Genomic DNA, 288,358 nt, shown 5'->3' with positions numbered 1-288,358 from the left:
CTCCTCCGTCTCTTATATTTGGCTTATTTAATGAGGAAATGGGCTCCGCTTCTCTCCGCAAAAATAACATTTTAGGGATAATGAAACTAACCCTTAAGTAGAAGGTTTAGAAGCAACAACCGCGCTAAGCGCTGAACACGCAAGCGCACATAACCATCATGTTATGGATATTATTAAGTAGTAACAGAGGTAAACGCAACGGATGGTGCAAAATTCGCGCATTGATGAAAAACATCAAACAAATAACATCGTCCTACAAACGTAATGCTCCACTTTCCATTTGGATTGAATATGGCCCTATTTTTATTATTTTGAACCGGGATATTAATATAATATAATTTAACTACATAAATTTACAATAACATCACATGAGCCATCGCTACTCGGACACCATTTGAAATAACAGTATAGATATGGCGAATCGTACTTGCCATAAGACGGATGATAATTCTGAAAAGAACTATCACTAATCGAAGCGCTGTTAAGAAGCAAATAGTCCTGCAAGTGAGGTCGGCCAAACCTATCTATTATGTCCAAATAAAATTACAATTGCACAAAAACTTATTTAAATTTAACTTAATCTCGCGATATGTAGAATTTATGTCTTTCGTGAAAAATTCTACAAAACGTTATGAAAAAAAATGATTTAGTGTCAAATTTACGAAAATGATAAAAATGTTCGTGATTCCAAAGCAGCTTATTATTGCACGGCGAAAACAGTTTTTTGGAATAATTAAACATTTATTTATTTTTTTTATGTTTCTTAAATAAACGTTTAATAACGACATTATCAGCAACACCATAAGCTGTTTTATTGTCATTGTTTCGTATGCTGACATCAATACCTGGTATCGATAGCAGTAACTTAACACATTGAATGTGTCCCTCTAATGATGCATTATTAAAGTCTACGTTGTTTATATTTGTGACATCATGATTAATCAAAACTTTTAAAACATTATGATGACCATAAATTGCACTATAGTAATATAAATTCCACTTATCTCTATCCACAGCATACACATCACTACCAGCATCAATCAAACATTTTACTATTGATGGTTTTTGTGATATGCAGCTTCCATCAATAGTGTATTTTCTATTTCATCTGTCATTGTTACGATATCTGGATTTTTGATAAGAATTGAATTAAATTTTTCAATATCTTCATCTTTAATCATTTCTTCAAGTTCTAAATTAAATAATAATTTATAAAGCGAGATTAATGACATTAAAACAGAAGCTGCAAAGTTAGTGACACATCTGTTTGTTTTTAAAACGTCATAATAGTCTTTTGGGGTTTGTAAGAAACAATTTTTTTCGCAAAAAATAAATTTCGCCATTTCGCTAAATTAGCAAACTGCTCAACTTTCTGATTTATTGTTCGCTAATTTTATTAATCGCGCCTGTTCATGATTTTTGCATTTCACGAAATTATTTTCTACCGAAATGAAATTTTTAATACATGTTTTTCATGATTTTTTTGTCTTAAAAACTAGTATTTTAATTTCTTTCAATAGATGAAACAATATTTCAATAAATATAATACAATTTATATACTGCATTATTATAATTACAATTTTTTAATCGTGAATGAAATTTGCTCTAGAAATCTTGTACATTAATTTTCGCGATAATTAATTCCATGTATGTTTTCGTCTTTGTATTATGTTTTGTTTTACATTTTATTTTATTCTTTATTTTGATGAGACAAATACATTCTGTTTTAACTGTTATAACATTGTAGGTGACCTAATATCATAAATGTGAAAGGATAAGCTACAATAAAATGCGATTTCTGCATGTTCAGATAGTCAGAAAATAAAAGCACTTCTGCGTCCCTCTATGTCAGGTTTATGTGCCGGTTAGAACCTTTTTTAATGATAGTAAGTGTAAGTGTAGTCTCATCAACGTTTAGAAAAGTAGTCATGTTCACACTTCAATAGGAACATGAAGGATCCAGAAATCCAGTTGGTAGGAATAAAATTTCACAACTTGAGCTTCAGCGAAAAAAGCGCGCTAAAGGAATTTGTTTTTATCCGGAATTTTTCATTGCGATTTAAGCACTCTCACCTACGCCGTGTGAGTGAACAAGACCAAGATTTTCACAAAAAAAAATTTCTTTTTTTGTTTAGAAATAAAATAGCATGGAACGAGAGATGCCTGCTGTCATGAGTATTCGCCGAAAGTGCATTGTTCAGTTATCACATATCCTTGTTATTTTAAAACTGAAATCGAAGTTTGTCAGCCTAAAGAAGTTAGCAACATACGTCAGTGCTGGGAAGTTATTCTGTGCCGCAAACCTTGTGCTCAGACTTTCGACTCAATATGCACAACTATTTTTTTAAAAAAGGCATACATAAATTTCGCTAACATCATCAAACTCCCGGTTTACTAGAGAACTCTAAAATAGTTAATTCCCATCACAAACCAGCCGTTTCGACAAGGAGATCTGTGGCAGGCATTAAAATTAAAAGGATTAAAAGAATAAAAAAGCTTACCTTCCTTTTGTATCCTGCAATACTCTTTTGTATCCTGCAATACTGTTTTTAGGTTTTACATCTCTAAAACAAAAATCCAGTTAAGAAGTTTTTGATAACAACAAATTCTTTCCTCCTCGAAATTAGGCAAATCGCCTTCATTGAGTTTCACTGCATTTGATTTTTAAAGAAAGGCGTCTTTCTACTCTATCGACAATTGGTGCCCTCATAAATAATGATGAACCCATATATAACTTAGACTTGTTTTTACTCTCACCTTACTTGTGTCCTGAGTTAAAATTCTATTCCTGGTATTATAAGGGAAATAAGTGCGTTCTTTTTAGGTTTATAATTATATTTATCAACTTGGAAAATGTGCAATTCAATACCCTTTTTTGTATTTTGAATGCAAATTCTATTCAAAGGGTGTGTCAGTCACCGTTTTTAGTTTCACTATTTTTTTTATCCCTGCTCTCTGAAAGTGCAACTCAGTCAATGCAACTGGTATACCACTACAGGTAAATTGTACTGCGCACTTTTAAGGACGTTTTGATATAAGATTAAAATATATTTCGACATGCTGAATAAGTTATTTATTGAATTCCAAAAAATAAGAAAACAAAGAAACAAATTTTATAATAAATTGAAACAAAGACAATAAGAATCCAAAGAAGGGCTATGATTAACAGTATTTATATAACAAAATATACAAAGTTGCAATTGATTGCGCGCATGTAAGATTGTATTACGCCGTGATGCGTAGAATTAAAAAAGTAAAAATAATATATAAAAAAGAACAATACATTATACATTTACTGCATTTAACAAGTAAATGCATTAGACGTGCTTACATCTTTGGCTCCTTCCAACAGCCAAGATTTGCTTTCCTAAATGATTCTTTGCAGCCTATAAAACAAATGTAAAAAATTTACGTGACTTACGTAGAATTTCAAGAAAATAAAATTAAGTCAGTGTAAAAATACCTTTCACTTCATCAAGTAAGCTTTTCAAATTAGTTTCTAATTGTGCATGGCTAGGTAGTCTTTCAGTTTTATCCATCATAGTTTTGTGAACAGAAAATTTGTAAGGATCTACAACGTTGACATCACTGACAGAGATTGTTAGTTCACCCAACAGATTTTCTTCTTCCGTGTTTATCATCTTCAAATAATATTCTATTCTTTTCCACTTTCTGACTTTCAACTCGCGAACAAATGCTTCTCTGCTACTTTGGAGATTATTTAAAGATTCATCATATTGTTTTGTTAAGTTCTCCAATATCACTTTTGTTTCAGCAAACGATGCTATGAATGACGGAAACCATTTCCTTGCTTCCTCACCAACTTTAGCAACCGATTTTCTTTCGTGATTCTTATCACTTCTGTGTATACATATACGCATGTGAACGTGTTCACAGTGAATGCAGACAAATCTTCCAGGAGAATTATGTTCCTCACACAATGGTTGCATTTCTTGCAATCTTTCATTAGAACTGACATTGGAAAATGATTTGTTGATGCAAGAATGTATGTTTTGACATTTGTTACAAATTTTTGCACCGCACGTTGCAAAAGAGCGGCTGACAATTCGCTTACATTCCTAGCTTTGCTGACATTGCGAATTAACTTTTTCAACATTTGGCCTATGAAAACAAAACCAATTTTAATTTCACAGTTGGTTATATCTGAAACTTTTTATAAAGTTACTTTACTTTTTAGGAAATGTATGGCAAGTAGAACTAACTAATATTCAGTATTTATCATTCTCCTGTCTTCAAAGAGCTAAATAATCTTTTTTGAGAGCTCACGTGAATGAAATATTTGATAGCCACTATACACTGTTACAAGATATATCATTCTTTTTTACACACCTATGAGTTTTCTCTTCTTACGTTTTTAACAGAACTTGTTTATCAGAATGTAGCAAAATGTACTTACAGCTCACTTAGAATATCATTCACTATATATGCAGTATTTAACGTTGATGTTGTCTTGTGTGAATCAAGTTTTGTTTTCATGGAACATCTCAATGGACAGCGTATTTCAGCACCCCCGTCTTCGTTGAAAGTAGCAAGGTCATCTAAACAATGTTGACAATACGAATGCGCAAAGTATAGTTGCTTTGGTTGATGATACGTGTCTAAGCAGATGTTACATTCCAATATCGAAGAAATTTGGGTTGCAGACAAAGCAATTGTGATTAAAGTGTTCTCCAAAAAGGTTAAACAGAGAAAGGACACATTAGTGTAGTAAAAAAAATGCGTTTGTATCAAACTCAAATCAGATTTGTAATATGCAGGTCACAGAACACTTTCTTTTAAGATATATAATATCACAAGATATTTTAAGCATGATTTTTTTATTGCACACCCAGCATCGCTAGTTCTTTTGACAGCAATAACTCCTGAGTAAGATCGAAGTAGATACTAGATAAGTTAGAGTGTTTGTGTCAAATTAGTTATTCAACACATTTAGTCACCAATTTATTTCCTGTTTGCGCCTGTAGAGACCATACTGACTGATTTATTCGAAATAAAAAATATAGTTTCAAGTTTGTGCTGTAAAGCGAGTTTTAATTTAAATAACATTCAAGCGTTAAAACTTTATTTACTTTACAATCTAAAATGCCGAAACACACACAGTCAACAAAATCTTATTTAAAATCTTTAGACATTCTTTTCATGATATGTCATAACCAATGTAATTAAAAAAACTTTAAAGCATTGTTTGTTGTCATGGTGTACGATTAGGATCACTATTCGTTTTTTTTTTGTTATTTTACCTACAGCGAGGGAAAACAATTTAATCAACTCGTCGCTTTATGGAAAAAAAAATCGTGACGTCGCTGCGTCAAATCACTGCATAGAACCGAGAGGCCTTCGCTAGTGTCACAACGGGTTTATATCGCCTTCCCAAAAGTTACAAGATGCCCTTGGGACAAGGATGGATTTAACACGACAGTAGAAAGTGACAAATGGCGCCTCATAAATATTTGACCTTGACCTGTGCTTTTATACCAAACATTATAATCTTTCTGACCTTTGCTTTTATACCAAGCATTGTAATCTTTCTGACCTGTGCTTTTATACCATTCATTGTAATCTTTCCACTGGACATTCACATTGGGAAATCTGGCTGTTAAACTTAAAAGTTTTTACAACTCTATTATTATTCAGTCAGTATGTTGACTATAAAAGGAAAGATTGTATTCTCTGGAGGAGCACCGGAGTCAATCCCAAACAATTCTACGTTGACTGTTAGGTTTAGCGACACAAGCAGAAGTTGTGGGCCGTCAACTATTTTAGGAAGATGTGTTAAAAGTATTCAAGATTATAAAAAGGGAACAGATCTTTTATATGAAATTGTGACTGACAAAAAACCAATAATCGGAGCAGTATGTACTTTGTCGTTTATTTTTATTTATATTATTTTTGATATGTATAATATTATTTTTTTCGCATTCTCTCAAATATCACATAATGTAAGGGAAATTTTTTAGAATGTTAAGATAAAGCTTTTATGCCCGAATCGCATCCTGTTTTGTATTTAACATAAAATTAAGTTTATTTGATGAAACCAGAGACAGAAAACAACATTAGTATTCGTGTAAAAAAGAATTTTCGAAAAATAATATAAACTACGCAAAATATATTCATTTAGAATGTTTGAGTACGATGTTAACATTTTGACTTGTTAACCGTCTGGATTTTTCAAGCGGGCAATACGGGTTTTAGTCATTTTGATTGGCTTAACGCTCTTGACGACGGGCCAATATTTTGCGGTATTGCGTCGTCAAAAAAAATAATGGAAGTTTAACATATAAACAAGCACGAAAAATAAGTTTTAAAGGGGCACTCCAGTGAAAAAAAATATTTGAAAGAAATGTTATTTTAATAAGACAATACATAAATATGTCAGATTAAACCTTTTACAATCGTTAAAAAATCTTTATTTATACCTTTATCGGGTCTGTGAACATCTTCAATTTTGAATAAATTTGCAAGGCCGCGTAAAGTCGAGAGAACTAGGTCCAAATAAATAAGCATACGTCACATCGTGCAAAAAGTATGTAAGGTCAGCAGCACACCTGCTAAAAGTTTGTTTACTTACTGTTTACATTGTTCGTTGATAAGACGTTTTGTAGTAATGACGAAGATTATAACTTAGAAAACATAGAATCGGATAATTCTCTTCATGAAAAAGACTTTACAAAGCTACAGCCACACGACTTCGAACCTCTTGTGTCTCACAAGGGAAAAATTAATAATGATGCAAAGTGACGAGTGTCTTTTACTGACTCAAAGTAACGCTTTTAGCAAAATATTTTCTTTTTAAAGAAATAAAAACATATTTATCGCTTTTTTAACATTCTTTTCGTCAAAAAACTTTTTTACTTTGCAAGCCAATTTATTTTTATTTCACAATTCAGCAATACTTTTCCTCCGCACGCGCTTTTTTTGCGCACAAATGCAAACAAATTTTATGTAACGTTGAAATTTTCGCCGTGATGGAGGACTATTCAAATGCATGATCGAAAGATCGAATAATGTTCGGGTCGTGATAAGTTGGTAAAATGGGGGTATTATTATTGTATAAATAAAAATCATTCTTATGATTATGGTAGGTCATAAATACGTTGCAGAAGCTACTGATATATAAGTGCTTGTTTTGACAAAGCTATTTTAAAAACTGCATTATCAGCATTACATGCAGCCTTAAACAGTTACACAGATTGAAGATAATGGGTACATTTACCCCCCCCCCCCCCCCTGAAAATATTCAGCATGTCCTTCCATCAAAAAAGCTTCTTTTTTGAAAAACAAAGAATAGAAACTTGAGCGCTACGAAAGATACATGTGTAACTAGAAAACTTTTTTTTTGTCTGTGTTTGTATTGGAAATTGGTATAATGTTCATTTATTTAATATAAAAATGTACAAAATGTTATTTGGTTGTGTTCTGTGGATATAAGTACAAATAATGAAATGAGAAGAAATGAGAAACTTTGATCGCGTTCACTAGCTGAAATTGCATTTTTAGAAAGTGGCAATATTTTAATATGAAAGTTTATTTCTTGGAGATCTCTTTTAAAAGAACTATTTGTGAAGTGCGCTAACCAAATATAATACAAGATGCGATTTAATTTAAGCTATAGGTCTTAACATGAACGTTCTCTGCGCTCGCCTAAATCTTCTGCACGATGTGATGTCATTATTTATAATCGGGTCCAGTCCTAAATGAAATCGCGCCTGTCTGTTTATGAGAAAAAAAATGAATATGCGAAGGCTTGTACAACAATTTTAAATAAGAAAAACAAGTAAAATAAGTTTTTTTTGATTTCTTATGCTTTTCTGAGTACGTATATCACAAACAAAAAAAAGTGATTTTGACTGGAGTTCCCTTTTAAGAAGCATTGAAAATGATTATTTATCTAACTCTTACAATACATTTATCGATAAAAACGTTTTCATAGGATAGAAACAACAACAATGTCAAGTTTTACAGTTAAAATAACCAGATTCAACAACACTCTGTCTGGATGCTTCTTCAACATCGCTAGTTAACTATCCACATAGTCCATAAAAAACGATGATCTAATATCCAGTTTTATTAAAGATACTAAATACAGGACGACGAAATAAAAACAAATACGTCTCCTCCTATTTTCAGACTCGTTCCTTCAGCTTTTTGGTTACTCAGTAAATATAAAACTTGTTAAAGCCCATGTTATTCTTGGCTAGCTAGCGTAGCTAGTTAAAAAATTTACTTCAATATACGCTGTAACTAAATTTTAGTTGCACATTCTACTTTTCACATTCTTCTGTAAGTGTCGAGCATCGTAATGTTTCGTTTACAGAAATTTATTCTGCACAGAATGTTTGTTTTTAGACAGGACTGTTTCGAATTGTGACCTTGAGTTAACGAAAGTAGTGCTAGTGGATTATATTATTATAAGAACAGTAACTTAGTTGCACCGACACCGACCTCGGTTGGCACTTAGACCTCAGGCGATATTTTGCGGTACGGCCCGGGGAAAGTGGTTATTATTGTATTAGTAATAGATGCGTATAGGTAGCGTTGTTTAAATGGAATACCATATGAACGCTAGACATCTTATGTCTTCCTATTATATTATTACTAGTCGGTAAGGCCCGTGGAAAAATCCACTAAGGCAGGATAAAAATTTTGATGACGTCAGCAACTCATCCACTAAAAAAAATTTAGATTAAAGCGCTGATCAGGAAAATGTATATGATCATGTGCTTTTGATGATCGGTTATTGAGATAGGAGGGTTTAAAAATTTTGCTGACGTCAGAAATGACCCGTGAAGACAAAAAATTTTTTTGAGAGATTTGTATTCCTACTGCCTTCTTTGTATAGATCTTGAAACGCTGATCAAGAAAATGTATAAGATGATGTACCTTTGAGAAACGGTTGCAGAAATATTAGGGTTTAAAGTTTTTTTGATGACGTCATCAACCCGTCCATTCCGAAACGGATTCGGGGATCCAAGTTTGGGAAAATTACCCAAATTGATCCTAGGTGGTCCCTAGTTACCCACGCGGTGAAAAATCATGGACGTCATCACCTCGTTTCTAAGTTATTTGGCCTCAAAGTTTTAGGTGCACTGTAATGGTTTCATAAATTTAATATAGGATATTGACGTTAAAGTAGTGTTATTTTCGTCGTGCCGTAACGTCAGAAAATTTGACATATTAGAGATGCATTTTTCGGCAACATCAAAGGAAAATGAAGACATCCACTTTGCCTATCACAGACACATAGACAGACACACTTAGCGTATTATTATATGGATGTATTTTGTGTAAAAGGATATCATGTATAAATATGCTTCAGTGTCTACATATCAAAGTTTCTGGTCACCTGTTAGCTTTGCTGGTCCTAATTTTGTTAAGTATAATACGAGTATAAACGGGACTATGATTTCCTAATCATTGAAATTTTAAATTGCATTTATTCGATATTAGAGTAAAAATGGACAATAGAAAAACAAATTTCTGTTATCCATTTATTACACTCTTTCATTTCAAATTAAAAAAAAACAACCAGATTTTGACCTCTGTTCCCCTTTACACAACAATTCTGTACAATCAAAATAATGTTTCATAATTTTTCCATTACAATCAAAATAACGGAAACATATAACAATTTTTAAAAATGTTATTTCTAGCGGCATATTTAAGTGAGAAAGTCACAGAACAATGTTCCCTTCATTAATTTTTTTATAGATGAGTTGCAGCGTGATTGTAGTTGTTTTGATTTTGCGTTTAGAACAATGGACATGCGCACGCATGCACATAGGCAAGAAATATAAAGAGCAGACCACAACGATCAACAAAATTGAGTTAAATAAAACCTGATCTTAAAAAGAGAAGGTGGTAGATAAGAAAAACCAATTTCAGCTCGTTTATTCCTTATATCTATAAATTATAAGTAGATATACAATAGGTAAACATAGGTCATTGAGATTTATTAACCCGAGGTGATTTATATTCAACGACGCGCAGCGGAGTTGAATATAATATCACCGAATATAATATCACCGATATTACATTTTGTACACATTTGCAACTTATCTATTGGTTTAAAATAATTAGAGGTTGTCACACATACTTGCCTTTAGCAAATTTCGGCTTAAAAATGTGTAAATTTTGGAATATTTTGCTTTTAACAGTTTAAATGAGTGAATGTAGGATGTTATTGACACCTGGTTAGAAGTTAATTGCCCAAATTTTAATGTGCATGATTTTTAATATATCCAAGCTTTTTAATTGACCTAAAAAACAAAGTTGACGTAACAATGGGTCTATTTTGTATTTTAAAAAAAATTATGTGGTTTCTACCCTTATTGTGGAGAAAAAAAGTAGATTACTGGCTTTATGATAATTGTAGAAATTCTGAGTAGATCATAATCAAGGGATTACATAAAGTTGGCATATGCAAAGCAATTGGTCACTAGTACTAGACAGATACATTTTTAGATTCTTGTTAAATATCAGTGGTTTGATTTGTTTCAGACATTATTGTAATACGAAAACTTTGTCTGTCTGTCTCTGACAGGAAAAAAGATGACTTCATTTTTCTTTGATGGATGTTGATAGATATGTGTCAAATGTTAATTGGCAAATTAAACGTCACGACGTCTATAACAAAAATATCACGGTAAATTACTAAATTTAAATGAATGAAGCCATTACAATACATTTAAAACTCACCGAAAAACTAGGAAAGGGGATGGTGATGTCAGTCCTTTTAACCACTTGGATATTCTTGATCAACATGAGTAAGTTTCTCAAACCTGGGTAGCCGAATTCGTTCCCTGTAAACCCCAATACTTCTGTAACGGTTTGTCAAAGTTTTTGACAATATTGTTTTATGTAATAGGGCAGGTATTTGCTGATAACAGCTAAATTTTCAAACCTGCAATTATAATGTGAATTAAAATGACGGAATATTTTTGCATATTCGGGAAATCATTTGCCGAGAGTCAAATATATCAGCAGATATTCGATATAGAATATCTGCTCGAGATATTTTATAGTTTGTCCAGCATTTATATTTTGCTTATATTCATATAGTTCCTTATAAAATTACATGCAAGTCAATCAGATGGAGAGTTAAAACTAATTTACAATAAAAAAATTATCAAACAAAGGATGGATAATACATCCTTTGTTTGATATCATCTTTTATTGTTCTCACAAAATATAAGCAATCATATGGAGAGCTGAAAAAAAATTAAACGCGAATGTTTTAGAACACCAAGAAACAAGAAGAACGAAAAGAAAAAACGAAAAAAAAATATATCCCTTCCAATGGTGCATGATAAAACACATATTCTGCGCGGTACGATCGGATACTTTATATAACAATAATATAACATATATAACAAATCAAATTTTATATATTAATTCCCTTGCGTGAATAACTATGTGAGTCCACGTCACGCAAATCACGGATCACTTTCTTATGACGTGGCGTTATACTGAAGTTTACTAAAAATATAAGTAAGCCGCCAAACAAGAAAATCCATTTGTCATTTATGCTACAGCGCCGTTCGCGACCATAATGTGTTACATATTTTAATTTTACTCTCGGATTATTATGCGCGTACCGTATCTCACGAAATTAAGTTGTTTATCAACTAAAAAAAACCGAAACGAAGAAGATTGACTTTTCCTTATATTTTTTGTGGTCATTTCCTCAAAAAATCTGAAAAAGTTACAAAACATTCTAATGTTTACTCATTATGAGGTTAGCTTGAAGTTTATTTGTTTTTCAATAATTTCCATTTTTTATTATGGGACCGATGTTGCTTACTTTTATAGAAAGTCTATCGGATTGGAATATGAATGTACAGTCGGTGCTTGTTATCTTGACTACCCGTTATCTCGATCTTTCCGTATCTCGACCATATTTCATCGGTCCCTTCAGTATTTCAACCTTACGTAGGCTAAAACACGTTCAACACCTTGACTACCCGTTATCTAGAACTTTTTATCTCGACCTTTTTTTACGATCCATTGAGCACATTTTATCACGTTATCTCGATCTTTTCTGTAAATTTCAACACACAAAAAAAATTTAGAACAGGGCTTAGAATCCTTTGTAAATAAGGATGTATATCTGCTAATAAGCAAAGTAGCATTTTGAATGTTTTTAAAATGACTAAGTACATATAACATAAGAATAGTAATAATTGATTCTTCTGATTAATAGTCCATCCCTGACCTGACCAGGTTTAAAAATTTAAATAGTTTTTCTAATGTGTGCATGATATTGACAAACTTTTCTGATCTTGACCTTTTTCACGATCGACGCTCCTTATTTCGACTATCTCGAACTTTCGTTATCTCCACGTTTGTCACCAGTCCCGTGGGAGGTCGAATCAAAAAAGTAAAAAACAAACTATTGTTGTCGAACGAAGTTAGTGTTGTTAGTTTGAATTATTTTTTAAAGAAGAAAAACGTACGATGATATAATATCAGAAAGAAAATTGATTAAAAATGTATCAACAATTGTATACGCTTCCAATTCTTTTTTGTTGGGATGAAGGGAAGTTTATTACCCGAAGCAAAAAACTGATTGGAATTTAGTCTAGAAAACGCTAGCAAGCGACCTACTGAGAACGCGAAAGAAAGGCAGATGTGTTGTTTAGATTATCTGGTCGGGAATTGAATTTAGGTGTATAGCAATTTTTCAATTGTCTCAACTTTCGGAGCTAAATTTTTCCTTCAACATTACATCCCTTGTGGTCTCTTGAGTAGGAGAATATTTCCTTACAGCACTTTTTTGTAAAAATAAACTCTGAATAATGGGTCAGAAGTTCAGAATATCCTAGGAATATGTTCAAGCTTGGTTGTTTGTTCTAAATAAGAAATTTGTATGATTTGTATGACAAAATCGATCAGAGGATTACTTTTTGTTGCATATAAAACAAACTGAACTTTTTTCTGTCCAAAGCAGTGGGCCGTTATGGAACAGAATTTGCCATTAGCTATAGCAAGTTATAGCATGCTTTATTTTATCAAGACATTATATATTTTCAGGCCATAGTCATGCTAAGAACATACTAAAAATAATCAGGATAATATTTGTCAAAAGAAGCTAAGAACAGGGAGACTGAAAACGAAAATACACTATTCTTATAAAAACAGCGTGTATATCCTAAAAAAGAATTCATATAAAGTGTGAAAGGTAATTTTCTGTTGTGACTGTTTTAAACACTTCAGTGTGGTGATCCACTGTTATTATCGTCATTCTAAACATAAAAAAGTGTAAACAAACATAAATCGATGTTTACATCTGTTAGCATTGAAATCTTTTGAAATATATTCGATTCTTAAATTCGAAAGCACTGCAATGTTACTTGTGCGCTGTTTTCTTGATACATGAATTCAAAATAATTGATTTTCTTGAATATGAATTTGGGTTCCTTGGACAAACTGTTTCTTTAGTATGTGGATTGAAATATTGCGGTGGATATACAATATACGGATATGATTAAAGATTTTATATTTCTACTTCATGAATTGATAACTGTTGATTTCTTATATCTTGTGTAAAACTTTAAAAGGGTTGCTAAATGCAATAGACTGATTTTATTATGACGTGTTACAAACTGTACAGTGTGAAAATTTTGTAATAACCTTTTTTTGTTTCACTTAGCCAAATATGTTGGATTTTTTTTAATATCTGATATAGTTTTTTTCCTGGTGTACTTCTGGCATGGTGTACCTCTGGAATAGATTTAGCAGATTTCGCTTTTTACGTACGGTTGTTAGGCGCCATTGATTTAGTTGGACAATTTGCATTTTTTTTATTTTTTTTTTGTTGCACCTGCTTATATTTTCAAACGTTTTGTTTCAACGGGTATGAATATAGAGTGATTTTTTTTATAAATATATTTATTTATTAAAAATAATTACAATTTAATTAAAATATAAATAGACTAAGGTTAAATAAAATGAAAATTGGTAAAGAAAGGACAGTATAGAGTAAAACTGTACTGTCAAAGCCACGCGACTAAATAGAAGAGAAGTGCGCATTGGTGACTAAATAAAATAAAAACTTTATATTCTGGCATCTACACAGGCAAGATCAAAATCATTGACCACCTCCGTGTGCAACTTGGTATTCAAGGATTACGATATGCGATTTTACCTTGGTGAATATCTGTTTTATCATACACCATTGCATTATTATTTGTTTTTGTCTTTTTCGTTGTTCTTGTTTCTTGTTGCTCTAAAACATTCGCGTATTTCCAGCTCTCCATCTGATTTCTTAACTTTTGTGTACTTCTCTTGAGAACAATAAAAGATGGAGTTCGATATAATATATCTTTTGTTTGATATCTTTTTTATTTTGAATTAGTTCTAAGTTATCATCTGATTGATTTGCACGTAATTTTATAAAGGAACTATATATATAAGCGGAATAAAAGTGCCGGAGAAACTGTCAAATATCTCCAGCAGATATTTGATATCGTATATCAGATTTTTGACTTTCGGCTAACAACTGCAAGAACATAATATAATAACGAATATCCGATTTTAACTTGAATTAACTAATACTGGGTTAAATTAGTTAACCTCGACACGAATTTCTAAACAATAGATGCATTTGTACATTATTTTTTCCTTTTCAAATTCTTTAACTACATTCATGGAAGAAAGATGCAAGAATATATATATAACAAAAGGAAATGGGTAATGTTCTTTATCATTATTCTGACGTGCAAGTCTGCTTTTAATTAGCATGACAGAAACTTCAAACTTTGAAATCCTCCCAAAAACGTCAAATGGGAGGAAAGAAAAATCAGCATTCTCCGTTTATCCAGAAAGAGCGGATCCAGAATTTTTTCATCTTTGGCGGATTTTCTAGGCAAACGAAACATACGGGCATTTTTTTAGAGCTAAAAAAAGGACAGCTAGGCTTACTCCAAAGAAACTAGGTTCAGTAAAAAAATGTACAAAATTCTTATAGTAAGGCAAACCTGTATCTTCTTTTTTATATAATAGTACGAATCTTCCGTGTGTCAAATCTGTCAGTTTTGCAAACGCTACTGCGCGACGGCAATATCACTTTTTTAACGTCAATATCCTAATTTAAATTAATGAAGGTCTTACAAAGCACTTAAAACATCGTCAAGCCGTCAGTCATTTTTCACCGCGTAAGTAAGTAAGGACCACCTGGGACTTATTTGGGCAAATTTTACAAACCTGGGTCCCCGAATCCCTTTCGGAATGGACGGGTTGGTGACGTCATCAAAAACCTTTAAATCCGTTTGTCAAAGATACACTTTCCTATTTATTTTTTCGATCAGCGTTTCAAGATCTATACGATGAAAACAACATGTATACAAATTTCTAAAAAGACGCAACGAATAAACTAACTTTTCCACAGGTTTTATCGACTATATAGATATAGTATTAGATTAGTGATGCCACTGCATTGCACTTTAGATTTTATGGCTAAATAACTTGAAAACGGGTGAAAATAACTGTATTTGTTTTAGTAAAACCCCATATCCCTTTAACCGTTCGTCAAAAGCACAACATCCTATTCCTTTTCTTGTTCAGTAATTTACGCTGTACACAATGGAGGCGGCATCAGCAAACTAATATATCTCCTTAACCGCTGACACAAACCGCGCGATCTTATACATAATTGTATCAACGTTTTAAGCTTCAAACAGTGCAAGTAACAGCTAAAAATGACGGATCTTTCTATTTCTTTTTTGCCTGAGTGGATTTTTCCACGGGCCTCATCGACTGGTATAATAATACAAAGACTGTGACTGTGTGTCTCTCTGTAACAGGCAAATGTATGCTTGCATTTTTCTCTGATGTTGCTGAAATACATTTTCTGACGTTACAGTGCGACGTAATAACATTAATGTAACGTCAATACCCTAATTTAAATTATGGAAGCGCTTACAGTGCACTTAAAACATTTGGGTCCAAATAACTTGGAAATGAGGTGGTGACGTTAGGCAATTTTTACCGCGTAGGTAACTAGGGCCACCCTGGGATCGAATGGGAAAAATTTCCCGATTCGTTTCAGATTGGTCGTATTGATGGCGTCATCAAAAACCTTTATATCCCAACATCTCTGCACAAGTTTGTCAAAGATGCATGATGATATACATTTTTTGCGTTTCAAGATTTATACGATAAAGGCAACGGGTATATTAGTTTTTTAAAAGATTTTTATTTCATTTCATTTGCACTATAAGTTTCTTCATGTAAGAACCAAGAATTGTTACAATAAAAAAAGAAGTTATTTGAGAATAAAATTATTAAAAAATGTTCACAAAATATAAATATCAAACAACAACTACAAGTATCTAAATTAAACTAAAGCTGAACCCACAACACAACAAACTACAAACAGGAAAAAACGAACACTGATGTAGCACAATATTTAGTGAAAAAAGTCCTATTAGAATAATAGCAAGCAAAACACTGTTTTTCAGTAATATCATTTTGTTACTTGTTAAGGTGTAACTTCTGGCTGAAACTTTCAAAATGTTCATTCAAGGTTAAAAATACGTTATAGCTGTAATGTAATAATGACTACAGATGCTTGAAAAATTTACCAAAGCAAAATCGTTTTAGAACAGATATCGTTAATTACATTATTAAATATTTTTGTGTCCTGGCTAAGGTTGCTGGCTAAGGTTGCTATAGTATATGCACTAAAGTCGTTCTCGCCGTCTTGGTAGAACCACAAAAATTGTCTACGACTGTCAGCATTACAACTTCTTAAGTGAAAAACCTTTGCCATTTAAATAACCATGCCATTTCTTACTCAAATTGTATGTAATTAGCAATATTTACGGGAATTATTTGGCTAGAGATGACGCTAGAGATTTTAAGGCGAAACATTATATAGTCTTATTAGACCCTTTTTCTCAAGCCTGGTATTCTCTTTATAGACCTCATAGCATGTTGAAAAATCATTTGGAAAGTTTCCATTGCAAGAATCTTTGAGTCCACAAAAGCAATTACACAAAGTTGTGATGAACGTCAACAAATTGTTATACATTATACTTTTACCAGCTACAAAAAGTAACCAGCGGGCTACTTATTTCATTCATTGTGTTGTTAAAAAATGTCTTGTTACTTAAATAAAAAAGAAACACAAGATAACAAAAAAATTCTTTTGAAATTAAAAAAGATCTTTCGAATTTGTTGAAAGTGAAACTAAACAGTTTAATGTTGACACTTGCTAGCATAGTAATACAAAGCAAAATCTTGCTCTACAGTAAATGGAAATAAAAATAAGAGGCACCTGTGTGTAGTATAGTCATTGAGTTGACGCTATGATTTTTGTGAAACTACTTTTCTTTTGCATTTACAGGTGATACAAAAAAGAAATGTTTTTCAGTAATGTTTCTTCTTTGCAACTCTTTCTCAGTCTTCATTCCACAATCATATATTTCAAACACAGCAACTCCCACCTACTTACTGCAGGTCAGTAAAAACAATTCCTCAGCCCTCTTTTGGTAGACATGTTGAATTGGAAGGGAACATCAGCATTGCAGCTCGCCGAAGTTAGCTGAGCATTTCAAACAAACCAGTACCAAATTCTACGTAATGCGGCAATATGTAGTTCGACTACGGTGAAAGCCATACTACTTTTGCAAACCACATCGCAGTCAAGTGTCATTAACACTCCTGATTGAACCTTATTAAACGCTTATAATAAAATTATGCGTTCCTTTTAGACCAATTACTAGTTTTAGATACGCCAGATCTTTTCACAGGAAAATTCTACTTGGGCAAGTGCCCAAGTGACCGAAGTCTAAATCCGCCCCTTGTCCAGTAAATTTTGCGAATGGAAACACAAAATTATGCATATTGTTTTTTTTGTTCTAGGTAGGAGCTGTCATAAATATTGGATGGGTTCCTTCTAAAGATGAAGGCATTCGACGAGGGGATTATTTAACTGACACAAGGCATTCTGTACCAATACAACATGATAAAACAGAATACATTCGTGACATAGAAGTCATTCATTATACCTGAGGTGGTACTGGAAAAAAAATAGGAAGTTGTAATTTATTGTTTCCGTATATTACATTGCAATAATAGTTTGAATGCGTTTCGAAAAAAAAAATAGTGTTATATTAGTGTTTATGTTTGGTAACAGAGTTTTTAGACCTTGCTTTATTTACTTGACTGTATGCAACTAAGGATTATCCTACAAACTTTGAAGTATGGAAAAGATCGCACTCTGAAATTTACCTACCTGAAAGAAAAGGGTTGCAGAAGTTGCTTATACGGCAGCTAAATCTGACTTTTATGCTTATCAAAAGAAGCTAAGTCCTCACGGACTCCAGCTTTCCAAAACCATTCCTCACAAAACTCCTTTTATCAGGTTCTTTCCTTTCTTGGTGTTCTCACTTTTTATTGCTTTTTCATGCAGATAATAGATTTCTGAACGTTCAAATTTGCATGAAATGCCAAATCGCATTAAATCCTCCACACACAATAAAAAAGAACGCGCTGTGGTAGCGCTTTATTTGAAAATTTAGATAAATAAGTACTTCTCACTTTGGTACCAATCCTAGCCGTTAGACCGCGCTGAAGAAATAGAGACAGATTCAAAAACTAAATTTCATTGACTTTCTAACGGTATCAGTCCGTTTGTGTTACAACGGTTGCGTCGCACAATCGTGTTTACCTAATTGAACTGATTTTGGACTTTGGACTTACAAATGTGATAAATGAGACAATTGGACTGCAAGAAATAACATTCTTCTTAATTTGACATGATTTCTGGAACTCAGCAAATATACTGGGCGCTGTGGTAGCGCTTTATTTAACAATTTAGATAAATAAGTGATTTTTTACTGTGGAACCAATCCTAGCACTTAGCGCGCGCTGAAGAAATAGAGACAGTTTCAAAAACTACATTTCATTGACTTTCTAACGGTATCAGTCCGTTTGAGTTACAACGGTTGCGTCACATGTTCGTACCAACATGAATTTAGCGATATTTTTCCGATATTACTAGGTTGTATTGCTTTTAACAGTGAAACGATTTATCGCGGGACCTAATTGAACTGATTTTGGACTTTGACCTTTTAAATGTGGTAAATGAGACAATTAGACTCTAAGAATTAACATTCTTCTTACGTTGGCTTGATTGCCTGAACTCAGTATTTACACTGCGCGTTGTGTTAGCTCTTTGTTTCCAAATTTAGATCAATGAGTCATTTTCACTCTGTGACTAATCCTAGCCATTAGCGCGCGCTGAAGAAATAGAGACAGTTTTAAAAACTACATTCCATTGACTTTCTAGCGGTATCCATCCGCTTGAGTTACAACGGTTGCGTCACCAATTGTTAACACCATGTATTTAGCGATAATTTTCTGATATTACTAGGTTACATTGCTTTTAACAGTGAAAGGATTGACCGTGGGACCTAATTGAACTGATTTTGCACTTTGACCTTATAAATGTCGTAAAAGAGAGAATTGAACTCCAAGACTTAACATTCTTGTTTTATTGGCATGAATGCTGGAACTCTGCAGTTACACTGGACGCTGTGTTAGCCCTTTATTTACAAATGTAGATGAATTAGTCATTCTTACTGTGAGACTACTCCTATCCGTCAGCGCGCCCGGAAGAAATAGAAACAGTTTCAAAAACAACATTTCATTGATTTTTTAACGGTATCAGTCCGTTTGAATTAAAACGGTTGAGTCACATATTCGTACCAACATGTATTTAGCGATATTTTTCCGATATTACTAGGTTGCATTGCTTTAAACAGTGAAAAGATTGATCGTGAGAACTAATTGACCTGATTTTTGTCTTTGAACTTATAAATTTGGTAAATGAGACAATTGGAATACAAGAATTACCATTCTTGTTACGTTGGTATGATTGCCGGAAGTACGTTCGTTTGAGTTACACCGGTTGCGTCATCAATTGGTAACACCATGTATTTAACGATATTTTTCCGATATTACTAGGTTGCATTGCTTTTAACAGTGAAACGATTGACTGTGGGACCTAATTGAAGTGATTTTGGATTTTGACCTTATAAATGTGGTAAATGAGACAATTAAACTCCAAGAATTAACATTCTTGTTACTTTGGCATGAATGCTGGAACTCTGCAGTTACACAGGACGCTTGTTAGCCCTTTATTTACAAATGTAGATCAATTAGTCATTCTTACTGTGAGACTAGTCCTATCCGTCAGCGCGCCCTGAAGAAATAGAGTCAGTTTCAAAAACAACATATCGGTGACTTTCTAACGGAATCCATCCGCCTGAGTTACAACGGTTGCGTCACCAATTGTTACCACCATGTATTTAGCGATATTTTTCTGATAGTACTAGGTTGCATTGCTTTTAACAGTGAAACGATTGACCGTGGGACCTAATTGAACTGATTTTGCACTTTGACCTTATAAATGGGGTAAATGAGAGAATTGAACTCCAAGATTTAACATTCTTGTTACTTTGGCATGAATGCTGGAACTCTGCAGTTACACAGGACGCTGGTTAGCCCATTATTTACAAATGTAGATCAATTAGTCATTCTTACTGTGAGACTAGTCCTATCCGTCAGCGCGCCCGGAAGAAATAGAAACAGTTTCAAAAACAACATTTCATTGATTTTCTAACGGTATCAGTCCGTTTGAGTTACAACGGTTGCGTCTTATACACGTACCAACATGTATTTAGCGATAATTTTCCGATATATCTAGGTTGCATTGCTATTAACAGTGAAACAATTAATCGTAGGACGCATTTGAACTGATGTTGGACTTTGATCTTATAAATGGGGTAAATGAGTCAATTGAACTCCAAGAATTAACATTCTTGTTACGTTGGCATGATTGCCGGAACTCAGTATTTACACTGCGCGCTGTGTTAGCTCTTTATTTACAAATTTAGATCAATGAGTCATTTTTACTCTGGGACTAATCCTAGCCATTAGCGCGCGCTGAAGAAATGGAGACAGTTTCGAAAACTACATTTCATTGACTTTCTAACGGTATCAGTCCGTTTCTGTTACAACAGTTGAGTCACATATTCGTACCAACCTGTTTTTAGCGATATTTTTCCGTTATTACTAGGTTGCATTGCTTTTAACAGTGAAAGGATTGACCATCTAATTGAACTGATTTTGGACTTTGACCTTATAACTGTGGTAAATGAGACTATTGGACTCCAAGAATTAACATTCTTGTTACTTTGGCATGAATGCTGGAACTCTGCAGTTACACAGGACGCTTGTTAGCCCTTTATTTACAAATGTAGATCAATTAGTCATTCTTACTGTGAGACTAGTCCTATCCGTCAGCGCGCCCTGAAGAAATAGAGTCAGTTTCAAAAACAACATATCGGTGACTTTCTAACGGAATCCATCCGCCTGAGTTACAACGGTTGCGTCACCAATTGTTACCACCATGTATTTAGCGATATTTTTCTGATAGTACTAGGTTGCATTGCTTTTAACAGTGAAACGATTGACCGTGGGACCTAATTGAACTGATTTTGCACTTTGACCTTATAAATGGGGTAAATGAGAGAATTGAACTCCAAGATTTAACATTCTTGTTACTTTGGCATGAATGCTGGAACTCTGCAGTTACACAGGACGCTGGTTAGCCCATTATTTACAAATGTAGATCAATTAGTCATTCTTACTGTGAGACTAGTCCTATCCGTCAGCGCGCCCGGAAGAAATAGAAACAGTTTCAAAAACAACATTTCATTGATTTTCTAACGGTATCAGTCCGTTTGAGTTACAACGGTTGCGTCTTATACACGTACCAACATGTATTTAGCGATAATTTTCCGATATATCTAGGTTGCATTGCTATTAACAGTGAAACAATTAATCGTAGGACGCATTTGAACTGATGTTGGACTTTGATCTTATAAATGGGGTAAATGAGTCAATTGAACTCCAAGAATTAACATTCTTGTTACGTTGGCATGATTGCCGGAACTCAGTATTTACACTGCGCGCTGTGTTAGCTCTTTATTTACAAATTTAGATCAATGAGTCATTTTTACTCTGGGACTAATCCTAGCCATTAGCGCGCGCTGAAGAAATGGAGACAGTTTCGAAAACTACATTTCATTGACTTTCTAACGGTATCAGTCCGTTTCTGTTACAACAGTTGAGTCACATATTCGTACCAACCTGTTTTTAGCGATATTTTTCCGTTATTACTAGGTTGCATTGCTTTTAACAGTGAAAGGATTGACCATCTAATTGAACTGATTTTGGACTTTGACCTTATAACTGTGGTAAATGAGACTATTGGACTCCAAGAATTAAAATTCTTCTTACTTTGGCATGAATGCTGGAACTCCGCAGTTACATCGCACACTGTGTTAGTTCTTTATTTACAAATTTAGATCAATGAGTCATTTTTACTCTAGAACTAATCCTAGCCATTAGAGCGCCCTGAGGAAATGGAGACAGTCTCAAAAACTACATTCCATTGACTTTCTAACGGTATCAGTCCGTTTGAGTTACAACGGTTGAGTCACATATTCGTACCATCATGTATTTAGCAATATTTCTCCGATATTACAAGGTTGCATTGCTTTTATAAGTAAAACTATTGACCGTGGGATCTAATTGAACTGATTTTGAACTTTGACCGTATAAATACGGTAAATGAGACAATTGGAATCCAAGAATTAACATTCTTGTTATGTTAACATGACTGCGGTAACTCAGGATTTGCACTGCGCGCTGTGTTAGTTCTTTGTTTACAAATTTAGATCAATGAGTCATTTTTACTCTGTGACTAATCTTAGCCATTAGCGCGCGCTGAAGAAGTAGAGACAGTTTTAAAAGCTACATTCCATTGACTTTCTAGCGGTATCCGTCCGTTTGAGTTACAACGGTTGCGTCGCAAATTGTGACAACCATGTATTTAGCGATATTTTCCCGATATTACTAGGTTGCATTGCTTTTAACAGTGAAACGATTGACCGTGGGACCTAATTGAACAGATTTTGAACTTTGACCTTATAAATGTGGTAAATAAGAGAATTGAACTCCAAGAATTTACATTCTTGTTACTTTGGCATGAAAGCTGGAACTCTGCAGTTACACTGCACGCTGTGTTAGCCCTTTATTTACAAATGTAGATGAATTGGTCATTCTTACTGTGAGACTACTCCTATCCGTCAGCGAGCCCGGAAGAAATCGAGACAGTTTCAGAAACTACACTTCATTAACTTTCTAACGGTATCAGTCTGTTTGAGTTACAACAGTTGAGAAACATATTCGTACCAACATGTACTTAGCGATATTTTTCCGATATTACTAGGTTGCATGGCTTTAAATAGTGAAAATATTGATCGTGAGACCTAATTGAACTGATGTTGGACTTTAACCTTATAAATGTGGTAAATGAGACAATTGAACTCCAAAAGTTAACATTCTTGTTACCTTGGCATCATTGCCAGAGCTCAGTAATTACATTGTGCGCTGTGTTAGCACTTTATTTACAAATTTAGATCAAGGAGTGGTTTTTACTCTGTTTCTGATCCTAGCCGTTAGCGCGACCTCAAGAAATAGGGACAGGTTCGAAAACTATATTTCATTGACTTTCTAAGGGTATCAGTTCGTTTGAGTTACAACGGTTGCGTCACATATTCGCACCAACATGTGTTTAGCGATAATTTTCTGATATTACTAGGTTGCATTGATTTCAACAGTGAAACGATTGATCGTGGGACCTAATTGAACTGATGTTGGACTTTGACCTTATAAATGTGGTAAATGAGACAATTGAACTCCGAAAATTAACATTCTTGTTACTTTGGCATGACTGCCAGAACTCAGTAATTGCATTTTGCGCTGTGTTACCTCTTTCTTTACAAATTTTGATCAAGGAGTCGTTTTTACTCTGGGACTTATCCTAGCCGTAAAGCGCGCGGAAGAAATAGAGACAGTTTCGAAACATACATTTCATTAAGTTTCTAACGTTATCAGTCCGTTTGAGTTACAACGGTTGAGTCACATATTCGTACCAACATGCATTTAGCGATATTTTTCCGTTATTGCTAGGTTGCATTGCTTTTAACAGTCAAACGATTGATCGTGTGACCTAATGGAACTGATTTTGGTCTTTGACCTTATAAATGTGGTAAATAAGAGAATTGAACTCCAAGAATTTACATTCTTGTTACTTTGGCATGAAAGCTGGAACTCTGCAGTTACACTGCACGCTGTGTTAGCCCTTTATTTACAAATGTAGATGAATTGGTCATTCTTACTGTGAGACTACTCCTATCCGTCAGCGAGCCCGGAAGAAATCGAGACAGTTTCAGAAACTACACTTCATTAACTTTCTAACGGTATCAGTCTGTTTGAGTTACAACAGTTGAGAAACATATTCGTACCAACATGTACTTAGCGATATTTTTCCGATATTACTAGGTTGCATGGCTTTAAATAGTGAAAATATTGATCGTGAGACCTAATTGAACTGATGTTGGACTTTAACCTTATAAATGTGGTAAATGAGACAATTGAACTCCAAAAGTTATCATTCTTGTTACCTTGGCATCATTGCCAGAGCTCAGTAATTACATTGTGCGCTGTGTTAGCACTTTATTTACAAATTTAGATCAAGGAGTGGTTTTTACTCTGTTTCTGATCCTAGCCGTTAGCGCGACCTCAAGAAATAGGGACAGGTTCGAAAACTATATTTCATTGACTTTCTAAGGGTATCAGTTCGTTTGAGTTACAACGGTTGCGTCACATATTCGCACCAACATGTGTTTAGCGATAATTTTCTGATATTACTAGGTTGCATTGATTTCAACAGTGAAACGATTGATCGTGGGACCTAATTGAACTGATGTTGGACTTTGACCTTATAAATGTGGTAAATGAGACAATTGAACTCCGAAAATTAACATTCTTGTTACTTTGGCATGACTGCCAGAACTCAGTAATTGCATTTTGCGCTGTGTTACCTCTTTCTTTACAAATTTTGATCAAGGAGTCGTTTTTACTCTGGGACTTATCCTAGCCGTAAAGCGCGCGGCAGAAATAGAGACAGTTTCGAAACATACATTTCATTAAGTTTCTAACGTTATCAGTCCGTTTGAGTTACAACGGTTGAGTCACATATTCGTACCAACATGCATTTAGCGATATTTTTCCGTTATTGCTAGGTTGCATTGCTTTTAACAGTCAAACGATTGATCGTGTGACCTAATGGAACTGATTTTGGTCTTTGACCTTATAAATGTGGTAAATAAGAGAATTGAACTCCAAGAATTTACATTCTTGTTACTTTGGCATGAAAGCTGGAACTCTGCAGTTACACTGCACGCTGTGTTAGCCCTTTATTTACAAATGTAGATGAATTGGTCATTCTTACTGTGAGACTACTCCTATCCGTCAGCGAGCCCGGAAGAAATCGAGACAGTTTCAGAAACTACACTTCATTAACTTTGTAACGGTATCAGTCTGTTTGAGTTACAACAGTTGAGAAACATATTCGTACCAACATGTACTTAGCGATATTTTTCCGATATTACTAGGTTGCATGGCTTTAAATAGTGAAAATATTGATCGTGAGACCTAATTGAACTGATGTTGGACTTTAACCTTATAAATGTGGTAAATGAGACAATTGAACTCCAAAAGTTAACATTCTTGTTACCCTGGCATCATTGCCAGAGCTCAGTAATTACATTGTGCGCTGTGTTAGCACTTTATTTACAAATTTAGATCAAGGAGTGGTTTTTACTCTGTTTCTGATCCTAGCCGTTAGCGCGACCTGAAGAAATGGGGACAGGTTCGAAAACTATATTTCATTGACTTTCTAAGGGTATCAGTTCGTTTGAGTTACAACGGTTGCGTCACATATTCGCACCAACATGTGTTTAGCGATAATTTTCTGATATTACTAGGTTGCATTGATTTCAACAGTGAAACGATTGATCGTGGGACCTAATTGAACTGATGTTGGACTTTGACCTTATAAATGTGGTAAATGAGACAATTGAACTCCGAAAATTAACATTCTTGTTACTTTGGCATGACTGCCAGAACTCAGTAATTGCATTTTGCGCTGTGTTACCTCTTTCTTTACAAATTTTGATCAAGGAGTCGTTTTTACTCTGGGACTTATCCTAGCCGTAAAGCGCGCGGAAGAAATAGAGACAGTTTCGAAACATACATTTCATTAAGTTTCTAACGTTATCAGTCCGTTTGAGTTACAACGGTTGAGTCACATATTCGTACCAACATGCATTTAGCGATATTTTTCCGTTATTGCTAGGTTGCATTGCTTTTAACAGTCAAACGATTGATCGTGTGACCTAATGGAACTGATTTTGGTCTTTGACCTTATAAATATGGTAAATGAGGCCATTGGAATCCAAGAAATAACATTCTTGTTACGTTGGCATGATTGCCGGAACTCAGTATTTACACTGCGCGCTGTGTTAGCTCTTTATTTACAACTTTAGATCAATGAGTCATTTTTACTCTGGGACTAATCCTAGCCATTAGCGCGCGCTGAAGAAATGGAGACAGTTTCGAAAACTACATTTCATTGACTTTCTAACGGTTTCAGTCCGTTTCTGTTACAACAGTTGAGTCACATATTCGTACCAACATGTTTTTAGCGATATTTTTCCGTTATTACTAGGTTGCATTGCTTTTAACAGTGAAACAATTGACCGCGCTATCTAATTCAACTGATTTTGGACTTTGACCTTATAAATGTGGTAAATGAGACGATTGGACTCCAAGAATTAAAATTTTTCTTACTTTGGCATGAATGCTGGAACTCCGCAGTTACATCGCACACTGTGTTAGTTCTTTATTTACAAATTTAGATCAATGAGTCATTTTTACTCTAGAACTAATCCTAGCCATTAGAGCGCCCTGAGGAAATGGAGACAGTCTCAAAAACTACATTCCATTGACTTTCTAACGGTATCAGTCCGTTTGAGTTACAACGGTTGAGTCACATATTCGTACCATCATGTATTTAGCAATATTTCTCCGATATTACAAGGTTGCATTGCTTTTATAAGTAAAACTATTGACCGTGGGATCTAATTGAACTGATTTTGAACTTTGACCGTATAAATACGGTAAATGAGACAATTGAAATCCAAGAATTAACATTCTTGTTATGTTGACATGACTGCGGGAACTCAGGATTTGCACTGCGCGCTGTGTTAGTTCTTTGTTTACAAATTTAGATCAATGAGTCATTTTTACTCTGTGACTAATCTTAGCCATTAGCGCGCGCTGAAGAAGTAGAGACAGTTTTAAAAGCTACATTCCATTGACTTTCTAGCGGTATCCGTCCGTTTGAGTTACAACGGTTGCGTCGCAAATTGTGACAACCATGTATTTAGCGATATTTTCCCGATATTACTAGGTTGCATTGCTTTTAACAGTGAAACGATTGACCGTGGGACCTAATTGAACAGATTTTGAACTTTGACCTTATAAATGTGGTAAATAAGAGAATTGAACTCCAAGAATTTGCATTCTTGTTACTTTGGCATGAAAGCTGGAACTCTGCAGTTACACTGCACGCTGTGTTAGCCCTTTATTTACAAATGTAGATGAATTGGTCATTCTTACTGTGAGACTACTCCTATCCGTCAGCGCGCCCGGAAGAAATCGAGACAGTTTCAGAAACTACACTTCATTAACTTTCTAACGGTATCAGTCTGTTTGAGTTACAACAGTTGAGAAACATATTCGTACCAACATGTACTTAGCGATATTTTTCCGATATTACTAGGTTGCATGGCTTTAAATAGTGAAAATATTGATCGTGAGACCTAATTGAACTGATGTTGGACTTTAACCTTATAAATGTGGTAAATGAGACAATTGAACTCCAAAAGTTAACATTCTTGGTACCTTGGCATCATTGCCAGAGCTCAGTAATTACATTGTGCGCTGTGTTAGCACTTTATTTACAAATTTAGATCAAGGAGTGGTTTTTACTCTGTTTCTGATCCTAGCCGTTAGCGCGACCTGAAGAAATAGGGACAGGTTCGAAAACTATATTTTATTGACTTTCTTAGGGTATCAGTTCGTTTGAGTTACAACGGTTGCGTCACATATTCGCACCAACATGTGTTTAGCGATAATTTTCTGATATTATTAGGTTGCATTGATTTCAACAGTGAAACGATTGATCGTGGGACCTAATTGAACTGATGTTGGACTTTGACCTTATAAATGTGGTAAATGTGACAATTGAACTCCGAAAATTAACATTCTTGTTACTTTGGCATGACTGCCAGAACTCAGTAATTGCATTTTGCGCTGTGTTAGCTCTTTATTTACAAATTTAGATCAATGAGTCATATTTACTCTGGAACTAATCCTAGCCATTAGCGCGCGCTGAAGAAATGGAGACAGTTTCGAAAACTACATTTCATTGACTTTCTAACGGTTTCAGTCCGTTTCTGTTACAACAGTTGAGTCACATATTCGTACCAACATGTTTTTAGCGATATTTTTCCGTTATTACTAGGTTGCATTGCTTTTAACAGTGAAACAATTGACCGCGCGATCTAATTGAACTGATTTTGGACTTTGACCTTATAAATGTGGTAAATGAGACGATTCGACTCCAAGAATTAAAATTCTTCTTACTTTGGCATGAATGCTGGAACTCCGCAAATACATCGCACACTGTGTTAGCTCTTTATTTACAAATTTAGATCAATGAGTCATTTTTAATCTAGAACTAATCCTAGCCATTAACGCGCCCTGAGGAAATGGAGACAGTCTCAAAAACTACATTCCATTGACTTTCTAACGGTATCAGTCCGTTTTGAGTTACAACGGTTGAGTCACATATTCGTACCATCATGTATTTAGCGATATTTCTCCGATATTACAAGGTTGCATTGCTTTTAAAAGTAAAACTATTGACCGTGGGATCTAATTGAACTGATTTTGAACTTTGACCGTATAAATACGGTAAATGAGACAATTGGAATCCAAGAATTAACATTCTTGTTATGTTGACATGACTGCGGGAACTCAGGATTGGCACTGCGCGCTGTGTCAGTTCTTTGTTTACAAATTTAGATCAATGACTCATTTTTACTCTGTGACTAATCTTAGCCATTAGCGCGCGCTGAAGAAGTAGAGACAGTTTTAAAAGCTACATTCCATTGACTTTCTAGCGGTATCCGTCCGTTTGAGTTACAACGGTTGCGTCGCAAATTGTGACAACCATGTATTTAGCGATATTTTCCCGATATTACTAGGTTGCATTGCTTTTAACAGTGAAACGATTGACCGTGGGACCTAATTGAACAGATTTTGAACTTTGACCTTGTAAATGTGGTAAATAAGAGAATTGAACTCCAAGAATTTACATTCTTGTTACTTTGGCATGAAAGCTGGAACTCTGCAGTTACACTGCACGCTGTGTTAGCCCTTTATTTACAAATGTAGATGAATTGGTCATTCTTACTGTGAGACCACTCCTATCCGTCAGCGCGCCCGGAAGAAATCGAGACAGTTTCAAAAACTACACTTCATTAACTTTCTAACGGTATCAGTCTGTTTGAGTTACAACAGTTGAGAAACATATTCGTACCAACATGTACTTAGCGATATTTTTCCGATATTACTAGGTTGCATGGCTTTAAATAGTGAAAATATTGATCGTGAGACCTAATTGAACTGATGTTGGACTTTAACCTTATAAATATGGTAAATGAGACAATTGAACTCCAAAAGTTAACATTCTTGTTACCTTGGCATCATTGCCAGAGCTCAGTAATTATATTGTGCGCTGTGTTAGCACTTTATTTACAAATTTAGATCAAGGAGTGGTTTTTACTCTAGAACTAATCCTAGCCATTAACGCGCCCTGAGGAAATGGAGACAGTCTCAAAAACTACATTCCATTGACTTTCTAACGGTATCAGTCCGTTTTGAGTTACAACGGTTGAGTCACATATTCGTACCATCATGTATTTAGCGATATTTCTCCGATATTACAAGGTTGCATTGCTTTTAAAAGTAAAACTATTGACCGTGGGATCTAATTGAACTGATTTTGAACTTTGACCGTATAAATACGGTAAATGAGACAATTGGAATCCAAGAATTAACATTCTTGTTATGTTGACATGACTGCGGGAACTCAGGATTGGCACTGCGCGCTGTGTCAGTTCTTTGTTTACAAATTTAGATCAATGACTCATTTTTACTCTGTGACTAATCTTAGCCATTAGCGCGCGCTGAAGAAGTAGAGACAGTTTTAAAAGCTACATTCCATTGACTTTCTAGCGGTATCCGTCCGTTTGAGTTACAACGGTTGCGTCGCAAATTGTGACAACCATGTATTTAGCGATATTTTCCCGATATTACTAGGTTGCATTGCTTTTAACAGTGAAACGATTGACCGTGGGACCTAATTGAACAGATTTTGAACTTTGACCTTGTAAATGTGGTAAATAAGAGAATTGAACTCCAAGAATTTACATTCTTGTTACTTTGGCATGAAAGCTGGAACTCTGCAGTTACACTGCACGCTGTGTTAGCCCTTTATTTACAAATGTAGATGAATTGGTCATTCTTACTGTGAGACCACTCCTATCCGTCAGCGCGCCCGGAAGAAATCGAGACAGTTTCAAAAACTACACTTCATTAACTTTCTAACGGTATCAGTCTGTTTGAGTTACAACAGTTGAGAAACATATTCGTACCAACATGTACTTAGCGATATTTTTCCGATATTACTAGGTTGCATGGCTTTAAATAGTGAAAATATTGATCGTGAGACCTAATTGAACTGATGTTGGACTTTAACCTTATAAATATGGTAAATGAGACAATTGAACTCCAAAAGTTAACATTCTTGTTACCTTGGCATCATTGCCAGAGCTCAGTAATTATATTGTGCGCTGTGTTAGCACTTTATTTACAAATTTAGATCAAGGAGTGGTTTTTACTCTGTTTCTGATCCTAGCCGTTAGCGCGCGGAAGAAGTAGAGACAGTTTCAAAAACTACATTTCATTGACTTTCTAACGGTATCAGTCCGTTTGAGTTGCAACGGTTGAGTCACATATCCGTACCAACATGTATTTAGCGATATTTTTCCGTTATTACTAGGTTGCATTCCTTTTAACAGTGAAACGATTGATCGTGGGATCTAATTGAACTGATTTTGAACTTTGACCTTATAAATGTGGTAAATGAGACGATTGGAATCCAAGAAATTACATTCTTCTTTCTTTGGCATGAATGCTGGAACTCAGTATTTACACTGCGCGCTGTGTTAGCTCTTTATTTACAAATTTAGATCATTGAGTCATTTTTACTCTGGGACTAATCCTAGCCATTAGCGCGCGCTGAAGAAATGGAGACAGTTTCGAAAACTACATTTCATTGACTTTCTAACGGTTTCAGTCCGTTTCTGTTACAACAGTTGAGCCACATATTCGTACCAACATGTTTTTAGCGATATTTTTCCGTTATTACTAGGTTGCATTGCTTTTAACAGTGAAACAATTGACCGCGCGATCTAATTGAACTGATTTTGGACTTTGACCTTATAAATGTGGTAAATGAGACGATTCGACTCCAAGAATTAAAATTCTTCTTACTTTGGCATGTATGCTGGAACTCCGCAAATACATCGCACACTGTGTTAGCTTTTTATTTACAAAATTAGATCAATGAGTCATTTTTACTCTAGAGCTAATCCTAGCCATTAACGCGCCCTGAGGTAATGGAGACAGTCTCAAAAACTACATTCCATTGACTTTCTAACGGTATCAGTCCGTTTGAGTTACAACGGTTGAGTCACATATTCGTACCATCATGTATTTAGCAATATTTCTCCGATATTACAAGGTTGCATTGCTTTTAAAAGTAAAACTATTGACCGTGGGATCTAATTGAACTGATTTTGAACTTTGACCGTATAAATACGGTAAATGAGACAATTGGAATCCAAGAATTAACATTCTTGTTATGTTGACATGACTGCGGGAACTCAGGATTTGCACTGCGCGCTGTGTTAGTTCTTTGTTTACAAATTTAGATCAATGAGTCATTTTTACTCTGTGACTAATCTTAGCCATTAGCGCGCGCTGAAGAAGTAGAGACAGTTTTAAAAGCTACATTCCATTGACTTTCTAGCGGTATCCGTCCGTTTGAGTTACAACGGTTGCGTCGCAAATTGTGACAACCATGTATTTAGCGATATTTTCCCGATATTACTAGGTTGCATTGCTTTTAACAGTGAAACGATTGACCGTGGGACCTAATTGAACAGATTTTGAACTTTGACCTTATAAATGTGGTAAATAAGAGAATTGAACTCCAAGAATTTACATTCTTGTTACTTTGGCATGAAAGCTGGAACTCTGCAGTTACACTGCACGCTGTGTTAGCCCTTTATTTACAAATGTAGATGAATTGGTCATTTTTACTGTGAGACTACTCCTATCCGTCAGCGCGCCCGGAAGAAATCGAGACAGTTTCAAAAACTACACTTCATTAACTTTGTAACGGTATCAGTCTGTTTGAGTTACAACAGTTGAGAAACATATTCGTACCAACATGTACTTAGCGATATTTTTCCGATATTACTAGGTTGCATTGCTTTAAATAGTGAAAATATTGATCGTGAGACCTAATTGAACTGATGTTGGACTTTGACCTTATAAATGTGGTAAATGAGACAATTGAACTCCGAAAATTAACATTCTTTTTACTTTGGCATGACTGCCAGAACTCAGTAATTGCATTTTGCGCTGTGTTACCTCTTTCTTTACAAATTTTGATCAAGGAGTCGTTTTTACTCTGGGACTTATCCTAGCCGTTAGCGCGCGGAAGAAATAGAGACAGTTTCGAAACATACATTTCATTAAGTTTCTAACGTTATCAGTCCGTTTGAGTTACAACGGTTGAGTCACATATTCGTACCAACATGCATTTAGCGATATTTTTCCGTTATTGCTAGGTTGCATTGCTTTTAACAGTCAAACGATTGATCGTGTGACCTAATGGAACTGATTTTGGTCTTTGACCTTATAAATATGGTAAATGAGACCATTGGAATCCAAGAAATAACATTCTTCTTTCTTTGGCATGAATGCTGGAACTCTGCAGTTACACAGGACATTGTGTTAGCTCTTTATTTACAAATGTAGATCAATTAGTCAATCATACTGAGAGACTTATTCTAGCCGTTAGCGCGACCTGAAGAACTAGGGACAGGTTCGAAAACTATATTTCATTGACTTTCTAAGGGTATCAGTACGTTTGAGTTACAACGGTTGCGTCACATATTCGCACCAACATGTGTTTAGCGATAATTTTCTGATATTACTAGGTTGCATTGATTTCAACAGTGAAACGATTGATCGTGGGACCTAATTGAACTGATGTTGGACTTTGACCTTATAAATGTGGTAAATGAGACAATTGAACTCCGAAAATTAACATTCTTTTTACTTTGGCATGACTGCCAGAACTCAGTAATTGCATTTTGCGCTGTGTTACCTCTTTCTTTACAAATTTTGATCAAGGAGTCGTTTTTACTCTGGGACTTATCCTAGCCGTTAGCGCGCGGAAGAAATAGAGACAGTTTCGAAACATACATTTCATTAAGTTTCTAACGTTATCAGTCCGTTTGAGTTACAACGGTTGAGTCACATATTCGTACCAACATGCATTTAGCGATATTTTTCCGTTATTGCTAGGTTGCATTGCTTTTAACAGTCAAACGATTGATCGTGTGACCTAATGGAACTGATTTTGAACTTTGACCTTATAAATATGGTAAATGAGGCCATTGGAATCCAAGAAATAACATTCTTGTTACGTTGCCATGATTGCCGGAACTCAGTATTTACACTGCGCGCTGTGTTAGCTCTTTATTTACAAATTTAGATCAATGAGTCATTTTTAATCTGGGACTAATCCTAGCCATTAGCGCGCGCTGAAGAAATGGAGACAGTTTCGAAAACTACATTTCATTGACTTTCTAACGGTTTCAGTCCGTTTCTGTTACAACAGTTGAGCCACATATTCGTACCAACATGTTTTTAGCGATATTTTTCCGTTATTACTAGGTTGCATTGCTTTTAACAGTGAAACAATTGACCGCGCGATCTAATTGAACTGATTTTGGACTGTGACCTAATGAGTGTGATAAATGAGAAATCCAAGAAATAACATTCTCCTTAATTTGACATGATTGCCGGAACTCAGCGATTACACTGGGCGCTGTGGTAGCGCTTCATTTAAAAATTTAGATTAATAAGTCATTCTATACTGGGGGACCAATCCTAGCCGTTATCGCGCGCTGAAGAAATAGCGACAGTTTCCAAAACTACATTTCATTGACTTTCTAACGGTGTCAGTCCGTTTGAGTTACAACGGTTGGGTCACCTATTCGTACCAACATGTATTTAGCAATATTTTTCTGATATTACTAGGTTGCATCGCTTTTAACAATGAAACGATTGACTTTGGGACTTAATTGAACTAACTTTGGACTGTGACCTAATGAGTGTGATAAATGAGAAAATTGGACTCCAAGAAATAACATTCTTCTTAATTTGACATGATTTCCGGAACTCAGCGATTACACTGGGCGCTGTGGTAGCGCTTTATTTAAAAATTTAGATTAATAAGTCATTTTTTACTGGGGGACCAATCCTAGCCGTTATCGCGCGCTGAAGAAATAGCGACAGTTTCCAAAACTACATTTCATTGACTTTCTAACGGTGTCAGTCCGTTTGAATTACAACGGTTGGGTCACCTATTCGTACCAACATGTATTTAGCGATATTTTTCTGATTTTACTAGGTTGCATCGCTTTTAACAATGAAACGATTGACTGTGGGACTTAATTGAACTAAATTTGGACTGTGACCTAATGAGTGTGATAAATGAGAAAATTGGACTCCAAGAAATAACATTCTTCTTAATTTGACATGATTGTCGGAACTCAGCGATTACACTAGGCGCTGTGGTAGTACTTCATTTAAAAATTTAGATTAATAAGTCAATTTTTACTGTGGGATCAATCCTAGCCGTTATCGCGCGCTAAAGAAGGAGCGATAGTTTCAAGAACTACATTTCATTGACTTTGTAACGGTGTCAGTCCGTTTGAGTTACAAAGGTTGGGTAACATACTCGTACCAACATGTATATAGCGATATTTTTCTGATATTACTAGGTTGCATCGCTTTTAACTATGAAACGATTGACTGTGACACTTAATTGAACTAACTTTGGACTGTCACCCGATAAATGTGATAAAGGAGACAATTGGACACCATGAAATAACATTCTCCTTAATTTGACATGATTGCCGAAACTCAGCGATTACACTGGGCGTTGTGGTAGCGCTACATTTAAGAATTAAGCTAAAAAAAGTCATTTTTTTACTGTGGGACCAATCCTAGCTGTTAGCGCGCGCTGAAGAAATAGAGACAGTTTCAACTACTACATTTCACTGACTTTCTAACGGTGTCAGTCCGTTTCAGTTTCAACGGTTGGGTCACATATTCGTACCAACATGTATTTAGCGATATTTTTCTCATATTACTAGGTTGCATCGCTTTTAACAGTGAAACGATTGACTGTGGAACTAAATTGAACTGATTTTGGACTGTGACCTGATAAATGGGATAAATGAAAAAAAATTGGACTCCAAGAAATAACATTCTTCTTAATTTGACATGATTGCCGGAACTGAGCGATTACACTGGGCGCTGTGGTAGCGCTTCATTTAAAAATTTAGATTAATAAGTCATTTTTTACTGGGTGACCCATCCTAGCAGTTATCGCGCGCTGAAGAAATAGCGACAGTTTCCAAAACAACATTACATTGACTTTCTAACGGTGTCAGTCCGTTTGAGTTACAACAGTTTAGCCACATATTCGTACCAACATGTTTTTAGCGATATTTTTCCGTTATTACTAGGTTGCATTGCTTTTAACAGTGAAACAATTGACCGCGCGATCTAATTGAACTGATTTTGGACTTTGACCTTATAAATGTGGTAAATGAGACGATTCGACTCCAAGAATTAAAATTCTTCTTACTTTGGCATGAATGCTGGAACTCCGCAAATACATCGCACACTGTGTTAGCTTTTTATTTACAAAATTAGATCAATGAGTCATTTTTACTCTAGAACTAATCCTAGCCATTAACGCGCCCTGAGGTAATGGAGACAGTCTCAAAAACTACATTCCATTGACTTTCTAACGGTATCAGTCCGTTTGAGTTACAACGGTTGAGTCACATATTCGTACCATCATGTATTTAGCGATATTTCTCCGATATTACAAGGTTGCATTGCTTTTAAAAGTAAAACTATTGACCGTGGGATCTAATTGAACTGATTTTGAACTTTGACCGTATAAATACGGTAAATGAGACAATTGGAATCCAAGAATTAACATTCTTGTTATGTTGACATGACTGCGGGAACTCAGGATTTGCACTGCGCGCTGTGTTAGTTCTTTGTTTACAAATTTAAATCAATGAGTCATTTTTACTCTGTGACTAATCTTAGCCATTAGCGCGCGCTGAAGAAGTAGAGACAGTTTTAAAAGCTACATTCCATTGACTTTCTAGCGGTATCCGTCCGCTTGAGTTACAACGGTTGCGTCGCAAATTGTGACAACCATGTATTTAGCGATATTTTCCCGATATTACTAGGTTGCATTGCTTTTAACAGTGAAACGATTGACCGTGGGACCTAATTGAACAGATTTTGAACTTTGACCTTATAAATGTGGTAAATAAGAGAATTGAACTCCAAGAATTTACATTCTTGTTACTTTGGCATGAAAGCTGGAACTCTGCAGTTACACTGCACGCTGTGTTAGCCCTTTATTTACAAATGTAGATGAATTGGTCATTCTTACTGTGAGACTACTCCTATCCGTCAGCGCGCCCGGAAAAAATCGAGACAGTTTCAAAAACTACACTTCATTAACTTTGTAACGGTATCAGTCTGTTTGAGTTACAACAGTTGAGAAACATATTCGTACCAACATGTACTTAGCGATATTTTTCCGATATTACTAGGTTGCATTGCTTTAAATAGTGAAAATATTGATCGTGAGACCTAATTGAACTGATGTTGGACTTTGACCTTATAAATGTGGTAAATGAGACAATTGAACTCCGAAAATTAACATTCTTTTTACTTTGGCATGACTGCCAGAACTCAGTAATTGCATTTTGCGCTGTGTTACCTCTTTCTTTACAAATTTTGATCAAGGAGTCGTTTTTACTCTGGGACTTATCCTAGCCGTTAGCGCGCGGAAGAAATAGAGACAGTTTCGAAACATACATTTCATTAAGTTTCTAACGTTATCAGTCCGTTTGACTTACAACGGTTGAGTCACATATTCGTACCAACATGCATTTAGCGATATTTTTCCGTTATTGCTAGGTTGCATTGCTTTTAACAGTCAAACGATTGATCGTGTGACCTAATGGAACTGATTTTGGTCTTTGACCTTATAAATATGGTAAATGAGACCATTGGAATCCAAGAAATGACATTCTTCTTTCTTTGGCATGAATGCTGGAACTCTGCAGTTACACAGGACATTGTGTTAGCTCTTTATTTACAAATGTAGATCAATTAGTCAATCATACTGAGAGACTTATTCTAGCCTTTAGCGCGACCTGAAGAACTAGGGACAGGTTCGAAAACTATATTTCATTGACTTTCTAAGGGTATCAGTCCGTTTGAGTTACAACGGTTGCGTCACATATTCGCACCAACATGTGTTTAGCGATAATTTTCTGATATTACTAGGTTGCATTGATTTCAACAGTGAAACGATTGATCGTGGGACCTAATTGAACTGATGTTGGACTTTGACCTTATAAATGTGGTAAATGAGACAATTGAACTCCGAAAATTAACATTCTTTTTACTTTGGCATGACTGCCAGAACTCAGTAATTGCATTTTGCGCTGTGTTACCTCTTTCTTTACAAATTTTGATCAAGGAGTCGTTTTTACTCTGGGACTTATCCTAGCCGTTAGCGCGCGGAAGAAATAGAGACAGTTTCGAAACATACATTTCATTAAGTTTCTAACGTTATCAGTCCGTTTGAGTTACAACGGTTGAGTCACATATTCGTACCAACATGCATTTAGCGATATTTTTCCGTTATTGCTAGGTTGCATTGCTTTTAACAGTCAAACGATTGATCGTGTGACCTAATGGAACTGATTTTGAACTTTGACCTTATAAATATGGTAAATGAGGCCATTGGAATCCAAGAAATAACATTCTTGTTACGTTGGCATGATTGCCGGAACTCAGTATTTACACTGCGCGCTGTGTTAGCTCTTTATTTACAAATTTAGATCAATGAGTCATTTTTAATCTGGGACTAATCCTAGCCATTAGCGCGCGCTGAAGAAATGGAGACAGTTTCGAAAACTACATTTCATTGACTTTCTAACGGTTTCAGTCCGTTTCTGCTACAACAGTTGAGCCACATATTCGTACCAACATGTTTTTAGCGATATTTTTCCGTTATTACTAGGTTGCATTGCTTTTAACAGTGAAACAATTGACCGCGCGATCTAATTGAACTGATTTTGGACTTTGACCTTATAAATGTGGTAAATGAGACGATTCGACTCGAAGAATTAAACTTCTTCTTAATTTGGCATGAATGCTGGAACTCCGCAAATACATCGCACACTGTGTTAGCTCTTTATTTACAAATTTAGATCAATGAGTCATTTTTACTCTAGAACTAATCCTAGCCATTAACGCGCCCTGAGGTAATGGAGACAGTCTCAAAAACTACATTCCATTGACTTTCTAACGGTATCAGTCCGTTTGAGTTACAACGGTTGGGTCACCTATTCGTACCAACATGTATTTAGCAATATTTTTCTGATATTACTAGGTTGCATCGCTTTTAACAATGAAACGATTGACTTTGGGACTTAATTGAACTAACTTTGGACTGTGACCTAATGAGTGTGAGAAATGAGAAAATTGGACTCCAAGAAATAACATTCTTCTTAATTTGACATGATTTCCGGAACTCAGCGATTACACTGGGCGCTGTGGTAGCGCTTTATTTAAAAATTTAGATTAATAAGTCATTTTTTACTGGGGGACCAATCCTAGCCGTTATCGCGCGCTGAAGAAATAGCGACAGTTTCCAAAACTACATTTCATTGACTTTCTAACGGTGTCAGTCCGTTTGAATTACAACGGTTGGGTCACCTATTCGTACCAACATGTATTTAGCGATATTTTTCTGATATTACTAGGTTGCATCGCTTTTAACAATGAAACGATTGACTGTGGGACTTAATTGAACTAAATTTGGACTGTGACCTAATGAGTGTGATAAATGAGAAAATTGGACTCCAAGAAATAACATTCTTCTTAATTTGACATGATTGTCGGAACTCAGCGATTACACTAGGCGCTGTGGTAGTGCTTCATTTAAAAATTTAGATTAATAAGTCAATTTTTACTGTGGGATCAATCCTAGCCGTTATCGCGCGCTAAAGAAGGAGCGATAGTTTCAAGAACTACATTTCATTGACTTTGTAACGGTGGCAGTCCGTTTGAGTTACAAAGGTTGGGTAACATACTCGTACCAACATGTATATAGCGATATTTTTCTGATATTACTAGGTTGCATCGCTTTTAACTATGAAACGATTGACTGTGACACTTAATTGAACTAACTTTGGACTGTCACCCGATAAATGTGATAAAGGAGACAATTGGACACCATGAAATAACATTTTCCTTAATTTGACATGATTGCCGAAACTCAGCGATTACACTGGGCGTTGTGGTAGCGCTACATTTAAGAATTAAGCTAAAAAAAGTCATTTTTTTACTGTGGGACCAATCCTAGCTGTTAACGCGCGCTGAAGAAATAGAGACAGTTTCAACTACTACATTTCACTGACTTTCTAACGGTGTCAGTCCGTTTCAGTTTCAACGGTTGGGTCACATATTCGTACCAACATGTATTTAGCGATATTTTTCTCATATTACTAGGTTGCATCGCTTTTAACAGTGAAACGATTGACTGTGGAACTAAATTGAACTGATTTTGGACTGTGACCTGATAAATGGGATAAATGAAAAAAAATTGGACTCCAAGAAATAACATTCTTCTTAATTTGACATGATTGCCGGAACTGAGCGATTACACTGGGCGCTGTGGTAGCGCTTCATTTAAAAATTTAGATTAATAAGTCATTTTTTACTGGGTGACCAATCCTAGCAGTTATCGCGCGCTAAAGAAATTGCGATAGTTTCAAAAACTACATTTCATTGACTTTGTAGCGGTGTCAGTCCGTTTGAGTTTTAACGGTTGGGTCACTTATTCGTACCAACATGTATTTAGCGATATTTATCTGATGTTACTAGGTTGCATCGCTTTTAAAAGTGAAACGATTGACTGTGGGACTTAACTAAACTAACTTTGGACTGTGACCTGATAAATGTGATAAATGAGAAAATTGGACTCCAAGAAATAACATTTTCTTAATTTGACATGATTGCCGGAACTCAGCGATTACACTGGGTGCTGTGGTAGCACTTCTTTTAAAAATTTAGATTAATGAGTCATTTCTTACTGTGGGACCAATCGTAGCCGTTATCGCGCGCTGAAGAAATAGCGACAGTTTCAAAAACTACATTTCATTGACTTTCTAACGGTGTCAGTCCGTTTGAGTTACAACGGTTGGTGCACACACTAGTACCAACATGTATTTAGCGATATTTATCTGATATTACTAGGTTGCATCGCTTTTAACTATGAAACGATTGACTGTGGGACTTAACTGAACTAACTTTGGACTGTCACCTGAAAAATGTGATAAAGGAGACAATTGGATTCCAAGAAATAACATTCTTCTTAATTTGACGTGATTGCCGGAACTCAGCGATTGCACTGGGCGCTGTGGTAGCGCTTCAATTAAAATTAAGATAAATAAGTAATTCTTTACTGTGGGACCAATCTTAACCGTTATCGCGCGCGGAAGAAATATCGACAGTTTCAAAAACTACATTTCATTGACTTTCTAACGGTGTCAGTCCGTTTGAGTTACAACGGTTGTGTGACATCTTCGTACGGACATGTATTTAGCGATATTTTTTTGATATCACTAGGTTGCATCGCTTTTAACAGTGAAACGATTGACTGTGGGACTAAATTGAACTGATTTTGGACTGTGACCTTATAAATGCTATAAGTGAGCCAACTGGACTCCAACAAATAACATTCTTCTTAATTTAACGAGATTGCCGGAACTCAGCAATTACAATGAGAGCTGTGGTAGCACTTCATTTAAAAACTTAGATTAATAAGTCATTTTTTACTGTGGGACCAATCCTAGCCGTTATCGCGCGCTGAAGAAATAGCGACAGTTTCAAAAACTACGTTTCATTGACTTTCTAACGGTGTCAGTCCGTTTCAGTTACAGCGGTTGGATCACATACTCGTACCAACATGTATTTAACGATATTTTTCTGATATTACTAGGTTGCATCGCTTTTAACTATGAAACGATTGACTGTGGGACTTAATTGAACTAACTTTGGACTGTCACCTGATTAATGTGATAAAGAAGATAATTGGACTCCAAGAAATAACATTCTTCTTAATTTGACATGATTGCCGAAACTCAGCGATTACACTGGGCGCTGTGGTGGCGCTTCATTTAAGAATTATGCTAAAAAAAAGTCATTTTTTACTGTGGGACCAATCCTAGCCGTTATCGCGCGCTGAAGAAATAGCGACAGTCTCAAAAACTACATTTCATTGACTTTCTAACGGTGTCAGTCCGTTTGAGTTACAACAGTTGGGTCACATATTCGTACCAACATGTATTTAGCGAGTTGTTTTTCTGATATTACTAGGTTGCATCGCTTTTAACCGTGAAACGATTGACTGTGGTACTTAATTGAACTGATTTTGGACTGTGATCTTATAAATGTTATAAGTGAGACAATTGGACTCTAATAACATTCTTTTTAATTCGACGGGATTGCCGGAACTCAGCGATACACTGGACGCTGTGGTAGCGATTCATTTAAAAATTTAGATAAATAAGTCATTTTTTACTGTGGGACCAATCCTATTCGTTATCGCGCGCTGAAGAAAAAGCGACAGTTTCAAAAACTACATTTCATTGACTTTCTAACGGGGTCAGTCCCTTTGAGTTACAACGGTTGGTTCACATATTCGTACCAACATGTATTTAGCGATATTTTTTTGATATTACTAGGTTGCATCGCTTTTAACAATGAAACGATTGACTGTGGGACTTAATTGAACAAACTTTGGACTGTGACCTAATAAATGTGATAAATGGGAAAATTGGACTCCAAGAAATAACATTCTTTTTAATTTGATATGATTTTCGGAACTCAGTGATTACACTGGGCGCTGTGGTAGCGCTTCATTTAAGAATTTAGATAAATAAGTCATTCTTTACTGTGGGACCAATCCTAGCCGTTATCGCGCGCTGAGGAAGTAGCGATAGTTTCAAAAAGTACATTTCATTGTCTTTCTAACAGTTTCAGTCCGTTTGAGTTACAACGGTTGGGTCACATATTCGTACCAACATGTATTTAGCGATATTTTTTTTTGATATTACTAGGTTGCGTCGCTTTTAACAATGAAACGATTGACTATGGGACTTACTTGAACAAACTTTGGACTGAGACCTAATAAATGTGATAAAGGAGACAATTGGACTCCAAGAAATAACATTCTTCTTAATTTGACATGATTGCGGAACCTCAGCGATTACACTGGGCGCTGTTGTAGCGCTTCATTTAGGAATTAAGCTAAAGAAAGTCATTTTTTTACTGTGGGACCAATCCTAGGCGTTAGCGCGCGCTGAAGAAATAGCGACAGTCTCAAAAACTACATTTCATTGTCCTTCTAACAGTATCAATCCGTTTGAGCTACAACGGTTAAAGTCACATATTCGAACTAACATGTATTTCGTGCTATTTTTCCGGTACTACTAGGTTGTATGGCTTTTAACAGTGAAACGATTGACTGTGGTACTTAATCGAACTGATTATGGACTGTCACCTGATAAATGTGATAAAGGAGACAATTGGACTCCAAGAAATAACATTCTTCTTAATTTGACATAATTGCGGAACCTCAGCGAGAACACTGGGCGCTGTTGTAGCGCTTCATTTAAGAATTAAGCTAAAGAAAGTCATTTTTTTACTGTGGGACCAATCCTAGCCGTTAGTGCGCGCTGAAGAAATAGCGACAGTCTCAAAAACTACATTTCATTGACTTTCTAACGGTGTCAGTCCGTTTGAGTTACAACGATTGGGTCACAAATTCGTACCAACATGTATTTAACGAATTGTTTTTCTGATATTACTAGGTTGCATCGCTTTTAACCGTGAAACGATTGACTGTGGTACTTAATTGAACTGATTTTGGACTGTGACCTGATAAATGTGATAAATGAGACAATTGGACTCTAAGAAAGAACATTCTTCTTAATTTGACGGGATTGCCGGAACTCAGCGATTACACTTGGCGCTGTGGTGGCGCTTCATTTAAAAATTTAGATAAATAAGTCTTTCTTTACTGTGGGACCAATCCTAGCCGTTATCGCGCGCTGAAGAAATATCGACAGATTCAAAAACTACATTTCATTGACTTTCTAACGGTGTCAGTCCGTTTGAGTTACAACGGTTGGGTCCCCTATTCGTACCAACATATATTTAGCGATATTCATCTGATATTACTATGTTGCATCGCTTTTAACAGTGAAACGATTGAATGTGGGACTTATTTGAACTAACTTTAGACTGTGACATTATAAATGTGATAAATGAGAGAATTGGACTCTAATAACATTCTTTTTAATTTGACGGGATTGCCGGAACTCAGCGATACACTGGACGCTGTGGTAGCGATTCATTTAAAAATTTAGATAAATAAGTCATTCTTCACTGTGGAACCAATCCTATTCGTTATCGCGCGCTGAAGAAAAAGCGACAGTTTCAAAAACTACGTTTCATTGACTTTCTAACGGTTTCAGTCCGTTTCAGTTACAGCAGTTGGATCACATACTCGGACCAACATGTATTTAGCGATATTTTTCTGATATTACTAGGTTGCATCGCTTTTAACTATGAAACGATTGACTGTGGGACTTAATTGAACTAACTTTGGACTGTCACCTGATTAATGTGATAAAGAAGATAATTGGACTCCAAGAAATAACATTCTTCTTAATTTGACATGATTGCCGAAACTCAGCGATTACACTGGGCGCTGTGGTGGCGCTTCATTTAAGAATTATGCTAAAAAAAAGTCATTTTTTACTGTGGGACCAATCCTAGCCGTTATCGCGCGCTGAAGAAATAGCGACAGTCTCAAAAACTACATTTCATTGACTTTCTAACGGTGTCAGTCCGTTTGAGTTACAACAGTTGGGTCACATATTCGTACCAACATGTATTTAGCGAGTTGTTTTTCTGATATTACTAGGTTGCATCGCTTTTAACCGTGAAACGATTGACTGTGGTACTTAATTGAACTGATTTTGGACTGTGATCTTATAAATGTTATAAGTGAGACAATTGGACTCTAATAACATTCTTTTTAATTTGACGGGATTGCCGGAACTCAGCGATACACTGGACGCTGTGGTAGCGATTCATTTAAAAATTTAGATAAATAAGTCATTCTTCACTGTGGAACCAATCCTATTCGTTATCGCGCGCTGAAGAAAAAGCGACAGTTTCAAAAACTACATTTCATTGACTTTCTAACGGGGTCAGTGCATTTGAGTTACAACGGTTGGTTCACATATTCGTACCAACATGTATTTAGCGATATTTTTTTGATATTACTAGGTTGCATCGCTTTTAACAATGAAACGATTGACTGTGGGACTTAATTGAACAAACTTTGGACTGTGACCTAATAAATGTGATAAATGAGAAAATTGGAGTCCAAGAAATAACATTCTTTTTAATTTGATATGATTTTCGGAACTCAGCGATTACACTGGGCGCTGTGGTAGCGCTTCATTTAAGAATTTAGATAAATAAGTCATTCTTTACTGTGGGACCAATCCTAGCCGTTATCGCGCGCTGAGGAAGTAGCGATAGTTTCAAAAAGTACATTTCATTGTCTTTCTAACAGTTTCAGTCCGTTTGGGTTACAACGGTTGGGTCACATATTCGTACCAACATGTATTTAGCGATATTTTTTTTTGATATTACTAGGTTGCGTCGCTTTTAACAATGAAACGATTGACTATGGGACTTACTTGAACAAACTTTGGACTGAGACCTAATAAATGTGATAAAGGAGACAATTGGACTCCAAGAAATAACATTCTTCTTAATTTGACATGATTGCGGAACCTCAGCGATTACACTGGGCGCTGTTGTAGCGCTTCATTTAGGAATTAAGCTAAAGAAAGTCATTTTTTTACTGTGGGACCAATCCTAGGCGTTAGCGCGCGCTGAAGAAATAGCGACAGTCTCAAAAACTACATTTCATTGTCTTTCTAACAGTATCAATCCGTTTGAGCCACAACGGTTAAAGTCACATATTCGAACTAACATGTATTTCGTGCTATTTTTCCGGTACTACTAGGTTGTATGGCTTTTAACAGTGAAACAATTGACTGTGGTACTTAATCGAACTGATTATGGACTGTCACCTGATAAATGTGATAAAGGAGACAATTGGACTCCAAGAAATAACATTCTTCTTAATTTGACATGATTGCAGAACCTCAGCGATTACACTGGGCGCTGGGGTAGCGCTTCATTTAAGAATTTAGATAAATCTGTCATTCTTTACTGTGGGACCATTCCTAGCCGTTAGTGCGCGCTGAAGAAATAGCGACAGTCTCAAAAACTACATTTCATTGACTTTCTAACGGTGTCAGTCCGTTTGAGTTACAACGGTTGGGTCACAAATTCGTACCAACATGTATTTAACGAATTGTTTTTCTGATATTACTAGGTTGCATCGCTTTTAACCGTGAAACGATTGACTGTGGTACTTAATTGAACTGATTTTGGACTGTGACCTGATAAATGTGATAAATGAGACAATTGGACTCTAAGAAAGAACATTCTTCTTAATTTGACGGGATTGCCGGAACTCAGCGATTACACTTGGCGCTGTGGTGGCGCTTCATTTAAAAATTTAGATAAATAAGTCTTTCTTTACTGTGGGACCAATCCTAGCCGTTATCGCGCGCTGAAGAAATATCGACAGATTCAAAAACTACATTTCATTGACTTTCTAACGGTGTCAGTCCGTTTGAGTTACAACGGTTGGGTCCCCTATTCGTACCAACATATATTTAGCGATATTCATCTGATATTACTATGTTGCATCGCTTTTAACAGTGAAACGATTGAATGTGGGACTTATTTGAACTAACTTTAGACTGTGACATTATAAATGTGATAAATGAGAGAATTGGACTCTAATAACATTCTTTTTAATTTGACGGGATTGCCGGAACTCAGCGATACACTGGACGCTGTGGTAGCGATTCATTTAAAAATTTAGATAAATAAGTCATTCTTCACTGTGGAACCAATCCTATTCGTTATCGCGCGCTGAAGAAAAAGCGACAGTTTCAAAAACTACGTTTCATTGACTTTCTAACGGTTTCAGTCCGTTTCAGTTACAGCAGTTGGATCACATACTCGGACCAACATGTATTTAGCGATATTTTTCTGATATTACTAGGTTGCATCGCTTTTAACTATGAAACGATTGACTGTGGGACTTAATTGAACTAACTTTGGACTGTCACCTGATTAATGTGATAAAGAAGATAATTGGACTCCAAGAAATAACATTCTTCTTAATTTGACATGATTGCCGAAACTCAGCGATTACACTGGGCGCTGTGGTGGCGCTTCATTTAAGAATTATGCTAAAAAAAAGTCATTTTTTACTGTGGGACCAATCCTAGCCGTTATCGCGCGCTGAAGAAATAGCGACAGTCTCAAAAACTACATTTCATTGACTTTCTAACGGTGTCAGTCCGTTTGAGTTACAACAGTTGGGTCACATATTCGTACCAACATGTATTTAGCGAGTTGTTTTTCTGATATTACTAGGTTGCATCGCTTTTAACCGTGAAACGATTGACTGTGGTACTTAATTGAACTGATTTTGGACTGTGATCTTATAAATGTTATAAGTGAGACAATTGGACTCTAATAACATTCTTTTTAATTTGACGGGATTGCCGGAACTCAGCGATACACTGGACGCTGTGGTAGCGATTCATTTAAAAATTTAGATAAATAAGTCATTCTTTACTGTGGGACCAATCCTAGCCGTTATCGCGCGCTGAGGAAGTAGCGATAGTTTCAAAAAGTACATTTCATTGTCTTTCTAACAGTTTCAGTCCGTTTGAGTTACAACGGTTGGGTCACATATTCGTACCAACATGTATTTAGCGATATTTTTTTTTGATATTACTAGGTTGCGTCGCTTTTAACAATGAAACGATTGACTATGGGACTTACTTGAACAAACTTTGGACTGAGACCTAATAAATGTGATAAAGGAGACAATTGGACTCCAAGAAATAACATTCTTCTTAATTTGACATGATTGCGGAACCTCAGCGATTACACTGGGCGCTGTTGTAGCGCTTCATTTAGGAATTAAGCTAAAGAAAGTCATTTTTTTACTGTGGGACCAATCCTAGGCGTTAGCGCGCGCTGAAGAAATAGCGACAGTCTCAAAAACTACATTTCATTGTCTTTCTAACAGTATCAATCCGTTTGAGCCACAACGGTTAAAGTCACATATTCGAACTAACATGTATTTCGTGCTATTTTTCCGGTACTACTAGGTTGTATGGCTTTTAACAGTGAAACAATTGACTGTGGTACTTAATCGAACTGATTATGGACTGTCACCTGATAAATGTGATAAAGGAGACAATTGGACTCCAAGAAATAACATTCTTCTTAATTTGACATGATTGCAGAACCTCAGCGATTACACTGGGCGCTGGGGTAGCGCTTCATTTAAGAATTTAGATAAATCTGTCATTCTTTACTGTGGGACCATTCCTAGCCGTTATCGCGCGCTGAAGAAATAGCGACAGTTTCAAAAACTACATTTCATTGACTTTCTAACAGTATCAATCCGCTGGAGTTACAACGGTTGAGTCACATATTCGTACCAACATGTATTTCGTGATATTTTTCCGGTACTACTAGGTTGTATGGCTTTTAACAGTGAAACGATTGACTGTGGTACTTAATTGAACTGATTATGGACTGTCACCTGATAAATGTGATAAAGGAGACAATTGGACTCCAAGAAATAACATTCTTCTTAATTTGACATAATTGTGGAACCTCAGCGATTACACTGGGCGCTGTTGTAGCGCTTCATTTAAGAATTAAGCTAAAGAAAGTCATTTTTTTACTGTGGGACCAATCCTAGCCGTTATCGGGCGCTGAGGAAGTAGCGATAGTTTCAAAAACTACATTTCATTGACTTTCTAACGGTGTCAGTCCGTTTGAGTTACAACAGTTGGGTCACATATTCGTACCAACATGTACTTAGCGAGTTGTTTTTCTGATATTACTAGGTTGCATCGCTTTTAACCGTGAAACGATTGACTGTGGTACTTAATTGAACTGATTTTGGACTGTGATCTTATAAATGTTATAAGTGAGACAATTGGACTCTAATAACATTCTTTTTAATTTGACGGGATTGCCGGAACTCAGCGATACACTGGACGCTGTGGTAGCGATTCATTTAAAAATTTAGATAAATAAGTCATTCTTCACTGTGGAACCAATCCTATTCGTTATCGCGCGCTGAAGAAAAAGCGACAGTTTCAAAAACTACATTTCATTGACTTTCTAACGGGGTCAGTCCATTTGAGTTACAACGGTTGGTTCACATATTCGTACCAACATGTATTTAGCGATATTTTTTTGATATTACTAGGTTGCATCGCTTTTAACAATGAAACGATTGACTGTGGGACTTAATTGAACAAACTTTGGACTGTGACCTAATAAATGTGATAAATGAGAAAATTGGACTCCAAGAAATAACATTCTTTTTAATTTGATATGATTTTCGGAACTCAGCGATTACACTGGGCGCTGTGGTAGCGCTTCATTTAAGAATTTAGATAAATAAGTCATTCTTTACTGTGGGACCAATCCTAGCGGTTATCGCGCGCTGAGGAAGTAGCGATAGTTTCAAAAAGTACATTTCATTGTCTTTCTAACAGTTTCAGTCCGTTTGAGTTACAACGGTTGGGTCACATATTCGTACCAACATGTATTTAGCGATATTTTTTTTTGATATTACTAGGTTGCGTCGCTTTTAACAATGAAACGATTGACTATGGGACTTACTTGAACAAACTTTGGACTGAGACCTAATAAATGTGATAAAGGAGACAATTGGACTCCAAGAAATAACATTCTTCTTAATTTGACATGATTGCGGAACCTCAGCGATTACACTGGGCGCTGTTGTAGCGCTTCATTTAGGAATTAAGCTAAAGAAAGTCATTTTTTTACTGTGGGACCAATCCTAGGCGTTAGCGCGCGCTGAAGAAATAGCGACAGTCTCAAAAACTACATTTCATTGTCTTTCTAACAGTATCAATTCGTTTGAGCCACAACGGTTAAAGTCACATATTCGAACTAACATGTATTTCGTGCTATTTTTCCGGTACTACTAGGTTGTATGGCTTTTAACAGTGAAACAATTGACTGTGGTACTTAATCGAACTGATTATGGACTGTCACCTGATAAATGTGATAAAGGAGACAATTGGACTCCAAGAAATAACATTCTTCTTAATTTGACATGATTGCAGAACCTCAGCGATTACACTGGTCGCTGGGGTAGCGCTTCATTTAAGAATTTAGATAAATCTGTCATTCTTTACTGTGGGACCATTCCTAGCCGTTATCGCGCGCTGAAGAAATAGCGACAGTTTCAAAAACTACATTTCATTGACTTTCTAACAGTATCAATCCGCTGGAGTTACAACGGTTGAGTCACATATTCGTACCAACATGTATTTCGTGATATTTTTCCGGTACTACTAGGTTGTATGGCTTTTAACAGTGAAACGATTGACTGTGGTACTTAATTGAACTGATTATGGACTGTTACCTGATAAATGTGATAAAGGAGACAATTGGACTCCAAGAAATAACATTCTTCTTAATTTGACATAATTGTGGAACCTCAGCGATTACACTGGGCGCTGTTGTAGCGCTTCATTTAAGAATTAAGCTAAAGAAAGTCATTTTTTTACTGTGGGACCAATCCTAGCCGTTATCGGGCGCTGAGGAAGTAGCGATAGTTTCAAAAACTACATTTCATTGACTTTCTAACGGTGTCAGTCCGTTTGAGTTACAACAGTTGGGTCACATATTCGTACCAACATGTATTTAGCGAGTTGTTTTTCTGATATTACTAGGTTGCATCGCTTTTAACCGTGAAACGATTGACTGTGGTACTTAATTGAACTGATTTTGGACTGTGATCTTATAAATGTTATAAGTGAGACAATTGGACTCTAATAACATTCTTTTTAATTTGACGGGATTGCCGGAACTCAGCGATACACTGGACGCTGTGGTAGCGATTCATTTAAAAATTTAGATAAATAAGTCATCCTTCACTGTGGAACCAATCCTATTCGTTATCGCGCGCTGAAGAAAAAGCGACAGTTTCAAAAACTACATTTCATTGACTTTCTAACGGGGTCAGTCCATTTGAGTTACAACGGTTGGTTCACATATTCGTACCAACATGTATTTAGCGATATTTTTTTGATATTACTAGGTTGCATCGCTTTTAACAATGAAACGATTGACTGTGGGACTTAATTGAACAAACTTTGGACTGTGACCTAATAAATGTGATAAATGAGAAAATTGGACTCCAAGAAATAACATTCTTTTTAATTTGATATGATTTTCGGAACTCAGCGATTACACTGGGCGCTGTGGTAGCGCTTCATTTAAGAATTTAGATAAATAAGTCATTCTTTACTGTGGGACCAATCCTAGCCGTTATCGCGCGCTGAGGAAGTAGCGATAGTTTCAAAAAGTACATTTCATTGTCTTTCTAACAGTTTCAGTCCGTTTGAGTTACAACGGTTGGCTCACATATTCGTACCAACATGTATTTAGCGATATTTTTTTTTGATATTACTAGGTTGCGTCGCTTTTAACAATGAAACGATTGACTATGGGACTTACTTGAACAAACTTTGGACTGAGACCTAATAAATGTGATAAAGGAGACAATTGGACTCCAAGAAATAACATTCTTCTTAATTTGACATGATTGCGGAACCTCAGCGATTACACTGGGCGCTGTTGTAGCGCTTCATTTAGGAATTAAGCTAAAGAAAGTCATTTTTTTACTGTGGGACCAATCCTAGGCCTTAGCGCGCGCTGAAGAAATAGCGACAGTCTCAAAAACTACATTTCATTGTCTTTCTAACAGTATCAATCCGTTTGAGCCACAACGGTTAAAGTCACATATTCGAACTAACATGTATTTCGTGCTATTTTTCCGGTACTACTAGGTTGTATGGCTTTTAACAGTGAAACAATTGACTGTGGTACTTAATCGTACTGATTATGGACTGTCACCTGATAAATGTGATAAAGGAGACAATTGGACTCCAAGAAATAACATTCTTCCTAATTTGACATGATTGCAGAACCTCAGCGATTACACTGGGCGCTGGGGTAGCGCTTCATTTAAGAATTTAGATAAATCTGTCATTCTTTACTGTGGGACCATTCCTAGCCGTTATCGCGCGCTGAAGATATAGCGACAGTTTCAAAAACTACATTTCATTGACTTTCTAACAGTATCAATCCGCTGGAGTTACAACGGTTGAGTCACATATTCGTACCAACATGTATTTCGTGATATTTTTCCGGTACTACTAGGTTGTATGGCTTTTAACAGTGAAACGATTGACTGTGGTACTTAATTGAACTGATTATGGACTGTCACCTGATAAATGTGATAAAAGAGACAATTGGACTCCAAGAAATAACATTCTTCTTAATTTGACATAATTGTGGAACCTCAGCGATTACACTGGGCGCTGTTGTAGCGCTTCATTTAAGAATTAAGCTAAAGAAAGTCATTTTTTTACTGTGGGACCAATCCTAGCCGTTAGCGCGCGCTGAAGAAATAGCGACAGTCTCAAAAACTACATTTCATTGACTTTCTAACGGTGTCAGTCCGTTTGAGTTACAACGGTTGGTGCACACACTAGTACCAACATGTATTTAGCGATATATATCTGATATTACTAGGTTGCATCGCTTTTAACTATGAAACGATTGACTGTGGGACTTAATTGAACTAACTTTGGACTGTCACCTGAAAAATTTTATAAAAGAGACAATTGGATTCCAAGAAATAACATTCTTCTTAATTTGACGTGATTGCCGGAACTCAGCGATTACACTGGGCGCTGTGGTAGTGTTTCATTTAAAAGTTTAGTTAGTTAAGTCATTTTTTACTGTGGGACCAATCCTAGCAGTTATCGCGCGATGAAGAAATAGCGACAGTTTTAAAAACTACATTTCATTGACTTTCTACCGGTATCAATCCACTTCAGTTACAACGGTTGCGTCACATATTCGTAGCAACATGTATTTAGCGATATTTTTCTCATATTACTAGGTTGCAGCTTTTAACAGTGAAAAAATTGACTGTGGTACTAAATTGAACTGATTTTGGACTGTGACTTTATAAATGTTATAAGTGAGACAAGTGGACACGAAGAAATAGCATTCTTCTTAATTTGAAATAATTGCCGAAACTCAGCGATTGCACTGCGCGCTGTGGTAGCGCTTCAATTAAAAATTAAGATAAATAGTTAATTCTTTACTGTGGGACCAATCTTAACCGTTATCGCGGGCTGAAGAAATATCGACAGTTTCAAAAACTACATTTCATTGTCTTTCTAACAGTTTCAGTCCGTTTGAGTTACAACGGTTGGGTCACATATTCGTACCAACATGTATTTCGTGATATTTTTCCGGTACTACTAGGTTGTATGGCTTTTAACAGTGAAACGATTGACTGTGGTACTTAATCGAACTGATTATGGACTGTCACCTGATAAATGTGATAAAGGAGACAATTGGACTCCAAGAAATAACATTCTTCTTAATTTGACATGATTGCAGAACCTCAGCGATTACACTGGGCGCTGGGGTAGCGCTTCATTTAAGAATTTAGATAAATCTGTCATTCTTTACTGTGGGACCATTCCTAGCCGTTATCGCGCGCTGAAGAAATAGCGACAGTTTCAAAAACTACTTTTCATTGACTTTCTAACAGTATCAATCCGCTGGAGTTACAACGGTTGAGTCACATATTCGTACCAACATGTATTTCGTGATATTTTTCCGGTACTACTAGGTTGTATGGCTTTTAACAGTGAAACGATTGACTGTGGTACTTAATTGAACTGATTATGGACTGTCACCTGATAAATGTGATAAAGGAGACAATTGGACTCCAAGAAATAACATTCTTCTTAATTTGACATAATTGTGGAACCTCAGCGATTACACTGGGCGCTGTTGTAGCGCTTCATTTAAGAATTAAGCTAAAGAAAGTCATTTTTTTACTGTGGGACCAATCCTAGCCGTTATCGGGCGCTGAGGAAGTAGCGATAGTTTCAAAAACTACATTTCATTGACTTTCTAACGGTGTCAGTCCGTTTGAGTTACAACAGTTGGGTCACATATTCGTACCAACATGTATTTAGCGAGTTGTTTTTCTGATATTACTAGGTTGCATCGCTTTTAACCGTGAAACGATTGACTGTGGTACTTAATTGAACTGATTTTGGACTGTGATCTTATAAATGTTATAAGTGAGACAATTGGACTCTAATAACATTCTTTTTAATTTGACGGGATTGCCGGAACTCAGCGATACACTGGACGCTGTGGTAGCGATTCATTTAAAAATTTAGATAAATAAGTCATTCTTCACTGTGGAACCAATCCTATTCGTTATCGCGCGCTGAAGAAAAAGCGACAGTTTCAAAAACTACATTTCATTGACTTTCTAACGGGGTCAGTCCATTTGAGTTACAACGGTTGGTTCACATATTCGTACCAACATGTATTTAGCGATATTTTTTTGATATTACTAGGTTGCATCGCTTTTAACAATGAAACGATTGACTGTGGGACTTAATTGAACAAACTTTGGACTGTGACCTAATAAATGTGATAAATGAGAAAATTGGACTCCAAGAAATAACATTCTTTTTAATTTGATATGATTTTCGGAACTCAGCGATTACACTGGGCGCTGTGGTAGCGCTTCATTTAAGAATTTAGATAAATAAGTCATTCTTTACTGTGGGACCAATCCTAGCCGTTATCGCGCGCTGAGGAAGTAGCGATAGTTTCAAAAAGTACATTTCATTGTCTTTCTAACAGTTTCAGTCCGTTTGAGTTACAACGGTTGGGTCACATATTCGTACCAACATGTATTTAGCGATATTTTTTTTTGATATTACTAGGTTGCGTCGCTTTTAACAATGAAACGATTGACTATGGGACTTACTTGAACAAACTTTGGACTGAGACCTAATAAATGTGATAAAGGAGACAATTGGACTCCAAGAAATAACATTCTTCTTAATTTGACATGATTGCGGAACCTCAGCGATTACACTGGGCGCTGTTGTAGCGCTTCATTTAGGAATTAAGCTAAAGAAAGTCATTTTTTTACTGTGGGACCAATCCTAGGCGTTAGCGCGCGCTGAAGAAATAGCGACAGTCTCAAAAACTACATTTCATTGTCTTTCTAACAGTATCAATCCGTTTGAGCCACAACGGTTAAAGTCACATATTCGAACTAACATGTATTTCGTGCTATTTTTCCGGTACTACTAGGTTGTATGGCTTTTAACAGTGAAACAATTGACTGTGGTACTTAATCGAACTGATTATGGACTGTCACCTGATAAATGTGATAAAGGAGACAATTGGACTCCAAGAAATAACATTCTTCTTAATTTGACATGATTGCAGAACCTCAGCGATTACACTGGGCGCTGGGGTAGCGCTTCATTTAAGAATTTAGATAAATCTGTCATTCTTTACTGTGGGACCATTCCTAGCCGTTATCGCGCGCTGAAGAAATAGCGACAGTTTCAAAAACTACATTTCATTGACTTTCTAACAGTATCAATCCGCTGGAGTTACAACGGTTGAGTCACATATTCGTACCAACATGTATTTCGTGATATTTTTCCGGTACTACTAGGTTGTATGGCTTTTAACAGTGAAACGATTGACTGTGGTACTTAATTGAACTGATTATGGACTGTCACCTGATAAATGTGATAAAGGAGACAATTGGACTCCAAGAAATAACATTCTTCTTAATTTGACATAATTGTGGAACCTCAGCGATTACACTGGGCGCTGTTGTAGCGCTTCATTTAAGAATTAAGCTAAAGAAAGTCATTTTTTTACTGTGGGACCAATCCTAGCCGTTAGCGCGCGCTGAAGAAATAGCGACAGTCTCAAAAACTACATTTCATTGACTTTCTAACGGTGTCAGTCCGTTTGAGTTACAACGGTTGGTGCACACACTAGTACCAACATGTATTTAGCGATATATATCTGATATTACTAGGTTGCATCGCTTTTAACTATGAAACGATTGACTGTGGGACTTAATTGAACTAACTTTGGACTGTCACCTGAAAAATTTTATAAAAGAGACAATTGGATTCCAAGAAATAACATTCTTCTTAATTTGACGTGATTGCCGGAACTCAGCGATTACACTGGGCGCTGTGGTAGTGTTTCATTTAAAAGTTTAGATAGTTAAGTCATTTTTTACTGTGGGACCAATCCTAGCAGTTATCGCGCGATGAAGAAATAGCGACAGTTTTAAAAACTACATTTCATTGACTTTCTACCGGTATCAATCCACTTCAGTTACAACGGTTGCGTCACATATTCGTAGCAACATGTATTTAGCGATATTTTTCTCATATTACTAGGTTGCAGCTTTTAACAGTGAAAAAATTGACTGTGGTACTAAATTGAACTGATTTTGGACTGTGACTTTATAAATGTTATAAGTGAGACAAGTGGACACGAAGAAATAGCATTCTTCTTAATTTGAAATAATTGCCGAAACTCAGCGATTGCACTGCGCGCTGTGGTAGCGCTTCAATTAAAAATTAAGATAAATAGTTAATTCTTTACTGTGGGACCAATCTTAACCGTTATCGCGGGCTGAAGAAATATCGACAGTTTCAAAAACTACATTTCATTGTCTTTCTAACAGTTTCAGTCCGTTTGAGTTACAACGGTTGGGTCACATATTCGTACCAACATGTATTTCGTGATATTTTTCCGGTACTACTAGGTTGTATGGCTTTTAACAGTGAAACGATTGACTGTGGTACTTAATTGAACTGATTATGGACTGTCACCTGATAAATGTGATAAATGAGAAAATTGGACTCCAAGAAATAACATTCTTTTTAATTTGATATGATTGCCGGAACTCAGCGATTACACTGGGCGCTGTGGTAGCGCTTCATTTAAGAATTTAGATAAATAAGTCATTCTTTACTGTGGGACCAATCCTAGCCGTTATCGCGCGCTGAGGAAGTAGCGATAGTTTCAAAAACTACATTTCATTGTCTTTCTAACAGTTTCAGTCCGTTTGAGTTACAACGGTTGGGTCACATATTCGTACCAACATGAATTTAGCGATATTTTTTTTTGATATTACTAGGTTGCGTCGCTTTTAACAATGAAACGATTGACTATGGGACTTACTTGAACAAACTTTGGACTGAGACCTAATAAATGTGATAAAGGAGACAATTGGACTCCAAGAAATAACATTCTTCTTAATTTGACATGATTGCGGAACCTCAGCGATTACACTGGGCGCTGTTGTAGCGCTTCATTTAGGAATTAAGCTAAAGAAAGTCATTTTTTTACTGTGGGACCAATCCTAGGCGTTAGCGCGCGCTGAAGAAATAGCGACAGTCTCAAAAACTACATTTCATTGTCTTTCTAACAGTATCAATCCGTTTGAGCCACAACGGTTAAAGTCACATATTCGAACTAACATGTATTTCGTGATATTTTTCCGGTACTACTAGGTTGTATGGCTTTTAACAGTGAAACGATTGACTGTGGTACTTAATTGAACTGATTATGGACTGTCACCTGATAAATGTGATAAAGGAGACAATTGGACTCCAAGAAATAACATTCTTCTTAATTTGATATGATTGCCGGAACTCAGCGATTACACTGGGCGCTGTGGTAGCGCTTCATTTAAGAATTTAGATAAATAAGTCATTCTTTACTGTGGGACCAATCCTAGCCGTTATCGCGCGCTGAGGAAGTAGCGATAGTTTCAAAAACTACATTTCATTGTCTTTCTAACAGTTTCAGTCCGTTTGAGTTACAACGGTTGGGTCACATATTCGTACCAACATAAATTTAGCGATATTGTTTTTTGATATTACTAGGTTGCATCGCTTTTAACCGTGAAATGATTGATTGTGGTACTTAATTGAACTGATTTTGGACTGTGACCTGATAAATGTGATAAATGAGACAATTGGACTCTAAGAAATAACATTCTTCTTAATTTGACGGGATTGCCGGAACTCAGCGATTACACTTGGCGCTGTGGTGGCGCTTCATTTAAAAATTTAGATAAATAAGTCATTCTTTACTGTGGGACCAATCCTAGCCGTTATCGCGCGCTGAAGAAATATCGACAGATTCAAAAACTACATTTCATTGAATTTCTAACGGTGTCAGTCCGTTTGAATAACAACGGTTGGTGCACACACTAGTACCAACATGTATTTAGCGATATATATCTGATATTACTAGGTTGCATCGCTTTTAACTATGAAACGATTGACTGTGGGACTTAATTGAACTAACTTTGGACTGTCACCTGAAAAATTTTATAAAAGAGACAATTGGATTCCAAGAAATAACATTCTTCTTAATTTGACGTGATTGCCGGAACTCAGCGATTACACTGGGCGCTGTGGTAGTGTTTCATTTAAAAGTTTAGTTAGTTAAGTCATTTTTTACTGTGGGACCAATCCTAGCAGTTATCGCGCGATGAAGAAATAGCGACAGTTTCAAAAACTACATTTCATTGACTTTCTACCGGTATCAATCCACTTCAGTTACAACGGTTGCGTCACATATTCGTAGCAACATGTATTTAGCGATATTTTTCTCATATTACTAGGTTGCAGCTTTTAACAGTGAAAAAATTGACTGTGGTACTAAATTGAACTGATTTTGGACTGTGACTTTATAAATGTTATAAGTGAGACAAGTGGACACGAAGAAATAGCATTCTTCTTAATTTGAAATAATTGCCGAAACTCAGCGATTGCACTGCGCGCTGTGGTAGCGCTTCAATTAAAAATTAAGATAAATAGTTATTTCTTTACTGTGGGACCAATCTTAACCGTTATCGCGTGCTGAAGAAATATCGACAGTTTCAAAAACTACATTTCATTGACTTTCTAACGGTTTCAGTGCGTTTGAGTTACAACGGTTGGGTCCCCTATTCGTACCAACATGTATTTAGCGATGTGACCTGATAAATGTGATAAATGAGAGAATTGGACTCCAGGAAATAACATTCTTCTTACTTTGACGTGATTGCCGGAACTCAGCGATTACACTGGACGCTGTGGTAGCGATTCATTTAAGAATTAAGCTAAAAAAAAGTCATTTTTTACTGTGGGACCAATCCTAGCCGTTATCGCGCGCTGAAGAAATAGTGACAGTTTCCAAAACTACATTTCATTGTCTTTCTAGCAGTATCAATCCGTTTGAGCTACAACGGTTAAAGTCACACATTCGAACCAACATGTATTTCGTGCTATTTTTCCGGTACTACTAAATTGTATGGCATTTAAAAGTGAAACGATTGACTGTGGTACTTAATTGAACTGATTATGGACTGTCACATGATAAATGTGATAAAGGAGACAATTGGACTCAAAGAAATAACATTCTTCTTAATTTGACATGATTGCGGAACCACAGCGATTACACTGGGCACTGTTGTAGCGCTTCATTTAAGAATTAAGCTAAAGAAAGTCATTTTTTTACTGTGGGACAAATCTTAGGCGTTAGCGCGCGCTGAAGAAATAGCGACAGTCTCAAAAACTACATTTCATTGACTTTCTAACGGCGTCAGTCTGTTTGAGTTACAACGGTTGGGTCACATATTTGTACCAACATGTATTTAGCGAATTGTTTTTCTGATGTTACTAGGTTGCATCGCTTTTAACCGTGAAACGATTGACTGTGGTACTTAATTGAACTGATTTTGGACTGTGATCTTATAAATGTTATAAGTGAGACAAGTGGACTCCAAGAAATAGCATTCTTCTTAATTTGAAATGATTGCCGAAACTCAGCGATTGCACTGGACGCTGTGGTAGCGCTTCAATTAAAAATTAAGATAAAAAATGCATTTTTTACTGCGGGACCAATTCTAGCCGTTATCGCGCGCTGAAGAAAAAGCGACAGTTTCAAAAACTACATTTCATTGACTTTCTACCGGTATCAATCCACTTCAGTTACAACGGTTGCGTCACATATTCGTAGCAACATGTATTTAGCGATATTTTTCTCATATTACTAGGTTGCAGCTTTTAACAGTGAAACAATTGACTGTGGTACTAAATTGAACTGATTTTGGACTGTGACCTTATAAATGTTATAATTGAGACAAGTGGACACCAAGAAATAGCATTCTTCTCAATTTGAAATAATTGCCGAATCTCAGCGATTGCACTGCGCGCTGTGGTAGCGCTTCAATTAAAAATTAAGATAAATAAGTAATTCTTTACTGTGGGACCAATTTTAACCGTTATCGCGCGCTGAAGAAATATCGACAGTTTCAAAAACTACATTTCATTGACTTTCTACCGGTATCAATCCACTTCAGTTACAACGGTTGCGTCACATTTTCGTAGCAACATGTATTTAGCGCTATGTTTCTCATATTACTAGGTTGCAGCTTTTAACAGTGAAACAATTGACTGTGGTACTAAATTGAACTGATTTTGGACTGTGACCTTATAAATGTTATAATTGAGACAAGTGGACACCAAGAAATAGCATTCTTCTTAATTTGAAATAATTGCCGAAACTCAGCGATTGCACTGCGCACTGCTGTGTAGCGCTTCAATTAAAAATTAAGATAAATAAGTAATTCTTTACTGTGGGACCAATCTTAACCGTTATCGCGCGCTGAAGAAATATCGACAGTTTCAAAAACTACATTTCATTGACTTTCTAACGGTTTCAGTCCGTTTGAGTTACAACGGTTGGGTCCCCCATTCGTACCAACATGTATTTAGCGATGTGACCTGATAAATGTGATAAATGAGAGAATTGGACTCCAAGAAATAACATTCTTCTTACTTTGACGTGATTGCCGGAACTCAGCGATTACACTGGATGCTGTGGTAGCGATTCATTTAAGAATTAAGCTAAAAAAAAGTCATTTTTTACTGTAGGACCAATCCTAGCCGTTATCGCGCGCTGAAGAAATAGTGACAGTTTCCAAAACTACATTTCATTGTCTTTCTAGCAGTATCAATCCGTTTGAGCTACAACGGTTAAAGTCACACATTCGAACCAACATGTATTTCGTGCTATTTTTCCGGTACTACTAAATTGTATGGCATTTAAAAGTGAAACGATTGACTGTGGTACTTAATTGAACTGATTTTGGACTGTGATCTTATAAATGTTATAAGTGAGACAAGTGGACTCCAAGAAATAGCATTCTTCTTAATTTGAAATGATTGCCGAAACTCAGCGATTGCACTGGACGCTGTGGTAGCGCTTCAATTAAAAATTAAGATAAAAAATGCATTTTTTACTGCGGGACCAATCCTAGCCGTTATCGCGCGCAGAAGAAAAAGCGACAGTTTCAAAAACTACATTTCATTGACTTTCTAACGGGGTCAGTCCGTTTGAGTTACAACGGTTGGGTCACATATTTGTACCAACATGTATTTAGCGATATTTTTTTGATATTACTAGGTTGCATTGCTTTTAACAATGAAACGATTGACTGTGGGACTTACTTGAACAAACTTTGGACTGTGACCTAATAAATGTGATAAATGAGAAAATTAGACTCTAAGAATCAACATTCTTTTTAATTTGACATGATTGCCGGAACTCAGTGATTACACTGGGCGCTGTGGTAGCGCTTCAATTAAAAATTAATATAAAAAAGTCATTCTTTACTGCGGGAGCAATCCTAGCCGTTGTCGCGCGCTGAAGAAATAGCGACAGTTTCAAAAACTACATTTCATTGACTTTCTAACAGTATCAATCCGCTGGAGTTACAACGGTTGAGTCACATATTCGTACCAACATGTATTTCGGGATATTTTTCCGGTACTACTAGGTTGTATGGCTTTTAACAGTGAAACGATTGACTGTGGTACTTAATTGAACTGATTATGGACTGTCACCTGATAAATGTGATAAAGGAGACAATTGGACTCCAAGAAATAACATTCTTCTTAATTTGACATAATTGCGGAACCTCAGCGATCACACTGGGCGCTGTTGTAGCGCTTCATTTAAGAATTAAGCTAAAGAAAGTTATTTTCTTTACTGTGGGACCAATCCTAGCCGTTAGCGCGCGCTGAAAAAATAGCGAAGTCTCAAAAACTTTATTTCAGTGACTTTCTAACGGTGTCAGTCCGTTTGAGTTACAACGGTTGGGTCACATATTCGTACCAACATGTATTTAGCGAATTGTTTTTCTGATATTACTAGGTTGCATCGCTTTTAACCGTGAAACGATTGACTGTGGTACTTAATTGAACTGATTTTGGACTGTGACCTGATAAATGTGATAAATGAGACAATTGGACTCTAAGAAATAACATTCTTCCTAATTTGACGGGATTGCCGAAACTCAGCGATTACACTTGGCGCTGTGGTGGCGCTTCATTTAAAAATTTAGATAAATAAGTCATTTTTTACTGTGGGACCAATCCTAGCCGTTATCGCGCGCTGAAGAAATAGCGATAGTTTCAAAAACTACATTTCATTGTCTTTCTAACAGTGTCAGTCCGTTTGAGTTACAACTGTTGGGTCACATATTCGTACCAACATGTATTTAGCGATATTTTTTTTTGATATTACTAGGTGGCATCGCTTTTAACAATGAAACGATTGACTGTGGGACTTACTTGAACAAACTTTGGACTGTGACCTAATAAATGTGATAAATGAGAAAATGGGACCCCAAGAAATAACATTCTTCCTACTTTGACATGATTACCGAAACTCAGCGATTACACTGGGCGCTGTGGTAGCGCTTCAATTAAAAATTAATATAAAAAAGTCATTCTTTACTGCGGGACCAATCCTAGCGGTTGTCGCGCGCTGAAGAAATAGCGACAGTTTCAAAAATTACATTTCATTGACTTTCTAACAGTATCAATCCGCTGGAGTTACAACGGTTGAGTCACATATTCGTACCAACATGTATTTCAGGATATTTTTCCGGTACTGCTAGGTTGTATGGCTTTTAACAGTGAAACAATTGACTGTGGTACTTAATTGAACTGATTATGGACTGTCACCTGATAAATGTGATAAAGGAGACAATTGGACTCCAAGAAATAACATTCTTCTTAATTTGACATAATTGCGGAACCTCAGCGATCACACTGGGCGCTGTCGTAGCGCTTCATTTAAGAATGAAGCTAAAGAAAGTTATTTTCTTTACTGTGGGACCAATCCTAGGCGTTAGCGCGCGCTGAAAAAATAGCGAAGTCTCAAAAACTACATTTCATTGACTTTCTAACGGTGTCAGTCCGTTTGAGTTACAACTGTTGGGTCACATATTCGTACCAACATGTAATTAGCGATATTTTTTTTTGATATTACTAGGTGGCATCGCTTTTAACAATGAAACGATTGACTGTGGGACTTACTTGAACAAACTTTGGACTGTGACCTAATAAATGTGATAAATGAGAAAATGGGACTCCAAGAAATAACATTCTTCCTAATTTGACATGATTACCGAAACTCAGCGATTACACTGGGCGCTGTGGTAGCGCTTCAATTAAAAATTAATATAAAAAAGTCATTCTTTACTGCGGGACCAATCCTAGCGGTTGTCGCGCGCTGAAGAAATAGCGACAGTTTCAAAAACTACATTTCATTGACTTTCTAACAGTATCAATCCGCTGGAGTTACAACGGTTGAGTCACATATTCGTGCCAACATGTATTTCGGGATATTTTTCCGGTACTACTAGGTTGTATGGCTTTTAACAGTGAAACGATTGACTGTGGTACTTAATTGAACTGATTATGGACTGTCACCTGATAAGTGTGATAAAGGAGACAATTGGACTCCAAGAAATAACCTTCTTCTTAATTTGACATAATTGCGGAACCTCAGCGATCACACTGGGCGCTGTTGTAGCGCTTCATTTAAGAATTAAGCTAAAGAAAGTCATTTTTTTACTGTGGGACCAATCCTAGCCGTTAGCGCGCGCTGAAAAAATAGCGACAGTCTCAAAAACTACATTTCATTGACTTTCTAACGGTGTCAGTCCGTTTGAGTTACAACGGTCGGTTCACATATTCGTACCAACATGTATTTAGCGAATTGTTTTTCTGATATTACTAGGTTGCATCGCTTTTAACGGTGAAACGATTGACTGTAGTACTTAATTGAACTGATTTTGGACTGTGACCTGATAAATGTGATAAATGAGACAATTGGACTCTAAGAAATAAGATTCTTCTTAATTTGACATGATTGCCGAAACTCAGCGATTACACTTGGCGCTGTGGTGGCGCTTCATTTAAAAATTTAGATAAATAAGTCATTTTTTACTGTGGGACCAATCCTAGCCGTTATCGCGCGCTGAAGAAATAGCGATAGTTTCAAAAACTACATTTCATTGTCTTTCTAACAGTGTCAGTCCGTTTGAGTTACAACTGTTGGGTCACATATTCGTACCAACATGTATTTAGCGATATTTTTTTTTGATATTACTAGGTGGCATCGCTTTTAACAATGAAACGATTGACTGTGGGACTTACTTGAACAAACTTTGGACTGTGACCTAATAAATGTGATAAATGAGAAAATGGGACCCCAAGAAATAACATTCTTCCTACTTTGACATGATTACCGAAACTCAGCGATTACACTGGGCGCTGTGGTAGCGCTTCAATTAAAAATTAATATAAAAAAGTCATTCTTTACTGCGGGACCAATCCTAGCGGTTGTCGCGCGCTGAAGAAATAGCGACAGTTTCAAAAATTACATTTCATTGACTTTCTAACAGTATCAATCCGCTGGAGTTACAACGGTTGAGTCACATATTCGTACCAACATGTATTTCAGGATATTTTTCCGGTACTGCTAGGTTGTATGGCTTTTAACAGTGAAACAATTGACTGTGGTACTTAATTGAACTGATTATGGACTGTCACCTGATAAATGTGATAAAGGAGACAATTGGACTCCAAGAAATAACATTCTTCTTAATTTGACATAATTGCGGAACCTCAGCGATCACACTGGGCGCTGTCGTAGCGCTTCATTTAAGAATGAAGCTAAAGAAAGTTATTTTCTTTACTGTGGGACCAATCCTAGGCGTTAGCGCGCGCTGAAAAAATAGCGAAGTCTCAAAAACTACATTTCATTGACTTTCTAACGGTGTCAGTCCGTTTGAGTTACAACTGTTGGGTCACATATTCGTACCAACATGTAATTAGCGATATTTTTTTTTGATATTACTAGGTGGCATCGCTTTTAACAATGAAACGATTGACTGTGGGACTTACTTGAACAAACTTTGGACTGTGACCTAATAAATGTGATAAATGAGAAAATGGGACTCCAAGAAATAACATTCTTCCTAATTTGACATGATTACCGAAACTCAGCGATTACACTGGGCGCTGTGGTAGCGCTTCAATTAAAAATTAATATAAAAAAGTCATTCTTTACTGCGGGACCAATCCTAGCGGTTGTCGCGCGCTGAAGAAATAGCGACAGTTTCAAAAACTACATTTCATTGACTTTCTAACAGTATCAATCCGCTGGAGTTACAACGGTTGAGTCACATATTCGTGCCAACATGTATTTCGGGATATTTTTCCGGTACTACTAGGTTGTATGGCTTTTAACAGTGAAACGATTGACTGTGGTACTTAATTGAACTGATTATGGACTGTCACCTGATAAGTGTGATAAAGGAGACAATTGGACTCCAAGAAATAACCTTCTTCTTAATTTGACATAATTGCGGAACCTCAGCGATCACACTGGGCGCTGTTGTAGCGCTTCATTTAAGAATTAAGCTAAAGAAAGTCATTTTTTTACTGTGGGACCAATCCTAGCCGTTAGCGCGCGCTGAAAAAATAGCGACAGTCTCAAAAACTACATTTCATTGACTTTCTAACGGTGTCAGTCCGTTTGAGTTACAACGGTCGGTTCACATATTCGTACCAACATGTATTTAGCGAATTGTTTTTCTGATATTACTAGGTTGCATCGCTTTTAACGGTGAAACGATTGACTGTAGTACTTAATTGAACTGATTTTGGACTGTGACCTGATAAATGTGATAAATGAGACAATTGGACTCTAAGAAATAAGATTCTTCTTAATTTGACATGATTGCCGAAACTCAGCGATTACACTTGGCGCTGTGGTGGCGCTTCATTTAAAAATTTAGATAAATAAGTCATTTTTTACTGTGGGACCAATCCTAGCCGTTCTCGCGCGCTGAAGAAAAAGCGACAGTTTCAAAAACTACACTTCATTGACTTTCTAACGGGGTCAGTCCCTTTGAGTTACAACGGTTGGTTCACATATTCGTACCAACATGTATTTAGCGATATTTTTTTTGATAATACTAGGTTGCATCGCTTTTAACAATGAAACGATGGACTGTGGGACTTAATTGAAAAAACTTTGGACTGTGACCTGATAAATGTGATAAATGAGACAATTGGACTCTAAGAAATAACATTCTTCTTAATTTGACGGGATTGCCGAAACTCAGCGATTACACTTGGCGATGTGGTGGCGCTTCATTTAAAAATTTTGATAAATAAGTCATTTTTTACTGTGGGACCAATCCTAGCCGTTATCGCGCGCTGAAGAAATAGCGATAGTTTCAAAAACTACATTTCATTGTCTTTCTAACAGTGTCAGTCCGTTTGAGTTACAACTGTTTGGTCACATATTCGTACCAACATGTAATTAGCGATATTTTTTTTTGATATTACTAGGTGGCATCGCTTTTAACAATGAAACGATTGACTGTGGGACTTACTTGAACAAACTTTGGACTGTGACCTAATAAATGTGATAAATGAGAAAATGGGACTCCAAGAAATAACATTCTTCCTAATTTGACATGATTACCGAAACTCAGCGATTACACTGGGCGCTGTGGTAGCGCTTCAATTAAAAATTAATATAAAAAAGTCATTCTTTACTGCGGGACCAATCCTAGCGGTTGTCGCGCGCTGAAGAAATAGCGACAGTTTCAAAAACTACATTTCATTGACTTTCTAACAGTATCAATCCGCTGGAGTTACAACGGTTGAGTCACATATTCGTGCCAACATGTATTTCGGGATATTTTTCCGGTACTACTAGGTTGTATGGCTTTTAACAGTGAAACGATTGACTGTGGTACTTAATTGAACTGATTATGGACTGTCACCTGATAAGTGTGATAAAGGAGACAATTGGACTCCAAGAAATAACCTTCTTCTTAATTTGACATAATTGCGGAACCTCAGCGATTACACTGGGCGCTGTTGTAGCGCTTCATTTAACAATTAAGCTAAAGAAAGTCATTTTTTTACTGTGGGACCAATCCTAGCCGTTAGCGCGCGCTGAAAAAATAGCGACAGTCTCAAAAACTACATTTCATTGACTTTCTAACGGTGTCAGTCCGTTTGAGTTACAACGGTCGGTTCACATATTCGTACCAACATGTATTTAGCGAATTTTTTTTCTGATATTACTAGGTTGCATCGCTTTTAACGGTGAAACGATTGACTGTAGTACTTAATTGAACTGATTTTGGACTGTGACCTGATAAATGTGATAAATGAGACAATTGGACTCTAAGAAATAACATTCTTCTTAATTTGACATGATTGCCGAAACTCAGCGATTACACTTGGCGCTGTGGTGGCGCTTCATTTAAAAATTTAGATAAATAAGTCATTTTTTACTGTGGGACCAATCCTAGCCGTTCTCGCGCGCTGAAGAAAAAGCGACAGTTTCAAAAACTACACTTCATTGACTTTCTAACGGGGTCAGTCCCTTTGAGTTACAACGGTTGGTTCACATATTCGTACCAACATGTATTTAGCGATATTTTTTTTGATAATACTAGGTTGCATCGCTTTTAACAATGAAACGATGGACTGTGGGACTTAATTGAAAAAACTTTGGACTGTGACCTAATAAATGTGATAAATGAGAAAATTGGACTCCAAGAAATAACATTCTTTTCAATTTGATATGATTGCCGGAACTCAGCGATTACACTGGGCGCTGTGGTAGCGCTTCATTTAAGAATTTAGATAAATAAGTCATTCTTTACTGTGGGACCAATCCTAGTCGTTATCGCGCGCTGAAGAAATAGCGATAGTTTCAAAAACTACATTTTATTGTCTTTCTATAAGTGTCAGTCCGTTTGAGTTACAACTGTTGGGTCACATATTCGTACCAACATGTATTTAGCGATATTTTTTTTGATATTACTAGGTTGCATCGCTTTTAACAATGAAACGATTGACTGTGGGACTTACTTGAACAAACTTTGGACTGTGACCTAATAAATGTGATAAATGAGAAAATGGGACTCCAAGAAATAACGTTCTTCCTAATTTGACATGATTACCGAAACTCAGCGATTACACTAGGCGCTGTGGTAGCGCTTCAATTAAAAATTATTATAAAAAAGTCATTCTTTACTGCGGGACCAATCCTAGCCGTTGTCGCGCGCTGAAGAAATAGCGACAGTTTCAAAAACTACATTTCATTGACTTTCTAACAGTATCAATCCGCTGGAGTTACAACGGTTGAGTCACATATTCGTACCAACATGTATTTCGGGATATTTTTCCGGTACTACTAGCTTGTATGGCTTTTAACAGTGAAACGATTGACTGTGGTACTTAATTGAACTGATTATGGACTGTCACCTGATAAATGTGATAAAGGAGACAATTGGACTCCAAGAAATAACATTCTTCTTAATTTGACATAATTGCAGAACCTCAGCGATCACACTGGGCGCTGTTGTAGCGCTTCATTTAAGAATTAAGCTAAAGAAAGTCATTTTTTTTACTGTGGGACCAATCCTAGCCGTTAGCGCGCGCTGAAAAAATAGCGAAGTCTCAAAAACTACATTTCATTGACTTTCTAACGGCGTCAGTCCGTTTGAGTTACAACGGTCGGGTCACATATTCGTACCAACATGTATTTAGCGAATTGTTTTTCTGATATTACTAGGTTGCATCGCTTTTAACCGTGAAACGATTGACTGTGGTGCTTAATTGAACTGATTTTGGACTGTGACCTGATAAATGTGATAAATGAGACAATTGGACTCCAAGAAATAACATTCTTCTTAATTTGACATAATTGCAGAACCTCAGCGATTACACTGGGCGCTGTTGTAGCGCTTCATTTAAGAATTAAGCTAAAGAAAGTCATTTTTTTACTGTGGGACCAATCCTAGCCGTTAGCGCGCGCTGAAAAAATAGCGACAGTCTCAAAAACTACATTTCATTGACTTTCTAACGGGGTCAGTCCCTTTGAGTTACAACGGTTGGTTCACATATTCGTACCAACATGTATTTAGCGATATTTTTTTTGATAATACTAGGTTGCATCGCTTTTAACAATGAAACGATGGACTGTGGGACTTAATTGAAAAAACTTTGGACTGTGACCTAATAAATGTGATAAATGAGAAAATTGGACTCCAAGAAATAACATTCTTTTCAATTTGATATGATTGCCGGAACTCAGCGATTACACTGGGCGCTGTGGTAGCGCTTCATTTAAGAATTTAGATAAATAAGTCATTCTTTACTGTGGGACCAATCCTAGTCGTTATCGCGCGCTGAAGAAATAGCGATAGTTTCAAAAACTACATTTTATTGTCTTTCTATAAGTGTCAGTCCGTTTGAGTTACAACTGTTGGGTCACATATTCGTACCAACATGTATTTAGCGATATTTTTTTTGATATTACTAGGTTGCATCGCTTTTAACAATGAAACGATTGACTGTGGGACTTACTTGAACAAACTTTGGACTGTGACCTAATAAATGTGATAAATGAGAAAATGGGACTCCAAGAAATAACGTTCTTCCTAATTTGACATGATTACCGAAACTCAGCGATTACACTAGGCGCTGTGGTAGCGCTTCAATTAAAAATTATTATAAAAAAGTCATTCTTTACTGCGGGACCAATCCTAGCCGTTGTCGCGCGCTGAAGAAATAGCGACAGTTTCAAAAACTACATTTCATTGACTTTCTAACAGTATCAATCCGCTGGAGTTACAACGGTTGAGTCACATATTCGTACCAACATGTATTTCGGGATATTTTTCCGGTACTACTAGCTTGTATGGCTTTTAACAGTGAAACGATTGACTGTGGTACTTAATTGAACTGATTATGGACTGTCACCTGATAAATGTGATAAAGGAGACAATTGGACTCCAAGAAATAACATTCTTCTTAATTTGACATAATTGCAGAACCTCAGCGATCACACTGGGCGCTGTTGTAGCGCTTCATTTAAGAATTAAGCTAAAGAAAGTCATTTTTTTTACTGTGGGACCAATCCTAGCCGTTAGCGCGCGCTGAAAAAATAGCGAAGTCTCAAAAACTACATTTCATTGACTTTCTAACGGCGTCAGTCCGTTTGAGTTACAACGGTTGGGTCACATATTCGTACCAACATGTATTTAGCGAATTGTTTTTCTGATATCACTAGGTTGCATCGCTTTTAACCGTGAAACGATTGACTGTGGTACTTAATTGAACTGATTTTGGACTGTGACCTGATAAATGTGATAAATGAGACAATTGGACTCCAAGAAATAACATTCTTCTTAATTTGACATAATTGCAGAACCTCAGCGATTACACTGGGCGCTGTTGTAGCGCTTCATTTAAGAATTAAGCTAAAGAAAGTCATTTTTTTACTGTGGGACCAATCCTAGCCGTTAGCGCACGCTGAAAAAATAGCGACAGTCTCAAAAACTACATTTCATTGACTTTCTAACGGTGTCAGTCCGTTTGAGTTACAACGGTCGGGTCACATATTCGTACCAACATGTATTTAGCGAATTGTTTTTCTGATATTACTAGGTTGCATCGCTTTTAACCGTGAAACGATTGACTGTGGTGCTTAATTGAACTGATTTTGGACTGTGACCTGATAAATGTGATAAATGAGACAATTGGACTCCAAGAAATAACATTCTTCTTAATTTGACATAATTGCAGAACCTCAGCGATTACACTGGGCGCTGTTGTAGCGCTTCATTTAAGAATTAAGCTAAAGAAAGTCATTTTTTTACTGTGGGACCAATCCTAGCCGTTAGCGCGCGCTGAAAAAATAGCGACAGTCTCAAAAACTACATTTCATTGACTTTCTAACGGTGTCAGTCCGTTTGAGTTACAACGGTTGGGTCACCTATTTGTACCAACATGTGTTTCGTGCTATTTTTCCGGTATTACTAGGTTGTATGGCTTTTAACAGTGAAACAATTGACTGTGGGACTTAATTGAACTGATTATGGACTGTGACCTTAAAAATGTTATAAGTGAGACAAGTGGAGTCCAAGAAATAACAATCTTTTTAATTTTACATGATTGCCGGAACTCAGCGATTACACTGGGCGCTGGGGTAGCGCTTCATTTAAAAAATTAAGATAAATCTGTCATTCTTTACTGTGGGACCAATCCTAGCCGTTATCGCGCGCTGAAGAAATAGCGACAGTTTCAAAAACTACATTTCATTGACTTTCTAACAGTATCAATCCGCTGGAGTTACAACGGTTGAGTCACATATGCGTACCAACATGTATTTTGTGATATTTTTCCGGTACTACTAGGTTGTATGGCTTTTAACAGTGAAACGATTGACTGTGGTACTTAATTAAACTGAGTATGGACTGTCACCTGATAAATGTGATAAAAGAGATAATTTGACTCCAAGAAATAACATTCTTCTTAATTTGAAATAATTGCGGAACCTCAGCGATTACACTGGGCGCTGTTGTAGCGCTTTATTTAAGAATTAATCTAAAGAAAGTCATTTTTTTTACTGTGGGACTAATCCTAGCCGTTAGCGCGCGCTGAAGAAATAGCGATAGTTTCAAAAACTTTATTTCATTGTCTTTCTAACAGTGTCAATCCGTTTGAGTTACAACTGTTGGGTCACATATTCGTACCAACATGTATTTAGCGATATTTTTTTTTGATATTACTAGGTTGCATCGCTTTTAACAATGAAACGATTGAATGTGGGACTTACTTGAACAAACTTTGGACTGTGACCTAATAAATGTGATAAATGAGAAAATGGGACTCCAAGAAATAACATTCTTCCTAATTTGACATGATTACCAAAACTCAGCGATTACACTGGGCGCTGTGGTAGCGCTTCAAATAAAAATTAATATAAAAAAGTCATTCTTTACTGCGGGACCAATCCTAGCCGTTGTCGCGCGCTGAAGAAATAGCGACAGTTTCAAAAACTACATTTCATTGACTTTTTAACGGTGTCAGTCCGTTTGAGTTACAACGGTTGGGTCACCTATTTGTACCAACATGTGTTTCGTGCTATTTTTTCGGTATTACTAGGTTGTATGGCTTTTAACAGTGAAACAATTGACTGTGGGACTTAATTGAACTGATTATGGACTGCGACCTTAAAAATGTTATAAGTGAGACAAGTGGACTCCAAGAAATAACATTCTTTTTAATTTGACATGATTGCCGGAACTCAGCGATTACACTGGGCGCTGGGGTAGCGCTTCATTTAAGAATTTAGATAAATCTGTCATTCTTTACTGTGGGACCAATCCTAGCCGTTATCGCGCGCTGAAGAAATAGCGACAGTTTCAAAAACTACATTTCATTGAGTTTCTAACAGTATCAATCCGCTGGAGTTACAACGGTTGAGTCACATATGCGTACCAACATGTATTTTGTGATATTTTTCCGGTACTACTAGGTTGTATGGCTTTTAACAGTGAAACGATTGACTGTGGTACTTAATTGAACTGATTATGGACTGTCACCTGATAAATGTGATTATGGAGACAATTTGACTCCAAGAAATAACATTCTTCTTAATTTGAAATAATTGCGGAACCTCAGCGATTACACTGGGCGCTGTTGTAGCGCTTCATTTAAGAATTAAGCTAAAGAAAGTCATTTTTTTACTGTGGGACTAATCCTAGCCGTTAGCACGCGCTGAAGAAATAGAGACAGTTTCAAATACTACATTTTACTGACTTTCTAACGGTGTCAGTCTGTTTGAGTTTCAACAGTTGGGTCACATATTCGTACCAACATGTATTTAGCGATATTTTTTTTGATATTACTAGGTTGCATCGCTTTTAACAATGAAACGATTGACTGTGGGACTTACTTGAACAAACTTTGGACTGTGACCTAATAAATGTGATAAATGAGAAAATGGGACTCCAAGAAATAACGTTCTTCCTAATTTGACATGATTACCGAAACTCAGCGATTACACTGGGCGCTGTTGAAGCGTTTCATTTAAGAATTAAGCTAAAGAAAGTCATTTTTTTACTGTTGGGACCAATCCTAGCCGTTAGCGCGCGCTGAAAAAATAGCGACAGTCTCAAAAACTACATTTCATTGACTTTCTAACGGTGTCAGTCCGTTTGAGTTACAACGGTCGGGTCACATATTCGTACCAACATGTATTTAGCGAATTGTTTTTCTGATATTACTAGGTTGCATCGCTTTTAACCGTGAAGCGATTGACTGTGGTACTTAATTGAACTGATTTTGGACTGTGACCTGATAAATGTGATAAATGAGACAATTGGACTCTAAGAAATAACATTCTTCTTAATTTGACGGGATTGCCGAAACTCAGCGATTACACTTGGCGATGTGGTGGCGCTTCATTTAAAAATTTAGATAAATAAGTCATTTTTTACTGTGGGACCAATCCTAGCCGTTATCGCGCGCTGAAAAAATAGCGATAGTTTCAAAAACTACATTTCATTGTCTTTCTAACAGTGTCAGTCCGTTTGAGTTACAACTGTTGGGTCACATATTCGTACCAACATGTAATTAGCGATATTTTTTTTTGATATTACTAGGTGGCATCGCTTTTAACAATGAAACGATTGACTGTGGGACTTACTTGAACAAACTTTGGACTGTGACCTAATAAATGTGATAAATGAGAAAATGGGACTCCAAGAAATAACATTCTTCCTAATTTGACATGATTACCGAAACTCAGCGATTACACTGGGCGCTGTGGTAGCGCTTCAATTAAAAATTAATATAAAAAAGTCATTCTTTACTGCGGGACCAATCCTAGCGGTTGTCGCGCGCTGAAGAAATAGCGACAGTTTCAAAAACTACATTTCATTGACTTTCTAACAGTATCAATCCGCTGGAGTTACAACGGTTGAGTCACATATTCGTGCCAACATGTATTTCGGGATATTTTTCCGGTACTACTAGGTTGTATGGCTTTTAACAGTGAAACGATTGACTGTGGTACTTAATTGAACTGATTATGGACTGTCACCTGATAAGTGTGATAAAGGAGACAATTGGACTCCAAGAAATAACCTTCTTCTTAATTTGACATAATTGCGGAACCTCAGCGATTACACTGGGCGCTGTTGTAGCGCTTCATTTAAGAATTAAGCTAAAGAAAGTCATTTTTTTACTGTGGGACCAATCCTAGCCGTTAGCGCGCGCTGAAAAAATAGCGACAGTCTCAAAAACTACATTTCATTGACTTTCTAACGGTGTCAGTCCGTTTGAGTTACAACGGTCGGTTCACATATTCGTACCAACATGTATTTAGCGAATTGTTTTTCTGATATTACTAGGTTGCATCGCTTTTAACGGTGAAACGATTGACTGTAGTACTTAATTGAACTGATTTTGGACTGTGACCTGATAAATGTGATAAATGAGACAATTGGACTCTAAGAAATAACATTCTTCTAAATTTGACGGGATTGCCGAAACTCAGCGATTACACTTGGCGCTGTGGTGGCTCTTCATTTAAAAATTTAGATAAATAAGTCATTTTTTACTGTGGGACCAATCCTAGCCGTTCTCGCGCGCTGAAGAAAAAGCGACAGTTTCAAAAACTACACTTCATTGACTTTCTAACGGGGTCAGTCCCTTTGAGTTACAACGGTTGGTTCACATATTCGTACCAACATGTATTTAGCGATATTTTTTTTGATAATACTAGGTTACATCGCTTTTAACAATGAAACGATGGACTGTGGGACTTACTTGAACAAACTTTGGACTGTGACCTAATAAATGTGATAAATGAGAAAATGGGACTCCAAGAAATAACGTTCTTCCTAATTTGACATGATTACCGAAACTCAGCGATTACACTGGGCGCTGTTGTAGCGCTTCATTTAAGAATTAAGCTAAAGAAAGTCATTTTTTTACTGTTGGGACCAATCCTAGCCGTTAGCGCGCGCTGAAAAAATAGCGACAGTCTCAAAAACTACATTTCATTGACTTTCTAACGGTGTCAGTCCGTTTGAGTTACAACGGTCGGGTCACATATTCGTACCAACATGTATTTAGCGAATTGTTTTTCTGATATTACTAGGTTGCATCGCTTTTAACCGTGAAACGATTGACTGTGGTACTTAATTGAACTGATTTTGGACTGTGACCTGATAAATGTGATAAATGAGACAATTGGACTCTAAGAAATAACATTCTTCTTAATTTGACGGGATTGCCGAAACTCAGCGATTACACTTGGCGATGTGGTGGCGCTTCATTTAAAAATTTAGATAAATAAGTCATTTTTTACTGTGGGACCAATCCTAGCCGTTATCGCGCGCTGAAAAAATAGCGATAGTTTCAAAAACTACATTTCATTGTCTTTCTAACAGTGTCAGTCCGTTTGAGTTACAACTGTTGGGTCACATATTCGTAACAACATGTAATTAGCGATATTTTTTTTTGATATTACTAGGTGGCATCGCTTTTAACAATGAAACGATTGACTGTGGGACTTACTTGAACAAACTTTGGACTGTGACCTAATAAATGTGATAAATGAGAAAATGGGACTCCAAGAAATAACATTCTTTTCAATTTGATATGATTGCCGGAACTCAGCGATTACACTTGGCGCTGTGGTGGCGCTTCATTTAAAAATTTAGATAAATAAGTCATTTTTTACTGTGGGACCAATCCTAGTCGTTATCGCGCGCTGAAGAAATAGCGATAGTTTCAAAAACTACATTTTATTGTCTTTCTAACAGTGTCAGTCCGTTTGAGTTACAACTGTTGGGTCCCATATTCGTACCAACATGTATTTAGCGATATTTTTTTTGATATTACTAGGTTGCATCGCTTTTAACAATGAAACGATTGACTGTGGGACTTACTTGAACAAACTTTGGACTGTGACCTAATAAATGTGATAAATGAGAAAATGGGACTCCAAGAAATAACGTTCTTCCTAATTTGACATGATTACCGAAACTCAGCGATTACACTGGGCGCTGTGGTAGCGCTTCAATTAAAAATTATTATAAAAAAGTCATTCTTTACTGCGGGACCAATCCTAGCCGTTGTCGCGCGCTGAAGAAATAGCGACAGTTTCAAAAACTACATTTCATTGACTTTCTAACAGTATCAATCCGCTGGAGTTACAACGGTTGAGTCACATATTCGTACCAACATGTATTTCGGGATATTTTTACGGTACTACTAGCTTGTATGGCTTTTAACAGTGAAACGATTGACTGTGGTACTTAATTGAACTGATTATGGACTGTCACCTGATAAATGTGATAAAGGAGACAATTGGACTCCAAGAAATAACATTCTTCTTAATTTGACATAATTGCAGAACCTCAGCGATCACACTGGGCGCTGTTGTAGCGCTTCATTTAAGAATTAAGCTAAAGAAAGTCATTTTTTTACTGTGGGACCAATCCTAGCCGTTAGCGCGCGCTGAAAAAATAGCGAAGTCTCAAAAACTACATTTCATTGACTTTCTAACGGCGTCAGTCCGTTTGAGTTACAACGGTTGGGTCACATATTCGTACCAACATGTATTTAGCGAATTGTTTTTCTGATATCACTAGGTTGCATCGCCTTTAACCGTGAAACGATTGACTGTGGTACTTAATTGAACTGATTTTGGACTGTGACCTGATAAATGTGATAAATGAGACAATTGGACTACAAGAAATAACATTCTTCTTAATTTGACATAATTGCAGAACCTCAGCGATTACACTGGGCGCTGTTGTAGCGCTTCATTTAAGAATTAAGCTAAAGAAAGTCACTTTTTTACTGTGGGACCAATCCTAGCCGTTAGCGCGAGCTGAAAAAATAGCGACAGTCTCAAAAACTACATTTCATTGACTTTCTAACGGTGTCAGTCCGTTTGAGTTACAACGGTCGGGTCACATATTCGTACCAACATGTATTTAGCGAATTGTTTTTCTGATATTACTAGGTTGCATCGCTTTTAACCGTGAAACGATTGACTGTGGTACTTAATTGAACTGATTTTGGACTGTGACCTGATAAATGTGATAAATGAGACAATTGGACTCCAAGAAATAACATTCTTCTTAATTTGACATAATTGCAGAACCTCAGCGATTACACTGGGCGCTGTTGTAGCGCTTCATTTAAGAATTAAGCTAAAGAAAGTCATTTTTTTACTGTGGGACCAATCCTAGCCGTTAGCGCGCGCTGAAAAAATAGCGACAGTCTCAAAAACTACATTTCATTGACTTTCTAACGGTGTCAGTCCGTTTGAGTTACAACAGTTGGGTCACCTATTTGTACCAACATGTGTTTCGTGCTATTTTTCCGGTATTACTAGGTTGTATGGCTTTTAACAGTGAAACAATTGACTGTGGGACTTAATTGAACTGATTATGGACTGTGACCTTAAAAATGTTATAAGTGAGACAAGTGGAGTCCAAGAAATAACAATCTTTTTAATTTGACATGATTGCCGGAACTCAGCGATTACACTGGGCGCTGGGGTAGCGCTTCATTTAAGAATTTAGATAAATCTGTCATTCTTTACTGTGGGACCAATCCTAGCCGTTATCGCGGGCTGAAGAAATAGCGACAGTTTCAAAAACTACATTTCATTGACTTTCTAACAGTATCAATCCGCTGGAGTTACAACGGTTGAGTCACATATGCGTACCAACATGTATTTTGTGATATTTTTCCGGTACTACTAGGTTGTATGGCTTTTAACAGTGAAACGATAGACTGTGGTACTTAATTAAACTGAGTATGGACTGTCACCTGATAAATGTGATAAAAGAGATAATTTGACTCCAAGAAATAACATTCTTCTTAATTTGAAATAATTGCGGAACCTCAGCGATTACACTGGGCGCTGTTGTAGCGCTTTATTTAAGAATTAAGCTAAAGAAAGTCATTTTTTTACTGTGGGACTAATCCTAGCCGTTAGCGCGCGCTGAAGAAATAGCGATAGTTTCAAAAACTTTATTTCATTGTCTTTCTAACAGTGTCAGTCCGTTTGAGTTACAACTGTTGGGTCACATATTCGTACCAACATGTGTTTAGCGATATTTTTTTTTGATATTACTAGGTTGCATCGCTTTTAACAATGAAACGATTGAATGTGGGAGTTACTTGAACAAACTTTGGACTGTGACCTAATAAATGTGATAAATGAGAAAATGGGACTCCAAGAAATAACATTCTTCCTAATTTGACATGATTGCCAAAACTCAGCGATTACACTGGGCGCTGTGGTAGCGCTTCAAATAAAAATTAATATAAAAAAGTCATTCTTTACTGCGGGACCAATCCTAGCCGTTGTCGCGCGCTGAAGAAATAGCGACAGTTTCAAAAACTACATTTCATTGACTTTTTAACGGTGTCAGTCCGTTTGAGTTACAACGGTTGGGTCACCTATTTGTACCAACATGTGTTTCGTGCTATTTTTTCGGTATTACTAGGTTGTATGGCTTTTAACAGTGAAACAATTGACTGTGGGACTTAATTGAACTGATTATGGACTGTGACCTTAAAAATGTTATAAGTGAGACAAGTGGACTCCAAGAAATAACATTCTTTTTAATTTGACATGATTGCCGGAACTCAGCGATTACACTGGGCGCATGGGTAGCGCTTCATTTAAGAATTTAGATAAATCTGTCATTCTTTACTGTAGGACCAATCCTAGCCGTTATCGCGCGCTGAAGAAATAGCGACAGTTTCAAAAACTACATTTCATTGAGTTTCTAACAGTATCAATCCGCTGGAGTTACAACGGTTGAGTCACATATGCGTACCAACATGTATTTTGTGATATTTTTCCAGTACTACTAGGTTGTATGGCTTTTAACAGTGAAACGATTGACTGTGGTACTTAATTGAACTGATTATGGACTGTCACCTGATAAATGTGATTATGGAGACAATTTGACTCCAAGAAATAACATTCTTCTTAATTTGAAATAATTGCGGAACCTCAGCGATTACACTGGGCGCTGTTGTAGCGCTTCATTTAAGAATTAAGCTAAAGAAAGTCATTTTTTTACTGTGGGACTAATCCTAGCCGTTAGCACGCGCTGAAGAAATAGAGACAGTTTCAAATACTACATTTTACTGACTTTCTAACGGTGTCAGTCTGTTTGAGTTTCAACAGTTGGGTCACATATTCGTACCAACATGTATTTAGCGATATTTTTTTTGATATTACTAGGTTGCATCGCTTTTAACAATGAAACGATTGACTGTGGGACTTACTTGAACAAACTTTGGACTGTGACCTAATAAATGTGATAAATGAGAAAATGGGACTCCAAGAAAAAACGTTCTTCCTAATTTGACATGATTACCGAAACTCAGCGATTACACTGGGCGCTGTTGTAGCGCTTCATTTAAGAATTAAGCTAAAGTAAGTCATTTTTTTACTGTTGGGACCAATCCTAGCCGTTAGCGCGCGCTGAAAAAATAGCGACAGTCTCAAAAACTACATTTCATTGACTTTCTAACGGTGTCAGTCCGTTTGAGTTACAACGGTCGGGTCACATATTCGTACCAACATGTATTTAGCGAATTGTTTTTTTGATATTACTAGGTTGCATCGCTTTTAACCGTGAAACAATTGACTGTGGTACTTAATTGAACTGATTTTGGACTGTGACCTGATAAATGTGATAAATGAGACAATTGGACTCCAAGAAATAACATTCTTCTTAATTTGACATAATTGCAGAACCTCAGCGATTACACTGGGCGCTGTTGTAGCGCTTCATTTAAGAATTAAGCTAAAGAAAGTCATTTTTTTACTGTGGGACCAATCCTAGCCGTTAGCGCGCGCTGAAAAAATAGCGACAGTCTCAAAAACTACATTTCATTGACTTTCTAACGGTGTCAGTCCGTTTGAGTTACAACGGTTGAGTCACCTATTTGTACCAACATGTGTTTCGTGCTATTTTTCCGGTATTACTAGGTTGTATGGCTTTTAACAGTGAAACAATTGACTGTGGGACTTAATTGAACTGATTATGGACTGTGACCTTAAAAATGTTATAAGTGAGACAAGTGGACTCCAAGAAATAACAATCTTTTCAATTTGACATGATTGCCGGAACTCAGCGATTACACTGGGCGCTGGGGTAGCGCTTCATTTAAGAATTTAGATAAATCTGTCATTCTTTACTGTGGGACCAATCCTAGCCGTTATCGCGCGCTGAAGAAATAGCGACAGTTTCAAAAACTACATTTCATTGACTTTCTAACAGTATCAATCCGCTGGAGTTTCAACGGTTGAGTCACATATGCGTACCAACATGTATTTTGTGATATTTTTCCGGTACTACTAGGTTGTATGGCTTTTAACAGTGAAACGATTGACTGTGGTACTTAATTAAACTGAGTATGGACTGTCAGCTGATAATTGTGATAAAAGAGACAATTTGACTCCAAGAAATAACATTCTTCTTAATTTGAAATAATTGCGGAACCTCAGCGATTACACTGGGCGCTGTTGTAGCGCTTTATTTAAGAATTAAGCTAAAGAAAGTCATTTTTTTAATGTGGGACTAATCCTAGCCGTTAGCGCGCGCTGAAAAAATAGCGATAGTTTCAAAAACTACATTTCATTGTCTTTTTAACAGTGTCAGTCCGTTTGAGTTACAACTGTTGGGTCACATATTCGTACCAACATGTATTTAGCGATATTTTTTTTTGATATTACTAGGTTGAATCGCTTTTAACAATGATTCGATTGAATGTGGGACTTACTTGAACAAACTTTGGACTGTGACCTAATAAATGTGATAAATGAGAAAATGGGACTCCAAGAAATAACATTCTTCCTAATTTGACATGATTGGTAAAACTCAGCGATTACACTGGGCGCTGTGGTAGCGCTTCAAATAAAAATTAATATAAAAAAGTCATTCTTTACTGCGGGACCAATCCTAGCCGTTGTCGCGCGCTGAAAAAATAGCGACAGTCTCAAAAACTACATTTCATTGACTTTCTAACGGTGTCAGTCCGTTTGAGTTACAACGGTTGGGTCACCTATTTGTACCAACATGTGTTTCGTGCTATTTTTTCGGTATTACTAGGTTGTATGGCTTTTAACAGTGAAACAATTGACTGTGGGACTTAATTGAACTGATTATGGACTGTGACCTTAAAAATGTTATAAGTGAGACAAGTGGACTCCAAGAAATAACATTCTTTTTAATTTGACATGATTGCCGGAACTCAGCGATTACACTGGGCGCTGGGGTAGCGCTTCATTTAAGAATTAAGCTAAAGAAAGTCATTTTTTTACTGTGGGACCAATCCTAGCCGTTAGCGCGAGCTGAAAAAATAGCGACAGTCTCAAAAACTACATTTCATTGACTTTCTAACGGTGTCAGTCCGTTTGAGTTACAACGGTCGGGTCACATATTCGTACCAACATGTATTTAGCGAATTGTTTTTCTGATATTACTAGGTTGCATCGCTTTTAACCGTGAAACGATTGACTGTGGTACTTAATTGAACTGATTTTGGACTGTGACCTGATAAATGTGATAAATGAGACAATTGGACTCCAAGAAATAACATTCTTCTTAATTTGACATAATTGCAGAACCTCAGCGATTACACTGGGCGCTGTTGTAGCGCTTCATTTAAGAATTAAGCTAAAGAAAGTCATTTTTTTACTGTGGGACCAATCCTAGCCGTTAGCGCGCGCTGAAAAAATAGCGACAGTCTCAAAAACTACATTTCATTGACTTTCTAACGGTGTCAGTCCGTTTGAGTTACAACAGTTGGGTCACCTATTTGTACCAACATGTGTTTCGTGCTATTTTTCCGGTATTACTAGGTTGTATGGCTTTTAACAGTGAAACAATTGACTGTGGGACTTAATTGAACTGATTATGGACTGTGACCTTAAAAATGTTATAAGTAAGACAAGTGGAGTCCAAGAAATAACAATCTTTTTAATTTTACATGATTGCCGGAACTCAGCGATTACACTGGGCGCTGGGGTAGCGCTTCATTTAAGAACTTAGATAAATCTGTCATTCTTTACTGTGGGACCAATCCTAGCCGTTATCGCGCGCTGAAGAAATAGCGACAGTTTCAAAAACTACATTTCATTGACTTTTTAACGGTGTCAGTCCGTTTGAGTTACAACGGTTGGGTCAACTATTTGTACCAACATGTGTTTCGTGCTATTTTTTCGGTATTACTAGGTTGTATGGCTTTTAACAGTGAAACAATTGACTGTGGGACTTAATTGAACTGATTATGGACTGTGACCTTAAAAATGTTATAAGTGAGACAAGTGGACTCCAAGAAATAAAGTTCTTTTTAATTTGACATGATTGCAGGAACTCAGCGATTACACTGGGCGCTGGGGTAGCGCTTCATTTAAGAATTTAGATAAATCTGTCATTCTTTACTGTAGGACCAATCCTAGCCGTTATCGCGCGCTGAAGAAATAGCGACAGTTTCAAAAACTACATTTCATTGAGTTTCTAACAGTATCAATCCGCTGGAGTTACAACGGTTGAGTCACATATGCGTACCAACATGTATTTTGTGATATTTTTCCGGTACTACTAGGTTGTATGGCTTTTAACAGTGAAACGATTGACTGTGGTACTTAATTAAACTGAGTATGGACTGTCACCTGATAAATGTGATAAAAGAGATAATTTGACTCCAAGAATTAACATTATTCTTAATTTGAAATAATTGCAGAACCTCAGCGATTACACTGGGCGCTGTTGTAGCGCTTTATTTAAGAATTAAGCTAAAGAAAGTCATTTTTTTACTGTGGGACTAATCCTAGCCGTTAGCGCGCGCTGAAGAAATAGCGATAGTTTCAAAAACTTTATTTCATTGTCTTTCTAACAGTGTCAGTCCGTTTGAGTTACAACTGTTGGGTCACATATTCGTACCAACATGTGTTTAGCGATATTTTTTTTTGATATTACTAGGTTGCATCGCTTTTAACAATGAAACGATTGAATGTGGGACTTACTTGGACAAACTTTGGACTGTGACCTAATAAATGTGATAAATGAGAAAATGGGACTCCAAGAAATAACATTCTTCCTAATTTGACATGATTGCCAAAACTCAGCGATTACACTGGGCGCTGTGGTAGCGCTTCAAATAAAAATTAATATAAAAAAGTCATTCTTTACTGCGGGACCAATCCTAGCCGTTGTCGCGCGCTGAAGAAATAGCGACAGTTTCAAAAACTACATTTCATTGACTTTTTAACGGTGTCAGTCCGTTTGAGTTACAACGGTTGGGTCACCTATTTGTACCAACATGTGTTTCGTGCTATTTTTTCGGTATTACTAGGTTGTATGGCTTTTAACAGTGAAACAATTGACTGTGGGACTTAATTGAACTGATTATGGACTGTGACCTTAAAAATGTTATAAGTGAGACAAGTGGACTCCAAGAAATAACATTCTTTTTAATTTGACATGATTGCCGGAACTCAGCGATTACACTGGGCGCTGGGGTAGCGCTTCATTTAAGAATTTAGATAAATCTGTCATTCTTTACTGTAGGACCAATCCTAGCCGTTATCGAGCGCTGAAGAAATAGCGACAGTTTCAAAAACTACATTTCATTGAGTTTCTAACAGTATCAATCCGCTGGAGTTACAACGGTTGAGTCACATATGCGTACCAACATGTATTTTGTGATATTTTTCCGGCACTACTAGGTTGTATGGCTTTTAACAGTGAAACGATTGACTGTGGTACTTAATTGAACTGATTATGGACTGTCACCTGATAAATGTGATTATGGAGACAATTTGACTCCAAGAAATAACATTCTTCTTAATTTGAAATAATTGCGGAACCTCAGCGATTACACTGGGCGCTGTTGTAGCGGTTCATTTAAGAATTAAGCTAAAGAAAGTCATTTTTTTACTGTGGGACTAATCCTAGCCGTTAGCACGCGCTGAAGAAATAGAGACAGTTTCAAATACTACATTTTACTGACTTTCTAACGGTGTCAGTCTGTTTGAGTTTCAACAGTTGGGTCACATATTCGTACCAACATGTATTTAGCGATATTTTTTTTGATATTACTAGGTTGCATCGCTTTTAACAATGAAACGATTGACTGTGGGACTTACTTGAACAAACTTTGGACTGTGACCTAATAAATGTGATAAATGAGAAAATGGGACTCCAAGAAATAACGTTCTTCCTAATTTGACATGATTACCGAAACTCAGCGATTACACTGGGCGCTGTTGTAGCGCTTCATTTAAGAATTAAGCTAAAGAAAGTCATTTTTTTACTGTTGGGACCAATCCTAGCCGTTAGCGCGCGCTGAAAAAATAGCGACAGTCTCAAAAACTACATTTCATTGACTTTCTAACGGTGTCAGTCCGTTTGAGTTACAACGGTCGGGTCACATATTCGTACCAACATGTATTTAGCGAATTGTTTTTTTGATATTACTAGGTTGCATCGCTTTTAACCGTGAAACAATTGACTGTGGTACTTAATTGAACTGATTTTGGACTGTGACCTGATAAATGTGATAAATGAGACAATTGGACTCCAAGAAATAACATTCTTCTTAATTTGACATAATTGCAGAACCTCAGCGATTACACTGGGCGCTGTTGTAGCGCTTCATTTAAGAATTAAGCTAAAGAAAGTCATTTTTTTACTGTGGGACCAATCCTAGCCGTTAGCGCGCGCTGAAAAAATAGCGACAGTCTCAAAAACTACATTTCATTGACTTTCTAACGGTGTCAGTCCGTTTGAGTTACAACGGTTGGGTCACCTATTTGTACCAACATGTGTTTCGTGCTATTTTTCCGGTATTACTAGGTTGTATGGCTTTTAACAGTGAAACAATTGACTGTGGGACTTAATTGAACTGATTATGGACTGTGACCTTAAAAATGTTATAAGTGAGACAAGTGGAGTCCAAGAAATAACAATCTTTTTAATTTTACATGATTGCCGGAACTCAGCGATTACACTGGGCGCTGGGGTAGCGCTTCATTTAAGAACTTAGATAAATCTGTCATTCTTTACTGTGGGACCAATCCTAGCCGTTATCGCGCGCTGAAGAAATAGCGACAGTTTCAAAAACTACATTTCATTGACTTTTTAACGGTGTCAGTCCGTTTGAGTTACAACGGTTGGGTCAACTATTTGTACCAACATGTGTTTCGTGCTATTTTTTCGGTATTACTAGGTTGTATGGCTTTTAACAGTGAAACAATTGACTGTGGGACTTAATTGAACTGATTATGGACTGTGACCTTAAAAATGTTATAAGTGAGACAAGTGGACTCCAAGAAATAAAATTCTTTTTAATTTGACATGATTGCAGGAACTCAGCGATTACACTGGGCGCTGGGGTAGCGCTTCATTTAAGAATTTAGATAAATCTGTCATTCTTTACTGTAGGACCAATCCTAGCCGTTATCGCGCGCTGAAGAAATAGCGACAGTTTCAAAAACTACATTTCATTGAGTTTCTAACAGTATCAATCCGCTGGAGTTACAACGGTTGAGTCACATATGCGTACCAACATGTATTTTGTGATATTTTTCCGGTACTACTAGGTTGTATGGCTTTTAACAGTGAAACGATTGACTGTGGTACTTAATTAAACTGAGTATGGACTGTCACCTGATAAATGTGATAAAAGAGATAATTTGACTCCAAGAATTAACATTATTCTTAATTTGAAATAATTGCAGAACCTCAGCGATTACACTGGGCGCTGTTGTAGCGCTTTATTTAAGAATTAAGCTAAAGAAAGTCATTTTTTTACTGTGGGACTAATCCTAGCCGTTAGCGCGCGCTGAAGAAATAGCGATAGTTTCAAAAACTTTATTTCATTGTCTTTCTAACAGTGTCAGTCCGTTTGAGTTACAACTGTTGGGTCACATATTCGTACCAACATGTGTTTAGCGATATTTTTTTTTGATATTACTAGGTTGCATCGCTTTTAACAATGAAACGATTGAATGTGGGACTTACTTGGACAAACTTTGGACTGTGACCTAATAAATGTGATAAATGAGAAAATGGGACTCCAAGAAATAACATTCTTCCTAATTTGACATGATTGCCAAAACTCAGCGATTACACTGGGCGCTGTGGTAGCGCTTCAAATAAAAATTAATATAAAAAAGTCATTCTTTACTGCGGGACCAATCCTAGCCGTTGTCGCGCGCTGAAGAAATAGCGACAGTTTCAAAAACTACATTTCATTGACTTTTTAACGGTGTCAGTCCGTTTGAGTTACAACGGTTGGGTCACCTATTTGTACCAACATGTGTTTCGTGCTATTTTTTCGGTATTACTAGGTTGTATGGCTTTTAACAGTGAAACAATTGACTGTGGGACTTAATTGAACTGATTATGGACTGTGACCTTAAAAATGTTATAAGTGAGACAAGTGGACTCCAAGAAATAACATTCTTTTTAATTTGACATGATTGCCGGAACTCAGCGATTACACTGGGCGCTGGGGTAGCGCTTCATTTAAGAATTTAGATAAATCTGTCATTCTTTACTGTAGGACCAATCCTAGCCGTTATCGAGCGCTGAAGAAATAGCGACAGTTTCAAAAACTACATTTCATTGAGTTTCTAACAGTATCAATCCGCTGGAGTTACAACGGTTGAGTCACATATGCGTACCAACATGTATTTTGTGATATTTTTCCGGCACTACTAGGTTGTATGGCTTTTAACAGTGAAACGATTGACTGTGGTACTTAATTGAACTGATTATGGACTGTCACCTGATAAATGTGATTATGGAGACAATTTGACTCCAAGAAATAACATTCTTCTTAATTTGAAATAATTGCGGAACCTCAGCGATTACACTGGGCGCTGTTGTAGCGGTTCATTTAAGAATTAAGCTAAAGAAAGTCATTTTTTTACTGTGGGACTAATCCTAGCCGTTAGCACGCGCTGAAGAAATAGAGACAGTTTCAAATACTACATTTTACTGACTTTCTAACGGTGTCAGTCTGTTTGAGTTTCAACAGTTGGGTCACATATTCGTACCAACATGTATTTAGCGATATTTTTTTTGATATTACTAGGTTGCATCGCTTTTAACAATGAAACGATTGACTGTGGGACTTACTTGAACAAACTTTGGACTGTGACCTAATAAATGTGATAAATGAGAAAATGGGACTCCAAGAAATAACGTTCTTCCTAATTTGACATGATTACCGAAACTCAGCGATTACACTGGGCGCTGTTGTAGCGCTTCATTTAAGAATTAAGCTAAAGAAAGTCATTTTTTTACTGTTGGGACCAATCCTAGCCGTTAGCGCGCGCTGAAGAAATAGCGACAGTCTCAAAAACTACATTTCATTGACTTTCTAACGGTGTCAGTCCGTTTGAGTTACAACGGTCGGGTCACATATTCGTACCAACATGTATTTAGCGAATTGTTTTTTTGATATTACTAGGTTGCATCGCTTTTAACCGTGAAACAATTGACTGTGGTACTTAATTGAACTGATTTTGGACTGTGACCTGATAAATGTGATAAATGAGACAATTGGACTCCAAGAAATAACATTCTTCTTAATTTGACATAATTGCAGAACCTCAGCGATTACACTGGGCGCTGTTGTAGCGCTTCATTTAAGAATTAAGCTAAAGAAAGTCATTTTTTTACTGTGGGACCAATCCTAGCCGTTAGCGCGCGCTGAAAAAATAGCGACAGTCTCAAAAACTACATTTCATTGACTTTCTAACGGTGTCAGTCCGTTTGAGTTACAACGGTTGGGTCACCTATTTGTACCAACATGTGTTTCGTGCTATTTTTCCGGTATTACTAGGTTGTATGGCTTTTAACAGTGAAACAATTGACTGTGGGACTTAATTGAACTGATTATGGACTGTGACCTTAAAAATGTTATAAGTGAGACAAGTGGACTCCAAGAAATAACAATCTTTTCAATTTGACATGATTGCCGGAACTCAGCGATTACACTGGGCGCTGGGGTAGCGCTTCATTTAAGAATTTAGATAAATCTGTCATTCTTTACTGTGGGACCAATCCTAGCCGTTATCGCGCGCTGAAGAAATAGCGACAGTTTCAAAAACTACATTTCATTGACTTTCTAACAGTATCAATCCGCTGGAGTTACAACGGTTGAGTCACATATGCGTACCAACATGTATTTTGTGATATTTTTCCGGTACTACTAGGTTGTATGGCTTTTAACAGTGAAACGATTGACTGTGGTACTTAATTAAACTGAGTATGGACTGTCACCTGATAATTGTGATAAAAGAGACAATTTGACTCCAAGAAATAACATTCTTCTTAATTTGAAATAATTGCGGAACCTCAGCGATTACACTGGGCGCTGTTGTAGCGCTTTATTTAAGAATTAAGCTAAAGAAAGTCATTTTTTTAATGTGGGACTAATCCTAGCCGTTAGCGCGCGCTGAAAAAATAGCGATAGTTTCAAAAACTACATTTCATTGTCTTTCTAACAGTGTCAGTCCGTTTGAGTTACAACTGTTGGGTCACATATTCGTACCAACATGTATTTAGCGATATTTTTTTTGATATTACTAGGTTGCATCGCTTTTAACAATGATTCGATTGAATGTGGGACTTACTTGAACAAACTTTGGACTGTGACCTAATAAATGTGATAAATGAGAAAATGGGACTCCAAGAAATAACATTCTTCCTAATTTGACATGATTGCCAAAACTCAGCGATTACACTGGGCGCTGTGGTAGCGCTTCAAATAAAAATTAATATAAAAAAGTCATTCTTTACTGCGGGACCAATCCTAGCCGTTGTCGCGCGCTGAAGAAATAGCGACAGTTTCAAAAACTACATTTCATTGACTTTTTAACGGTGTCAGTCCGTTTGAGTTACAACGGTTGGGTCACCTATTTGTACCAACATGTGTTTCGTGCTATTTTTTCGGTATTACTAGGTTGTATGGCTTTTAACAGTGAAACAATTGACTGTGGGACTTAATTGAACTGATTATGGACTGTGACCTTAAAAATGTTATAAGTGAGACAAGTGGACTCCAAGAAATAACATTCTTTTTAATTTGACATGATTGCCGGAACTCAGCGATTACACTGGACGCTGGGGTAGCGCTTCATTTAAGAATTAAGCTAAAGAAAGTCATTCTTTTACTGTGGGACCAATCCTAGCCGTTAGCGCGAGCTGAAAAAATAGCGACAGTCTCAAAAACTACATTTCATTGACTTTCTAACGGTGTCAGTCCGTTTGAGTTACAACGGTCGGGTCACATATTCGTACCAACATGTATTTAGCGAATTGTTTTTTTGATATTACTAGGTTGCATCGCTTTTAACCGTGAAACAATTGACTGTGGTACTTAATTGAACTGATTTTGGACTGTGACCTGATAAATGTGATAAATGAGACAATTGGACTCCAAGAAATAACATTCTTCTTAATTTGACATAATTGCAGAACCTCAGCGATTACACTGGGCGCTGTTGTAGCGCTTCATTTAAGAATTAAGCTAAAGAAAGTCATTTTTTTACTGTGGGACCAATCCTAGCCGTTAGCGCGCGCTGAAAAAATAGCGACAGTCTCAAAAACTACATTTCATTGACTTTCTAACGGTGTCAGTCCGTTTGAGTTACAACGGTTGAGTCACCTATTTGTACCAACATGTGTTTCGTGCTATTTTTCCGGTATTACTAGGTTGTATGGCTTTTAACAGTGAAACAATTGACTGTGGGACTTAATTGAACTGATTATGGACTGTGACCTTAAAAATGTTATAAGTGAGACAAGTGGACTCCAAGAAATAACAATCTTTTCAATTTGACATGATTGCCGGAACTCAGCGATTACACTGGGCGCTGGGGTAGCGCTTCATTTAAGAATTTAGATAAATCTGTCATTCTTTACTGTGGGACCAATCCTAGCCGTTATCGCGCGCTGAAGAAATAGCGACAGTTTCAAAAACTACATTTCATTGACTTTCTAACAGTATCAATCCGCTGGAGTTTCAACGGTTGAGTCACATATGCGTACCAACATGTATTTTGTGATATTTTTCCGGTACTACTAGGTTGTATGGCTTTTAACAGTGAAACGATTGACTGTGGTACTTAATTAAACTGAGTATGGACTGTCAGCTGATAATTGTGATAAAAGAGACAATTTGACTCCAAGAAATAACATTCTTCTTAATTTGAAATAATTGCGGAACCTCAGCGATTACACTGGGCGCTGTTGTAGCGCTTTATTTAAGAATTAAGCTAAAGAAAGTCATTTTTTTAATGTGGGACTAATCCTAGCCGTTAGCGCGCGCTGAAAAAATAGCGATAGTTTCAAAAACTACATTTCATTGTCTTTTTAACAGTGTCAGTCCGTTTGAGTTACAACTGTTGGGTCACATATTCGTACCAACATGTATTTAGCGATATTTTTTTTTGATATTACTAGGTTGAATCGCTTTTAACAATGATTCGATTGAATGTGGGACTTACTTGAACAAACTTTGGACTGTGACCTAATAAATGTGATAAATGAGAAAATGGGACTCCAAGAAATAACATTCTTCCTAATTTGACATGATTGGTAAAACTCAGCGATTACACTGGGCGCTGTGGTAGCGCTTCAAATAAAAATTAATATAAAAAAGTCATTCTTTACTGCGGGACCAATCCTAGCCGTTGTCGCGCGCTGAAAAAATAGCGACAGTCTCAAAAACTACATTTCATTGACTTTCTAACGGTGTCAGTCCGTTTGAGTTACAACGGTTGGGTCACCTATTTGTACCAACATGTGTTTCGTGCTATTTTTTCGGTATTACTAGGTTGTATGGCTTTTAACAGTGAAACAATTGACTGTGGGACTTAATTGAACTGATTATGGACTGTGACCTTAAAAATGTTATAAGTGAGACAAGTGGACTCCAAGAAATAACATTCTTTTTAATTTGACATGATTGCCGGAACTCAGCGATTACACTGGGCGCTGGGGTAGCGCTTCATTTAAGAATTAAGCTAAAGAAAGTCATTTTTTTACTGTGGGACCAATCCTAGCCGTTAGCGCGAGCTGAAAAAATAGCGACAGTCTCAAAAACTACATTTCATTGACTTTCTAACGGTGTCAGTCCGTTTGAGTTACAACGGTCGGGTCACATATTCGTACCAACATGTATTTAGCGAATTGTTTTTCTGATATTACTAGGTTGCATCGCTTTTAACCGTGAAACGATTGACTGTGGTACTTAATTGAACTGATTTTGGACTGTGACCTGATAAATGTGATAAATGAGACAATTGGACTCCAAGAAATAACATTCTTCTTAATTTGACATAATTGCAGAACCTCAGCGATTACACTGGGCGCTGTTGTAGCGCTTCATTTAAGAATTAAGCTAAAGAAAGTCATTTTTTTACTGTGGGACCAATCCTAGCCGTTAGCGCGCGCTGAAAAAATAGCGACAGTCTCAAAAACTACATTTCATTGACTTTCTAACGGTGTCAGTCCGTTTGAGTTACAACAGTTGGGTCACCTATTTGTACCAACATGTGTTTCGTGCTATTTTTCCGGTATTACTAGGTTGTATGGCTTTTAACAGTGAAACAATTGACTGTGGGACTTAATTGAACTGATTATGGACTGTGACCTTAAAAATGTTATAAGTAAGACAAGTGGAGTCCAAGAAATAACAATCTTTTTAATTTTACATGATTGCCGGAACTCAGCGATTACACTGGGCGCTGGGGTAGCGCTTCATTTAAGAACTTAGATAAATCTGTCATTCTTTACTGTGGGACCAATCCTAGCCGTTATCGCGCGCTGAAGAAATAGCGACAGTTTCAAAAACTACATTTCATTGACTTTTTAACGGTGTCAGTCCGTTTGAGTTACAACGGTTGGGTCAACTATTTGTACCAACATGTGTTTCGTGCTATTTTTTCGGTATTACTAGGTTGTATGGCTTTTAACAGTGAAACAATTGACTGTGGGACTTAATTGAACTGATTATGGACTGTGACCTTAAAAATGTTATAAGTGAGACAAGTGGACTCCAAGAAATAAAGTTCTTTTTAATTTGACATGATTGCAGGAACTCAGCGATTACACTGGGCGCTGGGGTAGCGCTTCATTTAAGAATTTAGATAAATCTGTCATTCTTTACTGTAGGACCAATCCTAGCCGTTATCGCGCGCTGAAGAAATAGCGACAGTTTCAAAAACTACATTTCATTGAGTTTCTAACAGTATCAATCCGCTGGAGTTACAACGGTTGAGTCACATATGCGTACCAACATGTATTTTGTGATATTTTTCCGGTACTACTAGGTTGTATGGCTTTTAACAGTGAAACGATTGACTGTGGTACTTAATTAAACTGAGTATGGACTGTCACCTGATAAATGTGATAAAAGAGATAATTTGACTCCAAGAATTAACATTATTCTTAATTTGAAATAATTGCAGAACCTCAGCGATTACACTGGGCGCTGTTGTAGCGCTTTATTTAAGAATTAAGCTAAAGAAAGTCATTTTTTTACTGTGGGACTAATCCTAGCCGTTAGCGCGCGCTGAAGAAATAGCGATAGTTTCAAAAACTTTATTTCATTGTCTTTCTAACAGTGTCAGTCCGTTTGAGTTACAACTGTTGGGTCACATATTCGTACCAACATGTGTTTAGCGATATTTTTTTTTGATATTACTAGGTTGCATCGCTTTTAACAATGAAACGATTGAATGTGGGACTTACTTGGACAAACTTTGGACTGTGACCTAATAAATGTGATAAATGAGAAAATGGGACTCCAAGAAATAACATTCTTCCTAATTTGACATGATTGCCAAAACTCAGCGATTACACTGGGCGCTGTGGTAGCGCTTCAAATAAAAATTAATATAAAAAAGTCATTCTTTACTGCGGGACCAATCCTAGCCGTTGTCGCGCGCTGAAGAAATAGCGACAGTTTCAAAAACTACATTTCATTGACTTTTTAACGGTGTCAGTCCGTTTGAGTTACAACGGTTGGGTCACCTATTTGTACCAACATGTGTTTCGTGCTATTTTTTCGGTATTACTAGGTTGTATGGCTTTTAACAGTGAAACAATTGACTGTGGGACTTAATTGAACTGATTATGGACTGTGACCTTAAAAATGTTATAAGTGAGACAAGTGGACTCCAAGAAATAACATTCTTTTTAATTTGACATGATTGCCGGAACTCAGCGATTACACTGGGCGCTGGGGTAGCGCTTCATTTAAGAATTTAGATAAATCTGTCATTCTTTACTGTAGGACCAATCCTAGCCGTTATCGAGCGCTGAAGAAATAGCGACAGTTTCAAAAACTACATTTCATTGAGTTTCTAACAGTATCAATCCGCTGGAGTTACAACGGTTGAGTCACATATGCGTACCAACATGTATTTTGTGATATTTTTCCGGCACTACTAGGTTGTATGGCTTTTAACAGTGAAACGATTGACTGTGGTACTTAATTGAACTGATTATGGACTGTCACCTGATAAATGTGATTATGGAGACAATTTGACTCCAAGAAATAACATTCTTCTTAATTTGAAATAATTGCGGAACCTCAGCGATTACACTGGGCGCTGTTGTAGCGGTTCATTTAAGAATTAAGCTAAAGAAAGTCATTTTTTTACTGTGGGACTAATCCTAGCCGTTAGCACGCGCTGAAGAAATAGAGACAGTTTCAAATACTACATTTTACTGACTTTCTAACGGTGTCAGTCTGTTTGAGTTTCAACAGTTGGGTCACATATTCGTACCAACATGTATTTAGCGATATTTTTTTTGATATTACTAGGTTGCATCGCTTTTAACAATGAAACGATTGACTGTGGGACTTACTTGAACAAACTTTGGACTGTGACCTAATAAATGTGATAAATGAGAAAATGGGACTCCAAGAAATAACGTTCTTCCTAATTTGACATGATTACCGAAACTCAGCGATTACACTGGGCGCTGTTGTAGCGCTTCATTTAAGAATTAAGCTAAAGAAAGTCATTTTTTTACTGTTGGGACCAATCCTAGCCGTTAGCGCGCGCTGAAAAAATAGCGACAGTCTCAAAAACTACATTTCATTGACTTTCTAACGGTGTCAGTCCGTTTGAGTTACAACGGTCGGGTCACATATTCGTACCAACATGTATTTAGCGAATTGTTTTTTTGATATTACTAGGTTGCATCGCTTTTAACCGTGAAACAATTGACTGTGGTACTTAATTGAACTGATTTTGGACTGTGACCTGATAAATGTGATAAATGAGACAATTGGACTCCAAGAAATAACATTCTTCTTAATTTGACATAATTGCAGAACCTCAGCGATTACACTGGGCGCTGTTGTAGCGCTTCATTTAAGAATTAAGCTAAAGAAAGTCATTTTTTTACTGTGGGACCAATCCTAGCCGTTAGCGCGCGCTGAAAAAATAGCGACAGTCTCAAAAACTACATTTCATTGACTTTCTAACGGTGTCAGTCCGTTTGAGTTACAACGGTTGGGTCACCTATTTGTACCAACATGTGTTTCGTGCTATTTTTCCGGTATTACTAGGTTGTATGGCTTTTAACAGTGAAACAATTGACTGTGGGACTTAATTGAACTGATTATGGACTGTGACCTTAAAAATGTTATAAGTGAGACAAGTGGAGTCCAAGAAATAACAATCTTTTTAATTTTACATGATTGCCGGAACTCAGCGATTACACTGGGCGCTGGGGTAGCGCTTCATTTAAGAACTTAGATAAATCTGTCATTCTTTACTGTGGGACCAATCCTAGCCGTTATCGCGCGCTGAAGAAATAGCGACAGTTTCAAAAACTACATTTCATTGACTTTTTAACGGTGTCAGTCCGTTTGAGTTACAACGGTTGGGTCAACTATTTGTACCAACATGTGTTTCGTGCTATTTTTTCGGTATTACTAGGTTGTATGGCTTTTAACAGTGAAACAATTGACTGTGGGACTTAATTGAACTGATTATGGACTGTGACCTTAAAAATGTTATAAGTGAGACAAGTGGACTCCAAGAAATAAAATTCTTTTTAATTTGACATGATTGCAGGAACTCAGCGATTACACTGGGCGCTGGGGTAGCGCTTCATTTAAGAATTTAGATAAATCTGTCATTCTTTACTGTAGGACCAATCCTAGCCGTTATCGCGCGCTGAAGAAATAGCGACAGTTTCAAAAACTACATTTCATTGAGTTTCTAACAGTATCAATCCGCTGGAGTTACAACGGTTGAGTCACATATGCGTACCAACATGTATTTTGTGATATTTTTCCGGTACTACTAGGTTGTATGGCTTTTAACAGTGAAACGATTGACTGTGGTACTTAATTAAACTGAGTATGGACTGTCACCTGATAAATGTGATAAAAGAGATAATTTGACTCCAAGAATTAACATTATTCTTAATTTGAAATAATTGCAGAACCTCAGCGATTACACTGGGCGCTGTTGTAGCGCTTTATTTAAGAATTAAGCTAAAGAAAGTCATTTTTTTACTGTGGGACTAATCCTAGCCGTTAGCGCGCGCTGAAGAAATAGCGATAGTTTCAAAAACTTTATTTCATTGTCTTTCTAACAGTGTCAGTCCGTTTGAGTTACAACTGTTGGGTCACATATTCGTACCAACATGTGTTTAGCGATATTTTTTTTTGATATTACTAGGTTGCATCGCTTTTAACAATGAAACGATTGAATGTGGGACTTACTTGGACAAACTTTGGACTGTGACCTAATAAATGTGATAAATGAGAAAATGGGACTCCAAGAAATAACATTCTTCCTAATTTGACATGATTGCCAAAACTCAGCGATTACACTGGGCGCTGTGGTAGCGCTTCAAATAAAAATTAATATAAAAAAGTCATTCTTTACTGCGGGACCAATCCTAGCCGTTGTCGCGCGCTGAAGAAATAGCGACAGTTTCAAAAACTACATTTCATTGACTTTTTAACGGTGTCAGTCCGTTTGAGTTACAACGGTTGGGTCACCTATTTGTACCAACATGTGTTTCGTGCTATTTTTTCGGTATTACTAGGTTGTATGGCTTTTAACAGTGAAACAATTGACTGTGGGACTTAATTGAACTGATTATGGACTGTGACCTTAAAAATGTTATAAGTGAGACAAGTGGACTCCAAGAAATAACATTCTTTTTAATTTGACATGATTGCCGGAACTCAGCGATTACACTGGGCGCTGGGGTAGCGCTTCATTTAAGAATTTAGATAAATCTGTCATTCTTTACTGTAGGACCAATCCTAGCCGTTATCGAGCGCTGAAGAAATAGCGACAGTTTCAAAAACTACATTTCATTGAGTTTCTAACAGTATCAATCCGCTGGAGTTACAACGGTTGAGTCACATATGCGTACCAACATGTATTTTGTGATATTTTTCCGGCACTACTAGGTTGTATGGCTTTTAACAGTGAAACGATTGACTGTGGTACTTAATTGAACTGATTATGGACTGTCACCTGATAAATGTGATTATGGAGACAATTTGACTCCAAGAAATAACATTCTTCTTAATTTGAAATAATTGCGGAACCTCAGCGATTACACTGGGCGCTGTTGTAGCGGTTCATTTAAGAATTAAGCTAAAGAAAGTCATTTTTTTACTGTGGGACTAATCCTAGCCGTTAGCACGCGCTGAAGAAATAGAGACAGTTTCAAATACTACATTTTACTGACTTTCTAACGGTGTCAGTCTGTTTGAGTTTCAACAGTTGGGTCACATATTCGTACCAACATGTATTTAGCGATATTTTTTTTGATATTACTAGGTTGCATCGCTTTTAACAATGAAACGATTGACTGTGGGACTTACTTGAACAAACTTTGGACTGTGACCTAATAAATGTGATAAATGAGAAAATGGGACTCCAAGAAATAACGTTCTTCCTAATTTGACATGATTACCGAAACTCAGCGATTACACTGGGCGCTGTTGTAGCGCTTCATTTAAGAATTAAGCTAAAGAAAGTCATTTTTTTACTGTTGGGACCAATCCTAGCCGTTAGCGCGCGCTGAAGAAATAGCGACAGTCTCAAAAACTACATTTCATTGACTTTCTAACGGTGTCAGTCCGTTTGAGTTACAACGGTCGGGTCACATATTCGTACCAACATGTATTTAGCGAATTGTTTTTTTGATATTACTAGGTTGCATCGCTTTTAACCGTGAAACAATTGACTGTGGTACTTAATTGAACTGATTTTGGACTGTGACCTGATAAATGTGATAAATGAGACAATTGGACTCCAAGAAATAACATTCTTCTTAATTTGACATAATTGCAGAACCTCAGCGATTACACTGGGCGCTGTTGTAGCGCTTCATTTAAGAATTAAGCTAAAGAAAGTCATTTTTTTACTGTGGGACCAATCCTAGCCGTTAGCGCGCGCTGAAAAAATAGCGACAGTCTCAAAAACTACATTTCATTGACTTTCTAACGGTGTCAGTCCGTTTGAGTTACAACGGTTGGGTCACCTATTTGTACCAACATGTGTTTCGTGCTATTTTTCCGGTATTACTAGGTTGTATGGCTTTTAACAGTGAAACAATTGACTGTGGGACTTAATTGAACTGATTATGGACTGTGACCTTAAAAATGTTATAAGTGAGACAAGTGGACTCCAAGAAATAACAATCTTTTCAATTTGACATGATTGCCGGAACTCAGCGATTACACTGGGCGCTGGGGTAGCGCTTCATTTAAGAATTTAGATAAATCTGTCATTCTTTACTGTGGGACCAATCCTAGCCGTTATCGCGCGCTGAAGAAATAGCGACAGTTTCAAAAACTACATTTCATTGACTTTCTAACAGTATCAATCCGCTGGAGTTACAACGGTTGAGTCACATATGCGTACCAACATGTATTTTGTGATATTTTTCCGGTACTACTAGGTTGTATGGCTTTTAACAGTGAAACGATTGACTGTGGTACTTAATTAAACTGAGTATGGACTGTCACCTGATAATTGTGATAAAAGAGACAATTTGACTCCAAGAAATAACATTCTTCTTAATTTGAAATAATTGCGGAACCTCAGCGATTACACTGGGCGCTGTTGTAGCGCTTTATTTAAGAATTAAGCTAAAGAAAGTCATTTTTTTAATGTGGGACTAATCCTAGCCGTTAGCGCGCGCTGAAAAAATAGCGATAGTTTCAAAAACTACATTTCATTGTCTTTCTAACAGTGTCAGTCCGTTTGAGTTACAACTGTTGGGTCACATATTCGTACCAACATGTATTTAGCGATATTTTTTTTGATATTACTAGGTTGCATCGCTTTTAACAATGATTCGATTGAATGTGGGACTTACTTGAACAAACTTTGGACTGTGACCTAATAAATGTGATAAATGAGAAAATGGGACTCCAAGAAATAACATTCTTCCTAATTTGACATGATTGCCAAAACTCAGCGATTACACTGGGCGCTGTGGTAGCGCTTCAAATAAAAATTAATATAAAAAAGTCATTCTTTACTGCGGGACCAATCCTAGCCGTTGTCGCGCGCTGAAGAAATAGCGACAGTTTCAAAAACTACATTTCATTGACTTTTTAACGGTGTCAGTCCGTTTGAGTTACAACGGTTGGGTCACCTATTTGTACCAACATGTGTTTCGTGCTATTTTTTCGGTATTACTAGGTTGTATGGCTTTTAACAGTGAAACAATTGACTGTGGGACTTAATTGAACTGATTATGGACTGTGACCTTAAAAATGTTATAAGTGAGACAAGTGGACTCCAAGAAATAACATTCTTTTTAATTTGACATGATTGCCGGAACTCAGCGATTACACTGGACGCTGGGGTAGCGCTTCATTTAAGAATTAAGCTAAAGAAAGTCATTCTTTTACTGTGGGACCAATCCTAGCCGTTAGCGCGAGCTGAAAAAATAGCGACAGTCTCAAAAACTACATTTCATTGACTTTCTAACGGTGTCAGTCCGTTTGAGTTACAACGGTCGGGTCACATATTCGTACCAACATGTATTTAGCGAATTGTTTTTCTGATATTACTAGGTTGCATCGCTTTTAACCGTGAAACGATTGACTGTGGTACTTAATTGAACTGATTTTGGACTGTGACCTGATAAATGTGATAAATGAGACAATTGGACTCCAAGAAATAACATTCTTCTTAATTTGACATAATTGCAGAACCTCAGCGATTACACTGGGCGCTGTTGTAGCGCTTCATTTAAGAATTAAGCTAAAGAAAGTCATTTTTTTACTGTGGGACCAATCCTAGCCGTTAGCGCGCGCTGAAAAAATAGCGACAGTCTCAAAAACTACATTTCATTGACTTTCTAACGGTGTCAGTCCGTTTGAGTTACAACAGTTGGGTCACCTATTTGTACCAACATGTGTTTCGTGCTATTTTTCCGGTATTACTAGGTTGTATGGCTTTTAACAGTGAAACAATTGACTGTGGGACTTAATTGAACTGATTATGGACTGTGACCTTAAAAATGTTATAAGTGAGACAAGTGGAGTCCAAGAAATAACAACCTTTTTAATTTTACATGATTGCCGGAACTCAGCGATTACACTGGGCGCTGGGGTAGCGCTTCATTTAAGAATTTAGATAAATCTGTCATTCTTTACTGTGGGACCAATCCTAGCCGTTATCGCGCGCTGAAGAAATAGCGACAGTTTCAAAAACTACATTTCATTGACTTTTTAACGGTGTCAGTCCGTTTGAGTTACAACGGTTGGGTCACCTATTTGTACCAACATGTGTTTCGTGCTATTTTTTCGGTATTACTAGGTTGTATGGCTTTTAACAGTGAAACAATTGACTGTGGGACTTAATTGAACTGATTATGGACTGTGACCTTAAAAATGTTATAAGTGAGACAAGTGGACTCCAAGAAATAACATTCTTTTTAATTTGACATGATTGCCGGAACTCAGCGATTACACTGGGCGCTGGGGTAGCGCTTCATTTAAGAATTTAGATAAATCTGTCATTCTTTACTGTAGGACCAATCCTAGCCGTTATCGCGCGCTGAAGAAATAGCGACAGTTTCAAAAACTACATTTCATTGAGTTTCTAACAGTATCAATCCGCTGGAGTTACAACGGTTGAGTCACATATGCGTACCAACATGTATTTTGTGATATTTTTCCGGTACTACTAGGTTGTATGGCTTTTAACAGTGAAACGATTGACTGTGGTACTTAATTGAACTGATTATGGACTGTCACCTGATAAATGTGATTATGGAGAAAATGGGACTCCAAGAAATAACGTTCTTCCTAATTTGACATGATTACCGAAACTCAGCGATTACACTGGGCGCTGTTGTAGCGCTTCATTTAAGAATTAAGCTAAAGAAAGTCATTTTTTTACTGTTGGGACCAATCCTAGCCGTTAGCGCGCGCTGAAAAAAAAGCGACAGTCTCAAAAACTACATTTCATTGACTTTCTAACGGTGTCAGTCCGTTTGAGTTACAACGGTCGGGTCACATATTCGTACCAACATGTATTTAGCGAATTGTTTTTTTGATATTACTAGGTTGCATCGCTTTTAACCGTGAAACGATTGACTGTGGTACTTAATTGAACTGATTTTGGACTGTGACCTGATAAATGTGATAAATGAGACAATTGGACTCCAAGAAATAACATTCTTCTTAATTTGACATAATTGCAGAACCTCAGCGATTACACTGGGCGCTGTTGTAGCGCTTTATTTAAGAATTAAGCTAAAGAAAGTCATTTTTTAATGTGGGACTAATCCTAGCCGTTAGCGCGCGCTGAAAAAATAGCGATAGTTTCAAAAACTACATTTCATTGTCTTTCTAACAGTGTCAGTCCGTTTGAGTTACAACTGTTGGGTCACATATTCGTACCAACATGTATTTAGCGATATTTTTTTTTGATATTACTAGGTTGCATCGCTTTTAACAATGATTCGATTGAATGTGGGACTTACTTGAACAAACTTTGGACTGTGACCTAATAAATGTGATAAATGAGAAAATGGGACTCCAAGAAATAACATTCTTCCTAATTTGACATGATTGCCAAAACTCAGCGATTACACTGGGCGCTGTGGTAGCGCTTCAAATAAAAATTAATATAAAAAAGTCATTCTTTACTGCGGGACCAATCCTAGCCGTTGTCGCGCGCTGAAGAAATAGCGACAGTTTCAAAAACTACATTTCATTGACTTTTTAACGGTGTCAGTCCGTTTGAGTTACAACGGTTGGGTCACCTATTTGTACCAACATGTGTTTCGTGCTATTTTTTCGGTATTACTAGGTTGTATGGCTTTTGACAGTGAAACAATTGACTGTAGGACTTAATTGAACTGATTATGGACTGTGACCTTAAAAATGTTATAAGTGAGACAAGTGGACTCCAAGAAATAACATTCTTTTTAATTTGACATGATTGCCGGAACTCAGCGATTACACTGGGCGGTGGGGTAGCGCTTCATTTAAGAATTTAGATAAATCTGTCATTCTTTACTGTGGGACCAATCCTAGTCGTTATCGCGCGCTGAAGAAATAGCGACAGTTTCAAAAACTACATTTCATTGAATTTTTAACGGTGTCAGTCCGTTTGAGTTACAACGGTTGGGTCACCTATTCGTACCAACATGTATTTAGCGAATTGTTTTTCTGATATTACTAGGTTGCATCGCTTTTAACCGTGAAACGATTGACTGTGGTACTTAATTGAACTGATTTTGGACTGTGATCTTATAAATGTTATAAGTGAGACAAGTGGTCTCCAAGAAATAGCATTCTTCTTAATTTGAAATGATTGCCGGAGCTCAGCGATTACACTGGCCGCTGTGGTAGCGCTTCATTTAAGAGTTTAGACAAATAAGTCATTCTTTACTATGCGACCAATCCTATCCGTTAACGCACGCTGAAGAAATAGCAGCACTTCCCAAAACTACATTTCATTGACTTTCAAACGGTGTCAGTCCGTTTCAGTTACAACGGTTTGGTCACATATTCGTACCAACATGTATTGAGCGATATTTTTCTGATATTACTAGGTTGCATCGCTTTTAACTTTCAAACGATTGACTGTGGGACTTAATTGAACTGATTATGGACTGTGACCTTATAAATGTGAAAGTGAGACAATTGTACTTCAAGAAATAACATTCTTCTTAATATGAAATGATTGCTGAAAATCAGCGATTAAAGTGGGCATTGTGGTAGCGTTTCATTTAAAAATTTAAATAAATAAGTCGTTCTTTACTGTGGGACCAATCCTATCCGTTATCGCGCGCTGAAGAAATAGCGAAAGTTTCGAAAACTACATTTCATTGACTTTCTAACGGTGTCAATCCGTTTGAGTTACAACGGTTGGGTCACATATTCGTACCAACATGTATTTAGCGATATTTTTCTGATATTACTAGGTTGTATGGCTTTTAACAATGAAACGATTGACTGTGGGACTTAATTGAACTGATTATGGACTGTGACCTTATAAATGTGAAAGTGAGACAATTGGACTCCAAGAGATAATATTCTTCTTAACTTGAAATGATTGCCGGAAATCAGCGATTAAAGTGAGTGTTGCGGTAGCGCTTCATTTAAGAGTTTAGATAAATAAGTCATTCTTTACTGTGGGACCAATCCTATCCTGTATCGCGCGCTGAAGAAATAGGGACAGTTTTAAAAACTACATTTCATTGACATTTTAACGGTGTCAGTCCGTTTCAGTTACAACGGTTTGGTCACATATTCGTACCAACATGTATTTAGCGATATTTTTCTGAAATTACTAGGTAGTATTGCTTTTAACTATGAAACGATTGATTGTGGGACTTAGTTGAACTAACTTTGGAGTGTGACCTGATAAATGTGATAAATGAGACAATTGAACTCCAAGAAATAACATTCTTCTTAATTTGACGTGATTGCTGGAACTCAGCGATTACACTGGGCGCTGTGGTAGCGCTACATTTAAAAGTTTAGGTAAATAAGTCATTCTTTACTGTGGGACCAATCCTACCCGTTATCGCGCGCTGAAGAAATAGCGACAGTTTCAAAAACTATATTTCATTGACTTTCTAACTGTATCAATCCGTTTGAGTTACAACGGTTGAGTCACATATTCGTACCAACATGTATTTAGCGATATTTTTTTTGATATTACTAGGTTGCATCGCCTTTAACAATGAAACGATGGACTGTGGGACTTAATTGAACAAACTTTGGACTGTGACCTAATAAATGTGATAAATGAGAAAATTGGACTCCAAGAAATAACATTCTTCTTGATATGAAATGATTGCTGAAAATCAGCGATTAAAGTGGGCATTGTGGTAGCGTTTTATTTAAAAATTTAGATAAATTAGTCGTTCTTTACTGTGGGACCAATCCTATCCGTTATCGCGCGCTGAAGAAATAGCGAAAGTTTCAAAAACTACATTTCATTGACTTTCTAACGGTGTCAATCCGTTTGAGTTACAACGGTTGGGTCACATATTCGGACCAACATGTATTTAGCGATATTTTTCTGATATTACTAGGTTGTATGGCTTTTAACAGTGAAACGATTGACTGTGGGACTTAATTGAACTGATTATGGACTGTGACCTTATAAATGTGAAAGTGAGACAATTGGACTCCAAGAGATAACATTCTTCTTAACTTGAAATGATTGCCGGAAATCAGCGATTAAAGTGAGTGTTGCGGTAGCGCTTCATTTAAGAGTTTAGATAAATAAGTCATTCTTTACTGTGGGACCAATCCTATCCGTTATCGCGCGCTGAAGAAATAGGGACAGTTTTAAAAACTACATTTCATTGACATTATAACGGTGTCAGTCCGTTTCAGTTACAACGGTTTGGTCACATATTCGTACGAACATGTATTTAGCGATATTTTTCTGAAATTACTAGGTAGCATTGCTTTTAACTATGAAACGATTGATTGTGGGACTTAGTTGAACTAACTTTGGAGTGTGACCTGATAAATGTGATAAATGAGACAATTGAACTCCAAGAAATAACATTCTACTTAATTTGACGTGATTGCTGGAACTCAGCGATTACACTGGGCGCTGTGGTAGCGCTTCATTTAAAAGTTTAGGTAAATAAGTCATTCTTTACTGTGGGACCAATCCTACCCGTTATCGCGCGCTGAAGAAATAGCGACAGTTTCAAAAACTATATTTCATTGACTTTCTAACTGTATCAATCCGTTTGAGTTACAACGGTTGAGTCACATATTCGTACCAACATGTATTTAGCGATATTTTTCCGGTATTACTAAGTTGTATGGCTTTTAACAGTGAAACGATTGACTGTGAGACTTAATTGAACTGATTATGGACCGGACTTTATAAATGTGAAAGTGAGACAATTGGACTCCAAGAAACAACATTCTTCTTAATTTGAAATGGTTGCCGGAAATCAGCGATTAAACTGGGCGTTGTGGTAGCGCTTCATTTAAAAATTTAGATAAATAACTCGTTCTTTACTGTGGGACCAATCCTATCCGTTATCGCGCGCTGAAGAAGTAGCGACAGTTTCAAAAGCTACATTTCATTGACTTTCTAACTGTATCAATCCGTTTGAGTTACAATGATTGAGTCACATATTCGTACCAACATGTATTTAGCGATATTTTTCTGGTATTACTAAGTTGTATGGCTTTTAACAGTGAAACGATTGACTGTGAGACTTAATTGAACTGATTATGGACTGTGACCTTATAAATGTGAAGGTGAGACAATTGGACTCCAAGAAATAACATTCTTCTTAATTTGACATAATTGCGGAACCTCAGCGATCACACTGGGCGCTGTTGTAGCGCTTCATTTAAGAATTAAGCTAAAGAAAGTCATTTTTTTTACTGTGGGACCAATCCTAGCCGTTAGCGCGCGCTGAAAAAATAGCGAAGTCTCAAAAACTACATTTCATTGACTTTCTAACGGCGTCAGTCCGTTTGAGTTACAACGGTTGGGTCACATATTCGTACCAACATGTATTTAGCGAATTGTTTTTCTGATATTACTAGGTTGCATCGCTTTTAACCGTGAAACGACTGACTGTGGTACTTAATTGAACTGATTTTGGACTGTGACCTGATAAATGTGATAAATGAGACAATTGGACTCCAAGAAATAACATTCTTCTTAATTTGACATAATTGCAGAACCTCAGCGATTACACTGGGCGCTGTTGTAGCGCTTCATTTAAGAATTAAGCTAAAGAAAGTCATTTTTTTACTGTGGGACCAATCCTAGCCGTTAGCGCGCGCTGAAAAAATAGCGACAGTCTCGAAAACTACATTTCATTGACTTTCTAACGGTGTCAGTCCGTTTGAGTTACAACGGTTGGGTCACCTATTTGTACCAACATGTGTTTCGTGCTATTTTTCCGGTATTACTAGGTTGTATGGCTTTTAACAGTGAAACAATTGTCTGTGGGACTTAATTGAACTGATTATGGACTGTGACCTTAAAAATGTTATAAGTGAGACAAGCGGACTCCAAGAAATAACAATCTTTTTAATTTGACATGATTGCCGGAACTCAGCGATTACACTGGGCCCTGGGGTAGCGCTTCATTTAAGAATTTAGATAAATCTGTCATTTTTTACTGTGGGACCAATCCTAGCCGTTATCGCGCGCTGAAGAAATAGCGACAGTTTCAAAAACTACATTTCATTGACTTTCTAACAGTATCAATCCGCTGGAGTTACAACGGTTAAGTCACATATGCGTACCAACATGTATTTTGTGATATTTTTCCGGTACTACTAGGTTGTATGGCTTTTAACAGTGAAACGATTGACTGTGGTACTTAATTAAACTGAGTATGGACTGTCACCTGATAAATGTGATAAAAGAGACAATTTGACTCCAAGAAATAACATTCTTCTTAATTTGAAATAATTGCGGAACCTCAGCGATTACACTGGGCGCTGTTGTAGCGCTTCATTTAAGAATTAAGCTAAAGAAAGTCATTTTTTACTGTGGGACTAATCCTAGCCGTTAGCGCGCGCTGAAGAAATAGCGATAGTTTCAAAAACTACATTTCATTGTCTTTCTAACAGTGTCAGTCCGTTTGAGTTACAACTGTTGGGTCACATATTCGTACCAACATGTATTTAGCGATATTTTTTTTTGATATTACTATGTTGCATCGCTTTTAACAATGAAACGATTGAATGTGGGACTTACTTGAACAAACTTTGGACTGTGACCTAATAAATGTGATAAATGAGAAAATGGGACTCCAAGGAATAACATTCTTCCTAATTTGACATGATTGCCGAAACTCAGCGATTACACTGGGCGCTGTGGTAGCGCTTCAAATAAAAATTAATATAAAAAAGTCATTCTTTACTGCCGGACCAATCCTAGCCGTTGTCGCGCGCTGAAGAAATAGCGACAGTTTCAAAAACTACATTTCATTGACTTTTTAACGGTGTCAGTCCGTTTGAGTTACAACGGTTGGGTCACCTATTTGTACCAACATGTGTTTCGTGCTATTTTTTCGGTATTACTAGGTTGTATGGCTTTTAACAGTGAAACAATTGACTGTGGGACTTAATTGAACTGATTATAGACTGTGACCTTAAAAATGTTATAAGTGAGACAAGTGGACTCCAAGAAATAACATTCTTTTTAATTTGACATGATTGCCGGAACTCAGCGATTAAACTGGGCGTTGTGGTAGCGCTTCATTTAAAAATTTAGATAAATAAGTCGTTCTTTACTGTGGGACCAATCCTATCCGTTATCGCGCGCTGAAGAAATAGCGACAGTTTCAAAAACTACATTTCATTGACTTTCTAACGGCGTCAGTCCGTTTGAGTTACAACGGTGGGGTCACATATTCGTACCAACATGTATTTAGCGAATTGTTTTTCTGATATTACTAGGTTGCATCGCTTTTAACCGTGAAACGATTGACTGTGGTACTTAATTAAACTGAGTATGGACTGTCACCTGATAAATGTGATAAAAGAGACAATTTGACTCCAAGAAATAACATTCTTCTTAATTTGAAATAATTGCGGAACCTCAGCGATTACACTGGGCGCTGTTGTAGCGCTTCATTTAAGAATTAAGCTAAAGAAAGTCATTTTTTTACTGTGGGACTAATCCTAGCCGTTAGCGCGCGCTGAAGAAATAGCGATAGTTTCAAAAACTACATTTCATTGTCTTTCTAACAGTGTCAGTCCGTTTGAGTTAAAACGGTTGGGTCACCTATTCGTACCAACATGTATTTAGCGAATTGTTTATCTGATATTACTAGGTTGCATCGCTTTTAACCGTGAAACGATTGACTGTGGTACTTAATTGAACTGATTTTGGACTGTGATCTTATAAATGTTATGAGTGAGACAAGTGGTCTCCAAGAAATAGCATTCTTCTTAATTTGAAATGATTGCCGGAGCTCAGCCATTACACTGGCCGCTTTGGTAGCGCTTCATTTAAGAGTTTAGACAAATAAGTCATTCTTTACTATGCGACCAATCCTATCCGTTAACGCGCGCTGAAGAAATAGCGGCAGTTCCAAAAACTACATTTCATTGACTTTCAAACGGTGTCAGTCCGTTTCAGTTACAACGGTTTGGTCACATATTCGTACCAACATGTATTGAGCGATATTTTTCTGATATTACTAGGTTGCATCGCTTTTAACTTTCAAACGATTGACTGTGGGACTTAATTGAACTGATTATGGACTGTGACCTTATAAATGTGAAAGTGAGACAATTGTACTTCAAGAAATAACATTCTTCTTAATAGGAAATGATTGCTCAAAAACAGCGATTAAAGTGGGCATTGTGGTAGCGTTTCATTTAAAAATTTAGATAAATAAGTCGTTCTTTACTGTGGGACCAATCCTATCCGTTATCGCGCGCTGAAGAAATATCGAAAGTTTCAAAAACTACATTTCATTGACTCTCTAACGGTGTCAATCCGTTTGAGTTACAACGGTTGGGTCACATATTCGTACCAACATGTATTTAGCGATATTTTTCTGATATTACTAGGTTGTATGGCTTTTAACAGTGAAACGATTGACTGTGGGACTTAATTGAACTGATTATGGACTGTGACCTTATAAATGTGAAAGTGAGACAATTTGACTCCAAGAAATAACATTCTTCTTAATTTGAAATAATTGCGGAACCTCAGCGATTACACCGGGCGCTGTTGTAGCGCTTCATTTAAGAATTAAGCTAAAGAAAGTCATTTTTTTACTGTGGGACTAATCCTAGCCGTTAGCGCGCGCTGAAGAAATAGCGATAGTTTCAAAAACTACATTTCATTGTCTTTCTAACAGTGTCAGTCCGTTTAAGTTACAACTGTTGGGTCACATATTCGTACCAACATGTATTTAGCGATATTTTTTTTTGATATTACTAGGTTGCATCGCTTTTAACAATGAAACGATTGAATGTGGGACTTACTTGAACAAACTTTGGACTGTGACCTAACAAATGTGATAAATGAGAAAATGGGACTCCAAGAAATAACATTCTTCTTAATTTGACGTGATTACCGCAACTTAACGATTGCACTGAACGCTGTGGTAGCGCTTCAATTAAAAATTTAGATAAAAAGTCATTTTTTACTGTGGGACCAATCCTAGCCGTTATCGCGCGCTGAAGAAATAGCGACAGTTTCAAAAACTACATTTCATTGAATTTTTAACGGTGTCAGTCCGTTTGAGTTAAAACGGTTGGGTCACCTATTCGTACCAACATGTATTTAGCGAATTGTTTATCTGATATTACTAGGTTGCATCGCTTTTAACCGTGAAACGATTGACTGTGGTACTTAATTGAACTGATTTTGGACTGTGATCTTATAAATGTTATGAGTGAGACAAGTGGTCTCCAAGAAATAGCATTCTTCTTAATTTGAAATGATTGCCGGAGCTCAGCGATTACACTGGCCGCTTTGGTAGCGCTTCATTTAAGAGTTTAGACAAATAAGTCATTCTTTACTATGCGACCAATCCTATCCGTTAACGCGCGCTGAAGAAATAGCGGCAGTTCCAAAAACTACATTTCATTGACTTTCAAACGGTGTCAGTCCGTTTCAGTTACAACGGTTTGGTCACATATTCGTACCAACATGTATTGAGCGATATTTTTCTGATATTACTAGGTTGCATCGCTTTTAACTTTCAAACGATTGACTGTGGGACTTAATTGAACTGATTATGGACTGTGACCTTATAAATGTGAAAGTGAGACAATTGTACTTCAAGAAATAACATTCTTCTTAATAGGAAATGATTGCTCAAAAACAGCGATTAAAGTGGGCATTGTGGTAGCGTTTCATTTAAAAATTTAGATAAATAAGTCGTTCTTTACTGTGGGACCAATCCTATCCGTTATCGCGCGCTGAAGAAATATCGAAAGTTTCAAAAACTACATTTCATTGACTCTCTAACGGTGTCAATCCGTTTGAGTTACAACGGTTGGGTCACATATTCGTACCAACATGTATTTAGCGATATTTTTCTGATATTACTAGGTTGTATGGCTTTTAACAGTGAAACGATTGACTGTGGGACTTAATTGAACTGATTATGGACTGTGACCTTATAAATGTGAAAGTGAGACAATTGGACTCCAAGAGATAACATTCTTCTTAACTTGAAATGATTGCCGGAAATCAGCGATTAAAGTGAGTGTTGCGGTAGCGCTTCATTTAAGAGTTTAGATAAATAAGTCATTCTTTACTGTAGGACCAATCCTATCCGTTATCGTGCGCTGAAGAAATAGGGACAGTTTTAAAAACTACATTTCATTGACATTTTAACGGTGTCAGTCCGTTTCAGTTACAACGGTTTGGTCACATATTCGTACCAACATGTATTTAGCGATATTTTTCTGAAATTACTAGGTAACATTGCTTTTAACTATGAAACGATTGATTGTGGGACTTAGTTGAACTAACTTTGGAGTGTGACCTGATAAATGTCATAAATGAGACAATTGAACTCCAAGAAATAACATTCTTCTTAATTTGACGTGATTGCTGGAACTCAGCGATTACACTGGGCGCTGTGGTAGCGCTTCATTTAAAAGTTTAGGTAAATAAGTCATTCTTTACTGTGGGACCAATCCTACCCGTTATCGCGCGCTGAAGAAATAGCGACAGTTTCAAAAACTACATTTCATTGACTTTCTAACTGTATCAATCCGTTTGAGTTACAACGGTTGAGTCACATATTCGTACCAACATGTATTTAGCGATATTTTTCCGGTATTACTAAGTTGTATGGCCTTTAACAGTGAAACGATTGACTGTGAGACTTAATTGAACTGATTATGGACTGTGACTTTATAAATGTGAAAGTGAGACAATTGGACTCCAAGAAACAACATTCTTCTTAATTTGAAATGATTGCCGGAAATCAGCCATTAAACTGGGCGTTGTGGTAGCGCTTCATTTAATTATTTAGATAAATAACTCGTTCTTTACTGTGGGACCAATCCTATCCGTTATCGCGCGCTGAAGAAGTAGCGACAGTTTCAAAAGGTACATTTCATTGACTTTCTAACTGTATCAATCCGTTTGAGTTACAACGATTGAGTCACATATTCGTACCAACATGTATTTAGCGATATTTTTCCGGTATTACTAAGTTGTATGGCTTTTAACAGTGAAACGATTGACTGTGAGACTTAATTGAACTGATTATGGACTGTGACCTTGTAAATGTGAAGGTGAGACAATTGGACTCCAAGAAATAACATTCTTCTTAGTTTGAAATTATTGTCGGAAATCAGCGATTAATCTGGGCGTTGTGGTAGCGCTTCATTTAAAAATTTAGATAAATAAGTTGTTCTTTACTGTGGGACCAATCCTATCCGTTATCGCGCGCTGAAGAAATAGCGACAGTTTCAAAAACTACATTTCATTGACTTTCTAACTGTATCAATCCGTTTGAGTTACAACGGTTTAGTCATATATTCGTACCAACATGTATTTAGCGATATTTTTCCGGTATTACTAAGTTGTATGGCTCTTAACAGTGAAATGATTGACTGTGAGACTTAATTGAACTGACTATGGACTGTGACCTTATAAATGTGAAAGTGAGACAATTGGACTCCAAGAAATAACATTCTTCTTAATTTGAAACGATTGCCGGAAATCAGCGATTAAACTGGTGGTTGTGGTAGCGCTTCATTTAAAAATTTAGATAAATCAGTCGTTCTTTACTGTGGGACCAATCCTATCCGTTATCGCGCGCTGAAGAAGTAGCGACAGTTTCGAAAACTACATTTCATTGACTTTCTAACTGTATCAATCCGTTTGAGTTACAACGGTTGAGTCACATATTCGTACCAACATGTATTTAGCGATATTTTTCCGGTATTACTAAGTTGTATGGCTTTTAACAGTGAAACGATTGACTGTGAGACTTAATTGAACTGATTATGGACTGTGACCTTATAAATGTGAAGGTGAGACAATTGGACTCCAAGAAATAACATTCTTTTTAATTTGAAATGATTGCCGGAAATCAGCGATTAAACTTGGCGTTGAGGTAGCGCTTCATTTAAAAATTTAGATAAATAAGTTGTTCTTTACTGTGGGACCAATCCTATCCGTTATCGCGCGCTGAAGAAATAGCGACAGTTTCAAAAACTACATTTCATTGACTTTCTAACTGTATCAATCCGTTTGAGTTACAACGGTTTAGTCCTATATTCGTACCAACATGTATTTAGCGATATTTTTCCGGTATTACTAAGTTGTATTGCTTTTAACAGTGAAATGATTGACTGTGAGACTTAATTGAACTGACTATGGACTGTGACCTTATAAATGTGAAAGTGAGACAATTGGACTCCAAGAAATAACATTCTTCTTAATTTGAAACGATTGCCGGAAATCAGCGATTAAACTGGTGGTTGTGGTAGCGCTTCATTTAAAAATTTAGATAAATCAGTCGTTCTTTACTGTGGGACCAATCCTATCCGTTATCGCGCGCTGAAGAAGTAGCGACAGTTTCAAAAACTACATTTCATTGACTTTCTAACTGTATCAATCCGTTTGAGTTACAACGGTTGAGTCACATATTCGTACCAACATGTATTTAGCGATATTTTTCAGGTATTACTAAGTTGTATGGCTTTTAACAGTGAAACGATTGAATGTGAGACTTAATTGAACTGATTATGGACTGTGACCTTATAAATGTGAAGGTGAGAGAATTGGACTCCAAGAAATAACATTCTTCTTAATTTGAAATGATTGCCGGAAATCAGCGATTAAACTGGGCGTTGTGGTAGCGCTTCATTTAAAAATTAGATAAATAACTCGTTTTTTAATGTGGGACCAATCCTATCCGTTATCGCGCGCTGAAGAAGTAGCGACAGTTTCAAAAACTACATTTCATTGACTTTTTAACTGTATCAATCCGTTTGAGTTACAACAGTTGAGTCACATATTCGTACCAACATGTATTTAGCGATATTTTTCCGGTATTACTAAGTTGTATGGCTTTTAACAGTGAAACGATTGACTGTGAGACATAATTGAACTGATTATGGACTGTGACCTGATAAATGTGAAAGTGAGACAATTGGACTCCAAGAAATAACATTCTTCTTAATTTGAAACGATTGCCGGAAATCAGCGATTAAACTGGGCGTTGTGGTAGCGCTTCATTTAAAAATTTAGATAAATCAGTCGTTCTTTACTGTGGGACCAATCCTATCCGTTATCGCGCGCTGAAGAAGTAGCGACAGTTTCAAAAACTACATTTCATTGACTTTTTAACTATATCAATCCGTTTGAGTTACAACGGTTGAGTCACATATTCGTACCAACATGTATTTAGCGATATTTTTCCGGTATTACTAAGTTGTATGGCTTTTAACAGTGAAACGATTCACGTTGAGACTTAATTGAACTGATTATGGATTGTTACCTTATAAATGTTAAGGTGAGACAATTGGACTCCAAGAAATCACATTCTTTTTAATTTGAAATGATTGCCGGAAATCAGCGATTAAACTTGGCGTTGTGGTAGCGCTTCATTTAAAAATTAAGATAAATAAGTTGTTCTTTACTGTGGGACCAATCCTATCCGTTATCGCGCGCTGAAGAAATAGCGACAGTTTCAAAAACTACATTTCATTGACTTTTTAACTGTATCAATCCGTTTGAGTTACAACGGTTGAGTCACATATTCGTACCAACATGTATTTAGCGATATTTTTCCGGTATTACTAAGTTGTATGGCTTTTAACAGTGAAACGATTGACTGTGAGACTTAATTGAACTGATTATGGACTGTGACCTTATAAATGTGAAGGTGAGACAATTGGACTCCAAGAAATAACATTCTTCTTAATTTGAAATGATTGCCGGAAATCAGCGATTAAACTGGGCGTTGTGGTAGCGCTTCATTTAAAAATTTAGATAAATAACTCGTTCTTTACTGTGGGACCAATCCTATCCGTTATCGCGCGCCGAAGAAGTAGCGACAGTTTCAAAAACTACATTTCATTGACTTTCTAACTGTATCAATCCGTTTGAGTTACAACGGTTGAGTCACAAATTCGTACCAACATGTATTTAGCGATATTTTTCCGGTATTACTAAGTTGTATGGCTTTTAACAGTGAAACGATTGACTGTGAGACTTAATTGAACTGATTATGGACTGTGACCTTATAAATGTGAAGGTGAGACAATTGGACTCCAAGAAATAACATTCTTTTTAATTTGAAATGATTGCCGGAAATCAGCGATTACACTTGGCGTTGTGGTAGCGCTTCATTTAAAAATATAGATAAATAAGTTGTTCTTTACTGTAGGACCAATCCTAAACCTTATCGCGCGCTGAAAAAGTAGCGACAGTTTCAAAAACTACATTTCATTGACTTTCTAACTGTATCAATCCGTTTGAGTTACAACGGTTGAGTCACATATTCGTACCAACATGTATTTAGCGATATTTTTCCGGTATTACTAAGTTGTATGGCTTTTAACAGTGAAACGATTGACTGTGAGACTTAATTGAACTGATTATGGACTGTGACCTTATAAATGTGGAAGTGAGACAATTGGACTCCAAGAAATAACATTCTTCTTAATTTGAAATGATTGCCGGAAATCAGCGGTTAAAGTGGGCGTTGTGGTAGCGCTTCATTTAAAAATTTTGATAAATCAGTCGTTCTTTACTGTGGGACCAATCTTATCCGTAATCGCGCGCTGAAGAAGTAGCGACAGTTTCAAAAACTAAATTTCATTGACCTTCTAACGGTGTCAATCCGTTTGAGTTACAACGGTTGGGTCACATATTCGTACCAACATGCATTTAGCGATAATTTTCCGATATTACTAGGTTGCATCGCTTTTAACTATGAAAAAATTGACTGTTGGACTTAATTGAACTAACTTTGGACGGTGACCTTATAAATGTGAAGGTGAGACAATTGGACTCCAAGAAATAACATTCTTCTTAATTTGAAATGATTGCCGGAAATCAGCGATTAAACTGGGCGTTGTGGTAGCGCTTCATTTAAAAATTTAGATAAATAAGTTGTTCTTTACTGTGGGACCAATCCTATCCGTTATCGCGCGCTGAAGAAATAGCGACAGTTTCAAAAACTACATTTCATTGACTTTCTATCTGTATCAATACGTTTGAGTTACAACGGTTTAGTCACATATTCGTACCAACATGTGTTTAGCGATATTTTTCCGGTATTACTAAGTTGTATGGCTTTTAACAGTGAAATGATTGACTGTGAGACTTAATTGAACTGACTATGGACTGTTACCTTATAAATGTGAAAGTGAGACAATTGAACTCCAAGAAATAACATTCTTCTTAATTTGAAATGATTGCGGAAATCAGCGATTAAACTGGGCGTTGTGGTAGCGCTTCATTTAAGAATTTAGATAAATAACTCGTTCTTTACTGTGGGACTAATCCTATCCGTTATTGCGCGCTGAAGAAGTAGCGACAGTTACAAAAACTACATTTCATTGACTTTCTAATTGTATTAATCCGTTTGAGTTACAACGGTTGAGTCACATATTCGTTCCAACATGTATTTAGCGATATTTTTCCGGTATTACTAAGTTGTATGGCTTTTAACAGTGAAACGATTGACTGTGAGACTTAATTGAACTGATTATGGACTGTGACCTTATAAATGTGAAGGTGAGACAATTGGACTCCAAGAAATAACATTATTTTTAATTTGAAATGATTGCCGGAAATCAGCGATTAAACTGGGCGTTGTGGTAGCGCTTCATTTAAAAATTTAGATAAATAAGTTGTTCTTTACTGTGGGACCAATCCTATCCGTTATCGCGCGCTGAAGAAATAGCGACAGTTTCAAACACTACATTTCATTGACTTTCTAACTGTACCAATCCGTTTGAGTTGCAACGGTTGGCTCACATATTCGTACCAACATGTATTTAGCGATATTTTTCTGATATTACTAGGTTGTATGGCCTTTAACAATGAAACAATTGACTGTGGGACTTAATTGAACTGATTATGGACTGTGACCTTATAAATGTGAAAGTGAGACAATTGGACTCCAAGAAATAACATTCTTCTTAATATGAAATGATTGCCAAAAATCAGCGATTGAAGTGGGCATTGTGGTAGCGTTTCATTCAAAAATTTAGATAAATAAGTCGTTCTTTACTGTGGGACCAACCCTATCCGTTATCGCGCGCTGAAGAAATATCGACAGTTTCAAAAACTACATTTCATTGACTTTCTAACGGTGTCAATCCGTTTGAGTTAAAACGGTTGGGTCACATATTCGTACCAACATGTATTTAGCGATATTTTTCTGATATTACTAGGTTGTATGGTATTTAACAGTGAAGCGATTGACTGTGGGACTTAATTGAACTAACTTTGGACTGTGACTTGATAAATGTGAAAAATGAGACAATTAAACTCCAAGAAATAACATTCTTCTTAATATGACGTGACTGCCGGAACTCAGCGATTACACTGGGCGCTGTGGTAGCGATTCATTTAAAAGTTTAGGTAAATAAGTCATTTTTTACTGTGGGACCAATCCTAGCCATTATCGCGCGCTGAAGAAATAGCGACAGTTTCAAAAACTACATTTAATTGACTTTCTAACTGTATCAACCCGTTTGAGTTACAACGGTTGAGTCACATATTCGTAACAACATGTATATAGCGATATTTTTCCGGTATTACTAAGTTGTATGGCTTTTAACAGTGAAATGATTGACTGTGAGACTTAATTGAACTGAATATGGACTGTGACCTTATAAATGTGAAAGTGAGACAATTGGACTCCAAGAATTAACATTCTTCTTAATTTGAAATGATTGCCGGAACTCAGCGATTACACTGGGCTCTGTGGTAGAGCTTCATTTAAAAGTTTAGGTAAATAAGTCATTATTTACTGTGGGACCAATCCTAGCCGTTATCGCGCGCTGAAAAAATAGCGACAGTTTCAAAAACTACATTTCATTGACTTTCTAACTGTATCAATCATTTTGAGTTACAACGGTTGAGTCACATTTTCGTACCAACATGTATTTAGCGATATTTTTCCGGTATTACTAAGTTGTATGGCTTTTAACAGTGAAACGATTGACTGTGAGACTTAATTGAACTGATTATGGACTGTCACCTTATAAATGTGGAAGTGAGACAATTGGACTCCAAGAAATAACATTCTTCTTAATTTGAAATGATTGCCGGAAATCAGCGGTTAAAGTGGGCGTTGTGGTAGCGCTTCATTTAAAAATTTTGATAAATCAGTCGTTCTTTACTGTGGGACCAATCTTATCCGTAATCGCGCGCTGAAGAAGTAGCGACAGTTTCAAAAACTAAATTTCATTGACCTTCTAACGGTGTCAATCCGTTTGAGTTACAACGGTTGGGTCACATATTCGTACCAACATGCATTTAGCGATAATTTTCCGATATTACTAGGTTGCATCGCTTTTAACTATGAAAAAATTGACTGTTGGACTTAATTGAACTAACTTTGGACGGTGACCTTATAAATGTGAAGGTGAGACAATTGGACTCCAAGAAATAACATTCTTCTTAATTTGAAATGATTGCCGGAAATCAGCGATTAAACTGGGCGTTGTGGTAGCGCTTCATTTAAAAATTTAGATAAATAAGTTGTTCTTTACTGTGGGACCAATCCTATTCGTTATCGCGCGCTGAAGAAATAGCGACAGTTTCAAAAACTACATTTCATTGACTTTCTATCTGTATCAATACGTTTGAGTTATAACGGTTTAGTCACATATTCATACCAACATGTGTTTAGCGATATTTTTCCGGTATTACTAAGTTGTATGGCTTTTAACAGTGAAATGATTGACTGTGAGACTTAATTGAACTGACTATGGACTGTTACCTTATAAATGTGAAAGTGAGACAATTGAACTCCAAGAAATAACATTCTTCTTAATTTGAAATGATTGCGGAAATCAGCGATTAAACTGGGCGTTGTGGTAGCGCTTCATTTAAGAATTTAGATAAATAACTCGTTCTCTACTGTGGGACTAATCCTATCCGTTATTGCGCGCTGAAGAAGTAGCGACAGTTACAAAAACTACATTTCATTGACTTTCTAACTGTATTAATCTGTTTGAGTTACAACGGTTGAGTCACATATTCGTTCCAACATGTATTTAGCGATATTTTTCCGGTATTACTAAGTTGTATGGCTTTTAACAGTGAAACGATTGACTGTGAGACTTAATTGAACTGATTATGGACTGTGACCTTATAAATGTGAAGGTGAGACAATTGGACTCCAAGAAATAACATTCTTCTTAATTTGAAATGATTGCCGGAAATCAGCGATTAAACTGGGCGTTATGGTAGCGCTTCATTTAAAAATTTAGATAAATAAGTCGTTTTTTTCTGTGGGACCAATCCTATCCGTTATCGCGCGCTGAAGAAATAGCGACAGTTTCAAAAACTACATTTCATTGATTTTCTAACGGTGTCAATCCGTTTGAGTTGCAACGGTTGGCTCACATATTCGTACCAACATGTATTTAGCGATATTTTTCTGATATTACTAGGTTGTATGGCCTTTAACAGTGAAACGATTGACTGTGGGACTTAATTGAACTGATTATGGACTGTGACCTTATAAATGTGAAAGTGAGACAATTGGACTTCAAGAAATAACATTCTTCTTAATATGAAATGATTGCCAAAAATCAGCGATTGAAGTGGGCATTGTGGTAGCGTTTCATTCAAAAATTTAGATAAATAAGTCGTTCTTTACTGTGGGACCAACCCTATCCGTTATCGCGCGCTGAAGAAATATCGACAGTTTCAAAAACTACATTTCATTGACTTTCTAACGGTGTCAATCCGTTTGAGTTAAAACGGTTGGGTCACATATTCGTACCAACATGTATTTAGCGATATTTTTCTGATATTACTAGGTTGTATGGTATTTAACAGTGAAGCGATTGACTGTGGGACTTAATTGAACTAACTTTGGACTGTGACTTGATAAATGTGAAAAATGAGACAATTAAACTCCAAGAAATAACATTCTTCTTAATATGACGTGACTGCCGGAACTCAGCGATTACACTGGGCGCTGTGGTAGCGATTCATTTAAAAGCTTAGGTAAATAAGTCATTTTTTACTGTGGGACCAATCCTAGCCATTATCGCGCGCTGAAGAAATAGCGACAGTTTCAAAAACTACATTTCATTGACTTTCTAACTGTATCAACCCGTTTGAGTTACAACGGTTGAGTCACATATTCGTAACAACATGTATATAGCGATATTTTTCCGGTATTACTAAGTTGTATGGCTTTTAACAGTGAAATGATTGACTGTGAGACTTAATTGAACTGATTATGGACTGTGACCTTATAAATGTGAAAGTGAGACAATTGCACTCCAAGAATTAACATTCTTCTTAATTTGAAATGATTGCCGGAACTCAGCGATTACACTGGGCTCTGTGGTAGAGCTTCATTTAAAAGTTTAGGTAAATAAGTCATTATTTACTGTGGGACCAATCCTAGCCGTTATCGCGCGCTGAAGAAATAGCGACAGTTTCAAAAACTACATTTCATTGACTCTCTAACTGTATCAATCATTTTGAGTTACAACGGTTGAGTCACATTTTCGTACCAACATGTATTTAACGATATTTTTCCGGTATTACTAAGTTGTATGGCTTTTAACAGTGAAACGATTGACTGTGGGACTTAATTGAACTAACTTTGGACTGTGACCTGATCAATGTAATAAATGACACAAATGGACTCCAAGAAATAACATTCTTCTTAATTTGACGTGATTGCCGGAAATCAGCGATTACACTGGGCGTTGTGGTAGCGCTTCATTTAAAATATTAGATAAATAAGTCGTTCTTTAATGTGGGACCAATCCTATCCGTTATCGCGCGCTGAAGAAATATCGATAGTTTCAAAATCTACATTTCATTGACTTTCTACCGGTGTCACTCCCTTTCAGTTACAACGGTTTGGTCACATATTCGTACCAACATGTATTTAGCAATATTTTTCTAATATTACTAGGTTGCATCGCTTTTAACTATGAAACGATTGACTGTGGGACTTAATTGAACTAACTTTGGACTGTCACCTGATAGATGTGATAAACGAGACAATTGGACTCCAAGGAATAACATTCTTCTTAATATGAAATGATTGCCGAAACTCAGCGATTACACTGGTCGCTGTGGTAGCGCTTCAATTAAAAATTAAGATAAAAAAGTCCATTTTTACTGCGGGACCAATCCTAGCCGTTATCGCGCGCTGAAGAAATAGCGACAGTTTCAAGAACTACATTTCATTGACTTTCTAACGGTGTCAGTGCGTTTGAGTTTCAACGGTTGTGTCACATATTCGCACCAACATGTATTTAGCGATATCTTTTTGATATTACTAGGTTGCATCGCTTTTAACAATGAAACGATTGACTGTGGGACTTAATTGAACTAACTTTGGACTGTCACCTGATAGATGTGATAAAGGAGACAATTACACTCCAAGAATTACCATTCTTCTTAATATGAAATGATTGATGAAACTCAGCGATTACACTGGTCGCTGTGGTAGCGCTTCAATTAAAAATTAAGATAAATAAGTCATTCCTCACTGTGGGACCAATCCTATCCGTTATCGCGCGCTGAAGAAATAGGGACAGTTTCAAAAACTGCATTTCATTGACTTTCTAACGGTGTCAGTCCGTTTCATTTGCAACGGTTGTGTCACATATTCGCACTAACATGTATTTGCGATGTTTTTCTAATATTACTAGGTTGCATCGCTTTTAACTATGAAACAATTGACTGTGGGACTTAATTGAACTAACTTTGGACTGTCAGCTGATGGATGTGATAAAGGAGAAAATTACACTCCAAGAATTACCATTCTTCTTAATATGAAATGATTGATGAAACTCAGCGATTACACTGGTCGCTGTGGTAGCGCTTCAATTAAAAATTAAGATAAAAAAGTCATTTTTTACTGCGGGACCAATCCTAGCCGTTATCGCGCGCTGAAGAAATAGCGACAGTTTCAAGAACTACATTTCATTGACTTTCTAACGGTGTCAGTCCGTTTGAGTTTCAACGGTTGTGTCACATATTCGCACCAACATGTATTTAGCGATATTTTTTGATATTACTAGGTTGCATCGCTTTTAACAATGAAACGATTGACTGTGGGACTTAATTGAACTAACTTTGGACTGTGACTTGATAAATGTGAAAAATGAGACAATTGGACTCCAAGAAATAACATTCTTCTTAATTTGACGTTATTGCCGAAGCTCAGCGATTACACTGGTCGCTGTGGTAGCGCTTCATTTAAAAGTTTAGATAAATAAGTCATTCTTTACTGTGGGACCAATCCTATCCGTTATCGCGCGCTGAAGAAAAAGGGACAGTTTCAAAAACTACATTTCATTGACTTTCTAACGCTGTCAGTCCGTTTCAGTTACAACGGTTTGGTCACATATTCGTACCAACATGTATTTAACGATATTTTTCTGATATTACTAGGTTGCATCGCTTTTAACTATGAAACGATTGACTGTGGGACATAATTAAACTAACTTTGGACTGTCACCTGATAGATGTGATAAAGGAGACAATTGGACTCCAAGAAATAACAGTCTTCTTAATATGAAATGATTGCCGAAACTCAGCGGTTACACTGGTCGCTGTGGTAGCGCTTCAATTAAAAATTAAGATAAAAAAGTCATTTTTTACTGCGGGACCAATCCTATCCGTTATCGCGCGCTGAAGAAGTAGCGACAGTTTCAAAAACTACATTTCATTGACTTTCTAACGGTGTCATTCCGTTTGAGTTACATCGGTTGGGTCACATATTCGTACCAACATGTATTTAGCGATATTTATCTGATATTACTAGGTTGCATCGCTTTTAACAGTGAAACGATTGACTGTGGGACTTAATTGAACTAACTTTGGACTGTGACCTGATAAATGTGAAAAATTAGACAATTCGACTTCAAGAAATAACATTCTTCTTAATTTGACATGATTGCCGGAACTCAGCGATTTCACTGGCCGCTGTGGTAGCGCTTCAATTAAGAGTTTAGATGAATAAGTCATTCTTTACTGTGGGACCAAACCTATCCGTTATCGCACGCTGAAGAAATAGGAACAGTTTCAAAAACTCCATTTTATTGACTTTCTAACGGTGTCAGTCCGTTTCAGTTACAACGGTTGTGTCACATATTCGCACCAACATGTATTTAGCGACATTTTTCTAATATTACTAGGTTGCATCGCTTTTAACTATGAAACGATTGACTGTGGGACTTAATTGAACTAACTTTGGACTGTCACCTGATAGATGTGATAAAGGAGACAATTTTACTCCAAGAAATAACATTCTTCTTAATATGAAAGTAATGCCGAAACTCAACGATTACACTGATCGCTGTGGTAGCGCTTCAACTAAAAATTAAGATAAAAAAGTCATTTTTTACTGCGGGACCAATCCTATCCGTTATTGCACGCTGAAGAAGTTGTGACAGTTTCAAAAACTACATTTCATTGACTTTCTAACCGTGTCATTCCGTTTGAGTTACAACGGTTGGGTCACATATTCGTACCAACATGTATTTAGCGATATTTATCTAATATTACTAGGTTTCATCGCTTTTAACAGTGAAACGATTGACTGTGGGACTTAATTGAACTAACTTTGGACTGTGACCTGATAAATGTGAAAAATTAGACAATTGGACTTCAAGAAATAACATTCTTCTTAATTTGACGTGATTGCCAGAACTCAGCGATTACACTGGCCGCTGTGGTAGCGCTTCATTTAAGAGTTTAGATAAATAAGTCATTCTTTACTGTGGGGCCAATCTTATCCGTTATTGCACGCTGAAGAAATAGAGACAGTTTCAAAAACTACGTTTCATTGAGTTTTTAACGGTGTCAGTCCGTTTGAGTTTCAACGGTTGTGTCACATATTCGCACCAACATGTATTTAGCGATATTTTTTGATATTACTAGGTTGCATCGCTTTTAACAATGAAACGATTGACTGTGGGACTTAATTGAACTAACTTTGGACTGTGACTTGATAAATGTGAAAAATGAGACAATTGGACTCCAAGAAATAACATTCTTCTTAATTTGACGTGATTGCCAAACTTAGCGATTACACTGGGCTCTGTGGCAGAGCTTCATTTAAATATTAAGATAAATAAGTCATTTTTTACTGCGGGACCAAACCTATCCGTTATCGCGCGCTGAAGAAATAGCGACAGTTTCAAAAACTACAATTCATTGCCTTTCTAACGGTGTCAGTCCATTTCAGTTACAACGGTTTGGTCACATATTCGTACCAACATGTATTTAGCGATATTTATCTGATATTACTAGGTTTCATCGCTTTTAACAGTGAAACAATTGACTGTGGGACTTAATTGAACTAACTTTGGACTGTGACCTGATAAATGTGAAAAATTAGACAATTGGACTTCAAGAAACAACATTCTTCTTAATTTGACGTGATTGCCAGAACTCAGCGATTACACTGGCCGCTGTGGTAGCGCTTCATTTAAGAGTTTTGATAAATAAGTCATTCTTTACTGTGGGGCCAATCTTATCCGTTATTGCACGCTGAAGAAATAGAGACAGTTTCAAAAACTACATTTCATTGAGTTTTTAACGGTGTCAGTCCGTCTGAGTTTCAACGGTTGGGTCACATATTCGTACCAACATGTATTTAGCGATATTTATCTGATATTACTAGGTTGCATCGCTTTTAACTATGAAACGATTGACTGTGGGACTTAATTGAACTAACTTTTGACTGTCACCTGATAGATGTGATAAAGGAGACAATTGGACTCCAAGAAATAACATTTTTCTTAATTTGACATGATTGCCGAAACTTAGCGATTAAACTGGCCTCTGTGAAAGCGCTTCATTTAAAAATTAAGATAAATAAGTCATTTTTTACTGCGGGACTAATCCCTGCCGTTATCGCACGCTGAAGAAAGGGCGACAGTTTCAAAAACTACATTTCATTGATTTTCAAACGGTGTCACTCCCTTTCAGTTACAACAATTTGGTCACATATTCGTACCAACATGTATTTAGCAATATTTTTCTAATATTACTAGGTTGCATCTTCTTTTAACAATGAAACGATTGACTGTGGGACTTAATTGAATTAACTTTGGACTGTGACTTGATAAATGTGAAAAATGAGACAATTGGACTCCAAGAAATAACATTCTTCTTATTTTGACGTGATTGTCGGAGCTCAGAGATTACACTGGCCGCTGTGGTAGCGCTTCATTTAAGAGTTTAGATAAAAAAGTTATTCTTTACTGTGGGACCAAACCTATCCGTTATCGCGCGCTGAAGAAATAGCGACAGTTTCAAAAACTACATTTCATTGACTTTCTAACGGTGTCAGTCCATTTCAGTTACAACGGTTTGGACACATATTCGTACCAACATGTATTTAGCGATATTTATCTGATATTACTAGGTTGCATCGCTTTTAACAGTGAAACGATTGACTGTGGGACTTAATTGAACTAACTTTGGACTGTGACCTGATAAATGTGAAAAATTAGACAATTCGACTTCAAGAAATAACATTCTTCTTAATTTGACATGATTGCCGGAACTCAGCGATTTCACTGGCCGCTGTGGTAGCGCTTCAATTAAGAGTTTAGATGAATAAGTCATTCTTTACTGTGGGACCAAACCTATCCGTTATCGCACGCTGAAGAAATAGGAACAGTTTCAAAAACTCCATTTTATTGACTTTCTAACGGTGTCAGTCCGTTTCAGTTACAACGGTTGTGTCACATATTCGCACCAACATGTATTTAGCGACATTTTTCTAATATTACTAGGTTGCATCGCTTTTAACTATGAAACGATTGACTGTGGGACTTAATTGAACTAACTTTGGACTGTCACCTGATAGATGTGATAAAGGAGACAATTTTACTCCAAGAAATAACATTCTTCTTAATATGAAAGTAATGCCGAAACTCAACGATTACACTGATCGCTGTGGTAGCGCTTCAACTAAAAATTAAGATAAAAAAGTCATTTTTTACTGCGGGACCAATCCTATCCGTTATTGCACGCTGAAGAAGTTGTGACAGTTTCAAAAACTACATTTCATTGACTTTCTAACCGTGTCATTCCGTTTGAGTTACAACGGTTGGGTCACATATTCGTACCAACATGTATTTAGCGATATTTATCTAATATTACTAGGTTTCATCGCTTTTAACAGTGAAACGATTGACTGTGGGACTTAATTGAACTAACTTTGGACTGTGACCTGATAAATGTGAAAAATTAGACAATTGGACTTCAAGAAATAACATTCTTCTTAATTTGACGTGATTGCCAGAACTCAGCGATTACACTGGCCGCTGTGGTAGCGCTTCATTTAAGAGTTTAGATAAATAAGTCATTCTTTACTGTGGGGCCAATCTTATCCGTTATTGCACGCTGAAGAAATAGAGACAGTTTCAAAAACTACGTTTCATTGAGTTTTTAACGGTGTCAGTCCGTTTGAGTTTCAACGGTTGTGTCACATATTCGCACCAACATGTATTTAGCGATATTTTTTGATATTACTAGGTTGCATCGCTTTTAACAATGAAACGATTGACTGTGGGACTTAATTGAACTAACTTTGGACTGTGACTTGATAAATGTGAAAAATGAGACAATTGGACTCCAAGAAATAACATTCTTCTTAATTTGACGTGATTGCCAAACTTAGCGATTACACTGGGCTCTGTGGCAGAGCTTCATTTAAATATTAAGATAAATAAGTCATTTTTTACTGCGGGACCAAACCTATCCGTTATCGCGCGCTGAAGAAATAGCGACAGTTTCAAAAACTACAATTCATTGCCTTTCTAACGGTGTCAGTCCATTTCAGTTACAACGGTTTGGTCACATATTCGTACCAACATGTATTTAGCGATATTTATCTGATATTACTAGGTTTCATCGCTTTTAACAGTGAAACAATTGACTGTGGGACTTAATTGAACTAACTTTGGACTGTGACCTGATAAATGTGAAAAATTAGACAATTGGACTTCAAGAAACAACATTCTTCTTAATTTGACGTGATTGCCAGAACTCAGCGATTACACTGGCCGCTGTGGTAGCGCTTCATTTAAGAGTTTTGATAAATAAGTCATTCTTTACTGTGGGGCCAATCTTATCCGTTATTGCACGCTGAAGAAATAGAGACAGTTTCAAAAACTACATTTCATTGAGTTTTTAACGGTGTCAGTCCGTCTGAGTTTCAACGGTTGGGTCACATATTCGTACCAACATGTATTTAGCGATATTTATCTGATATTACTAGGTTGCATCGCTTTTAACTATGAAACGATTGACTGTGGGACTTAATTGAACTAACTTTTGACTGTCACCTGATAGATGTGATAAAGGAGACAATTGGACTCCAAGAAATAACATTTTTCTTAATTTGACATGATTGCCGAAACTTAGCGATTAAACTGGCCTCTGTGAAAGCGCTTCATTTAAAAATTAAGATAAATAAGTCATTTTTTACTGCGGGACTAATCCCTGCCGTTATCGCACGCTGAAGAAAGGGCGACAGTTTCAAAAACTACATTTCATTGATTTTCAAACGGTGTCACTCCCTTTCAGTTACAACAATTTGGTCACATATTCGTACCAACATGTATTTAGCAATATTTTTCTAATATTACTAGGTTGCATCTTCTTTTAACAATGAAACGATTGACTGTGGGACTTAATTGAATTAACTTTGGACTGTGACTTGATAAATGTGAAAAATGAGACAATTGGACTCCAAGAAATAACATTCTTCTTATTTTGACGTGATTGTCGGAGCTCAGAGATTACACTGGCCGCTGTGGTAGCGCTTCATTTAAGAGTTTAGATAAAAAAGTTATTCTTTACTGTGGGACCAAACCTATCCGTTATCGCGCGCTGAAGAAATAGCGACAGTTTCAAAAACTACATTTCATTGACTTTCTAACGGTGTCAGTCCATTTCAGTTACAACGGTTTGGACACATATTCGTACCAACATGTATTTAGCGATATTTATCTGATATTACTAGGTTGCATCGCTTTTAACAGTGAAACGATTGACTGTGGGACTTAATTGAACTAACTTTGGACTGTGACCTGATAAATGTGAAAAATTAGACAATTGGACTTCAAGAAATAACATTCTTCTTAATTTGACGTGATTGCCAGAACTCAGCGATTACACTGGCCGCTGTGGTAGCGCTTCATTTAAGAGTTTAGATAAAAAAGTCATTCTTTACTGTGGGACCAAACCTATCCGTTATCGCGCGCTGAAGAAATAGCGACAGTTTTAAAAACTACATTTCATTGACTTTCTAACGGTGTCAGTCCATTTCAGTTACAACGGTTTGGTCACATATTCGTACCAACATGTATTTAGCGATATTTATCTGATATTACTAGGTTTCATCGCTTTTAACAGTGAAACAATTGACTGTGGGACTTAATTGAACTAACTTTGGACTGTGACCTGATAAATGTGAAAAATTAGACAATTGGACTTCAAGAAACAACATTCTTCTTAATTTGACGTGATTGCCAGAACTCAGCGATTACACTGGCCGCTGTGGTAGCGCTTCATTTAAGAGTTTAGATAAATAAGTCATTCTTTACTGTGGGGCCAATCTTATCCGTTATTGCACGCTGAAGAAATAGAGACAGTTTCAAAAACTACATTTCATTGAGTTTTTAACGGTGTCAGTCCGTCTGAGTTTCAACGGTTGGGTCACATATTCGTACCAACATGTATTTAGCGATATTTATCTGATATTACTAGGTTGCATCGCTTTTAACTATGAAACGATTGACTGTGGGACTTAATTGAACTAACTTTTGACTGTCACCTGATAGATGTGATAAAGGAGACAATTGGACTCCAAGAAATAACATTCTTCTTAATTTGACATGATTGCCGAAACTTAGCGATTAAACTGGCCTCTGTGAAAGCGCTTCATTTAAAAATTAAGATAAATAAGTCATTTTTTACTGCGGGACCAATCCCTGCCGTTATCGCACGCTGAAGAAAGCGCGACAGTTTCAAAAACTACATTTCATTGATTTTCAAACGGTGTCACTCCCTTTCAGTTACAACGGTTTGGTCACATATTCGTACCAACATGTATTTAGCAATATTTTTCTAATATTACTAGGTTGCATCGCTTTTAACAATGAAACGATTGACTGTGGGACTTAATTGAATTAACTTTGGACTGTGACTTGATAAATGTGAAAAATGAGACAATTGGACTCCAAGAAATAACATTCTTCTTATTTTGACGTGATTGTCGGAGCTCAGCGATTACACTGGCCGCTGTGGTAGCGCTTCATTTAAGAGTTTAGATAAAAAGTTATTCTTTACTGTGGGACCAAACCTATCCGTTATCGCGCGCTGAAGAAATAGCGACAGTTTCAAAAACTACATTTCATTGACTTTCTAACGGTGTCAGTCCATTTCAGTTACAACGGTTTGGTCACATATTCGTACCAACATGTATTTAGCGATATTTATCTGATATTACTAGGTTGCATCGCTTTTAACAGTGAAACAATTGACTGTGGGACTTAATTAAACTAACTTTGGACTGTGACCTGATAAATGTGAAAAATTAGACAATTGGACTTCAAGAAATAACATTCTTCTTAATTTGACGTGATTGGCAGAACTAAGCGATTACACTGGCCGCTGTGGTAGCGCTTCATTTAAGAGTTTAGATAAAAAAGTCATTCTTTACTGTGGGACCAAACCTATCCGTTATCGCGCGCTGAAGAAATAGCGACAGTTTTAAAAACTACATTTCATTGACTTTCTAACGGTGTCAGTCCATTTCAGTTATAACGGTTTGGTCACATATTCGTACCAACATGTATTTAGCGATATTTATCTGATATTACTAGGTTGCATCGCTTTTAACAGTGAAACGATTGACTGTGGGACTTAATTGAACTAACTTTGGACTGTGACCTGATAAATGTGAAAAATTAGACAATTGGACTTCAAGAAATAACATTCTTCTTAATTTGACGTGATTGCCAGAACTCAGCGATTACACTGGCCGCTGTGGTAGCGCTTCATTTAAGAGTTTAGATAAGTAAGTCATTCTTTACTGTGGGACCAATCCTATCCGTTATTGCGCGCTGAAGAAATAGAGACAGTTTCAAAAACTACATTTCATTGACTTTTTAACGGTGTCAGTCCGTCTGAGTTTCAACGGTTGGGTCACATATTCGTACCAACATGTATTTAGCGATATTTTTTTGATATTACTATGTTTCATCGCTTTTAACAAAGAAACGATTGACTGTGGGACTTAATTGAACTAACTTTGGACTGTGAGCTCATAAATGTGAAAAATGAGACAATTGGACTTCAAGAAATAACATTCTTCTTAATTTGACGGGATTGCCGGAACTCAGCGGTTACACTGGCCGCTGTGGTAGCGCTTCTTTTAAGAGTTTAGATAAATAAGTCATTCTTTACTGTAGGACCAATCCTATCCGTTATCGCGCGCTGAAGAAATAGCGACAGTTTCAAAAACTACATTTCATGGACTTTCTAACGGTGTCATTCCATTTCAGTTACAACAATTTGGTCACATATTCGTACCTACATGTATTTAGCAATATATTTCTAATATTACTAGGTTGCATCGCTTTTAACTATGAAACGATTGACTGTGTGACTTAATTGAACTAACTTTTGACTGTCACCTGATAGATGTAATAAAGGAGACAATTGGACTCCAAGAAATAACATTCTTCTTAATTTGACATGATTGCCGAAACTTAGCGATTACACTGGGCTCTGTGGAAGCGCTTCATTTAAAAATTAAGATAAATAAGTCATTTTTTACTGCGGGACCAATCCCTGCCGTTATCGCACGCTGAAGAAAGAGCGACAGTTTCAAAAACTACATTTCATTGATTTTCAAACGGTGTCACTCCCTTTCAGTTACAACGGTTTGGTCACATATTCGTACCAACATGTATTTAGCAATATTTTTCTAATATTACTAGGTTGCATCGCTTTTAGCAATGAAACGATTGACTGTGGGACTTAATTGAACTAACTTTGGACTGTGACTTGATAAATGTGAAAAATGAGACAATTGGACTCCAAGAAATAACATTCTTCTTAATTTGACGTGATTGCCGGAGCTCAGCGATTACACTGGCCGCTGTGGTAGCGCTTCATTTAAGAGTTTAGATAAAAAAGTCATTCTTTACTGTGGGACCAAACCTATCCGTTATCGCGCGCTGAAGAAATAGCGACAGTTTTAAAAACTGCATTTCATTGACTTTCTAACGGTGTCAGTCCATTTCAGTTACAACGGTTTGGTCACATATTCGTACCAACATGTATTTAGCGATATTTATCTGATATTACTAGGTTGCATCGCTTTTAACAGTGAAACGATTGACTGTGGGACTTAATTGAACTAACTTTGGACTGTGACCTGATAAATGTGAAAAATTAGACAATTGGACTTCAAGAAATAACATTCTTCTTAATTTGACGTGATTGCCAGAACTCAGCGATTACATTGGCCGCTGTGGTAGCGCTTCATTTAAGAGTTTAGATAAGTAAGTCATTCTTTACTGTGGGACCAATCCTATCCGTTATTGCGCGCTGAAGAAATAGCGACAGTTTCAAAAATTACATTTCATTGACTTTTTAACGGTGTCAGTCCGTCTGAGTTTCAACGGTTGGGTCACATATTCGTACCAACATGTATTTAGCGATATTTATCTGATATTACTAGGTTGCATCGCTTTTAACAGTGAAACGATTAACTGTGGGACGTAATTGAACTAACTTTGGACTGTGACCTGATAAATGTGAAAAATGAGACAAATGGACACCTAGAAAAAATATTCTTCTTAATTTGACGTGATTGCCGGAAATCAGCGATTACACTGGGCGTTGTGGTAGCGCTTCATTTAAAAATTTAGATAAATAAGTCATTCTTTACTGTGGGACCAATCCTATCCGTTATCGCGCGCTGAAGAAATAGCGACAGTTTCAAAAACTACATTTCATTGACTTTCTAACGGTGTCTCTCCATTTCAGTTACAACGGTTTGGTCACATATTCGTACCTACATGTATTTAGTAATATATTTCTAATGTTACTAGGTTGCATCGCTTTTAACTATGAAACGATTGACTGTGGGACGTAATTGAACTAACTTTGCACTGTGACCTGATAAATGTGAAAAATGAGACAAATGGACTCCAAGAAAAAACATTCTTCTTAATTTGACGTGATTGCCGGAAATCAGCGATTACACTGGGCGTTGTGGTAGCGCTTCACTTAAAAATTTAGATAAATAAGTCGTTCTTTACTGTGGGACCAATCCTATCCGTTATCGCGCGTTGAAGAAATAGCGACAGTTTCAAAAACTACACTTCATTGACTTTGTAAAGGTGTCAATCCGTTTGAGTTTCAACGGTTGTGTCACATATTCGTACCAACATGTGTTTAGCGATATTTTTTTGATATTACTATGTTTCATCGCTTTTAACAAAGAAACGATTGACTGTGGGACTTAATTGAATTAACTTTGGACTGTGACTTGATAAATGTGAAAAATGAGACAATTGGACTCCAAGAAATAACATTCTTCTTATTTTGACGTGATTGTCGGAGCTCAGCGATTACACTGGCCGCTGTGGTAGCGCTTCATTTAAGAGTTTAGATAGAAAAGTTATTCTTTACTGTGGGACCAAACCTATCCGTTATCGCGCGCTGAAGAAATAGCGACAGTTTCAAAAACTACATTTCATTGACTTTCTAACGGTGTCAGTCCATTTCAGTTACAACGGTTTGGTCACATATTCGTACCAACATGTATTTAGCGATATTTATCTGATATTACTAGGTTGCATCGCTTTTAACAGTGAAACGATTGACTGTGGGACTTAATTGAACTAACTTTGGACTGTGACCTGATAAATGTGAAAAATTAGACAATTGGACTTCAAGAAATAACATTCTTCTTAATTTGACGTGATTGCCAGAACTCAGCGATTACACTGGCCGCTGTGGTAGCGCTTCATTTAAGAGTTTAGATAAAAAAGTCATTCTTTACTGTGGGACCAAACCTATCCGTTATCGCGCGCTGAAGAAATAGCGACAGTTTTAAAAACTACATTTCATTGACTTTCTAACGGTGTCAGTCCATTTCAGTTACAACGGTTTGGTCACATATTCGTACCAACATGTATTTAGCGATATTTATCTGATATTACTAGGTTGCATCGCTTTTAACAGTGAAACGATTGACTGTGGGACTTAATTGAACTAACTTTGGACTGTGACCTGATAAATGTGAAAAATTAGACAATTGGACTTCAAGAAATAACATTCTTCTTAATTTGACGTGATTGCCAGAACTCAGCGATTACACTGACCGCTGTGGTAGCGCTTCATTTAAGAGTTTAGATAAGTAAGTCATTCTTTACTGTGGGACCAATCCTATCCGTTATTGCGCGCTGAAGAAATAGAGACAGTTTCAAAAACTACATTTCATTGACTTTTTAACGGTGTCAGTCCGTCTGAGTTTCAACGGTTGGGTCACATATTCGTACCAACATGTATTTAGCGATATTTTTTTGATATTACTATGTTTCATCGCTTTTAACAAAGAAACGATTGACTGTGGGACTTAATTGAACTAACTTTGGACTGTGAGCTCATAAATGTGAAAAATGAGACAATTGGACTTCAAGAAACAACATTCTTCTTAATTTGACGGGATTGCCGGAACTCAGCGGTTACACTGGCCGCTGTGGTAGCGCTTCTTTTAAGAGTTTAGATAAATAAGTCATTCTTTACTGTGGGACCAATCCTATCCGTTATCGCGCGCTGAAGAAATAGCGACAGTTTCAAAAACTACATTTCATGGACTTTCTAACGGTGTCATTCCATTTCAGTTACAACAATTTGGTCACATATTCGTACCTACATGTATTTAGCAATATATTTCTAATATTAATAGGTTGCATCGCTTTTAACTATGAAACGATTGACTGTGTGACTTAATTGAACTAACTTTTGACTGTCACCTGATAGATGTAATAAAGGAGACAATTGGACTCCAAGAAATAACATTCTTCTTAATTTGACATGATTGCCGAAACTTAGCGATTACACTGGGCTCTGTGGAAGCGCTTCATTTAAAAATTAAGATAAATAAGTCATTTTTTACTGCGGGACCAATCCCTGCCGTTATCGCACGCTGAAGAAAGAGCGACAGTTTCAAAAACTACATTTCATTGATTTTCAAACGGTGTCACTCCCTTTCAGTTACAACGGTTTGGTCACATATTCGTACCAACATGTATTTAGCAATATTTTTCTAATATTACTAGGTTGCATCGCTTTTAGCAATGAAGCGATTGACTGTGGGACTTAATTGAACTAACTTTGGACTGTGACTTGATAAATGTGAAAAATGAGACAATTGGACTCCAAGAAATAACATTCTTCTTAATTTGACGTGATTGCCGGAGCTCAGCGATTACACTGGCCGCTGTGGTAGCGCTTCATTTAAGAGTTTAGATAAAAAAGTCATTCTTTACTGTGGGACCAAACCTATCCGTTATCGCGCGCTGAAGAAATAGCGACAGTTTTAAAAACTGCATTTCATTGACTTTCTAACGGTGTCAGTCCATTTCAGTTACAACGGTTTGGTCACATATTCGTACCAACATGTATTTAGCGATATTTATCTGATATTACTAGGTTGCATCGCTTTTAACAATGAAACGATTGACTGTGGGACTTAATTGAACTAACTTTGGACTGTGACCTGATAAATGTGAAAAATTAGACAATTGGACTTCAAGAAATAACATTCTTCTTAATTTGACGTGATTGCCAGAACTCAGCGATTACATTGGCCGCTGTGGTAGCGCTTCATTTAAGAGTTTAGATAAGTAAGTCATTCTTTACTGTGGGACCAATCCTATCCGTTATTGCGCGCTGAAGAAATAGAGACAGTTTCAAAAACTACATTTCATTGACTTTTTAACGGTGTCAGTCCGTCTGAGTTTCAACGGTTGGGTCACATATTCGTACCAACATGTATTTAGCGATATTTATCTGATATTTCTAGGTTGCATCACTTTTAACTATGAAACGATTGACTGTGGGACTTAATTGAACTAACTTTGGACTGTCACCTGATAGATGTGATGAAGGAGACAATTGGACTCCAAGAACTAACATTCTTCTTAATTTGACATGATTGCCGAAACTTAGCGATTACACTGCGCTCTGTGGTAGCGCTTCATTTAAAAATTAAGTTAAAAAAGTCATTTTTTACTGCGGGACCAATCCTAGTTGTTATAGCGCGCTGAAGAAGTAGCGACAGTTTCAAAAACTACACTTCATTGACTTTTTAACGGTGTCAGTCCGTTTGAGTTTCAACGGTTGGGTCACATATTCGTACCAACATGTATTTAGCGATATTTATCTGATATTACTAGGTTGCATCGCTTTTAATAGTGAAACGATTAACTGTGGGACGTAATTGAACTAACTTTGGACTGTGACCTGATAAATGTGAAAAATGAGACAAATGGACTCCTAGAAAAAATATTCTTCTTAATTTGACGTGATTGCCGGAAATCAGCGATTACACTGGGCGTTGTGGTAGCGCTTCATTTAAAAATTTAGATAAATAAGTCATTCTTTACTGTCGGACCAATCCTATCCGTTATCGCGCTCTGAAGAAATAGCGACAGTTTCAAAAACTACATTTCATTGACTTTCTAACGGTGTCACTCCATTTCAGTTACAACGGTTTGGTCACATATTCGTACCTACATGTATTTAGCAATATATTTCTAATATTACTAGGTTGCATCGCTTTTAACTATGAAACAATTGACTGTGGGACGTAATTGAACTAACTTTGGACTGTGACCTGATAAATGTGAAAAATGAGACAATTGGACTCCAAGAAATAACATTCTTCTTATTTTGACGTGATTGTCGGAGCTCAGCGATTACACTGGCCGCTGTGGTAGCGCTTCATTTAAGAGTTTAGATAGAAAAGTTATTCTTTACTGTGGGACCAAACCTATCCGTTATCGCGCGCTGAAGAAATAGCGACAGTTTCAAAAACTACATTTCATTGACTTTCTAACGGTGTCAGTCCATTTCAGTTACAACGGTTTGGTCACATATTCGTACCAACATGTATTTAGCGATATTTATCTGATATTACTAGGTTGCATCGCTTTTAACAGTGAAACGATTGACTGTGGGACTTAATTGAACTAACTTTGGACTGTGACCTGATAAATGTGAAAAATTAGACAATTGGACTTCAAGAAATAACATTCTTCTTAATTTGACGTGATTGCCAGAACTCAGCGATTACACTGGCCGCTGTGGTAGCGCTTCATTTAAGAGTTTAGATAAAAAAGTCATTCTTTACTGTGGGACCAAACCTATCCGTTATCGCGCGCTGAAGAAATAGCGACAGTTTTAAAAACTACATTTCATTGACTTTCTAACGGTGTCAGTCCATTTCAGTTACAACGGTTTGGTCACATATTCGTACCTACATGTATTTAGCGATATTTATCTGATATTACTAGGTTGCATCGCTTTTAACTATGAAACAATTGACTGTGGGACGTAATTGAACTAACTTTGGACTGTGACCTGATAAATGTGAAAAATTAGACAATTGGACTCCAAGAAATAACATTCTTCTTATTTTGACGTGATTGTCGGAGCTCAGCGATTACACTGGCCGCTGTGGTAGCGCTTCATTTAAGAGTTTAGATAGAAAAGTTATTCTTTACTGTGGGACCAAACCTATCCGTTATCGCGCGCTGAAGAAATAGCGACAGTTTCAAAAACTACATTTCATTGACTTTCTAACGGTGTCAGTCCATTTCAGTTACAACGGTTTGGTCACATATTCGTACCAACATGTATTTAGCGATATTTATCTGATATTACTAGGTTGCATCGCTTTTAACAGTGAAACGATTGACTGTGGGACTTAATTGAACTAACTTTGGACTGTGACCTGATAAATGTGAAAAATTAGACAATTGGACTTCAAGAAATAACATTCTTCTTAATTTGACGTGATTGCCAGAACTCAGCGATTACACTGGCCGCTGTGGTAGCGCTTCATTTAAGAGTTTAGATAAAAAAGTCATTCTTTACTGTGGGACCAAACCTATCCGTTATCGCGCGCTGAAGAAATAGCGACAGTTTTAAAAACTACATTTCATTGACTTTCTAACGGTGTCAGTCCATTTCAGTTACAACGGTTTGGTCACATATTCGTACCAACATGTATTTAGCGATATTTATCTGATATTACTAGGTTGCATCGCTTTTAACAGTGAAACGATTGACTGTGGGACTTAATTGAACTAACTTTGGACTGTGACCTGATAAATGTGAAAAATTAGACAATTGGACTTCAAGAAATAACATTCTTCTTAATTTGACGTGATTGCCAGAACTCAGCGATTACATTGGCCGCTGTGGTAGCGCTTCATTTAAGAGTTTAGATAAGTAAGTCATTCTTTACTGTGGGACCAATCCTATCCGTTATTGCGCGCTGAAGAAATAGAGACAGTTTCAAAAATTACATTTCATTGACTTTTTAACGGTGTCAGTCCGTCTGAGTTTCAACGGTTGGGTCACATATTCGTACCAACATGTATTTAGCGATATTTATCTGATATTTCTAGGTTGCATCACTTTTAACTATGAAACGATTGACTGTGGGACTTAATTGAACTAACTTTGGACTGTCACCTGATAGATGTGATGAAGGAGACAATTGGACTCCAAGAACTAACATTCTTCTTAATTTGACATGATTGCCGAAACTTAGCGATTACACTGGGCTCTGTGGTAGCGCTTCATTTAAGAATTAAGTTAAAAAAGTCATTTTTTACTGCGGGACCAATCCTAGTTGTTATAGCGCGCTGAAGAAGTAGCGACAGTTTCAAAAACTACACTTCATTGACTTTTTAACGGTGTCAGTCCGTTTGAGTTTCAACGGTTGGGTCACATATTCGTACCAACATGTATTTAGCGATATTTATCTGATATTACTAGGTTGCATCGCTTTTAACAGTGAAACGATTAACTGTGGGACGTAATTGAACTAACTTTGGACTGTGACCTGATAAATGTGAAAAATGAGACAAATGGACACCTAGAAAAAATATTCTTCTTAATTTGACGTGATTGCCGGAAATCAGCGATTACACTGGGCGTTGTGGTAGCGCTTCATTTAAAAATTTAGATAAATAAGTCATTCTTTACTGTGGGACCAATCCTATCCGTTATCGCGCGCTGAAGAAATAGCGACAGTTTCAAAAACTACATTTCATTGACTTTCTAACGGTGTCACTCCATTTCAGTTACAACGGTTTGGTCACATATTCGTACCTACATGTATTTAGCAATATATTTCTAATATTACTAGGTTGCATCGCTTTTAACTATGAAACGATTGACTGTGGGACGTAATTGAACTAACTTTGGACTGTGACCTGATAAATGTGAAAAATGAGACAAATGGACTCCAAGAAAAAACATTCTTCTTAATTTGACGTGATTGCCGGAAATCAGCGATTACACTGGGCGTTGTGGTAGCGCTTCACTTAAAAATTTAGATAAATAAGTCGTTCTTTACTGTGGGACCAATCCTATCCGTTATCGCGCGTTGAAGAAATAGCGACAGTTTCAAAAACTACACTTCATTGACTTTGTAAAGGTGTCAATCCGTTTGAGTTTCAACGGTTGTGTCACATATTCGTACCAACATGTGTTTAGCGATATTTTTTTGATATTACTATGTTTCATCGCTTTTAACAAAGAAACGATTGACTGTGGGACTTAATTGAATTAACTTTGGACTGTGACTTGATAAATGTGAAAAATGAGACAATTGGACTCCAAGAAATAACATTCTTCTTATTTTGACGTGATTGTCGGAGCTCAGCGATTACACTGGCCGCTGTGGTAGCGCTTCATTTAAGAGTTTAGATAGAAAAGTTATTCTTTACTGTGGGACCAAACCTATCCGTTATCGCGCGCTGAAGAAATAGCGACAGTTTCAAAAACTACATTTCATTGACTTTCTAACGGTGTCAGTCCATTTCAGTTACAACGGTTTGGTCACATATTCGTACCAACATGTATTTAGCGATATTTATCTGATATTACTAGGTTGCATCGCTTTTAACAGTGAAACGATTGACTGTGGGACTTAATTGAACTAACTTTGGACTGTGACCTGATAAATGTGAAAAATTAGACAATTGGACTTCAAGAAATAACATTCTTCTTAATTTGACGTGATTGCCAGAACTCAGCGATTACACTGGCCGCTGTGGTAGCGCTTCATTTAAGAGTTTAGATAAAAAAGTCATTCTTTACTGTGGGACCAAACCTATCCGTTATCGCGCGCTGAAGAAATAGCGACAGTTTTAAAAACTACATTTCATTGACTTTCTAACGGTGTCAGTCCATTTCAGTTACAACGGTTTGGTCACATATTCGTACCAACATGTATTTAGCGATATTTATCTGATATTACTAGGTTGCATCGCTTTTAACAGTGAAACGATTGACTGTGGGACTTAATTGAACTAACTTTGGACTGTGACCTGATAAATGTGAAAAATTAGACAATTGGACTTCAAGAAATAACATTCTTCTTAATTTGACGTGATTGCCAGAACTCAGCGATTACACTGACCGCTGTGGTAGCGCTTCATTTAAGAGTTTAGATAAGTAAGTCATTCTTCACTGTGGGACCAATCCTATCCGTTATTGCGCGCTGAAGAAATAGAGACAGTTTCAAAAACTACATTTCATTGACTTTTTAACGGTGTCAGTCCGTCTGAGTTTCAACGGTTGGGTCACATATTCGTACCAACATGTATTTAGCGATATTTTTTTGATATTACTATGTTTCATCGCTTTTAACAAAGAAACGATTGACTGTGGGACTTAATTGAACTAACTTTGGACTGTGAGCTCATAAATGTGAAAAATGAGACAATTGGACTTCAAGAAACAACATTCTTCTTAATTTGACGGGATTGCCGGAACTCAGCGGTTACACTGGCCGCTGTGGTAGCGCTTCTTTTAAGAGTTTAGATAAATAAGTCATTCTTTACTGTGGGACCAATCCTATCCGTTATCGCGCGCTGAAGAAATAGCGACAGTTTCAAAAACTACATTTCATGGACTTTCTAACGGTGTCATTCCATTTCAGTTACAACAATTTGGTCACATATTCGTACCTACATGTATTTAGCAATATATTTCTAATATTACTAGGTTGCATCGCTTTTAACTATGAAACGATTGACTGTGTGACTTAATTGAACTAACTTTTGACTGTCACCTGATAGATGTAATAAAGGAGACAATTGGACTCCAAGAAATAACATTCTTCTTAATTTGACATGATTGCCGAAACTTAGCGATTACACTGGGCTCTGTGGAAGCGCTTCATTTAAAAATTAAGATAAATAAGTCATTTTTTACTGCGGGACCAATCCCTGCCGTTATCGCACGCTGAAGAAAGAGCGACAGTTTCAAAAACTACATTTCATTGATTTTCAAACGGTGTCACTCCCTTTCAGTTACAACGGTTTGGTCACATATTCGTACCAACATGTATTTAGCAATATTTTTCTAATATTACTAGGTTGCATCGCTTTTAGCAATGAATCGATTGACTGTGGGACTTAATTGAACTAACTTTGGACTGTGACTTGATAAATGTGAAAAATGAGACAATTGGACTCCAAGAAATAACATTCTTCTTAATTTGACGTGATTGCCGGAGCTCAGCGATTACACTGGCCGCTGTGGTAGCGCTTCATTTAAGAGTTTAGATAAAAAAGTCATTCTTTACTGTGGGACCAAACCTATCCGTTATCGCGCGCTGAAGAAATAGCGACAGTTTTAAAAACTGCATTTCATTGACTTTCTAACGGTGTCAGTCCATTTCAGTTACAACGGTTTGGTCACATATTCGTACCAACATGTATTTAGCGATATTTATCTGATATTACTAGGTTGCATCGCTTTTAACAATGAAACGATTGACTGTGGGACTTAATTGAACTAACTTTGGACTGTGACCTGATAAATGTGAAAAATTAGACAATTGGACTTCAAGAAATAACATTCTTCTTAATTTGACGTGATTGCCAGAACTCAGCGATTACATTGGCCGCTGTGGTAGCGCTTCATTTAAGAGATTAGATAAGTAAGTCATTCTTTACTGCGGGACCAATCCTATCCGTTATTGCGCGCTGAAGAAATAGAGACAGTTTCAAAAACTACATTTCATTGACTTTTTAACGGTGTCAGTCCGTCTGAGTTTCAACGGTTGGGTCACATATTCGTACCAACATGTATTTAGCGATATTTATCTGATATTTCTAGGTTGCATCACTTTTAACTATGAAACGATTGACTGTGGGACTTAATTGAACTAACTTTGGACTGTCACCTGATAGATGTGATGAAGGAGACAATTGGACTCCAAGAACTAACATTCTTCTTAATTTGACATGATTGCCGAAACTTAGCGATTACACTGGGCTCTGTGGTAGCGCTTCATTTAAAAATTTAGATAAATAAGTCATTCTTTACTGTGGGACCAATCCTATCCGTTATCGCGCGCTGAAGAAATAGCGACAGTTTCAAAAACTACATTTCATTGACTTTCTAACGGTGTCACTCCATTTCAGTTACAACGGTTTGGTCACATATTCGTACCTACATGTATTTAGCAATATATTTCTAATATTACTAGGTTGCATCGCTTTTAACTATGAAACAATTGACTGTGGGACGTAATTGAACTAACTTTGGACTGTGACCTGATAAATGTGAAAAATGAGACAATTGGACTCCAAGAAATAACATTCTTCTTATTTTGACGTGATTGTCGGAGCTCAGCGATTACACTGGCCGCTGTGGTAGCGCTTCATTTAAGAGTTTAGATAGAAAAGTTATTCTTTACTGTGGGACCAAACCTATCCGTTATCGCGCGCTGAAGAAATAGCGACAGTTTCAAAAACTACATTTCATTGATTTTCAAACGGTGTCACTCCCTTTCAGTTACAACGGTTTGGTCACATATTCGTACCAACATGTATTTAGCAATATTTTTCTAATATTACTAGGTTGCATCGCTTTTAGCAATGAATCGATTGACTGTGGGACTTAATTGAACTAACTTTGGACTGTGACTTGATAAATGTGAAAAATGAGACAATTGGACTCCAAGAAATAACATTCTTCTTAATTTGACGTGATTGCCGGAGCTCAGCGATTACACTGGCCGCTGTGGTAGCGCTTCATTTAAGAGTTTAGATAAAAAAGTCATTCTTTACTGTGGGACCAAACCTATCCGTTATCGCGCGCTGAAGAAATAGCGACAGTTTTAAAAACTGCATTTCATTGACTTTCTAACGGTGTCAGTCCATTTCAGTTACAACGGTTTGGTCACATATTCGTACCAACATGTATTTAGCGATATTTATCTGATATTACTAGGTTGCATCGCTTTTAACAATGAAACGATTGACTGTGGGACTTAATTGAACTAACTTTGGACTGTGACCTGATAAATGTGAAAAATTAGACAATTGGACTTCAAGAAATAACATTCTTCTTAATTTGACGTGATTGCCAGAACTCAGCGATTACATTGGCCGCTGTGGTAGCGCTTCATTTAAGAGTTTAGATAAGTAAGTCATTCTTTACTGTGGGACCAATCCTATCCGTTATTGCGCGCTGAAGAAATAGAGACAGTTTCAAAAACTACATTTCATTGACTTTTTAACGGTGTCAGTCCGTCTGAGTTTCAACGGTTGGGTCACATATTCGTACCAACATGTATTTAGCGATATTTATCTGATATTTCTAGGTTGCATCACTTTTAACTATGAAACGATTGACTGTGGGACTTAATTGAACTAACTTTGGACTGTCACCTGATAGATGTGATGAAGGAGACAATTGGACTCCAAGAACTAACATTCTTCTTAATTTTACATGATTGCCGAAACTTAGCGATTACACTGGGCTCTGTGGTAGCGCTTCATTTAAAAATTAAGTTAAAAAAGTCATTTTTTACTGCGGGACCAATCCTAGTTGTTATAGCGCGCTGAAGAAGTAGCGACAGTTTCAAAAACTACACTTCATTGACTTTTTAACGGTGTCAGTCCGTTTGAGTTTCAACGGTTGGGTCACATATTCGTACCAACATGTATTTAGCGATATTTATCTGATATTACTAGGTTGCATCGCTTTTAACAGTGAAACGATTAACTGTGGGACGTAATTGAACTAACTTTGGACTGTGACCTGATAAATGTGAAAAATGAGACAAATGGACTCCTAGAAAAAATATTCTTCTTAATTTGACGTGATTGCCGGAAATCAGCGATTACACTGGGCGTTGTGGTAGCGCTTCATTTAAAAATTTAGATAAATAAGTCATTCTTTACTGTGGGACCAATCCTATCCGTTATCGCGCGCTGAAGAAATAGCGACAGTTTCAAAAACTACATTTCATTGACTTTCTAACGGTGTCACTCCATTTCAGTTACAACGGTTTGGTCACATATTCGTACCTACATGTATTTAGCAATATATTTCTAATATTACTAGGTTGCATCGCTTTTAACTATGAAACAATTGACTGTGGGACGTAATTGAACTAACTTTGGACTGTGACCTGATAAATGTGAAAAATGAGACAATTGGACTCCAAGAAATAACATTCTTCTTATTTTGACGTGATTGTCGGAGCTCAGCGATTACACTGGCCGCTGTGGTAGCGCTTCATTTAAGAGTTTAGATAGAAAAGTTATTCTTTACTGTGGGACCAAACCTATCCGTTATCGCGCGCTGAAGAAATAGCGACAGTTTCAAAAACTACATTTCATTGACTTTCTAACGGTGTCAGTCCATTTCAGTTACAACGGTTTGGTCACATATTCGTACCAACATGTATTTAGCGATATTTATCTGATATTACTAGGTTGTATCGCTTTTAACAGTGAAACGATTGACTGTGGGACTTAATTGAACTAACTTTGGACTGTGACCTGATAAATGTGAAAAATTAGACAATTGGACTTCAAGAAATAACATTCTTCTTAATTTGACGTGATTGCCAGAACTCAGCGATTACACTGGCCGCTGTGGTAGCGCTTCATTTAAGAGTTTAGATAAAAAAGTCATTCTTTACTGTGGGACCAAACCTATCCGTTATCGCGCGCTGAAGAAATAGCGACAGTTTTAAAAACTACATTTCATTGACTTTCTAACGGTGTCAGTCCATTTCAGTTACAACGGTTTGGTCACATATTCGTACCAACATGTATTTAGCGATATTTATCTGATATTACTAGGTTGCATCGCTTTTAACAGTGAAACGATTGACTGTGGGACTTAATTGAACTAACTTTGGACTGTGACCTGATAAATGTGAAAAATTAGACAATTGGACTTCAAGAAATAACATTCTTCTAAATTTGACGTGATTGCCAGAACTCAGCGATTACACTGGCCGCTGTGGTAGCGCTTCATTTAAGAGTTTAGATAAGTAAGTCATTCTTTACTGTGGGACCAATCCTATCCGTTATTGCGCGCTGAAGAAATAGAGACAGTTTCAAAAACTACATTTCATTGACTTTTTAACGGTGTCAGTCCGTCTGAGTTTCAACGGTTGGGTCACATATTCGTACCAACATGTATTTAGCGATATTTTTTTGATATTACTATGTTTCATCGCTTTTAACAAAGAAACGATTGACTGTGGGACTTAATTGAACTAACTTTGGACTGTGAGCTCATAAATGTGAAAAATGAGACAATTGGACTTCAAGAAATAACATTCTTCTTAATTTGACGGGATTGCCGGAACTCAGCGGTTACACTGGCCGCTGTGGTAGCGCTTCTTTTAAGAGTTTAGATAAATAAGTCATTCTTTACTGTGGGACCAATCCTATCCGTTATCGCGCGCTGAAGAAATAGCGACAGTTTCAAAAACTACATTTCATGGACTTTCTAACGGTGTCATTCCATTTCAGTTACAACAATTTGGTCACATATTCGTACCTACATGTATTTAGCAATATATTTCTAATATTACTAGGTTGCATCGCTTTTAACTATGAAACGATTGACTGTGTGACTTAATTGAACTAACTTTTGACTGTCACCTGATAGATGTAATAAAGGAGACAATTGGACTCCAAGAAATAACATTCTTCTTAATTTGACATGATTGCCGAAACTTAGCGATTACACTGGGCTCTGTGGAAGCGCTTCATTTAAAAATTAAGATAAATAAGTCATTTTTTACTGCGGGACCAATCCCTGCCGTTATCGCACGCTGAAGAAAGAGCGACAGTTTCAAAAACTACATTTCATTGATTTTCAAACGGTGTCACTCCCTTTCAGTTACAACGGTTTGGTCACATATTCGTACCAACATGTATTTAGCAATATTTTTCTAATATTACTAGGTTGCATCGCTTTTAACAGTGAAACGATTGACTGTGGGACTTAATTGAACTAACTTTGGACTGTGACCTGATAAATGTGAAAAATTAGACAATTGGACTTCAAGAAATAACATTCTTCTTAATTTGACGTGATTGCCAGAACTCAGCGATTACACTGGCCGCTGTGGTAGCGCTTCATTTAACAGTTTAGATAAGTAAGTCATTCTTTACTGTGGGACCAATCCTATCCGTTATTGCGCGCTGAAGAAATAGAGACAGTTTCAAAAACTACATTTCATTGACTTTTTAACGGTGTCAGTCCGTCTGAGTTTCAACGGTTGGGTCACATATTCGTACCAACATGTATTTAGCGATATTTATCTGATATTTCTAGGTTGCATCACTTTTAACTATGAAACGATTGACTGTGGGACTTAATTGAACTAACTTTGGACTGTGAGCTCATAAATGTGAAAAATTAGACAATTGGACTCCAAGAACTAACATTCTTCTTAATTTGACATGATTGCCGAAACTTAGCGATTACACTGGGCTCTGTGGTAGCGCTTCATTTAAAAATTAAGTTAAAAAAGTCATTTTTTACTGCGGGACCAATCCTAGTTGTTATAGCGCGCTGAAGAAGTAGCGACAGTTTCAAAAACAACACTTCATTGACTTTTTAACGGTGTCAGTCCGTTTGAGTTTCAACGGTTGGGTCACATATTCCTACCAACATGTATTTAGCGATATTTATCTGATATTAATAGGTTGCATCGCTTTTAACAGTGAAACGATTAACTGTGGGACGTAATTGAACTAACTTTGGACTGTGACCTGATAAATGTGAAAAATGAGACAAATGGACTCCTAGAAAAAATATTCTTCTTAATTTGACGTGATTGCCGGAAATCAGCGATTACACTGGGCGTTGTGGTAGCGCTTCATTTAAAAATTTAGATAAATAAGTCATTCTTTACTGTGGGACCAATCCTATCCGTTATCGCGCGCTGAAGAAATAGCGACAGTTTCAAAAACTACATTTCATTGACTTTCTAACGGTGTCACTCCATTTCAGTTACAACGGTTTGGTCACATATTCGTACCTACATGTATTTAGCAATATATTTCTAATATTACTAGGTTGCATCGCTTTTAACTATGAAACGATTGACTGTGGGACGTAATTGAACTAACTTTGGACTGTGACCTGATAAATGTGAAAAATGAGACAAATGGACTCCAAGAAAAAACATTCTTCTTAATTTGACGTGATTGCCGGAAATCAGCGATTACACTGGGCGTTGTGGTAGCGCTTCACTTAAAAATTTAGATAAATAAGTCGTTCTTTACTGTGGGACCAATCCTATCCGTTATCGCGCGTTGAAGAAATAGCGACAGTTTCAAAAACTACACTTCATTGACTTTGTAAAGGTGTTAATCCGTTTGAGTTTCAACGGTTGTGTCACATATTCGTACCAACATGTGTTTAGCGATATTTTTTTGATATTACTATGTTTCATCGCTTTTAACAAAGAAACGATTGACTGTCGGACTTAATTGAATTAACTTTGGACTGTGACTTGATAAATGTGAAAAATGAGACAATTGGACTCCAAGAAATAACATTCTTCTTATTTTGACGTGATTGTCGGAGCTCAGCGATTACACTGGCCGCTGTGGTAGCGCTTCATTTAAGAGTTTAGATAGAAAAGTTATTCTTTACTGTGGGACCAAACCTATCCGTTATCGCGCGCTGAAGAAATAGCGACAGTTTCAAAAACTACATTTCATTGACTTTCTAACGGTGTCAGTCCATTTCAGTTACAACGGTTTGGTCACATATTCGTACCAACATGTATTTAGCGATATTTATCTGATATTACTAGGTTGCATCGCTTTTAACAGTGAAACGATTGACTGTGGGACTTAATTGAACTAACTTTGGACTGTGACCTAATAAATGTGAAAAATTAGACAATTGGACTTCAAGAAATAACATTCTTCTTAATTTGACGTGATTGCCAGAACTCAGCGATTACACTGGCCGCTGTGGTAGCGCTTCATTTAAGAGTTTAGATAAAAAAGTCATTCTTTACTGTGGGACCAAACCTATCCGTTATCGCGCGCTGAAGAAATGGCGACAGTTTTAAAAACTACATTTCATTGACTTTCTAACGGTGTCAGTCCATTTCAGTTACAACGGTTTGGTCACATATTCGTACCAACATGTATTTAGCGATATTTATCTGATATTACTAGGTTGCATCGCTTTTAACAGTGAAACGATTGACTGTGGGACTTAATTGAACTAACTTTGGACTGTGACCTGATAAATGTGAAAAATTAGACAATTGGACTTCAAGAAATAACATTCTTCTTAATTTGACGTGATTGCCAGAACTCAGTGATTACACTGGCCGCTGTGGTAGCGCTTCATTTAAGAGTTTAGATAAGTAAGTCATTCTTTACTGTGGGACCAATCCTATCCGTTATTGCGCGCTGAAGAAATAGAGACAGTTTCAAAAACTACATTTCATTGACTTTTTAACGGTGTCAGTCCGTCTGAGTTTCAACGGTTGGGTCACATATTCGTACCAACATGTATTTAGCGATATTTTTTTGATATTACTATGTTTCATCGCTTTTAACAAAGAAACGATTGACTGTGGGACTTAATTGAACTAACTTTGGACTGTGAGCTCATAAATGTGAAAAATGAGACAATTGGACTTCAAGAAATAACATTCTTCTTAATTTGACGGGATTGCCGGAACTCAGCGGTTACACTGGCCGCTGTGGTAGCGCTTCTTTTAAGAGTTTAGATAAATAAGTCATTCTTTACTGTGGGACCAATCCTATCCGTTATCGCGCGCTGAAGAAATAGCGACAGTTTCAAAAACTACATTTCATGGACTTTCTAACGGTGTCATTCCATTTCAGTTACAACAATTTGGTCACATATTCGTACCTACATGTATTTAGCAATATATTTCTAATATTACTAGGTTGCATCGCTTTTAACTATGAAACGATTGACTGTGTGACTTAATTGAACTAACTTTTGACTGTCACCTGATAGATGTAATAAAGGAGACAATTGGACTCCAAGAAATAACATTCTTCTTAATTTGACATGATTGCCGAAACTTAGCGATTACACTGGGCTCTGTGGAAGCGCTTCATTTAAAAATTAAGATAAATAAGTCATTTTTTACTGCGGGACCAATCCCTGCCGTTATCGCACGCTGAAGAAAGAGCGACAGTTTCAAAAACTACATTTCATTGATTTTCAAACGGTGTCACTCCCTTTCAGTTACAACGGTTTGGTCACATATTCGTACCAACATGTGTTTAGCAATATTTTTCTAATATTACTAGGTTGCATCGCTTTTAACAGTGAAACGATTGACTGTGGGACTTAATTGAACTAACTTTGGACTGTGACCTGATAAATGTGAAAAATTAGACAATTGGACTTCAAGAAATAACATTCTTCTTAATTTGACGTGATTGCCAGAACTCAGCGATTACACTGGCCGCTGTGGTAGCGCTTCATTTAAGAGTTTAGATAAGTAAGTCATTCTTTACTGTGGGACCAATCCTATCCGTTATTGCGCGCTGAAGAAATAGAGACAGTTTCAAAAACTACATTTTATTGACTTTTTAACGGTGTCAGTCCGTCTGAGTTTCAACGGTTGGGTCACATATTCGTACCAACATGTATTTAGCGATATTTATCTGATATTTCTAGGTTGCATCACTTTTAACTATGAAACGATTGACTGTGGGACTTAATTGAACTAACTTTGGACTGTCACCTGATAGATGTGATGAAGGAGACAATTGGACTCCAAGAACTAACATTCTTCTTAATTTGACATGATTGCCGAAACTTAGCGATTACACTGGGCTCTGTGGAAGCGCTTCATTTAAAAATTAAGTTAAAAAAGTCATTTTTTGCTGCGGGACCAATCCTAGTTGTTATAGCGCGCTGAAGAAGTAGCGACAGTTTCAAAAACTACACTTCATTGACTTTTTAACGGTGTCAGTCCGTTTGAGTTTCAACGGTTGGGTCACATATTCGTACCAACATGTATTTAGCGATATTTATCTGATATTACTAGGTTGCATCGCTTTTAACAGTGAAACGATTAACTGTGGGACGTAATTGAACTAACTTTGGACTGTGACCTGATAAATGTGAAAAATGAGACAAATGGACTCCTAGAAAAAATATTCTTCTTAATTTGACGTGATTGCCGGAAATCAGCGATTACACTGGGCGTTGTGGTAGCGCTTCATTTAAAAATTTAGATAAATAAGTCATTCTTTACTGTGGGACCAAACCTATCCGTTATCGCGCGCTGAAGAAATGGCGACAGTTTTAAAAACTACATTTCATTGACTTTCTAACGGTGTCAGTCCATTTCAGTTACAACGGTTTGGTCACATATTCGTACCAACATGTATTTAGCGATATTTATCTGATATTACTAGGTTGCATCGCTTTTAACAGTGAAACGATTGACTGTGGGACTTAATTGAACTAACTTTGGACTGTGACCTGATAAATGTGAAAAATTAGACAATTGGACTTCAAGAAATAACATTCTTCTTAATTTGACGTGATTGCCAGAACTCAGTGATTACACTGGCCGCTGTGGTAGCGCTTCATTTAAGAGTTTAGATAAGTAAGTCATTCTTTACTGTGGGACCAATCCTATCCGTTATTGCGCGCTGAAGAAATAGAGACAGTTTCAAAAACTACATTTCATTGACTTTTTAACGGTGTCAGTCCGTCTGAGTTTCAACGGTTGGGTCACATATTCGTACCAACATGTATTTAGCGATATTTTTTTGATATTACTATGTTTCATCGCTTTTAACAAAGAAACGATTGACTGTGGGACTTAATTGAACTAACTTTGGACTGTGAGCTCATAAATGTGAAAAATGAGACAATTGGACTTCAAGAAATAACATTCTTCTTAATTTGACGGGATTGCCGGAACTCAGCGGTTACACTGGCCGCTGTGGTAGCGCTTCTTTTAAGAGTTTAGATAAATAAGTCATTCTTTACTGTGGGACCAATCCTATCCGTTATCGCGCGCTGAAGAAATAGCGACAGTTTCAAAAACTACATTTCATGGACTTTCTAACGGTGTCATTCCATTTCAGTTACAACAATTTGGTCACATATTCGTACCTACATGTATTTAGCAATATATTTCTAATATTACTAGGTTGCATCGCTTTTAACTATGAAACGATTGACTGTGTGACTTAATTGAACTAACTTTTGACTGTCACCTGATAGATGTAATAAAGGAGACAATTGGACTCCAAGAAATAACATTCTTCTTAATTTGACATGATTGCCGAAACTTAGCGATTACACTGGGCTCTGTGGAAGCGCTTCATTTAAAAATTAAGATAAATAAGTCATTTTTTACTGCGGGACCAATCCCTGCCGTTATCGCACGCTGAAGAAAGAGCGACAGTTTCAAAAACTACATTTCATTGATTTTCAAACGGTGTCACTCCCTTTCAGTTACAACGGTTTGGTCACATATTCGTACCAACATGTGTTTAGCAATATTTTTCTAATATTACTAGGTTGCATCGCTTTTAACAGTGAAACGATTGACTGTGGGACTTTATTGAACTAACTTTGGACTGTGACCTGATAAATGTGAAAAATTAGACAATTGGACTTCAAGAAATAACATTCTTCTTAATTTGACGTGATTGCCAGAACTCAGCGATTACACTGGCCGCTGTGGTAGCGCTTCATTTAAGAGTTTAGATAAGTAAGTCATTCTTTACTGTGGGACCAATCCTATCCGTTATTGCGCGCTGAAGAAATAGAGACAGTTTCAAAAACTACATTTTATTGACTTTTTAACGGTGTCAGTCCGTCTGAGTTTCAACGGTTGGGTCACATATTCGTACCAACATGTATTTAGCGATATTTATCTGATATTTCTAGGTTGCATCACTTTTAACTATGAAACGATTGACTGTGGGACTTAATTGAACTAACTTTGGACTGTCACCTGATAGATGTGATGAAGGAGACAATTGGACTCCAAGAACTAACATTCTTCTTAATTTGACATGATTGCCGAAACTTAGCGATTACACTGGGCTCTGTGGAAGCGCTTCATTTAAAAATTAAGTTAAAAAAGTCATTTTTTGCTGCGGGACCAATCCTAGTTGTTATAGCGCGCTGAAGAAGTAGCGACAGTTTCAAAAACTACACTTCATTGACTTTTTAACGGTGTCAGTCCGTTTGAGTTTCAACGGTTGGGTCACATATTCGTACCAACATGTATTTAGCGATATTTATCTGATATTACTAGGTTGCATCGCTTTTAACAGTGAAACGATTAACTGTGGGACGTAATTGAACTAACTTTGGACTGTGACCTGATAAATGTGAAAAATGAGACAAATGGACTCCTAGAAAAAATATTCTTCTTAATTTGACGTGATTGCCGGAAATCAGCGATTACACTGGGCGTTGTGGTAGCGCTTCATTTAAAAATTTAGATAAATAAGTCATTCTTTACTGTGGGACCAAACCTATCCGTTATCGCGCGCTGAAGAAATGGCGACAGTTTTAAAAACTACATTTCATTGACTTTCTAACGGTGTCAGTCCATTTCAGTTACAACGGTTTGGTCACATATTCGTACCAACATGTATTTAGCGATATTTATCTGATATTACTAGGTTGCATCGCTTTTAACAGTGAAACGATTGACTGTGGGACTTAATTGAACTAACTTTGGACTGTGACCTGATAAATGTGAAAAATTAGACAATTGGACTTCAAGAAATAACATTCTTCTTAATTTGACGTGATTGCCAGAACTCAGTGATTACACTGGCCGCTGTGGTAGCGCTTCATTTAAGAGTTTAGATAAGTAAGTCATTCTTTACTGTGGGACCAATCCTATCCGTTATTGCGCGCTGAAGAAATAGAGACAGTTTCAAAAACTACATTTCATTGACTTTTTAACGGTGTCAGTCCGTCTGAGTTTCAACGGTTGGGTCACATATTCGTACCTACATGTATTTAGCAATATATTTCTAATATTACTAGGTTGCATCGCTTTTAACTATGAAACGATTGACTGTGGGACGTAATTGAACTAACTTTGGACGGTGACCTGATAAATGTGAAAAATGAGACAAATGGACTCCAAGAAAAAACATTCTTCTTAATTTGACGTGATTGCCGGAAATCAGCGATTACACTGGGCGTTGTGGTAGCGCTTCACTTAAAAATTTAGATAAATAAGTCGTTCTTTACTGTGGGACCAATCCTATCCGTTATCGCGCGTTGAAGAAATAGCGACAGTTTCAAAAACTACACTTCATTGACTTTGTAAAGGTGTCAATCCGTTTGAGTTTCAACGGTTGTGTCACATATTCGTACCAACATGTGTTTAGCGATATTTTTTTGATATTACTATGTTTCATCGCTTTTAACAAAGAACCGATTGACTGTGGGACTTAATTGAACTAACTTTGGACTGTGAGCTCATAAATGTGAAAAATGAGACAATTGGACTTCAAGAAATAACATTCTTCTTAATTTGACGGGATTGCCGGAACTCAGCGGTTACACTGGCCGCTGTGGTAGCGCTTCATTTAAGAGTTTAGATAAATAAGTCATTCTTTACTGTGGGACCAATCCTATCCGTTATCGCGCGCTGAAGAAATAGCGACAGTTTCAAAAACTACATTTCATGGACTTTCTAACGGTGTCATTCCATTTCAGTTACAACAATTTGGTCACATATTCGTACCTACATGTATTTAGCAATATATTTCTAATATTACTAGGTTGCATCGCTTTTAACTATGAAACGATTGACTGTGTGACTTAATTGAACTAACTTTTGACTGTCACCTGATAGATGTGATAAAGGAGACAATTGGACTCCAAGAAATAACATTCTTCTTAATTTGACATGATTGCCGAAACTTAGCGATTACACTGGGCTCTGTGGAAGCGCTTCATTTAAAAATTAAGATAAATAAGTCATTTTTTACTGCGGGACCAATCCCTGCCGTTATCGCACGCTGAAGAAAGAGCGACAGTTTCAAAAACTACATTTCATTGATTTTCAAACGGTGTCACTCCCTTTCAGTTACAACGGTTTGGTCACATATTCGTACCAACATGTATTTAGCAATATTTTTCTAATATTACTAGGTTGCATCGCTTTTAACAATGAAACGATTGACTGTGGGACTTAATTGAACTAACTTTGGACTGTGACTTGATAAATGTGAAAAATGAGACAATTGGACTCCAAGAAATAACATTCTTCTTAATTTGACGTGATTGCCGTAGCTCAGCGATTACACTGGCCGCTGTGGTAGCGCTTCATTTAAGAGTTTAGATAAAAAAGTCATTCTTTACTGTGGGACCAATCCTATCCGTTATTGCGCGCTGAAGAAATAGAGACAGTTTCAAAAACTACATTTCATTGACTTTTTAACGGTGTCAGTCCGTCTGAGTTTCAACGGTTGGGTCACATATTCGTACCAACATGTATTTAGCGATATTTATCTGATATTTCTAGGTTGCATCACTTTTAACTATGAAACGATTGACTGTGGGACTTAATTAAACTAACTTTAGACTGTTACCTGATAGATGTGATGAAGGAGACAATTGGACTCCAAGAACTAACATTCTTCTTAATTTGACATGATTGCCGAAACTTAGCGATTACACTGGGCTCTGTGGTAGCGCTTCATTTAAAAATTAAGTTAAAAAAGTCATTTTTTACTGCGGGATCAATCCTAGTTGTTATAGCGCGCTGAAGAAGTAGCGACAGTTTCAAAAACTACACTTCATTGACTTTTTAACGGTGTCAGTCCGTTTGAGTTTCAACGGTTGGGTCACATATTCGTACCAACATGTATTTAGCGATATTTATCTGATATTACTAGGTTGCATCGCTTTTAACAGTGAAACGATTAACTGTGGGACGTAATTGAACTAACTTTGGACTGTGACCTGATAAATGTGAAAAATGAGAAAAATGGACTCCTAGAAAAAATATTCTTCTTAATTTGACGTGGTTGCCGGAAATCAGCGATTACACTGGGCGTTGTGGAAGCGCTTCATTTAAAAATTTAGATAAATAAGTCATTCTTTACTGTGGGACCAATCCTATCCGTTATCGCGCGCTGAAGAAATAGCGACAGTTTCAAAAACTACATTTCATTGACTTTCTAACGGTGTCATTCCATTTCAGTTACAACGGTTTGGTCACATATTCGTACCTACATGTATTTAGCAATATATTTCTAATATTACTAGGTTGCATCGCTTTTAACAATGAAACGATTGACTGTGTGACTTAATTGAACTAACTTTTGACTGTCACCTGATAGATGTGATAAAGGAGACAATTGGACTCCAAGAAATAACATTCTTCTTAATTTGACATGATTGCCGAAACTTAGCGATTACACTGGGCTGTGTGGAAGCGCTTCATTTAAAATTTAAGATAAATAAGTCATTCTTTACTGTGGGACCAATCCTATCCGTTATTGCGCGCTGAAGAAATAGAGACAGTTTCAAAAACTACATTTCATTGACTTTTTAACGGTGTCAGTCCGTCTGAGTTTCAACGGTTGGGTCACATATTCGTACCAACATGTATTTAGCGATATTTATCTGATATTTCTAGGTTGCATCACTTTTAACTATGAAACGATTGACTGTGGGACTTAATTGAACTAACTTTGGACTGTCACCTGATAGATGTGATGAAGGAGACAATTGGACTCCAAGAACTAACATTCTTCTTAATTTGACATGATTGCCGAAAATTAGCGATTACACTGGGCTCTGTGGTAGCGCTTCATTTAAAAATTTAGATAAATACGTCATTTCTTACTGTGGGACCAATCCTAGCTGTTATCCCGCGCTGAAGAATTAGAGACAGTTTCAAAAAGTAGATTTCATTGACTTTCTAACAGTATCAATGCGTTTGAGTTACTATGGTTGAGGCACATATTCGTACCAACATGTATTTAGCGATATTTTTCTGATACTACTAGGTTGTATGGCTTTTAACAGTGAAACAATTGACTGTGGGACTTAATTGAACTGATTATCGACTGTGACCTTATAAATGTGAAAGTGAGACAATTGGACTCCAAGAAATAACATTCTTCTTAATTTGACGTGATTGCCGGAAATCAGCGATTACACTGGGCGCTGTGGTAGCGCTTCATTTAAAAATTAAGTTAAAAAAATCGTTTTTTTACTGTGGGACTAATCCTAGCCGTTATCGCGCGCTGAAGAAGTAGCTACAGTTTCAAAAACTACATTTAATTGACTTTTTGACGGTGTCAGTCCATTTAAGTTTCAACGGTTGGGTCACATATTCGTACCAACATGTATTTAGCGATATTTATCTGATATTACTAGGTTACATAGCTTTTAACAGTGATACGATTGACTGTGGGACTTAATTGAACTAACTTTAGACTGTGACCTAATAATTGTGAAAAATGAGACAATTGGACTTCTAGAAATAACATTCTTCTTAATTTGACGTGATTGCCGGAACTCAGCGATTACACTGGCCGCTGTGGTAACGCTTCATTTAAGAGTTTAGATAAATAAGTCATTCTTTACTGTGGGATCAATCCTATCGTTATCGCGCGCTGAAGAAATAACGACAGTTTCAAAAGCTACATTTCATTGACTTTCTCACGGTGTCAGTCCATTTCAGTTACAACGGTTTGGTCACATATTCGTACCAACATGTATTTTGCAATATGATTCTAATATTACTAGGTTGCATCGCTTTTAACTATGAAACGATTGACTGTGGGACTTAATTGAACTAACTTTGGACTGTGACCTGATCAATGTAATAAATGACACAAATGGACTCCAAAAAAAAACATTCCTCTTAAGTTGACGTGATTGCCGGAACTCAGCGTTTACACTGGGCGCTGTGGTAGCGCTTCATTTAAAAATTAAGCTAAAAAAAGTCATTTCTTTACTGTGGGACCAATCCTAGCCGTTATCGCGCACTGAAGAAGTAGCAATAGTTTCAAAAACTACATTTCATTGACTTTCTAACGGTGTCAGTCCGTTTGAGTTACAACGTTTGGGTCACATATCCGTACCAACATGTGTTTAGCGATATTTTTTTGATATTACTATGTTTCATCGCTTTTAACAAAAAAACGATTGACTGTGGGACTTAATTGAACTAACTTTGGACTGTGAGCTCATAAATGTGAAAAATTAGACAATTGGACTTCAAGAAATAACATTCTTCTTAATTTGACGGGATTGCCGGAACTCAGCGGTTACACTGGCCGCTGTGGTAGCGCTTCATTTAAGAGTTTAGATAAATAAGTCATTCTTTACTGTGGGACCAATCCTATCCGTTATAGCGCGCTGAAGAAATAGCGACAGTTTCAAAAACTACATTTCATGGACTTTCTAACGGTGTCATTCCATTTCAGTTACAACGGTTTGGTCACATATTCGTACCTACATGTATTTAGCAATATATTTCTAATATTACTAGGTTGCATCGCTTTTAACAATGAAACGATTGACTGTGTGACTTAATTGAACTAACTTTTGACTGTCACCTGATAGATGTGATAAAGGAGACAATTGGACTCCAAGAAATAACATTCTTCTTAATTTGACATGATTGCCGAAACTTAGCGATTACACTGGGCTCTGTGGAAGCGCTTCATTTAAAAATTAAGATAAATAAGTCATTCTTTACTGTGGGACCAATCCTATCCGTTATTGCGCGCTGAAGAAATAGAGACAGTTTCAAAAACTACATTTCATTGACTTTTTAACGGTGTCAGTCCGTCTGAGTTTCAACGGTTGGGTCACATATTCGTACCAACATGTATTTAGCGATATTTATCTGATATTTCTAGGTTGCATCACTTTTAACTATGAAACGATTGACTGTGGGACTTAATTGAACTAACTTTGGACTGTCACCTGATAGATGTGATGAAGGAGACAATTGGACTCCAAGAACTAAAATTCTTCTTAATTTGACATGATTGCCGAAAATTAGCGATTACACTGGGCTCTGTGGTAGCGCTTCATTTAAAAATTTAGATAAATACGTCATTTCTTACTGTGGGACCAATCCTAGCTGTTATCCCGCGCTGAAGAATTAGAGACAGTTTCAAAAAGTAGATTTCATTGACTTTCTAACAGTATCAATGCGTTTGAGTTACTATGGTTGAGGCACATATTCGTACCAACATGTATTTAGCGATATTTTTCTGATACTACTAGGTTGTATGGCTTTTAACAGTGAAACAATTGACTGTGGGACTTAATTGAACTGATTATCGACTGTGACCTTATAAATGTGAAAGTGAGACAATTGGACTCCAAGAAATAACATTCTTCTTAATTTGACGTGATTGCCGGAAATCAGCGATTACACTGGGCGCTGTGGTAGCGCTTCATTTAAAAATTAAGTTAAAAAAATCGTTTTTTTACTGTGGGACTAATCCTAGCCGTTATCGCGCGCTGAAGAAGTAGCTACAGTTTCAAAAACTACATTTAATTGACTTTTTGACGGTGTCAGTCCATTTAAGTTTCAACGGTTGGGTCACATATTCGTACCAACATGTATTTAGCGATATTTATCTGATATTACTAGGTTACATAGCTTTTAACAGTGATACGATTGACTGTGGGACTTAATTGAACTAACTTTAGACTGTGACCTAATAATTGTGAAAAATGAGACAATTGGACTTCTAGAAATAACATTCTTCTTAATTTGACGTGATTGCCGGAACTCAGCGATTACACTGGCCGCTGTGGTAACGCTTCATTTAAGAGTTTAGATAAATAAGTCATTCTTTACTGTGGGATCAATCCTATCGTTATCGCGCGCTGAAGAAATAACGACAGTTTCAAAAGCTACATTTCATTGACTTTCTCACGGTGTCAGTCCATTTCAGTTACAACGGTTTGGTCACATATTCGTACCAACATGTATTTTGCAATATGATTCTAATATTACTAGGTTGCATCGCTTTTAACTATGAAACGATTGACTGTGGGACTTAATTGAACTAACTTTGGACTGTGACCTGATCAATGTAATAAATGACACAAATGGACTCCAAAAAAAAACATTCCTCTTAAGTTGACGTGATTGCCGGAACTCAGCGTTTACACTGGGCGCTGTGGTAGCGCTTCATTTAAAAATTAAGCTAAAAAAAGTCATTTCTTTACTGTGGGACCAATCCTAGCCGTTATCGCGCACTGAAGAAGTAGCAATAGTTTCAAAAACTACATTTCATTGACTTTCTAACGGTGTCAGTCCGTTTGAGTTACAACGTTTGGGTCACATATCCGTACCAACATGTGTTTAGCGATATTTTTTTGATATTACTATGTTTCATCGCTTTTAACAAAAAAACGATTGACTGTGGGACTTAATTGAACTAACTTTGGACTGTGAGCTCATAAATGTGAAAAATTAGACAATTGGACTTCAAGAAATAACATTCTTCTTAATTTGACGGGATTGCCGGAACTCAGCGGTTACACTGGCCGCTGTGGTAGCGCTTCATTTAAGAGTTTAGATAAATAAGTCATTCTTTACTGTGGGACCAATCCTATCCGTTATCGCGCGCTGAAGAAATAGCGACAGTTTCAAAAACTACATTTCATGGACTTTCTAACGGTGTCATTCCATTTCAGTTACAACAATTTGGTCACATATTCGTACCTACATGTATTTAGCAATATATTTCTAATATTACTAGGTTGCATCGCTTTTAACTATGAAACGATTGACTGTGTGACTTAATTGAACTAACTTTTGACTGTCACCTGATAGATGTGATAAAGGAGACAATTGGACTCCAAGAAATAACATTCTTCTTAATTTGACATGATTGCCGAAACTTAGCGATTACACTAGGCTCTGTGGAAGCGCTTCATTTAAAAATTAAGATAAATAAGTCATTTTTTACTGCGGGACCAATCCCTGCCGTTATCGCACGCTGAAGAAAGAGCGACAGTTTCAAGAACTACATTTCATTGATTTTCAAACGGTGTCACTCCCTTTCAGTTACAACGGTTTGGTCACATATTCGTACCAACATGTATTTAGCAATATTTTTCTAATATTACTAGGTTGCATCGCTTTTAACAATGAAACGATTGACTGTGGGACTTAATTGAACTAACTTTGGACTGTGACTTGATAAATGTGAAAAATTAGACAATTGGACTTCAAGAAATAACATTCTTCTTAATTTGACGTGATTGCCAGAACTCAGCGATTACACTGGCCGCTGTGGTAGCGCTTCATTTAAGAGTTTAGATAAGTAAGTCATTCTTTACTGTGGGACCAATCCTATCCGTTATTGCGCGCTGAAGAAATAGAGACAGTTTCAAAAACTACATTTCATTGACTTTTTAACGGTGTCAGTCCGTCTGAGTTTCAACGGTTGGGTCACATATTCGTACCAACATGTATTTAGCGATATTTATCTGATATTTCTAGGTTGCATCACTTTTAACTATGAAATGATTGACTGTGGGACTTAATTGAACTAACTTTGGACTGTCACCTGATAGATGTGATGAAGGAGACAATTGGACTCCAAGAACTAACATTCTTCTTAATTTGACATGATTGCCGAAACTTAGCGATTACACTGGGCTCTGTGGTAGCGCTTCATTTAAAAATTAAGTTAAAAAAGTCATTTTTTACTGCGGGACCAATCCTAGTTGTTATAGCGCGCTGAAGAAGTAGCGACAGTTTTAAAAACTACACTTCATTGACTTTTTAACGGTGTCAGTCCGTTTGAGTTTCAACGGTTGGGTCACATATTCGTACCAACATGTATTTAGCGATATTTATCTGATATTACTAGGTTGCATCGCTTTTAACAGTGAAACGATTAACTGTGGGACGTAATTGAACTAACTTTGGACTGTGACCTGATAAATGTGAAAAATGAGACAAATGGACTCCTAGAAAAAATATTCTTCTTAATTTGACGTGATTGCCGGAAATCAGCGACTACACTGGGCGTTGTGGTAGCGGTTCATTTAAAAATTTAGATAAATAAGTCATTCTTTACTGTGGGACCAATCCTATCCGTTATCGCGCGCTGAAGAAATAGCGACAGTTTCAAAAACTACATTTCATTGACTTTCTAACGGTGTCATTCCATTTCAGTTACAACGGTTTGGTCACATATTCGTACCTATATGTATTTAGCAATATATTTCTAATATTACTAGGTGGCATCGCTTTTAACTATGAAACGATTGACTGTGGGACTTAATTGAACTAACTTTGGACTGTCACCTGATAAATGTGATAAAGGAGACAATTGGACTCCAAGAAATAACATTCTTCCTAATTTGAAATGATTGCCGAAACTTACGATTACACTGGACTCTGAGGTAGCGCTTCATTTAAAAATTTAGATAAATACGTCATTTCTTACTGTGGGACCAATCCTAGCTGTTATCCCGCGCTGAAGAATTAGAGACAGTTTCAAAAAGTAGATTTCATTGACTTTCTAACAGTATCAATGCGTTTGAGTTACTATGGTTGAGGCACATATTCGTACCAACATGTATTTAGCGATATTTTTCTGATACTACTAGGTTGTATGGCTTTTAACAGTGAAACAATTGACTGTGGGACTTGATTGAACTGATTATCGACTGTGACCTTATAAATGTGAAAGTGAGACAATTGGACTCCAAGAAATAACATTCCTCTTAATTTGACGTGATTGCCGGAAATCAGCGATTACACTGGGCGATGTGGTAGCGCTTCATTTAAAAATTTAGATAAATAAGTCGTTCTTTACTGTGGGACCAATCCTATCCGTTATCGCGCGCTGAAGAAGTAGCAATAGTTTCAAAAACTACATTTCATTGACTTTCTAACGGTGTCAGTCCGTTTGAGTTACAACGTTTGGGTCACATATCCGTACCAACATGTATTTAGCAATATTTATCTGACATTACTAGGTTGCATCGCTTTTAACTATGAAACGATTGACTGTGGGACTTAATTGAACTAACTTTGGACTGTCACCTGATAAATGTAATAAATGAGACAAATGGACTCCAAGAAAAAACATTCCTCTTAATTTGACGTGATTGCCGGAAATCAGCGATTACACTGGGCGATGTGGTAGCGCTTCATTTAAAAATTTAGATAAATAAGTCGTTCTTTACTGTGGGACCAATCCTATCCGTTATCGCGCGCTGAAGAAATAGCGACAGTTTCAAAAACTACACTTCATTGACTTTCTAACGGTGTCAATCCGTTTGAGTTTCAACGGTTGGGTCACATATTCGTTCCAATATGTATTTAGCGATATTTTTTTGATATTACTAGGTTTCATCGCTTTTAACAAAGAAACGATTGACTGTGGGACTTAGTTGAACTAACTTTGGACTGTGACCTGATAAATGTGAAAAATGAGACAATTGGACTTCAAGAAATAACATTCTTCTTAATTTGACGTGATTGCCGGAACTCAGCGATTACACTGGCCGCTGTTTGTAGCGCTTCATTTAAGACTTTAGATAAATAAGTCATTTCTTACTGTGGGACCAATCCTAGCTGTTATCCCGCGCTGAAAAAATAGAGACAGTTTCAAAAACTACATTTCATTGACTTTCTAACGGTGTCAGTCCGTTTGAGTTACAACGTTTGGGTCACATATCCGTACCAACATGTATTTAGCAATATTTATCTGACATTACTAGGTTGCATCGCTTTTAACTATGAAACGATTGACTGTGGGACTTAATTGAACTAACTTTGGACTGTCACCTGATAAATATAATAAATGAGACAAATGGACTCCAAGAAAAAGCATTCCTCTTAATTTGACGTGATTGCCGGAAATCAGCGATTACACTGGGCGTTGTGGTAGCGCTTCATTTAAAAATTTAGATAAATAAGTCGTTCTTTACTGTGGGACCAATCCTATCCGTTATCGCGCGCTGAAGAAATAGCGACAGTTTCAAAAACTACACTTCATTGACTTTCTAACGGTGTCAATCCGTTTGAGTTTCAACGGTTGGGTCACATATTCGTTCCAATATGTATTTAGCGATATTTTTTTGATATTACTAGGTTTCATCGCTTTTAACAAAGAAACGATTGACTGTGGGACTTAGTTGAACTAACTTTGGACTGTGACCTGATAAATGTGAAAAATGAGACAATTGGACTTCAAGAAATAACATTCTTCTTAATTTGACGTGATTGCCGGAACTCAGCGATTACACTGGCCGCTGATTGTAGCGCTTCATTTAAGACTTTAGATAAATAAGTCATTTCTTACTGTGGGACCAATCCTAGCTGTTATCCCGCGCTGAAAAAATAGAGACAGTTTCAAAAAGTACATTTCATTGACTTTCTAACAGTATCAATCCGTTTGAGTTACAATGGTTGAGGCACATATTCGTACAAACATGTATTTAGCGATATTTTTCTGATATTACTAGGTTGCATCGCTTTTAACTATGAAACGATTGACTGTGGGACTTAATTGAACTAACTTTGGACTGTCACCTGATAAATGTGATAAAGGAGACAATTGGACTCCAAGAAATAACATTCTTCTTAATTTGACATGATTGCCGAAACTCAGCGATTACACTGGGCTCTGTGGTAGCGCTTCATTTAAAAATTAAGATAAAAAAGTCATTTTTTAATGCGGGACCAATCCTAGCCGTTATCGCGCGCTGAAGAAATAGCGACAGTTTCAAAAATTACATTTCGTTGACTTTTAACGGTGTCAGTCCGTTTGAGTTTCAACAGTTGGGTCACATATTCGTACCAACATGTATTTAGCGTAATTTATCTGATATTACTAGGTTGCATCGCTTTTAACAGTGATACGATTGACTGTTGGACATATTTGAACTAACTTTGGACTGTGACCTGATCAATGTAATAAATTAGACAAATGGGCTCCAAGAAAAAACATTCCTCTTAATTTGACGTGATTGCCGGAAATCAGCGATTACACTGGGCGTTGTGGTAGCGCTTCATTTAAAAATTTAGATAAATAAGTCGTTCTTTACTGTGGGACCAATCCTATCCGTTATCGCGCGCTGAAGAAATAGCGACAGTTTCAAAAACTACACCTCATTGACTTTCTAACGGTGTCAATCCGTTTGAGTTTCAATGGTTGGGTCACATATTTGTACCAACATGTATTTAGCGATATTTTTTTGATATTACTAGGTTTCATCGCTTTTAACAAAGAAACGATTGACTGTGGGACTAAATTGAACTAACTTTGGACTGTGACCTGATAAATGTGAAAAATGAGACAATTGGACTTCAAGAAATAACATTCTTCTTAATTTGACGTGATTGCCGGAACTCAGCGATTACACTGGCCGCTGTGGTAGCGCTGCATTTAAGAGTTTAGATAAATAAGTCATTCTTTACTGTGGGACCAATCCTATCCGTTATCGCGCGCTGAAGAAATAGCGAAAGTTTCAAAAACTACATTTCATTGACTTTCTAACGGTGTCAGTCCCTTTTAGTTAAAACGGTTTGGTCACATTTTCGTATCAACATGTATTTAGCAAAATTTTTCTAATATTACTAGGTTGCATCGCTTTTAACTATGAAACGATTGACTGTGGGACTTAATTGAACTAACTTTGGACTGTCACCTGATAAATTTGATAAAGGAGACAATTGCACTCCAAGAAATAACATTCTTCTTAATTGGACATGATTGCCGAAACTTAGCGATTACACTGGGCTCTGTGGTAGCGCTTCATTTAAAAATTTAGATAAATAAGTCATTTCTTACTGTGGGACCAATCCTAGCTGTTATCCCGCGCTGAAAAAATAGAGACAGTTTCAAAAATTACATTTCATTGACTTTCTAACAGTATGAATCCGTTTGAGTTACAATGGTTGAGGCACATATTCGTACCAACATGTATTTAGCGATATTTTTCTGATGTTACTAGGTTGTATGGCTTTTAACAGTGAAACGATTGACTGTGGGACTTAATTGAAGTGATTATGGACTGTGACTTTACAAATGTGAAAGTGAGACAATTGGACTCCAAGAAATAACATTCTTTTTAATTTGACGTGATTGCCGGAACTCAGCGATTACACTGGACGCTGTGGTAGCGCTTCATTTAAAAATTAAGCTAAAAAAAGTCATTTTTTTACTGCGTGACCAATCCTAGCCGTTAGCGCGCGCTGAAGAAGTAGCAATAGTTTCAAAAACTACATTTCATTGACTTTCTAACGGTGTCAGTCCGTTTGAGATACAACGTTTGGGTCACATATCCGTACCAACATGTATTTAGCGATATTTATCTGATATTACTAGGTTGCATCGCTTTTAACAGTGAAACGATTGACTGTGGGACTTAATTGAACTAACTTTGGACTGTGACCTGATAAATGTGAAAAATTAGACAATTGGACTTCAAGAAATAACATTCTTCTTAATTTGACGTGATTGCCGGAAGTCAGCGATTACACTGGCCGCTGTGGTAGCGCTTCATTTAAGAGTTTAGATAAATAAGTCATTCTTTACTGTGGGACCAATCCTATCCGTTATCGCGCGCTGAAGAAATAGCGACAGTTTCAAAAACTACATTTCATTGACTTTCTAACGGTGCCAGTCCCTTTTAGTTACAACGGTTTGGTTACATATTCGTATCAACATGTATTTAGCAACATTTTTCTAATATTACTAGGTTGCATCGCTTTTAACCATGAAACGATTGACTGTGAGACTTAATTGAACTAACTTTGGACTGTCACCAGATAAATGTGATAAAAGAGACAATTGGACTCCAAGAAATAACATTCTTCTTAATTTGACGTGATTGGCGGAACTCAGCGATTACACTGGGCGCTGTGGTAGCGCTTCATTTAAAAATTAAGCTAAAAAAAGTCTTTTTTTTACTGTGGGACCAATCCTAGCCGTTAGCGCGCGCTGAAGAAGTAGCAATAGTTTCAAAAACTACATTTCATTGACTTTCTAACGGTGTCAGTCCGTTTGAGTTACAACGTTTGGGTCACATATTCGTACCAACATGTATTTAGCGATATTTATCTGATATTACTAGGTTGCATCGCTTTTAACTGTGAAACGATTGACTGTGGGACTTAATTGAACTAAATTTGGACTGTGACCTGATAAATGTGATAAATGAGACAATTGGACTCCAAGAAATAACATTCTTCTTAATTTGACGTGATGGCCGGAACTCAGCGATTACACTGGGCGCTGTGGTAGCGCTTCATTTAAAAATTTAGATAAATAAGTCATTCTTTACTGTGGGACCAATCCTATCCGTTATCGCGCGCTGAAAAAATAGCGACAATTTCAAAAACGACATTTCATTGAATTTCTAACGGTGTCTGTCCGTTTGTGTTACAAAGGTTGGGTCACATATTCGTACAAACATGCATTTAGCGATATTTTTCTAATATTACTAGGTTGCATCGCTTTTAACTATGAAACGATTGACTGTGGGACTTAATTGAACTAACTTTGGACTGTCACCTGATAAATGTGATAAAGGAGACAATTGGACTCCAAGGAATAACATTCTTCTTAATTTGACATGATTGCCGAAACTCAGCGATTGCACTGGGCTCTGTGGTAGCGCTTCACTTAAAAATTAAGATAAAAAATTCATTTTTTACTGCGGGACCAATCCTAGCCGTTATTGCGCACTGAAGAAATAGCGACAGTTTCAAAAACTACATTTCATTGACTTTCTAACGGTGTCAGTCCCTTTTAGTTACAACGGTTTGGTCACATATTCGTATCAACATGTATTTAGCAATACTTTTCTAATATTACCAGGTTGCATCGCTTTTAACTCTGAAACGATTGACTGTGGGACTTAATTGAACTGATTATGGACTGTGACTTTATAAATTTGAAAGTGAGACAATTGGACTCCAAGAAATAACATTCTTCTTAATTTGACGTGATTGGCGGAACTCAGCGATTACACTGGGCGCTGTGGTAGCGCTTCATTTAAAAATTAAGCTAAAAAAAGTCATTTTTTTACTGTGGGACCAATCCTATCCGTTATGGCGCGCTGAAGAAAGAGCGACAATTTCAAAAACTACATTTCATTGACTTTCTAACGGTGTCAATCCGTTTGAGTTTCAACGGTTGGGTCACATATTCGTACCAACATGTATTTAGCGATATTTTTTTGATATTACTAGGTTTCATCGCTTTTAACAAAGAAACGATTGACTGTGGGACTTAATTGAACTAACTTTGGACTGTGACCTGATAAATGTGAAAAATGAGACAATTGGACTCCAAGAAATAACATTCTTCTTAATTTGACGTGATTGCCGGAACTCAGCGATTACACTGGGCGCTGTGGTAGCGCTTCATTTAAAAATTTAGATAAATAAGTCATTCTTTACTGTGGGACCAATCCTATCCGTTATCGCGCGCTGAAGAAATAGCGACAATTTCAAAAACGACATTTCATTGAATTTCTAACGGTGTCTGTCCGTTTGTGTTACAAAGGTTGGGTCACATATTCGTACAAACATGTATTTAGCGATATTTTTCTAATATTACTAGGTTGCATCGCTTTTAACTATGAAACGATTGACTGTGGGACTTAATTGAACTAACTTTGGACTGTCACCTGATAAATGTGATAAAGGAGACAATTGGACTCCAAGGAATAACATTCTTCTTAATTTGACATGATTGCCGAAACTCAGCGATTACACTGGGCTCTGTAGTAGCGCTTCACTTAAAAATTAAGATAAAAAATTCATTTTTTACTGCGGGACCAATCCTAGCCGTTATCGCGCGCTGAAGAAATAGCGACAGTTTCAAAAACTACATTTCATTGACTTTCTAACGGTGTCAGTCCCTTTTAGTTACAACGGTTTGGTCACATATTCGTATCAACATGTATTTAGCAATACTTTTCTAATATTACCAGGTTGCATCGCTTTTAACTATGAAACGATTGACTGTGGGACTTATATGAACTAACTTTGGACTGTCACCTGATAAATGTGATAAAGGAGACAATTAGACAAATGGACTCCGAGAAATAACATTCTTCTTAATTTGACATGATTGCCGAAACTTAGCGATTACACTGGTCTCTGTGGTAGCGCTTCATTTAAAAATTTAGATAAATAAGTCATTTCTTACTGTGGGACCAATCCTAGCTGTTATCCCGCGCTGAAAAAATAGAGACAGTTTCAAAAACTACATTTCATTGACTTTCTAACAGTATCAATCCGTTTGAGTTACAATGGTTGAGGCACATATTCGTACCAACATGTATTTAGCGATATTTTTCTGATATTACTAGGTTGTATGGCTTTTAACAGTGAAACGATTGACTGTGGGACTTAATTGAACTGATTATGGACTGTGACTTTATAAATGTGAAAGTGAGAGAATTGGACTCCAAGAAATAACATTCTTCTTAATTTGACGTGATTGCCGGAACTCAGCGATTACACTGGGCGCTGTGGTAGCGCTTTATTTAAAAATTAAGCTAAAAAAGTCATTTTTTTACTGTGGGACCAATCCTAGCCGTTAGCGCGCGCTGAAGAAGTAGCAATAGTTTCAAAAACTACATTTCATTGACTTTCTAACGGTGTCAGTCTGTTTGAGTTACAACGTGTGGGTCACATATCCGTACCAACATGTATTTAGCGATATTTATCTGATATTACTAGGTTGCATCGCTTTTAACTGTGAAACGATTGACTGTGGGACTTAATTGAACTAAATTTGGACTGTCACCTGATAAATGTGATAAAAGAGACAATTGGACTCCAAGGAATAACATTCTTCTTAATTTGACATGATTGCCGAAACTCAGCGATTACACTGGGCTCTGTGGTAGCGCTTCACTTAAAAATTAAGATAAAAAATTCATTTTTTACTTCGGGACCAATCCTAGCCGTTATTGCGCACTGAAGAAATAGCGACAGTTTCAAAAAATACATTTCATTGACTTTCTAACGGTGTCAGTCCCTTTTAGTTACAACGGTTTGGTCACATATTCGTATCAACATGTATTTAGCAATACTTTTCTAATATTACCAGGTTGCATCGCTTTTAACTCTGAAACGATTGACTGTGGGACTTAATTGAACTGATTATGGACTGTGACTTTATAAATTTGAAAGTGAGACAATTGGACTCCAAGAAATAACATTCTTCTTAATTTGACGTGATTGGCGGAACTCAGCGATTACACTGGGCGCTGTGGTAGCGCTTCATTTAAAAATTAAGCTAAAAAAAGTCATTTTTTTACTGTGGGACCAATCCTATCCGTTATGGCGCGCTGAAGAAAGAGCGACAATTTCAAAAACTACATTTCATTGACTTTCTAACGGTGTCAATCCGTTTGAGTTTCAACGGTTGGGTCACATATTCGTACCAACATGTATTTAGCGATATTTTTTTGATATTACTAGGTTTCATCGCTTTTAACAAAGAAACGATTGACTGTGGGACTTAATTGAACTAACTTTGGACTGTGACCTGATAAATGTGAAAAATGAGACAATTGGACTCCAAGAAATAACATTCTTCTTAATTTGACGTGATTGCCGGAACTCAGCGATTACACTGGGCGCTGTGGTAGCGCTTCATTTAAAAATTTAGATAAATAAGTCATTCTTTACTGTGGGACCAATCCTATCCGTTATCGCGCGCTGAAGAAATAGCGACAATTTCAAAAACGACATTTCATTGAATTTCTAACGGTGTCTGTCCGTTTGTGTTACAAAGGTTGGGTCACATATTCGTACAAACATGTATTTAGCGATATTTTTCTAATATTACTAGGTTGCATCGCTTTTAACTATGAAACGATTGACTGTGGGACTTAATTGAACTAACTTTGGACTGTCACCTGATAAATGTGATAAAGGAGACAATTGGACTCCAAGGAATAACATTCTTCTTAATTTGACATGATTGCCGAAACTCAGCGATTACACTGGGCTCTGTAGTAGCGCTTCACTTAAAAATTAAGATAAAAAATTCATTTTTTACTGCGGGACCAATCCTAGCCGTTATCGCGCGCTGAAGAAATAGCGACAGTTTCAAAAACTACATTTCATTGACTTTCTAACGGTGTCAGTCCCTTTTAGTTACAACGGTTTGGTCACATATTCGTATCAACATGTATTTAGCAATACTTTTCTAATATTACCAGGTTGCATCGCTTTTAACTATGAAACGATTGACTGTGGGACTTATATGAACTAACTTTGGACTGTCACCTGATAAATGTGATAAAGGAGACAATTAGACAAATGGACTCCGAGAAATAACATTCTTCTTAATTTGACATGATTGCCGAAACTTAGCGAATACACTGGTCTCTGTGGTAGCGCTTCATTTAAAAATTTAGATAAATAAGTCATTTCTTACTGTGGGACCAATCCTAGCTGTTATCCCGCGCTGAAAAAATAGAGACAGTTTCAAAAACTACATTTCATTGACTTTCTAACAGTATCAATCCGTTTGAGTTACAATGGTTGAGGCACATATTCGTACCAACATGTATTTAGCGATATTTTTCTGATATTACTAGGTTGTATGGCTTTTAACAGTGAAACGATTGACTGTGGGACTTAATTGAACTGATTATGGACTGTGACTTTATAAATGTGAAAGTGAGAGAATTGGACTCCAAGAAATAACATTCTTCTTAATTTGACGTGATTGCCGGAACTCAGCGATTACACTGGGCGCTGTGGTAGCGCTTTATTTAAAAATTAAGCTAAAAAAGTCATTTTTTTACTGTGGGACCAATCCTAGCCGTTAGCGCGCGCTGAAGAAGTAGCAATAGTTTCAAAAACTACATTTCATTGACTTTCTAACGGTGTCAGTCTGTTTGAGTTACAACGTTTGGGTCACATATCCGTACCAACATGTATTTAGCGATATTTATCTGATATTACTAGGTTGCATCGCTTTTAACTGTGAAACGATTGACTGTGGGACTTAATTGAACTAAATTTGGACTGTCACCTGATAAATGTGATAAAAGAGACAATTGGACTCCAAGGAATAACATTCTTCTTAATTTGACATGATTGCCGAAACTCAGCGATTACACTGGGCTCTGTGGTAGCGCTTCACTTAAAAATTAAGATAAAAAATTCATTTTTTACTTCGGGACCAATCCTAGCCGTTATTGCGCACTGAAGAAATAGCGACAGTTTCAAAAAATACATTTCATTGACTTTCTAACGGTGTCAGTCCCTTTTAGTTACAACGGTTTGGTCACATATTCGTATCAACATGTATTTAGCAATACTTTTCTAATATTACCAGGTTGCATCGCTTTTAACTCTGAAACGATTGACTGTGGGACTTAATTGAACTGATTATGGACTGTGACTTTATAAATTTGAAAGTGAGACAATTGGACTCCAAGAAATAACATTCTTCTTAATTTGACGTGATTGGCGGAACTCAGCGATTACACTGGGCGCTGTGGTAGCGCTTCATTTAAAAATTAAGCTAAAAAAAGTCATTTTTTTACTGTGGGACCAATCCTATCCGTTATGGCGCGCTGAAGAAAGAGCGACAATTTCAAAAACTACATTTCATTGACTTTCTAACGGTGTCAATCCGTTTGAGTTTCAACGGTTGGGTCACATATTCGTACCAACATGTATTTAGCGATATTTTTTTGATATTACTAGGTTTCATCGCTTTTAACAAAGAAACGATTGACTGTGGGACTTAATTGAACTAACTTTGGACTGTGACCTGATAAATGTGAAAAATGAGACAATTGGACTCCAAGAAATAACATTCTTCTTAATTTGACGTGATTGCCGGAACTCAGCGATTACACTGGGCGCTGTGGTAGCGCTTCATTTAAAAAGTTAGATAAATAAGTCATTCTTTACTGTGGGACCAATCCTATCCGTTATCGCGCGCTGAAGAAATAGCGACAATTTCAAAAACGACATTTCATTGAATTTCTAACGGTGTCTGTCCGTTTGTGTTACAAAGGTTGGGTCACATATTCGTACAAACATGTATTTAGCGATATTTTTCTAATATTACTAGGTTGCATCGCTTTTAACTATGAAACGATTGACTGTGGGACTTAATTGAACTAACTTTGGACTGTCACCTGATAAATGTGATAAAGGAGACAATTGGACTCCAAGGAATAACATTCTTCTTAATTTGACATGATTGCCGAAACTCAGCGATTACACTGGGCTCTGTGGTAGCGCTTCACTTAAAAATTAAGATAAAAAATTCATTTTTTACTGCGGGACCAATCCTAGCCGTTATCGCGCGCTGAAGAAATAGCGACAGTTTCAAAAACTACATTTCATTGACTTTCTAACGGTGTCAGTCCCTTTTAGTTACAACGGTTTGGTCACATATTCGTATCAACATGTATTTAGCAATACTTTTCTAATATTACCAGGTTGCATCGCTTTTAACTATGAAACGATTGACTGTGGGACTTATATGAACTAACTTTGGACTGTCACCTGATAAATGTGATAAAGGAGACAATTAGACAATTGGACTCCAAGAAATAACATTCTTCTTAATTTGACATGATTGCCGAAACTTAGCGATTACACTGGTCTCTGTGGTAGCGCTTCATTTAAAAATTTAGATAAATAAGTCATTTCTTACTGTGGGACCAATCCTAGCTGTTATCCCGCGCTGAAAAAATAGAGACAGTTTCAAAAACTACATTTCATTGACTTTCTAACAGTATCAATCCGTTTGAGTTACAATGGTTGAGGCACATATTCGTACCAACATGTATTTAGCGATATTTTTCTGATATTACTAGGTTGTATGGCTTTTAACAGTGAAACGATTGACTGTGGGACTTAATTGAACTGATTATGGACTGTGACTTTATAAATGTGAAAGTGAGAGAATTGGACTCCAAGAAATAACATTCTTCTTAATTTGACGTGATTGCCGGAACTCAGCGATTACACTGGGCGCTGTGGTAGCGCTTTATTTAAAAATTAAGCTAAAAAAGTCATTTTTTTACTGTGGGACCAATCCTAGCCGTTAGCGCGCGCTGAAGAAGTAGCAATAGTTTCAAAAACTACATTTCATTGACTTTCTAACGGTGTCAGTCTGTTTGAGTTACAACGTTTGGGTCACATATCCGTACCAACATGTATTTAGCGATATTTATCTGATATTACTAGGTTGCATCGCTTTTAACTGTGAAACGATTGACTGTGGGACTTAATTGAACTAAATTTGGACTGTCACCTGATAAATGTGATAAAGGAGACAATTGGACTCCAAGAAATAACATTCTTCTTAATTTGACATGATTGCCGAAACTCAGCGATTCCACTGGGCTCTGTGGTAGCGCTTCATTTAAAAATTTAGATAAATAAGTCATTTTTTACTGTGGGACCAATCCTATCCGTTATGGCGCGCTGAAGAAATAGCGACAATTTCAAAAACTACATTTCATTGACTTTCTAACGGTGTCAATCCGTTTGAGTTTCAACGGTTGGGTCACATATTCGTACCAACATGTATTTAGCGATATTTTTTTGATATTACTAGGTTTCATCGCTTTTAACAAAGAAACGATTGACTGTGGGACTTAATTGAACTAACTTTGGACTGTGACCTGATAAATGTGAAAAATGAGACAATTGGACTTCAAGAAATAACATTCTTCTTAATTTGACGTTATTGCCGGAACTCAGCGATTACACTGGCCGCTGTGGTAGCGCTTCAATTAAGAGTTTAGATAAATAAGTCATTTTTTACTGTGGGACCAATCCTATCCGTTATCGCGCGCTGAAGAAATAGCGACAGTTTCAAAAACTACATTTCATTGACTTTCTGACGGTATCAATCCGTTTGAGTTTCAACGGTTGGGTCACATATTCGTACCAACATGTATTTAGCGATATTTTTTTGATATTACTAGGTTTCATCGCTTTTAAAAGTGAAACGATTGACTGTGGGACTTAATTGAACTAACTTTGGACTGTGATCTAATAAATGTGATAAATGAGACAATTGGACTCCAAGAAATAACATTCCTCTTAATTTGACGTGATTGCCGGAACTCAGCGATTACACTGGGCGCTGTGGTAGCGCTTCATTCAAAAATTTAGATAAATAAGTCATTCTTTACTGTGGGACCAATCCTATCCGTTATCGCGCACTGAAGAAATAGCGACAGTTTCAAAAACTACATTTCATTGACTTTCTAACGGTGTCTGTCCGTTTGAGTTACAACGGTTAGGTCACATATTCGTACCAACATGTATTTAGCGATATTTTTTTGATATTACTAGGTTTCATCGCTTTTAACAAAGAAACGATTGACTGTGGGACTTAATTGAACTAACTTTGGACTGTGACCTGATAAATGTGAAAAATGAGACAATTGGACTCCATCAAATAACATTCTTCTTAATTTGACGTGATTGCCGGAACTCAGCGATTACACTGGCCGCTCTGGTAGCGCTTCATTTAAGAGTTTAGATAAATAAGTCATTTTTTTACTGTGGGACCAATCCTAGCCGTTATGGCGCGCTGAAGAAATAGCGACAATTTCAAAAACTACATTTCATTGACTTTCTAACGGTGTCAATCCGTTTGAGTTTCAACGGTTGTGTCACATATTCGTACCAACATGTATTTAGCGATATTTTTTTGATATTACTAGGTTTCATCGCTTTTAACAAAGAAACGATTGACTGTGGGACTTAATTGAACTAACTTTGGACTGTGACCTGATAAATGTGAAAAATGAGACAATTGGACTCCATCAAATAACATTCTTCTTAATTTGACGTGATTGCCGGAACTCAGCGATTACACTGGGCGCTGTGGTAGCGCTTCATTTAAAAATTAAGCTAAAAAAAGTCATTTTTTTACTGTGGGACCAATCCTAGCCGTTAGCGCGCGCTGAAGAACTAGCAATAGCTTCAAAAACTACATTTCATTGACTTTCTAACGGTGTCAGTCCGTTTGAGTTACAACGTTTGTGTCACATATCCGTACCAACATGTATTTAGCAATATTTATCTGATATTACTAGGTTGCATCGCTTTTAACAGTGAAACGATTGACTGTGGGACTTAATTGAACTAACTTTGGACTGTGACCTGATAAATGTGAAAAATGAGACAATTGGACTTCAAGAAATAACATTCTTCTTAATTTGACGTGATTACCGGAACTCAGCGATTACACTGGCCGCTGTGGTAGCGCTTCATTTAAGAGTTTAGATAAATAAGTCATTTTTTACTGTGGGACCAATCCTATCCGTTATCGCGCGCTGAAGAAATAGCGACAGTTTCAAAAACTACATTTCATTGACTTTCTGACAGTATCAATCCGTTTGAGTTTCAACGGTTGGGTCACATATTCGTACCAACATGTATTTAGCGATATTATTTTGATATTACTAGGTTTCATCGCTTTTAAAAGTGAAACGATTGACTGTGGGACTTAATTGAACTAACTTTGGACTGTGATCTAATAAATGTGATAAATGAGACAATTGGACTCCAAGAAATAACATTCCTCTTAATTTGACGTGATTGCCGGAACTCAGCGATTACACTGGGCGCTGTGGTAGCGCTTCTTTAAAAAATTTAGATAAATAAGTCATTCTTTACTGTGGGACCAATCCTATCCGTTATCGTGCACTGAAGAAATAGCGACAGTTTCAAAAACTACATTTCATTGACTTTCTAACGGTGTCAATCCGTTTGAGTTTCAACGGTTGGGTCACATATTCGTACCAACATGTATTTAGCGATATTTTTTTGATATTACTAGGTTTCATCGCTTTTAACAAAGAAACGATTGACTGTGGGACTTAATTGAACTAACTTTGGACTGTGACCTGATAAATGTGAAAAATGAGACAATTGGACTCCAAGAAATAACATTCTTCTTAATTTGACGTGATTGCCGGAACTCAGCGATTACACTGGGCGCTGTGGTAGCGCTTCATTTAAAAATTAAGCTAAAAAAGTCATTTTTTTACTGTGGGACCAATTCTAGCCGTTAGCACGCGCTGAAGAAGTAGCAATAGCTTCAAAAACTACATTTCATTGACTTTCTAACGGTGTCAGTTCGTTTGAGTTACAACGTTTGTGTCACATATCCGTACCAACATGTATTTAGCAATATTTATCTGATATTACTAGGTTGCATCGCTTTTAACAGTGAAACGATTGACTGTGGGACTTAATTGAACTAACTTTGGACTGTGACCTGATAAATGTGAAAAATGAGACAATTGGACTTCAAGAAATAACATTCTTCTTAATTTGACGTGATTGCCGGAACTCAGCGATTACACTGGCCGCTGTGGTAGCGCTTCATTTAAGAGTTTAGATAAATAAGTCATTTTTTTACTGTGGGACCAATCCTAGCCGTTATCGCGCGCTGAAGAAATAGCGACAGTTTCAAAAACTACATTTCATTGACTTTCTGACAGTATCAATCCGTTTGAGTTACAACGTTTGTGTCACATCGTACCAACATGTATTTAGCGATATTTATCTGATATTACTAGGTTGCATCGCTTTTAACTATGAAACGATTGACTGTGGGACATAATTAAACTAACTTTGGACTGTCACCTGATAGATGTGATAAAGGAGACAATTGGACTCCAAGAAATAACAGTCTTCTTAATATGAAATGATTGCCGAAACTCAGCGGTTACACTGGTCGCTGTGGTAGCGCTTCAATTAAAAATTAAGATAAAAAAGTCATTTTTTACTGCGGGACCAATCCTATCCGTTATCGCGCGCTGAAGAAGAAGCGACAATTTCAAAAACTACATTTCATTGACTTTCTAACGGTGTCATTCCGTTTGAGTTACATCGGTTGGGTCACATATTCGTACCAACATGTATTTAGCGATATTTATCTGATATTACTAGGTTGCATCGCTTTTAACAGTGAAACGATTGACTGTGGGACTTAATTGAACTAACTTTGGACTGTGACCTGATAAATGTGAAAAATTAGACAATTCGACTTCAAGAAATAACATTCTTCTTAATTTGACATGATTGCCGGAACTCAGCGATTACACTGGGCGCTGTGGTAGCGCTTCATTTAAAAATTTAGATAAGTAAGTCATTTTTTACTGTGGGACCAATCCTATCCGTTATCGCGCACTGAAGAAATAGCGACAGTTTCAAAAACTACATTTCATTGACTTTCTAACGGTGTCTGTCCGTTTGAGTTACAACGGTTAGGTCACATATTCGTACAAACATGTATTTAGCGATATTTTTGTGATATTACTAGGTTGCATCGCTTTTAACAATGAAACGATTGACTGTGGGCCTTAATTGAACTAACTTTGGACTGTGACCTGATAAATGTGAAAAATGAGACAATTGGACTTCAAGAAATAACATTCTTCTTAATTTGACGTGATTGCCGGAACTCAGCGATTACACTGGCCGCTGTGGTAGCGCTTCATTTAAAAATTTAGATAAATATGTCGTTTTTTTCTGTGGGACCAATCCTATCCGTTATCGCGCGCTGAAGAAATAGCGACAGTTTCAAAAACTACATTTCATTGACTTTCTAACGGTGTCAGTCCGTTTGTGTTACAACGGTTGAGTCACATATTCGTACAAACATGTATTTAGCGATATTTTTCTGATACTACTAGGTTGCATCGCTTTTAACTATGAAACGATTGACTGTGGGACTTAATTGAACTAACTTTGGACTGTCACCTGATAAATGTGATAAAGGAGACAATTGGACTCCAAGAAATAACATTCTTCTTAATTTGACATGATTGCCGAAACTCAGCGATTACACTGGGCTTTGTGGTAGCGCTTCATTTAAAAATTAAGATAAAAAAGTCATTTTTTACTGCGGGACCAATCCTAGCCGTTATCGCGCGCTGAAGAAATAGCGACAGTTTCAAAAACTACATTTCATTGACTTTCTAACGGTGTCAGTCCGTTTGAGTTACAACGTTTGGGTCACATATCCGTACCAACATGTATTTAGCGATATTTATCTGATATTACTAGGTTGCATCGCTTTTAACAGGGAAACGATTGACTGTGGGACTTAATTGAACTAACTTTGGACTGTCACCTGATAAATGTGATAAATAAGACAATTGGACTCCAAAAAATAACATTCTTCTTAATTTGAAGTGATTGCCGGAACTCAGCAATTACACTGGGCGCTGTGGTAGCGATTCATTTAAAAATTTAGATAAATAAGTCATTTTTTACTGTGGGACCAATCCTATCCGTTATGGCGCGCTGAAGAAAGAGCGACAATTTCAAAAACTACATTTCATTGACTTTCTAACGGTGTCAATCCGTTTGAGTTTCAACGGTTGGGTCACATATTCGTACCAACATGTATTTAGCGATATTTTTTTGATATTACTAGGTTTCATCGCTTTTAACAAAGAAACGATTGACTGTGGGACTTAATTGAACTAACTTTGGACTGTGACCTGATAAATGTGAAAAATGAGACAATTGGACTCCAAGAAATAACATTCTTCTTAATTTGACGTGATTGCCGGAACTCAGCGATTAAACTGGGCGCTGTGGTAGCGCTTCATTTAAAAATTAAGCTAAAAAAAGTCATTTTTTTACTGTGGGACCAATCCTAGCCGTTAGCGCGCGCTGAAGAACTAGCAATAGCTTCAAAAACTACATTTCATTTTCTTTCTAACGGTGTCAGTCCGTTTGAGTTACAACGTTTGTGTCACATATCCGTACCAACATGTATTTAGCAATATTTATCTGATATTACTAGGTTGCATCGCTTTTAACAGTGAAACGATTGACTGTGGGACTTAATTGAACTAACTTTGGACTGTGACCTGATAAATGTGAAAAATGAGACAATTGGACTTCAAGAAATAACATTCTTCTTAATTTGACGTGATTGCCGGAACTCAGCGATTACACTGGCCGCTGTGGTAGCGCTTCAGTTAAGAGTTTAGATAAATAAGTCATTTTTTACTGTGGGACCAATCCTATCCGTTATCGCGCGCTGAAGAAATAGCGACAGTTTCAAAAACTACATTTCATTGACTTTCTGACAGTATCAATCCGTTTGAGTTTCAACGGTTGGGTCACATATTCGTACCAACATGTATTTAGCGATATTTTTTTGATATTACTAGGTTTCATCGCTTTTAAAAGTGAAACGATTGACTGTGGGACTTAATTGAACTAACTTTGGACTGTGATCTAATAAATGTGATAAATGAGACAATTGGACTCCAAGAAATAACATTCCTCTTAATTTGACGTGATTGCCGGAACTCAGCGATTACACTGGGCGCTGTGGTAGCGCTTCTTTTAAAAATTTAGATAAATAAGTCATTCTTTACTGTGGGACCAATCCTATCCGTTATCGCGCACTGAAGAAATAGCGACAGTTTCAAAAACTAAATTTCATTGACTTTCTAACGGTGTCAATCCGTTTGAGTTTCAACGGTTGGGTCACATATTCGTACCAACATGTATTTAGCGATATTTTTTTGATATTACTAGGTTTCATCGCTCTTAACAAAGAAACGATTGACTGTGGGACTTAATTGAACTAACTTTGGACTGTGACCTGATAAATGTGAAAAATGAGACAATTGGACTCCAAGAAATAACATTCTTCTTAATTTGACGTGATTGCCGGAACTCAGCGATTACACTGGGCGCTGTGGTAGCGCTTCATTTAAAAATTAAGCTAAAAAAGTCATTTTTTTACTGTGGGACCAATCCTAGCCGTTAGCACGCGCTGAAGAAGTAGCAATAGCTTCAAAAACTACATTTCATTGACTTTCTAACGGTGTCAGTTCGTTTGAGTTACAACGTTTGTGTCACATATCCGTACCAACATGTATTTAGCAATATTTATCTGATATTACTAGGTTGCATCGCTTTTAACAGTGAAACGATTGACTGTGGGACTTAATTGAACTAACTTTGGACTGTGACCTGATAAATGTGAAAAATGAGACAATTGGACTTCAAGAAATAACATTCTTCTTAATTTGACGTGATTGCCGGAACTCAGCGATTACACTGGCCGCTGTGGTAGCGCTTCATTTAAGAGTTTAGATAAATAAGTCATTTTTTTACTGTGGGACCAATCCTAGCCGTTATCGCGCGCTGAAGAAATAGCGACAGTTTCAAAAACTACATTTCATTGACTTTCTGACAGTATCAATCCGTTTGAGTTACAACGTTTGTGTCACATCGTACCAACATGTATTTAGCGATATTTATCTGATATTACTAGGTTGCATCGCTTTTAACTATGAAACGATTGACTGTGGGACATAATTAAACTAACTTTGGACTGTCACCTGATAGATGTGATAAAGGAGACAATTGGACTCCAAGAAATAACAGTCTTCTTAATATGAAATGATTGCCGAAACTCAGCGGTTACACTGGTCGCTGTGGTAGCGCTTCAATTAAAAATTAAGATAAAAAAGTCATTTTTTACTGCGGGACCAATCCTATCCGTTATCGCGCGCTGAAGAAGAAGCGACAGTTTCAAAAACTACATTTCATTGACTTTCTAACGGTGTCATTCCGTTTGAGTTACATCGGTTGGGTCACATATTCGTACCAACATGTATTTAGCGATATTTATCTGATATTACTAGGTTGCATCGCTTTTAACAGTGAAACGATTGACTGTGGGACTTAATTGAACTAACTTTGGACTGTGACCTGATAAATGTGAAAAATTAGACAATTCGACTTCAAGAAATAACATTCTTCTTAATTTGACATGATTGCCGGAACTCAGCGATTACACTGGGCGCTGTGGTAGCGCTTCATTTAAAAATTTAGATAAGTAAGTCATTTTTTACTGTGGGACCAATCCTATCCGTTATCGCGCACTGAAGAAATAGCGACAGTTTCAAAAACTACATTTCATTGACTTTCTAACGGTGTCTGTCCGTTTGAGTTACAACGGTTAGGTCACATATTCGTACAAACATGTATTTAGCGATATTTTTGTGATATTACTAGGTTGCATCGCTTTTAACAATGAAACGATTGACTGTGGGCCTTAATTGAACTAACTTTGGACTGTGACCTGATAAATGTGAAAAATGAGACAATTGGACTTCAAGAAATAACATTCTTCTTAATTTGACGTGATTGCCGGAACTCAGCGATTACACTGGCCGCTGTGGTAGCGCTTCATTTAAAAATTTAGATAAATAAGTCGTTTTTTTCTGTGGGACCAATCCTATCCGTTATCGCGCGCTGAAGAAATAGCGACAGTTTCAAAAACTACATTTCATTGACTTTCTAACGGTGTCAGTCCGTTTGTGTTACAACGGTTGAGTCACATATTCGTACAAACATGTATTTAGCGATATTTTTCTGATACTACTAGGTTGCATCGCTTTTAACTATGAAACGATTGACTGTGGGACTTAATTGAACTAACTTTGGACTGTCACCTGATAAATGTGATAAAGGAGACAATTGGACTCCAAGAAATAACATTCTTCTTAATTTGACATGATTGCCGAAACTCAGCGATTACACTGGGCTTTGTGGTAGCGCTTCATTTAAAAATTAAGATAAAAAAGTCATTTTTTACTGCGGGACCAATCCTAGCCGTTATCGCGCGCTGAAGAAATAGCGACAGTTTCAAAAACTACATTTCATTGACTTTCTAACGGTGTCAGTCCGTTTGAGTTACAACGTTTGGGTCACATATCCGTACCAACATGTATTTAGCGATATTTATCTGATATTACTAGGTTGCATCGCTTTTAACAGGGAAACGATTGACTGTGGGACTTAATTGAACTAACTTTGGACTGTCACCTGATAAATGTGATAAATAAGACAATTGGACTCCAAAAAATAACATTCTTCTTAATTTGAAGTGATTGCCGGAACTCAGCGATTACACTGGGCGCTGTGTTAGCGATTCATTTAAAAATTTAGATAAATAAGTCATTTTTTACTGTGGGACCAATCCTATCCGTTATGGCGCGCTGAAGAAAGAGCGACAATTTCAAAAACTACATTTCATTGACTTTCTAACGGTGTCAATCCGTTTGAGTTTCAACGGTTGGGTCACATATTCGTACCAACATGTATTTAGCGATATTTTTTTGATATTACTAGGTTTCATCGCTTTTAACAAAGAAACGATTGACTGTGGGACTTAATTGAACTAACTTTGGACTGTGACCTGATAAATGTGAAAAATGAGACAATTGGACTCCAAGAAATAACATTCTTCTTAATTTGACGTGATTGCCGGAACTCAGCGATTACACTGGGCGCTGTGGTAGCGCTTCATTTAAAAATTAAGCTAAAAAAAGTCATTTTTTTACTGTGGGACCAATCCTAGCCGTAAGCGCGCGCTGAAGAACTAGCAATAGCTTCAAAAACTACATTTCATTGACTTTCTAACGGTGTCAGTCCGTTTGAGTTACAACGTTTGTGTCACATATCCGTACCAACATGTATTTAGCAATATTTATCTGATATTACTAGGTTGCATCGCTTTTAACAGTGAAACGATTGACTGTGGGACTTAATTGAACTAACTTTGGACTGTGACCTGATAAATGTGAAAAATGAGACAATTGGACTTCAAGAAATAACATTCTTCTTAATTTGACGTGATTACCGGAACTCAGCGATTACACTGGCCGCTGTGGTAGCGCTTCATTTAAGAGTTTAGATAAATAAGTCATTTTTTACTGTGGGACCAATCCTATCCGTTATCGCGCACTGAAGAAATAGCGACAGTTTCAAAAACTACATTTCATTGACTTTCTAACGGTGTCAATCCGTTTGAGTTTCAACGGTTGGGTCACATATTCGTACCAACATGTATTTAGCGATATTTTTTTGATATTACTAGGTTTCATCGCTTTTAAAAGTGAAACGATTGACTGTGGGACTTAATTGAACTAACTTTGGACTGTGATCTAATAAATGTGATAAATGAGACAATTGGACTCCAAGAAATAACATTCCTCTTAATTTGACGTGATTGCCGGAACTCAGCGATTACACTGGGCGCTGTGGTAGCGCTTCTTTTAAAAATTTAGATAAATAAGTCATTCTTTACTGTGGGACCAATCCTATCCGTTATCGTGCACTGAAGAAATAGCGACAGTTTCAAAAACTACATTTCATTGACTTTCTAACGGTGTCAATCCGTTTGAGTTTCAACGGTTGGGTCACATATTCGTACCAACATGTATTTAGCGATATTTTTTTGATATTACTAGGTTTCATCGCTTTTAACAAAGAAACGATTGACTGTGGGACTTAATTGAACTAACTTTGGACTGTGACCTGATAAATGTGAAAAATGAGACAATTGGACTCCAAGAAATAACATTCTTCTTAATTTGACGTGATTGCCGGAACTCAGCGATTACACTGGGCGCTGTGGTAGCGCTTCATTTAAAAATTAAGCTAAAAAAGTCATTTTTTTACTGTGGGACCAATCCTAGCCGTTAGCACGCGCTGAAGAAGTAGCAATAGCTTCAAAAACTACATTTCATTGACTTTCTAACGGTGTCAGTTCGTTTGAGTTACAACGTTTGTGTCACATATCCGTACCAACATGTATTTAGCAATATTTATCTGATATTACTAGGTTGCATCGCTTTTAACAGTGAAACGATTGACTGTGGGACTTAATTGAACTAACTTTGGACTGTGACCTGATAAATGTGAAAAATGAGACAATTGGACTTCAAGAAATAACATTCTTCTTAATTTGACGTGATTGCCGGAACTCAGCGATTACACTGGGCTCTGTGGTAGCGCTTCATTTGAAAATTAAGATAAAAAAGTCATTTTTTATTGCGGGACCAATCCTAGCCGTTATCGCGCGCTGAAGAAATAGCGACAGTTTTAAAAACTACATTTCATTGACTTTCTAACGGTGTCAGTCCGATTGAGTTACAATGTTTGGGTCACATATCCGTACCAACATGTATTTAGCGATATTTATCTGATATTACTAGGTTGCATCGCTTTTAACTGTGAAACGATTGACTGTGGGACTTAATTGAACTAAAGTTGGACTGTCACCTGATAAATGTGATAAAGGAGACAATTGGACTCCAAGAAATAACATTCTTCTTAATTTGACATGATTGCCGAAACTCAGCGATTACACTGGACTTTGTGGTAGCGCTTCATTTAAAAATTAAGATAAAAAATTCATTTTTTACTGCGGGACTAATCCTAGCCGTTATCGCGCGCTGAAGAAATAGCGACAGTTTCAAAAACTACATTTTATTGACTTTCTAACGGTGTCAGTCCGTTTGAATTACAACGTTTGGGTCACATATTCGTACAAACATGTATTTAGCGATATTTTTCTGATATTACTAGGTTGCATCGCTTTTAAAAGCGAAACGATTGCCGGGGGGATTTAGTTGAACTACCTTTGGACTGTCACCTGATAAATGTGATAAAGGAGACAATTGGACTCCAAGAAATAACATTCTTCTTAATTTGACATGATTGCCGAAACTCAGCGATTACACTGGGCGCTGTGGTAGCGATTCATTTAAAAATTAAGATAAAAAATTCATTCTTTACTGTGGGACCAATCCTATCCGTTATCGCGCGCTGAAGAAATAGCGACTATTTCAAAAACTACATTTCATTGACTTTCTAACGGTGTCAATCGGTTTGAGTTTCAACGGTTGAGTCACATATTCGTACCAACATGTATTTAGCGATATTTTTCTGATATTACTGGGTTTCATCGCTTTTGACAAAGAAACGATTGACTGTGGGACTTAATTGAACTAACTTTGGACTGTGACCTGATAAATGTGAAAAATGAGACAATTGGACTCCAAGAAATAACATTCTTCTTAATTTGACGTGATTGCCGGAACTCAGCGATTACACTGGGCGCTGTGGTAGCGCTTCATTTAAGAGTTTAGATAAATAAGTCATTCTTTACTGTGGGACCAATCCTAGCCGTTAGCGCGCTGAAGAAGTAGCAATAGCTTCAAAAACTACATTTCATTGACTTTCTAACGGTGTCAGTCCGTTTGAGTTACAATGTTTGTGTCACATATCCGTACCAACATGTATTTAGCAATATTTATCTGATATTACTAGGTTGCATCGCTTTTAACAGTGAAACGATTCACTGTGGGACTTAATTGAACTAACTTTGGACTGTGACCTGATAAATGTGATAAATGAGACAATTGGACTGCAAGAAATAACATTCTTCTTAATTTGACGTGATTGCCGGAACTCAGCGATTACACTGGGCGCTGTGGTAGCGCTTCATTTAAAAATTTAGATAAATAAGTCATTCTTTACTGTGGGACCAATCCTATCCGTTATCGCCCGCTGAAGAAATAGCGACAGTTTCAAAAACTACATTTCATTGACTTTCTAACGGTGTCAGTCCCTTTCAGTTACAACGGTTTGGTCACACATTCGTACCAACATGTATTTAGCAATATTTTTCTAATATTACTAGGTTGCATCGCTTTTAACTATGAAACGATTGACTGTGGGACTTAATTGAACTAACTTTGGACTGTCACCTGATAAATGTGATAAAGGAGACAATTGGACTCCAAGAAATAACATTCTTCTTAATTAGACATGATTGCCAAAACTTAGCGATTACACTGGTCTCTGTGGTAGCGCTTCATTTAAAAATTTAGATAAATAAGTCATTCTTTACTGTGGGACCAATCCTATCCGTTATCGCGCGCTGAAGAAATAGCGACAATTTCAAAAACTACATTTCATTGACTTTCTAACGGTGTCAGTCCGTTTGTGTTACAACGGTTGGGTCACATATTCGTACAAACATGTATTTAGCGATATTTTTCTGATAATACTAGGTTGCATCGCTTTTAACTATGAAACGATTGACTGTGGGACTTAATTGAACTAACTTTGGACTGTGACCTGATAAATGTGAAAAATGAGACAATTGGACTTCAAGAAATAACATTCTTCTTAATTTGACGTGATTGCCGATACTCAGCGATTACACTGGCCGCTGTGGTAGCGCTTCATTAAAGAGTTTAGATAAATAAGTCATTCTTTACTGTGGGACCAATCCTATCCGTTATCACGCGCTGAAGAAATAGCGACAGTTTCAAAAACTACATTTCATTGACTTTCTGACAGTATCAATCCGTTTGAGTTACAACGTTTGGGTCACATATTCGTACCAACATGTATTTAGCGATATTTATCTGATATTACTAGGTTGCATCGCTTTTAAAAGTGAAACGATTGACTGTGGGACTTAATTGAACTAACTTTGGACTGTGATCTAATAAATGTGATAAATGAGACAATTGGACTCTAAGAAATAACATTCTTCTTAATTTGACGTGATTGCCGGAACTCAGCGATTACACTGGGCGCTGTGGTAGCGCTTCATTTAAAAATTTAGATAAATAAGTCATTCTTTACTGTGGGACCAATCCTATCCGTTATCGCGCACTGAAGAAATAGCGACAGTTTCAAAAACTACATTTCATTGACTTTCTAACGGTGTCAGTCCGATTGAGTTACAATGTTTGGGTCACATATCCGTACCAACATGTATTTAGCGATATTTATCTGATATTACTAGGTTGCATCGCTTTTAACTGTGAAACGATTGACTGTGGGACTTAATTGAACTAAAGTTGGACTGTCACCTGATAAATGTGATAAAGGAGACAATTGGACTCCAAGAAATAACATTCTTCTTAATTTGACATGATTGCCGAAACTCAGCGATTACACTGGACTTTGTGGTAGCGCTTCATTTAAAAATTAAGATAAAAAATTCATTTTTTACTGCGGGACTAATCCTAGCCGTTATCGCGCGCTGAAGAAATAGCGACAGTTTCAAAAACTACATTTTATTGACTTTCTAACGGTGTCAGTCCGTTTGAATTACAACGTTTGGGTCACATATTCGTACAAACATGTATTTAGCGATATTTTTCTGATATTACTAGGTTGCATCGCTTTTAAAAGCGAAACGATTGCCGGGGGGATTTAGTTGAACTACCTTTGGACTGTCACCTGATAAATGTGATAAAGGAGACAATTGGACTCCAAGAAATAACATTCTTCTTAATTTGACATGATTGCCGAAACTCAGCGATTACACTGGGCGCTGTGGTAGCGATTCATTTAAAAATTAAGATAAAAAATTCATTCTTTACTGTGGGACCAATCCTATCCGTTATCGCGCGCTGAAGAAATAGCGACTATTTCAAAAACTACATTTCATTGACTTTCTAACGGTGTCAATCGGTTTGAGTTTCAACGGTTGAGTCACATATTCGTACCAACATGTATTTAGCGATATTTTTCTGATATTACTGGGTTTCATCGCTTTTGACAAAGAAACGATTGACTGTGGGACTTAATTGAACTAACTTTGGACTGTGACCTGATAAATGTGAAAAATGAGACAATTGGACTCCAAGAAATAACATTCTTCTTAATTTGACGTGATTGCCGGAACTCAGCGATTACACTGGGCGCTGTGGTAGCGCTTCATTTAAGAGTTTAGATAAATAAGTCATTCTTTACTGTGGGACCAATCCTAGCCGTTAGCGCGCTGAAGAAGTAGCAATAGCTTCAAAAACTACATTTCATTGACTTTCTAACGGTGTCAGTCCGTTTGAGTTACAATGTTTGTGTCACATATCCGTACCAACATGTATTTAGCAATATTTATCTGATATTACTAGGTTGCATCGCTTTTAACAGTGAAACGATTCACTGTGGGACTTAATTGAACTAACTTTGGACTGTGACCTGATAAATGTGATAAATGAGACAATTGGACTCCAAGAAATAACATTCTTCTTAATTTGACGTGATTGCCGGAACTCAGCGATTACACTGGGCGCTGTGGTAGCGCTTCATTTAAAAATTTAGATAAATAAGTCATTCTTTACTGTGGGACCAATCCTATCCGTTATCGCCCGCTGAAGAAATAGCGACAGTTTCAAAAACTACATTTCATTGACTTTCTAACGGTGTCAGTCCCTTTCAGTTACAACGGTTTGGTCACACATTCGTACCAACATGTATTTAGCAATATTTTTCTAATATTACTAGGTTGCATCGCTTTTAACTATGAAACGATTGACTGTGGGACTTAATTGAACTAACTTTGGACTGTCACCTGATAAATGTGATAAAGGAGACAATTGGACTCCAAGAAATAACATTCTTCTTAATTAGACATGATTGCCAAAACTTAGCGATTACACTGGTCTCTGTGGTAGCGCTTCATTTAAAAATTTAGATAAATAAGTCATTCTTTACTGTGGGACCAATCCTATCCGTTATCGCGCGCTGAAGAAATAGCGACAATTTCAAAAACTACATTTCATTGACTTTCTAACGGTGTCAGTCCGTTTGTGTTACAACGGTTGGGTCACATATTCGTACAAACATGTATTTAGCGATATTTTTCTGATAATACTAGGTTGCATCGCTTTTAACTATGAAACGATTGACTGTGGGACTTAATTGAACTAACTTTGGACTGTGACCTGATAAATGTGAAAAATGAGACAATTGGACTTCAAGAAATAACATTCTTCTTAATTTGACGTGATTGCCGATACTCAGCGATTACACTGGCCGCTGTGGTAGCGCTTCATTAAAGAGTTTAGATAAATAAGTCATTCTTTACTGTGGGACCAATCCTATCCGTTATCACGCGCTGAAGAAATAGCGACAGTTTCAAAAACTACATTTCATTGACTTTCTGACAGTATCAATCCGTTTGAGTTACAACGTTTGGGTCACATATTCGTACCAACATGTATTTAGCGATATTTATCTGATATTACTAGGTTGCATCGCTTTTAAAAGTGAAACGATTGACTGTGGGACTTAATTGAACTAACTTTGGACTGTGATCTAATAAATGTGATAAATGAGACAATTGGACTCTAAGAAATAACATTCTTCTTAATTTGACGTGATTGCCGGAACTCAGCGATTACACTGGGCGCTGTGGTAGCGCTTCATTTAAAAATTTAGATAAATAAGTCATTCTTTACTGTGGGACCAATCCTATCCGTTATCGCGCACTGAAGAAATAGCGACAGTTTCAAAAACTACATTTCATTGACTTTCTAACGGTGTCTGTCCGTTTGAGTTACAACGGTTAGGTCACATATTCGTACAAACATGTATTTAGCGATATTTTTGTGATATTACTAGGTTGCATCGCTTTTAACTATGGAACGATTGACTGTGGGACTTATTTGAACTAACTTTGGACTGTCACCTGATAAATGTGATAAAGGAGACAATTGGACTCCAAGAAATAACATTCTTCTTAATTTGACGTGATTGCGGGAACTCAGCGATTACACTGGGCCTTGTGGTAGCGCTTCATTTAAAAATTTAGATAAATAAGTCATTCTTTACTGTGGGACCAATCCTATCCGTTATCGCGCGCTGAAGAAATAGCGACAGTTTCAAAAACTACATTTCATTGACTTTCTAACAGTGTCAGTCCTTTTCAGTTACAACGGTTTGGTCACATATTCGTACCAACATGTATTTAGCAATATTTTTCTAATATTACTAGGTTGCATCGCTCTTAACTATGAAACGAATGACTGTGGGACTTAATTGAACTAACTTTGGACTGTCACCTGATAAATGTGATAAAGGAGACAATTGGACTCCAAGAAATAACATTCTTCTTAATTTGACATGATTGCCAAAACTTAGCAATTACACTGGTCTCTGTGGTAGCGATTCATTTAAAAATTTAGATAAATAAGTCATTTTTTACTGTGGGACCAATCCTATCCGTTATCGCGCGCTGAAGAAATAGCGACAATTTCAAAAACTACATTTCATTGACTTTCTAACGGTGTCAGTCCGTTTGTGTTACAACGGTTGGGTCACATATTCGTACAAACATGTATTTAGCGATATTTTTCTGATAATACTAGGTTGCATCGCTTTTAACTATGAAACGATTGACTGTGGGACTTAATTGAACTAACTTTGGACTGTGACCTGATAAATGTGAAAAATGAGACAATTGGACTTCAAGAAATAACATTCTTCTTAATTTGACATGAATGCCAAAACTTAGCGATTACACTGGTCTCTGTGGTAGCGCTTCATTTAAAAATTTAGATAAATAAGTCATTCTTTACTGTGGGACCAATCCTATCCGTTATCGCGCGCTGAAGAAATAGCGACAGTTTCAAAAACTACATTTCATTGACTTTCTAACGGTGTCTGTCCGTTTGAGTTACAACGGTTAGGTCACATATTCGTACAAACATGTATTTAGCGATATTTTTGTGATATTACTAGGTTGCATCGCTTTTAACTATGAAACGATTGACTGTGGGACTTAATTAAACTAACTTTGGACTGTCACCTGATAAATGTGATAAAGGAGACAATTGGACTCCAAGAAATAACATTCTTCTTAATTAGACATGATTGCCAAAACTTAGCGATTACACTGGTCTCTGTGGTAGCGCTTCATTTAAAAATTTAGATAAATAAGTCATTTTTTACTGTGGGACCAATCCTATCCGTTATCGCGCGCTGAAGAAATAGCGACAGTTTAAAAAACTACATTTCATTGACTTTCTAACGGTGTCTGTCCGTTTGAGTTACAACGGTTAGGTCACATATTCGTACAAACATGTATTAAGCGATATTTTTGTGATATTACTAGGTTGCATCGTTTTTAACTATGAAACGATTGACTGTGGGACGTAATTGAACTAACTTTGGACTGTCATCTGATAAATGTGATAAAGGAGACAATTGGACACCAAGAAATAACATTCTTCTTAACTTGTCGTGATTGCCGGAACTCAGCGATTACAATGGGCGCTGTGGTAGCGCTATAACTTAGATAACTAAGTCATTTTTTACTGTGGGACCAATCCTATCCGTTATCGCGCGCTGAAGAAATAGCGACAGTTTCAAAAACTACATTTCATTGACTTTCTAACGGTGTCTGTTCGTTTAAGTTACAACGGTTAGGTCACATATTCGTACAAGCATGTATTTAGCGATATTTTTGTGATATTACTAGGTTGCATCGCTTTTAACTATGAAACGATTGACTGTGGGACTTAATTGAACTAACTTTGGACTGTCACCTGATAAATGTGATAAAGGAGACAATTGGACTCCAAGAAATAACATTCTTCTTAATTAGACATGATTGCCAAAACTTAGCGATTACACTGGTCTCTGTGGTAGCGCTTCATTTAAAAATTTAGATAAATAAGTCATTTTTTACTGTGGGACCAATCATATCCGTTATCGCGCGCTGAAGAAATAGCGACAGTTTAAAAAACTACATTTCATTGACTTTCTAACGGTGTCTGTCCGTTTGGGTTACAACGGTTAGGTCACATATTCGTACAAACATGTATTAAGCGATATTTTTGTGATATTACTAGGTTGCATCGTTTTTAACTATGAAACGATTGACTGTGGGACGTAATTGAACTAACTTTGGACTGTCATCTGATAAATGTGATAAAGGAGACAATTGGACACCAAGAAATAACATTCTTCTTAACTTGTCGTGATTGCCGGAACTCAGCGATTACAATGGGCGCTGTGGTAGCGCTATAACTTAGATAACTAAGTCATTTTTTACTGTGGGACCAATCCTATCCGTTATCGCGCGCTGAAGAAATAGCGACAGTTTCAAAAACTACATTTCATTGACTTTCTAACGGTGTCTGTTCGTTTAAGTTACAACGGTTAGGTCACATATTCGTACAAGCATGTATTTAGCGATATTTTTGTGATATTACTAGGTTGCATCGCTTTTAACTATGAAACGATTGACTGTGGGACTTAATTGAACTAACTTTGGACTGTCACCTGATAAATGTGATAAAGGAGACAATTGGACTCCAAGAAATAACATTCTTCTTAATTAGACATGATTGCCAAAACTTAGCGATTACACTGGTCTCTGTGGTAGCGCTTCATTTAAAAATTTAGATAAATAAGTCATTCTTTACTGTGGCACCAATCCTATCCGTTATCGCGCGCTGAAGAAATAGCGACAGTTTCAAAAACTACATTTCATTGACTTTCTAACGGTGTCTGTCCGTTTGAGTTACAACGGTTAGGTCACATATTCGTACAAACATATATTAAGCGATATTTTTGTGATATTACTAGGTTGCATCGTTTTTAACTATGAAACGATTGACTGTGGGACGTAATTGAACTAACTTTGGACTGTCACCTGATAAATGTGATAAAGGAGACAATTGGACACCAAGAAATAACATTCTTCTTAACTTGACGTGATTGCCGGAACTCAGCGATTACACTGGGCGCTGTGGTAGCGCTAAAACTTAGATAACTAAGTCATTCTTTACTGTGGGACCAATCCTATCCGTTATCGCGCACTGAAGAAATAGCGACAGTTTCAAAAACTACATTTCATTGACTTTCTAACGGTGTCTGTCCGTTTGAGTTACAACGGTTAGGTCACATATTCGTACAAACATGTATTTAGCGATATTTTTGTGATATTACTAGGTTGCATCGCTTTTAACTATGGAACGATTGACTGTGGGACTTAATTGAACTAACTTTGGACTGTCACCTGATAAATGTGATAAAGGAGACAATTTGACTCCAAGAAATAACATTCTTCTTAATTTGACGTGATTGCGGGAACTCAGCGATTACACTGGGCCTTGTGGTAGCGCTTCATTTAAAAATTTAGATAAATAAGTCATTCTTTACTGTGGGACCAATCCTATCCGTTATCGCGCGCTGAAGAAATAGCGACAGTTTCAAAAACTACATTTCATTGACTTTCTAACGGTGTCAGTCCGTTTGTGTTACAACGGTTGGGTCACATATTCGTACAAACATGTATTTAGCGATATTTTTGTGATATTACTAGGTTGCATCGCTTTTAACTATGAAACGATTGACTGTGGGACTTAATTGAACTAACTTTGGACTGTCACCTGATAAATGTGATAAAGGAGACAATTGGAATCCAAGAAATAACATTCTTCTTAATTAGACATGATTGCCAAAACTTAGCGATTACACTGTTCTCTGTGGTAGCGCTTCATTTAAAAATTTAGATAAATAAGTCATTCTTTACTGTGGGACCAATCCTATCCGTTATCGCGCGCTGAAGAAATAGCGACAGTTTAAAAAACTACATTTCATTGACTTTCTAACGGTGTCTGTCCGTTTGAGTTACAACGGTTAGGTCACATATTCGTACAAACATGTATTAAGCGATATTTTTGTGATATTACTAGGTTGCAACGTTTTTAACTATGAAACGATCGACTGTGGGACGTAATTGAACTAACTTTGGACTGTCACCTGATAAATGTGATAAGGGAGACAATTGGACACCAAGAAATAACATTCTTCTTAACTTGCCGTGATTGCCGGAACTCAGCGATTACACTGGGCGCTGTGGTAGCGCTAAAACTTAGATAACTAAGTCATTCTTTACTGTGGGACCAATCCTATCCGTTATCGCGCGCTGAAGAAATAGCGACAGTTTCAAAAACTACATTTCATTAACTTTCTAACGGTGTCAGTCCGTTTGTGTTACAACGGTTGGGTCACATATTCGTACAAACATGTATTTAGCGATATTTTTCTGATAATACTAGGTTGCAACGTTTTTAACTATGAAACGATCGACTGTGGGACGTAATTGAACTAACTTTGGACTGTCACCTGATAAATCTGATAAGGGAGACAATTGGACACCAAGAAATAACATTCTTCTTAACTTGCCGTGATTGCCGGAACTCAGCGATTACACTGGGCGCTGTGGTAGCGCTAAAACTTAGATAACTAAGTCATTCTTTACTGTGGGACCAATCCTATCCGTTATCGCGCGCTGAAGAAATAGCGACAGTTTCAAAAACTACATTTCATTAACTTTCTAACGGTGTCAGTCCGTTTGTGTTACAACGGTTGGGTCACATATTCGTACAAACATGTATTTAGCGATATTTTTCTGATAATACTAGGTTGCATCGCTTTTAACTATGAAACGATTGACTGTGGGACTTAATTGAACTAACTTTGGACTGTGACCTGATAAATGTGAAAAATGAGACAATTGGACTTCAAGAAATAACATTCTTCTTAATTTGACGTGATTGCCGGGACTCAGCGATTACACTGGGCGCTGTGGTAGCGCTTCATTTAAGAGTTTAGATAAATAAGTCATTCTTTACTGTGGGACCAATCCTATCCGTTATCGCGCGCTGAAGAAATAGCGACAGTTTCAAAAACTACATTTCATTGACTTTCAGACAGTATCAATCCGTTTGAGTTACAACGTTTGGGTCACATATTCGTACCAACATATATTTAGCGATATTTATCTGATATTACTAGGTTGCATCGCTTTTAAAAGTGAAACGATTGACTGTGGGACTTAATTGAACTAACTTTGGACTGTGATCTAATAAATGTGATAAATGAGACAATTGGACTCTAAGAAATAACATTCTTCTTAATTTGACGTGATTGCCGGAACTCAGCGATTACACTGGGCGCTGTGGTAGCGCTTCATTTAAAAATTTAGATAAATAAGTCATTCTTTACTGTGGGACCAATCCTATCCGTTATCGCGCACTGAAGAAATAGCGACAGTTTCAAAAACTACATTTCATTGACTTTCTAACGGTGTCTGTCCGTTTGAGTTACAACGGTTAGGTCACATATTCGTACAAACATGTATTTAGCGATATTTTTGTGATATTACTAGGTTGCATCGCTTTTAAATATGGAGCGATTGACTGTGGGACTTAATTGAACTAACTTTGGACTGTCACCTGATAAATGTGATAAAGGAGACAATTGGACTCCAAGAAATAACATTCTTCTTAATTTGACGTGATTGCCGGAACTCAGCGATTACACTGGGCGCTGTGGTAGCGCTTCATTTAAAAATTTAGATAAATAAGTCATTCTTTACTGTGGGACCAATCCTATCCGTTATCGCGCGCTGAAGAAATAGCGACAGTTTCAAAAACTACATTTCATTGACTTTCTAACAGTGTCAGTCCCTTTCAGTTACAACGGTTTGGTCACATATTCGTACCAACATGTATTTAGCAATATTTTTCTAATATTACTAGGTTGCATCGCTCTTAACCATGAAACGAATGACTGTGGGACTTAATTGAACTAACTTTGGACTGTCACCTGATAAATGTGATAAAGGAGACAATTGGACTCCAAGAAATAACATTCTTCTTAATTTGACATGATTGTCAAAACTTAGCGATTACACTGGTCTCTGTGGTAGCGCTTCATTTAAAAACTTAGATAAATAAGTCATTCTTTACTGTGGGACCAATCCTAGCCGTTATCGCGCGCTGAAGAAATAGCGACAGTTTTAAAAACTACATTTCATTGACTTTCTAACGGTGTATGTCCGTTTAAGTTACAACGGTTAGGTCACATATTCGTACAAACATGTATTAAGCGATATTTTTGTGTTATTACAAGGTTGCATCGCTTTTAACTATGAAACGATTGACTGTGGGACTTAATTGAACTAACTTTGGACTGTCACCTGATAAATGTGATAAAGGAGACAAATGGACTCCAAGAAATAACATTCTTCTTAACTTGACGTGATTGCCGGAACTCAGCGATTACACTGGGCGCTGTGGTAGCGCTAAAACTTAGATAACTAAGTCATTTTTTACTGTGGGACTAATCCTATGCGTTATCGCGCGTTGAAGAAATAGCGACAGTTTCAAAAACTACATTTCATTGACTTTCTAACGGTGTCAGTCCCCTCCAGTTACAACGGTTTGGTCACATATTCGTACCAACATGTATTTAGCAATATTTTTCTAATATTACTAGGTTGCATCGCTTTTAACTATGAAACGATTGACTGTGGGACTTAATTGAACTAACTTTGGACTCAAACCTAATAAATGTGATAAAGGAGACAATTGGACTCCAAGAAATAACATTCTTATTAATTTGACGTGATTGCCGGAACTCAGCGATTACACTGGTCTCTGTGGTAGCGCTTCATTTAAAAATTTAGATAAATAAGTCATTCTTTACTGTGGGACCAATCCTATCCGTTATCGCGCGCTGAAGAAATAGCGACAGTTTCAAAAACTACATTTCATTGACTTTCTAACGGTGTCAGTCCGTTTGTGTTACAACGGTTGGGTCACATATTCGTACAAACATGTATTTAGCGATATTTTTGTGATATTACTAGGTTGCATCGCTTTTAACTATGAAACGATTGACTGTGGGACTTAATTGAACTAACTTTGGACTGTCACCTGATAAATGTGATAAAGGAGACAATTGGAATCCAAGAAATAACATTCTTCATAATTAGACATGATTGCCAAAACTTAGCGATTACACTGGTCTCTGTGGTAGCGCTTCATTTAAAAATTTAGATAAATAAGTCATTCTTTACTGTGGGACCAATCCTATCCGTTATCGCGCGCTGAAGAAATAGCGACAGTTTAAAAAACTACATTTCATTGACTTTCTAACGGTGTCTGTCCGTTTGAGTTACAACGGTTAGGTCACATATTCGTACAAACATGTATTAAGCGATATTTTTGTGATATTACTAGGTTGCAACGTTTTTAACTATGAAACGATTGACTGTGGGACGTAATTGAACTAACTTTGGACTGTCACCTGATAAATGTGATAAAGGAGACAATTGGACACCAAGAAATAACCTTCTTCTTAACTTGCCGTGATTGCCGGAACTCAGCGATTACACTGGGCGCTGTGGTAGCGCTAAAACTTAGATAACTAAGTCATTCTTTACTGTGGGACCAATCCTATCCGTTATCGCGCGCTGAAGAAATAGCGACAGTTTCAAAAACTACATTTCATTGACTTTCTAACGGTGTCAGTCCGTTTGTGTTACAACGGTTGGGTCACATATTCGTACAAACATGTATTTAGCGATATTTTTCTGATAATACTAGGTTGCATCGCTTTTAACTATGAAACGATTGACTGTGGGACGTAATTGAACTAACTTTGGACTGTGACCTGATAAATGTGAAAAATGAGACAATTGGACTTCAAGAAATAACATTCTTCTTAATTTGACGTGATTGCCGGGACTCAGCGATTACACTGGCCGCTGTGGTAGCGCTTCATTTAATAGTTTAGATAAATAAGTCATTCTTTACTGTGGGACCAATCCTATCCGTTATCGCGCGCTGAAGAAATAGCGACAGTTTCAAAAACTACATTTCATTGACTTTCAGACAGTATCAATCCGTTTGAGTTACAACGTTTGGGTCACATATTCGTACCAACATGTATTTAGCGATATTTATCTGATATTACTAGGTTGCATCGCTTTTAAAAGTGAAACGATTGACTGTGGGACTTAATTGAACTAACTTTGGACTGTGATCTAATAAATGTGATAAATGAGACAATTGGACTCTAAGAAATAACATTCTTCTTAATTTGACGTGATTGCCGGAACTCAGCGATTACACTGGGCGCTGTGGTAGCGCTTCATTTAAAAATTTAGATAAATAAGTCATTCTTTACTGTGGGACCAATCCTATCCGTTATCGCGCACTGAAGAAATAGCGACAGTTTCAAAAACTACATTTCATTGACTTTCTAACGGTGTCTGTCCGTTTGAGTTACAACGGTTAGGTCACATATTCGTACAAACATGTATTTAGCGATATTTTTGTGATATTACTAGGTTGCATCGCTTTTAACTATGGAGCGATTGACTGTGGGACTTAATTGAACTAACTTTGGACTGTCACCTGATAAATGTGATAAAGGAGACAATTGGACTCCAAGAAATAACATTCTTCTTAATTTGACGTGATTGCCGGAACTCAGCGATTAAACTGGGCGCTGTGGTAGCGCTTCATTTAAAAATTTAGATAAATAAGTCATTCTTTACTGTGGGACCAATCCTATCCGTTATCGCGCGCTGAAGAAATAGCGACAGTTTCAAAAACTACATTTCATTGACTTTCTAACGGTGTCTGTCCGTTTGAGTTACAACGGTTAGGTCACATATTCGTACAAACATGTATTTAGCGATATTTTTGTGATATTACTAGGTTGCATCGCTTTTAACTATGGAGCGATTGACTGTGGGACTTAATTGAACTAACTTTGGACTGTCACCTGATAAATGTGATAAAGGAGACAATTGGACTCCAAGAAATAACATTCTTCTTAATTTGACGTGATTGCCGGAACTCAGCGATTACACTGGGCGCTGTGGTAGCGCTTCATTTAAAAATTTAGATAAATAAGTCATTCTTTACTGTGGGACCAATCCTATCCGTTATCGCGCGCTGAAGAAATAGCGACAGTTTCAAAAACTACATTTCATTGACTTTCTAACAGTGTCAGTCCCATTCAGTTACAACGGTTTGGTCACATATTCGTACCAACATGTATTTAGCAATATTTTTCTAATATTACTAGGTTGCATCGCTCTTAACTATGAAACGAATGACTGTGGGACTTAATTGAACTAACTTTGGACTGTCACCTGATAAATGTGATAAAGGAGACAATTGGACTCCAAGAAATAACATTCTTCTTAATTTGACATGATTGTCAAAACTTAGCGATTACACTGGTCTCTGTGGTAGCGCTTCATTTAAAAACTTAGATAAATAAGTCATTCTTTACTGTGGGACCAATCCTAGCCGTTATCGCGGGCTGAAGAAATAGCGACAGTTTCAAAAACTACATTTCATTGACTTTCTAACGGTGTATGTCCGTTTAAGTTACAACGGTTAGGTCACATATTCGTAGAAACATGTATTAAGCGATATTTTTGTGTTATTACAAGGTTGCATCGCTTTTAACTATGAAACGATTGACTGTGGGACTTAATTGAACTAACTTTGGACTGTCACCTGATAAATGTGATAAAGGAGACAAATGGACTCCAAGAGATAACATTCTTCTTAACTTGACGTGATTGCCGGAACTCAGCGATTACACTGGGCGCTGTGGTAGCGCTAAAACTTAGATAACTAAGTCATTTTTTACTGTGGGACCAATCCTATGCGTTATCGCGCGTTGAAGAAATAGCGACAGTTTCAAAAACTACATTTCATTGACTTTCTAACAGTGTCAGTCCCTCTCAGTTACAACGGTTTGGTCACATATTCGTACCAACATGTATTTAGCAATATTTTTCTAATATTACTAGGTTGCATCGCTCTTAACTATGAAACGAATGACTGTGGGACTTAATTGAACTAACTTTGGACTGTCACCTGATAAATGTGATAAAGGAGACAATTGGACTCCAAGAAATAACATTCTTCTTCATTTGACATGATTGTCAAAACTTAGCGATTACACTGGTCTCTGTGGTAGCGCTTCATTTAAAAACTTAGATAAATAAGTCATTCTTTACTGCGGGACCAATCCTAGCGGTTGTCGCGCGCTGAAGAAATAGCGACAGTTTCAAAAACTACATTTCATTGACTTTCTAACGGTGCCAGTCCGTTATAGTTTCAACGGTTAGGTCACATATTCGTAGAAACATGTATTAAGCGATATTTTTGTGTTATTACAAGGTTGCATCGCTTTTAACTATGGAGCGATTGACTGTGGGACTTAATTGAACTAACTTTGGACTGTCACCTGATAAATGTGATAAAGGAGACAATTGGACTCCAAGAAATAACATTCTTCTTAATTTGACGTGATTGCTGGAACTCAGCGATTACACTGGGCGCTGTGGTAGCGCTAAAACTTAGATAACTAAGTCATTTTTTACTGTGGGACTAATCCTATGCGTTATCGCGCGTTGAAGAAATAGCGACAGTTTCAAAAACTACATTTCATTGACTTTCTAACGGTGTCAGTCCCCTCCAGTTACAACGGTTTGGTCACATATTCGTACCAACATGTATTTAGCAATATTTTTCTAATATTACTAGGTTGCATCGCTTTTAACTATGAAACGATTGACTGTGGGACTTAATTGAACTAACTTTCGACTGAAACCTAATAAATGTGATAAAGGAGACAATTGGACTCCAAGAAATAACATTCTTCTTAATTTGACATGATTGCCAAAACTTAGCGATTACACTGGTTTCTGTGGTAGCGCTTCATTTAAAAATTTAGATAAATATGTCATTCTTTACTGTGGGACCAATCCTAGCCGTTATCGCGCGCTGAGGAGATAGCGCGAGTTTCAAAAACTACATTTCAGTGACTTTCTAACGGTGTTTGTCCGTTTGAGTTACAACGGTTAGGTCACATATTCGTACAAACATGTATTTAGCGATATTTTTGTGATATTACTAGGTTGCATCGCTTTTAGCTATGGAACGATTGACTGTGGGACTTAATTGAACTAACTTTGGACTATCACCTGATAAATGTGATAAAGGAGACAATTGAACTCCAAGAAATAACATTCTTCTTAATTTGACGTGATTGCCGGAACTCAGCGATTACACTGGGCGCTGTGGTAGCGCTTCATTTAAAAATTTAGATAAATAAGTCATTCTTTACTGTGGGAGCAATCCTATCCGTTATCGCGCGCTGAAGAAATAGTGACAGTTTCAAAAACTACATTTCATTGACTTTCTAACAGTGTCAGTCCCTTTCTGTTACAACGGTTTGGTCACATATTCGTACCAACATGTATTTAGCAATATTTTTCTAATATTACTAGGTTGCATCGCTCTTAACTATGAAACGAATGACTGTGGGACTTAATTGAACTAACTTTGGACTGTCACCTGATAAATGTGATAAAGGAGACAATTGGACTCCAAGAAATAACATTCTTCTTAATTTGACATGATTGCCAAAACTTAGCGATTACACTGGTCTCTGTGGTAGCGCTTCATTTAAAAACTTAGATAAATAAGTCATTCTTTACTGTGGGACCAATCCTAGCCGTTATCGCGCGCTGAAGAAATAGCGACAGTTTCAAAAACTACATTTCATTGACTTTCTAACGGTGTCAGTCCCCTCCCGTTACAACGGTTTGGTCACATATTCGTACCAACATGTATTTAGCAATATTTTTCTAATATTACTAGGTTGCATCGCTTTTAACTATGAAACGATTGACTGTGGGACTTAATTGAACTAACTTTGGACTGAAACCTAATAAATGTGATAAAGGAGACAATTGGACTCCAAGAAATAACATTCTTCTTAATTTGACGTGATTGCCGGAACTCAGCGATTACACTGGGCGCTGTGGTAGCGCTTCATTTAAAAATTTAGATAAATAAGTCATTCTTTACTGTGGGAGCAATCCTATCCGTTATCGCGCGCTGAAGAAATAGCGACAGTTTCAAAAACTACATTTCATTGACTTTCAGACAGTATCAATCCGTTTGAGTTACAACGTTTGGGTCACATATTCGTACCAACATGTATTTAGCGATATTTATCTGATATTACTAGGTTGCATCGCTTTTAAAAGTGAAACGATTGACTGTGGGACTTAATTGAACTAACTTTGGACTGTCACCTGATAAATGTGATAAAGGAGACAATTGGACTCCAAGAAATAACATTCTTCTTAATTTGACATGATTGTCAAAACTTAGCGATTACACTGGTCTCTGTGGTAGCGCTTCATTTAAAAACTTAGATAAATAAGTCATTCTTTACTGTGGGACCAATCCTAGCCGTTATCGCGGGCTGAAGAAATAGCGACAGTTTCAAAAACTACATTTCATTGACTTTCTAACGGTGTATGTCCGTTTAAGTTACAACGGTTAGGTCACATATTCGTAGAAACATGTATTAAGCGATATTTTTGTGTTATTACAAGGTTGCATCGCTTTTAACTATGAAACGATTGACTGTGGGACTTAATTGAACTAACTTTGGACTGTCACCTGATAAATGTGATAAAGGAGACAAATGGACTCCAAGAAATAACATTCTTCTTAACTTGACGTGATTGCCGGAACTCAGCGATTACACTGGGCGCTGTGGTAGCGCTAAAACTTAGATAACTAAGTCATTTTTTACTGTGGGACCAATCCTATGCGTTATCGCGCGTTGAAGAAATAGCGACAGTTTCAAAAACTACATTTCATTGACTTTCTAACAGTGTCAGTCCCTTTCAGTTACAACGGTTTGGTCACATATTCGTACCAACATGTATTTAGCAATATTTTTCTAATATTACTAGGTTGCATCGCTCTTAACTATGAAACGAATGACTGTGGGACTTAATTGAACTAACTTTGGACTGTCACCTGATAAATGTGATAAAGGAGACAATTGGACTCCAAGAAATAACATTCTTCTTCATTTGACATGATTGTCAAAACTTAGCGATTACACTGGTCTCTGTGGTAGCGCTTCATTTAAAAACTTAGATAAATAAGTCATTCTTTACTGTGGGACCAATCCTAGCCGTTATCGCGCGCTGAAGAAATAGCGACAGTTTCAAAAACTACATTTCATTGACTTTCTAACGGTGTATGTCCGTTTAAGTTACAACGGTTAGGTCACATATTCGTACAAACATGTATTAAGCGATATTTTTGTGATATTACTAGGTTGCATCGCTTTTAACTATGGAGCGATTGACTGTGGGACTTAATTGAACTAACTTTGGACTGTCACCTGATAAATGTGATAAAGGAGACAATTGGACTCCAAGAAATAACATTCTTCTTAATTTGACGTGATTGCTGGAACTCAGCGATTACACTGGGCGCTGTGGTAGCGCTAAAACTTAGATAACTAAGTCATTTTTTACTGTGGGACTAATCCTATGCGTTATCGCGCGTTGAAGAAATAGCGACAGTTTCAAAAACTACATTTCATTGACTTTCTAACGGTGTCAGTCCCCTCCAGTTACAACGGTTTGGTCACATATTCGTACCAACATGTATTTAGCAATATTTTTCTAATATTACTAGGTTGCATCGCTTTTAACTATGAAACGATTGACTTTGGGACTTAATTGAACTAACTTTCGACTGAAACCTAATAAATGTGATAAAGGAGACAATTGGACTCCAAGAAATAACATTCTTCTTAATTTGACATGATTGCCAAAACTTAGCGATTACACTGGTCTCTGTGGTAGCGCTTCATTTAAAAATTTAGATAAATATGTCATTCTTTACTGTGGGACCAATCCTAGCCGTTATCGCGCGCTGAGGAGATAGCGCGAGTTTCAAAAACTACATTTCAGTGACTTTCTAACGGTGTTTGTCCGTTTGAGTTACAACGGTTAGGTCACATATTCGTACAAACATGTATTTAGCGATATTTTTGTGATATTACTAGGTTGCATCGCTTTTAGCTATGGAACGATTGACTGTGGGACTTAATTGAACTAACTTTGGACTATCACCTGATAAATGTGATAAAGGAGACAATTGAACTCCAAGAAATAACATTCTTCTTAATTTGACGTGATTGCCGGAACTCAGCGATTACACTGGGCGCTGTGGTAGCGCTTCATTTAAAAATTTAGATAAATAAGTCATTCTTTACTGTGGGAGCAATCCTATCCGTTATCGCGCGCTGAAGAAATAGTGACAGTTTCAAAAACTACATTTCATTGACTTTCTAAAAGTGTCAGTACCTTTCTGTTACAACGGTTTGGTCACATATTCGTACCAACATGTATTTAGCAATATTTTTCTAATATTACTAGGTTGCATCGCTCTTAACTATGAAACGAATGACTGTGGGACTTAATTGAACTAACTTTGGACTGTCACCTGATAAATGTGATAAAGGAGACAATTGGACTCCAAGAAATAACATTCTTCTTAATTTGACATGATTGCCAAAACTTAGCGATTACACTGGTCTCTGTGGTAGCGCTTCATTTAAAAACTTAGATAAATAAGTCATTCTTTACTGTGGGACCAATCCTAGCCGTTATCGCGCGCTGAAGAAATAGCGACAGTTTCAAAAACTACATTTCATTGACTTTCTAACGGTGTCAGTCCCCTCCAGTTACAACGGTTTGGTCACATATTCGTACCAACATGTATTTAGCAATATTTTTCTAATATTACTAGGTTGCATCGCTTTTAACTATGAAACGATTGACTGTGGGACTTAATTGAACTAACTTTGGACTGAAACCTAATAAATGTGATAAAGGAGACAATTGGACTCCAAGAAATAACATTCTTCTTAATTTGACGTGATTGCCGGAACTCAGCGATTACACTGGGCGCTGTGGTAGCGCTTCATTTAAAAATTTAGATAAATAAGTCATTCTTTACTGTGGGAGCAATCCTATCCGTTATCGCGCGCTGAAGAAATAGCGACAGTTTCAAAAACTACATTTCATTGACTTTCTAACAGTGTCAGTCCCTTTCAGTTACAACGGTTTGGTCACATATTCGTACCAACATGTATTTAGCAATATTTTTCTAATATTACTAGGTCCATCGCTTTTAACTATGAAACGATTGACTGTGGGACTTAATTGAACTAACTTTCGACTGAAACCTAATAAATGTGATAAAGGAGACAATTGGACTCCAAGAAATAACATTCTTCTTAATTTGACATGATTGCCAAAACTTAGCGATTACACTGGTCTCTGTGGTAGCGCTTCATTTAAAAATTTAGATAAATATGTCATTCTTTACTGTGGGACCAATCCTAGCCGTTATCGCGCGCTGAGGAGATAGTGCGAGTTTCAAAAACTACATTTCAGTGACTTTCTAACGGTGTTTGTCCGTTTGAGTTACAACGGTTAGGTCACATATTCGTACAAACATGTATTTAGCGATATTTTTGTGATATTACTAGGTTGCATCGCTTTTAGCTATGGAACGATTGACTGTGGGACTTAATTGAACTAACTTTGGACTGTCACCTGATAAATGTGATAAAGGAGACAATTGAACTCCAAGAAATAACATTCTTCTTAATTTGACGTGATTGCCGGAACTCAGCGATTACACTGGGCGCTGTGGTAGCGCTTCATTTAAAAATTTAGATAAATAAGTCATTCTTTACTGTGGGAGCAATCCTATCCGTTATCGCGCGCTGAAGAAATAGTGACAGTTTCAAAAACTACATTTCATTGACTTTCTAACAGTGTCAGTCCCTTTCAGTTACAACGGTTTGGTCACATATTCGTACCAACATGTATTTAGCAATATTTTTCTAATATTACTAGGTTGCATCGCTCTTAACTATGAAACGAATGACTGTGGGACTTAATTGAACTAACTTTGGACTGTCACCTGATAAATGTGATAAAGGAGACAATTGGACTCAAAAAAAATAACATTCTTCTTAATTTGACATGATTGCCAAAACTTAGCGATTACACTGGTCTCTGTGGTAGCGCTTCATTTAAAAACTTAGATAAATAAGTCATTCTTTACTGTGGGACCAATCCTAGCCGTTATCGCGCGCTGAAGAAATAGCGACAGTTTCAAAAACTACATTTCATTGACTTTCTAACGGTGTCAGTCCCCTCCAGTTACAACGGTTTGGTCACATATTCGTACCAACATGTATTTAGCAATATTTTTCTAATATTACTAGGTTGCATCGCTTTTAACTATGAAACGATTGACTGTGGGACTTAATTGAACTAACTTTGGACTGAAACCTAATAAATGTGATAAAGGAGACAATTGGACTCCAAGAAATAACATTCTTCTTAATTTGACGTGATTGCCGGAACTCAGCGATTACACTGGGCGCTGTGGTAGCGCTTCATTTAAAAATTTAGATAAATAAGTCATTCTTTACTGTGGGACCAATCCTATCCGTTATCGCGCGCTGAAGAAATAGCGACAGTTTCAAAAACTACATATCATTGACTTTCTAACAGTGTCAGTCCCTTTCAGTTACAACGGTTTGGTCACATATTCGTACCAACATGTATTTAGCAATATATTTCTAATATTACTAGGTTGCATCGCTCTTAACTATGAAACGAATGACTGTGGGACTTAATTGAACTAACTTTGGACTGTCACCTGATAAATGTGATAAAGGAGACAATTGGACTCCAAGAAATAACATTCTTCTTCATTTGACATGATTGTCAAAACTTAGCGATTACACTGGTCTCTGTGGTAGCGCTTCATTTAAAAACTTAGATAAATAAGTCATTCTTTACTGTGGGACCAATCCTAGCCGTTATCGCGCGCTGAAGAAATAGCGACAGTTTCAAAAACTACATTTCATTGACTTTCTAACGGTGTATGTCCGTTTAAGTTACAACGGTTAGGTCACATATTCGTACAAACATGTATTAAGCGATATTTTTGTGTTATTACAAGGTTGCATCGCTTTTAACTATGAAACGATTGACTGTGGGACTTAATTGAACTAACTTTGGACTGTCACCTGATAAATGTGATAAAGGAGACAAATGGACTCCAAGAAATAACATTCTTCTTAACTTGACGTGATTGCTGGAACTCAGCGATTACACTGGGCGCTGTGGTAGCGCTAAAACTTAGATAACCAAGTCATTTTTTACTGTGGGACTAATCCTATGCGTTATCGCGCGTTGAAGAAATAGCGACAGTTTCAAGAACTACATTTCATTGACTTTCTAACGGTGTCAGTCCCCTCCAGTTACAACGGTTTGGTCACATATTCGTACCAACATGTATTTAGCAATATTTTTCTAATATTACTAGGTTGCATCGCTTTTAACTATGAAACGATTGACTGTGGGACTTAATTGAACTAACTTTCGACTGAAACCTAATAAATGTGATAAAGGAGACAATTGGACTCCAAGAAATAACATTCTTCTTAATTTGACATGATTGCCAAAACTTAGCGATTACACTGGTCTCTGTGGTAGCGCTTCATTTAAAAATTTAGATAAATATGTCATTCTTTACTGTGGGACCAATCCTAGCCGTTATCGCGCGCTGAGGAGATAGCGCGAGTTTCAAAAACTACATTTCAGTGACTTTCTAACGGTGTTTGTCCGTTTGAGTTACAACGGTTAGGTCACATATTCGTACAAACATGTATTTAGCGATATTTTTGTGATATTACTAGGTTGCATCGCTTTTAGCTATGGAACGATTGACTGTGGGACTTAATTGAACTAACTTTGGACTATCACCTGATAAATGTGATAAAGGAGACAATTGAACTCCAAGAAATAACATTCTTCTTAATTTGACGTGATTGCCGGAACTCAGCGATTACACTGGGCGCTGTGGTAGCGCTTCATTTAAAAATTTAGATAAATAAGTCATTCTTTACTGTGGGAGCAATCCTATCCGTTATCGCGCGCTGAAGAAATAGTGACAGTTTCAAAAACTACATTTCATTGACTTTCTAACAGTGTCAGTCCCTTTCTGTTACAACGGTTTGGTCACATATTCGTACCAACATGTATTTAGCAATATTTTTCTAATATTACTAGGTTGCATCGCTCTTAACTATGAAACGAATGACTGTGGGACTTAATTGAACTAACTTTGGACTGTCACCTGATAAATGTGATAAAGGAGACAATTGGACTCCAAGAAATAACATTCTTCTTAATTTGACATGATTGCCAAAACTTAGCGATTACACTGGTCTCTGTGGTAGCGCTTCATTTAAAAACTTAGATAAATAAGTCATTCTTTACTGTGGGACCAATCCTAGCCGTTATCGCGCGCTGAAGAAATAGCGACAGTTTCAAAAACTACATTTCATTGACTTTCTAACGGTGTCAGTCCCCTCCAGTTACAACGGTTTGGTCACATATTCGTACCAACATGTATTTAGCAATATTTTTCTAATATTACTAGGTTGCATCGCTTTTAACTATGAAACGATTGACTGTGGGACTTAATTGAACTAACTTTGGACTGAAACCTAATAAATGTGATAAAGGAGACAATTGGACTCCAAGAAATAACATTCTTCTTAATTTGACGTGATTGCCGGAACTCAGCGATTACACTGGGCGCTGTGGTAGCGCTTCATTTAAAAATTTAGATAAATAAGTCATTCTTTACTGTGGGAGCAATCCTATCCGTTATCGCGCGCTGAAGAAATAGCGACAGTTTCAAAAACTACATTTCATTGACTTTCTAACAGTGTCAGTCCCTTTCAGTTACAACGGTTTGGTCACATATTCGTACCAACATGTATTTAGCAATATTTTTCTAATATTACTAGGTTGCATCGCTTTTAACTATGAAACGATTGACTGTGGGACTTAATTGAACTAACTTTCGACTGAAACCTAATAAATGTGATAAAGGAGACAATTGGACTCCAAGAAATAACATTCTTCTTAATTTGACATGATTGCCAAAACTTAGCGATTACACTGGTCTCTGTGGTAGCGCTTCATTTAAAAATTTAGATAAATATGTCATTCTTTACTGTGGGACCAATCCGAGCCGTTATCGCGCGCTGAGGAGATAGTGCGAGTTTCAAAAACTACATTTCAGTGACTTTCTAACGGTGTTTGTCCGTTTGAGTTACAACGGTTAGGTCACATATTCGTACAAACATGTATTTAGCGATATTTTTGTGATATTACTAGGTTGCATCGCTTTTAGCTATGGAACGATTGACTGTGGGACTTAATTGAACTAACTTTGGACTGTCACCTGATAAATGTGATAAAGGAGACAATTGAACTCCAAGAAATAACATTCTTCTTAATTTGACGTGATTGCCGGAACTCAGCGATTACACTGGGCGCTGTGGTAGCGCTTCATTTAAAAATTTAGATAAATAAGTCATTCTTTACTGTGGGAGCAATCCTATCTGTTATCGCGCGCTGAAGAAATAGTGACAGTTTCAAAAACTACATTTCATTGACTTTCTAACAGTGTCAGTCCCTTTCAGTTACAACGGTTTGGTCACATATTCGTACCAACATGTATTTAGCAATATTTTTCTAATATTACTAGGTTGCATCGCTCTTAACTATGAAACGAATGACTGTGGGACTTAATTGAACTAACTTTTGGACTGTCACCTGATAAATGTGATAAAGGAGACAATTGGACTCAAAAAAAATAACATTCTTCTTAATTTGACATGATTGCCAAAACTTAGCGATTACACTGGTCTCTGTGGTAGCGCTTCATTTAAAAACTTAGATAAATAAGTCATTCTTTACTGTGGGACCAATCCTAGCCGTTATCGCGCGCTGAAGAAATAGCGACAGTTTCAAAAACTACATTTCATTGACTTTCTAACGGTGTCAGTCCCCTCCAGTTACAACGGTTTGGTCACATATTCGTACCAACATGTATTTAGCAATATTTTTCTAATATTACTAGGTTGCATCGCTTTTAACTATGAAACGATTGACTGTGGGACTTAATTGAACTAACTTTGGACTGAAACCTAATAAATGTGATAAAGGAGACAATTGGACTCCAAGAAATAACATTCTTCTTAATTTGACGTCATTGCCGGAACTCAGCGATTACACTGGGCGCTGTGGTAGCGCTTCATTTAAAAATTTAGATAAATAAGTCATTCTTTACTGTGGGACCAATCCTATCCGTTATCGCACGCTGAAGAAATAGCGACAGTTTCAAAAACTACATATCATTGACTTTCTAACAGTGTCAGTCCCTTTCAGTTACAACGGTTTGGTCACATATTCGTACCAACATGTATTTAGCAATATTTTTCTAATATTACTAGGTTGCATCGCTCTTAACTATGAAACGAATGACTGTGGGACTTAATTGAACTAACTTTGGACTGTCACCTGATAAATGTGATAAAGGAGACAATTGGACTCCAAGAAATAACATTCTTCTTCATTTGACATGATTGTCAAAACTTAGCGATTACACTGGTCTCTGTGGTAGCGCTTCATTTAAAAACTTAGATAAATAAGTCATTCTTTACTGTGGGACCAATCCTAGCCGTTATCGCGCGCTGAAGAAATAGCGACAGTTTCAAAAACTACATTTCATTGACTTTCTAACGGTGTATGTCCGTTTAAGTTACAACGGTTAGGTCACATATTCGTACAAACATGTATTAAGCGATATTTTTGTGTTATTACAAGGTTGCATCGCTTTTAACTATGAAACGATTGACTGTGGGACTTAATTGAACTAACTTTGGACTGTCACCTGATAAATGTGATAAAGGAGACAAATGGACTCCAAGAAATAACATTCTTCTTAACTTGACGTGATTGCTGGAACTCAGCGATTACACTGGGCGCTGTGGTAGCGCTAAAACTTAGATAACTAAGTCATTTTTTACTGTGGGACTAATCCTATGCGTTATCGCGCGTTGAAGAAATAGCGACAGTTTCAAAAACTACATTTCATTGACTTTCTAACGGTGTCAGTCCCCTCCAGTTACAACGGTTTGGTCACATATTCGTACCAACATGTATTTAGCAATATTTTTCTAATATTACTAGGTTGCATTGCTTTTAACTATGAAACGATTGACTGTGGGACTTAATTGAACTAACTTTGGACTGAAACCTAATAAATGTGATAAAGGAGACAATTGGACTCCAAGAAATAACATTCTTCTTAATTTGACATGATTGCCAAAACTTAGCGATTACACTGGTCTCTGTGGTAGCGCTTCATTTAAAAATTTAGATAAATATGTCATTCTTTACTGTGGGACCAATCCTAGCCGTTATCGCGCGCTGAGGAGATAGCGCGAGTTTCAAAAACTACATTTCAGTGACTTTCTAACGGTGTTTGTCCGTTTGAGTTACAACGGTTAGGTCACATATTCGTACAAACATGTATTTAGCGATATTTTTGTGATATTACTAGGTTGCATCGCTTTTAGCTATGGAACGATTGACTGTGGGACTTAATTGAACTAACTTTGGACTGTCACCTGATAAATGTGATAAAGGAGACAATTGAACTCCAAGAAATAACATTCTTCTTAATTTGACGTGATTGCCGGAACTCAGCGATTACACTGGGCGCTGTGGTAGCGCTTCATTTAAAAATTTAGATAAATAAGTCATTCTTTACTGTGGGACCAATCCTATCCGTTATCGCGCGCTGAAGAAATAGCGACAGTTTCAAAAACTACATTTCATTGACTTTCTAACAGTGTCAGTCCCTTTCAGTTACAACGGTTTGGTCACATATTCGTACCAACATGTATTTAGCAATATTTTTCTAATATTACTAGGTTGCATCGCTCTTAACTATGAAATGAATGACTGTGGGACTTAATTGAACTAACTTTGGACTGTCACCTGATAAATGTGATAAAGGAGACAATTGGACTCCAAGAAATAACATTCTTCTTCATTTGACATGATTGTCAAAACTTAGCGATTACACTGGTCTCTGTGGTAGCGCTTCATTTAAAAACTTAGATAAATAAGTCATTCTTTACTGTGGGACCAATCCTAGCCGTTATCGCGCGCTGAAGAAATAGCGACAGTTTCAAAAACTACATTTCATTGACTTTCTAACGGTGTATGTCCGTTTAAGTTACAACGGTTAGGTCACATATTCGTACAAACATGTATTAAGCGATATTTTTGTGTTATTACAAGGTTGCATCGCTTTTAACTATGAAACGATTGACTGTGGGACTTAATTGAACTAACTTTGGACTGTCACCTGATAAATGTGATAAAGGAGACAAATGGACTCCAAGAAATAACATTCTTCTTAACTTGACGTGATTGCTGGAACTCAGCGATTACACTGGGCGCTGTGGTAGCGCTAAAACTTAGATAACTAAGTCATTTTTTACTGTGGGACTAATCCTATGCGTTATCGCGCGTTGAAGAAATAGCGACAGTTTCAAAAACTACATTTCATTGACTTTCTAACGGTGTCAGTCCCCTCCAGTTACAACGGTTTGGTCACATATTCGTACCAACATGTATTCAGCAATATTTTTCTAATATTACTAGGTTGCATCGCTTTTAACTATGAAACTATTGACTGTGGGACTTAATTGAACTAACTTTGGACTGAAACCTAATAAATGTGATAAAGGAGACAATTGGACTCCAAGAAATAACATTCTTCTTAATTTGACATGATTGCCAAAACTTAGCGATTACACTGGTCTCTGTGGTAGCGCTTCATTTAAAAATTTAGATAAATATGTCATTCTTTACTGTGGGACCAATCCTAGCCGTTATCGCGCGCTGAGGAGATAGCGCGAGTTTCATAAAATACATTTCAGTGACTTTCTAACGGTGTTTGTCCGTTTGAGTTACAACGGTTAGGTCACATATTCGTACAAACATGTATTTAGCGATATTTTTGTGATATTACTAGGTTGCATCGCTTTTAGCTATGGAACGATTGACTGTGGGACTTAATTGAACTAACTTTGGACTGTCACCTGATAAATGTGATAAAGGAGACAATTGAACTCCAAGAAATAACATTCTTCTTAATTTGACGTGATTGCCGGAACTCAGCGATTACACTGGGCGCTGTGGTAGCGCTTCATTTAAAAATTTAGATAAATAAGTCATTCTTTACTGTGGGAGCAATCCTATCTGTTATCGCGCGCTGAAGAAATAGTGACAGTTTCAAAAACTACATTTCATTGACTTTCTAACAGTGTCAGTCCCTTTCAGTTACAACGGTTTGGTCACATATTCGTACCAACATGTATTTAGCAATATTTTTCTAATATTACTAGGTTGCATCGCTCTTAACTATGAAACGAATGACTGTGGGACTTAATTGAACTAACTTTTGGACTGTCACCTGATAAATGTGATAAAGGAGACAATTGGACTCAAAAAAAATAACATTCTTCTTAATTTGACATGATTGCCAAAACTTAGCGATTACACTGGTCTCTGTGGTAGCGCTTCATTTAAAAACTTAGATAAATAAGTCATTCTTTACTGTGGGACCAATCCTAGCCGTTATCGCGCGCTGAAGAAATAGCGACAGTTTCAAAAACTACATTTCATTGACTTTCTAACGGTGTCAGTCCCCTCCAGTTACAACGGTTTGGTCACATATTCGTACCAACATGTATTTAGCAATATTTTTCTAATATTACTAGGTTGCATCGCTTTTAACTATGAAACGATTGACTGTGGGACTTAATTGAACTAACTTTGGACTGAAACCTAATAAATGTGATAAAGGAGACAATTGGACTCCAAGAAATAACATTCTTCTTAATTTGACGTCATTGCCGGAACTCAGCGATTACACTGGGCGCTGTGGTAGCGCTTCATTTAAAAATTTAGATAAATAAGTCATTCTTTACTGTGGGACCAATCCTATCCGTTATCGCACGCTGAAGAAATAGCGACAGTTTCAAAAACTACATATCATTGACTTTCTAACAGTGTCAGTCCCTTTCAGTTACAACGGTTTGGTCACATATTCGTACCAACATGTATTTAGCAATATTTTTCTAATATTACTAGGTTGCATCGCTCTTAACTATGAAACGAATGACTGTGGGACTTAATTGAACTAACTTTGGACTGTCACCTGATAAATGTGATAAAGGAGACAATTGGACTCCAAGAAATAACATTCTTCTTCATTTGACATGATTGTCAAAACTTAGCGATTACACTGGTCTCTGTGGTAGCGCTTCATTTAAAAACTTAGATAAATAAGTCATTCTTTACTGTGGGACCAATCCTAGCCGTTATCGCGCGCTGAAGAAATAGCGACAGTTTCAAAAACTACATTTCATTGACTTTCTAACGGTGTATGTCCGTTTAAGTTACAACGGTTAGGTCACATATTCGTACAAACATGTATTAAGCGATATTTTTGTGTTATTACAAGGTTGCATCGCTTTTAACTATGAAACGATTGACTGTGGGACTTAATTGAACTAACTTTGGACTGTCACCTGATAAATGTGATAAAGGAGACAAATGGACTCCAAGAAATAACATTCTTCTTAACTTGACGTGATTGCTGGAACTCAGCGATTACACTGGGCGCTGTGGTAGCGCTAAAACTTAGATAACTAAGTCATTTTTTACTGTGGGACTAATCCTATGCGTTATCGCGCGTTGAAGAAATAGCGACAGTTTCAAAAACTACATTTCATTGACTTTCTAACGGTGTCAGTCCCCTCCAGTTACAACGGTTTGGTCACATATTCGTACCAACATGTATTTAGCAATATTTTTCTAATATTACTAGGTTGCATTGCTTTTAACTATGAAACGATTGACTGTGGGACTTAATTGAACTAACTTTGGACTGAAACCTAATAAATGTGATAAAGGAGACAATTGGACTCCAAGAAATAACATTCTTCTTAATTTGACATGATTGCCAAAACTTAGCGATTACACTGGTCTCTGTGGTAGCGCTTCATTTAAAAATTTAGATAAATATGTCATTCTTTACTGTGGGACCAATCCTAGCCGTTATCGCGCGCTGAGGAGATAGCGCGAGTTTCAAAAACTACATTTCAGTGACTTTCTAACGGTGTTTGTCCGTTTGAGTTACAACGGTTAGGTCACATATTCGTACAAACATGTATTTAGCGATATTTTTGTGATATTACTAGGTTGCATCGCTTTTAGCTATGGAACGATTGACTGTGGGACTTAATTGAACTAACTTTGGACTGTCACCTGATAAATGTGATAAAGGAGACAATTGAACTCCAAGAAATAACATTCTTCTTAATTTGACGTGATTGCCGGAACTCAGCGATTACACTGGGCGCTGTGGTAGCGCTTCATTTAAAAATTTAGATAAATAAGTCATTCTTTACTGTGGGACCAATCCTATCCGTTATCGCGCGCTGAAGAAATAGCGACAGTTTCAAAAACTACATTTCATTGACTTTCTAACAGTGTCAGTCCCTTTCAGTTACAACGGTTTGGTCACATATTCGTACCAACATGTATTTAGCAATATTTTTCTAATATTACTAGGTTGCATCGCTCTTAACTATGAAATGAATGACTGTGGGACTTAATTGAACTAACTTTGGACTGTCACCTGATAAATGTGATAAAGGAGACAATTGGACTCCAAGAAATAACATTCTTCTTCATTTGACATGATTGTCAAAACTTAGCGATTACACTGGTCTCTGTGGTAGCGCTTCATTTAAAAACTTAGATAAATAAGTCATTCTTTACTGTGGGACCAATCCTAGCCGTTATCGCGCGCTGAAGAAATAGCGACAGTTTCAAAAACTACATTTCATTGACTTTCTAACGGTGTATGTCCGTTTAAGTTACAACGGTTAGGTCACATATTCGTACAAACATGTATTAAGCGATATTTTTGTGTTATTACAAGGTTGCATCGCTTTTAACTATGAAACGATTGACTGTGGGACTTAATTGAACTAACTTTGGACTGTCACCTGATAAATGTGATAAAGGAGACAAATGGACTCCAAGAAATAACATTCTTCTTAACTTGACGTGATTGCTGGAACTCAGCGATTACACTGGGCGCTGTGGTAGCGCTAAAACTTAGATAACTAAGTCATTTTTTACTGTGGGACTAATCCTATGCGTTATCGCGCGTTGAAGAAATAGCGACAGTTTCAAAAACTACATTTCATTGACTTTCTAACGGTGTCAGTCCCCTCCAGTTACAACGGTTTGGTCACATATTCGTACCAACATGTATTCAGCAATATTTTTCTAATATTACTAGGTTGCATCGCTTTTAACTATGAAACTATTGACTGTGGGACTTAATTGAACTAACTTTGGACTGAAACCTAATAAATGTGATAAAGGAGACAATTGGACTCCAAGAAATAACATTCTTCTTAATTTGACATGATTGCCAAAACTTAGCGATTACACTGGTCTCTGTGGTAGCGCTTCATTTAAAAATTTAGATAAATATGTCATTCTTTACTGTGGGACCAATCCTAGCCGTTATCGCGCGCTGAGGAGATAGCGCGAGTTTCATAAAATACATTTCAGTGACTTTCTAACGGTGTTTGTCCGTTTGAGTTACAACGGTTAGGTCACATATTCGTACAAACATGTATTTAGCGATATTTTTGTGATATTACTAGGTTGCATCGCTTTTAGCTATGGAACGATTGACTGTGGGACTTAATTGAACTAACTTTGGACTGTCACCTGATAAATGTGATAAAGGAGACAATTGAACTCCAAGAAATAACATTCTTCTTAATTTGACGTGATTGCCGGAACTCAGCGATTACACTGGGCGCTGTGGTAGCGCTTCATTTAAAAATTTAGATAAATAAGTCATTCTTTACTGTGGGAGCAATCCTATCCGTTATCGCGCGCTGAAAAATAGCGACAGTTTCAAAAACTACATTTCATTGACTTTCTAACAGTGTCAGTCCCTTTCAGTTACAACGGTTTGGTCACATATTCGTACCAACATGTATTTAGCAATATTTTTCTAATATTACTAGGTTGCATCGCTCTTAACTATGAAACGAATGACTGTGGGACTTAATTGAACTAACTTTGGACTGTCACCTGATAAATGTGATAAAGGAGACAATTGGACTCCAAGAAATAACATTCTTCTTAATTTGACATGATTGCCAAAACTTAGCGATTACACTGGTCTCTGTGGTAGCGCTTCATTTAAAAACTTAGATAAATAAGTCATTCTTTACTGTGGGACCAATCCTAGCCGTTATCGCGCGCTGAAGAAATAGCGACAGTTTCAAAAACTACATTTCATTGACTTTCTAACGGTGTCAGTCCGTTTGAGTTACAACGTTTGGGTCACATATCCGTACCAACATGTATTTTGCGATATTTATCTGATATTACTAGGTTGCATCGCTTTTAACTGTGAAACGATTGACTGTGGGACTTAATTGAACTAAAGTTGGACTGTCACCTGATAAATGTGATAAAGGAGACAATTGGACTCCAAGAAATAACATTCTTCTTAATTTGACATGATTGCCGAAACTCAGCGATTACACTGGGCTCTGTGGTAGCGCTTCATTTAAAAATTAAGATAAAAAATTCATTTTTTACTGCGGGACCAATCCTAGCCGTTATCGCGCGCTGAAGAAATAGCGACAGTTTCAAAAACGACATTTCATTGACTTTCTAACGGTGTCTGTCCGTTTGTGTTACAAAGGTTGGGTCACATATTCGTACAAACATGTATTTAGCGATATTTTTCTAATATTACTAGGTTGCATCGCTTTTAACTATGAAACGATTGACTGTGGGACTTAATTGAACTAACTTTGGACTGTCACCTGATAAATGTGATAAAGGAGACAATTGGACTCCAAGAAATAACATTCTTCTTAATCTGACATGATTGCCGAAACTCAGCGATTACACTGGGCTCTGTGGTAGCGCTTCATTTGAAAATTAAGATAAAAAATTCATTTTTTTTTGTGGGACCAATCCTATCCGTTATCGCGCGCTGAAGAAATAGCGACAATTTCAAAAACTACATTTCATTGACTTTCTTACGGTGTCAGTCCGTTTGAGTTACAACGGTTGAGTCACATATTTGTACAAACATGTATTTAGCGATATTTTTCTGATATTACTAGGTTGCATCGCTTTTAACTCTGAAACGATTGACTGTGGGACTTAATTGAACTAACTTTGGACTGTCACCTGATAAATGTGATAAAGGAGACAATTGGACTCCAAGAAATAACATTCTTCTTAATTTGACATGATTGCCGAAACTCAGCAATTACACTGGGCTTTGTGGTAGCGCTTCATTTAAAAATTAAGATAAAAAAGTCATTTTTTACTGCGGGACCAATCCTAGCCGTTATCGCGCGCTGAAGAAATAGCGACAGTTTCAAAAACTACATTTCATTGACTTTCTAACGGTGTCAGTCCGTTTGAGTTACAACGTTTGGGTCACATATCCGTACCAACATGTATTTAGCGATATTTATCAGATATTACTAGGTTGCATCGCTTTTAACAGTGAAACGATTGACTGTGGGACTTAATTGAACTAACTTTGGACTGTGACCTGATAAATGTGATAAATAAGACAATTGGACTGCAAGAAATAACATTCTTCTTAATTTGACGTGATTGCCGGAACTCAGCGATTACACTGGGCGCTGTGGTAGCGATTCGTTTAAAAATATAGATAAATAAGTCATTTTTTACTGTGGGACCAATCCTATCCGTTATGGCGCGCTGACGAAATAGCGACAATTTCAAAAACTAAATTTGATTGACTTTCTAACGGTGTCAATCCGTTTTAGTTTCAACGGTTGGGTCACATATTCGTACCAACATGTATTTAGCGATATTTTTTTGAGATTACTAGGTTTCATCGCTTTTAACAAAGAAACGATTGACTGTGGGACTTAATTGAACTAACTTTGGACTGTGACCTGATAAATGTGAAAAATGAGACAATTGGACTCCAAGAAATAACATTCTTCTTAATTTGACGTGATTGCCGGAACTCAGCGATTACACTGGGCGCTGTGGTAGCGCTTCATTTAAAAATTAAGCTAAAAAAAGTCATTCTTTACTGTGGGACCAATCCTAGCCGTTAGCGCGCGCTGAAGAAGTAGCAATATCTTCAAAAAATACATTTCATTGACTTTCTAACGGTGTCAGTCCGTTTGAGTTACAACGTTTGTGTCACATATCCGTACCAACATGTATTTAGCAATATTTATCTGATATTACTAGGTTGCATCGCTTTTAACTATGGAACGATTGACTGTGGGACTTAATTGAACTAACTTCGGACTGTGACCTGATAAATGTGATAAATGAGACAATTGGACTCCAAGAAATAACATTCTTCTTAATTTGACATGATTGCCGAAACTCAGCGATTACACTGGGCTCTGTGGTAGCGCTTCATTTAAAAATTAAGATAAAAAATTCATTTTTTACTGCGGGACCAATCCTAGCCGTTATCGCGCGCTGAAGAAATAGCGACAGTTTCAAAAACGACATTTCATTGACTTTCTAACGGTGTCTGTCCGTTTGTGTTACAAAGGTTGGGTCACATATTCGTACAAACATGTATTTAGCGATATTTTTCTAATATTACTAGGTTGCATCGCTTTTAACTATGAAACGATTGACTGTGGGACTTAATTGAACTAACTTTGGACTGTCACCTGATAAATGTGATAAAGGAGACAATTGGACTCCAAGAAATAACATTCTTCTTAATCTGACATGATTGCCGAAACTCAGCGATTACACTGGGCTCTGTGGTAGCGCTTCATTTGAAAATTAAGATAAAAAATTCATTTTTTACTGTGGGACCAATCCTATCCGTTATCGCGAGCTGAAGAAATAGCGACAATTTCAAAAACTACATTTCATTGACTTTCTAACGGTGTCAGTCCGTTTGAGTTACAACGGTTGAGTCACATATTCGTACAAACATGTAATTAGCGATATTTTTCTGATATTACTAGGTTGCATCGCTTTTAACTCTGAAACGATTGACTGTGGGACTTAATTGAACTAACTTTGGACTGTCACCTGATAAATGTGATAAAGGAGACAATTGGACTCCAAGAAATAACATTCTTCTTAATTTGACATGATTGCCGAAACTCAGCGATTACACTGGGCTCTGTGGTAGCGCTTCATTTAAAAATTAAGATAAAAAATTCATTTTTTACTGCGGGACCAATCCTAGCCGTTATCGCGCGCTGAAGAAATAGCGACAGTTTCAAAAACGACATTTCATTGACTTTCTAACGGTGTCTGTCCGTTTGTGTTACAAAGGTTGGGTCACATATTCGTACAAACATGTATTTAGCGATATTTTTCTAATATTACTAGGTTGCATCGCTTTTAACTATGAAACGATTGACTGTGGGACTTAATTGAACTAACTTTGGACTGTCACCTGATAAATGTGATAAAGGAGACAATTGGACTCCAAGAAATAACATTCTTCTTAATCTGACATGATTGCCGAAACTCAGCGATTACACTGGGCTCTGTGGTAGCGCTTCATTTGAAAATTAAGATAAAAAATTCATTTTTTACTGTGGGACCAATCCTATCCGTTATCGCGAGCTGAAGAAATAGCGACAATTTCAAAAACTACATTTCATTGACTTTCTAACGGTGTCAGTCCGTTTGAGTTACAACGGTTGAGTCAAATATTCGTACAAACATGTAATTAGCGATATTTTTCTGATATTACTAGGTTGCATCGCTTTTAACTCTGAAACGATTGACTGTGGGACTTAATTGAACTAACTTTGGACTGTCACCTGATAAATGTGATAAAGGAGACAATTGGACTCCAAGAAATAACATTCTTCTTAATTTGACATGATTGCCGAAACTCAGCGATTACACTGGGCTTTGTGGTAGCGCTTCATTTAAAAATTAAGATAAAAAAGTCATTTTTTACTGCGGGACCAATCCTAGCCGTTATCGCGCGCTGAAGAAATAGCGACAGTTTCAAAAACTACATTTCATTGACTTTCTAACGGTGTCAGTCCGTTTGAGTTACAACGTTTGGGTCACATATCCGTACCAACATGTATTTAGCGATATTTATCTGATATTACTAGGTTGCATCGCTTTTAACAGTGAAACGATTGACTGTGGGACTTAATTAAACTAACTTTGGACTGTGACCTGATAAATGTGATAAATAAGACAATTGGACTCCAAGAAATAACATTCTTCTTAATTTGACGTGATTGCCGGAACTCAGCGATTACACTGGGCGCTGGGGTAGCGATTCGTTTAAAAATATAGATAAATAAGTCATTTTTTACTGTGGGACCAATCCTATCCGTTATCGCGCGCTGAAGAAGTAGCAATATCTTCAAAAAATACATTTCATTGACTTTCTAACGGTGTCAGTCCGTTTGAGTTACAACGTTTGTGTCACATATCCGTACCAACATGTATTTAGCAATATTTATCTGATATTACTAGGTTGCATCGCTTTTAACTATGGAACGATTGACTGTGGGACTTAATTGAACTAACTTCGGACTGTGACCTGATAAATGTGATAAATGAGACAATTGGACTCCAAGAAATAACATTCTTCTTAATTTGACGTGATTGCCGGAACTCAGCGATTACACTGGTCTCTGTGGTAGCGCTTCATTTAAAAATTTAGATAAATAAGTTATTCTTTACTGTGGGACCAATCCTATCCGTTATCGCGCGCTGAAGAAATAGCGACAGTTTCAAAAACTACATTTCATTGACTTTCTAACGGTGTCTGTCCGTTTGAGTTACAACGGTTAGGTCACATATTCGTACAAACATGTATTTAGCGATATTTTTGTGATATTACTAGGTTGCATCGCTTTTAACTATGAAACGATTGACTGTGGGACTTAATTGAACTAACTTTGGACTGTGACCTGTTAAATGTGATAAAGGAGACAATTGGACTCCAAGAAATAACATTCTTCTTAATTAGACATGATTGCCAAAACTTAGCGATTACACTGGTCTCTGTGGTAGCGCTTCATTTAAAAATTTAGATAAATAAGTCATTCTTTACTGTGGGACCAATCCTATCCGTTATCGCGCGCTGAAGAAATAGCGACAGTTTAAAAAACTACATTTCATTGACTTTCTAACGGTGTCTGTCCGTTTGAGTTACAACGGTTAGGTCACATATTCGTACAAACATGTATTAAGCGATATTTTTGTGATATTACTAGGTTGCATCGTTTTTAACTATGAAACGATTGACTGTGGGACGTAATTGAACTAACTTTGGACTGTCACCTGATAAATGTGATAAATGAGACAATTGGACACCAAGAAATAACATTCTTCTTAACTTGACGTGATTGCCGGAACTCAGCGATTACACTGGCTTTAGATAAATAAGTCATTCTTTACTGTGGGACCAATCCTATCCGTTATCGCGCGCTGAAGAAATAGCGACAGTTTCAAAAACTACATTTCATTGACTTTCTAACAGTGTCAGTCCCTTTCAGTTACAACGGTTGGGTCACATATTCGTACAAACATGTATTTAGCGATATTTTTCTGATAATACTAGGTTGCATCGCTTTTAACTATGAAACGATTGTGTGGGAATTAATTGAACTAACTTTGGACTGTGACCTGATAAATGTGAAAAATGAGACAATTGGACTTCAAGAAATAACATTCTTCTTAATTTGACGTGATTGCCGGAACTCAGCGATTACACTGGCCGCTGTGGTAGCGCTTCATTTAAGAGTTTAGATAAATAAGTTATTCTTTACTGTGGGACCAATCCTATCCGTTATCGCGCGCTGAAGAAATAGCGACAGTTTCAAAAACTACATTTCATTGACTTTCTAACGGTGTCTGTCCGTTTGAGTTACAACGGTTAGGTCACATATTCGTACAAACATGTATTTAGCGATATTTTTGTGATATTACTAGGTTGCATCGCTTTTAACTATGAAACGATTGACTGTGGGACTTAATTGAACTAACTTTGGACTGTGACCTGTTAAATGTGATAAAGGAGACAATTGGACTCCAAGAAATAACATTCTTCTTAATTAGACATGATTGCCAAAACTTAGCGATTACACTGGTCTCTGTGGTAGCGCTTCATTTAAAAATTTAGATAAATAAGTCATTCTTTACTGTGGGACCAATCCTATCCGTTATCGCGCGCTGAAGAAATAGCGACAGTTTAAAAAACTACATTTCATTGACTTTCTAACGGTGTCTGTCCGTTTGAGTTACAACGGTTAGGTCACATATTCGTACAAACATGTATTAAGCGATATTTTTGTGATATTACTAGGTTGCATCGTTTTTAACTATGAAACGATTGACTGTGGGACGTAATTGAACTAACTTTGGACTGTCACCTGATAAATGTGATAAATGAGACAATTGGACACCAAGAAATAACATTCTTCTTAACTTGACGTGATTGCCGGAACTCAGCGATTACACTGGCTTTAGATAAATAAGTCATTCTTTACTGTGGGACCAATCCTATCCGTTATCGCGCGCTGAAGAAATAGCGACAGTTTCAAAAACTACATTTCATTGACTTTCTAACAGTGTCAGTCCCTTTCAGTTACAACGGTTGGGTCACATATTCGTACAAACATGTATTTAGCGATATTTTTCTGATAATACTAGGTTGCATCGCTTTTAACTATGAAACGATTGACTGTGGGAATTAATTGAACTAACTTTGGACTGTGACCTGATAAATGTGAAAAATGAGACAATTGGACTTCAAGAAATAACATTCTTCTTAATTTGACGTGATTGCCGGAACTCAGCGATTACACTGGCCGCTGTGGTAGCGCTTCATTTAAGAGTTTAGATAAATAAGTCATTCTTTACTGTGGGACCAATCCTATCCGTTATCGCGCGCTGAAGAAATAGCGACAGTTTCAAAAACTACATTTCATTGACTTTCTGACAGTATCAATCCGTTTGAGTTACAACGTTTGGGTCACATATTCGTACCAACATGTATTTAGCGATATTTATCTGATATTACTAGGTTGCATCGCTTTTAAAAGTGAAACGATTGACTGTGGGACTTAATTGAACTAACTTTGGACTGTGATCTAATAAATGTGATAAATGAGACAATTGGACTCTAACAAATAACATTCTTCTTAATTTGACGTGATTGCCGGAACTCAGCGATTACACTGGGCGCTGTGGTAGCGCTTCATTTAAAAATTTAGATAAATAAGTCATTCTTTACTGTGGGACTAATCCTATCCGTTATCGCGCACTGAAGAAATAGCGACAGTTTCAAAAACTACATTTCATTGACTTTCTAACGGTGTCTGTCCATTTGAGTTACAACGGTTAGGTCACATATTCGTACAAACATGTATTTAGCGATATTTTTGTGATATTACTAGGTTGCATCGCCTTTTACTATGGAACGATTGACTGTGGGACTTAATTGAACTAACTTTGGACTGTCACCTGATAAATGTGATAAAGAAGACAATTGGACTCCAAGAAATAACATTCTTCTTAATTTGACGTGATTGCCGGAACTCAGCGATTACACTGGGCGCTGTGGTAGCGCTAAAACTTAGATAACTAAGTCATTCTTTACTGTGGGACTAATCCTATAGGTTATCGCGCGTTGAAGAAATAGCGACAGTTTCAAAAACTACATTTCATTGACTTTCTAACGGTGTCAGTCCCTTCCAGTTACAACGGTTTGGTCACATATTCGTACCAACATGTATTTAGCAATATTTTTCTAATATTACTAGGTTGCATCGCTTTTAACTATGAAACGATTGACTGTGGGACTTAATTGAACTAACTTTGGACTGTCACCTAATAAATGTGATAAAGGAGACAATTGGACTCCAAGAAATAACATTCTTCTTAATTAGACATGATTGCCAAAACTTAGCGATTACACTGGTCTCTGTGGTAGCGCGTCATTTAAAAATTTAGATAAATAAGTCATTCTTTACTGCGGGACCAATCCTAGCCGTTATCGCGCGCTGAAGAAATAGCGACAGTTTCAAAAACTACATTTCATTGACTTTCTAACGGTGTCAGTCCGTTTGAGTTACAACGTTTGGGTCACATATCCGTACCAACATGTATTTAGCGATATTTTTCTAATATTACTAGGTTGCATCGCTTTTAACTATGAAACGATTGACTGTGGGACGTAATTGAACTAACTTTGGACTGTCACCTGATAAATGTGATAAATGAGACAATTGGACACCAAGAAATAACATTCTTCTTTACTTGACGTGATTGCCGGAACTCAGCGATTACACTGGGCGCTGTGGTAGCGCTAAAACTTAGATAACTAAGTCATTCTTTACTGTGGGACCAATCCTATCCGTTATCGCGCGCTGAAGAAATAGCGACAGTTCCAAAAGTACATTTCATTGACTTTCTAACAGTGTCAGTCCCTTTCAGTTACAACGGTTTGGTCACATATTCGTACCAACATGTATTTAGCAATATTTTTCTAATCTTACTAGGTTGCATCGCTCTTAACTATGAAACGAATGACTGTGGGACTTAATTGAACTAACTTTGGACTGTCACCTGATAAATGTGATAAATGAGACAATTGGACTTCAAGAAATAACATTCTTCTTAATTTGACGTGATTGCCGGAACTCAGCGATTACACTGGCTTTAGATAAATAAGTCATTCTTTACTGTGGCACCAATCCTATCCGTTATCGCGCGCTGAAGAAATAGCGACAGTTTCAAAAACTACATTTCATTGACTTTCTAACAGTGTCAGTCCCTTTCAGTTACAACGGTTGGGTCACATATTCGTACAAACATGTATTTAGCGATATTTTTCTGATAATACTAGGTTGCATCGCTTTTAACTATGAAACGATTGACTGTGGGAATTAATTGAACTAACTTTGGACTGTGACCTGATAAATGTGAAAAATGAGACAATTGGACTTCAAGAAATAAAATTCTTCTTAATTTGACGTGATTGCCGGAACTCAGCGATTACACTGGCCGCTGTGGTAGCGCTTCATTTAAGAGTTTAGATAAATAAGTCATTCTTTACTGTGGGACCAATCCTATCCGTTATCGCGCGCTGAATAAATAGCGACAGTTTCAAAAACTACATTTCATTGACTTTCTGACAGTATCAATCCGTTTGAGTTACAACGTTTGGGTCACATATTCGTACCAACATGTATTTAGCGATATTTATCTGATATTACTAGGTTGCATCGCTTTTAAAAGTGAAACGATTGACTGTGGGACTTAATTGAACTAACTTTGGACTGTGATCTAATAAATGTGATAAATGAGACAATTGGACTCTAACAAATAACATTCTTCTTAATTTGACGTGATTGCCGGAACTCAGCGATTACACTGGGCGCTGTGGTAGCGCTTCATTTAAAAATTTAGATAAATAAGTCATTCTTTACTGTGGGACTAATCCTATCCGTTATCGCGCACTGAAGAAATAGCGACAGTTTCAAAAACTACATTTCATTGACTTTCTAACGGTGTCTGTCCATTTGAGTTACAACGGTTAGGTCACATATTCGTACAAACATGTATTTAGCGATATTTTTGTGATATTACTAGGTTGCATCGCCTTTTACTATGGAACGATTGACTGTGGGACTTAATTGAACTAACTTTGGACTGTCACCTGATAAATGTGATAAAGGAGACAATTGGACTCCAAGAAATAACATTCTTCTTAATTTGACGTGATTGCCGGAACTCAGCGATTACACTGGGCGCTGTGGTAGCGCTAAAACTTAGATAACTAAGTCATTCTTTACTGTGGGACTAATCCTATGCGTTATCGCGCGTTGAAGAAATAGCGACAGTTTTAAAAACTACATTTCATTGACTTTCTAACGGTGTCAGTCCCTTCCAGTTACAACGGTTTGGTCACATATTCGTACCAACATGTATTTAGCAATATTTTTCTAATATTACTAGGTTGCATCGCTTTTAACTATGAAACGATTGACTGTGGGACTTAATTGAACTAACTTTGGACTGTCACCTAATAAATGTGATAAAGGAGACAATTGGACTCCAAGAAATAACATTCTTCTTAATTAGACATGATTGCCAAAACTTAGCGATTACACTGGTCTCTGTGGTAGCGCGTCATTTAAAAATTTAGATAAATAAGTCATTCTTTACTGCGGGACCAATCCTAGCCGTTATCGCGCGCTGAAGAAATAGCGACAGTTTCAAAAACTACATTTCATTGACTTTCTAACGGTGTCAGTCCGTTTGAGTTACAACGTTTGGGTCACATATCCGTACCAACATGTATTTAGCGATATTTTTCTAATATTACTAGGTTGCATCGCTTTTAACTATGAAACGATTGACTGTGGGACTTAATTGAACTAACTTTGGACTGTCACCTAATAAATGTGATAAAGGAGACAATTGGACTCCAAGAAATAACATTCTTCTAATTAGACATGATTGCCAAAACTTAGCGATTACACTGGTCTCTGTGGTAGCGCGTCATTTAAAAATTTAGATAAATAAGTCATTCTTTACTGCGGGACCAATCCTAGCCGTTATCGCGCGCTGAAGAAATAGCGACAGTTTCAAAAACTACATTTCATTGACTTTCTAACGGTGTCAGTCCGTTTGAGTTACAACGTTTGGGTCACATATCCGTACCAACATGTATTTAGCGATATTTATCTGATATTACTAGGTTGCATCGCTTTTAACAGTGAAACGATTGACTGTGGGACTTAATTGAACTAACGTTGGACTGTGACCTGATAAATGTGATAAATAAGACAATTGGACTCCAAGAAATAACATTCTTCTTAATTTGACGTGATTGCCGGAACTCAGCGATTACACTGGGCGCTGTGGTAGCGATTCGTTTAAAAATATAGATAAATAAGTCATTTTTTACTGTGGGACCAATCCTATCCGTTATCGCGCGCTGAAGAAATAGCGACAATTTCAAAAACTAAATTTGATTGACTTTCTAACGGTGTCAATCCGTTTTAGTTTCAACGGTTGGGTCACATATTCGTACCAACATGTATTTAGCGATATTTTTTTGAGATTACTAGGTTTCATCGCTTTTAACAAAGAAACGATTGACTGTGGGACTTAATTGAACTAACTTTGGACTGTGACCTGATAAATGTGAAAAATGAGACAATTGGACTCCAAGAAATAACATTCTTCTTAATTTGACGTGATTGCCGGAACTCAGCGATTACACTGGGCGCTGTGGTAGCGCTTCATTTAAAAATTAAGCTAAAAAAAGTCATTCTTTACTGTGGGACCAATCCTAGCCGTTAGCGCGCGCTGAAGAAGTAGCAATATCTTCAAAAAATACATTTCATTGAGTTTCTAACGGTGTCAGTCCGTTTGAGTTACAACGTTTGTGTCACATATCCGTACCAACATGTATTTAGCAATATTTATCTGATATTACTAGGTTGCATCGCTTTTAACTATGAAACGATTGACTGTGGGACTTAATTGAACTAACTTCGGACTGTGACCTGATAAATGTGATAAATGAGACAATTGGACTCCAAGAAATAACATTCTTCTTAATTTGACGTGATTGCCGGAACTCAGCGATTACACTGGTCTCTGTGGTAGCGCTTCATTTAAAAATTTAGATAAATAAGTTATTCTTTACTGTGGGACCAATCCTATCCGTTATCGCGCGCTGAAGAAATAGCGACAGTTTCAAAAACTACATTTCATTAACTTTCTAACGGTGTCTGTCCGTTTGAGTTACAACGGTTAGGTCACATATTCGTACAAACATGTATTTAGCGATATTTTTGTGATATTACTAGGTTGCATCGCTTTTAACTATGAAACGATTGACTGTGGGACTTAATTGAACTAACTTTGGACTGTCACCTGATAAATGTGATAAAGGAGACAATTGGACTCCAAGAAATAACATTTTTCTTAATTAGACATGATTGCCAAAACTTAGCGATTACACTGATCTCTGTGGTAGCGCTTCATTTAAAAATTTAGATAAATAAGTCATTCTTTACTGTGGGACCAATCCTATCCGTTATCGCGCGCTGAAGAAATAGCGACAGTTTAAAAAACTACATTTCATTGACTTTCTAACGGTGTCTGTCCGTTTGAGTTACAACGGTTAGTTCACATATTCGTACAAACATGTACTAAGCGATATTTTTCTGATATTACTAGGTTGCATCGTTTTTAACTATGAAACGATTGACTGTGGGACGTAATTGAACTAACTTTGGACTGTCACCTGATAAATGTGATAAATGAGACAATTGGACACCAAGAAATAACATTCTTCTTAACTTGACGTGATTGCCGGAACTCAGCGATTACACTGGGCGCTGTGGTAGCGCTAAAACTTAGATAACTAAGTCATTCTTTACTGTGGGACCAATCCTATCCGTTATCGCGCGCTGAAGAAATAGCGACAGTTTCAAAAACTACATTTCATTGACTTTCTAACAGTGTCAGTCCCTTTCAGTTACAACGGTTTGGTCACATATTCGTACCAACATGTATTTAGCAATATTTTTCTAATCTTACTAGGTTGCATCGCTCTTAACTATGAAACGAATGACTGTGGGACTTAATTGAACTAACTTTGGACTGTCACCTGATAAATGTGATAAATGAGACAATTGGACTCCAAGAAATAACATTCTTCTTAATTTGACGTGATTGCCGGAACTCAGCGATTACACTGGCCGCTGTGGTAGCGCTTCATTTAAGAGTTTAGATAAATAAGTCATTCTTTACTGTGGGACCAATCCTATCCGTTATCGCGCGCTGAAGAAATAGCGACAGTTTCAAAAACTACATTTCATTGACTTTCTGACAGTATCAATCCGTTTGAGTTACAACGTTTGGGTCACATATTCGTACCAACATGTATTTAGCGATATTTATCTGATATTACTAGGTTGCATCGCTTTTAAAAGTGAAACGATTGACTGTGGGACTTAATTGAACTAACTTTGGACTGTGATCTAATAAATGTGATAAATGAGACAATTGGACTCTAAGAAATAACATTCTTCTTAATTTGACGTGATTGCCGGAACTCAGCGATTACACTGGGCGCTGTGGTAGCGCTTCATTTAAAAATTTAGATAAATAAGTCATTCTTTACTGTGGGACTAATCCTATCCGTTATCGCGCACTGAAGAAATAGCGACAGTTTCAAAAACTACATTTCATTGACTTTCTAACGGTGTCTGTCCGTTTGAGTTACAACGGTTAGGTCACATATTCGTACAAACATGTATTTAGCGATATTTTTGTGATATTACTAGGTTGCATCGCCTTTTACTATGGAACGATCGTCTGTGGGACTTAATTGAACTAACTTTGGACTGTCACCTGATAAATGTGATAAAGGAGACAATTGGACTCCAAGAAATAACATTCTTCTTAATTTGACGTGATTGCCGGAACTCAGCGATTACACTGGGCGCTGTGGTAGCGCTAAAACTTAGATAACTAAGTCATTCTTTACTGTGGGAGTAATCCTATGCGTTATCGCGCGTTGAAGAAATAGCGACAGTTTCAAAAACTACATTTCATTGACTTTCTAACGGTGTCAGTCCCCTCCAGTTACAACGGTTTGGTCACATATTCGTACCAACATGTATTTAGCAATATTTTTCTAATATTACTAGGTTGCATCGCTTTTAACTATGAAACGATTGACTGTGGGACTTAATTGAACTAACTTTGGACTGTCACCTAATAAATGTGATAAAGGAGACAATTGGACTCCAAGAAATAACATTCTTCTTAATTAGACATGATTGCCAAAACTTAGCGATTACACTGGTCTCTGTGGTAGCGCTTCATTTAAAAATTTAGATAAATATGTCATTTTTTACTGTGGGACCAATCCTAGCCGTTATCGCGCGCTGAAGAAATAGCGACAGTTTCAAAAACTACATTTCATTGACTTTCTAACGGTGTCTGTCCGTTTGAGTTACAACGGTTAGGTCACATATTCGTACAAACATGTATTAAGCGATATTTTTGTGATATTACAAGGTTGCATCGCTTTTAACTATGAAACGATTGACTGTGGGACTTAATTGAACTAACTTTGGACTGTCACCTGATAAATGTGATAAAGGAGACAAATGGACTCCAAGAAATAACATTCTTCTTAACTTGACGTGATTGCCGGAACTCAGCGATTACACTGGGCGCTGTGGTAGCGCTAAAACTTAGATAACTAAGTCATTCTTTACTGTGGGACTAATCCTATCCGTTATCGCGCGCTGAAGAAATAGCGACAGTTTCAAAAACTACATTTCATTGACTTTCTGACAGTATCAATCCGTTTGAGTTACAACGTTTGGGTCACATATTCGTACCAACATGTATTTAGCGATATTTATCTGATATTACTAGGTTGCATCGCTTTTAAAAGTGAAACGATTGACTGTGGGACTTAATTGAACTAACTTTGGACTGTGATCTAATAAATGTGATAAATGAGACAATTGGACTCTAAGAAATAACATTCTTCTTAATTTGACGTGATTGCCGGAACTCAGCGATTACACTGGGCGCTGTGGTAGCGCTTCATTTAAAAATTTAGATAAATAAGTCATTCTTTACTGTGGGACTAATCCTATCCGTTATCGCGCACTGAAGAAATAGCGACAGTTTCAAAAACTACATTTCATTGACTTTCTAACGGTGTCTGTCCGTTTGAGTTACAGCGGTTAGGTCACATATTCGTACAAACATGTATTTAGCGATATTTTTGTGATATTACTAGGTTGCATCGCCTTTTACTATGGAACGATTGACTGTGGGACTTAATTGAACTAACTTTGGACTGTCACCTGATAAATGTGATAAAGGAGACAATTGGACTCCAAGAAATAACATTCTTCTTAATTTGACGTGATTGCCGGAACTCAGCGATTACACTGGGCGCTGTGGTAGCGCTAAAACTTAGATAACTAAGTCATTCTTTACTGTGGGACTAATCCTATGCGTTATCGCGCGTTGAAGAAATAGCGACAGTTTCAAAAATTACATTTCATTGACTTTCTAACGGTGTCAGTCCCCTCCAGTTACAACGGTTTGGTCACATATTCGTACCAACATGTATTTAGCAATATTTTTCTAATATTACTAGGTTGCATCGCTTTTAACTATGAAACGATTGACTGTGGGACTTAATTGAACTAACTTTGGACTGTCACCTAATAAATGTGATAAAGGAGACAATTGGACTCCAAGAAATAACATTCTTCTTAATTAGACATGATTGCCAAAACTTAGCGATTACACTGGTCTCTGTGGTAGCGCTTCATTTAAAAATTTAGATAAATATGTCATTCTTTACTGTGGGACCAATCCTAGCCGTTATCGCGCGCTGAAGAAATAGCGACAGTTTCAAAAACTACATTTCATTGACTTTCTAACGGTGTCTGTCCGTTTGAGTTACAACGGTTAGGTCACATATTCGTACAAACATGTATTAAGCGATATTTTTGTGATATTACAAGGTTGCATCGCTTTTAACTATGAAACGATTGACTGTGGGACTTAATTGAACTAACTTTGGACTGTCACCTGATAAATGTGATAAAGGAGACAAATGGACTCCAAGAAATAACATTCTTCTTAACTTGACGTGATTGCCGGAACTCAGCGATTACACTGGGCGCTGTGGTAGCGCTAAAACTTAGATAACTAAGTCATTCTTTACTGTGGGACTAATCCTATGCGTTATCGCGCGTTGAAGAAATAGCGACAGTTTCAAAAACTACATTTCATTGACTTCCTAACGGTGTCAGTCCCCTCCAGTTACAACGGTTTGGTCACATATTCGTACCAACATGTATTTAGCAATATTTTTCTAATATTACTAGGTTGCATCGCTTTTAACTATGAAACTATTGACTGTGGGACTTAATTGAACTAACTTTGGACTGTCACCTAATAAATGTGATAAAGGAGACAATAGGACTCCAAGAAATAACATTCTTCTTAATTTGACATGATTGCCAAAACTTAGCGATTACACTGGTCTCTGTGGTAGCGCTTCATTTAAAAATTTAGATAAATAAGTCATTCTTTACTGTGGGACCAATCCTAGCCGTTATCGCGCGCTGAGGAGATAGCGCGAGTTTCAAAAACTACATTTCATTGACTTTCTAACGGTGTCTGGCCGTTTGAGTTACAACGGTTAGGTCACATATTCGTACAAACATGTATTTAGCGATATTTTTGTGATATTACTAGGTTGCATCGCTTTTAACTATGGAACGATTGACTGTGGGACTTAATTGAACTAACTTTGGACTGTCACCTGATAAATGTGATAAAGGAGACAACTGGACTCCAAGAAATAACATTCTTCTTAATTTGACATGATTGCCAAAACTTAGCGATTACACTGGTCTCTGTGGTAGCGCTTCATTTAAAAACTTAGATAAATAAGTCATTCTTTACTGTGGGACCAATCCTAGCCGTTATCGCGCGCTGAAGAAATAGCGACAGTTTCAAAAACTACATTTCATTGACTTTCTAACGTTGTCTGTCCGTTTGAGTTACAACGGTTAGGTCACATATTCCTACAAACATGTATTAAGCGATATTTTTGTGATATTACAAGGTTGCATCGCTTTTAACTATGAAACGATTGACTGTGGGACTTAATTGAACTAACTTTGGGCTGTCACCTGATAAATGTGATAAAGGAGACAATTGGACTCCAAGAAATAACATTCTTCTTAACTTGGGGTGATTGCCGGAACTCATCGATTACACTGGGCGCTGTGTTAGCGCTAAAACTTAGATAACTAAGTCATTCTTTACTGTGGGACTATTCCTATGCGTTATCGCGCGTTGAAGAAATAGCGACAGTTTCAAAAACTACATTTCATTGACTTTCTAACGGTGTCAGTCCGTTTGAGTTACAACGTTTGGGTCATATATCCGTACCAACATGTATTTAGCGATATTTATCTGATATTACTAGGTTGCATCGCTTTTAACTGTGAAACGATTGACTGTGTGACTTAATTGAACTAACTTTGGACTGTGATCTAATAAATGCGATAAATGAGACAATTGGACTCTAACAAATAACATTCTTCTTAATTTGACGTGATTGCCGGAACTCAGCGATTACACTGGCCGCTGTGGTAGCGCTTCATTTAAGAGTTTAGATAAATAAGTCATTCTTTACTGTGGGACCAATCCTATCCGTTATCGCGCGCTGAAGAAATAGCGACAGTTTCAAAAACTACATTTCATTGACTTTCTGACAGTATCAATCCGTTTGAGTTACAACGTTTGGGTCACATATTCGTACCAACATGTATTTAGCGATATTTATCTGATATTACTAGGTTGCATCGCTTTTAAAAGTGAAACGATTGACTGTGGGACTTAATTGAACTAACTTAGGACTGTGATCTAATAAATGTGATAAATGAGACAATTGGACTCTAAGAAATAACATTCTTCTTAATTTGACGTGATTGCCGGAACTCAGCGATTACACTGGGCCCTGTGGTAGCGCTTCATTTAAAAATTTAGATAAATAAGTCATTCTTTACTGTGGGACTAATCCTATCCGTTATCGCGCACTGAAGAAATAGCGACAGTTTCAAAAACTACATTTCATTGACTTTCTAACGGTGTCTGTCCGTTTGAGTTACAGCGGTTAGGTCACATATTCGTACAAACATGTATTTAGCGATATTTTTGTGATATTACTAGGTTGCATCGCCTTTTACTATGGAACGATTGACTGTGGGACTTAATTGAACTAACTTTGGACTGTCACCTGATAAATGTGATAAAGGAGACAATTGGACTCCAAGAAATAACATTCTTCTTAATTTGACGTGATTGCCGGAACTCAGCGATTACACTGGGCGCTGTGGTAGCGCTAAAACTTAGATAACTAAGTCACTCTTTACTGTGGGACTAATCCTATGCGTTATCGCGCGTTGAAGAAATAGCGACAGTTTCAAAAACTACATTTCATTGACTTTCTAACGGTGTCAGTCCCCTCCAGTTACAACGGTTTGGTCACATATTCGTACCAACATGTATTTAGCAATATTTTTCTAATATTACTAGGTTGCATCGCTTTTAACTATGAAACGATTGACTGTGGGACTTAATTGAACTAACTTTGGACTGTCACCTAATAAATGTGATAAAGGAGACAATTGGACTCCAAGAAATAACATTCTTCTTAATTAGACATGATTGCCAAAACTTAGCGATTACACTGGTCTCTGTGGTAGCGCTTCATTTAAAAATTTAGATAAATATGTCATTCTTTACTGTGGGACCAATCCTAGCCGTTATCGCGCGCTGAAGAAATAGCGACAGTTTCAAAAACTACATTTCATTGACTTTCTAACGGTGTCTGTCCGTTTGAGTTACAACGGTTAGGTCACATATTCGTACAAACATGTATTAAGCGATATTTTTGTGATATTACAAGGTTGCATCGCTTTTAACTATGAAACGATTGACTGTGGGACTTAATTGAACTAACTTTGGACTGTCACCTGATAAATGTGATAAAGGAGACAAATGGACTCCAAGAAATAACATTCTTCTTAACTTGACGTGATTGCCGGAACTCAGCGATTACACTGGGCGCTGTGGTAGCGCTAAAACTTAGATAACTAAGTCATTCTTTACTGTGGGACTAATCCTATGCGTTATCGCGCGTTGAAGAAATAGCGACAGTTTCAAAAACTACATTTCATTGACTTCCTAACGGTGTCAGTCCCCTCCAGTTACAACGGTTTGGTCACATATTCGTACCAACATGTATTTAGCAATATTTTTCTAATATTACTAGGTTGCATCGCTTTTAACTATGAAACTATTGACTGTGGGACTTAATTGAACTAACTTTGGACTGTCACCTAATAAATGTGATAAAGGAGACAATTGGACTCCAAGAAATAACATTCTTCTTAATTTGACATGATTGCCAAAACTTAGCGATTACACTGGTCTCTGTGGTAGCGCTTCATTTAAAAATTTAGATAAATATGTCATTCTTTACTGTGGGACCAATCCTAGCCGTTATCGCGCGCTGAGGAGATAGCGCGAGTTTCAAAAACTACATTTCATTGACTTTCTAACGGTGTCTGGCCGTTTGAGTTACAACGGTTAGGTCACATATTCGTACAAACATGTATTTAGCGATATTTTTGTGATATTACTAGGTTGCATCGCTTTTAACTATGGAACGATTGACTGTGGGACTTAATTGAACTAACTTTGGACTGTCACCTGATAAATGTGATAAAGGAGACAATTGGACTCCAAGAAATAACATTCTTCTTAATTTGACGTGATTGCCGGAACTCAGCGATTACACTGGGCGCTGTGGTAGCGCTTCATTTAAAAATTTAGATAAATAAGTCATTCTTTACTGTGGGAGCAATCCTATCCGTTATCGCGCGCTGAAGAAATAGCGACAGTTTCAAAAACTACATTTCATTGACTTTCTAACAGTGTCAGTCCCTTTCAGTTACAACGGTTTGGTCACATATTCGTACCAACATGTATTTAGCAATATTTTTCTAATATTACTAGGTTGCATCGCTCTTAACTATGAAATGAATGACTGTGGGACTTAATTGAACTAACTTTGGACTGTCACCTGATAAATGTGATAAAGGAGACAACTGGACTCCAAGAAATAACATTCTTCTTAATTTGACATGATTGCCAAAACTTAGCGATTACACTGGTCTCTGTGGTAGCGCTTCATTTAAAAACTTAGATAAATAAGTCATTCTTTACTGTGGGACCAATCCTAGCCGTTATCGCGCGCTGAAGAAATAGCGACAGTTTCAAAAACTACATTTCATTGACTTTCTAACGGTGTCTGTCCGTTTGAGTTACAACGGTTAGGTCACATATTCGTACAAACATGTATTAAGCGATATTTTTGTGATATTACAAGGTTGCATCGCTTTTAACTATGAAACGATTGACTGTGGGACTTAATTGAACTAACTTTGGGCTGTCACCTGATAAATGTGATAAAGGAGACAATTGGACTCCAAGAAATAACATTCTTCTTAACTTGGGGTGATTGCCGGAACTCATCGATTACACTGGGCGCTGTGTTAGCGCTAAAACTTAGATAACTAAGTCATTCTTTACTGTGGGACTATTCCTATGCGTTATCGCGCGTTGAAGAAATAGCGACAGTTTCAAAAACTACATTTCATTGACTTTCTAACGGTGTCAGTCCGTTTGAGTTACAACGTTTGGGTCATATATCCGTACCAACATGTATTTAGCGATATTTATCTGATATTACTAGGTTGCATCGCTTTTAACTGTGAAACGATTGACTGTGGGACTTAATTGAAATAAAGTTGGACTGTCACCTGATAAATGTGATAAAGGAGACAATTGGACTCCAAGAAATAACATTCTTCTTAATTTGACATGATTGCCGAAACTCAGCGATTACACTGGGCTCTGTGGTAGCGCTTCATTTAAAAATTAAGATAAAAAATTCATTTTTTACTGCGGGACCAATCCTAGCCGTTATCGCGCGCTGAAGAAATAGCGACAGTTTCAAAAACGACATTTCATTGACTTTCTAACGGCGTCTGTCCGTTTGTGTTACAAAGGTTGGGTCACATATTCGTACAAACATGTATTTAGCGATATTTTTCTAATATTACTAGGTTGCATCGCTTTTAACTATGAAACGATTGACTGTGGGACTTAATTGAACTAACTTTGGACTGTCACCTGATAAATGTGATAAAGGAGACAATTGGACTCCAAGAAATAACATTCTTCTTAATCTGACATGATTGCCGAAACTCAGCGATTACACTGGGCTCTGTGGTAGCGCTTCATTTGAAAATTAAGATAAAAAATTCATTCTTTACTGTGGGACCAATCCTATCCGTTATCGCGCGCTGAAGAAATAGCGACAATTTCAAAAACTACATTTCATTGACTTTCTAACGGTGTCAGTCCGTTTGTGTTACAACGGTTGAGTCACATATTCGTACAAACATGTATTTAGCGATATTTTTCTGATATTACTAGGTTGCATCGCTTTTAACTCTGAAACGATTGACTGTGGGACTTAATTGAACTAACTTTGGACTGTCACCTGATAAATGTGATAAAGGAGACAATTGGACTCCAAGAAATAACATTCTTCTTAATTTGACATGATTGCCGAAACTCAGCGATTACACTGGGCTTTGTGGTAGCGCTTCATTTAAAAATTAAGATAAAAAAGTCATTTTTTATTGCGGGACCATTCCTAGCCGTTATCGCGCGCTGAAGAAATAGCGACAGTTTTAAAAACTACATTTCATTGACTTTCTAACGGTGTCAGTCCGTTTGAGTTACAACGTTTGGGTCACATATCCGTACCAACATGTATTTAGCGATATTTATCTGATATTACTAGGTTGCATCGCTTTTAACAGTGAAACGATTGACTGTGGGACTTAATTGAACTAACTTTGGACTGTGACCTGATAAATGTGATAAATAAGACAATTGGACTCCAAGAAGTAACATTCTTCTTAATTTGACGTGATTGCCGGAACTCAGCGATTACACTGGGCGCTGTGGTAGCGATTCATTTAAAAATATAGATAAATAAGTCATTTTTTACTGTGGGACCAATCCTATCCGTTATCGCGCGCTGAAGAAATAGCGACAGTTTCAAAAACTACATTTCATTGACTTTCTAACGGTGTCTGTCCGTTTGAGTTACAACGGTTAGGTCACATATTCGTACAAACATGTATTAAGCGATATTTTTGTGATATTACAAGGTTGCATCGCTTTTAACTATGAAACGATTGACTGTAGGACTTAATTGAACTAACTTTGGACTGTCACCTGATAAATGTGATAAAGGAGACAAATGGACTCCAAGAAATAACATTCTTCTTAACTTGACGTGAATGCCGGAACTCAGCGATTACACTGGGCGCTGTGGTAGCGCTAAAACTTAGATAACTAAGTCATTCTTTACTGTGGGACTAATCCTATGCGTTATCGCGCGTTGAAGAGATAGCGACAGTTTCAAAAACTACATTTCATTGACTTTCTAACGGCGTCTGTCCGTTTGTGTTACAAAGGTTGGGTCACATATTCGTACAAACATGTATTTAGCGATATTTTTCTAATATTACTAGGTTGCATCGCTTTTAACTATGAAACGATTGACTGTGGGACTTAATTGAACTAAAGTTGGACTGTCACCTGATAAATGTGATAAAGGAGACAATTGGACTCCAAGAAATAACATTCTTCTTAATTTGACATGATTGCCGAAACTCAGCGATTACACTGGGCTCTGTGGTAGCGCTTCATTTAAAAATTAAGATAAAAAATTCAATTTTTACTGCGGGACCAATCCTAGCCGTTATCGCGCGCTGAAGAAATAGCGACAGTTTCAAAAACGACATTTCATTGACTTTCTAACGGCGTCTGTCCGTTTGTGTTACAAAGGTTGGGTCACATATTCGTACAAACATGTATTTAGCGATATTTTTCTAATATTACTAGGTTGCATCGCTTTTAACTTTGAAACGATTGACTGTGGGACTTAATTGAACTAACTTTGGACTGTCACCTGATAAATGTGATAAAGGAGGCAATTGGACTCCAAGAAATAACAATCTTCTTAATCTGACATGATTGCCGAAACTCAGCGATTACACTGGGCTCTGTGGTAGCGCTTCATTTGAAAATTAAGATAAAAAATTCATTCTTTACTGTGGGACCAATCCTATCCGTTATCGCGCGCTGAAGAAATAGCGACAATTTCAAAAACTACATTTCATTGACTTTCTAACGGTGTCAGTCCGTTTGTGTTACAACGGTTGAGTCACATATTCGTACAAACATGTATTTAGCGATATTTTTCTGATATTACTAGGTTGCATCGCTTTTAACTCTGAAACGATTGACTGTGGGACTTAATTGAACTAACATTGAACTGTCACCTGATAAATGTGATATAGGAGACAATTGGACTCCAAGAAATAACATTCTTCTTAATTTGACATGATTGCCGAAACTCAGCGATTACACTGGGCTTTGTGGTAGCGCTTCATTTAAAAATTAAGATAAAAAAGTCATTTTTTATTGCGGGACCAATCCTAGCCGTTATCGCGCGCTGAAGAAATAGCGACAGTTTTAAAAACTACATTTCATTGACTTTCTAACGGTGTCAGTCCGTTTGAGTTACAACGTTTGGGTCACATATCCGTACCAACATGTATTTAGCGATATTTATCTGATATTACTAGGTTGCATCGCTTTTAACAGTGAAACGATTGACTGTGGGACTTAATTGAACTAACTTTGGACTGTGACCTGATAAATGTGATAAATAAGACAATTGGACTCCAAGAAATAACATTCTTCTTAATTTGACGTGATTGCCGGAACTCAGCGATTACACTGGGCGCTGTGGTAGCGATTCATTTAAAAATATAGATAAATAAGTCATTTTTTACTGTGGGACCAATCCTATCCGTTATCGCGCGCTGAAGAAATAGCGACAATTTCAAAAACTACATTTCATTGACTTTCTAACGGTGTCAGTCCCCTCCAGTTACAACGGTTTGGTCACATATTCGTACCAACATGTATTTAGCAATATTTTTCTAATATTACTAGGTTGCATCGCTTTTAACTATGAAACGATTGACTGTGGGACTTAATTGAACTAACTTTGGACTGTCACCTAATAAATGTGATAAAGGAGACAATTGGACTCCAAGAAATAACATTCTTCTTAATTAGACATGATTGCCAAAACTTAGCGATTACACTGGTCTCTGTGGTAGCGCTTCATTTAAAAATTTAGATAAATATGTCATTCTTTACTGTGGGACCAATCCTAGCCGTTATCGCGCGCTGAAGAAATAGCGACAGTTTCAAAAACTACATTTCATTGACTTTCTAACGGTGTCTGTCCGTTTGAGTTACAACGGTTAGGTCACATATTCGTACAAACATGTATTAAGCGATATTTTTGTGATATTACAAGGTTGCATCGCTTTTAACTATGAAACGATTGACTGTGGGACTTAATTGAACTAACTTTGGACTGTCACCTGATAAATGTGATAAAGGAGACAAATGGACTCCAAGAAATAACATTCTTCTTAACTTGACGTGATTGCCGGAACTCAGCGATTACACTGGGCGCTGTGGTAGCGCTAAAACTTAGATAACTAAGTCATTCTTTACTGTGGGACTAATCCTATGCGTTATCGCGCGTTGAAGAAATAGCGACAGTTTCAAAAACTACATTTCATTGACTTTCTAACGGTGTCTGTCCGTTTGAGTTACAACGGTTAGGTCACATATTCGTACAAACATGTATTTAGCGATATTTTTGTGATATTACTAGGTTGCATCGCTTTTAACTATGAAACGATTGACTGTGGGACTTAATTGAACTAACTTTGGACTGTCACCTGATAAATGTGATAAAGGAGACAATTGGATTCCAAGAAATAACATTCTTCTTAATTTGACGGGATTGCCGGAACTCAGCGATTACACTGGGCGCTGTGGTAGCGCTTCATTTAAAAATTTAGATAAATAAGTCATTATTTACTGTGGGAGCAATCCTATCCGTTATCGCGCGCTGAAGAAAGAGCGACAGTTTCAAAAACTACATTTCATTGACTTTCTAACAGTGTCAGTCCCTTTCAGTTACAACGGTTTGGTCACATATTCGTACCAACATGTATTTAGCAATATTTTTCTAATATTACTAGGTTGCATCGCTCTTAACTATGAAATGAATGACTGTGGGACTTAATTGAACTAACTTTGGACTGTCACCTGATAAATGTGATAAAGGAGACAATTGGACTCCAAGAAATAACATTCTTTTTAATTTGACATGATTGCCAAAACTTAGCGATTACACTGGTCTCTGTGGTAGCGCTTCATTTAAAAACTTAGATAACTAAGTCATTCTTTACTGTGGGACTATTCCTATGCGATATCGCGCGTTGAAGAAATAGCAACAGTTTCAAAAACTACATTTCATTGACTTTCTAACGGTGTCTGGCCGTTTGAGTTACAACGGTTAGGTCACATATTCGTACAAACATGTATTTAGCGACATTTTTGTGATATTACTAGGTTGCATCGCTTTTAACTATGGAACGATTGACTGTGGGACTTAATTGAACTAAAGTTGGACTGTCACCTGATAAATGTGATAAAGGAGACAATTGGACTCCAAGAAATAACATTCTTCTTAATTTGACATGATTGCCGAAACTCAGCGATTACACTGGGCTCTGTGGTAGCGCTTCATTTAAAAATTAAGATAAAAAATTCAATTTTTACTGCGGGACCAATCCTAGCCGTTATCGCGCGCTGAAGAAATAGCGACAGTTTCAAAAACGACATTTCATTGACTTTCTAACGGCGTCTGTCCGTTTGTGTTACAAAGGTTGGGTCACATATTCGTACAAACATGTATTTAGCGATATTTTTCTAATATTACTAGGTTGCATCGCTTTTAACTATGAAACGATTGACTGTGGGACTTAATTGAACTAACTTTGGACTGTCACCTGATAAATGTGATAAAGGAGACAATTGGACTCCAAGAAATAACATTCTTCTTAATTTGACGGGATTGCCGGAACTCAGCGATTACACTGGGCGCTGTGGTAGCGCTTCATTTAAAAATTTAGATAAATAAGTCATTATTTACTGTGGGAGCAATCCTATCCGTTATCGCGCGCTGAAGAAAGAGCGACAGTTTCAAAAACGACATTTCATTGACTTTCTAACGGCGTCTGTCCGTTTGTGTTACAAAGGTTGGGTCACATATTCGTACAAACATGTATTTAGCGATATTTTTCTAATATTACTAGGTTGCATCGCTTTTAACTATGAAACGATTGACTGTGGGACTTAATTGAACTAACTTTGGACTGTCACCTGATAAATGTGATAAAGGAGACAATTGGACTCTTTTTTGTGATATTACTAGGTTGCATCGCTTTTAACTATGGAACGATTGACTGTGGGACTTAATTGAACTAACTTTGGACTGTCACCTGATAAATGTGATAAAGGAGACAATTGGACTCCAAGAAATAACATTCTTCTTAATTTGACGTGATTGCCGGAACTCAGCGATTACACTGGGCGCTGTGGTAGCGCTTCATTTAAAAATTTAGATAAATAAGTCATTATTTACTGTGGGAGCAATCCTATCCGTTATCGCGCGCTGAAGAAAGAGCGACAGTTTCAAAAACTACATTTCATTGACTTTCTAACAGTGTCAGTCCTTTTCAGTTACAACGGTTTGGTCACATATTCGTACCAACATGTATTTAGCAATATTTTTCTAATATTACTAGGTTGCATCGCTCTTAACTATGAAATGAATGACTGTGGGACTTAATTGAACTAACTTTGGACTGTCACCTGATAAATGTGATAAAGGAGACAATTGGACTCCAAGAAATAACATTCTTCTTAATTTGACATGATTGCCAAAACTTAGCGATTACACTGGTCTCTGTGGTAGCGCTTCATTTAAAAACTTAGATAACTAAGTCATTCTTTACTGTGGGACTATTCCTATGCGATATCGCGCGTTGAAGAAATAGCGACAGTTTCAAAAACTACATTTCATTGACTTTCTAACGGTGTCAGTCCGTTTGAGTTACAACGTTTGGGTCATATATCCGTACCAACATGTATTTAGCGATATTTATCTGATATTACTAGGTTGCATCGCTTTTAACTGTGAAACGATTGACTGTGGGACTTAATTGAACTAAAGTTGGACTGTCACCTGATAAATGTGATAAAGGAGACAATTGGACTCCAAGAAATAACATTCTTCTTAATTTGACATGATTGCCGAAACTCAGCGATTACACTGGGCTCTGTGGTAGCGCTTCATTTAAAAATTAAGATAAAAAATTCATTTTTTACTGCGGGACCAATCCTAGCCGTTATCGCGCGCTGAAGAAATAGCGACAGTTTCAAAAACGACATTTCATTGACTTTCTAACGGCGTCTGTTCGTTTGTGTTACAAAGGTTGGGTCACATATTCGTACAAACATGTATTTAGCGATATTTTTCTAATATTACTAGGTTGCATCGCTTTTAACTATGAAACGATTGACTGTGGGACTTAATTGAACTAACTTTGGACTGTCACCTGATAAATGTGATAAAGGAGACAATTGGACTCCAAGAAATAACAATCTTCTTAATCTGACATGATTGCCGAAACTCAGCGATTACACTGGGCTCTGTGGTAGCGCTTCATTTGAAAATTAAGATAAAAAATTCATTCTTTACTGTGGGACCAATCTTATCCGTTATCGCGCGCTGAAGAAATAGCGACAGTTTCAAAACCTACATTTCATTGACTTTCTAACGGTGTCAGTCCCCTCCAGTTACAACGGTTTGGTCACATATTCGTACCAACATGTATTTAGCAATATTTTTCTAATATTACTAGGTTGCATCGCTTTTAACTATGAAACTATTGACTGTGGGACTTAATTGAACTAACTTTGGACTGTCACCTAATAAATGTGATAAAGGAGACAATTGGACTCCAAGAAATAACATTCTTCTTAATTTGACATGATTGTCAAAACTTAGCGATTACACTGGTCTCTGTGGTAGCGCTTCATTTAAAAATTTAGATAAATATGTCATTCTTTACTGTGGGACCAATCCTAGCCGTTATCGCGCGCTGAGGAGATAGCGCGAGTTTCAAAAACTACATTTCATTGACTTTCTAACGGTGTCTGGCCGTTTGAGTTACAACGGTTAGGTCACATATTCGTACAAACATGTATTTAGCGATATTTTTGTGATATTACTAGGTTGCATCGCTTTTAACTATGGAACGATTGACTGTGGGACTTAATTGAACTAACTTTGGACTGTCACCTAATAAATGTGATAAAGGAGACAATTGGACTCCAAGAAATAACATTCTTCTTAATTTGACATGATTGTCAAAACTTAGCGATTACACTGGTCTCTGTGGTAGCGCTTCATTTAAAAATTTAGATAAATATGTCATTCTTTACTGTGGGACCAATCCTAGCCGTTATCGCGCGCTGAGGAGATAGCGCGAGTTTCAAAAACTACATTTCATTGACTTTCTAACGGTGTCTGGCCGTTTGAGTTACAACGGTTAGGTCACATATTCGTACAAACATGTATTTAGCGATATTTTTGTGATATTACTAGGTTGCATCGCTTTTAACTATGGAACGATTGACTGTGGGACTTAATTGAACTAACTTTGGACTGTCACCTGATAAATGTGATAAAGGAGACAATTGGACTCCAAGAAATAACATTCTTCTTAATTTGACGTGATTGCCGGAACTCAGCGATTACACTGGGCGCTGTGGTAGCGCTTCATTTAAAAATTTAGATAAATAAGTCATTCTTTACTGTGGGAGCAATCCTATCCGTTATCGCGCGCTGAAGAAAGAGCGACAGTTTCAAAAACTACATTTCATTGACTTTCTAACAGTGTCAGTCCCTTTCAGTTACAACGGTTTGGTCACATATTCGTACCAACATGTATTTAGCAATATTTTTCTAATATTACTAGGTTGCATCGCTCTTAACTATGAAATGAATGACTGTGGGACTTAATTGAACTAACTTTGGACTGTCACCTGATAAATGTGATAAAGGAGACAATTGGACTCCAAGAAATAACATTCTTCTTAATTTGACATGATTGCCAAAACTTAGCGATTACACTGGTCTCTGTGGTAGCGCTTCATTTAAAAACTTAGATAACTAAGTCATTCTTTACTGTGGGACTATTCCTATGCGATATCGCGCGTTGAAGAAATAGCGACAGTTTCAAAAACTACATTTCATTGACTTTCTAACGGCGTCTGTCCGTTTGTGTTACAAAGGTTGGGTCACATATTCGTACAAACATGTATTAAGCGATATTTTTGTGATATTACTAGGTTGCATCGTTTTTAACTATGAAACGGTTGACTGTGGGACTTAATTGAACTAACTTTGGACTGTCACCTGATAAATGTGATAAATGAGACAATTGGACACCAAGAAATAACATTCTTCTTAACTTGACGTGATTGCCGGAACTCAGCGATTACACTGGGCGCTGTGGTAGCGCTAAAACTTAGATAACTAAGTCATTCTTTACTGTGGGACCAATCCTATCCGTTATCGCGCGCTGAAGAAATAGCGACAGTTTCAAAAACTACATTTCATTGACTTTCTAACGGTGTCTGTCCGTTTGAGTTACAACGGTTAGGTCACATATTCGTACAAACATGTATTAAGCGATATTTTTGTGATATTACAAGGTTGCATCGCTTTTAACTATGAAACGATTGACTGTGGGACTTAATTGAACTAACTTTGGGCTGTCACCTGATAAATGTGATAAAGGAGACAATTGGACTCCAAGAAATAACATTCTTCTTAACTTGGGGTGATTGCCGGAACTCATCGATTACACTGGGCGCTGTGTTAGCGCTAAAACTTAGATAACTAAGTCATTCTTTACTGTGGGACTATTCCTATGCGTTATCGCGCGTTGAAGAAATAGCGACAGTTTCAAAAACTACATTTCATTGACTTTCTAACGGTGTCAGTCCGTTTGAGTTACAACGTTTGGGTCATATATCCGTACCAACATGTATTTAGCGATATTTATCTGATATTACTAGGTTGCATCGCTTTTAACTGTGAAACGATTGACTGTGGGACTTAATTGAACTAAAGTTGGACTGTCACCTGATAAATGTGATAAAGGAGACAATTGGACTCCAAGAAATAACATTCTTCTTAATTTGACATGATTGCCGAAACTCAGCGATTACACTGGGCTCTGTGGTAGCGCTTCATTTAAAAATTAGGATAAAAAATTCATTTTTTACTGCGGGACCAATCCTAGCCGTTATCGCGCGCTGAAGAAATAGCGACAGTTTCAAAAACGACATTTCATTGACTTTCTAACGGCGTCTGTCCGTTTGTGTTACAAAGGTTGGGTCACATATTCGTACAAACATGTATTTAGCGATATTTTTCTGATATTACTAGGTTGCATCGCTTTTAACTCTGAAACGATTGACTGTGGGACTTAATTGAACTAACTTTGGACTGTCACCTGATAAATGTGATAAAGGAGACAATTGGACTCCAAGAAATAACATTCTTCTTAATTTGACATGATTGCCGAAACTCAGCGATTACACTGGGCTTTGTGGTAGCGCTTCATTTAAAAATTAAGATAAAAAAGTCATTTTTTATTGCGGGACCAATCCTAGCCGTTATCGCGCGATGAAGAAATAGCGACAGTTTTAAAAACTACATTTCATTGACTTTCTAACGGTGTCAGTCCGTTTGAGTTACAACGTTTGGGTCACATATCCGTACCAACATGTATTTAGCGATATTTATCTGATATTACTAGGTTGCATCGCTTTTAACAGTGAAACGATTGACTGTGGGACTTAATTGAACTAACTTTGGACTGTGACCTGATAAATGTGATAAATAAGACAATTGGACTCCAAGAAGTAACATTCTTCTTAATTTGACGTGATTGCCGGAACTCAGCGATTACACTGGGCGCTGTGGTAGCGATTCATTTAAAAATATAGATAAATAAGTCATTTTTTACTGTGGGACCAATCCTATCCGTTATCGCGCGCTGAAGAAATAGCGACAATTTCAAAAACTACATTTCATTGACTTTCTAACGGTGTCAGTCCCCTCCAGTTACAACGGTTTGGTCACATATTCGTACCAACATGTATTTAGCAATATTTTTCTAATATTACTAGGTTGCATCGCTTTTAACTATGAAACGATTAACTGTGGGACTTAATTGAACTAACTTTGGACTGTCACCTAATAAATGTGATAAAGGAGACAATTGGACTCCAAGAAATAACATTCTTCTTAATTAGACATGATTGCCAAAACTTAGCGATTACACTGGTCTCTGTGGTAGCGCTTCATTTAAAAATTTAGATAAATATGTCATTCTTTACTGTGGGACCAATCCTAGCCGTTATCGCGCGCTGAAGAAATAGCGACAGTTTCAAAAACTACATTTCATTGACTTTCTAACGGTGTCTGTCCGTTTGAGTTACAACGGTTAGGTCACATATTCGTACAAACATGTATTAAGCGATATTTTTGTGATATTACAAGGTTGCATCGCTTTTAACTATGAAACGATTGACTGTGGGACTTAATTGAACTAACTTTGGACTGTCACCTGATAAATGTGATAAAGGAGACAAATGGACTCCAAGAAATAACATTCTTCTTAACTTGACGTGATTGCCGGAACTCAGCCATTACGCTGGGCGCTGTGGTAGCGCTAAAACTTAGATAACTAAGTCATTCTTTACTGTGGGACTAATCCTATGCGTTATCGCGCGTTGAAGAAATAGCGACAGTTTCAAAAACTACATTTCATTGACTTTCTAACGGCGTCTGTCCGTTTGTGTTACAAAGGTTGGGTCACATATTCGTACAAACATGTATTTAGCGATATTTTTCTAATATTACTAGGTTGCATCGCTTTTAACTATGAAACGATTGACTGTGGGACTTAATTGAACTAAAGTTGGACTGTCACCTGATAAATGTGATAAAGGAGACAATTGGACTCCAAGAAATAACATTTTTCTTAATTTGACATGATTGCCGAAACTCAGCGATTACACTGGGCTCTGTGGTAGCGCTTCATTTAAAAATTAAGATAAAAAATTCATTTTTTACTGCGGGACCAATCCTAGCCGTTATCGCACGCTGAAGAAATAGCGACAGTTTCAAAAACGACATTTCATTGACTTTCTAACGGCGTCTGTCCGTTTGTGTTACAATGGTTGGGTCACATATTCGTACAAACATGTATTTAGCGATATTTTTCTAATATTACTAGGTTGCATCGCTTTTAACTATGAAACGATTGACTGTGGGACTTAATTGAACTAACTTTGGACTGTCACCTGATAAATGTGATAAAGGAGGCAATTGGACTCCAAGAAATAACAATCTTCTTAATCTGACATGATTGCCGAAACTCAGCGATTACACTGGGCTCTGTGGTAGCGCTTCATTTGAAAATTAAGATAAAAAATTCATTCTTTACTGTGGGACCAATCCTATCCGTTATCGCGCGCTGAAGAAATAGCGACAATTTCAAAAACTACATTTCATTGACTTTCTAACGGTGTCAGTCCGTTTGTGTTACAACGGTTGAGTCACATATTCGTACAAACATGTATTTAGCGATATTTTTCTGATATTACTAGGTTGCATAGCTTTTAACTCTGAAACGATTGACTGTGGGACTTAATTGAACTAACTTTGGACTGTCACCTGATAAATGTGATAAAAGAGACAATTGGACTCCAAGAAATAACATTCTTCTTAATTTGACATGATTGCCGAAACTCAGCGATTACACTGGGCTTTGTGGTAGCGCTTCATTTAAAAATTAAGAAAAAAAAGTCATTTTTTATTGCGGGACCAATCCTAGCCGTTATCGCGCGCTGAAGAAATAGCGACAGTTTTAAAAACTACATTTCATTGACTTTCTAACGGTGTCAGTCCCCTCCAGTTACAACGGTTTGGTCACATATTCGTACCAACATGTATTTAGCAATATTTTTCTAATATTACTAGGTTGCATCGCTTTTAACTATGAAACGATTGACTGTGGGACTTAATTGAACTAACTTTGGACTGTCACCTAATAAATGTGATAAAGGAGACAATTGGACTCCAAGAAATAACATTCTTCTTAATTAGACATGATTGCCAAAACTTAGCGATTACACTGGTCTCTGTGGTAGCGCTTCATTTAAAAATTTAGATAAATATGTCATTCTTTACTGTGGGACCAATCCTAGCCGTTATCGCGCGCTGAAGAAATAGCGACAGTTTCAAAAACTACATTTCATTGACTTTCTAACGGTGTCTGTCCGTTTGAGTTACAACGGTTAGGTCACATATTCGTACAAACATGTATTAAGCGATATTTTTGTGATATTACAAGGTTGCATCGCTTTTAACTATGAAACGATTGACTGTGGGACTTAATTGAACTAACTTTGGACTGTCACCTGATAAATGTGATAAAGGAGACAAATGGACTCCAAGAAATAACATTCTTCTTAACTTGACGTGATTGCCGGAACTCAGCGATTACACTGGGCGCTGTGGTAGCGCTAAAACTTAGATAACTAAGTCATTCTTTACTGTGGGACTAATCCTATGCATTATCGCGCGTTGAAGAAATAGCGACAGTTTCAAAAACTACATTTCATTGACTTTCTAACGGTGTCAGTCCCCTCCAGTTACAACGGTTTGGTCACATATTCGTACCAACATGTATTTAGCAATATTTTTCTAATACTACTAGGTTGCATCGCTTTTAACTATGAAACTATTGACTGTGGGACTTAATTGAACTAACTTTGGACTGTCACCTAATAAATGTGATAAAGGAGACAATTGGACTCCAAGAAATAACATTCTTCTTAATTTGACATGATTGCCAAAATTAGCGATTACTCTGGTCTCTGTGGTAGCGCTTCATTTAAAAATTTAGATAAATATGTCATTCTTTACTGTGGGACCAATCCTAGCCGTTATTGCGCGCTGAGGAGATAGCGCGAGTTTCAAAAACTACATTTCATTGACTTTCTAACGGTGTCTGGCCGTTTGAGTTACAACGGTTAGGTCACATATTCGTACAAACATGTATTTAGCGATATTTTTGTGATATTACTAGGTTGCATCGCTTTTAACTATGGAACGATTGACTGTGGGACTTAATTGAACTAACTTTGGACTGTCACCTGATAAATGTGATAAAGGAGACAATTGGACTCCAAGAAATAACATTCTTCTTAATTTGACGTGATTGCCGGAACTCAGCGATTACACTGGGCGCTGTGGTAGCGCTTCATTTAAAAATTTAGATAAATAAGTCATTATTTACTGTGGGAGCAATCCTATCCGTTATCGCGCGCTGAAGAAAGAGCGACAGTTTCAAAAACTACATTTCATTGACTTTCTAACAGTGTCAGTCCCTTTCAGTTACAACGGTTTGGTCACATATTCGTACCAACATGTATTTAGCAATATTTTTCTAATATTACTAGGTTGCATCGCTCTTAACTATGAAATGAATGACTGTGGGACTTAATTGAACTAACTTTGGACTGTCACCTGATAAATGTGATAAAGGAGACAATTGGACTCCAAGAAATAACATTCTTCTTAATTTGACATGATTGCCAAAACTTAGCGATTACACTGGTCTCTGTGGTAGCGCTTCATTTAAAAACTTAGATAACTAAGTCATTCTTTACTGTGGGACTATTCCTATGCGATATCGCGCGTTGAAGAAATAGCGACAGTTTCAAAAACTACATTTCATTGACTTTCTAACGGTGTCAGTCCGTTTGAGTTACAACGTTTGGGTCATATATCCGTACCAACATGTATTTAGCGATATTTATCTGATATTACTAGGTTGCATCGCTTTTAACTGTGAAACGATTGACTGTGGGACTTAATTGAACTAAAGTTGGACTGTCACCTGATAAATGTGATAAAGGAGACAATTGGACTCCAAGAAATAACATTCTTCTTAATTTGACATGATTGCCGAAACTCAGCGATTACACTGGGCTCTGTGGTAGCGCTTCATTTAAAAATTAAGATAAAAAATTCATTTTTTACTGCGGGATCAATCCTAGCCGTTATCGCGCGCTGAAGAAATAGCGACAGTTTCAAAAACGACATTTCATTGACTTTCTAACGGCGTCTGTCCGTTTGTGTTACAAAGGTTGGGTCACATATTCGTACAAACATGTATTTAGCGATATTTTTCTAATATTACTAGGTTGCATCGCTTTTAACTATGAAACGATTGACTGTGGGACTTAATTGAACTAACTTTGGACTGTCACCTGATAAATGTGATAAAGGAGACAATTGGACTCCAAGAAATAACATTCTTCTTAATCTGACATGATTGCCGAAACTCAGCGATTACACTGGGCTCTGTGGTAGCGCTTCATTTGAAAATTAAGATAAAAAATTCATTCTTTACTGTGGGACCAATCTTATCCGTTATCGCGCGCTGAAGAAATAGCGACAGTTTCAAAAACTACATTTCATTGACTTTCTAACGGTGTCAGTCCCCTCCAGTTACAACGGTTTGGTCACATATTCGTACCAACATGTATTTAGCAATATTTTTCTAATATTACTAGGTTGCATCGCTTTTAACTATGAAACTATTGACTGTGGGACTTAATTGAACTAACTTTGGACTATCACCTAATAAATGTGATAAAGGAGACAATTGGACTCCAAGAAATAACATTCTTCTTAATTTGATATGATTGCCAAAACTTAGCGATTACACTGGTCTCTGTGGTAGCGCTTCATTTAAAAATTTAGATAAATATGTCATTCTTTACTGTGGGACCAATCCTAGCCGTTATCGCGCGCTGAGGAGATAGCGCGAGTTTCAAAAACTACATTTCATTGACTTTCTAACGGTGTCTGGCCGTTTGAGTTACAACGGTTAGGTCACATATTCGTACAAACATGTATTTAGCGATATTTTTGTGATATTACTAGGTTGCATCGCTTTTAACTATGGAACGATTGACTGTGGGACTTAATTGAACTAACTTTGGACTGTCACCTGATAAATGTGATAAAGGAGACAATTGGACTCCAAGAAATAACATTCTTCTTAATTTGACGTGATTGCCGGAACTCAGCGATTACACTGGGCGCTGTGGTAGCGCTTCATTTAAAAATTTAGATAAATAAGTCATTCTTTACTGTGGGAGCAATCCTATCCGTTATCGCGCGCTGAAGAAAGAGCGACAGTTTCAAAAACTACATTTCATTGACTTTCTAACGGTGTCTGGCCGTTTGAGTTACAACGGTTAGGTCACATATTCGTACAAACATGTATTTAGCGATATTTTTCTAATATTACTAGGTTGCATCGCTCTTAACTATGAAATGAATGACTGTGGGACTTAATTGAACTAACTTTGGACTGTCACCTGATAAATGTGATAAAGGAGACAATTGGACTCCAAGAAATAACATTCTCCTTAATTTGACATGATTGCCAAAACTTAGCGATTACACTGGTCTCTGTGGTAGCGCTTCATTTAAAAATTTAGATAAATAAGTCATTCTTTACTGTGGGACTATTCCTATGCGATATCGCGCGTTGAAGAAATAGCGACAGTTTCAAAAACTACATTTCATTGACTTTCTAACGGCGTCTGTCCGTTTGTGTTACAAAGGTTGGGTCACATATTCGTACAAACATGTATTAAGCGATATTTTTGTGATATTACAAGGTTGCATCGCTTTTAACTATGAAACGATTGACTGTGGGACTTAATTGAACTAACTTTGGACTGTCACCTGATAAATGTGATAAAGGAGACAAATGGACTCCAAGAAATAACATTCTTCTTAACTTGACGTGATTGCCGGAACTCAGCGATTACACTGGGCGCTGTGGTAGCGCTAAAACTTAGATAACTAAGTCATTCTTTACTGTGGGACTAATCCTATGCGTTATCGCGCGTTGAAGAAATAGCGACAGTTTCAAAAACTACATTTCATTGACTTTCTAACGGTGTCAGTCCCCTCCAGTTACAACGGTTTGGTCACATATTCGTACCAACATGTATTTAGCAATATTTTTCTAATACTACTAGGTTGCATCGCTTTTAACTATGAAACTATTGACTGTGGGACTTAATTGAACTAACTTTGGACTGTCACCTAATAAATGTGATAAAGGAGACAATTGGACTCCAAGAAATAACATTCTTCTTAATTTGACATGATTGCCAAAATTAGCGATTACTCTGGTCTCTGTGGTAGCGCTTCATTTAAAAATTTAGATAAATATGTCATTCTTTACTGTGGGACCAATCCTAGCCGTTATTGCGCGCTGAGGAGATAGCGCGAGTTTCAAAAACTACATTTCATTGACTTTCTAACGGTGTCTGGCCGTTTGAGTTACAACGGTTAGGTCACATATTCGTACAAACATGTATTTAGCGATATTTTTGTGATATTACTAGGTTGCATCGCTTTTAACTATGGAACGATTGACTGTGGGACTTAATTGAACTAACTTTGGACTGTCACCTGATAAATGTGATAAAGGAGACAATTGGACTCCAAGAAATAACATTCTTCTTAATTTGACGTGATTGCCGGAACTCAGCGATTACACTGGGCGCTGTGGTAGCGCTTCATTTAAAAATTTAGATAAATAAGTCATTATTTACTGTGGGAGCAATCCTATCCGTTATCGCGCGCTGAAGAAAGAGCGACAGTTTCAAAAACTACATTTCATTGACTTTCTAACAGTGTCAGTCCCTTTCAGTTACAACGGTTTGGTCACATATTCGTACCAACATGTATTTAGCAATATTTTTCTAATATTACTAGGTTGCATCGCTCTTAACTATGAAATGAATGACTGTGGGACTTAATTGAACTAACTTTGGACTGTCACCTGATAAATGTGATAAAGGAGACAATTGGACTCCAAGAAATAACATTCTTCTTAATTTGACATGATTGCCAAAACTTAGCGATTACACTGGTCTCTGTGGTAGCGCTTCATTTAAAAACTTAGATAACTAAGTCATTCTTTACTGTGGGACTATTCCTATGCGATATCGCGCGTTGAAGAAATAGCGACAGTTTCAAAAACTACATTTCATTGACTTTCTAACGGTGTCAGTCCCCTCCATATTCGTACCAACATGTATTTAGCAATATTTTTCTAATACTACTAGGTTGCATCGCTTTTAACTATGAAACTATTGACTGTGGGACTTAATTGAACTAACTTTGGACTGTCACCTAATAAATGTGATAAAGGAGACAATTGGACTCCAAGAAATAACATTCTTCTTAATTTGACATGATTGCCAAAATTAGCGATTACTCTGGTCTCTGTGGTAGCGCTTCATTTAAAAATTTAGATAAATATGTCATTCTTTACTGTGGGACCAATCCTAGCCGTTATTGCGCGCTGAGGAGATAGCGCGAGTTTCAAAAACTACATTTCATTGACTTTCTAACGGTGTCTGGCCGTTTGAGTTACAACGGTTAGGTCACATATTCGTACAAACATGTATTTAGCGATATTTTTGTGATATTACTAGGTTGCATCGCTTTTAACTATGGAACGATTGACTGTGGGACTTAATTGAACTAACTTTGGACTGTCACCTGATAAATGTGATAAAGGAGACAATTGGACTCCAAGAAATAACATTCTTCTTAATTTGACGTGATTGCCGGAACTCAGCGATTACACTGGGCGCTGTGGTAGCGCTTCATTTAAAAATTTAGATAAATAAGTCATTATTTACTGTGGGAGCAATCCTATCCGTTATCGCGCGCTGAAGAAAGAGCGACAGTTTCAAAAACTACATTTCATTGACTTTCTAACAGTGTCAGTCCCTTTCAGTTACAACGGTTTGGTCACATATTCGTACCAACATGTATTTAGCAATATTTTTCTAATATTACTAGGTTGCATCGCTCTTAACTATGAAATGAATGACTGTGGGACTTAATTGAACTAACTTTGGACTGTCACCTGATAAATGTGATAAAGGAGACAATTGGACTCCAAGAAATAACATTCTTCTTAATTTGACATGATTGCCAAAACTTAGCGATTACACTGGTCTCTGTGGTAGCGCTTCATTTAAAAACTTAGATAACTAAGTCATTCTTTACTGTGGGACTATTCCTATGCGATATCGCGCGTTGAAGAAATAGCGACAGTTTCAAAAACTACATTTCATTGACTTTCTAACGGTGTCAGTCCGTTTGAGTTACAACGTTTGGGTCATATATCCGTACCAACATGTATTTAGCGATATTTATCTGATATTACTAGGTTGCATCGCTTTTAACTGTGAAACGATTGACTGTGGGACTTAATTGAACTAAAGTTGGACTGTCACCTGATAAATGTGATAAAGGAGACAATTGGACTCCAAGAAATAACATTCTTCTTAATTTGACATGATTGCCGAAACTCAGCGATTACACTGGGCTCTGTGGTAGCGCTTCATTTAAAAATTAAGATAAAAAATTCATTTTTTACTGCGGGATCAATCCTAGCCGTTATCGCGCGCTGAAGAAATAGCGACAGTTTCAAAAACGACATTTCATTGACTTTCTAACGGCGTCTGTCCGTTTGTGTTACAAAGGTTGGGTCACATATTCGTACAAACATGTATTTAGCGATATTTTTCTAATATTACTAGGTTGCATCGCTTTTAACTATGAAACGATTGACTGTGGGACTTAATTGAACTAACTTTGGACTGTCACCTGATAAATGTGATAAAGGAGACAATTGGACTCCAAGAAATAACATTCTTCTTAATCTGACATGATTGCCGAAACTCAGCGATTACACTGGGCTCTGTGGTAGCGCTTCATTTGAAAATTAAGATAAAAAATTCATTCTTTACTGTGGGACCAATCTTATCCGTTATCGCGCGCTGAAGAAATAGCGACAGTTTCAAAAACTACATTTCATTGACTTTCTAACGGTGTCAGTCCCCTCCAGTTACAACGGTTTGGTCACATATTCGTACCAACATGTATTTAGCAATATTTTTCTAATATTACTAGGTTGCATCGCTTTTAACTATGAAACTATTGACTGTGGGACTTAATTGAACTAACTTTGGACTATCACCTAATAAATGTGATAAAGGAGACAATTGGACTCCAAGAAATAACATTCTTCTTAATTTGATATGATTGCCAAAACTTAGCGATTACACTGGTCTCTGTGGTAGCGCTTCATTTAAAAATTTAGATAAATATGTCATTCTTTACTGTGGGACCAATCCTAGCCGTTATCGCGCGCTGAGGAGATAGCGCGAGTTTCAAAAACTACATTTCATTGACTTTCTAACGGTGTCTGGCCGTTTGAGTTACAACGGTTAGGTCACATATTCGTACAAACATGTATTTAGCGATATTTTTGTGATATTACTAGGTTGCATCGCTTTTAACTATGGAACGATTGACTGTGGGACTTAATTGAACTAACTTTGGACTGTCACCTGATAAATGTGATAAAGGAGACAATTGGACTCCAAGAAATAACATTCTTCTTAATTTGACGTGATTGCCGGAACTCAGCGATTACACTGGGCGCTGTGGTAGCGCTTCATTTAAAAATTTAGATAAATAAGTCATTCTTTACTGTGGGAGCAATCCTATCCGTTATCGCGCGCTGAAGAAAGAGCGACAGTTTCAAAAACTACATTTCATTGACTTTCTAACAGTGTCAGTCCCTTTCAGTTACAACGGTTTGGTCACATATTCGTACCAACATGTATTTAGCAATATTTTTCTAATATTACTAGGTTGCATCGCTCTTAACTATGAAATGAATGACTGTGGGACTTAATTGAACTAACTTTGGACTGTCACCTGATAAATGTGATAAAGGAGACAATTGGACTCCAAGAAATAACATTCTCCTTAATTTGACATGATTGCCAAAACTTAGCGATTACACTGGTCTCTGTGGTAGCGCTTCATTTAAAAACTTAGATAACTAAGTCATTCTTTACTGTGGGACTATTCCTATGCGATATCGCGCGTTGAAGAAATAGCGACAGTTTCAAAAACTACATTTCATTGACTTTCTAACGGCGTCTGTCCGTTTGTGTTACAAAGGTTGGGTCACATATTCGTACAAACATGTATTAAGCGATATTTTTGTGATATTACAAGGTTGCATCGCTTTTAACTATGAAACGATTGACTGTGGGACTTAATTGAACTAACTTTGGACTGTCACCTGATAAATGTGATAAAGGAGACAAATGGACTCCAAGAAATAACATTCTTCTTAACTTGACGTGATTGCCGGAACTCAGCGATTACACTGGGCGCTGTGGTAGCGCTAAAACTTAGATAACTAAGTCATTCTTTACTGTGGGACTAATCCTATGCGTTATCGCGCGTTGAAGAAATAGCGACAGTTTCAAAAACTACATTTCATTGACTTTCTAACGGTGTCAGTCCCCTCCAGTTACAACGGTTTGGTCACATATTCGTACCAACATGTATTTAGCAATATTTTTCTAATACTACTAGGTTGCATCGCTTTTAACTATGAAACTATTGACTGTGGGACTTAATTGAACTAACTTTGGACTGTCACCTAATAAATGTGATAAAGGAGACAATTGGACTCCAAGAAATAACATTCTTCTTAATTTGACATGATTGCCAAAATTAGCGATTACTCTGGTCTCTGTGGTAGCGCTTCATTTAAAAATTTAGATAAATATGTCATTCTTTACTGTGGGACCAATCCTAGCCGTTATTGCGCGCTGAGGAGATAGCGCGAGTTTCAAAAACTACATTTCATTGACTTTCTAACGGTGTCTGGCCGTTTGAGTTACAACGGTTAGGTCACATATTCGTACAAACATGTATTTAGCGATATTTTTGTGATATTACTAGGTTGCATCGCTTTTAACTATGGAACGATTGACTGTGGGACTTAATTGAACTAACTTTGGACTGTCACCTGATAAATGTGATAAAGGAGACAATTGGACTCCAAGAAATAACATTCTTCTTAATTTGACGTGATTGCCGGAACTCAGCGATTACACTGGGCGCTGTGGTAGCGCTTCATTTAAAAATTTAGATAAATAAGTCATTATTTACTGTGGGAGCAATCCTATCCGTTATCGCGCGCTGAAGAAAGAGCGACAGTTTCAAAAACTACATTTCATTGACTTTCTAACAGTGTCAGTCCCTTTCAGTTACAACGGTTTGGTCACATATTCGTACCAACATGTATTTAGCAATATTTTTCTAATATTACTAGGTTGCATCGCTCTTAACTATGAAATGAATGACTGTGGGACTTAATTGAACTAACTTTGGACTGTCACCTGATAAATGTGATAAAGGAGACAATTGGACTCCAAGAAATAACATTCTTCTTAATTTGACATGATTGCCAAAACTTAGCGATTACACTGGTCTCTGTGGTAGCGCTTCATTTAAAAACTTAGATAACTAAGTCATTCTTTACTGTGGGACTATTCCTATGCGATATCGCGCGTTGAAGAAATAGCGACAGTTTCAAAAACTACATTTCATTGACTTTCTAACGGTGTCAGTCCGTTTGAGTTACAACGTTTGGGTCATATATCCGTACCAACATGTATTTAGCGATATTTATCTGATATTACTAGGTTGCATCGCTTTTAACTGTGAAACGATTGACTGTGGGACTTAATTGAACTAAAGTTGGACTGTCACCTGATAAATGTGATAAAGGAGACAATTGGACTCCAAGAAATAACATTCTTCTTAATTTGACATGATTGCCGAAACTCAGCGATTACACTGGGCTCTGTGGTAGCGCTTCATTTAAAAATTAAGATAAAAAATTCATTTTTTACTGCGGGATCAATCCTAGCCGTTATCGCGCGCTGAAGAAATAGCGACAGTTTCAAAAACGACATTTCATTGACTTTCTAACGGCGTCTGTCCGTTTGTGTTACAAAGGTTGGGTCACATATTCGTACAAACATGTATTTAGCGATATTTTTCTAATATTACTAGGTTGCATCGCTTTTAACTATGAAACGATTGACTGTGGGACTTAATTGAACTAACTTTGGACTGTCACCTGATAAATGTGATAAAGGAGACAATTGGACTCCAAGAAATAACATTCTTCTTAATCTGACATGATTGCCGAAACTCAGCGATTACACTGGGCTCTGTGGTAGCGCTTCATTTGAAAATTAAGATAAAAAATTCATTCTTTACTGTGGGACCAATCTTATCCGTTATCGCGCGCTGAAGAAATAGCGACAGTTTCAAAAACTACATTTCATTGACTTTCTAACGGTGTCAGTCCCCTCCAGTTACAACGGTTTGGTCACATATTCGTACCAACATGTATTTAGCAATATTTTTCTAATATTACTAGGTTGCATCGCTTTTAACTATGAAACTATTGACTGTGGGACTTAATTGAACTAACTTTGGACTGTCACCTAATAAATGTGATAAAGGAGACAATTGGACTCCAAGAAATAACATTCTTCTTAATTTGATATGATTGCCAAAACTTAGCGATTACACTGGTCTCTGTGGTAGCGCTTCATTTAAAAATTTAGATAAATATGTCATTCTTTACTGTGGGACCAATCCTAGCCGTTATCGCGCGCTGAGGAGATAGCGCGAGTTTCAAAAACTACATTTCATTGACTTTCTAACGGTGTCTGGCCGTTTGAGTTACAACGGTTAGGTCACATATTCGTACAAACATGTATTTAGCGATATTTTTGTGATATTACTAGGTTGCATCGCTTTTAACTATGGAACGATTGACTGTGGGACTTAATTGAACTAACTTTGGACTGTCACCTGATAAATGTGATAAAGGAGACAATTGGACTCCAAGAAATAACATTCTTCTTAATTTGACGTGATTGCCGGAACTCAGCGATTACACTGGGCGCTGTGGTAGCGCTTCATTTAAAAATTTAGATAAATAAGTCATTCTTTACTGTGGGAGCAATCCTATCCGTTATCGCGCGCTGAAGAAAGAGCGACAGTTTCAAAAACTACATTTCATTGACTTTCTAACAGTGTCAGTCCCTTTCAGTTACAACGGTTTGGTCACATATTCGTACCAACATGTATTTAGCAATATTTTTCTAATATTACTAGGTTGCATCGCTCTTAACTATGAAATGAATGACTGTGGGACTTAATTGAACTAACTTTGGACTGTCACCTGATAAATGTGATAAAGGAGACAATTGGACTCCAAGAAATAACATTCTCCTTAATTTGACATGATTGCCAAAACTTAGCGATTACACTGGTCTCTGTGGTAGCGCTTCATTTAAAAACTTAGATAACTAAGTCATTCTTTACTGTGGGACTATTCCTATGCGATATCGCGCGTTGAAGAAATAGCGACAGTTTCAAAAACTACATTTCATTGACTTTCTAACGGCGTCTGTCCGTTTGTGTTACAAAGGTTGGGTCACATATTCGTACAAACATGTATTAAGCGATATTTTTGTGATATTACTAGGTTGCATCGTTTTTAACTATGAAACGGTTGACTGTGGGACTTAATTGAACTAACTTTGGACTGTCACCTGATAAATGTGATAAATGAGACAATTGGACACCAAGAAATAACATTCTTCTTAACTTGACGTGATTGCCGGAACTCATCGATTACACTGGGCGCTGTGGTAGCGCTAAAACTTAGATAACTAAGTCATTCTTTACTGTGGGACCAATCCTATCCGTTATCGCGCGCTGAAGAAATAGCGACAGTTTCAAAAACTACATTTCATTGACTTTCTAACGGCGTCTGTCCGTTTGTGTTACAAAGGTTGGGTCACATATTCGTACAAACATGTATTTAGCGATATTTTTCTAATATTACTAGGTTGCATCGCTTTTAACTATGAAACGATTGACTGTGGGACTTAATTGAACTAACTTTGGACTGTCACCTGATAAATGTGATAAAGGAGACAATTGGACTCCAAGAAATAACATTCTTCTTAATCTGACATGATTGCCGAAACTCAGCGATTACACTGGGCTCTGTGGTAGCGCTTCATTTGAAAATTAAGATAAAAAATTCATTCTTTACTGTGGGACCAATCTTATCCGTTATCGCGCGCTGAAGAAATAGCGACAGTTTCAAAAACTACATTTCATTGACTTTCTAACGGTGTCAGTCCCCTCCAGTTACAACGGTTTGGTCACATATTCGTACCAACATGTATTTAGCAATATTTTTCTAATATTACTAGGTTGCATCGCTTTTAACTATGAAACTATTGACTGTGGGACTTAATTGAACTAACTTTGGACTGTTACCTAATAAATGTGATAAAGGAGACAATTGGACTCCAAGAAATAACATTCTTCTTAATTTGACGTGATTGCCGGAACTCAGCGATTACACTGGGCGCTGTGGTAGCGCTTCATTTAAAAATTTAGATAAATAAGTCATTCTTTACTGTGGGAGCAATCCTATCCGTTATCGCGCGCTGAAGAAAGAGCGACAGTTTCAAAAACTACATTTCATTGACTTTCTAACAGTGTCAGTCCCTTTCAGTTACAACGGTTTGGTCACATATTCGTACCAACATGTATTTAGCAATATTTTCTAATATTACTAGGTTGCATCGCTCTTAACTATGAAATGAATGACTGTGGGACTTAATTGAACTAACTTTGGACTGTCACCTGATAAATGTGATAAAGGAGACAATTGGACTCCAAGAAATAACATTCTCCTTAATTTGACATGATTGCCAAAACTTAGCGATTACACTGGTCTCTGTGGTAGCGCTTCATTTAAAAACTTAGATAACTAAGTCATTCTTTACTGTGGGACTATTCCTATGCGATATCGCGCGTTGAAGAAATAGCGACAGTTTCAAAAACTACATTTCATTGACTTTCTAACGGCGTCTGTCCGTTTGTGTTACAAAGGTTGGGTCACATATTCGTACAAACATGTATTAAGCGATATTTTTGTGATATTACTAGGTTGCATCGTTTTTAACTATGAAACGGTTGACTGTGGGACTTAATTGAACTAACTTTGGACTGTCACCTGATAAATGTGATAAATGAGACAATTGGACACCAAGAAATAACATTCTTCTTAACTTGACGTGATTGCCGGAACTCAGCGATTACACTGGGCGCTGTGGTAGCGCTAAAACTTAGATAACTAAGTCATTCTTTACTGTGGGACCAATCCTATCCGTTATCGCGCGCTGAAGAAATAGCGACAGTTTCAAAAACTACATTTCATTGACTTTCTAACGGCGTCTGTCCGTTTGTGTTACAAAGGTTGGGTCACATATTCGTACAAACATGTATTTAGCGATATTTTTCTAATATTACTAGGTTGCATCGCTTTTAACTATGAAACGATTGACTGTGGGACTTAATTGAACTAACTTTGGATTGTCACCTGATAAATGTGATAAAGGAGACAATTGGACTCCAAGAAATAACATTCTTCTTAATCTGACATGATTGCCGAAACTCAGCGATTACACTGGGCTCTGTGGTAGCGCTTCATTTGAAAATTAAGATAAAAAATTCATTCTTTACTGTGGGACCAATCTTATCCGTTATCGCGCGCTGAAGAAATAGCGACAGTTTCAAAAACTACATTTCATTGACTTTCTAACGGTGTCAGTCCCCTCCAGTTACAACGGTTTGGTCACATATTCGTACCAACATGTATTTAGCAATATTTTTCTAATATTACTAGGTTGCATCGCTTTTAACTATGAAACTATTGACTGTGGGACTTAATTGAACTAACTTTGGACTGTTACCTAATAAATGTGATAAAGGAGACAATTGGACTCCAAGAAATAACATTCTTCTTAATTTGACATGATTGCTAAAACTTAGCGATTACACTGGTCTCTGTGGTAGCGCTTCATTTAAAAATTTAGATAAATATGTCATTCTTTACTGTGGGACCAATCCTAACCGTTATCGCGCGCTGAGGAGATAGCGCGAGTTTCAAAAACTACATTTCATTGACTTTCTAACGGTGTCTGGCCGTTTGAGTTACAACGGTTAGGTCACATATTCGTACAAACATGTATTTAGCGATATTTTTGTGATATTACTAGGTTGCATCGCTTTTAACTATGGAACGATTGACTGTGGGACTTAATTGAACTAACTTTGGACTGTCACCTGATAAATGTGATAAAGGAGACAATTGGACTCCAAGAAATAACATTCTTCTTAATTTGACGTGATTGCCGGAACTCAGCGATTACACTGGGCGCTGTGGTAGCGCTTCATTTAAAAATTTAGATAAATAAGTCATTCTTTACTGTGGGAGCAATCCTATCCGTTATCGCGCGCTGAAGAAAGAGCGACAGTTTCAAAAACTACATTTCATTGACTTTCTAACAGTGTCAGTCCCTTTCAGTTACAACGGTTTGGTCACATATTCGTACCAACATGTATTTAGCAATATTTTTCTAATATTACTAGGTTGCATCGCTCTTAACTATGAAATGAATGACTGTGGGACTTAATTGAACTAACTTTGGACTGTCACCTGATAAATGTGATAAAGGAGACAATTGGACTCCAAGAAATAACATTCTCCTTAATTTGACATGATTGCCAAAACTTAGCGATTACACTGGTCTCTGTGGTAGCGCTTCATTTAAAAACTTAGATAACTAAGTCATTCTTTACTGTGGCACTATTCCTATGCGATATCGCGCGTTGAAGAAATAGCGACAGTTTCAAAAACTACATTTCATTGACTTTCTAACGGCGTCTGTCCGTTTGTGTTACAAAGGTTGGGTCACATATTCGTACAAACATGTATTAAGCGATATTTTTGTGATATTACTAGGTTGCATCGTTTTTAACTATGAAACGGTTGACTGTGGGACTTAATTGAACTAACTTTGGACTGTCACCTGATAAATGTGATAAATGAGACAATTGGACACCAAGAAATAACATTCTTCTTAACTTGACGTGATTGCCGGAACTCAGCGATTACACTGGGCGCTGTGGTAGCGCTAAAACTTAGATAACTAAGTCATTCTTTACTGTGGGACCAATCCTATCCGTTATCGCGCGCTGAAGAAATAGCGACAGTTTCAAAAACTACATTTCATTGACTTTCTAACAGTGTCAGTCCCTTTCAGTTACAACGGTTTGGTCACATATTCGTACCAACATGTATTTAGCAATATTTTTGTAATCTTACTAGGTTGCATCGCTCTTAACTATGAAACGAATGACTGTGGGACTTAATTGAACTAACTTTGGACTGTCACCTGATAAATGTGATAAATGGGACAATTGGACCCAAAGAAATAACATTCTTCTTAATTTGACGTGATTGCCGGAACTCAGCGATTACATTGGGCGCTGTGGTAGCGCTTCATTTAAAAATTTAGATAAATAAGTCATTCTTTACTGTGGGACTAATCCTATCCGGTATCGCGCACTGAAGAAATAGCGACAGTTTCAAAAACTACATTTCATTGACTTTCTAACAGTGTCAGTCCCTTTCAGTTACAACGGTTTGGTCACATATTCGTACCAACATGTATTTAGCGATATTTATCTGATATTACTAGGTTGCATCGCTTTTAAAGGTGAAACGATTGACTGTGGGACTTAATTGAACTAACTTTGGACTGTCACCTGATAAATGTGATAAAGGAGACAATTGGACTCCAAGAAATAACATTCTTCTTAATTTGACATGATTGTCAAAACTTAGCGATTACACTGGTCTCTGTGGTAGCGCTTCATTTAAAAACTTAGATAAATAAGTCATTCTTTACTGTGGGACCAATCCTAGCCGTTATCGCGCGCTGAAGAAATAGCGACAGTTTCAAAAACTACATTTCATTGACTTTCTAACGGTGTCTGTCCGTTTGAGTTACAACGGTTAGGTCACATATTCGTACAAACATGTATTTAGCGATATTTTTGTGATATTACTAGGTTGCATCGCTTTTAACTATGGAACGATTGACTGTGGGACTTAATTGAACTAACTTTGGACTGTCACCTGATAAATGTGATAAAGGAGACAATTGAACTCCAAGAAATAACATTCTTCTTAATTTGACGTGATTGCCGGAACTCAGCGATTACACTGGGCGCTGTGGTAGCGCTTCATTTAAAAATTTAGATAAATAAGTCATTCTTTACTGTGGGAGCAATCCTATCCGTTATCGCGCGCTGAAGAAATAGCGACAGTTTCAAAAACTACATTTCATTGACTTTCTAACAGTGTCAGTCCCTTTCAGTTACAACGGTTTGGTCATATATTCGTACCAACATGTATTTAGCAATATTTTTCTAATATTACTAGGTTGCATCGCTCTTAACTATGAAACGAATGACTGTGGGACTTAATTGAACTAACCTTGGACTGTCACCTGATAAATGTGATAAAGGAGACAATTGGACTCCAAGAAATAACATTCTTCTTAATTTGACATGATTGCCAAAACTTAGCGATTACACTGGTCTCTGTGGTAGCGCTTCATATAAAAACTTAGATAAATAAGTCATTCTTTACTGTGGGACCAATCCTAGCCGTTATCGCGCGCTGAAGAAATAGCGACAGTTTCAAAAACTACATTTCATTGACTTTCTAACGGTGTCTGTCCGTTTGAGTTACAACGGTTAGGTCACATATTCGTACAAACATGTATTAAGCGATATTTTTGTGATATTACAAGGTTGCATCGCTTTTAACTGTGAAACGATTGACTGTGGGACTTAATTGAACTAACTTTGGACTGTCACCTGATAAATGTGATAAATAAGACAATTGGACTCCAAGAAATAACATTCTTCATAACTTGAGGTGATTGCCGGAACTCAGCGATTACACTGGGCGCTGTGGTAGCGCTAAAACTTAGATAACTAAGTCATTCTTTACTGTGGGACTAATCCTATGCGTTATCGCGCGTTGAAGAAATAGCGACAGTTTCAAAAACTACATTTCATTGACTTTCTAACGGTGTCAGTCCGTTTGAGTTACAACGTTTGGGTCACATATACGTACCAACATGTATTTAGCGATATTTATCTGATATTACTAGGTTGCATCGCTTTTAACTGTGAAACGATTGACTGTGGGACTTAATTGAACTAAAGTTGGACTGTCACCTGATAAATGTGATAAAGGAGACAATTGGACTCCAAGAAATAACATTCTTCTTAATTTGACATGATTGCCTAAACTCAGCGATTACACTGGGCTCTGTGGTAGCGCTTCATTTAAAAATTAAGATAAAAAATTCATATTTTACTGCGGGACCAATCCTAGCCGTTATCGCGCGCTGCAGAAATAGCGACAGTTTCAAAAACGACATTTCATTGACTTTCTAACGGTGTCTGTCCGTTTGTGTTACAAAGGTTGGGTCACATATTCGCACAAACATGTACTTAGCGATATTTTTCTAATATTACTAGGTTGCATCGCTTTTAACTATGAAACGATTGACTGTGGGACTTAATTGAACTAACTTTGGACTGTCACCTGATAAATGTGATAAAGGAGACAATTGGACTCCAAGAAATAACATTCTTCTTAATCTGACATAATTGCCGAAACTCAGCGATTACACTGGGCTCTGTGGTAGCGCTTAATTTGAAAATTAAGATAAAAAATTCATTCTTTACTGTGGGACCAATCCTATCCGTTATCACGCGCTTAAGAAATAGCGACAATTTCAAAAACTACATTTCATTGACTTTCTAACTGTGTCAGTCCGTTTGTGTTACAACGGTTGAGTCACATATTCGTACAAACATGTATTTAGCGATATTTTTCTGATATTACTAGGTTGCATCGCTTTTAACTCTGAAACGATTGACTGTGGGACTTAATTGAACTAACTTTGGACTGTCACCTGATAAATGTGATAAAGGAGACAATTGGACTCCAAGAAATAACAATCTTCTTAATTTGACGTGATTGCCGGAACTCAGCGATTACACTGGCCGCTGGTGTAGCGCTTCATTTAAGAGTTTAGATAAATAAGTCATTCTTTACTGTGGGACCAATCCTATCCGTTATCGCGCGCTGAAGAAATAGCGACAGTTTCAAAAACTACATTTCATTGACTTTCTAACAGTGTCAGTCCCTTTCAGTTACAACGGTTTGGTCACATATTCGTACCAACATGTATTTAGCAATATTTTTCTAATATTACTAGGTTGCATCGCTCTTAACTATGAAACGAATGACTGTGGGACTTAATTGAACTAACTTTGGACTGTCACCTGATAAATGTGATAAAGGAGACAATTGGACTCCAAGAAATAACATTCTTCTTAATCTGACATAATTGCCGAAACTCAGCGATTACACTGGGCTCTGTGGTAGCGCTTCATTTGAAAATTAAGATAAAAAATTCATTCTTTACTGTGGGACCAATCCTATCCGTTATCACGCGCTTAAGAAATAGCGACAATTTCAAAAACTACATTTCATTGACTTTCTAACGGTGTCAGTCCGTTTGTGTTACAACGGTTGAGTCACATATTCGTACCAACATGTATTTAGCGATATTTTTCTGATATTACTAGGTTGCATCGCTTTTAACTCTGAAACGATTGACTGTGGGACTTAATTGAACTAACTTTGGACTGTCACCTGATAAATGTGATAAAGAAGACAATTGGACTCTAAGAAATAACATTCTTCTTAATTTGACGTGATTGCCGGAACTCAGCGATTACACTGGCCGCTGTGGTAGCGCTTCATTTAAGAGTTTAGATAAATAAGTCATTCTTTACTGTGGGACCAATCCTATCCGTTATCGCGCGCTGAAGAAATAGCGACAGTTTCAAAAACTACATTTCATTGACTTTCTAACAGTGTCAGTCCCTTTCAGTTACAACGGTTTGGTCACATATTCGTACCAACATGTATTTAGCAATATTTTTCTAATATTACTAGGTTGCATCGCTCTTAACTATGAAACGAATGACTGTGGGACTTAATTGAACTAACTTTGGACTGTCACCTGATAAATGTGATAAAGGAGACAATTGGACTCCAAGAAATAACATTCTTCTTAATTTGACATGATTGTCAAAACTTAGCGATTACACTGGTCTCTGTGGTAGCGCTTCATTTAAAAACTTAGATAAATAAGTCATTCTTTACTGTGGGACCAATCCTAGCCGTTATCGCGCGCTGAAGAAATAGCGACAGTTTCAAAAACTACATTTCATTGACTTTCTAACGGTGTCTGTCCGTTTGAGTTACAACGGTTAGGTCACATATTCGTACAAACATGTATTTAGCGATATTTTTGTGATATTACTAGGTTGCATCGCTTTTAACTATGGAACGATTGACTGTGGGACTTAATTGAACTAACTTTGGACTGCCACCTGATAAATGTGATAAAGGAGACAATTCAACTCCAAGAAATAACATTCTTCTTAATTTGACGTGATTGCCGGAACTCAGCGATTACACTGGGCGCTGTGGTAGCGCTTCATTTAAAAATTTAGATAAATAAGTCATTCTTTACTGTGGGAGCAATCCTATCCGTTATCGCGCGCTGAAGAAATAGCGACAGTTTCAAAAACTACATTTCATTGACTTTCTAACGGTGTCATTCCATTCCAGTTACAACGGTTTGGTCACATATTCGTACCTACATGTATTTAGCAATATATTTCTAATATTACTAGGTTGCATCGCTTTTAACTGTGAAACGATTGACTGTGGGACTTAATTGAACTAAAGTTGGACTGTCACCTGATAAATGTGATAAAGGAGACAATTGGACTCCAAGAAATAACATTCTTCTTAATTTGACATGATTGCCTAAACTCAGCGATTACACTGGGCTCTGTGGTAGCGCTTCATTTAAAAATTAAGATAAAAAATTCATTTTTTACTGCGGGACCAATCCTAGCCGTTATCGCGCGCTGAAGAAATAGCGACAGTTTCAAAAACGACATTTCATTGACTTTCTAACGGTGTCTGTCCGTTTGTGTTACAAAGGTTGGGTCACATATTCGTACAAACATGTATTTAGCGATATGTTTCTAATAATACTAGGTTGCATCGCTTTTAACTATAAAACGATTGACTGTGGGACTTAATTGAACTAACTTTGGACTGTCACCTGATAAATGTGATAAAGGAGACAATTGGACTCCAAGAAATAACATTCTTCTTAATCTGACATTATTGCCGAAACTCAGCGATTACACTGGGCTCTGTGGTAGCGCTTCATTTGAAAATTAAGATAAAAAATTCATTCTTTACTGTGGGACCAATCCTATCCGTTATCGCGCGCTGAAGAAATAGCGACAGTTTGAAAAACTACATTTCATTGACTTTCTAACAGTGTCAGTCCCTTTCAGTTACAACGGTTTGGTCACATATTCGTACCAACATGTATTTAGCAATATTTTTCTAATATTACTAGGTTGCATCGCTCTTAACTATGAAACGAATGACTGTGGGACTTAATTGAACTAACTTTGGACTGTCACCTGATAAATGTGATAAAGGAGACAATTGGACTCCAAGAAATAACATTCTTCTTAATTTGACATGATTGTCAAAACTTAGCAATTACACTGGTCTCTGTGGTAGCGCTTCATTTAAAAACTTAGATAAATAAGTCATTCTTTACTGTGGGACCAATCCTAGCCGTTATCGCGCGCTGAAGAAATAGCGACAGTTTCAAAAAATACATTTCATTGACTTTCTAACGGTGTCTGTCCGTTTGAGTTACAACGGTTAGGTCACATATTCGTACAAACATGTATTTAGCGATATTTTTGTGATATTACTAGGTTGCATCGCTTTTAACTATGGAACGATTGACTGTGGGACTTAATTGAACTAACTTTGGACTGCCACCTGATAAATGTGATAAAGGAGACAATTCAACTCCAAGAAATAACATTCTTCTTAATTTGACGTGATTGCCGGAACTCAGCGATTACACTGGGCGCTGTGGTAGCGCTTCATTTAAAAATTTAGATAAATAAGTCATTTTTTACTGTGGGAGCAATCCTATCCGTTATCGCGCGCTGAAGAAATAGCGACAGTTTCAAAAACTACATTTCATTGACTTTCTAACAGTGTCAGTCCCTTTCAGTTACAACGGTTTGGTCATATATTCGTACCAACATGTATTTAGCAATATTTTTCTAATATTACTAGGTTGCATCGCTCTAAACTATGAAACGAATGACTGTGGGACTTAATTGAACTAACCTTGGACTGTCACCTGATAAATGTGATAAAGGAGACAATTGGACTCCAAGAAATAACATTCTTCTTAATTTGACATGATTGCCAAAACTTAGCGATTACACTGGTCTCTGTGGTAGCGCTTCATATAAAAACTTAGATAAATAAGTCATTCTTTACTGTGGGACCAATCCTAGCCGTTATCGCGCGCTGAAGAAATAGCGACAGTTTCAAAAACTACATTTCATTGACTTTCTAACGGTGTCTGTCCGTTTGAATTACAACGGTTAGGTCACATATTCGTACAAACATGTATTAAGCGATATTTTTGTGATATTACAAGGTTGCATCGCTTTTAACTGTGAAACGATTGACTGTGGGACTTAATTGAACTAACTTTGGACTGTCACCTGATAAATGTGATAAATAAGACAATTGGACTCCAAGAAATAACATTCTTCTTAACTTGAGGTGATTGCCGGAACTCAGCGATTACACTGGGCGCTGTGGTAGCGCTAAAACTTAGATAACTAAGTCATTCTTTACTGTGGGACTAATCCTATGCGTTATCGCGCGTTGAAGAAATAGCGACAGTTTCAAAAACTACATTTCATTGACTTTCTAACGGTGTCAGTCCGTTTGAGTTACAACGTTTGGGTCACATATACGTACCAACATGTATTTAGCGATATTTATCTGATATTACTAGGTTGCATCGCTTTTAACTGTGAAACGATTGACTGTGGGACTTAATTGAACTAAAGTTGGACTGTCACCTGATAAATGTGATAAAGGAGACAATTGGACTCCAAGAAATAACATTCTTCTTAATTTGACATGATTGCCTAAACTCAGCGATTACACTGGGCTCTGTGGTAGCGCTTCATTTAAAAATTAAGATAAAAAATTCATTTTTTACTGCGGGACCAATCCTAGCCGTTATCGCGCGCTGAAGAAATAGCGACAGTTTCAAAAACGACATTTCATTGACTTTCTAACGGTGTCTGTCCGTTTGTGTTACAAAGGTTGGGTCACATATTCGTACAAACATGTATTTAGCGATATTTTTCTAATATTACTAGGTTGCATCGCTTTTAACTATGAAACGATTGACTGTGGGACTTAATTGAACTAACTTCGGACTGTCACCTGATAAATGTGATAAAGGAGACAATTGGACTCCAAGAAATAACATTCTTCTTAATCTGACATAATTGCCGAAACTCAGCGATTACACTGGGCTCTGTGGTAGCGCTTCATTTGAAAATTAAGATAAAAAATTCATTCTTTACTGTGGGACCAATCCTATCCGTTATCACGCGTTAAGAAATAGCGACAATTTCAAAAACTACATTTCATTGACTTTCTAACGGTGTCAGTCCGTTTGTGTTACAACGGTTGAGTCACATATTCGTACAAACATGTATTTAGCGATATTTTTCTGATATTACTAGGTTGCATCGCTTTTAACTCTGAAACGAATGACTGTGGGACTTAATTGAACTAACTTTGGACTGTCACCTGATAAATGTGATAAAGGAGACAATTGGACTCCAAGAAATAACATTCTTCTTAATCTGACATAATTGCCGAAACTCAGCGATTACACTGGGCTCTGTGGTAGCGCTTCATTTGAAAATTAAGATAAAAAATTCATTCTTTACTGTGGGACCAATCCTATCCGGTATCGCGCACTGAAGAAATAGCGACAGTTTCAAAAACTACATTTCATTGACTTTCTAACAGTGTCAGTCCCTTTCAGTTACAACGGTTTGGTCACATATTCGTACCAACATGTATTTAGCGATATTTATCTGATATTACTAGGTTGCATCGCTTTTAAAGGTGAAACGATTGACTGTGGGACTTAATTGAACTAACTTTGGACTGTCACCTGATAAATGTGATAAAGGAGACAATTGGACTCCAAGAAATAACATTCTTCTTAATTTGACATGATTGTCAAAACTTAGCGATTACACTGGTCTCTGTGGTAGCGCTTCATTTAAAAACTTAGATAAATAAGTCATTCTTTACTGTGGGACCAATCCTAGCCGTTATCGCGCGCTGAAGAAATAGCGACAGTTTCAAAAACTACATTTCATTGACTTTCTAACGGTGTCTGTCCGTTTGAGTTACAACGGTTAGGTCACATATTCGTACAAACATGTATTTAGCGATATTTTTGTGATATTACTAGGTTGCATCGCTTTTAACTATGGAACGATTGACTGTGGGACTTAATTGAACTAACTTTGGACTGTCACCTGATAAATGTGATAAAGGAGACAATTGAACTCCAAGAAATAACATTCTTCTTAATTTGACGTGATTGCCGGAACTCAGCGATTACACTGGGCGCTGTGGTAGCGCTTCATTTAAAAATTTAGATAAATAAGTCATTCTTTACTGTGGGAGCAATCCTATCCGTTATCGCGCGCTGAAGAAATAGCGACAGTTTCAAAAACTACATTTCATTGACTTTCTAACAGTGTCAGTCCCTTTCAGTTACAACGGTTTGGTCATATATTCGTACCAACATGTATTTAGCAATATTTTTCTAATATTACTAGGTTGCATCGCTCTTAACTATGAAACGAATGACTGTGGGACTTAATTGAACTAACCTTGGACTGTCACCTGATAAATGTGATAAAGGAGACAATTGGACTCCAAGAAATAACATTCTTCTTAATTTGACATGATTGCCAAAACTTAGCGATTACACTGGTCTCTGTGGTAGCGCTTCATATAAAAACTTAGATAAATAAGTCATTCTTTACTGTGGGACCAATCCTAGCCGTTATCGCGCGCTGAAGAAATAGCGACAGTTTCTAAAACTACATTTCATTGACTTTCTAACGGTGTCTGTCCGTTTGAGTTACAACGGTTAGGTCACATATTCGTACAAACATGTATTAAGCGATATTTTTGTGATATTACAAGGTTGCATCGCTTTTAACTGTGAAACGATTGACTGTGGGACTTAATTGAACTAACTTTGGACTGTCACCTGATAAATGTGATAAATAAGACAATTGTACTCCAAGAAATAACATTTTTCATAACTTGAGGTGATTGCCGGGACTCAGCGATTACACTGGGCGCTGTGGTAGCGCTAAAACTTAGATAACTAAGTCATTCTTTACTGTGGGACTAATCCTATGCGTTATCGCGCGTTGAAGAAATAGTGACAGTTTCAAAAACTACATTTCATTGACTTTCTAACGGTGTCAGTCCGTTTGAGTTACAACGTTTGGGTCACATATACGTACCAACATGTATTTAGCGATATTTATCTGATATTACTAGGTTGCATCGCTTTTAACTGTGAAACGATTGACTGTGGGACTTAATTGAACTAAAGTTGGACTGTCACCTGATAAATGTGATAAAGGAGACAATTGGACTCCAAGAAATAACATTCTTCTTAATTTGACATGATTGCCTAAACTCAGCGATTACACTGGGCTCTGTGGTAGCGCTTCATTTAAAAATTAAAATAAAAAATTCATTTTTTACTGCGGGACCAATCCTAGCCGTTATCGCGCGCTGAAGAAATAGCGACAGTTTCAAAAACGACATTTCATTGACTTTCTAACGGTGTCTGTCCGTTTGTGTTACAAAGGTTGGGTCACATATTCGCACAAACATGTACTTAGCGATATTTTTCTAATATTACTAGGTTGCATCGCTTTTAACTATGAAACGATTGACTGTGGGACTTAATTGAACTAACTTTGGACTGTCACCTGATAAATGTGATAAAGGAGACAATTGGACTCCAAGAAATAACATTCTTCTTAATCTGACATAATTGCCGAAACTCAGCGATTACACTGGGCTCTGTGGTAGCGCTTAATTTGAAAATTAAGATAAAAAATTCATTCTTTACTGTGGGACCAATCCTATCCGTTATCACGCGCTTAAGAAATAGCGACAATTTCAAAAACTACATTTCATTGACTTTCTAACGGTGTCAGTCCGTTTGTGTTACAACGGTTGAGTCACATATTCGTACAAACATGTATTTAGCGATATTTTTCTGATATTACTAGGTTGCATCGCTTTTAACTCTGAAACGATTGACTGTGGGACTTAATTGAACTAACTTTGGACTGTCACCTGATAAATGTGATAAAGGAGACAATTGGACTCCAAGAAATAACAATCTTCTTAATTTGACGTGATTGCCGGAACTCAGCGATTACACTGGCCGCTGGTGTAGCGCTTCATTTAAGAGTTTAGATAAATAAGTCATTCTTTACTGTGGGACCAATCCTATCCGTTATCGCGCGCTGAAGAAATAGCGACAGTTTCAAAAACTACATTTCATTGACTTTCTAACAGTGTCAGTCCCTTTCAGTTACAACGGTTTGGTCACATATTCGTACCAACATGTATTTAGCAATATTTTTCTAATATTACTAGGTTGCATCGCTCTTAACTATGAAACGAATGACTGTGGGACTTAATTGAACTAACTTTGGACTGTCACCTGATAAATGTGATAAAGGAGACAATTGGACTCCAAGAAATAACATTCTTCTTAATCTGACATAATTGCCGAAACTCAGCGATTACACTGGGCTCTGTGGTAGCGCTTCATTTGAAAATTAAGATAAAAAATTCATTCTTTACTGTGGGACCAATCCTATCCGTTATCACGCGCTTAAGAAATAGCGACAATTTCAAAAACTACATTTCATTGACTTTCTAACGGTGTCAGTCCGTTTGTGTTACAACGGTTGAGTCACATATTCGTACAAACATGTATTTAGCGATATTTTTCTGATATTACTAGGTTGCATCGCTTTTAACTCTGAAACGATTGACTGTGGGACTTAATTGAACTAACTTTGGACTGTCACCTGATAAATGTGATAAAGAAGACAATTGGACTCTAAGAAATAACATTCTTCTTAATTTGACGTGATTGCCGGAACTCAGCGATTACACTGGCCGCTGTGGTAGCGCTTCATTTAAGAGTTTAGATAAATAAGTCATTCTTTACTGTGGGACCAATCCTATCCGTTATCGCGCGCTGAAGAAATAGCGACAGTTTCAAAAACTACATTTCATTGACTTTCTAACAGTGTCAGTCCCTTTCAGTTACAACGGTTTGGTCACATATTCGTACCAACATGTATTTAGCAATATTTTTCTAATATTACTAGGTTGCATCGCTCTTAACTATGAAACGAATGACTGTGGGACTTAATTGAACTAACTTTGGACTGTCACCTGATAAATGTGATAAAGGAGACAATTGGACTCCAAGAAATAACATTCTTCTTAATTTGACATGATTGTCAAAACTTAGCGATTACACTGGTCTCTGTGGTAGCGCTTCATTTAAAAACTTAGATAAATAAGTCATTCTTTACTGTGGGACCAATCCTAGCCGTTATCGCGCGCTGAAGAAATAGCGACAGTTTCAAAAACTACATTTCATTGACTTTCTAACGGTGTCTGTCCGTTTGAGTTACAACGGTTAGGTCACATATTCGTACAAACATGTATTTAGCGATATTTTTGTGATATTACTAGGTTGCATCGCTTTTAACTATGGAACGATTGTCTGTGGGACTTAATTGAACTAACTTTGGACTGCCACCTGATAAATGTGATAAAGGAGACAATTCAACTCCAAGAAATAACATTCTTCTTAATTTGACGTGATTGCCGGAACTCAGCGATTACACTGGGCGCTGTGGTAGCGCTTCATTTAAAAATTTAGATAAATAAGTCATTCTTTACTGTGGGAGCAATCCTATCCGTTATCGCGCGCTGAAGAAATAGCGACAGTTTCAAAAACTACATTTCATTGACTTTCTAACGGTGTCATTCCATTTCAGTTACAACGGTTTGGTCACATATTCGTACCTACATGTATTTAGCAATATATTTCTAATATTACTAGGTTGCATCGCTTTTAACTGTGAAACGATTGACTGTGGGACTTAATTGAACTAAAGTTGGACTGTCACCTGATAAATGTGATAAAGGAGACAATTGGACTCCAAGAAATAACATTCTTCTTAATTTGACATGATTGCCTAAACTCAGCGATTACACTGGGCTCTGTGGTAGCGCTTCATTTAAAAATTAAGATAAAAAATTCATTTTTTACTGCGGGACCAATCCTAGCCGTTATCGCGCGCTGAAGAAATAGCGACAGTTTCAAAAACGACATTTCATTGACTTTCTAACGGTGTCTGTCCGTTTGTGTTACAAAGGTTGGGTCACATATTCGTACAAACATGTATTTAGCGATATTTTTCTAATAATACTAGGTTGCATCGCTTTTAACTATAAAACGATTGACTGTGGGACTTAATTGAACTAACTTTGGACTGTCACCTGATAAATGTGATAAAGGAGACAATTGGACTCCAAGAAATAACATTCTTCTTGATCTGACATAATTGCCGAAACTCAGCGATTACACTGGGCTCTGTGGTAGCGCTTCATTTGAAAATTAAGATAAAAAATTCATTCTTTACTGTGGGACCAATCCTATCCGTTATCACGCGCTTAAGAAATAGCGACAATTTCAAAAACTACATTTCATTGACTTTCTAACGGTGTCAGTCCGTTTGTGTTACAACGGTTGAGTCACATATTCGTACAAACATGTATTTAGCGATATTTTTCTGATATTACTAGGTTGCATCGCTTTTAACTCTGAAACGATTGACTGTGGGACTTAATTGAACTAACTTTGGACTGTCACCTGATAAATGTGATAAAGGAGACAATTGGACTCCAAGAAATAACATTCTTCTTAATTTGACGTGATTGCCGGAACTCAGCGATTACACTGGCCGCTGTGGTAGCGCTTCATTTAAGAGTTTAGATGAATAAGTCATTCTTTACTGTGGGACCAATCCTATCCGTTATCGCGCGCTGAAGAAATAGCGACAGTTTGAAAAACTACATTTCATTGACTTTCTAACAGTGTCAGTCCCTTTCAGTTACAACGGTTTGGTCACATATTCGTACCAACATGTATTTAGCAATATTTTTCTAATATTACTAGGTTGCATCGCTCTTAACTATGAAACGAATGACTGTGGGACTTAATTGAACTAACTTTGGACTGTCACCTGATAAATGTGATAAAGGAGACAATTGGACTCCAATAAATAACATTCTTCTTAATTTGACATGATTGTCAAAACTTAGCAATTACACTGGTCTCTGTGGTAGCGCTTCATTTAAAAACTTAGATAAATAAGTCATTCTTTACTGTGGGACCAATCCTAGCCGTTATCGCGCGCTGAAGAAATAGCGACAGTTTCAAAAAAATACATTTCATTGACTTTCTAACGGTGTCTGTCCGTTTGAGTTACAACGGTTAGGTCACATATTCGTACAAACATGTATTTAGCGATATTTTTGTGATATTACTAGGTTGCATCGCTTTTAACTATGGAACGATTGACTGTGGGACTTAATTGAACTAACTTTGGACTGCCACCTGATAAATGTGATAAAGGAGACAATTCAACTCCAAGAAATAACATTCTTCTTAATTTGACGTGATTGCCGGAACTCAGCGATTACACTGGGCGCTGTGGTAGCGCTTCATTTAAAAATTTAGATAAATAAGTCATTCTTTACTGTGGGAGCAATCCTATCCGTTATCGCGCGCTGAAGAAATAGCGACAGTTTCAAAAACTACATTTCATTGACTTTCTAACAGTGTCAGTCCCTTTCAGTTACAACGGTTTGGTCATATATTCGTACCAACATGTATTTAGCAATATTTTTCTAATATTACTAGGTTGCATCGCTCTTAACTATGAAACGAATGACTGTGGGACTTAATTGAACTAACCTTGGACTGTCACCTGATAAATGTGATAAAGGAGACAATTGGACTCCAAGAAATAACATTCTTCTTAATTTGACATGATTGCCAAAACTTAGCGATTACACTGGTCTCTGTGGTAGCGCTTCATATAAAAACTTAGATAAATAAGTCATTCTTTACTGTGGGACCAATCCTAGCCGTTATCGCGCGCTGAAGAAATAGCGACAGTTTCAAAAACTACATTTCATTGACTTTCTAACGGTGTCTGTCCGTTTGAGTTACAACGGTTAGGTCACATATTCGTACAAACATGTATTAAGCGATATTTTTGTGATATTACAAGGTTGCATCGCTTTTAACTGTGAAACGATTGACTGTGGGACTTAATTGAACTAACTTTGGACTGTCACCTGATAAATGTGATAAATAAGACAATTGGACTCCAAGAAATAACATTCTTCTTAACTTGAGGTGATTGCCGGAACTCAGCGATTACACTGGGCGCTGTGGTAGCGCTAAAACTTAGATAACTAAGTCATTCTTTACTGTGGGACTAATCCTATGCGTTATCGCGCGTTGAAGAAATAGCGACAGTTTCAAAAACTACATTTCATTGACTTTCTAACGGTGTCAGTCCGTTTGAGTTACAACGTTTGGGTCACATATACGTACCAACATGTATTTAGCGATATTTATCTGATATTACTAGGTTGCATCGCTTTTAACTGTGAAACGATTGACTGTGGGACTTAATTGAACTAAAGTTGGACTGTCACCTGATAAATGTGATAAAGGAGACAATTGGACTCCAAGAAATAACATTCTTCTTAATTTGACATGATTGCCTAAACTCAGCGATTACACTGGGCTCTGTGGTAGCGCTTCATTTAAAAATTAAGATAAAAAATTCATTTTTTACTGCGGGACCAATCCTAGCCGTTATCGCGCGCTGAAGAAATAGCGACAGTTTCAAAAACGACATTTCATTGACTTTCTAACGGTGTCTGTCCGTTTGTGTTACAAAGGTTGGGTCACATATTCGTACAAACATGTATTTAGCGATATTTTTCTAATATTACTAGGTTGCATCGCTTTTAACTATGAAACGATTGACTGTGGGACTTAATTGAACTAACTTCGGACTGTCACCTGATAAATGTGATAAAGGAGACAATTGGACTCCAAGAAATAACATTCTTCTTAATCTGACATAATTGCCGAAACTCAGCGATTACACTGGGCTCTGTGGTAGCGCTTCATTTGAAAATTAAGATAAAAAATTCATTCTTTACTGTGGGACCAATCCTATCCGTTATCACGCGTTAAGAAATAGCGACAATTTCAAAAACTACATTTCATTGACTTTCTAACGGTGTCAGTCCGTTTGTGTTACAACGGTTGAGTCACATATTCGTACAAACATGTAATTAGCGATATTTTTCTGATATTACTAGGTTGCATCGCTTTTAACTCTAAAACGATTGACTGTGGGACTTAATTGAACTAAAGTTGGACTGTCACCTGATAAATGTGATAAAGGAGACAATTGGACTCCAAGAAATAACATTCTTCTTAATTTGACATGATTGCCTAAACTCAGCGATTACACTGGGCTCTGTGGTAGCGCTTCATTTAAAAATTAAGATAAAAAATTCATTTTTTACTGCGGGACCAATCCTAGCCGTTATCGCGCGCTGAAGAAATAGCGACAGTTTCAAAAACTACATTTCATTGACTTTCTAACGGTGTCAGTCCGTTTGAGTTACAACGTTTGGGTCACATATCCGTACCAACATGTATTTAGCGATATTTATCTGATATTACTAGGTTGCATCGCTTTTAACAGTAAAACGATTGACTGTGGGACTTAATTGAACTAACTTTGGACTGTGACCTGATAAATGTGATAAATAAGACAATTGGACTCCAAGAAATAACATTCTTCTTAATTTGACGTGATTGCCGGAACTCAGCGATTACACTGGGCGCTGTGGTAGCGATTCATTTAAAAATATAGATAAATAAGTCATTTTTTACTGTGGGACCAATCCTATCAGTTATCGCGCGCTGAAGAAATAGCGACTATTTCAAAAACTACATTTCATTGACTTTCTAACGGTGTCAATCCGTTTTAGTTTCAACGGTTGGGTCACATATTCGTACCAACATGTATTTAGCGATATTTTTTTGATATTACTAGGTTTCATCGCTTTTAACAAAGAAACGATTGACTGTGGGACTTAATTGAACTAACTTTGGACTGTGACCTGATAAATGTGAAAAATGAGACAATTGGACTCCAAGAAATAACATTCTTCTTAATTTGACGTGATTGCCGGAACTCAGCGATTACACTGGGCGCTGTGGTAGCGCTTCATTTAAAAATTAAGATAAAAAAGTCATTTTTTACTGCGGGACCAATCCTAGCCGTTATGGCGCGCTGAAGAAATAGCGACAGTTTCAAAAACTACATTTCATTGACTTTCTAACGGTGTCAGTCCGTTTGAGTTACAACGTTTGGGTCACATATCCGTACCAACATGTATTTAGCGATATTTATCTGATATTACTAGGTTGCATCGCTTTTAACAGTAAAACGATTGACTGTGGGACTTAATTGAACTAACTTTGGACTGTGACCTGATAAATGTGATAAATAAGACAATTGGACTCCAAGAAATAACATTCTTCTTAATTTGACGTGATTGCCGGAACTCAGCGATTACACTGGGCGCTGTGGTAGCGATTCATTTAAAAATATAGATAAATAAGTCATTTTTTACTGTGGGACCAATCCTATCAGTTATCGCGCGCTGAAGAAATAGCGACTATTTCAAAAACTACATTTCATTGACTTTCTAACGGTGTCAATCCGTTTTAGTTTCAACGGTTGGGTCACATATTCGTACCAACATGTATTTAGCGATATTTTTTTGATATTACTAGGTTTCATCGCTTTTAACAAAGAAACGATTGACTGTGGGACTTAATTGAACTAACTTTGGACTGTGACCTGATAAATGTGAAAAATGAGACAATTGGACTCCAAGAAATAACATTCTTCTTAATTTGACGTGATTGCCGGAACTCAGCGATTACACTGGGCGCTGTGGTAGCGCTTCATTTAAAAATTAAGCTAAAAAAAGTCATTCTTTACTGTGGGACCAATCCTACCCGTAAGCGCGCTGAAGAAGTAGCAATATCTTCAAAAAATACATTTCATTGACTTTCTAACGGTGTCAGTCCGTTTGAGTTACAACGTTTGTGTCACATATCCGTACCAACATGTATTTAGCAATATTTATCTGATATTACTAGGTTGCATCGCTTTTAACTATGGAACGATTGACTGTGGGACTTAATTGAACTAACTTTGGACTGTGACCTGATAAATGTGATAAATGAGACAATTGGACTCCAAGAAATAACATTCTTCTTAATTAGACATGATTGCCAAAACTTAGCGATTACACTGGTCTCTGTGGTAGCGCTTCATTTAAAAATTTAGATAAATAAGTCATTCTTTACTGTGGGACCAATCCTATCCGTTATCGCGCGCTAAAGAAATAGCGACAGTTTCAAAAACTACATTTCATTGACTTTCTAACAGTGTCAGTCCCTTTCAGTTACAACGGTTTGGTCACATATTCGTACCAACATGTATTTAGCAATATTTTTCTAATCTCACTAGGTTGCATCGCTCTTAACTATGAAACGAATGACTGTGGGACTTAATTGAACTAACTTTGGACTGTCACCTGATAAATGTGATAAATGAGACAATTGGACTCCAAGAAATAACATTCTTCTTAATTTGACGTGATTGCCGGAACTCAGCGATTACACTGGGCGCTGTGGTAGCGCTTCATTTAAAAATTTAGATAAATAAGTCATTCTTTACTGTGGGACCAATCCTATCCGTTATCGCGCGCTGAAGAAATAGCGACAGTTTCAAAAACTACATTTCATTGACTTTCTAACGGTGTCAGTCCGTTTGTGTTACAACGGTTGGGTCACATATTCGTACAAACATGTATTTAGCGATATTTTTCTGATAATACTAGGTTGCATCGCTTTTAACTATGAAACGATTGACTGTGGGACTTAATTGAACTAACTTTGGACTGTGACCTGATAAATGTGAAAAATGAGACAATTGGACTTCAAGAAATAACATTCTTCTTAATTTGACGTGATTGCCGGAACTCCGCGATTACACTGGCCGCTGTGGTAGCGCTTCATTTAAGAGTTTAGATAAATAAGTCATTCTTTACTGTGGGACCAATCCTATCCGTTATCGCGCGCTGAAGAAATAGCGACAGTTTCAAAAACAACATTTCATTGACTTTCTGACAGTATCAATCCATTTGAGTTACAACGTTTGGGTCACATATTCGCACCAACATGTATTTAGCGATATTTATCTGATATTACTAGGTTGCGTCGCTTTTAAAAGTGAAACGATTGACTGTGGGACTTAATTGAACTAACTTTGGACTGTGATCTAATAAATGTGATAAATGAGACAATTGGACTCTAGTAAATAACATTCTTCTTAATTTGACGTGATTGCCGGAACTCAGCGATTACACTGGGCGCTGTGGTAGCGCTTCATTTAAAAATTTAGATAAATAAGTCATTCTTTACTGTGGGACTAATCCTATCCGTTATCGCGCACTGAAGAAATAGCGACAGTTTCAAAAACTACATTTCATTGACTTTCTAACGGTGTCTCTCCGTTTGAGTTACAACGGTTAGGTCACATATTCGTACAAACATGTATTTAGCGATATTTTTGTGATATTACTAGGTTGCATCGCTTTTTACTATGGAACGATTGACTGTGGGACTTAATTGAACTAACTTTGGACTGTCACCTGATAAATGTGATAAAGGAGACAATTGGACTCCAAGAAATAACATTCATCTTAATTTGACGTGATTGCCGGAACTCAGCGATTACACTGGGCGCTGTGGTAGCGCTTCATTTAAAAATTTAGATAAATAAGTCATTTTTTACTGTGGGACCAATCCTATCCGTTATCGCGCGCTGAAGAAATAGCGACAGTTTCAAAAACTACATTTCATTGACTTTCTAACGGTGTCTGTCCGTTTGAGTTACAACGGTTAGGTCACATATTCGTACAAACATGTATTAAGCGATATTTTTGTGATATTACAAGGTTGCATCGCTTTTAACTATGAAACGATTGACTGTGGGACTTAATTGAACTAACTTTGGACTGTGACCTGATAAATGTGAAAAATGAGACAATTGGACTTCAAGAAATAACATTCTTCTTAATTTGACGTGATTGCCGGAACTCCGCGATTACACTGGCCGCTGTGGTAGCGCTTCATTTAAGAGTTTAGATAAATAAGTCATTCTTTACTGTGGGACCAATCCTATCCGTTATCGCGCGCTGAAGAAATAGCGACAGTTTCAAAAACAACATTTCATTGACTTTCTGACAGTATCAATCCATTTGAGTTACAACGTTTGGGTCACATATTCGTACCAACATGTATTTAGCGATATTTATCCGATATTACTAGGTTGCATCGCTTTTAAAAGTGAAACGATTGACTGTGGGACTTAATTGAACTAACTTTGGACTGTGATCTAATAAATGTGATAAATGAGACAATTGGACTCTAGTAAATAACATTCTTCTTAATTTGACGTGATTGCCGGAACTCAGCGATTACACTGGGCGCTGTGGTAGCGCTTCATTTAAAAATTTAGATAAATAAGTCATTCTTTACTGTGGGACTAATCCTATCCGTTATCGCGCACTGAAGAAATAGCGACAGTTTCAAAAACTACATTTCATTGACTTTCTAACGGTGTCTCTCCGTTTGAGTTACAACGGTTAGGTCACATATTCGTACAAACATGTATTTAGCGATATTTTTGTGATATTACTAGGTTGCATCGCTTTTTACTATGGAACGATTGACTGTGGGACTTAATTGAACAAACTTTGGACTGCCACCTGATAAATGTGATAAAGGAGACAATTGGACTCCAAGAAATAACATTCTTCTTAATTTGACGTGATTGCCGGAACTCAGCGATTACACTGGGCGCTGTGGTAGCGCTTCATTTAAAAATTTAGATAAATAAGTCATTTTTTACTGTGGGACCAATCCTATCCGTTATCGCGCGCTGAAGAAATAGCGACAGTTTCAAAAACTACATTTCATTGACTTTCTAACAGTGTCAGTCCCTTTCAGTTACAACGGTTTGGTCAAATATTCGTACCAACATGTATTTAGCAATATTTTTCTAATATTACTAGGTTGCATCGCTCTTAACTATGAAACGAATGACTGTGGGACTTAATTGAACTAACTTTGGACTGTCACCTGATAAATGTGATAAAGGAGACAATTGGACTCCAAGAAATAACATTCTTCTTTATTTGACATGATTGCCAAAACTTAGCGATCACACTGGTCTCTGTGGTAGCGCTTCATTTAAAAACTTAGATAAATAAGACATTCTTTACTGTGGGACTAATCCTAGCCGTTATCGCGCGCTGAAGAAATAGCGACAGTTTCAAAAACTACATTTCATTGACTTTCTAACGGTGTCTGTCCGTTTGAGTTACAACGGTTAGGTCACATATTCGTACAAACATGTATTAAGCGATATTTTTGTGATATTACAAGGTTGCATCGCTTTTAACTATGAAACGATTGACTGTGGGACTTAATTGAACTAACTCTGGACTGTCACCTGATAAATGTGATAAAGGAGACAATTGGACTCCAAGAAATAACATTCTTCTTAACTTGACGTGATTGCCAGAACTCAGCGATTACACTGGGCGCTGTGGTAGCGCTTCATTTAAAAATTTAGATAAATAAGTCATTCTTTACTGTGGGACTAATCCTATGCGTTATTGCGCGTTGAAGAAATAGCGACAGTTTCAAAAACTACATTTCATTGACTTTCTAACGGTGTCAGTCCCCTCCAGTTACAACGGTTTGGTCACATATTCGTACCAACATGTATTTAGCAATATTGTTCTAATATTACTAGGTTGCATCGCTTTTAACTATGAAACGATTGACTGTGGGACTTAATTGAACTAACTTTGGACTGTCACCTAATAAATGTGATAAAGGAGACAATTGGACTCCAAGAAATAACATTCTTCTTAATTTGACATGATTGCCAAAACTTAGCGATTACACTGGTCTCTGTGGTAGCGCTTCATTTAAAAATTTAGATAAATATGTCATTCTTTACTGTGGGACCAATCCTAGCCGTTTTCGCGCGCTGAGGAGATAGCGCGAGTTTCAAAAACTACATTTCATTGACTTTCTAACGGTGTCTGGCCGTTTGAGTTACAACGGTTAGGTCACATATTCGTACAAACATGTATTTAGCGATATTTTTGTGATATTACTAGGTTGCATCGCTTTTAACAAAGAAACGATTGACTGTGGGACTTAATTGAACTAACTTTGGACTGTGACCTGATAAATGTGAAAAATGAGACAATTGGACTCCAAGAAATAACATTCTTCTTAATTTGACGTGATTGCCGGAACTCAGCGATTACACTGGGCGCTGTGGTAGCGCTTCATTTAAAAATTAAGCTAAAAAAAGTCATTCTTTACTGTGGGACCAATCCTACCCGTAAGCGCGCTGAAGAAGTAGCAATATCTTCAAAAAATACATTTCATTGACTTTCTAACGGTGTCAGTCCGTTTGAGTTACAACGTTTGTGTCACATATCCGTACCAACATGTATTTAGCAATATTTATCTGATATTACTAGGTTGCATCGCTTTTACCTATGGAACGATTGACTGTGGGACTTAATTGAACTAACTTTGGACTGTGACCTGATAAATGTGATAAATGAGACAATTGGACTCCAAGAAATAACATTCTTCTTAATTAGACATGATTGCCAAAACTTAGCGATTACACTGGTCTCTGTGGTAGCGCTTCATTTAAAAATTTAGATAAATAAGTCATTCTTTACTGTGGGACCAATCCTATCCGTTATCGCGCGCTAAAGAAATAGCGACAGTTTCAAAAACTACATTTCATTGACTTTCTAACAGTGTCAGTCCCTTTCAGTTACAACGGTTTGGTCACATATTCGTACCAACATGTATTTAGCAATATTTTTCTAATCTTACTAGGTTGCATCGCTCTTAACTATGAAACGAATGACTGTGGGACTTAATTGAACTAACTTTGGACTGTCACCTGATAAATGTGATAAATGAGACAATTGGACTCCAAGAAATAACATTCTTCTTAATTTGACGTGATTGCCGGAACTCAGCGATTACACTGGGCGCTGTGGTAGCGCTTCATTTAAAAATTTAGATAAATAAGTCATTCTTTACTGTGGGACCAATCCTATCCGTTATCGCGCGCTGAAGAAATAGCGACAGTTTCAAAAACTACATTTCATTGACTTTCTAACGGTGTCAGTCCGTTTGTGTTACAACGGTTGGGTCACATATTCGTACAAACATGTATTTAGCGATATTTTTCTGATAATACTAGGTTGCATCGCTTTTAACTATGAAACGATTGACTGTGGGACTTAATTGAACTAACTTTGGACTGTGACCTGATAAATGTGAAAAATGAGACAATTGGACTTCAAGAAATAACATTCTTCTTAATTTGACGTGACTGCCGGAACTCCGCGATTACACTGGCCGCTGTGGTAGCGCTTCATTTAAGAGTTTAGATAAATAAGTCATTCTTTACTGTGGGACCAATCCTATCCGTTATCGCGCGCTGAAGAAATAGCGACAGTTTCAAAAACAACATTTCATTGACTTTCTGACAGTATCAATCCATTTGAGTTACAACGTTTGGGTCACATATTCGTACCAACATGTATTTAGCGATATTTATCTGATATTACTAGGTTGCATCGCTTTTAAAAGTGAAACGATTGACTGTGGGACTTAATTGAACTAACTTTGGACTGTGATCTAATAAATGTGATAAATGAGACATTTGGACTCTAGTAAATAACATTCTTCTTAATTTGACGTGATTGCCGGAACTCAGCGATTACACTGGGCGCTGTGGTAGCGCTTCATTTAAAAATTTAGATAAATAAGTCATTCTTTACTGTGGGACTAATCCTATCCGTTATCGCGCACTGAAGAAATAGCGACAGTTTCAAAAACTACATTTCATTGACTTTCTAACGGTGTCTCTCCGTTTGAGTTACAACGGTTAGGTCACATATTCGTACAAACATGTATTTAGCGATATTTTTGTGATATTACTAGGTTGCATCGCTTTTTACTATGGAACGATTGACTGTGGGACTTAATTGAACTAACTTTGGACTGTCACCTGATAAATGTGATAAAGGAGACAATTGGACTCCAAGAAATAACATTCTTCTTAATTTGACGTGATTGCCGGAACTCAGCGATTACACTGGGCGCTGTGGTAGCGCTTCATTTAAAAATTTAGATAAATAAGTCATTTTTTACTGTGGGACCAATCCTATCCGTTATCGCGCGCTGAAGAAATAGCGACAGTTTCAAAAACTACATTTCATTGACTTTCTAACAGTGTCAGTCCCTTTCAGTTACAACGGTTTGGTCAAATATTCGTACCAACATGTATTTAGCAATATTTTTCTAATATTACTAGGTTGCATCGCTCTTAACTATGAAACGAATGACTGTGGGACTTAATTGAACTAACTTTGGACTGTCACCTGATAAATGTGATAAAGGAGACAATTGGACTCCAAGAAATAACATTCTTCTTTATTTGACATGATTGCCAAAACTTAGCGATCACACTGGTCTCTGTGGTAGCGCTTCATTTAAAAACTTAGATAAATAAGACATTCTTTACTGTGGGACTAATCCTAGCCGTTATCGCGCGCTGAAGAAATAGCGACAGTTTCAAAAACTACATTTCATTGACTTTCTAACGGTGTCTGTCCGTTTGAGTTACAACGGTTAGGTCACATATTCGTACAAACATGTATTAAGCGATATTTTTGTGATATTACAAGGTTGCATCGCTTTTAACTATGAAACGATTGACTGTGGGACTTAATTGAACTAACTTTGGACTGTGACCTGATAAATGTGAAAAATGAGACAATTGGACTTCAAGAAATAACATTCTTCTTAATTTGACGTGATTGCCGGAACTCCGCGATTACACTGGCCGCTGTGGTAGCGCTTCATTTAAGAGTTTAGATAAATAAGTCATTCTTTACTGTGGGACCAATCCTATCCGTTATCGCGCGCTGAAGAAATAGCGACAGTTTCAAAAACAACATTTCATTGACTTTCTGACAGTATCAATCCATTTGAGTTACAACGTTTGGGTCACATATTCGTACCAACATGTATTTAGCGATATTTATCTGATATTACTAGGTTGCATCGCTTTTAAAAGTGAAACGATTGACTGTGGGACTTAATTGAACTAACTTTGGACTGTGATCTAATAAATGTGATAAATGAGACAATTGGACTCTAGTAAATAACATTCTTCTTAATTTGACGTGATTGCCGGAACTCAGCGATTACACTGGGCGCTGTGGTAGCGCTTCATTTAAAAATTTAGATAAATAAGTCATTCTTTACTGTGGGACTTATCCTATCCGTTATCGCGCACTGAAGAAATAGCGACAGTTTCAAAAACTACATTTCATTGACTTTCTAGCGGTGTCTCTCCGTTTGAGTTACAACGGTTAGGTCACATATTCGTACAAACATGTATTTAGCGATATTTTTGTGATATTACTAGGTTGCATCGCTTTTTACTATGGAACGATTGACTGTGGGACTTAATTGAACAAACTTTGGACTGTCACCTGATAAATGTGATAAAGGAGACAATTGGACTCCAAGAAATAACATTCTTCTTAATTTGACGTGATTGCCGGAACTCAGCGATTACACTGGGCGCTGTGGTAGCGCTTCATTTAAAAATTTAGATAAATAAGTCATTTTTTACTGTGGGACCAATCCTATCCGTTATCGCGCGCTGAAGAAATAGCGACAGTTTCAAAAACTACATTTCATTGACTTTCTAACAGTGTCAGTCCCTTTCAGTTACAACGGTTTGGTCAAATATTCGTACCAACATGTATTTAGCGATATTTTTGTGATATTACTAGGTTGCATCGCTTTTTACTATGGAACGATTGACTGTGGGACTTAATTGAACTAACTTTGGACTGTCACCTGATAAATGTGATAAAGGAGACAATTGGACTCCAAGAAATAACATTCTTCTTAATTTGACGTGATTGCCGGAACTCAGCGATTACACTGGGCGCTGTGGTAGCGCTTCATTTAAAAATTTAGATAAATAAGTCATTTTTTACTGTGGGACCAATCCTATCCGTTATCGCGCGCTGAAGAAATAGCGACAGTTTCAAAAACTACATTTCATTGACTTTCTAACAGTGTCAGTCCCTTTCAGTTACAACGGTTTGGTCAAATATTCGTACCAACATGTATTTAGCAATATTTTTCTAATATTACTAGGTTGCATCGCTCTTAACTATGAAACGAATGACTGTGGGACTTAATTGAACTAACTTTGGACTGTCACCTGATAAATGTGATAAAGGAGACAATTGGACTCCAAGAAATAACATTCTTCTTTATTTGACATGATTGCCAAAACTTAGCGATCACACTGGTCTCTGTGGTAGCGCTTCATTTAAAAACTTAGATAAATAAGACATTCTTTACTGTGGGACTAATCCTAGCCGTTATCGCGCGCTGAAGAAATAGCGACAGTTTCAAAAACTACATTTCATTGACTTTCTAACGGTGTCTGTCCGTTTGAGTTACAACGGTTAGGTCACATATTCGTACAAACATGTATTAAGCGATATTTTTGTGATATTACAAGGTTGCATCGCTTTTAACTATGAAACGATTGACTGTGGGACTTAATTGAACTAACTTTGGACTGTGACCTGATAAAT

At 36.9% G+C, this 288,358-nt stretch overlaps 1 protein-coding gene across 1 annotated transcript; it reads right to left on the bottom strand.

The window, feature by feature from the left end:
* Positions 1-2,394: 2,394 nt before the first annotated feature.
* LOC130627577 (uncharacterized) lies at positions 2,395-4,080 on the bottom strand. The gene is made up of 4 exons (XM_057441393.1): positions 3,464-4,080; positions 3,332-3,386; positions 2,502-2,564; positions 2,395-2,452 (listed from the first exon to the last, which is right to left on the bottom strand). Exons 1-4 carry the CDS (start codon positions 3,948-3,950, stop codon positions 2,395-2,397), a joined length of 663 nt encoding a protein of 220 aa, XP_057297376.1. The 5' UTR covers positions 3,951-4,080.
* Between the last annotated feature and the right edge of the window lie 284,278 nt (positions 4,081-288,358).

Source organism: Hydractinia symbiolongicarpus, chromosome 2 (genome assembly GCF_029227915.1).
Source record: "Hydractinia symbiolongicarpus strain clone_291-10 chromosome 2, HSymV2.1, whole genome shotgun sequence".
NCBI lineage: Eukaryota > Metazoa > Cnidaria > Hydrozoa > Anthoathecata > Hydractiniidae > Hydractinia > Hydractinia symbiolongicarpus.
This window is presented reverse-complemented; position numbering and strand designations above follow the sequence as displayed.

What these genes read in the sequence shown, in the direction of transcription:
- LOC130627577 (XM_057441393.1), bottom strand. Translation starts at nt 3,950, where the DNA reads ATGCAACCATTGTGTGAGGAACATAATTCTCCTGGAAGATTTGTCTGC. An exon ending in TGTTGGAAGGAGCCAAAGAT is followed by an intron (nt 2,565 to 3,331) that starts GTAAGCACGTCT and finishes TTTTTGTTTTAG; the next exon opens with AGATGTAAAACCTAAAAACA. An exon ending in TTGCAGGATACAAAAGGAAG is followed by an intron (nt 2,453 to 2,501) that starts GTAAGCTTTTTT and finishes TGCCTGCCACAG; the next exon opens with ATCTCCTTGTCGAAACGGCT.